This window comes from Acinonyx jubatus, chromosome B4, assembly GCF_027475565.1.
Source record: "Acinonyx jubatus isolate Ajub_Pintada_27869175 chromosome B4, VMU_Ajub_asm_v1.0, whole genome shotgun sequence".
NCBI classification, from domain to species: Eukaryota; Metazoa; Chordata; class Mammalia; order Carnivora; family Felidae; genus Acinonyx; species Acinonyx jubatus.
The window spans coordinates 103,180,190-103,468,547 of record NC_069387.1 but is presented as its reverse complement, the minus strand read 5'-3'; the positions used below and the strand labels follow the sequence as shown (position 1 = coordinate 103,468,547).

At 36.9% G+C, this 288,358-nt stretch overlaps 2 protein-coding genes and 2 pseudogenes across 9 annotated transcripts; 3 read left to right on the top strand and 1 right to left on the bottom strand.

The window, feature by feature from the left end:
* Nucleotides 1–93,269: 93,269 nt before the first annotated feature.
* METTL25 (methyltransferase like 25) lies at nucleotides 93,270–254,481 on the bottom strand. 8 transcript variants are annotated; one of them, XM_053226542.1, is made up of 15 exons: nucleotides 254,088–254,481; nucleotides 229,444–229,608; nucleotides 228,860–228,966; nucleotides 214,319–214,915; nucleotides 211,775–211,922; nucleotides 174,916–175,010; nucleotides 171,271–171,300; nucleotides 167,487–167,560; nucleotides 153,970–154,063; nucleotides 128,036–128,110; nucleotides 127,417–127,488; nucleotides 125,431–125,539; nucleotides 102,034–120,963; nucleotides 100,676–100,764; nucleotides 93,270–94,696 (listed from the first exon to the last, which is right to left on the bottom strand). In XM_053226542.1, exons 1-12 carry the CDS (start codon nucleotides 254,479–254,481, stop codon nucleotides 125,447–125,449), a joined length of 1,944 nt encoding a protein of 647 aa, XP_053082517.1. In that variant the 3' UTR covers nucleotides 93,270–94,696; nucleotides 100,676–100,764; nucleotides 102,034–120,963; nucleotides 125,431–125,446. The 8 variants fall into 8 exon arrangements, with proteins under 8 accessions (XP_053082517.1, XP_053082523.1, XP_053082522.1 ...); XM_053226548.1 differs by lacking the exon at nucleotides 100,676–100,764 and having other exon boundaries at nucleotides 102,034–102,137; nucleotides 120,870–120,963; XM_053226543.1 differs by lacking the exon at nucleotides 93,270–94,696 and having other exon boundaries at nucleotides 100,395–100,764; nucleotides 102,034–102,140; nucleotides 120,870–120,963.
* On the top strand, nucleotides 148,118–149,018 carry LOC106988116 (60S ribosomal protein L6-like; annotated as a pseudogene).
* On the top strand, nucleotides 181,670–182,421 carry LOC128311010 (WW domain-binding protein 2-like; annotated as a pseudogene).
* CCDC59 (coiled-coil domain containing 59) lies at nucleotides 254,480–261,248 on the top strand. The gene is made up of 4 exons (XM_015086517.3): nucleotides 254,480–254,690; nucleotides 255,697–256,009; nucleotides 258,494–258,593; nucleotides 260,717–261,248. The coding sequence occupies exons 1-4, from the start codon at nucleotides 254,480–254,482 to the stop codon at nucleotides 260,876–260,878; spliced, it is 786 nt and encodes a 261-aa protein (XP_014942003.1). The 3' UTR covers nucleotides 260,879–261,248.
* Nucleotides 261,249–288,358: the final 27,110 nt, after the last annotated feature.

Below are 288,358 nucleotides of genomic sequence, written 5' to 3'. Positions count from 1 at the left end.
AACCTGGCTGAAAGTTCAATGTGCAGGTCAAGGCCCTCAAACTAAAATATATGTGTGGCCACCGCATGTCCTGGGGTTTGATGAATAGTGTCGATCAATAGGCAGGCCTATTCTCCTTAAAAATTATTTTCAAGGTCCTCAAAATTCGAATATTTATGACTCTTATATTTGTCCTAATTGTAGTTCTAGAAATATGGCCGCTCAAAATATTGGTGGTGTTTGACAATCTCATATTGGTGAGATTCAAAATTATGGAACATGGGCATTGGAGTTTATGTTTATAGGATGGCCAATGTATCCAAATGCAAAACTAGATTTGTTAAAAGATTATAAAGGAAATATTTTATGCATTTAAGAAGATTAAATTTTTATAAGCACTCTGGTACTTTTCACATAATCAATACTCTTAATTACAAACACTCCTAAATTATAGTCCCTGTATAACCTCTGCTTGGCAGAACTTTGTTATTCATTACATTAAGTGAGAATGTGCCCTTGAAAGTAATAAATCTATGTCTTTACAGATATCCCTTAATTACTTTTCATTAATTGAACCATTCAGAGTTATCGAGGTGTAAATGCAGATGTTCTCATGTTTTAGGAAGTGGCTCAATAACATTCTACTTCTCATTATTTATGTGTCACAACACACCTATGTTGTAGGAAATATGCTACAATTTGCAGCATTCATAATGCTGTCGAATGAGAAGCACAAACATTAATGAGTTAATAGCAGAAACTGCAATAAGACTGAGTCTTCATTCTTTGTTGTTTTCCTTTTTCCTGCTGAGACAGCTTGCCTAAAATTTTTGAAGGCAGGTTTTTGTTGTTATTTGCATTTCCCCCCTCCCCTTCTAATTTAGATTTTTAGCTCTTTGGAAACACATTCTCATTTTATTTTTAACTGAAAACAAATGAGTCTCTCATTCTTGTTAATGTGTTATGGTTTCCGGCTTTAATGTTAGAAAGTGATCTTTCTTAAGAAAAATTCTAACAGCAGCGCGAAGTATCTAATAGCAATTATTGGAAGTATGGTCTCCCTTCCGTGACTGTCACAGTTACGTCGTTTGATGTTGCGGAATTGGCATTGTTTTCCTGACAAAATGCATACTGCAGATGGTGGACGGCCAAATCTTGTTGAAATGGGCAATTGTAAGATAGACCGAGTCCCGAAAAGCCCTCAGCCAGTGAAGTGAACTGGTTATATTATTTTACTGGGGGGAAAAGAAAAAAGATTGTGATTTGGATCCTGAATGACTTGAATGATAAATCAGAAGCTTCCTCTCATCCGTACACTCCATTTGATAGGGAGATTTTGCTGGACACAAAATTCCAAATTGTCTGCCGAATTAAAGGGTCTGAAAATTAAAGTGGTCAGTTAAATGCGACGTGATAGGTACTAACTGACCTGGTAGGCAAGTCAGGCTTTGATGATTATAGCAGTCATTTCCCTTTTTATTCAAAATGGAATTCAAACAGACATCATAAACAATCATTTTTGCGGGGAACCAGCCAGCTCCCTGTTGGCCCTTATATCCGCCGTTCCCCTGCCTGAAGCAAGTTCTTTTGTAGTTCGGCATGGTCAGCTCCTTCTGGACGTTCTAGTTTCTGCCCCAATATCTCCTCCTCTCCACCTTATCCAAAACAGCATCCTCTATCCAATATTTCATGCCTTATTTTAGTCCAGTCCCACCACCACGTGATATTATCTCACTGATAAATTTGATTACTTGCTATTTTCTGTCTCCTCTGGATAGAACATGTATTTATGAGTAGGAACCACATTTGTATTTTCATTGACTCCAATCCCTGGCTCAGTAAGGACTCAATAAATTTGTGTGAATAAATGAAAGAAAATTTTTAAACGGGGTGTGTGTTATCTCTTTAAAACAAAAACTACCTCATGTGATTTTTAACCAGGCACAAGAGAAGCCATTGATTATTTTATAAAGCTTTTTCTTAGAACCATAGTTCTAAGGTCATGCCCTCTTTCTACTGGTTTTTGAAATGCAAAGAAATATGGATATTTCTTTATAGGAATTTGGTTTAAAAGGATTATTGTCAAAAGAAAAAAAAAGAGCCTTCCTTAAACAGGCACACAGAAATAAACCCATTAACCATAATGCATAACCATAGAGCTGTTTTTCATCAGTTGTTTTCTTCCAGTTGGAAATGCAAGCATAGGGTAGCATCGTTAATGTCAAACTATAGAAAGATTTGGGGACAACGCTATCATATCATAGCACTTTCTATATATTTCTTTTTCCAGCAGTCAATATTCGTTCTGAGTTAAATCCCATTAATCAATCTATTTAGCCTGTACTTAATCTTTATTGATCCTTTTTTCATATAAGAGAGGGAAATCAATTTTCTATTATGTTTGTTAAACAGGTAGAGTAAGATTGCAGTGGGCATGGCAAACAAAGCAATGGAGAATTATTTGCTGAGATGTTCAACTTAATATATTAAAGTGAAACTACAAATAAGATAATAAATCACAACTTGATCTCTGTTAGTACTTGTTTTATCCTGAACATCCCAAAATGTGTGGATTCGAATGTTAAAAATTTTAAAGTAATTTTTTAGAAAGGAGACAAATATCTTTAAAAATATTTATAATTTAGGGGCGCCTGTGTGGCTCAGTGGGTTAGGCATCTGATTTTGGCTCAAGTCATGATCTCACAGTTCATAGGTTCGAGCCCCATGTCAGGCTCTGTGCTGACAGCTCAGAGCCTGGAGCCTGCTTCAGATTCCGTGTCTTCCTCTCTCTCTGCCCCTTCCCTGCTCATGCTGTGTCTGTCTCTCTCTGTCTCTCAAAAAATAAATAAACATTAAAATTTTTTTTTAATTTACAATTTAAATTTCTAATTTTAATGTGTCTCCAGTGTACATGATTGGGAAAACAAAATGAGTGTAGGCACTAAAAGATTAAATTAGCCCTAGGAATCTGGCATGCAAACCAAGGTTAACAACTTCTGCCCTCCATTTAAATAAAGCACTTCCAAGGCAGCTATGTTTAAAGTTCTGTCATTCTTATGCTTTTGGCTTATTTAGAAGCTGAAACTTACATATTTCTAGTGTTCAAGGATTTATACTGTCCATTACTTCTAAATTCTGGAAAATGACATAATGCAGAAAAGGATCTGTTACATAGTCTTGCCATTCTATAACCAGACTTTCCTTTTTTTCTAACAGAGAAAAATTGCTCATCTACAAGAGGAAATTAGGCAGAGGACATTTGCATGTGTTTATTTTATGCACCTGTTAAACATCCATTATGGGTAGATTACTATATAGTCACTTGAATACGAAGAGATGAAAACCAGATCACTGTGTTCAGAGCTTAAAGTCAAATGGGATGATGACATATCTATGAACCCTTTGATGACATACACAACAATAGAAAAAGGCCCTAAAGCCTTTCTCACAGGAGAGGAAACTTTATGAGAATGTGGGGTTTTTATAAGAAAGTGATCTATATGGGCATGTAAGTGTCTGCGAGGATTAAATAGAACAGGTAAAGAGTGTGCACTTGGGAGCCATTTTAAAGCAACAGTGAATTTTGTTTATAATGTTATCCTGCCTATTATTAAAACATGGGCAGCATTTAATACAACTACTTCTAAAATCTACTACTAACACAGGCTACGGCTATTATTGTCATTGTCCTCAGCCTATTAAATAAGATATACCGTGTCTTCTCAGTAACTTTACTCACAAGAGCCGGAGGTAAATGAAGGCCATTGAAAGTTGTACATAGTTCAGAAATTTAAGATCAAGCTTTGTCAGGGGAAGGTAGAAAACATAAACCTCTGGTGTCTTGCTCAGTGCTGGCCCTACCACGAAGCACGCCTAGGAGACAGACCTGATCATTTTTAACTCTGGTACCTCTTGCCAGAAAGCAAGCCGGTAGGAGAAAATAAGAAAGCTCTGTTGTCTTCAGTCAGCCCCCAAACAATACTGTGGCTGGTGTTCTTTACTTGGCTGTAGTTGGAAATTCCTGGAGAACTGGTTAAAAATGTTGATGCCTGACCTCCATCCCAAAGATTCTGAATTAATTTAATTGCTCTGAGGTAGAACCCCAGGATATTGATTGGCACCATCTTCCCCAGGTGATGCGAATATGCAGGTCAAGTGGTTAATCCCTGTTCTAGGCATAGAAGTGAGACTGACCCTCCTAAGCAAAGAGGTGGGGTCAAGCTTTGTTCTTTTAAAAATACTTTCAAACTATCATTTCATGACTTTCCCCTCTGAATTCTATCCTTGATATTTATTTTCATGTGATTTCCTATAAGTAAACGTGTTCAGGAAACTGGGAGAAGAGGCAGAAGAGTATAAGTGTGCCATTCACACTGGACTTTGCAATCTAATGGGAAATCTACCTTTGACCAAGGTGCCCAACTTGGAACAAATCAGAACATAAGTTATTTAATGTTGGATAGTGATAAAGAATATAAAAATGTATTTCAGGGATTGCAAATTTTCATTTTTATGAAATAAATCAATAACCAGCAAGAAGTCTTGATGTACACATTTATTTTGGTCTGTCAGAGGAAAAGAATGTTTTTATTATCAGACAGCCTTGGTGTTAAGTGGCTTGGAGTCTGTGGGACTGTTCTAGATATTAGAAGTCTTCAGTAAAATCATAAATAAGAAACACATTGTAACACAGAGTCTGGACGCTCCAAGCACATGTGCCTATAATCTTGACCAAATCCTTGGAAAGGAAAAGCTGCAACTAGATTTTCAAGATGCCTAGAATTGGGGGTCTGGAAAGTATTAGTAGACAGGGGAAGGAACAAGAGTTGTGATGTGTAGTAACAGCCGGAGCTCACTCCTGCCTATCCAGCCACCATAGGTCAGTTTCACTGCTGCACGTTGTGTTGTCTCTTTTGATTCTTTACTTGTAAAGGTGCATTAGCCAGGTGCACACATTCTAAATTTGAGGATCACCAGCAAGTCTTTATCTTTGCCTTACCGTAGTGCTGAAAATCCCCAGCAATATACACAGAAGGAATTGGATTAGAAGACATAGACTTGGATCCAAGATCTGCTACCAACCAACTGAAGAAACCTGAGCAAGTTAAATTCTGAGTGTCATATTTCCTCAAATGTAAGATAAAGTTAATTGAAAAAAAAAAAAGTATTGCCACACCTAACTCCCAAGTTTATTATAAGAAAGAACATAATTTATTTCAAAGACATTTAGTGTGGAACTTGCAAAGTACTATGAGACGCGGGATATCAGCATTATTAATGTTTATATATTTTTGAGAGAGAGACAGAATGTGAGCAGGGGAGGGGCAGAGAGAGAGACAGAGTCTGAAGCAGATTCTGCTGACAGCGCAGAGCCTGACATGGGGTTTGAGCCCACAAACTGTGAGAATATGACCTGAGCCAAAGTCAGATGCTTAACCAACTGAGCCACCCAGGCACCCTGAGGATATCAGCATTATTAAAACATCAGCTTTACAAACATCCCTTTGAAGAACTATCATGAAAATAGCAACTGTCACCAGTTATCTAATGCTGCATAACAACTTACTCCCAAACTGTAGTATTCTTATAAAATCTCAAGATCAGGAATTTGGAAAGGGCTCACCCAGGCACCTCTTGCTTATGATTTCTCATGATTGCAATCAGACTTCTGCTGGAACTTCTTCAGTCATCCAAAAGCATGACTGGGGTTGGAGAATTTACTGTCAAAGTGACTCATTCCATGGCTGTCAAGTTGGTGCTGGCGGTTGGCCTCTGCCCCTCTCCATATGGGCTACGGGGCTGCTTGAGTGTCTTGACAGTTTGACAAGTTGACATCCACCATAGCGAGCAATCCAAGAGACCACCATGAAGTTGCATAGCCATTTATGATCTAACCTTGGAATTCACACACACACAATCACTTCCACTTTGAGCTCTGCATCAAAGGACTACACAAGAGTGTGAATCCTAGTAGGTGAGATTCACTGGGGATCATCAAGGATGCTCACTACCAACATTTAACTATTTATATTTTTCTACCAACTAGATTATCAAGTGCTCTCAGATGGAGATTGATAGAGAATTGAGAAAGAAAACTGTGAAATCAGACCAAAGTAAGAGATACTTGTATGTGCTGTCACAGCAAGTAACCCCAGACAAGAACATAACTAAAGGAGAGAGCAAACCAAATTGTTTCTTGAAAAAGATGATGGGAGAATAGTAGAAATAGCCAATAGCATATTGCACGATATTTTGAGACTAGCTTAGCTCACAAAAAGCTCAAAAATGGTCCATGTTTGGGGTGCCTGGCTGGCTCAGTCAGAGAGGCATACAACCCTTGATCTTGGGATTGTGAGTTCAAGCCCCACATTGGGTATAGAGATTACTTAAAAAAACAAAACAAAACAAAAAGTTGCTCATGTTCCAAAGGTCTTATAATCAAATTGAGCTTCTAACTGAAGATCAAATATTTGTAAACTAAACAATTAGCTACCATTTGAAGATAACTTACGCAGTAAATTTTTTATTAAGTAGGCATTGCTGATAATTTGACAATTTGTTCCCAGATGCATTATTCACCATTCCTTTCTTTTGCTCTGTATTGCAAGTAACTGAATTCTGCCAACTGTATTTCTTGGACTCTCTTTTTAACTGTTTCTGGCTGTTTTCAACCAATGGGAGGCATTGGCTAGAGACTGGAGTATGGGGCAAAGGAGCCAGGGGATTTTTTTCCCTTTCCTCTCTAGGTAAAGTCTCCAACAATAACTGCATCTTCTCCATATGTCTAACATCCACCAGACAACTGTTTTCTCTGGACTCCTGGTTCCTCTAGGAGAGGCTCTCTCAAGGTGTGGTTCTCATGAGGAGACACTGGCTCTTGGGCTTGTTACCCTATCTCCTGCCGTGGGTTTCAGGTTATTGCTATTTTCTGTCTTCTCTATCTCCTGTAGATTTTTTAGCTCTCCCAATATGCACTATTAAACTATCTGATGTAGGCTCTGTTTTCCTGACTAATCTTGATTAATAATGGTAAAGAGTCATTATAAATGGCCCCAAATTTTTGCTCAATGTACAAAATGTCAATCTAATTAAAATTATGTAGAATAATTAGGTAATCTGGGATCTAAACTGGTATATAAACATAATGATATACCTACCAAAAAAAAAAAAAAGGGACACCCCTATTAAGTCTCAAAGATCATGCATACATGGGGTTTGTTGGATGTTTGGGAGGATAGGAAGGAGAGAAGAGTGATAGGCTGTATATAAACAAAGGTAACTTATTTAGAAAGTGTCTAAACAAGTGGCTATATGATCTTAGAGGAAGAATACACATTAGTCTCAGGAACCTGGATGGTGGACATAGAGTAGGGAATATTGAATGGCACCTTGATGGATGAGTAGATCTTGAAAATTTAAGTACAGGGATCACAATGTTCCAGAAATAAGGAGGAACAGATACAAAATTCTGCAGAAAAAAAGATGAGAAATTTACTATTTATAATGAAATGTTAGTTTGCCTGGAATATTAGAACAAAACAGGAATAGTAGGCTGGGTCCAATTGAAGGGCTTAAGTGATGTTTTAAGAGTCTCAGTTCCGAATTTTCATATACCCATGGCGTCAAACTAGTATGAGTGACACTTCTCGCTTATTCGCCACAATATGGTAGCAGGGATTTTGTTTTGTAGCCTACCCAATCTGATGTACCTAATAACGTGCTTGGCATAGCAGGTGCTCAATAAATATTTGTTGAATGAATTAATAAGGCACAGTCTTCTTATCATGGTTCACAGGAACTGTAAAACCATTTACTCATTCATATAAGGAACAGGCCGGCACTAAGTGAAGGGCCTTATTTAAATGTCTTCCCCAAACATTTCACAGTACAAAGCACAGCATTAAGAAACCATTCTAACTACATTATCAAGTTAACTGCCAACACCTCTCAAAATGTGAGCTTCGAAGCACACGAGTCTGCGAGACCTCGGAGATTATTTAGCACAATTTTTTTTTTTTTTTTTTAGCACAAGCTGGGCTTGGGTTCAACAAGATTCAACACTTATTTATCCCTTAAAATATGTTCGTACTAAACTGTGGCCCTTAGCAGGGGTTAATGGATCTTCAAAATGGAACGTCTTTCCAAACTTGCACAGCTGCTATGAGTAAAAACACCAGACTCCCAGATGCCAGGCCTGTGTGACAGAGCTCTGGCACCAGCTGAGTTTGCTATTCATTATTCCATTGTCTCACAACACCCCCGGAAAACAAAGCCCTATAGATGGAGGGTCGTTTTCCTGGCTTGTGAAAAGCAAGGCCCAAAGGGCAGTGCTTGGAAGAAATCCACCTGTGGGTAGGGACTCTTAATTGAAATCTCAAATACGTTTTAGCACTCTGGAATGCCACTTCTTGGAGTTATTGCCGTTCTTCCCCACTGGGCACATCTTTACTCTGACTCTTGTAAGGATGGGAAGCCATTCCATATATGCAGCAGCCTGGTAAGTGTGGCTCCAGTGAAACATTAACAAATCCTGCCTTTGGGAAAGCTGTTTCTGACCATGGATGCTTGCTCTGGGCCCATTCACGTCAATTAGTTTTGTCTTCTTTCATTTCGAACTTGGCCTCTTTTTAACAAGCATCTAAAATCCCCATAACCATGAATACAAAAAAAAAAAAAAAAAAAAAAAAGAGGTTTGTATTCTTTTTTGCAGTGCACATGTCTGTTTATCAAATGTTGTTTCAAAGCTGTATGTGTGTGTATTTTAGCAGAAATTTTCATCGCAAAGGGAATTTGATCCTTAGCACTTGACATTCTGGAAAGAGTGAAAGAGGGAAAAATTTTACATTGGTTATTGTGTCTGTGAAGGTAGGGAGAAAGAAAATTTGTATGGTGGTTCCTTACTAAACTATTGCTGGAGCCCTGGTATCATAGCCCCTGGAAAACAAAGTTTTTTTTTTTTTTCTTTCTATTAATAAGTAGATATCATAGATGGAAAATAGTAACACTCTATGAGTAGCATTGAGGAGATATTTTTATTTCTTACACTTATCTAAGACCAAAGGATTTTATTTGCCAACGGCAATGTTCAGTTTAGCAGTGAAGAAAGCACTCAGAAGATGTCACCCTGAGGATGTCCTGGTGGGATTGAAACTAGAGCACCTGGCTAAAATTCTGGAAATCCAGGAAATTATGGAAGGTATGATTACGGCCCTGAGGTTCCTCTACCCATCAGTTATCACCTATGATCCTAATTAAAACTTTAAACATCTGAGATTTGTCTGAGAAAAACTATTACATTACATCATTCCGATATCTGTTTCTGTTCAATTTATTTCCATTCTATGTGTATATAAGTAGAGTCTCAAAAATTATTGCCTGTTCAAAATAACAGACACTCCCAAGCACACTGGGTAGAATGTATGCATTTATCAACCTGAGTCCTCTCAAAGCATGGGCAAAATTCGATTTATAAATAGAAGAAAGAAGATGTACTTTGTCAAAATTTAAAATTTAAAAATCCATGGCAACACTGTATGATTATCTTATACCTTGGTAAATTGTTTCAGTATATGCAATTTTTCAAAGCACCTTTATTTATTCATTTCTACAGGGAAACTAACATGAGCAAAAAATATTGGGAAGAGCTTACAACCATATTGAAGTTTCCAGTTATCTAACAATAAAAAATAAATACAGCTGAATTCTGATTTCAAATCTATTGCTAATTTTTAAAATATATTCATCCCTTATCTCCCTTGTCCCATTACATTATCAATACTATATTTGTTTATTATTCTTGCTTTATGATGATTTCAATTTTTGGTAAACATTATGCTCGTTCATCCTTTTGGAAAAATTGAAGCAATACGGACAAGTCCAAAACAAAAGTTTAAAAACAATCTCACTATCAAGGTGTCTGGGTGGCTTAGTGGGTTAAGTGTCCAACTCTTTATCTCAGCTCAGGTGTTGATCTCAGGGTCATGAGTTCAATCACCGCATCAGGCTCCAGGTTGGGTGGAGAGCCTACTTAAAAAGATCTCACTATCTAGTTGTTGGAGCCCCTGGCTGGCTCGGTCAGTGGAACATGCAACTCTTGATCTTGGGGTTGTAGTTCGAGCCCCATGTTGGGTTAGAGATTACTTAAAAACAAAATCTTGAGGCACCTGGGTGGCTCAGTCAGTTGAGTGTCTGACTCTTGATTTTGGTTCAGGTCATGATCTCACAGTTTGTGAGATCGAACCCCACATCCAGCTCTGTGCTTTACAGTGTAGAGCCTGCTTGGAATTCTCTCTCCCTCTCTTTCTGCCCTCCCCACCCTCACTCTCTCTTTCTCTCTCTCTCTCCCTCAAAATAAATAAGTAAACTTTAAAAAATAAAGTTATAAAAAATAAAATCTTCAAAAAATAAAAAAATTTAAAATTCTACTAACACTAAAATAGACAATATTGAAACGGACATTAATCCTCTCATGCCTTGTATGTGACCAAGCAAGACAAACACATGAACTTATTATTTGTAATTACAGGTGTCCAAGATTGGGGTGCCTAGAATCAGATGCTAAGATGGAGTTTGGGGAGCAACATATCTATGAGAGATCAACACAGGTGCAGGGAAGCAGCACCGGGCAGAGGGAGAAGTCAGTCTATGATGCAGGCTGGCCAACCCAGCGGGGAATGGGGGTGCTAGGGCAAGTCGGGCCTGTGGAGGCTCTTACGTGGAACCTTTGTGTACCCACTTGGTCAGGGAAGGCAGACTGCTCCCAGCAGAGTGTGGAACTGGCAAGGTGTCTCCACGCAGCTTGTCCTTGAAGGAGCGGGAGGGCTTAGGCTGTCTGCTGATCTCACTCCCTTCAGCAGCCAGGCGAAGGGCAGCAAGGCCTTCCTTGCAGGGGCATCAGGGCAGCGCACCTGCGCGCCCCCTACAGCAGGGGGGGAATTTTTAGTCTTTATTTGATGAAACGTGGCCAAGAAACCAGTTCTTCTGGCACTGTTATCAAGTCCAGGAATTAAAACATTGCACAGAAGTAGCTTATATAACATCCAGCCAAGTAAATTTAGACTTGCTCTCACATCTTTTCTCTAGTTAAAATAATTGCCTTAATAACTTGATTGCCTTGTAGTTTTAGAAATGAATCCCTGTCGCCGTGGCATATGGAAGTTGTTTTTTTTTTTTTTTTTTATTAATCATCTGCTAATTCCTTGCTTATGTTACATAAAAGCGTAGATCCAAACTTGGAAAGGACCCATATTTTCATCTTGTCTAAATCCTGCATTTTATATCTGAAAACACTGGCTTATAGAGATAAAGTCCCTCATCCAGGTTTACCCAGTGGTAGAACCAGGGCAACAATTTGTTCCTTAACTACTAATATAATTGCTGTTTTATAAAAGGTCAACTTTTTTTTTAAAGGATAAATTTAAAAAAGGATAAATGATGAAAATACACCCCTAAATCTTAATCTCATAACATGTACCCCCAAGTGTATGATATTTCAGAGTTTATCATGACAGTTTGCATTCTAAGTATTAGCATTTGAATAGGTGACTATCAAAGAAGTAAACTATCTTAGATGTGATCTTTTATGAAAGAGATGAGCTGTCAGGTTGCTCTAAGACATTTAGCAACATCTAAACCCTATAGAAACTCAACATTCTCACAAATGATACTTCATATACAGTTCAGGGTATCACTTTTGGAAAATTTTAGAAAATGGAATAAAATTGCATCTATCTTTTGGTCTTTTAAATCAGAGTTCTGTAGCTAGCAAAATCTTGGGAAAGAAAAAACCCTGATAGCCTGGTCTTATTGCTTACATATCATGCTTTGTCATGGTTACAAAGTGGAGGGAAAAAACCCTGAAGACTACGTGTGGCAAACTAAAGGGTTGAGGCAATACTAATGTTTGACACCCATCACTGAGTATTAGCACAGACACAAGGTCACATTTGTCTGTAACCCCTTTTATGAGAAGGCTGCCCCTTTCGAGTCCTTGAGCAACATAAAGAAACCAAGACCAGTGTATCTCAGAGACTCTTCGGAGGTTCTCTCAATGCCGTGATGTTTACAGGACTCAGCTCTGAGTTAGATATGTCTCCCACCCAGTTCAGATTATATACGAAAGTGTTTCAGAATCTCTCTGAGTATCTGTGCCCTTCCATTGCCATGACAACCAAGGATATTTTCAGAGAAGTCAGCCAGTCACTCAGCAAATGCTGAGGCATGGGATTCAGAAGATTCACTTTTTTCTCATGAATTTTTGGAATTTTGTGACGGCTGACATTAACCTTAAGCACTGACATCTTGGTATCAATGTATAGTCAAGATTTTGGTTCCATGTGTCAAAAATCCAACCTAAACCAGAATAAGGCAAAGAAAGGGGGATTTGTTGGCTCCTATAACTGAAAAGTTTAAGCAATTGTGACTTTAGGCATTGATAAATTCAAGTTCAAATACATCTTCATTAAACTACTCTCTTTCTCCACCTATCTCTAAGTTCTACTTTTCTCTGTGTTGGCCTTAATCTCATAAGACACTGAGTGACCCAAAAATAGTCACTGGCAGTTTTAGACTTACATAGACTTATAATTAACAATGCCAGAAAATAGAGTGATCCTTTCTCCAGATAATTCTAGTAAAAGTCTCAGGGAAATCTCTAAGTGACTTGGTCCGAGTCATGTGTCCCACATACCTGGAAATTGGGGTATAGTCTGTACCACTCAAACCAACTGGACTAAAAATGAAGGAAGAATGATTCCACAAGAAGACATTGGGCATTAATAAAATGTTCACTGAACAAGCATACAGTTTGGGTAATCTCCCATGAATAGCATAGCATCAAAACACATATGTGGATGTTGCATGACCAGAGGAAAGAAGAAACATTCTAATCCAAAAGAGAGCAGGCTGAATGACAGAAGGTTGAACATTCTATAACCCTGAAAAATCACAGAAACGCAATACTGTCTGGAGTGGCTGTGACTGCATGCAGCTTGCGAAGACACATGATTGTTCATTAGAATTGTACCACATTTTAATTTCTATTAGTCAGATCACTTTCTATTTTAAGTTTAATTAACTGATTTAAAAGTTGCTTAAGCAGGGGTGCCCAGGTGGCTCAGTCAGTTAAGCGTCCAACTCTTGATTTTGGCTCGGGTCATGAACTCACGATTGGTGGGTTTGAGCCCTGTGTCGGGCTCTGTGCTGACAGTGCAGAGCCTGCTTGGGGTTCTCTCTCTGCCTCTCCCCTATGCATACTCTCTCTCTCTCTCTCTCTCTCTCAAAAACAAACAAACAAACAAACAAACAAAACGTCCTGAGGCAGAAGCTTATCTTCTCTGATTCGCACAACTTGGGTCATATACCATCCTTGAACCAATCACGGGACCAGAGGGATACGGTACTTTGATCATCCAGACTTGAGTTATGGGCTCATCCTAGAAACCAGAAGCTGAAGTCAATTTTGTTCAGACCACACCTATCAGGGGTTGGGGATTATGCAAGGAAAAATTAGGATGCAATGTCAAAACGATAAAAAGAAGATATCCCCTATATAAGGATCCTCCTCACATTTTACAGCACACATGATATAGAATCCTGGAAGCGACAGAAGAGGATGAGATCAAGGTTTAGATAAAAAAAAAAAAAATGTAAGACTTAAACAACTTCTCAGTCACACTAGGAATAAGGACAGGAATTTTTAAAAATCAAAAAGGGTGAAGCAACAACCTCTGGGTCACCAATGACAAAAAAAGCTTTCAGCACAATTTATACTTGGGATCTTTGATCCCTGTGGCTGCTCTGACTAAATCCATTTCCATCCTTGATTTTTAATGTCTTCTCACTTGGCTGCAAATCCAACTACTGCAGCTCTGTTCTCGTTCCATGGCCTCAGGTTTGATGCCTCTCTTGGTCTCCCAAAGCCTAGCCTCGGTTTTGAGATTGATCCTTGTTTTTAGGTATCCTGTCATCCACACCTGTCCCTCCAGCTGTCCTCCTTTGATATCTCAGCCCTCACACCCAACAGTTATTCATTCCCAGTCGTCTCTAGCATCTGTGTCTTGCCTCCATCTGCCCATGGGTAGCAGAAATCATTCTTCCTCCAGGAATCTATATGTCAGTATCTCTTTAAAATCACAAAGATCTTGAAGTTTTAGGATTTTGGCAGGACTATCCTCAGGAACTTCTTTTTCCTGCATGTGAGGTGCAGAGACAGTACAATGATGCAGGGAAACGTTGAGGTGGGGAAGAGGTTGGGAACACTCATATGTACATCTTCCATCTTCACGGCCACATAGGAGAGAGAAACAGATGCTCGGAGAAATGGAGGACGGTCTGCAGAAACAGCTGTGGAGACGTGGTAGGTAATCCGTTAGATGACTGAAGACATTTCTCAGCTGCTGTGAGGTCCCAGTTGAGGACATACAGCACGAAAATATGTTGTAGGAGGAAATGCATGGTATTTTCCTTCTCTTGGTTATTCGAAGATTTTTTAAAAAATATTGGTATGTTTGTGTGTAAATTTCATTAATACTTATATCAGTTGAATGGCATAATTACTTGCCTTCTAGGTTGGTAAAATCATCAATGAGTCGAGGATAAAATGAGTCTAAAAGACAGTTTGTGATCCTCAAACACCGTTAATAAAAAAGCTGTGTCAGAAAACGAGAAACCTGTAGGCTGGTTTTGTTTTTAAGTCTTAGAGCCTGTAAACTTATAATCCTTTACCAATGATTCTTCAACCTTTGTGTTCCCGAAAAAAATCCTGACTTAGTAAATCAGTATTGGAGATTCTGAATGTATATTATTACAACATCCTATGATTCTAGAACTTGGTCGATATGAAGGCACAGGCATAGCATCTGTCAGTCTGTACAGTCTATGCAGTGGAACTGGCCCACTGAGTCATCTTTCCGACCAATTTTATCCTGATTCTGAAAGGTCAAATGTACTCTTATTTCCATTTCAGCGAAGTATGATATGTTTCACCAGTTTGCAGGAATGGGATATGGTTCCCAATAATTAGCAAAGCAGTTCAAATGGCAAACTGTATTTACAAAGGAATCAAAAGATGATAATGAGCAAAGCTAAAAGCCTTAGGCATCACATTTTAATGGTTGGATGACAGCAGACTCTGCTAACTGATTGCATTTTATAACCACAGTCTAATAAGGAAATTCATCTTGAAGGATTGCCCAAATTCCTACACATGAATTTTCCAGAAGTAATAAAGCAGTAGTAGAGATAATGGCACATTTTACATACTGGAGCTTATTATGATATACCTGACTCATAATAGGAAGCTGGGGACTCTGAGCTATAACTTACCAATGTAAAAAGGGGGAAAGCTACAACTGTGATGAAATATTTGTTATGAACTTAGAATAGTTGTTCAGATCATCTGTCCCATGTCTCTAGCTGAAAGAAATGTAACCTGGATCAGGGGAACCTTTGATATTTTAGTTTTTGGAGCATAGAACAACCTATGGAGAGCTGTGCACATTCCCTGCAGCCAGAAAGTCATAGAATTTATTTTAACTTTTTTTTTTTTTAACATTTATTTATTTTTGAGAGACAGAGACAGAGAGAGCGCGTGAGTGGGAGAGGGGAAGAGAGAGAGGGAGACACAGAATCCGAAGCAGGCTCCAGGCTCCGAGCTGTCAGCACAGAGCCCAACGCAGGGCTCAAACTCACCAGCTGTGAGATCATGACCCGAGCTGAAGTCAGATGCTTAACCGACTGAGCCATCCAGGCGCCCCTTAAACTTTTTTTTTTTTTATCATTTATTTATTTTAAGAAAGTCATGGAATTTAGATTTCAGGGAGGAGGAAGAGAAAAAAACATGACCTGGTTCCTTTAAAGGGATGGACAACATTCATTTCACTTCATTTCTGAGCATGTGCAGCTCTGCAGCGTTCCTCTTGGATACACCTAAAACGCAAGCGAAGCTATACGGCAGAAATGAGTACAAAGATGATGGAGTGATGGAGACAAGTGACGGGATGGAGTTAGAGATGGGATGGAGTCAAGATGGAAATAATCAGTGTGTATGGAGACGCTGTTCTTCCCCTAATGTCCTAATTCAAACAATTAAACCCACTAGAAATTTCCTGTTATCATTAATTCATTCAATTACTTACTCTACAATCTTAAGTGAACTCATGCTATGTGCTGAGGTTTGTTAAGGTCCTGTCTCAGGAGGCACATCCTTCCCTTCACATTTTACAAATAAAAAAATAGAAATGCAGACAATCAGGGCACCTGGGTGGCTCAGTTGGTTAAGTGTCCAAGTCTTGGTTTGGGCTCAGGTCATGATCTCATGGCTTCATGGGTTTGAGCCCCGCCATCAGGCTGTGTGCTGGCAGTGCGGAGCCTGCTTGGGATTCTCTTTCTTTCCCTCTTTCTCTGCCCCTCCCCCACTTGTACTGTCTCTGTCTCTCTCAAAATAAATAAATAAACTTAAAAAAAAAAAGAAATGCAGACAAGTGTACAAAATCCTATTCTTAATACCAGTAATGAGAGAGAGAGAGAATACAATCTTAGCATGAAATATATCTAACTTATCTTTTTAAAGCTTATGGGGTGTTGAAGACTTGAATAGTTTAGCTGAACAGTCTACGACCTATCAACTAAAAAGAATATTATTCAACCATTTAAAAAGGACGAAAAGCATAGATAACGTGAAAAATGCTTATATTATAATAGAAAATTTAAAAAACAAGATGTAACATAAATTACAATATATATTAAAAATACTAAATATAAAGGCAAAGAAATTAATCTAAATGTTAGCTTTGGCTGTGTTTAGATTGACAGGGCTATAAACATCCTCCTTTTCTATCTTCTTCTTCCTGTTTTTATATATTTCCAGATTTCCTTTTATGAAAATATACATCATATAAAAGAAAAATATATATAATCTACTAGATAATGTCTAAATTTGGCTAATATTTTAAGTGTACATCATTGCATGTTCCTTTTGAACTTTTGTTACTGATATTTATAAAGATGTTTTATATTATAGCTTTGGGTTTCCTTCAGCCTTTGGGCCCAAGTGTACAAAATGTATCTATCTTTTTATTGCTTGTACACTTGTATGTCACTGAATTGTCCTCTGATGATTATTACCTAATAGGAAAGAGAGCCACAGATCAGAAGAGGTTATGAGATTGTGGAACAGTAAACTTGGCTTTTTCTCTCTGATGCTACCCTATTTTATTTTGAAATTGTAATTTTTAATAAGACTCCCAAAGAGCCCAACAAAAATACTTGCAGTGGTTCTGGGTTTCTAGAATTAGTCAGTATACATTGTGTGTTAATGTGTGAGTTTTGTGACATGAATGAAATATGCAGAAAAAAATGTTTCTAATAAATATTTGAAAATTTGACATCATGATAGAAATTGAAGATAACTATATTTGACTCAAGGCCCCACTGATTCTCAGTCCTTCGTTTACTATTGTGTGCACTAATTTTAACATATTCAATCAGTGAAAACTCATTTATATATTCGAGGTTGAGAATTTGTGGTCATTAAGACAATGACTTGAGCTACCTAACAATAAAAATGTGTGTAAATGGCAGAGAGATATTTTTCCATAAATTTAATAGAATAAACATTCCAAATATTTGAGAAATGGTTATTTATGTATATTTTAGGGACTCTATTTTTATCACCATCCCACCACAACTGAGGCCTGGTAAAATATCTTTGAGGTAGGCTTAAATCAATTTACACTGCCCTAAGCTTAATAAGTCCAAACCAACAGGGTTTTATCAACATAGCAAAATAAAAATTAGTCAGGATAAAGGTATTTATACTCTACTGTATATGCATAGATGGGTGGGAGTATGAATGTGACTATGTGTTTGAGAATGTATGTGTATCTTTCCTTGATGTAGGCACTGATGGCACCAAGGGTGGTGTGAGAGAGCTTGGCTTCCCTTCCCCATTTCCATCAACCTCATTTCTATATTTTTTATATGCATGATAGATGCTTCCTAATCTTCTGAGAAATACTATGTAAATGCAGCTTCAAGATCCATCTCACATCTTTCTCTAACTAGATGGTCAACCCTAAGACTCCTAAGCATCATATAAATAAAAACTCTGGAACAGCCCTCCCAGGGAGATCAAGGGGCTCTGGTGACTCTTCCTGCAGAGAGCCCCTGCATCTATCACCTTCTCCTGGACACCAGGTCAATTTAGTCTCCCACAGATCTAGTTTTGCATGGGTAGGCATCCCACTTCCAACCTGTAGCTGTGAAAAAAATGAAATTAAATCTTACTCAACCTCTGTCTTGCCAGAATGATAGGAAATGCAGTATGTCACTATTAATTTTTTTTTTTTTGAGGGAGAGTAGGTCTTGTCATTCCTAGAGTCCCACAAAAATTCAAGAAACTTATATAGTGCCTCCAAAATGAAAAGGCCCACTTCAGTTCATAATGTTCTTCACTGAATGTCATTCATTCATTCATTCATTCATTCATTCACCAAATACTGAGAACTTACTAATGGACATGCACTGTTCTAGGCACTAGAATCAATGAGCTACATATCACCATCCAGGCCCACTTGGACCTTTGATGGCAGGCAGCTCTGTGGCTCCAAAGCTAAGTGTGACCACTGGTGGGTTTGCTGATGCTGACTGGCCTGAGCTAAAGCTCCAGCTTCTCTAAGTTGGCTCCTAAACCCTTCCCCATAGGGGACTCACTTCTTCCAGACACCACTGCCACTCTCCCTCTAGCGGTCTCTGCCCATCTTTACTCTCTTCCTTCTCCCCACTCAATACAAAACACACTCTCCACTTCTCCTTTCCTCCAATGTTTCCCTTCAGAGCATTAAAGCCCAGAAAGCAGGTTATCTGTAAGTAACTTTTGCTTTTTGTGCTCTAACACAAACCTCCTCTCTGGGAGGCGGACACAAAGGTCTGCTTGGAAGAAAGGGCATTGGGGAAAGTTTCAGAAGAATGAAACCCAAGTTTGTCTGACAATAAGAAACCTTGAGGGAAGTGAGGTGAGGTCCTGGAGAGCCTTTGCTTTCCTCAAGCCCGTTCACCTTTGGCTTCCCAGGGATTTTTTTTTACAAGCTCAGTCTAACCTGTTATGAAATTGAATTTAGGTTGATTTTTTAATAGGCCAAAGGACTTAAGGTCAGATCTCATGAACTTTATCTTGGCTCTAACATTTGAGTGATTCTGGGTCCTATTTCTGTAATCTTATCCAAAATAAAAATAGATAAAACAGAAATATTCTAGGCTTTCAAGAGTCTATTTTTCCTATTTAATCATCCCTATATCCTTTAATCTTTGCTAATTCTCTCTAGCCTGGACACATTTAGTACAATTATCTGGGGATCAAAGCAATTGAATGTAAAAAAATAACATTTATAGTTACTCCCACCAAAACAACCCCCAAAAACAAACAAACAAAAAAAACATGTCTACTTCATTTATATCTCAGGTAGGAAAACAACATTCAGTCACTGAGCTAAAGCAAAATCAAACAAATCACAGGGAATTTTAGGAATGTGTGATACTCAAGGCATTCCGTGATAGTTTAGCTCTTCTAGAATCAAAAGCTAAACTTTGGGGTTTTGAAGTCAGCACTTATTTGAGAGTCTAGACATCAATGAGCTGATGTGAGAAGGAATATAATTTGGTTTTAGAATGAAATATAAATCTTACTGTGAATAAATGAGGGGTACAAACTCTGTAATTTGCCCAATTTTCTAAATCATCTTCACAGCTAATCTTATGGAACATAGCATTTAACTTTGACTTTGGACAGCTTTGGCATTTCTGTACTTGAGGGTGGCTATGAGTCACTTGAATCTTAAACCATATATACTCTTTTTTCTATTTCTCTTTTTTCCTGTTTCTGGCTCAGAAACAACAACAACAACAACAACAACAACAACAACAACTCAGAGATGGGGTAGAGATCCCTTTCTGGTAAACAATATATTGTTTCCCCTTATCCAGTCCCCGCCATCCTTACCCCAAACACTTCTTTGTCTTGTTACCTGTATGTGCCCCACACAATCCCCTTTCCTACAATCCTTGGTAGGAATCCAGTTTTTATTTCAAGTCTTAGACATTGCAAGGGTAATATATGAAAACAAAACAAAAATGCCTTTAATGCATGCTGGTGAAGAGCTTTGGTAAGTTTAAAGATTTATTACTCTCAAAGACAAATGTTTAAGAGGTCTCTTTTAAAATGGAGTTTCTATGGAAATCTTATATTTGCTTTGGAATTATTTGTATATTAATCATTTGCATATAGCTGGATGTGTGCATAAGAAGAAAATCCACAACTCCATCTCTGCCATGGTGACAGTAGGAAAAGGTGGGGTCGAATCAATGATTTGGTCTTCTATAAATGTAGGAGTAGGCGAGATCAGTAGTGGTAATCTAACTACCAGGGAAGTATTTTCAAGAGTCAATTTTTGCTGGAATCTGTCCTGCAGAGTGTATAAGTTTTACTAATATTACTTCAAGTGTATTACATTTCTAAACAATTTAACTAATATTTACTGTACCTTTTGTAGAAAGGAAGGAAGAGGGAAGAAGGGGATGACAGGAGAGAAAGAGAGGAATAAATGTGATTAAATGTATACAGCACAATGGATTTTTCTAGGTATTTTCATAAGGCACCAATGCATAGATCTCTATAATTGAGAGTTAGATTTATGATATTACTTATATTTTTATAAACTTATTTTGAATCTGAGAGCCTAAAATTTCAAACAAGAACCTGAAATATTAATTTACATGCATAAGCACATTAATCAGCCTCAATGTCAAAATGACCTAGAGTGAATAGGTACTATGAAGCTGAAATGGATCAGACTTTTCTTTTCAAATCATTCTTAATAATTAAAAAATCCACCTCTCAAAATAAACAAGAAACCCAATTCCTTACAAAAATTTAAATGCATGCCATAAGTTTTTTACATCTAAAACATAAAGAAGAAAGGTTTTCTCTTCTTATTAAAAACAAATAAAGCTATGACTGGAGTTCTTTCTATACACCCGAGATTATGCTAAAGTCTGTAGCATAATCTTCTCTTCATTGTTACATCCTGAGATACAGTTTTCTTCACTTTACCAAGAGGAATCTAGGTCTCTAATGTCTTGTGGATATGATGTGTAGTTCAGGATTCCAGCCTTGGATTACCCAACTCCAAAGTTCACACTCTCACTTCTTATAGTTCAGGTATCTTATAGCTTTGATATGAATATAGATTGAAACCAGAAATGAAAGAATAATGTTTGAAGGAGAAAGCATCTAGAGCCTATGTCAATAAGATTAAATTTGCCACAGATCAAATTCAAGCAAAGGGAGCATTTAGGAGCTGGTCAGCTCACTAAGACCACATGAAACCACTGAAAGCAAATACATGGTGAAGTGAAGGCAGTGAGGGAAAGTAACTTGAGGTGATGGGACGTTTATATCTGACTGCTAAGCCAGTTAATAACATAAGAAAATTAAAATTAATTAATTTCAGAAGCATCTATTGAGTGTATCCTATATGCCAGGAAGAGACACAAATGCCAGGGTTACAAAGACAAGTCTTACAGGGAAAAGCAGACAGTATGTCAGTTAGGACTCCTTGAGTTCAAGTGATGGAATACCTGATCCAAACTGGTTAAAGCAAAAAGAGGTGACACTGAGACCTGAGACCTTAACTGAGGTCATTGAGATGTTCCAGTGGCTATGTGGTTTCAGGCATGGCTTGACTGGGGCCCAAATAACGTCACTACATGTCCCCCTACACTCAGCCCTCAGCAATTTTGGGCTTATGTTTACCTTTAATTTGTCCTACAGGCGAGAGGTTGAGAGAAATCAAATAACCTCATAGAAGGACAAAAGTCCTAGAATTGAATATTATTGACTCTGATTGCCTTGCTTGAGCATATTCATCCATGAAGCAATCACTGTGGCTAAGGGGATGAGAGGCACCCATTGGCTTAGCCTAAAGTAGGTGCTCTGGTTCTAGAGCTTACAGGTGGTGGAATTAGTACAGGAGGCAAGGCAGTGAAGACTAGACAAACCAAAACTCTTATCTTAAAGTCATAAGAAGAAGGAATGGACTTTAGGTAACCGAGTAAGTGTTTGCCACCTGTACGCAAACAATTATTTCAATACAATGAGCCAAGGGGTGAAATCAGAGAGTAGGAAGTTTCTAACATGGTGAAATGTGACATTTATGCTGAGTCTTGAGGATAAATGGAAATTGGTCAGGCAAATGGAGGAAAAAGAAAAAGTTACAGCAGTGGAAAAAATAGGATAGTTTTGGGGAATGGTAAGGAGTATTAGCCTGTAGAACTGGATGTTGACACTGTGAGAGACAGAGGGAAGGAGGGGGTGGGGGTACTGTCATAGGAAAGATCATGAATTCAGACTTCATTTACTGAGTGGTTCACTGAAGTTTCAAACAGTGCCCTAAGACGAGTTGGGAAACTTTTTCAGTAGAGGGCCAGTTGGTAAATATATGAGGTTTTGAAGGCCATATGGTTTCTACTAATTACTCTGCCTCTGTAGTGTGAAAACAGCCATAGACAATACATAAATGAATGGGCATGGCTGTATTCCAATCAAACTCTATTTACGAACACTGAAATTTGAATTTCATATAATTCTTACATCTCAAAAAATGTTATTCCTAATTTTTTTCAACCATTGAAAAAGTGTAAAAACTATTCCTAGCTTAAGGATGGTAAAAAAATTTTTTTTTTTCTAATTAAAAAGAAGAGGTAGGCCAGGTTTGGCCTGTGCACCTGGTCATAGTATGCCGACTCCTGTTCCAAATTGATCAGTTTTATATTTTTGGATTGCCTAAAGCAAAGACAAAAGGGACAATAGAATAAACAGAGATTAGGGCAAGAAGAGATCTTAGGAGATCATAGCACTGATCCAGGTTGAAGTTGGCTCATTATAGATGAGAAACTGAGTCTTGATTAAGAAAGACAAATTGTGAACCAGCTGACGAGGTTGCCTCTGTTCCAGGGTTAAGCCCATCAAATAATCAACTGGGAGTTATTAGAAAGAGAGCAGGATAGAGGTTGGTCCTTCAGGTGGCAGAGAAGGGAATAATATAATCTTCAGAGGTAGACTGCATTTCCCAAGACTTGACAGATGTGGCAGGGGCCTGGGTCAGTTTTGTGGGGAAGTACAGGAGGTGCTGGGACCCCAGGGTGGGGACAGGTTGTGGATAGCTCCATAGATGCTTGGGGTCAGTGGATGAGGTTAATGGTACCCAAGGAAAGAATGCCATCAAGGGAGGAGATGGCTTTCAACTGCTTTTCAGTGGGTTGGAAAAGAATCTCAGTGGTGATCATTGTGGACTAAAACATGAAAACTCTTCCCTCTTCTGGATTGCACAAGCCCTCATGTTCTTTAATGATTCCAAGAGAAGAAGACATTGTCTTATGGAAACAGACTGAGTTGGACTTTCCATTATCCAGGTGGCTAGCTCCTGAGCCAGATTAAATTTCAGGAATGTGATAGTTTCTGAACTCTCTCACATGGTGGGAAAATTCACACCAATGACCGATAGGAAATTTGAATTTTTACTACAGGTGTTTTAGCTGAGAGTTTGCACTGAATTTCTGTTTACGGATTCTAGTTAGTCGGGATATACTGTGGAACAAGCAGATTTCATCCTTAATCAAGTCAAAAATTCCAATTATATCACAGCAAAGAAGCATTTCTGCCATCCTGAAAATTTAGTCACTCTGTATACAGTGAGAAAGTGAAGATTTCTTGACAAAAACATGACCCGCCCTGGAGAAAAAAAACTCCAAGCATGGGTCCTTCACCCTATGAATCAAAACAAACCCATCCATGTGAAGTATTAGTCTGTAACTGAAGCATTTATATATAAAGCACAGCATAGTGCTACAATGAATGCAGAGTTTCTTTGTAAGATGATTTATCAAGTAGAAAGGAATTTATAGACATCATATAAGAGAACACTTGCCGTAGTCCATTTGGAACTTTTATTCAATTTGTAGTATTCATTATATTAAAGTTAAATTCAATAGGCTTTATATGAATAAATTCTTTCTGCGATTTTTTTTTCCAAAGGGCCTATTCAATGAAGTATTGCTAATGGCCACTTAATCATCCAACTAAGGCACAGATATAGTACTGTGGAAAGTAAAATGGTTTGCTCAAGGCCACTCCACTCATGTAAGCACTGGAAAGCAAATGGAAGTCTTAAGATTACTAACTTAGCTCTCGTTTCTACCATTATTATTGTTCCTGTTTTTTCTTCTACAATTTATACTAATGCATGCACCTTTATAATTTTGAGTAATTTCTGATGAAGAGGAGAAACAAAATCATTCTGCTTAATATATTTATTTCCCCTGTCCTTGGAATGTTTCCATTCTTTCATTCTTCTATTTGAAAATAGTTAACGAGTACCTCTTCAGTAATACACATTGGACTAGATGCTTGGGAAACAAAGGCAAATAATAAGTAAGCCCAAATCTTACTCTGAAACAGTGGTGTTCACAGTACAGCCAACCATAGGCTTTGGCTTCAACCTGCTGGCTTCAGCCCAGAAGTTGTTAGAAGTGCAAAACCAGACCCCCAATATCAGCCAACAACTTGTGTTTTAACAACTCCGAGTGATCCTGTTCTACACACAGGTACGAGAACCACTGGTCTGAGGAAAGTAAGACAAGCAAATAGATTCACAAAGCATTTCAATAAAATAACAGGTATGTATAAATTTCCATTGGAGCAGAGAGAGGAAGCTTCCAATCTCTTCTACATTTGCGTAGAAAATACATGCCCTATCTAAAATGAGTGGATGTCCTTGGCAGCCTCCCTTGCATAAAACATTTCACTATTCCCTATTGTTTTCAGGATAAAGTCCAAGAGTCCTGGCACGCCATTTAAGGGGTTCCAGGATTTGGTTCACCTTCTTTCCAGTCTCATCTCTTGCCACTCCATCATCATACAACTTGTAGCACAAACACATGCATACTATTTTCACCTCCCCTGTGCCCAGAATGCCTCTCTCATGCCTCCCCCCAACCCTGGACAGCATTACGACTCCCTCAGTAGAAATTCCCTAAGAGAAGTCTCCTTTCTTACAGCTCTCACGACTCTAGCTGTGTATTACTCTATCACTTGGTTTATCACACTGTATTGTTTCTCAGTTTTTCTGTCCATCTCTGTCACCTGACTATTAGCTCCTGCAAACAAGAATGTTCAGTATTCATTTTTGTGTTCTTAATGCTGATGCATTTTGTGTTCTTAATGCCTGGCACCAAATGGAAGGACAAAAAGTGTTTAATTAATGCATTTTAAGGAAGGAATATATTTCTTTCATAACAGGTTTCTGTATTATATGGTTAGCCTTTCCAATAGGTTTATTCTCACTCTTCAACTCCTGAATTATTAGGGCAGTGCATGGATTGGAAAGTTCCTACGGTTTCAAACGTTTTGAATTATAAAGGTTGTTGGAAAATTAATGGAGAACATTTAAAATAAGAATGTTAAATATTCTCATTGGTATAAATGGCAAGAATGCTTGTAGTTTTCTTTGGACATTTTTTCTGTGGATATCTGATAAAATGCTTCCCTCTCATTTGTCAAAACACAATGACCAGACTAGAGGATCATCCTTATCTGAAAAGGACATTGTTAATTCATTTCCTCCCCATCTTGTCATGTTATACCAATTTTAGGGTTCTTTGCAAATTGACACTTTGTCTCTGTCATCTTTACTTAATATTTATCCAAAGATTTAATGGGTACCATTATGTGTTAGTTCTAGAGCTAAAAATCGGAGAGCTACAATATAAATACCATGTATTGGGAAGCATGTGACAGGCATTGGGAATACTATACATACTATGGATGTTAATGCTACCCATAATCCACAAGGCAGGGACTGTAATATCCGTGTTAATAGAGAGATTAAATAATTTGCTTAAGGTCATATGTCTAGTAAGTTACAGAGCCCCAGACATGAGCTCAGGTTGCTCTGATTGTATTATGTTCTAATAACTGTATATTGTTCTTCTGGACCTCCTTCTTGGTTTCATGCTGTTAGTTAGACATATTTAATTCCATTTTCATAGATGCCTCTGTCATCATGTACAAAATTTTGGAATGCCTAGCAATTAGATTTCACTTTAGCATATATACCTTTATTTTTATTTATTATATGAAATTTATAGTCAAATTAGTTTCCATACAACACCCAGTGCTCATCCCAAAAGATGCCATCTTCAATGCCCATCGCCTACCCTCCCCTCCCTCCCACCCCCCATCAACCCTCAGTTTGTTCTCAGTTTTTAAGAGTCTCTTATGCTTTGGCTCTCTCTCCCACTCTAACCTCTTTTTTTCTTTTTTCTTTTTCCTTCCCTTCCCCTATGGGTTTCTGTTAAGTTTCTCAGGATCCACATAAGAGTGAAAACATATGGTATCTGTCTTTCTCTGTATGGTTTATTTCACTTAGCATCACACTCTCCAGTTCCATCCACGTTGCTACAAAGGGCCATATTTCATTCTTTCTCATTGCCACATAGTACTCCATTGTGTATATAAACCACAATTTCTTTATCCATTCATCAGTTGATGGACATTTAGGCTTTTTCCACAATTTGGCTATTGTTGAGAGTGCTGCTATAAACATTGGGGTACAAGTGCCCCTAGCATATATACCTTTAGAGGTAGACATCATTCATTCCTAAGTCCCTTGTACGAAGAATCTATGTTACTCTCCTCTGTCATGCATTAACAGTGACCTTAAAAAATTATTTAGATGATTAGACACTATAAATGGCTTCAACTCAATTTTCATGCCATTAATTCATTCCACAAATATTGATTAAAGCATGAACAGGATATGTCTAGGTCCTGGAGCTATGAAGGGAAGGAGATAGTGTTTCTCAGAGAGAGATTGTATCCAAAGACAGATAAACAGGTAATTACTACAGAGAGTGTCTTGGGAACAATAGCACAGAGAGCTATAAATACAATAACGGAAGGACACACGCTCTACAATTGGGACTGGAGGAAGAGTTGCAAATGTATTCCTAGAAAAATAATCCAGTTGATACCTTCCACTGAAAGACAAGTGGAAATCGTGCTAAAGGAAGAGATTATTTCTGTATAGATCTGCAGGCCAAAATTCACATTCATAGTGCCTGTGAGAAGAGGCAAGGTAGAAGGGTGTGCTGGAGCTCTTTTGTTTTATGAGTTTAGAAAAATGGGAACTCATTGAAGGGATTTAACCAGAAGAATGGCATATTGAGTTTTATAAAAGTTTCTTTGGTTTCTGTATGGAAAAGAGAAGAGATAAAATAAATGCAGGGAGCAAATAAATCCATTAAGTGGTTGTGGCCATCATCCAAGGGCCCATGATGGTGACCTAGTGTAGGGGCATTGGTGTTTAAAGAAGTGGGTGGACTGAAAAGATATTTACGAGTTAGAATTGACAGCACCTGATGGGGGGTTGTCAGTGGGGGAGGAACTGGAGAGTGGGATTGGAGTTAACATCCAGGTTTGTGACTTGGGATAGCTTTTACCAGGCTAGGGAACTCAGAGGAAGATGATGAGTCCTGCTTTTGAAAGGTTGAGTCTGTGAAGCCAGTAAAACATCTTACTGTGGATTTGGACCATGCTGTTCACAAAGACATTTACAGAAGCCTTAAAGGACATAAGTATTAGGAAATGTCTATAGTGTGTCAAATGCTTTCTTAAAGCCAAATTATCAGAAATTACCTCTTTTTGAGCTTAGGTTAAGGCTGAAGTCCAACATTTCCTTATAACCCTTAAAAATTTTAAATGTATACTTTGATATGATGCTTAGTATCCACTTAAGCCTAGTTTTGATGGGCATGATTCCAGCAATTAAAATTATATAATCAAAAATAGATATTCCCCACATGTCTCAACAAATTAGCCATCCCACAGGCACCACTGAACAGATATTTTCTTAATGTTCAAATTTTAACTTTCATTGGAAATCAGATTACTGAAATTAATCCTAGAATAGCCTAAATTTAAGAAGCTTTTTTAGTATTTTCATTGATTGAAATGTGTTTGTGAAGAGCCTCCACCAGCTCCTGTGGTGAATCAGCAAACCCTACCACCCAGAGTCAGCCATTGTTAGTGTTGATCAAGGTTTCTATGGCCATACAAAAGCCCTCCTAGAGAAGGCATCAGCATGCATCATATCAAATATTGAAACATGAACAATCTCAAATAATCTCTGTCATAAATACAATTGGTCTGATGAAAATGACTTGATTCAAATCCCTGAACAAAGACTGTGCATATTCTTTGCAAGTCTCAAATATAATTTCATTCCCTCCACAATAAAAAATAACACTTGAAAGACTTTTATGTTCATCGGGCATAGTCATTCAGATGAAAGCAACCAAAAGTGAAAAGCACAGCACCTAGCAAGTGCTGTTGAATTTAAAATCTTTCTGGGTTTGATCAGAATCTTTCAAAGTCCTTTTTCAGGGCTTTATCAACCTGATATTCAAAAATGCAGCAAAGAAACAAAGTAACATAATCAGAGAGGGTATTATAAGGTCTGTTAACAAAGTAGCTCAGACACCTCAGTTGAAGAGAAACAGCTGTGGATGCTGAAACCCTTAATAAATTAACCCTCCTGTTGCTATTTACAAGAACTCTCTGTCATCATGACTGTTGTGTCTGTCATTTGCACCTGGTATGAGAGTCTTTTGGAGCAACCACATATCATTTACACACAGTCAAGAGCCATTGCATTGTGGAAACATTATTTCTAAATGCTGACTCCTTTGAATTTTAACAAAGAAAATGCTTGGATGCCTATTGGAATAAATAACGCATTACACTGAAATTTATTAACTAGAAGATACGCATGATCTTATTTTTAAAAAAATTTTTTTAGTTCCTGTGTTTTCTGACTGGTGATGCTTAATTAATCCTAGTTACTGTTATATCTAACTGTGATTTAGGATGTCACTCAAATGTATGCCTCTGCTCTGAATGAATACTGTCACTCCTATACATATAATTATAAAAATGCATATATATATATGTGTGTGTGTGTATATATATATGTGTGTGTGTGTGTGTGTATATATACATATACATATATATATATATGCATATGAAGTTTTCTTTTCTTTTTTTACTTTTCTCCATGATGTCTTAGTTTACTCAGAAAAAGTAAGATTCTTCTGTTCTTTTTTCAGAGACTCCCCTTTAGCAAAGCAGTTACCTGGTCAAAAAGTTACAACACCCTTTGGACAACAGGGAACCTTTCAACTCAACTGCAGATATTTATAAGGAATCGACCCTGATAGAACATACACTTTTGCACCTGATTATCCAAATTTCTGAAGCAAGAAGAAGATGATGAAGGAGGATTCTGGGAGAAAAAGATGATGAGAACTAGGGAGGCAGGGAAATCCCTAACATATGCCAACAGTACCTTCCGTGTTCATGGTTCACTTAGATATGTTGTTTTTTTCGGCTGGACTCCTAAAGACATTTATTGCTTTCCAATTATCCTCCAACTCGGCCCCTGTTTGGCAGCCTTAAAGCTGCCCCCACAAAGGCCTCTTCACTTCCCATTACATTCCTCTAGTCTACAAATAAAAAACATGGCTCATCATGAGGCTTCTGACTTCTGAATCAGGTTTCTGCTCTTGGCAACAAGCCTCTAGGGACCTTCTGCCTCTGGAAACTTAATCCCATAAAGATCTGATGCTACATCCTTGAAACATAAATTTCTCTTTAATTTGAAATCCTGCTGGATAACACTATCTGCTCAGGAGAGCAGCATGCATGTATGTTGTAGATAAGTCCACTTTAATCAGTAAAAGTGGCCAAGAATTCACGCCAAGGAAGCCAAATAAATGGTTTTCAGTGACCTGATTTACATTCTCACTGTTTGAGTTTCTATTTCTCATTGGTGAGTGTCTGTGGTTACTGGGGAATATATGATTGGTTCCCAGAAGACCCTGAGCTCTACCCGGCTCCTAACTTTGAATCTAACACACCCAAAGCTCAACCAAGCATTAAGGGAGAAAGAGCATCACAAAAGGAGAATTCACCTCCCAGCATTTCCCACAACTCGTGAACACATACTAATTAACACAGTGCAAAAAATTTATCTTAACACGTGCTTAGAGTGAGCATCTCGAATGCATCTGTCCCAGGTAAATGAGGATGACCAGTCACCCTGTTTGTGTCTTCTCTTCTCAGTTGCTCTGTCTTTTCTCTCTTCCCTCCCTAACAGCTTTTATGTGTTAGGAATCCACCACAGCTGAGTTTTTCCATAGCCACTAGACTTTTTACACAGCAAACACCTGTCACCTTTGTCTCCGAATGAGCATGGTTCCCCTGGGCAGTGATCTGTTCCTTTCTTCTTTTCCCAGAGGACCAAATAGCCCAGCCCAGCCTGGACTGCCTCGCTCCTCCTTGAGGCACAAATGGCACAAAATACCAACCCCAAAGCAGAAATAAGTGAAGACAGGCATAAAGCTTACTTTTGGTAACATGGCAACCACTGCCAGCTGCTTTTGAAGCTGCTTGTCAGTGTGAACGTTATTTTGCATAAAGTTATGTGTTAACTGGACTAGAGACTTCCAGCTCCCTGTAAGTCTTACTTCCTCACAGATTATTTTCCTCCTTAGAAACCTTTATGACCCAAAAGAGATTTGGAGATATCACACAAATGATAGGAAATATCCACCAACACTCTTCCAGATGGTTGACAGTGTCTCTGCATTCTCAGCCTAAATTCCTCTGGGTTATTTCTTATTCCTTTGACCACTAAATGGTAGAGCACAAAAGTGTACTCTGTATTCTTTTCCTCCAATTGAAGATAATAGCTCACTCTCCATATCCTTCAGTCAGGTATATGCATCACAGTGATGACTGAAAATTACTGGGAGAAACTGGTGATTCCCCCATCCGTTCTCACCCCCAACAAAGAAAAAAATAACTGGTCTAACAAATTACAATCCACCCTTAATTTCCTTGTACAGTTTTATTTCTAACTACTCTCCAATCGATTTTACACTTTTACCAGGTAATCTCTCTGATCTAGAAAGAAATACCCATCATCATTTCCTAATTCTCAGTCTATCTATCCTGTTGCTACTGTTGGACAACTAACTCTCTTCTCTTTGCTGATAGCCACACGGCAGCTCGGGAAATTACTCCTATGACTACTGTCAGTGCTACTAAGACCGCTGTAACTCCTCTCACTACTACTCCTACTACTAAGGCTACGACTACAACAACAACTACTTCTACTCTTACCTCAACGTCATTAGTAAGTGACTTAGATGAGCCTGACTCTGTAATGAGCACTTGGCAATAACTGTCTTATTTGAGTCTTCACCATAACTCAACGAGGGACTATTATTTCTGTTTTGTGGGTGAGAAAATTGAGACATGAGATACGGAACCGTGTCCAAAGTCACAAAGACAAGTGGTAGGAATTGATTTGATCCCAGGTCTTTTTGGCTTTAAAACTCACGTGTTTAGATGGATCTAGAGAGTATAATGCTCAGTGAAGTCAGTCAGTCAGAGACAAATACCATATGATTTCACTCATATGTGGAATTCATGAAACAAAACAAATGAGCAAAGAAAAGAAACAAACCAAAAAAAACCAGACTCTTAACTATGAGGACAAACAGAGGTTGCCAGAAGGGAGGTGGGGGTGGGAGGGAGGGTGAAATAGGTGAAGGGGATTAAGCTTACACTTATCATGATGAGCATTGAGTAATGTATAGAATTCTTAAATCACTCTATTATCCACCTGAAACTATATAATACTGTATGTCAACTACACTGGACTTAAAACAAAAAATAGAAGCCACCTTAATTTTTAGACATTTGGTTGAATAATTTTAATACAATTTAATTGGGGGAAAAAAACAAACAAAACCTCACGTGCTTAAAAACTCCCAAGTGTTGCTCTGCCTCGGGAGATCTTTCTTGATAATTTCAGTCTACATTGATTTTCTATCCTCAATGGCTTTTATTTTCTATATCATTCATATAAGCAGTAATAATATGTTGTTTAATATTATTTTACCCAGTGCCACGCATATATATTTTCTCTCGTTGAAATGTTTGTTTTCCTACTTTTGGGCCAATGATAAGCACATAATTGAAGCTTAGTAAATACCTCTTGAATTACTTTAATTATGAAACCTCTATGGCTACCTTAACAAAGCAACCAAATTATTTCTAACATTGTCTTTTGAATTCAAAAGACATAAGACATGGTTTCCAATAAATGAAAAGACAGCGACCTACTATAATTAATATATAATATTTTATGGGCTTAATGAAATACTTATAATTGATATAATTATGGAGTATAATCTCAGTATTTTACAAACAATATAAATTTGAAGGCACATGACAATAAAACATTAAGGATACATGACCCCCCCTATAATCATCTCCCTGTTGGTCAACTCCTTTGGGATTATCTGTTTCCTTTTTTTAAGTTCTCTAGAAACTATTCAATACAACCCTCTTTGAATTTGCAAGTCTGATATTGGAGCATGAGGTCCCCACCATTGCCTCTGCAACCCCACTCCTTATTACTGCAGGATGAGCTAACTGACCATTTCCCTAGTGCACTTGTCTCCTACAAAAACAGGCCCCCAGGTTATCTCAGATAAACTGGGCCATTGTCCTTAGCAAATGACTGCAGGTCTTCTCCTTTCTATTGCTACCCTTCAGTGGGACTCTGTTTGATGCTCGTTAGAGTGCCTCTTTGTGTAAGGCATTTTACAACTTAACTTCTGCCAGTCTAGAAAGGGAGACTGAGACCCAGAAGTAAATTAGAATAAGGGCATGAGATGAGGAAAGTAGTGGTTTTTCACTTATTGGTCATTATGGAAACAGAACAAAGGCATCACGTGCTTTTTTTTTTTTTTATGATACTTGAAACAAAATACACTAGTTTCAAAATACAAAAACACAACTGCAAAACCCAAATCAGTACATCTTTACTCGATACTTAGAGAACACACTTTTATGTTACTACTGTTTAGGGATAAGTTTATGTGTTTTGCCCTGGGTTTAACTCCTGATTCTATTATGTACTAGTTTCGTGACCCTAGACAACTCATTTCATCACTTTTCCCTGTAGGGGGAATATGGGTCATCATAACACTTTTAAGATCATTGTGACAATTAAATAGGCATAAAGTCTTCTGAGTGTGCCTGTCAATATGTAGGTGCCCCAGAAAGGTAGCTATTATTAAATCATGCCAGGTTTTCAGGATGTGGCTGTGTTTCAATGCTGGATATATCGTAGGGTGGGACCACCAAACAGAAGCCTGCCCACAGCCTTGAGAGTCTCGGATGGTCTGTGATGGTTGTAGAGGTAACTTCCACAGGGGGATGGGGACGTGGTTTCTGCTTAGGCAGGTCAGGGGAGGACTGGAAGAGAAGGAGGAATTTTTTGATACTTGTGTGATTCCGTGTTTCCAGGTCAGAAAAATAAAAAATAAGGAAAGGGTGCTGCATGAACTATTGCTTTTCTCTGTTTTTCAGTGAGATAAATATGCCTTCCTACCATGCTTTTAGAACAGTGCCTGACTTTTCTTTTTGGCTTTTTTCCCAGGCTTTTTTTTAAGAGTGTCCCCTTCCCACTCAGGCCTTTGCCATAGTGTTTTGTCTCCTTGGGTTCCTTCTGAGAACAGAGGTTAGTAGCAATAATTTCTTCTTCTTCTCTTTTTTTTTTCTTACAAAAATAAGTTAGTCTGCTTAAACTTTACAATTTGCTCACACACACAAAAATTCTTGTTCTTTCTTAAACAATTCAGTAAAATTGAATTGGAAAACTTCCTACACAAGGGCAAACAAGTTTATCATGTAGCTAGAGGTAGCTATGGTTATCATTAGAATTCAATTTATTTTCTTTCTATGGCATGAAAAGCACAAGGTCATACAATGACATTAATTCTTAAGTGATTCTTAACACATAAAAGCATTTTCAGTAAAGTATCTTGCATTCGTTGCCTCTTGTTAATGGCAGTGTGAAAGCTTGACAGCTAGAAATGAGCTGTATAAACTAGGATTTTGGTTGTTTAAAAATATTAAGAATTTTGGAGATGTCATTTCTGTGCTCAGGCTCCTTGCTCATTCTAAAGACCAAAAACTTCCCTTATGTGCTTCACTGGCATGAGTGAGTGGCATTATTTTTAGAACCTGAAAATAATTATATAGTGTGTTAAGCCCAGACTCCTGCATATGGAAACAACCCCATGCAATGGGAGTCTCAGCTTTGTTAAAGGCTTAGTTGATATTGCAATTTGAGGATGGAGAAAGGAAAAAGATGCTTTCCTTTGTAATGAATCCAGCTGGGACGACTTCTTCTTCTTCTTCTTCTTTGGAGGGAAAAAGTCATACTAATACCTGTTTAAAGTCCCTATGTAAGATATAATAAAGTTTTGGAAATATAGGTTTTAGAGTCAATATTAATTTCAATTCATTGTTTTATCTCTTATTAAACTTTAAAATATCTTCCGGTGTAAGTTCCTGCGTTTGTAAAATTGATAGTATACAGTTTAATTGTAAGGGTTAAAGGAGAAACTCGTGAAACACTTAATATTATTCTTGAAGCATATTAGACCAGGAAATGATTGTGACTTTCCTCCCCTCTTTCTGAGTTTATTTCCTTAATTCAGAAATTTTGACTACTCATTGATTATCAAATGTTTGTATCTTATTTTAAAATTGGTGATAGAGAAAGGGATAGGAAGAACCTGAGAGTCTAAATAGCACATTATGTCTTTCCACACATCACCCTCATTCTTGAGGTCACCAAGAAGACAAGGCCATGCTCATGACTGCCCCTTACCACTCTGAGGCTTTGGCCCTAAACTACAGCACAGTTCCAAGGGGTGACCTAAACTGAGCCCTGTGGGTGACTCTTCTTCATAGTCCAGGGGTATAGGTAGGGCCTCCTTTGCTTCTTTTCTAACACTTATGTGAATCTTGTCTTCCTTTTGGCCTTGATCAAATGGTAGAGGAAGTCCTGAATAAGGATAATATTTCTTCCCCACTCCTAAAGAAAGTGTGTCTGGCAGAACCCTTCTTCCTCTCTCCACCATTTAACTCCCTCTTCCCCAAGGGGGTTGGGGACAAAGGGTTGACCTTGCACAGCTCCGTCAGCTACTACCTCTCACTCTTCCTTTTTCGGAGCCAGTGGCCTACTGAAAGCACATACCCCCTCCGTTCCTCCACGTTGACTGTTTTGTACAGGCAGGGCCCAGTGGAAGTTCAGTGGTGGCCTAGCCTCGCCTGTGATTAATTAAGTCTGTCCAAATCTGAGGTTAAACATAAGAAAGAACATTGCTGCCATGCGCCTAAGCCATATTTTCCAATATCACCTTTAATATTAATAAGGTGGTGTTCTCTGCCCCCCCCCCCCCCCCCCCCCGCCCTGGCCATTTGCCACTTTATCTTCCTTTGGGTTCAGAAATCTGATGGTGGATTGGCTGCTTCTTGCGGTAGCGTCATGTCCTTCTGGTCTACCTTTCACTGTACACGTGACATAACAGCCCGTTTTCCGTACGTGCACCCTAATAGCAGTTCGTCTCAGCTAGATTTATCTCTCACTCCCTGCCCAGTTGCTTCTCAGACTCCATAGCTCTGGATGCCTACGGAAACGTCCCTAGCACTCAAGTTTGAGCAGCCTGCATGTATTCCTGGCACTCATGTGCGTACACCCTGGAAGTGCAAGGGAATTGTCACTCCTTGACCAGTGTGGGGACAGGAGCTTCTCTCCAGTGCACAGTTTCGGGGTGTGCACTCCCTGGATCTGCAAAAGGTCGCATTGACATCAACTCCCATTTGCTTAGTCATAGACGTCTCAAAAATGGACTGCAGTAGCAGCTTTTTTTTCTGCCATGGTTTCAGTTCCCATCCTTTACCACCATCCCCTGGAATCACTTCCTAGAAATGAATTATCTGCCTGCAAGCCCACATTTCAGTCTCTTCTGTTAGGAAGCCACCGAGGCTGAGAGAAGCTGGAAAGCAGAGAAGGAACTATTCACGCCTTTCCTCCACCACAACGTTTCTGATAACCAAGGAGCTCGAGAAACAGAATTTAGTGGAATTTGAGGATCAAAATAATACCAAAAATGAAAATCTTGGTGAGGATTTTTCTCCCACCTTGACCAATCACTGAACTTTGGTCGTTTTATCCATCACCAAAGGCATTTTTGATAGTGGCCAAGCCTTAAGGGAGCACCCTCAAGTTCTGGGCTACTTTGGATTAACCTTGAAATATGCAGGTACAGATTTTCCTAAGCTGGTGTGGCCTGAGAGTTTCGATTAAGAACTTTTGAACAACTTTTGGATAACAGAGGCCAAAGAAATATTTTCTATTTAACCATGTTATTAAAAAATTAGGTAAGCTAGAGCTTTAAACAGTAACTAAATTTTCTCTGAACTACAAGAATTCTATTGTGTAAGCTTCCAGCTTCAAGGCATTTGTGCCAGACTTGGGTAGAGAGAAAAAATGTGCTGCCCTAGATTCTGTGCCATTTTCTCCTGCTTTCAACTGTATTTAGGACCCAGGAAGGAAATCACAAAGGATAGAGGCAGATTTATCCTGAAGCTAATTAAGTATTTGCTTTAGGGCCCTCCATTTGCACGGGTCCTTACAATATGCTCACATGGTTATGTTATCAGGGAATGTGAGAATTAAGATATTTTCTTCTTTTTTTTTAATGTTTATTTTTGAGAGAGAGAGAGAGACAGAGTGTGAGTGGGGGGAGGGGCAGAGAGAGAGGGAGACACAGAATCTGAAGAAGGCTCCAGGCTCTGAGCTGTCAGCCCAGAGCCCGACACAGGGCTCAAGGCCACGAATCATGAGATCAACCTGAACTGAAGTCAGATGCTGTACCAGCTGAGCCACCCAGGTACCCCAAGAATTAAGATATTTTCATTACAGTTGCTTAAAGAAATGTTTCTTTTAACAAATGGCTCCAGGCTGTTTTGGAATCTGGCTTAAGGTAACTGATTTGGAGATACATTGGAGTTCTGGTAGAAAATACTGTAACAAGATTCATCTTTGTGGCCCACAACTCCATAGCTGTATGATGAATAGTAAATATATCTATGTGTGTGAAGTAAAAAATTTGATGGGCCCTGACTATTAATAATAGTAAAAAATCGCTCAACCTAAAGAAAAGGCTGAATTACCTTTCTATATTCCTATATTCTCTATAAAAAAATCCTTGTGTGAAGAGGTGATCAAAGAGAATGCAAAGAAAAATGCAAGAGAAAATTATTACCAAGGTGTTTTAAACAATTAATATAATATATCATTATCTCTTTGAATTTGCTGATGTTTATAGATCTTAAAGTTTGTAATTTACTATTTTTCTTCCTTATTCTATATAGCTACCTATTTTTCTTACCTAGTTTTGTATTCAAAATTTTGTGTTCTTTTTCTTAAAAGGTGGCCCAGAAAATTATATTAAGCATTAAACCTGTAAAACCCGATTCCAGCCTCAGTTTGGTGGGCCGATTCTTAGCATTCAAGCCATTTGTTTGCAGACTCAAGAGTCTCTCCAGTTATGCGGAGACACAAGTCTTAGATTTTGGAGATGCAAAGTGTTAATTTACATGGGGAGGGGTACTCTGTGTCCTTAACTCTATGAATGAATAAAAGGGAACAGCAGCTTCTCTCAGAAAGAGATAGGTCATCTTCTTGTGTTGAGGTACAGAACTGAATAAAATGACTGATGCAACAAAGCGTCATGGGCCTGGAAATTTCTAGTTCTAGGAATTCATTTCATTCAGGAAATCAAGAAACCAGAGTAGTTTGAAATACATCCTTCAGTCTTAGTGTCAGAAGAGGAGCAGCAGGATAAGAACAAAGAATTAAGCTAGAGGGAGAATTCCTCCTTCCTTAGGAGGAAGCTGAAATTTCAGTGGGAGACTAGAGAGACAGGAATGGAGAAATGAGTTCACATAGGCTAGGATAGAGGAAGATAAAAGGATAAAGGAGATAAATCTGCTTCTAACTGTTCTTGAAATGTGTTTTAGAATGGGGCTGATATTTTACTCACTGTTTGAGCCCAGTGTGCTGGGCTCTTAAAGAATCTAGCAGAGGGGCACCTGGGTGGCTCAGTTGGTTAAACATCTGACTCTTGTTCTCTGCCCAGGTCATGATCTCATGGTTTGCAGGTTCAAGCCCTACATTGGGCTCTGTGATGACATTGCAGAGCCTGCTTGGGATTCTCCCTCCCTCTCTCTTCTGCCAGGACCCTGTTCTCTCTCTCTCTCTCTCCCAAAAATACATGAATAAACTTAAAAAAAAAAAAAAAGAATCTAGTAGAGAAAGAGAGACAAAGTCTCACAAAGCTTCCTGGAATAAACTTCCCTAGAGGGATAGAGATCCAGGAAAAGACAATACAGAAGGAAACTTTGTCAGAGCTACAAGTAACATCCATAGGAAGAGTTATGTGGAAATTACCCCTTAAAGAATGTGACAGCTATTAAAAGTGGTTAAAGTAAATTGGACTGGTCTGCAAAAGGAAGACCAGAGGAGCATCATAAAATATTCAAAGCATTACAGAGGATCAAAGTGAAATGAGGCTCTTACCAGGGAAGCAACAGCTATTGCCTGTGTCCTGGGGGTCCCTGATTAAGAAATTTATGTAATTGAGATTCCACGAGAAGGTGCAACAAAGTTATTCAAGGAGAGCTGAGCTGGCGAATAATAGATCAAGTTCAGACCTTGGACACATGTTGGTCTGATGGGAGAATTCCTCCTGAGTAAGAATATCCAATTCATAGACATGGAGGTAGCCAAGATTTATTTGAAAAATAGTTGCTCTGGCAAGTCCAGAGCTCACTCATTTCCTATTTCTTACTATGAAAAATTGTTAGACAAATAAATGTCTGTCCAGAAAGCAAAGTAAAAGTGAAAGAAAACAAGACCTTGAGATTCTATAAATGGTACTAATTTTACATTGGTTAGAGAAGGAAAGGATCCATTTAAGAAGCAGATTTAACTTTATGAAAAGAATTGAGACATGGTTGAGGCAGAAAGAGATATAATAACAAGAGAAATGCTGTTCGTGTCCAGCACATTAAAAATGTGAGAAATTTCCATGTCTTAAGAGCACATAGCCTGGGTATTAGTCTAGCCTAGACCCCCAGAGGTACATACTAAAGAAGCCTCAAAAGAAGCTTCAGTGTTTGAATGTATTGAGGATGACTTTTCTGCTGAGACAAATGTGGAAATAAAGGAGAAATTTTCCCAAGAGGCAGGTTTCTTTGACTTAAGCTATTCCACAGCAAAAGGCATTGTCAAAGGCTTCTGTGGCACGATGGAAAATACTGGAACATAATATATAGTGGAGTCTATGTCAGTAGGTATAGCTTATACTCATTTCAGTATTGGAGGGCCAGACACACCAGAATCAATAAGCAAATGGAAATTAAGGAGTACTAAACATGCAGAAAAGATACTTCAATTTAATACCTGATAACTAGGGCTACCTACCACAAAAAATTTCTAAACTTTGTAAAAGGCAGTGATGTCAAAAATGTCACTGTCTGAGAGAGAAAACCATGTGTATAGGTGGATCTTTCCTGCCAGCTATGGTATATTTGTAATGCCAAAATTAATTTCTTGATGAGAAATTTCTTCCATCTATGGGTAAGGACCTTAGGTGTAGACCCTGGACAGCTGCCCATAGACTGGCTAACACCCCTATGAGGCTGAAAGTCACAAGGTGTTCTCTCTCATAAGACATTGTGTTTCTGCTATGGTCTTTGAAAATACTGAAGACTGGATTTGGGGAACTGCATCGAGACTAACTATTGGCTTATTTTATAAATTTGGGGGATCAAGAAGTATTGGATCATTTGGTGTCCTATTGACTTTTTTGGACTCTTTCTTCTGAGGCCCTGAAGGAACTTTTTCATTTCTAGTCAGAGAATACATTAGCCTTGACTGCTAAACAATCACAATGAAACCTTACTGGCTGAGATTGAGTAGAAACGGAAGCTGGGAAGGATGACTCTCATCTTTAATTCATTTGAATTTTAATTCATAGGGACAAAACATTTCATTTTAAATTTTAACTCCTTTGGACTTTAACTTATGGCTTTTTTACTTTATAATTTCTTTGAAAATTTAGCCCACAAGGGCAAAACGATTTGATTTCTGAATTTATGTCTTTAGACTAAAACTTTCAGTGGGATTAAATTTTGAAACTTAATCTTACCCCAGGAAATTCCTAATAGGAGAGGTTTATATAGAAATTCTGGTCATCTCTATGTTGTTAGCAATTTTATGTTATGCTGTCTCTTTATCTCATTGTAGATCCTTGGTTAGTTGATTAGAAAACATATTTTGACAAAATTTGGGACAGACTATTGAGTAGACAATGGCATTAGAGTTATTGTATACTGTGCTGACATATTTCAGAACATCAAAGGGCCAAGTATACTCTGGCCATTCAAGAATTTACAATAAAACAATTAAAGTCAGCTCCTAAATTGAAGGGACTCCAAAGTTTAGATTAGTTTCTTAATGTGAATTTCAGATGTTATAAACCTGAATCCTCTATATCTGTAGGGTAATCAAGACGAAATGATATTAACATTAAACCATAGCCTGAAACTATAGCAACCAAAACAACTTGGAATGTTTGATACTATGTAAGAAGTAGTATAAACAAATGAATTAATGAGTATATTGGAATAAAAAAACAACTTGATCTTGGTTTTTGTTAGTGACATAAATGGTAATGTAGATGGTCCCCAAGTTTGTATTATTCCAGTTAGAAGTATTCCATAATACATTAAGAACTACTCTCATGTTTTGTTAAAACTCATGATTCTAATAAAGAAAACCTAGGGCGCCTGGGTGGCTCAGTCAGTTAAGCGTCTGACTTCAGCTCAGGTCATGATCTCACAGCTCGTGGGTTCGAGCCCCACGTCAGACTCTGTGCTGACAGCTCAGAGCCTGGAGCCTGGTTCAGATTCTATGTCTCCCTCTCTCTCTGCACCTCCGCCCCTGCTCACACTCCGTCTCTCTCCCTCTCTCAAAAATAAATAAACATTAAAAAAAAAAAGAAAAGGAAAACCTGTGGTTATCAATGAGGACAACATGGAAAAGAACTTAGTTTTGCATAGTAACACATTTGGAGAATTGGAAAACAAACTACAGCCAAGAATTTTTATAGGAGTGTCAATAAGCAAATTAAAAAATCTTTAAAAAGTGCCATAAGAAATTTTAACACTATCTGATAGCTGGAAAAATCAAGCATTTTCAGATACATATTATTTAATAGAACTTAAAGAAAAGAATAATATCAATATGTGCATAAGATTGTACACTGGATATATTGTTCTTCTGGGTCAAAACATTTATCTACAGTAATGAGACAATACTTTTCAGATATCTTAAATATCAAGGCAATAAATTTTCAAAATTTTAAGTTATTAACAAAGCACCAAGTGTTTCACATTAAAATGTTTTAATAATTTACTTAAAATCTGAAGTTTATGATTTAAAATATAGGTTAGTACTTTTGTTTATCCAGAACTAGAAAGAACAATGGCCAAAATAACATCTAATTTTATTGCTTGAGAAAAATAGTTTCAATGAGATAAATTATGTGAAAACCCAATTGAACTTTGCACAGAAGATGTTAGAGGAATGCTATGGAAGAAAGTTGAGAGTCCCGAAAAAAATTTAAGAAAATTTCCCAGATATTGTAATGCACCAAATTAGTCACTGTACTCATTTATCACTGGATGATGTGAATCACTTTAAATATTTTCTCAATAACTTTGATTTACTCCCATATAGCCAAATAAACTTTGAGAGAGTCAACATGTCAGAACATGTTGGAGTATGGGGCGCCTGGGTGGCTCAGCCAGTCGGTTAAGCGTCCGACTTCAGCTCAGGTAACCATCTCATGGTTCGTGAGTTCAAGCCCCACATCAGGCTCTTTGCTGACAGCTCAGAGCATGGAGCCTGCTTCGGATGCTGTGTCTCCCTCTCTCTCTGACCCTCCTCCACTCACACTCTGTCTCTCTCCCTTTCTCTCAAAAATAAACATTAAAAGAATTAAAAAAAACAACAAAAAACAGAACTTGTTGGAGTAAAAGAATAAAAATTGGAAAACTATTTGGAGTTTAATAGTGTATGGTGCCCAAATTGCAAAAACCTGATTACTACATTTAATAAAAATTGTGAAATGGTACTTAAGTATTTGTAAAATGAACTATTTATAGAGATTTAGCTTCAATAAGTGAGAGTCTAGCACAGAGTCAGTATGGTCTTGAGCTGTATAAGAAAACAACACATCTCAGTTACAAAAACTGACAGCAATAAACAAATAATGAGAATAGTTGAAACATAAAATTAAGGGAAACTATGAAAGTAAAAAAAAACACATTATAGTCATGTCAAAAAACTGTATCATTTGAAATAAAACAAAGTATCTCAGTACAAATTAGTAACCTGTTTGGTGTATGAAAACCATTGTTGTTTTGATAACAAGAAAAAAAAAGATTTCTAATTTATCGAATCCTGAAAAGTGTCTAAAAATCTTATAAAACTTTGTTCACTGAAGTAGGAAAAAAATCGATGAAATTAAGCCTATTAAATAAATACTTCAAGAAATTATCTAGTGACTTAGTCAATAATAGAAATATTGAATATATAAAAGGTTCAGAAGAATTTAGGTAATGAAGGGGATATATTTTAACATTGGTTTATATATAAATTTGTATTACTGTACAGATTGCTTAAAATTTTTCACTGTATTAAAAAGCTTAATATTTTTAAATGTTTAATTGGTATTATTTAAACAAAGGTATAATCTGAGAGAGTAGTACCATGAACTACATAATAGACATTAAGAGATATTCTCTACTTATTAAGTTACATATCACCAGCAGGTATAACTTTAAGTTGGGAAGTCAAAAACTTTGATGTGGTTCAAGGTCATGACTTTGATATGAGTGTTACTTAGCTGTTTACAACTTTGTCAAACAAAAGATTATATCAACAATTTATAAAAATCAACAAATGACTTAATTGTTAGAATTATTTGATCAATATTTGCATTGCAAGTTATCATGATTGTGTACTTTATAACATATTCTGTATTTAGATAATAAGGAACTAGATTTTAAATATTGAATCTGTATTTTACTTTGTATTAGCATAGAGAGTATTAAATATTTTGTAATTTTTTAGTTTATTTATTTGAGAGAGACAGAGACAGCATGAGGAGGGGAGGGGAAGAGAGAGAGGAAGAGAGACAGAATCGCAAGCAAGCTTCGTGCTGCCAGTGCAGAGCCCAACGTGGGGCTTGAATTCCCAAAACTGTGAGATCATGACCTGAGCTGAAAGCAAGAGTCAGACTCAACTGACTGAGCCAACCAGGTGCCCATGAAAGTATTAAATATTTTGAATATGACCCCTGAACGAAGGGGCTATTTTTGCTATCTGCCAATTCTTCACTTCTTAATAGGTTCATAATTTGGGTGGACAAGAAGATGACTCACATCTTTGCACATTCCAGCTATCAGGAAGAAAAAGGGCAAAAGGATATGCCCCAAGGCCTAGTGTCTTCAAGGTCTGGGCAACCCACCTCAGGACTTTTTAGGAGGGAGTAAGCTCTGGTCCCATTCCTCTTTTGTCAGGCACGTGGGCGAGACTCAGTCAGAGGGAACTGAAGGAAGAGGTCCGAAGTGGGAGCAGAGAGAGGGCACTTGGCCGTAACCGCAGAATTAGAAACTCGCACACAATCTGTAGGAGGAGACAGTCCCACAAAAGAAAGTGCTGAGCGACAAGACCCTGGGCTCGGTTCCATGATCTAATAAAACATCCTTGAAGCTGGCTATATTCGGTTTCTACTGTTGCTATAACGAATTGCCACCAAGTGAGAGAGGCTTAAAATTTCACCCATTTATTATCTCACAGTTCTGTAGGTCAGAAGTCAGAGTAGACCTATCTGGGTTCTCTGCTTAGGGTCTCACGGGTCAAAATCAAGGTGTGGGCCAGGACGGACTCTTATGTGGAGGCTCTGGAGAAGAATATGCTCCCAGTCTCATTCAGATCATTGGCAGAATTCAGGTCCTTGCATTAATAGGACTGAGGTCCCCATCTCTTTCCTGGATGTTAGCCAGAGATCACGCTCCTGTCTTTCTATATGGCCCCCTTCATCTTTAAAGCCAGAAACAGCACACCAAATCCTTGTGCTTCAAATGTCTCTGACCTCCCATAGCACCACCAACTAGAATAAAGTCTTTATGTAAAAAAACAAAAAACAAAACAAAACAAAAAAAACCTCTTTGATTAAATTAGGCCCACCTAGACAATCTCTCTATAGTCAACTGAGTAGTAGCCTTAAATGCATCTATATAAACCCTTGTGCCATGTAATCTAACATAATTACAGTCATGGTATGTCATCATATTCACAATCCTGGAAATTAGGATGGGATATCATAGGGTACCATCATTGAATTCTGCCTACTACATGGGCCAATCCTTGCTAACATTACTTTTCTTTTTACAGTACAAGAGGGGAATGTGGCAGGAATCTGGATAGCATTGGTCATTGATAGCATTGGTATAACATATAACAACCTGTGCCCAAATGTGGGGTGGGGGCGGTGGGGAAGGCATGATTTCTTCATAAGATCAGTTCTGTGTGTGATGTTCATCCTAGCTTCTGAATCTGGTTCTCAGTTTTCCTGGAGACTGTGTGAAGAACTCAATATCCTCTAAAAAATTTATTTTCTGATCAAATTATTCAGTGTTTGTGATGCTTTCAGTTTAAAATCTACACTAAACTAATGGATTAATCATATTTTCTTCTTTTCAGCTTCCAAAGCTTTGTTCACATAGTTTTTTTTTTTCTGGCTAGAACACTCTCTTTATCATATCTGTCTACTGGAGATGCCATTTATTTGCCCATAGGTCTTCTCTCATTTTCTCAGAAAGTGTGCTTACCCCTTTATGTTGGACCCAGAATTTTTTTTCTTTTTCCTTTTTAAAAAAATGTTTATTTACTTTTTTTAAATGCTTATTTTTTTATTTTTGAAAGAGAGCATGAGTGGGGGATGGGTCAAGAGAGAGGGGGACAGAGGATCCAAAGTGGGCTCTGTACTGACAGCAGCAAGCTCCATGCAGGGCTCAAACTCACAAACCCCGAGATCATGACTTGAGCCAAAATCGGATGTTCAACTGAGTCATCAAAGTGCCCCTTTTCTCTTTCTTTTTTTAAATGTTATTTGGAACTTATCACAATTGACCTTGATTTTTAGTTATATATTGTATCATCCCTGGAATCTACTCTAGAGCTTGAATAGTCTTTAAGGATAGGGTAGTGAATTGAATGGTGGCCCCCATTCCCTGCAAAAGATAAGTCCATGTTGGGGCACCTGGGTGGCTCAGTTGGTTAAATGTCTGACTCTAGGGGCGCCTGGGTGGCGCAGTCGGTTAAGCGTCCGACTTCAGCCAGGTCACGATCTCGTGGTCCGTGAGTTCGAGCCCCAAGTCGGGCTCTGGGCTGATGGCTCGGAGCCTGGAGCCTGTTTCCGATTCTGTGTCTCCCTCTCTCTCTGCCCCTCCCCCGTTCATGCTCTGTCTCTCTCTGTCCCAAAAATAAATAAAAACGTTGAAAAAAAAATGTCTGACTCTTGATTTTGGCTCAGGTCATGATCTCACTGTCAAGGGATGGAGCCCCTAATTGTCAACTCAGCATGGAGCATGGAGCCTGCTTGGGATTCAATCTCTTTCTTCTCTCTGCCCCTCCCCGGCTCATGATCTCTCTCTCTCTCTCTCCCTCTCTCTCTCTCCTTCTCTCTCTCTCTCAAAATAAATAAATAAACTTAAAAGAAAAAAGAAAAGAAAAAAGGTAAGTCCATGTTGTAATCCCTGACCCATGAATGTCACCTCATTTAGAGAAAGAGACTTCTAATGTAATTAAGTTAAGGATCTCAGATGAGATCATTTTCAGAATTGGGTTTGTCCTACCTAGATCCAATAACAAGTGTTCCTGTAAGGGAAAAGCAAAGGGAGATTTGAAATAGAGGTGTGCCAAAACACAAAGAAGGCCATGTGAAGGTTGAGCCAGAGATTGGAGTTACGTATCCCAAGCCAAGGAATGCCTGGAGCCACTAGAAGCTGGTCTAAGAGGCAAAGAAGGATCCTACCCTAGAGCCTTTATGAAAGTAGAGCTCAGCATACATTTTGATTTCAGACTTTTAGCCTCCAGAATTGTGAGAGGGTAATTTTCCGTTATTTTAAACAACTCAGTTTGTAGTCTTTTGTTATGGCAGCCCTGGGAAGCCAATACAGATATCATCATAGAATCCCCAACGGCAAGCTTTCTGTAACTGGCTGTGGTCAATTAATTGTAAATACCACCGCACTTGGACTAGCCAATGGCAATCTTTCAGACATGTGGTTTTCATTACCACATCTGAGTTACCTGGGTGCTGTGATGAACAACTGTGGTTTTGTCTTCCTATCATCAAGTCTTCTTTCTTCTAGTAATAGCCCCTACTTTTATTTTGGGGATCTACTTTTCCCCTTTAATGGAACTGCCAATCAATGTATCTTGGCTTCCTCTGGCCAACTGGAGGACATAAGACCAAAACTCAGTCTATCAAATGCTCTTGTCTTGGAGTCTGAATCTTCAGAAAATTGAGGCAGAGACTGAATAAGAGTGTAATTCTCTCTCTTTTCTTTCTTTTCTTTTTTCTTTTTCTTTTCTTTCCTTCCATCTTTCTTTCTCTTTCTTTCTTTCTTTCTTTCTTTCTTTCTTTCTTTCTTTCTTTCTTTCTTTCTTTCTCTCTTGAAAAGAGAAACTGTTTACCAATTACTGTTACTGAGATCAAGTGAGCTTCCTAATGCCTCTTTGCAAAGCCTGGTCCTTCAACTTATGGTTGAATGCTATGAACTATGTCAAATCTAAGACCATTTTTGTACCTGGATGTGTAGAGTTGGTTCTTTTCATTGCAAGATTACTACCTGAGAAAGCTACTTGTTGATACGAACATTCCCAAGACTCAACCTAGGCCAGAATCAGAATCTGAATCATTTGAGGATGAATTTCTTCTTTTTTCCTTTATTTCTTTCTTTTAAAAAATGACTAATATTTGTTGTATCTATTATCAAACTGCACTTATCTTGGACTCAGGCAAAAATACTTATAATGGACAATGCTGAATTTCACTTTGGACCTATTCCAGTCTTTAAGTGCTAATGGAAATATCAAAATTATATGGCAAAAACTGTTGCCCCAACATGTATTTATGGATCCTATATATTTACATTAAAAGAATATAGGACCTAGTTTATCCCAAAGACAAACTAAGTACTTATTACCCATGTACTCTGGTGATTCTCAGACTCTACTTTTTTTTGTAAGTAGACCTCAGGCTAGAAAATGGGACAAGGAATACTTAGCCTCTAAATCTTAAATCCTATGATCCCTGCTCCTAATCCTAAACTGAACCAGAAATTTCTAGTGGGAAGAATTTATAGAAACTATTTAAAAAAATCTTAGGTGTGAAAAAGGTAACTCTTAATGTTTGTCTATATACAACATAATGGAACTTTGTTCATAAAGCCCTGGCCTGCTAAAGGTACGTAATAAAATGTTGCCAATTCAGGAGAACTCAGACTTTTTTTCTAATCCCCTTCTCTTTCTCCTGACCTCTGTAGAGACACTATGAGTGTCTGAGCCATGCCAGTATTGGCACGTTGGAACCTCTAATCCAACTACCATGTTCTGTTGTCCCTGGCCTGTGCTGGGGGATAATTCACTAAGTCTGGGAATAGGCAGCTGGTCTTTGTTGCTTCCACTGCCAGAGGCCCCAGTGCTGCAATAACCTCTGATTGTTATGAATGTAAATCCCGCATCCTTCCCCCCCCCCCCCCATTAGGCTTCTTGCAGTCCATGGGCCTCAGCATGTCCTCTCTTGGGGGGGTCCAAGACCCACGCACTGGTACACCCTCCTCAGTCATTCTGCTTTATTGCTTAGGGACCATGTTGGAAACTTGCAGGAATACGTTGTAAAAATGTGTAGCCTTTTATATTGTGGGAGACTCTCAAGTATGGTAGGGCTTCTATCACAGTTTTCATTGTGCTGCTATATACTACCCCCAATTCCAGCAATGTGGAACCTTTGAGCATCTTTCAGGGTAGCACATTCTAAGTTCTAGCCATTTCCTTACTGATTTTCCCTTATTACCCATTAGTCTCATTTTTCTATCTTTTTGAGATAGGAAATTGTTCTTACATTGTCACATATCCTCCTCATCCTCTGATTTACCCATGAACACTGTGCTCTGAGAACTGCAAGGATCTTAGTCTTTAGAGATCATCAAAATCTTTTATTACTCAAAAAAGCCTAGCTTCTATAAGAGAAACACTTGCTTTCAAGACTATAGCTTATACGACAGACTTTTTAAAAAGCCTAATTTGAAACTTGAAGATGAACAATGCCTTCTTCCCAGTTATATTCTCACTGGCCCTGAAGGCATTCATAAGCCAAGCTCTTGTAGCTGCCTGGATGGTGGAAGGATAATTGGTATAAGCAATCATGAGGGGAAAAAACCTGAAGTTAGCTTGTATCAGAGTGTTAACCATAGTACTTTACACAAGGAATCAATAAAAAGGAGTACTATTAAGGATTTTTATATAGTATACTTTTTCTACTATCTTGACAATTGTAGTGAGAACCAACCCCTAGTAAAACACCTACCCATGTGACAAATGGCCAAAATCCAACATGAGTCAGCTTATGTGTAACAGAGAGAGAGAGAGGGAGTGAGAAAGAAAGAGGGAGGGAGGGAGGGAGGGAGGGAGGAAGAGAGAGAGAGAGAGAGAGAGAGAGAGAGAGAGAGAGGGAGAGAGAGGCTTACTTTAAAAGCACTGAGTAGGGGGGCCTGGGTGGCTCAGTCGGTTAAGTGGCTGACTTTGGCTCAGGTCATGATCTCACACTCCATGAGCTCGAGCCCCGCGTCGGGCTCTGTGCTGACAGCTCAGAGCCTGGAGCCTGTTTCAGATTCTGTGTCTCCCTCTCTCTGACCCTCCCCTGTTCATGCTCTATCTCTCCCTGTCTCAAAAATAAATAAATGTTAAAAAAAATTTTTTAAAGCACTGAGTTATCTCAAGTAATTCAAGGACAAGAAAGGGATTGCTGGTTTAAGAGACAACTGAAACAAGGCATGTTTAAACCATCAGGCCCACTCAGAACCAGCCTTTCCGGCTAACCAGGGTTAATTATTAAACTCAGGACTTTTTACAGCTCATTGTAAAACACAGCCATTATTAAAAAATGAAAAAAAAATACAGTTAAGTAAACTTAATCAGATCTCATCATTTCCTGATTTTTTTTTTGCTGTTATTGGTTTTAATATTACCTATTTGATATTTTATTATCATCTGTGCTCTTGAAATTATACACATTAATTGTATCTCTGTGTTGGAAATACTATATAATGGTGTGCTACTAGGAATCTCTTTCAAACTTACATTCAGTGACATCCCATTAGTTTGAAATCAGCTATAATAGGAGAATTTACACCACAGTCATTGGCAAATGCTACAAGTAGGCCTTTAAAATTTTTATTTATTATCATTATTTATTGACTTATTTTTTTTTTTAGAGAAAGGGATAGTGTGAGCGAGGGAGAGGGGCAGAGGGAGAAAGAGAGAGAATCTTAAGCAGGCTCCATGCTCAGTGTGGAGCCCCACACAGGGCTTGATCTCACGACCCTGGGATCATGACCTGAGCCAAGATCAAGAGTTGGACACTTGACTGACTGAGCTACCCAGGCGCCCCAATCAGGCCTTTAACATTTTTTTTTAATGGAGTACTAGTTGTTAAACATCTCCTAGCATACCAATGTTTGGGACTCTATTTCCCATGTCTTTTTTTCTCATCATTTTGTGCCGCTGCTTCATTATTCCTTTCTCCCTATTGGCCAGCTATCTCTGTGCTTTCATACGTGTGGCAAGAAACATGGATCCAGAGGTCTTAAGATTCACTATTTATAAGCAAAACACCCAAAGATAGTACTATTGCAATAGCTCCTTTGGGGACCAAGGAGATGGACTGAGATCAGAAGAAATTCTCTAAATAGGGATGTGAGGGAGATAATCTCAAAATCATCCACTGTATTATCACAGTCAAATCCCCTATTCGGAGCTCTCCTTTGAAAGGGTCTCTCATATAGTTGCTCAGGGTATCTCCAGGAAGTCCATTTCTTGGTGTCCTAATTGCCTTCTCTTCAATCTAGCTTCTTGCCACTGTCCTCAATGCAAGTTAAAGAGTCCTTTTGCCAGTCTCAACTGGCTAAACTGGTCTCTTCCTCTGAAAGTGGGACTTTGACACAAGTTTAAGTAAAGAAGGAGTCTTTCAAGCTTCCCATAGGGGACAATAAGACAGAAAGATTCCTTTTGAAAGCAAGTTAAACTCTCATTGACCTCAAGAAGTTCAGAGGACCTATTTTCCCAAACTCTCATAACTCTAGTTAATTTGTTGAAAAATGTATTCTATGAAATATGAAGGGTTCTTTTTCAAAATTATTTCAAAGACTATGAAGTCTCCTGAGCTTTCTTCCCAGCCAAGATGATTAAAAAATGCTTACTGGACACAATGATGCAACTAAAGTCCCTCTACAAAAGTGATATATTATTCCAATTACATGACAAACTTGCGTATAATCTTTGCTTGACAGGAGTCTGCAGGACTCCTTGTTGGACTCTGTCATATGAGGATGAAATTCCAGAGGTTCCATTCTTCTTCTTTCCAAATTTTAAAAATCAGCTGACTCTCTTAGAAGTCCATTTGTGACTAATGACACTATATATATTGCTCTTCTGGTTGACTTCCATACCAAAACAATTTTTTGTGTTGTTTGGTTTTTTTTTTGTTTTTCTTTTTTTTACTTATCTGTAAGTGAAGTACCTGCTAACCAATTTTAAAAATGTTCAGGAGTGCCTCAGTTAAGTATCTGACTCTTGATTTCGGCTCAGGTCGTGGTCTCATGGTTCATGAAGTCCAGCCCCGGATCCGCATTCTCTCTCCCTCTCTCTCTGCCCCTCCCTGCCTCTCTCTCTCAAAATAAATAAACTTAACTTTTTTAAAAAAAAGTTCATGTTAAAATGCTAAATGTTATTGGAATTTTTTATTGCACCAATTCTATATAAACTAGACTTTCAGATCAAAGAAGCCATGAACGAATTGAGAATAAAGCAGTTTTTTATGCTTTATGCTTTATGATTCAATGCCAAAAATATATATTTTAATTTCCCAAACTAAAACTCTTACCATTCTCATTAACATGGCCTTGGATCATTCTAATATCTACTTGACTGCTCTCAGATATTTAGATAACTAGGTCAGAGCTCTTCCTACTACTCCCTTCCAAATACCTCTTCACGGTTAATTTATCCTGGGGCGCCTGGGTGGCTCAGTCAGTTAAGCATCTGACTTCAGCTCAGGTCATAATCTCATGGTTCATGGGTTTGAGCCCCACATCAGGCTCTGTGCTGACAGCTCAGAGCCTGCAGCCTGCTTCAGATTCTGTGTCTCCCTCTCTCTCAGCCCCTCCCCCACTCACGCTCTGTCTCTCTCTCTCTCTCAAAAATAAATAAACATTAAAAAAAAAAAAAGAATGGAATCCTAGCTTTTGAGGGAACGGCGATCAAATCCAGGAAGGAGACTCTAATGTGCATCTCTGAATCAATAGCACTTACTGCAGTGCTAGACCTACAGTAGATGGCTAATAAATCTTGATTGAATAAGTAAATTAATGAAGGTCAGATACCCTTCTTGAGATCACTTTGGACTTTAACGATAATGTATTTGTAATCTTTAAGAATAATAATTATACAGTGTCCATGTAGTTCAGACTAATGGTTTTTCCTCACACGAAGAAACAAATATGGAATAGCTGAATTAGGTGAGTCATGTCATAATGCTGTTAATGAGTGTTTCTTTAAATGCTTTCTATAAAACTGGTACTTAGAACTAGATGCTTAATTAAATTAATGTTGTTGTTGTTGTTTTCAAAAACCTTTTCCTTTTGCAATAATATGGCCTGAATGGGGCTATGTACTTCCTATAGCATCACATTAGAAGAAGGGGCATCAGGTCTGGTTGATCCACTTTGAGTGATAGGAAGATTAATCAGTGGGTTCAAAGAATGTCAGTCTAATCAATTTATCACAAAGCTCCCCACCAACATTTACCTAATGGTTTTAGCAACAACTGATGATCTTTGCCTGGATTGCTATGTCACTAGGATTGCAAAATGTTGACTTTCTTAGTTTTCCTACATCTTTGAATGATCTATTCTACTATAAAGAATTTTTCCATATTAGCTATTTGTTACCTTGAATATAGATTGTATAGAAAAGGCAAGATACGTGCTCAATGTATTTCCTTTATTTATTGGTTTTCAAAACAATAGAATGGTGCCCTAACAAACAAATGTGGTTGCTTTTGTTTTTTTTTTAGTATTATGAAAAATTCAGGGATTTTAAAGTATTTGATCTGTTTTATACAGTGTAGTCAGTATCTTTGCTGCTAATTTTTCCATTTTACTCCAGTGAGAACTTCTCAAGTTGACTCCTGAGATCTTTTTTTTTTTTTAAGTTTACTAATTTATTCTGAGAGAGAGAGAGAGAGAGAGAGAGAGCGAGCATGTGAGTAGGGAAGAGGCAGAGAGAGAAGACAGAGAATCCCAAGCAGACTCTGTGATGTCAGTGGGCTCATGACTTCAGCCAAAATACTCGGATGTTTAACCAAATGAGCCAGCCAGGCACCCTGGCTCCTGAGACCCTAGCAGTCTTGGACAGCTTCTGTGCTTTTAGTCCAACAAGATATCGCGAGTGCCAAGAAGAACCTGACCATGTGCCTGACTGAATGGCTTTACTGGACCTGAAGAGGGTTCAGAACTTGCCCAGAAAGAGAGATAACACAATCTAGAGATGCTGTGATGTGGGGTAAATTTTAACAAGAGGCCTGGGACAGGTCTGGAACAGGAAGAGGCTAGCCGAATAATTCTTTTCTTTCCTGGTTATGGACTGTTTCTGGGACATAGTAGGTCATATGGCCAAGAAACCAGTTGCTGAAGTTAAAAATTTTTGCCCAGCTCGGTGATGTACCACTTTAATTTTCCACTCCTCCTTCTTTACTTTGCTTCCTTCTGTCCTTCATTCTTGCTTTCATGGAATTGAACTTCCTAATAAAATATTGGTACCTTACCTTTATTGCTATGGGTTTATTCCCATTGTCATTCTACATTTCTGTAATTTTTCATCAGTGATGTAAAATTAGAGGGCTCCAGAGGGACAATAGACAAATTCTGTACTGAGTTTGTCGTTCTAAGCAGCATGACTGATGTCACAATTTTAGAAACTGTGAGTACCACACTGGGCAAGTATATGCATTTGGGGCCAAAGCAAGAGTAATTTTCATTCATGCATTTATTCAACAGCGTTTATTTGTGACAGATGCTAAATGCATGGATTCAGAAATAAAGGATATATTCTCATTTTCAAAGAGATTATTTCCAATGGCAATCCCTATATTTTCTGAACAAATACTCGTAATTTCTCAGTCATGGCATGCCTTTCCTGCACTTTAATTTTTGTCAAAACTCTTCCCAGAGCCTCTGTTCTGTCCTTATTTCCAGGAGCTGCATAACCCGGAGGCTGGCCTTTGAAGCTGGTAGAAGAGCCACAATCTCCTTTTCTTTAGCTGTTTTTTTTTTTTTTTTTTTAACTTCTCTCTCTGCCATGGCTGAGAAATGGCTGTTCATAACAAAGGCTGAAAACGATGCCAAAGGGAAAGTTACATTTTTCTCTTGATCTTTTTTCTCAATTTACTAAGCTATTGCATCCATTTTTTTATGTGTTTCTCACGACTCAGGAGGCAAGCAGAGCGGGTGTTGTTTCTTCATTGTGCAGAAGAGGAAAGTGAGGCCCGGCGAGAAGAACTGTTGGACTGTCGGGCTCAGGGCTCCTAAATGCAAAATCATGTCAAGAATCCCAGTGTCCTCTCCCTGACCATTGATTTCCCCCCAGTGACATTTTAATAGAATTGCAAGGCCCAGGTAAGAGATTGAAAGACCGTGGAGTCGTCTTATTGTGCCTGCTGTTCTTAGTGCTACCTGTGGGCTCAGCTGTGCCCTATATTCAGGGATCAATTTCAGAATTTCCAGAACCGAAGGGAGAATGAAAGAACCAGGCTCAGAAGTAAGAATGAGGTGGCTCCAGGGAGCACATAGTTCAGTCTTCTTGCAGATCATGTTCTGACAGCTTTCTCTCCCAATCTATTAGTCCTTGCTCTTGGGTGCTACTTTCTCTGCTTCCGGCTGCCCAGCTTGCCTGTTAGGTCTCTGGCATGTGTTGTGGGCTCTCTTCCATTCATTTGGACGCCCACCGGCTGCTATCTCACTCCTGCCTGACACAGTATAGATACCTAATAAAAATGCATTATATCGGTACATGGATGAATAGGTGTATACCCCTAATCTGAAATTCCGCTTCAGTCTTGTTTGTAAAACTTCGGTTCTGTCATTTCCTTTCTTCTTTTAACTGTTTCTTTAATTTCTGATGTCATGTTCTGACATGTTTGTATTCTTAGAAGCAGAGCTGGCATTAAAGTTTTTTGTATGTAAGCAAAAGAAATGGGCTCTGTTGTGTTAAGCAAAACGATAAAAAAATATACGTATTATATATTAAATATATGTAAAAATATATAAAATATATATAAAAATATATATAATATATATAAAAAAATATATTATATTATATTATATTGCATATTATATTATATATTATATATATAATAACAAAATGAATAAGTGTGTGTAACATGAGATAATTCAAAAATGGAAGGAAAAGTGAAATAACAACAACACGAAAAACCAGGCTCACGAGGAGCAAGAGTGAGGAGGCTCCGGGGATTCACGCAGCTGAATGTAATTGACAGACTTGCCTGCTTGCCTGCTGTGATGATTCAGTTCCATCCGTTTTTCCTGTCCTAGAATTAGTGGATTCAGGATTCAAAGCCCCAGAGAGAGAAGCTCTCATTTGTCTAGCTTTTGGTCATACGCTCAGGCCTTAGCTGGGAGACAACTTGAGCACCAATCCCCCCCCCCCCCCCCCCCCCCCCCCCGCCAAGACTGCAGACAACTGGCAGGAGTGAATTTCCCCAAAAGGATTTTGAACACTACGACCAAAATAAGGGGAAATGGACTGTCATCATCCAATTTGCAGAATATTTTGGCAGGGGCAATGAACTGGAATTAGAACACCTGGATTCAAATTTCAGTGTTTCTGTTCCTTAGCTATGTGGCCTCAAAATGTGATTTCATCTTTCTGGAGTTCAGTTTGCTCATCTACAAAATCAAAAGCTTGGGTAGATGATAACCAATGCTTCTCTTGTTTCTGTTGGCCCTTAAACTGTGGTTTTCGATTTCAGTGGGTTCTCTCCAGGTAAGTAAATCCATGCCAACAAGTGTGTACCTTAATGGTTTCATGGACCTGATTCATCCCCCTGCTTCTATACAGTGTCGTTAATGGACGAGCAGACCTCCTGCCATCCACCTCTGCAATTTTCTTCTTTCTCATCTCTGCCCACCTTTCTGTGCTGACTCCAATACACATCCTGAATCCTGGCCTTCCTTTGTGCAGTCCATTCTTCTCTGATACGTGATATTCTGTCCCTTTAATACTGTTCACAAAGTGCTTTCTTCATTTCTTTTTCACTAATAAATGATAAGGAAACTATCTGCTTCTTTCTTCATTTCTTTTACTAAGGAACTTAACTGTCAAACTGACAACAACATTTTGAACCTTATTTTTCCCACCCAGATTAATTAAAATCTTAAAAATTTTTAAGATGTTTGTAACGTTTATGTATTTATTTTTAAGAGAGAGAGAGAGAGAGAGAGAACTAACAGGGGAGGGGGAGTGAGGGAGGTGGACAGAGGATCCAAAACAGTCTCTGCGCTGACAGCAGAGAGTCTGATGTGGGGCTCAAACTCATGAACCATGAAATCATGACTTGAGCTGAAGTCAGAAGCTTTACTGACTGAGCCACCCAGGCGCCCCTTAACTTTTTTTAATGTTTATTTATTTATTTTTGAGAGAGACAGAGTGAGTTGGGGAGGGGCAGAGAGAGAGAGAGGGAGACAGAATCCCAAGCAGTCTCCACGCTGTCAGGGTAGAGCCTCACGAAGGGCTCTCGCAAACTGTGAGATCTTGACCTGAGCCGGTACCAAGAATCGGACGCTCAACCACCTGAACCACCCAGATGCCCCTTAAATTTTTTTTTAACAGTTCTATTTTATTTTATCCAGAACAGATATCGAGTTGGTCCTGAATAAAAAGTTGGGACAACCTTTATCCCCACCTTTTTTATACTCCACTAATATCAATACCAACAATCATTTATTTTTTAAAATTCTTTCAACACTTTTGTGGACGGTAGCTGGATTGATTCTACGTATTGCCACTGAGCAAAATACACTCTTATTCTTTCATCTTCATACAATATTCATTTTTTATTGGCCACCGAGTTACACTCTGTTACAGAGGCAAAGACATACAAGATAGAATCCCGACCCTGAAGGATCTTCTATCCTAAGACTTTTGAGGGGAGATGAAACACAACAGATTCCTAAAATGCCATAAAACAGTAGCACACAGTGTGACCAATATAAAGAAGACACCAATATAAAGGCTTTGTGGGACAAGGGAGCGTTGGAACCAGGATCCACGTAAAGAGACAACCATCTTGCACTCTTGCTCCACAGCAAACTCTTCTTCAAACAGGAACAGTGGTTAACACATTGACTGCTTCCTGACTCCTTTCTGCCCAACCCTCCAGTGACTCCTCATTTGGCTGGGAATAAAGCCCCCACCTCTTCCTGTGGCTAACGAGGCCCTACACGATCTGGTCTTTTCTCCTGCCATTCGGAAACTCATCTATCATTTTCCAGCCATGCCAAGAAAGTCTTTCTAAGTCTTGGGTACAGGAAAACACATATGCTGTAAGACACTTGTTCTTGCTGTTTTTTGCCTGGGACTCTGCGGCCCCAGATCTTGTCATTTAGATCTCACCCCCAGCATCACAGATTCAGCGACACTCCCTGAAACTCAGTCCAAATGAATGCAGCCGCACATTTCTATTGCATCATTCCACCTTGCTTCTTTCAAACTACCTGAACTTTTCTTGCGTATTTACTTGTTTACTTTGTAAATTTCTGCCTTCCTCTGGCTAGAATTTTATTAGTAACGTTTATTGAATGATGGGCTTTAGTGTGGGAAAGTAATAGTCACTAATATTTGACTTTATTATTAAACAATTTACTAATCTCATGATTTTATTAAAACCACTTTTTAAAATTCCTCTAAATATCACAGACATGAATAAAACAAATTTTTTTGAGTTTAGCAAAGTAAATTTCCCCCAATTTTTAGATATTGTTTACCAAAAAAATCCTTCTAAATTCTTTATATTCTAGGTTACTTTCAATGCTTTAAACCCCTTTAGGGGTTGCCTGGCTGACTCAGTTGGTAGAGCATGTGACTCTTGATCTCAGGGCTGTGAGTTCAAGCCCCACATTGGGTGTAGAGATAACTCAAAAATAATGTCTTAAAAAATAAAGATTAAAAAAATACACACCTTTGAAAATGGGCAACACTCTATTACAATGATTACAAAATTAATGAATACATTTAATCTAAAAGCAGGAACAAAAGTATCCTATATTATTTTTATCCTTATTTTTATTATTTCTTGTCTTGTCTTCCTAGGTTTCCATTAAACCCCTTTCATGGCATTTCAGTAATACTGCCAGATCTTTAATGAAATAGAATCATTTCAGGCTAGCCAGGTTTTGGATATGGGTTATAAAAAGTTTAATTCTTGGTTGAGACATGGCTCTAGTTAAGTAGTGTAAGGTAATTTCTAGGCTGCTTAATCAATAGTAAATTCCTTTTTATAGTAAAATTTGAATTTATTACAACTTGAGACTTCTAATTTTTTTCTTTATAAAAGTTTTAATTTTTGGAGACTTGGTAGCTTTCCAAGAAGTAAGAAATTCTTTCAACGTTTATCCTATCCATTGCCCTGTCATGTTGATGTATTCGTGTATTTGTTAGTATTATTAAAATCTTATATATTTCTTATTAGCATTTTATTATAATTAGTTGGACCATCAAGAATTGTCAGCTCCTAGGAGATGAGGGACTGTGTCTGCATGGTCCGCTTTATTCTTTTGTACATTTGGTTAATTTATCATTTTAGAACACCCTGTTGAAGCCTCCTTTTACTTGATTATTATGTGTGACCACTGAAGCTGATTAGCTGTGGACACCCTTCGAATCTGATTAATTATATTGCCGATCAGGTCTTCCTTTTCTTGCTACTGACTCTACTTTTGCTGGGATAACTTGGCTTTCTTATGTACTCTGTGTTGATCAAACAGAGTATATATCTCAATTTTATAGACATATTTAATTCTTTTGTATATTAACAATTCTTCATATTTATATATTAACAATTCCTATATATTTAATTCAATATAATAGTAAGCATATTCTACTATATTTGTTTTTCTTGTGGATTTTAATACTCTGGTAATTAAAAAAAATTCCTTGTATATTATTAGGAATTTAACTTAAAGACTTTCTTAGATGAAGTCTGTTCAGTGTCTTATAATTATCATAATAGTTATCACTAATCTTATTTTAATAATCAAACTGCATAAATTTGATGAAGAAGGACCCCTTATTTGTCTCCCTTTTTGGTTCTTTCTTATGTATATAAATAATTTGTCTCTCTTTATTTCAGCACTTTTGCTGACATTTTTGAAAGTATGCTTGTGTCTAGCAACACTCTTTGGAGTTCAATTTCCTCATCTATAAAATCAGTAGCAACAAATAAAACTAGGCCCATACAAATTTTTTTCTGCCTTAAAATTTGGAATCATCTATCTTTAAAGGAGTGTTCATCCTCAGGCACGCACCTATGTGCATGTAGATTATAAACCCAAATACGGATGTTAGAAGATTGTAATGAGATTTGGGTCACTTACAATAGTTACAAAGTTGGAATGAATTTACACTGTTTTTGTTTTTTTTTTTTTTTCTGCTCAAGATGTCACAGAGCTGTACTGACACACACACAGACACACACACATATAATATGAATGTATACAACTGTATATGATAAATTATATACATAAGAAAGAACAAAAATATATAAAAGCATAAAACCAAGATTTTCAAACATTTTTAATGTCTGCAAATCTTCTCATATAATCAGGTACCAGAATTAGGATAGCAAAGCTAACCACATGGGCAACCTCTTCCATTAAAATCTAAAACTGGATTAACTTTAAGCCCTAAAACAGAGCGGGTGAAGACCAACCATCTCCACCACCAAGAGAACCACATGGTGTCAGCAACAATGTGAAAGAGAACACAGGGAAGACAAAGAAGGTTCTAATAGCCCCGGAGCTGAAAAATACCCAAATTACCAGCCAGTAAACACTGGTAAACTCATCAGAAAAATTTGAGGCCAGCAGCTAAAACTGGGAAGGAAATGGACAGACCTCAGTTCACATGTGAGCTGTGGGCCCATGGTGTGCATGATGGTGCTGGAAAGATCTGGGCTTCAGAAACACTTGCCAGTAATCAGGTACAATTCCCTTCCAGTATCAAATCCTGCAACAAGTAAAAAAGTACCAGGAGTAGAACTCCAATAGGAAGAAAGGAAAGAAAAGGTTCAGAGAAGATATTGAGGAGAAAGAACCAGAGTTAGCAGATTTCAAGAAAATATCAATTTTTCTTTTTGAATACATTTTGAAAATTACAGAAGGAGATCTTGAGCCATGAAGCTAGGGAAACTTTCCTGATTTCTCCCTTTCTAGCACAGAAAATGTGTAACATATGAAAATCATAACAGAAAAGGATTTATAATAAGAAAGAAAAAATGGAGCAAAATAATATCCTTAAAGATAATGGTGGCCAGGATGATATACATACAAAAACAGATGAAAACTGTGACCATGTTTTAAAAAATTGAGATAAAATTATTCAAGCAAACATTCATAGCTATGAAACAGCAGAAATCTTGACTCTAAAAAATTCTAAAAATTGGAGAAGAGAGAAATGAATATGAAAATTTGGAATATGAGCCCATAGAATGTAAAATATTATTAATAAAATAAAAAGTCATTTTAGAATTGGAGAATAAACTGGAAAGAACACAAAAGGGAATCAATAAAGATAATGAATGCCTTAGGATAAATAGAAAGGAAAAAGTAAAAAAATCAAAAAGAAATAAAATGTTAAAAAAGTATTTGAGAGACAGTGAGAGTTACAGGCAAAGAAGATGCAAAAAATAGATAAAAGGAGATGCTAAGGACAGAAACTAAAGCCATGGATGAGAATGCATGCTGGAAAATAGAAACCAAGAGAATTTTCCTGAAACAAAAGATCGCTTGAAACTACATGTTGAAAGAGCAACTGTATTCCCACTTATGAAACAGCTAATTCTAGTCTATTTCTTGTAATACTTTGCCAAATGCAGTCAATAGAAACTAGCACTTGTGACTAACATTTTGTCTTTCAACTTCTTCCCCTGAAGGCTTCAATTCTAATAGGTGCATTCGCTGCCTTTTCATTTTTTTTCTGGTGACAATTTTACTGTATGTTTTGCTACTACACGATATGGATCCTTGTTCTTACAGCTTTCTCACAGACCACAGTTTTCTCTCTGAGCTCAACCCTACCCCTAACCTAAAGCCAATATTCTTTACTGTAGCATCCAATTCTGGTGCTAATTTCACATTAGCCAGGGCAGACTAGGTTATGCCCTGATTATGAACAATCCTATAACCTTCGTGGTTTTAAACAATAAGGCTTTTTTTTTTCATGCTGTCTATTAGAGGGGGCCTGGAGGCTCTGATTCATGCTTTTCTTCTTCTAGAACCCAGACTGCCATCTGGATCACTGCCAGTAGCCATGACAAAGGGAAAGAGAGTTACTGAGGACCTTGGATCAACAATTAACTGTTAGAATTCAAAAGTGACTCATGTCTTATTGGTAACTCATTACAAGAACTAGTAATGTGGCCCTGTCTAAACACAAAGGGGCCAGGAAATGTATTCTTATCCTGCAACCGGAGGATGATGAAACAGAAGTATTTATGAAACAGCACTAATGACTTTCAGCACAAATGGGAACAGATGCAATTTACACTTTGCTCTCATCATCTAATAGTATTTTTTTTTAGTATGTATATGTGTATGTATGTATGTATGTATGTATGTATTTATGTACTCTCTACATCCAACGTGGGGCTTGAACTCACACCCCCTTGTTCAAGAGTCTCATGCTCTTCTGACTGAGCCAGCTAGGTGCCCCACCTAATAATATTTTGGAATTCTTCCTGTCAACACATGTTTGCATCATTTTTCACAGAGACATAATAATCCATTGTACAACTGTAATCGTAATTTACTTAGTCTTTTTGCCACTGGTGAATCTTCAGAATATTTTGCTATAAATATTGCTATATTGACTATCTTGGTACATAAATCTCTTTGCATAACTGGAAGTAGATCATTAGGATGTGACAAAGAAAAGGGCAGCCCCTGACATCATTCACAGAATAAAATTTGTCAGCACAAGACCACTTCATAATTTTGTCCAAGCACAGACAAAACAAGGTCACCATACAAACATGCAAAATAGCAAACATCCCTTCTTCCATTTAATAATATTGACTGCTGGTTTTGGTTTGTTTGTTTGTTTTTTGTAAACTATAGCTTTGGCCCCATTCTAGTCTGACCTCTCACTAGATAAGGCCAATTGAGACACTCAATCATATATTGTCCTGAATTTGTGACAGCACCCAATCCAGACCTAAGTCCCACTTCCTTGGACTCTCCCCCAGATCATCCAATCAAAGCCCAAATCCCATAATAAGGTGTTAGAAATGAGACCCTCTTACTGAGGCACCTCATGGTTCTCTGTGGTCTGTGTTCTGTCTTGATGTGATGAGTAATAAATCCAACAAATTCAACTATAGTTGCATTCCTGGTACTCTTTGACTGAGGGACATTGACAGATACAGTCCTTGAAGTCAAATGGCATAGCCAAGAGGTAGTATGTTTTCATTTTGAGTGATACCTTCCAATTGTCCTTCAAAAAGATTGCACCAATTTATATTCCCGTCAAAGATGCAAGAAAAGGTCTGTTTCTTCACAGCTTTGCCATATTGTATAGCACTGACTTTTTTGATCCTTGGTAATCTAGTATGTGAAAAATAATGTCTGCTTCTTTTGATTTACATTTTAACTACAACTAAAGTTGTGCATTTTCTCATTTTTAAGCCATTTTTTCCTATTAATAACTTTTGCTCAGTTTCTTATTGGGTTTATCTTTTGATTTGTAAGAGCTCTTTATATATTTTTTTTAAGTTTTTAAAATTTATTTTGAGAAAGAGACAGAGCGAGTGGGGGAGGGGCAGAGAGAAAGGGAGAGAGAGAGAATTCCAAGCAGGCTCTGCGCTGCCAGCATAGAGTCAGATGCAGGTCTTGAACTCACAAACCATGAGATCATGACCTGAGCTAAAACCAAGAGTCAGATGCTTAACTGACTGAACAACCCAGGAGCCCTTGTAACAGCTCTTTAAAACATTTATGATGTTATTTCTTTGTGCATCACAAAGATGAGTTGCAAATAGGTTACCAATTTGTTATTTGGCTTATTTTTAATAAAATTATGGTATTGTAGACAAGTTGAATTTTAAGGTTTCAGGTAGTCAAATTTATCTAACTTCTCCTTTATGGCTTCTGGGTTTTGTATGTTAACTAGAAAGAACTTGCTAACTTTAAAATTACAAAAATAAAAATCCTTCCATGTTTTCTTCTAGTACTTTCACAGTGGATATTTTTTGTCCTTGTATTTTAAGTCCCTGCATCAATTGTCTTTGAACTCCACACCTTCTATATTGAAGATTTCACATTTATTAGCGTGTTCTTTTCTTACTTTTTTTCCCCCTACTAATTCGGTGTTTTATTTTCAGTTTCTTTAATAGTTTCCCCCAATCTGATGGATAACTATTGCTTGTGACTCTGAGTCCATTTCTCTTTCTCTACAGCAGTAATCCCTAAAGAAAATACTTGAAACAACCCTTTGTCATTCTTAGCTATGTGTTATTGGATAGGGTTGTTCTAGGGGAGCCCCTGAAACTCTAAATGGCTTAAGTTATATGGTGATTCCATCTCCTTGTCATAGTGGTCCAAGGTAGGAACCACACCTCATAGGAAGTAGTTTCATACAAAGAAACACTTCCCCCCAACCCTCCCTCACCCCCCCCCCCCCGTTTGGAAAGAGACATTTACTTTATCTTCTGTAGGAGCTAAAGAACTTCTTTTTCTCTTAGTCATATGGTGTGGAGATATGACATCTTGAACATGGCAGCTACTTTTCAATTCTAGTAAATAAGCCTGAATGTACTGAGGGTCACCATGGAGAACTTGAGGATAAAGCAGAAAACTTGGAAGGCCAAGGGAAGAAATGGAGAGAAATTATGTTGACAGCATTGAATTGTTAGATCCAGCCCTGCCTGAAGCTACTTTTACATCTGGATTTTTCACTCAAAATATCCCCCCCCCCCACTTTAAAAAGTCAATTGGAGTCAATTCTACTCAAATAAAAAAGTTTATAAAACAAAAATAAAGAGCCAGTTGGAGTTGAATTTTCTGCCACTTGCAACCAAAGTTCTTACACTTTTTTTGTTTGTTGCTTGCTGTTTCTAACAATTCTGTCTTCTAATTTCATTTCACTCTAAGCCAAATGTCGCACCTGGTGGGCTATGACACAGCACTGACTTACAGAATGTATCCGTCCCTTTAATTTGAATTAGTTGCCAACATTTAAAAATTGAAAAGAATTTCCTGAAAATAAATATGCAGGATTTGTTAGCCCTGGGCCTACAATTCCAATTAGCTAGAGGTAAATAACAACCGTGATACTGACATGAATCACACTAGCTCCACCTTTCATAGCGTCCATACCTCTGGTGCCTTCCACCCAGCACATGGCCCTTGTTTATTTACCTGTCCAGTCTCGACTTTTGAGTTCACTGTCTTGATCTACAGTGTGGTTGATAATAGGGATGAAAATAAGGGGGCATCCAGGCTTGTTTTCCATGTAGAATAAGAAAACGACAATCCCTATAGGACATCTTCACTACATTGGCTAATCTCTAGTTGTTTTTCCTCAAAGTACTCAGTGAATTGCCATCCTTACAGTGAGCACTTAATAAAAAAATAATTGAAAAATTAAGAATTACTTTTCCAAAACTGATGAAATGGAAAGGCAGTTAAAATAAGAAGGCTTAACGTTATTTTCTTCTGCTTAATTTGATATATTATATATGCATAAAAACCCATCTCATAATTGAATGCTACTTCAATGAATGTGCTAATGGTGGTGTAAAGCTTTTTAAATTTAAAAAGATCTAAAAATATCAATCCATTCTTCTCTCCAACACATTCTACTTCATATAAATCCAGCCTGACTGAGTCTAAATGACACTCAGTGGCACACTTTACTTCTTCGTAAAAGGCTGTACTAACAAGCAAACATAATTGCAAGATGTTATCAGTCCTTCCAAGCAAGAGAATGAAATCAGTCCTAGGTAGGTGACATGTCTGGGAGGATTATTTGCCCTAAGTCAAAGGGGATGGATATTTTCTAAAAGAACCTGGATTCTGCCCTGGTAAACAACCAGACACCTGGACTCCTGGTGAATTATAACCAGCAGTTTTAAGGAGAAGCATTATACAGGTAAGAGGTTTCTTTCTTTTGTTTTTAAATAAAAATCTATCACACTTAAAACTTTGTTTTTTTTTTTTTTTTTTTTCCTTCCCCTCATGGTCTTCTGTTAAGTTTCTCAGGATCCACATAAGAGTGAAAACATATGGTCTTTCTCTGTATGGCTTATTTCACTTAGCATAACACTCTCCAGTTCCATCCACATTGCTACAAAGGGCCATATTTCATTCTTTCTCATTGCCACGTAGTACTCCATTATGTATATAAACCACAATTTCTTTATCCATTCATCAATTATTGGACATTTAGTCTCTTTCCATAATTTGGCTATTGTTGAGAGTGCTGCTATAAACATTGGGGTACAAGTGCCCCTATGCATCAGCACTCCTGTATCCCTTGGGTATATAAATAGAGAGGGAGAGAGCCAAACCGTAAAAGACTCTTAAAAACTGAGAATAAACTGAGGGTTGATGGGGGGTTGGAGGGAGGGCAGGATGGGTGATGGGCACTGAGGAGGGCATCTGTTGGGATGAGCACTGGGTGTTGTATGGAAACCAATTTGACAATAAATTTCATATTAAAAAAATAATGATCAAAATAATAAAAAAAACCCTTTCTTTTGGTATGATATAGGCATTCAGATAACATGTATATCTAGGAAGTATTTTTAATATATACACTCTAACATTAAATGTGAAAATGAACTGTAATAAATATCTTATAAATATTTGATAAATATCATTCATTTTCTTAGAAGAAAGCTATGTGATTATTTCTTTGCATTAAGATTCAAGTTAAAACCCTATAAATTCTGTTTAGCATTCAAAATCCCATCCTGAATTTCACTGATGAGTTTGAATATGGAGTTGGGAATGATAAAGAGGAAAAGTGAAATCAAAGGCTATTGAATCACACTAAGAGCTGCCAACATGGACTACTTACTATGTGCCAGGCATGGTATTAAAAACCCCAAGTGCATTTCTCATGGAACCTTTACAACACTTCTTTACTATTCTTATTTTACTTGCCCAAAGACTCTAGAGAGTTTCAAAACGTTCTTCTGTTGTAGGGGCAGGTGGTCACTGTCATAGAGATCCTAGCCCAGAGATTAACAGGGAAATACTTATGACAAGAGTGTAAGTAGGAGATATATTTATGCACTAGATTATTACTGGCATGTTACTTTCTGTAGCATTTCTCTTTGGCTACCCATTTAGTCCAGTCTCTCAAAGACCTAGATAACTACCAGAATAGAGGGTCATGACCTACTGTTATTACTATATTATAAACTTAGTGTTAGAGAGTGACCTTGTTAGAGTCTTAATAGAGTCCCTGAAGGAGGCCAGAGGTATATATTTATAGGGTTTTGAGATCTGGGCCCCAGTGGTTTAATCCTAGTTTTTCAAGGCAAGGATCTGTTTGGAATTGGGAAAGTTCATGATATAAATAGTTAAAGATTAGTGGTCCCAGGGAAGTGAGAATCTTGAAGTGATTCTTGATGAATAAATAGTTATGTCATCTGCAAGCAGCTTGCCCAGATGAGCAATCTAATGTTTTGAGAAAGGCACTGGTTGAATGGTTTATTTTTCCAAATGAATTTTCTGGAAGTAAGTTGAAGAGTAGCAGAACGTGTCACTCTAAAATGTGCCTCTTTGGCATAATAATTATTTGAGGTGGATTATTTTTAAGAAGCTGCAGATATAGGAGAAGGTCTGAAAACAGAGTAGAAGTCACCCTTTTGTAAGAAAAATCGACATTAATAAAGGAAATTTATATGGGTGTGTGTGTGCTGTACCAGAAGAGAGTTATTACCAGAGATAACCTTTTTACTGAGAAGCTTATCTGCATGGCAGGACAACTTTTGTTTACCAAACATTTGCTCTTCTTACCCTCCTGCTTGAGAATTGCTTTCCCTCTTTTGGGTGGTATATAAAGTTCAGTTATCTGGCTACCTTTTGAATCACATGTTTTTGTGGGGCTCCCATAATGTATGTAGGTAATTGTTTGTTTTTTAAGTTTATTTATTTATTTTTAGAGAGAGAGAGAGAGACCAGGGGAGGGACAGAGAAAGAAAACCCCAAGTAGGCTCTGTTTTGGCAGTGTGGAGCCTGATGGGGGGCTTGAACTCACAAACTGTGAGATCATGACCTGAGCTGAAATAAAGAGTCAGATGCTTAACCAACTGAGCCACCTGGGCGCCCTGTATGTAGGTAATTGTTTTATTTTGTTCTGCTCCTGTTAATCTGTCTCCTATTTCAGAGGGTTCTCAGTCAAAAATTTGGAGGGTGGAGAGAAAATTAACTTTCTTCCCCTATAAAGGCTGGTCTATAGCCTTAACTTCCTGGAAAAAACAAACAGTAAAGTCACACTGATGTAAGCAACCTTAGTTCTGCTGAAATAACTCTCTAGGCCCAAGAAGGAGTCATTCTTGCCTGGAGTGCCATGTCAGCAAAATAAAATTCAGATAATGTTCGTGTCCCTGGGAACGTTCCGCTTGACCAGAAGCACAATATATCCAGTCAGCCAATACCCAAATGCCAAGCCAACTCTGCTTTGCACTTATTTCCTCATTCTTTATTTATTCTCTATTTTTCTCTTCCTTGGTTTTTATTTTTTCCCCCTATAAAAGCTCACCACTTTCTCCCCTGCCATTCAGTCTTCCAAATAGAGGCTGCCCACTTCATGAAGTGTTAAAGTTTGTTTGTATCATCTAAATTGTCTTCTTTAATCATTTTTTCATAGTTCTTAGTCTTGGTAGTGGAGTAATGTGATGACATGCAGTCTTATTTTTCAGGGATAGATAGAGATATTTGGAGAGAAATATTGGAGCTACTGAACAAGTGAGGACTTTGAAGTTACCCAGTCCGAGGTGTCATCCTTGGAAAATCACTACATTTTCTCATTTTTGAGAAATGAGAACAACCATGTCAATATGACTTCACTATTTATTTCAGGTAATTTTCGTCCAGTAAGATAACAATGTATACTAATGTACAGTTTTACTTATTGCTTTCATAAATTCTTACAAACTAGTTTTTCTGGGCAAAAAGATTGCTCATTCTGGCCAACAGGTTTTCTATCAGAACAATGTGGTACTTATCTGGGTAAACAATTTGCTTATCAGAAAGTTTACCATCAAGATTCCTTTAAAACTTTCACCTTGATGGGTCCTCCAATTTTTAACTATGATGTCACTAACTCTGTCCAATCTCAGTAAGTTTCCTACCAGGAAAGACCAGGATAAACCACTTAGTCTCTGACTCCAAACCTTATTAATATCTTTCGCTAAACCCCTTCTCCACCCTTTGAAAGTAGTACTAAGACTATGTCAAAGCAGTATTCTATCTTACTATAGGAAGTCTACTAAACTTTGTTTTGTGTGATTAACATGGTTTTTTCTTATGAGTCCATAATTATCATCTTAAAATAATAAGTATCGGTGAGGATGTGGAGGAAAGGAAACCTTGTGCACTGTCGTGGCAATAGAAATTTGTGCACCTACTATAGAAAAGACTATGGAGAGTCCTCAAAAAATTAAAAATACAACTAGTATACAATCAAGCAATTCTACTTCTGGGTATTTATCTGAAGAAAACAAAACACTGACTCTAAGGGATTTATGCATCCCCATGTTCACTGCAGCATTATTTACATGGCCAAAATACAGAAGCAACCTAGTGTCCATTGATAGATGAATGGATAAAGAAGATGTGGTATATTATCTACAATGGAATGTTACTTGGTTATAAAAAACAAAATCTTGCCATTTTGCAACAACATGGATAGACTTAGAGGGTATTATGCTAAGTGAAATAAGTCAGAGAGAGAAAGACAAATACCATATGATTTTACTTATATATGGACTCTAAAAAACAAAACAAATGAAAAAACAAAACAGAATAGACTCATAGATATAGGAGACCAGCTGTTGGTTACCAGAGAGTGGAGGGTTTAGAGGGCAGGCAAAATAGGTAAAAAGAATTAAGTACTAACTTCCCCATTATAATTAAAAAGTCATAGGCATGTAATGTACAGCATAGGGAATATTGTCAACAATATTATAATAACTTTGTATGGTGACAGATGGTTAACTAGACTTCTTGTGGGGCCCATTTTTTAATGTATAAAAATATTGGATCACTATTATACACCCTTAAAACTAATAGGATATTGTATATCAATTAGATTTCAAAAAAAATAATTGTCATCTTAAAAAAGAGAATGACAATAAATGTCTTCCAGTTTGGTTAGAAAAATTTATATATATATATATATATATATATATATGTATGTGTATATATATATATGTATGTGTATATATATATATATGTGTGTGTGTGTATATATATATATATATATATATATATATATATATATATATAACACCAGCAAAGATATCTTTTCCCAAATACAAAGGCTATGTTTCTGAAAATCTCTTTGGCAGAATTAAAGGATTTAAGAATATAAGATGTTAATTTCAAAAAGGGGAGGGGCTTGGGAGATTACACACGAACATATGAGGATCCCTAAAAATGCTTTTTTTACATTTGCCAAAATATCGTAACAATGATAGCATTTATAATACACCCTCAAAATTAAGAGAATAATACTTATATTTGCACATTCTAAATACAGTTAATTTCTAATTACCATTCCCAGCTGCTGCCTAGAAGAAAAAACCAGAATTTTTTCTCAGTTTCAAGGATACTGAAACTGGTTTACTTGGTTGGATATAATATGCTGCTTGGACTCAGCCAAACTCAAAGCTAAGGACACAGTCCTCCAGACTGCCAATTCAGCTCAAGACTTCAGACACCAATTGCAAGTTTGGGGGTTTTCCAAAGCTACCATCAGTTTTGATAAGTCACTAGAATGACTCACAGAATTCAGGAAAGGGCTATATTTAACGATTATACTTTTACTATAGCCAAAGGATACAAATCAAAACCAGCCAAAGGAAGAGATGCATAGAGTAGAATCTGGGATTGGGAAGGCTCCCCATGTGAAGCTTCTGTGTCCTCAGGGATGCGTTACCCTTCTGGTAGCAATATGTGGCAATATGTGCATAAAGTATTTCCAGCAAAGGAAGCTGAGTTTCCAGAGATTTTATTGAGATTTCACTATGTAGGCATCATTGACTGAATCACTGTCCCTGTGGTTGAACTTAATGTCCACCCCCTCACCCCTGGAGGTCAGACTGATAACACATGGTGCAAAGCCTGAATTTTCTCATCATATGGTTGGTCTTTTTGATGTGGCCAGTCTCCATCCTGAGTCACCTTGCTACCATAAACTAACTAGGGGCCCACCGTAAGTTACCTCATTACCATAAAATATCAGCTGTGGTCTGAGGGAGCCACCATGCATAGCAAAGGTGTTCCTGTAAGTTGGGAAATTCCAAGGGTTGAGAGGCTACGTGACAGGAGCAGGGACAAAGGCCAGACCTTTTTTTGGGTGATATTTATTCTTCACTATTTGTATGCATAATACTAATATTTATAAATCCGTGAACATCTATAATGTGGCAAGCACTTTATATATTATCTCCAATTTTCACTAGGATGGGTATGATAATGCATTAAAATCACATTTTAATGGTTAGGAAACTAAGTGCGTTACCCAAGATTAGTACCCAAGATCGAGTACATATCTGGCCTGCAATTAGAACCCTGATCTAACTTCAAAGATCACACACCCTTTCTGTCTCTAGCTTCTTTTTGCTGTCAACAAATATGAATGACTACTATGTTGTTCTACCTTTGGTCCCACATACTCCAGCACCTCTTATGCCTGCTCATCCATCCGAATATTCAATATCTTGCTGCTTTTTTTTTAAAGTAAAAATACCTAAGTTTTATTCCTTACGTAAGAACTTAAAGTGACAGCAATACACTCTACATTTTTTTCAGGTAAGGTAAAATACACAAAACTTAAAATTTAAGAGATAACATATTAGTGTCCTCTGATTATAAGGGACAGAAAACACTTCTGGATAACTTGCAAATACATTTCTTGGAAGCATATGATATAATACATAGAATTAAAGGGGAAGCCAAGAAACCAAATATTAAAATTCCCTGGCAGAGGAGCTGATGGACAAGTTTAAGTTATGTTCCTAACCGTTGATAGCCATAACCAGTCTTCATGGAAAGGAAGAGGGATAATTCCCCGAAGAAAAATCAAAGTACTGCTATTGTAAGAAGGAGGAATGTAGGCTTAAGAGAAAAAGAGAAAGAGGCAGAGATTTCCCCGCCAAGGCGGAATTAGTGATAGGGGAAGTGCATACATAGGAATAAGTATAAGAAGGTCATAGGTCAAAATATCCCTGGAAAGTTTAAAAAAAAAAAAGCCCTCACTTTTATGTACACAGAACAAATTGAAGGGAAGACTTGACAATATTACGTTAGTGGTCACGGAAAAACTTAGATAAATGAAGTCCTGAGTCACTAAATACACCAAAAAATTGACCTGGCTTATCTGATTTTTCCACTGTGCTTTGGATAGAAAATAGTGTCAGCAGAAATAGTGACCAAAAAAGAGATTGCAACACACTTCTCATAATAAGGATACAATCTACACAAAAGCAGGGTGTTGCTGTGGAGAATGCAGGTTTGAGACGTGGCTCCCACACCCTCTAATTCCCATCTTCAACAGGCCTGTTTTTCCCTTGTGGATTTATTATCGGGATCATCCCAATTTCCATCCTTCTCTACATCTACCCTGCTTGAGTTTTGATTCTCTAGTTCCTTCCATGAGGTCTTGAAGCTTTCTAGCCTTGCACCCTGGGCTAGTTTTGTGACTTGATTTAACCATAATTTTATGTGGCCTAAGCCACAGAATTCCAGTTCTGAGCCTGGGATTCAGGTGGCCTTGTCCACTGCTGCTTGCTCTCTTGATCTCCTGCTAGCACAGTGAGAACAAGTTCCGTTAGCCTGCTAATGAGAGGAGAGAAAAACTTAGAGCTGAACAGAATTGTCCCTGCTGAGGCCATCCTAGAACAGCCAGCCATTAGCCACTCCTCAGCTGACTGCCGAAGCATCCACGAGCCCAGTTCAGGTTAGCAGAGCCCAGCTGAGACCTGCACTACATCAGCCAACCTACGTACTCATAAGTAAAAATAAATGTTTACTGAGATGTGTTCCTCTGAAGTGTTGCGTTTGTTTTTTTGTTCAGCATTATTATGGCCAAGGGTAACTGATTTGCTTTCTGCCATTTAACTTCCACTCAGAGGCAGGAATCAGAGACTTTGCTCTGGTTCTTCCGTATTTCCTCTTGCCAATATCAACAAATAAGGAATGAGATTGAATTATACTATTTGACCATCATGTTTTCATGAAGCATTAAGAGGAATACCAGTGAACCAGAGCAACACATTTTAGGAGACCAACTTTCTTGTGCAAACATACAACCACAACCTGAATTGACTTGATAACCATTAACTTTCCTCTCTACTTTGTGGCTTCCTAGACCCAGACACAATGTCCACTTAAAATAAAAATACTCGCTAGTGGGTATCTTAAAAACATATAGCTGTGAGCAAATTTTTAAAAGAGGCTTTCATTAAAAACGATTTTCTCTTATGCTAACTATAAAAATGCTCCTATCCAACCCAGACAAGCCAAAAGCATCTCTTTAAGCTAGGAAAACTACTTTTCCTGAAATTAAAAAAAAAAAAAAAAAAAAAAAAAAAAGCCACCTCAAAAACAAACAGTATATGGCTTGAAATCAGAGCTGAAAATGAAAACTTCACGTTCTCCAGGTGGTATTTATTAATATATATTGCACACTGATGGGGCAAGTAACTAAGTAACTAAGTAACATGCCCATAGACTTCTGTATCACTGTCATATATCTTGGACTCAGCTCTTTTTTTAGGTTCCTTCTGGAGCAGAAGTTGCTTAGCACCTCTATCTATGGCAGAATCAAATGGCACCCTTGCATATAATTTTTTCTGTTTTTAATTGCCCTGACTAAAATCTCAGAGATTTTGGGTTTCTTCCTTTCTTGTCTCTCCCTACCTCCATTTTTTCTTAAATGAGTCAGATAATTTTAAAAGGGAAGGTATAACCACCCCTAAGGAAGTGATAAGAGTGTGCAGCTTTCAAGTGTCTGCTACCCGAATGCTCTGTGGGTTGCTACTTTTTCTCATTACTCTACATTATGGCAACTTTTTATAATAGGTTAATACATAATCATTTGAAACCAGATTATATTCTTGATAGGCTATAATGAAAGGAGTCAGTTTCCTGAATACAAATAGATGACATTTTTCTCTTTGAATGCTATGATAGCAAGCTTTTTAATTATGGACTTTTCATTGTAGTTTAGCACCCTTATCAAATAATTATTTTCCACCCATTTCATAGAAGAGCCTTCCCAAAGGGCTGAATTTGTTAATCAATTTTCATACAAAGCTATTTTGTTTTGTTCACTTACATGTTTCAAAGAAGGGACAGGATTGCAAAATATACCCCAAAGCAGTGGTGAAAACGACAGGGTACTTCAGGTGGGGAATGAGGGAAAAATGCTGGTGTGCTGAAATAGAACACAGAGACATTTTAAAGAGATAGCAGTGGGAACTTCTACAAGCAAACTGATAATTTGTTTATTAAGGTGTAAATATGCCTCAAAAATATTTGAATGGGGATTTGGGAGGGTGATGATAATTAAAAGGTGATATGCAGATTTTTGTATAGAAAATGAGCTCTCTTGAGTAAGGAGGTCTTGCCTTGAAATGGTTGATATCCAAAGGTTTGGAATTTGCAATGATAAAGAATATTTTCAAAGGAGACCTAAAAGAGGAAAAGGACAAAGAGAAGATTATATCTTGGTTCAGTCAAAAAATGAGAGTCTAGGGGCAGCTGGAGAGCTGAACCTAAACTTAAAGATTGAAAAGAGACCAAAAAAAAAAAAAAAAAAAAAAAAAGACAGCCACCAGGGCCTGGCCTGGGGGAGAATGACCAAACATGTTCATGTGTGTGGCTGCCTTACAGAGGAAGAGAAGTCAGTTGAGGGTTTACCTTGGTCTTATCTGGGTAGGATCAGGCAACTATAGAAATCCAAAGATGGGCTAATACATCATTACCCAGAGCAAGCATCAGACATTAAATAGGCTATCCAAAATCCCCTCACTTGCAAGGTGAAGGGGAGCAGATACATAGTATATAAAGTGATTTAATTATGTGTCAAGAGACATGGAATTAACCAGCTTCATGGCCTTGTATAACCGTTTAGGTACAGTTTCTTCTCTTATAAAATGGAAAGGTTGTACAAACTCATTCCTTAGATTTCAGCTCTCATATTCCAGGAATCTGACACTCTTGCAAAATCCACGTTGCATTTCATCTGTAGACCAGTGTTTCTTGATTAGGGAGGGGTATTTGACAATATCTGGAGACACGTCTCGTTGTCATGACTTGGGAAATGCTACAGGGCATATAGTAGGTACAGGCCAGAGATGTTGCTAAATATTCTATATGAACATGGCAGCACCTCCTCCCTCCAGCATAGAATCACCCGGGCCAAAATGTCAGTAGTCCCAAGGTTGAGAAACTCAGCTCTAGGCCAAAATTCCTTTACATCCAATTCTTATCAACTGAGTAGTTCTTCTATAGCTCATCTAAGAATAAAATATTAGTGTAAGCGTTCCATTGGAGTGAAGAGGCATAAACCATGAGAAACTATGAGAAATTTCTGAAGAAAGCTTACACTCAAAAATATGCACTGAGTTAAGAATGTCATGACCATTTTTATCATAGATAGCAATGGAAAAAGAGTTGAGTCCTTAATTCTTTAACCAAGTCCTATTCAGCAATGGGAACAGATTTTGGTAGTCGGGAGTGATGGACTTCAGTGTGTTTCGTCTACTTCTGTCATTAACTAGTTGTAATTGGAGCAGGTCAATCAGTCACTGAAGTTGGTAGTCATTAGAATAGAGTTAATATCTGTTTCACCTTCTATCAGTGTTGCTACAAAAATAAAAGGAAGAGAGATCTGAAAGTGATTTGAGAAGTTAAGAGAGCTATAACTATATAAAAAGTGATTTATGCTTATGTTTGACATTATTTAAAGCATTTTCTCAGCTAAGTCTTGCTATATATGAAATTGAGCTCAATAAAATTTGAATTCCAATTTAGGAAGGCATACTATTAACTATTATGCAAACTATAGAAAACAAAACAAGTGTGTGTTCACTAAGAGTTGACAGTCTAGTTTAGGAAATGTATCAGTTATCTATTATCATAATAAACAATTATAAAAACCTAAGTGTCATATAGCATTAAGCATTTATTGCTCAAGTGTCTAGGATCAGTTGGGGTTTAGCCAGGTGGTTCTGTCTTGGCTTAGCTCACTCATATATCTGGAAGTTGGCTAGCTGTCAACTTATTTAGGATGCTTGACTAGGGCAACTGGCTCTGCTCCATGTGTCTTTCATTTTTGTGTAGACTAGCCTTGAGCATGTTCTCATGTTGATAGAGGACAAGCTTCTGCTCACATTTTGTCTACTATTATCCTATTACTCAAAGCTCCTCATAGCTGAGCTCGTTGTCAAAGGGTGGGCACAACATTTCATCCACAGTGAGTGAACACTGCAAAGTTACATGGTAAAGGATGTGGATCCAAGGAGTGGTCAATATTTGGGCCAATGATGCGATCTACTTCAGGAAACAAACATGGTCACTGGAGAAGACACATCTATACCTGATGGAGTATTATGCATCCCTCAGATTTTCTGGATTTTGAGTTGGATGAAGTTACCGAATATAACTCTGAGTTGACTTACTTGAAGAGGTAAGGAATTCGTTTCATGTATAAGAAGAGGAGTATTCACAAATATTTTTAGTCCTCTGGGGCATGGTAGAACAGACAGCTGTGTATCAAAGTTTGTTCTTCCCTTTCCCCCTAAATCCATATGGGAACATATGGCTCATTCTCTCCAGTGGAATGTGATCAGAAGTACTTGTGTCATTTCTAGGATAAGCTTGTTAAGAAGTAGGTGTGCATTCCCTGTTTTTCCTTTTCCCATCCCCTGACTGGAGGCAAAGTACTTCAAGGCCCTAGGAGGTGATGGAGCCACAAGATGGATAGAAGCTGAGTTCCTGAGTCTCCATATAGAGGAAAGTCACTATCAACCATCAATAACAGCATGGGACTAGTACATGAGTTTGAAATAATGGTTATTTAAGCCACTAAAATTTTTAGACTTATTTGTCACATCTGTTAGCATTTTCCTAATATGGCATGAATTTAATATAACTCTATTATCAATTTAAAATTTAAAAAATAAGAAATAAAATTGGTGTTTCTTAGAAGTTTAGTACAGCTTCTCACCCACACCTGAGAATTTAAATCTCTACCACATTGTCGCCAAGTATCTAATCCATATGAATATTTTCAGTGATGCTAAGCTTACTTCTGAAGCAACCATTTCTCTTTAAGAAAATTGTATTTATAGGAAAAGTTTCCCTACTTTGAGTTGCATATCCTTATATGTCTACCGATTTGTCCATTCTAGAATTACAAAGTTTCAGCTTATTTCCTCTTCTAATAGGCATATCTTTTATTATTTCAGTGTAATCATGCTTTAAAGAAAATAAACTTTAACCTATCTTTGGGAAACCCAGCAGCAGTAATTACATTTCAAAGCTTCAGTGTTCTTTATAAACTAAGTTCTACTAGTTACACTAACAGTATGACAGGTTAACTTTTATTGTGTAGTTGAGAAAACTAAGACATAAAAAAAATCTAATATACAGAATGAAAGTCACAGAACAAGTCGGGGCAAAACAAACATCTGAGCTTTTTAAGGGTTTCCAACATAGTGGTAGAAAGAGACCACAAAGCCATTTCACAAATATACAGATTTTACTATGTTGGGATTTGATAACTTTTTGAGGTTTTTGTGTCAACATTTTGACATAAAGAAGGATTTGTATTAACTCAGTCAACTAGAAAAATTTTTATGTAATTTCTAAGAAATTCTGTTTTTTGAAGTTCCAGAACACCAACATCTTGTATCCATTATTTTTATTTATACTTTTTTTCTCTTACTTGAATATTGGTTCAATTATGCAAAGCTTCCAAGAGGAAAGCTTCATATTGAAAACTTCTGACCCTTTTGTGCATTTTTACTAACCAAATACTCAATATTTTCCTTCCCCTAAAATGCTAGAATGTGGTACATGGCGACCTCTACTGGTTAACAGATAACGTAGCCAAAGTCACAGACAAATTCTGCAAGCAGTAGCCATACTTTACGAAGCATAAGGAAAAATTGCTAGCATGAATGAAAAAGCAAATGTTTAATAAAAAGATCTCTGCTGGTTTTAATACAGTTCCAAGTTCTATATTCAATAATTTATTTAGTTTAAGAAATGTGTGTTGGGTTTTTACTACTCCCCATCTGTGTTTTATTTATCTTCTGAGAATCAGAGCCCAGTTGCCAGAGAGGGTCAGTAAAACACACATTGCAGATTAAAAAGAAAAAAAAAAGCTTGATATATTTTTATTTATATGCTTATACTTGATATTATATTTTACTTAGTAAAAAAGGAACACAATCTTAGAAAATAAATTCCAACACTCCCAAAATGATACCAGTAAAAAAGGGTGAGTCTCTCCATCAGTACCTTGCCTAGTTCTGCTTTCCAGGATCTGGATTAATCTACCATGGAAAAATTTATTTTTAGTGTGTGGATTACTTGGTTTGGAATTTTAGGCTAAGTGTGGGTAGATGGAATTTAAGCATGCATTGACTTTTAGAGTAACAGGGTAAGGAGGAAAAAAAGGACACTCTTTCCATGCCCTTGAAGAATTTAATACTCAAGATTGCCCACTGGTCTTGCTAGAGGGAGAACTTAGCCAGCTCTTTTTTCTAAAAGTGTCAGAGTGCTAATTATATTAATTTCCAAACATATAAGGAAAGGAAAAAAGTGTGCTTGAATATAGGTATCCCTCGTGTAGGTTTTCAAAATTTAGTACAAGGTCAGGTTTGATTTTTAGACTCATCTGTACTTTCAGTGGAAAGCTACTTCACCCACCAGAGTTAATAAAATTATTTTATCATAGTTGGCCAAATCTCATTTAAAAATATCACAACATCAAAAATCACTGAACAGTAAATAAGCATTCTTAATTCTCCTTTTGCAAACTATTACTAAGATATTCAACACAAGACAATGCCAAAAAAAAAAAAAAAAAAAAAAAAAAAAAAAAAACAAGCAATCTTGGAAGTTTCTTGGAATTCATGGTTTGATTTAACCTGTGATGAAGAATGAGTATTAAAGAGCTGTCTTGTTCAGGATGAAAAAAAAGGGAAAGAAGCAGGAATGTTCACTCTCAGAATGAAGAGTGTTCTGAGCATGCAGATTAGAAGCTTTCTAATGTTTGAAGATATGGTAAAAGTTTTGATAGTAACTATTCAAAGATGAGTAAAATCCTAGCTATATCAGGTACTTGAAAATGGGGCTAAAAAGATAAATTGGATTCCAAAGAATTTATTGAATAGGTACAGAATAAAATATTCTTCAACAAATGTAAACGTTCACCAGAAGATTTAGTCATTTGTCCTAAATTATAAGAGTTTGCTTCAGGGGTGCCTGTGTGGCTCTGTCGGTTAAGCGTCCAACTTCGGCTCAGGTCATGATCTCACCGTCCGTGAGTTCCAGCCCCGCGTCAGGCTCTGTACCGACAGCTCAGAGCCTGGAGCCTGCTTCAGATTATGTGTCTCCCTCTCTCTCTGCCCCTCCCCTGCTCATGCTCTGTCTCTGTCTCAAAAATTAATAAAAACATGAAAAAAAATTTAAAAAAAGAGTTTGCTTCCTAGTTAGATGTTGGACGTTTTTGAATAAGATTTTAATGACTAAGGGTAGAGAAGTAACTCATGTTAGAAGTGAATCAGGCTAGTGGTTTTCAACTGCGGGTCTGCAGACCAGCTCTGGTTTGCCACAATATTTTCACTGGTCCACAATGAAATTAGAGCACTAAGATAAATCAAGATGAGTTTTCATGAAACTAAGTGTATTAAATTTAAAGAGCTGTGCTTTAAACGGTCTGTGTCTGTACTGCCTATTATTTTTTATGAAAATAAAATAATAAAATACAATTAAAATGAATAATAAAAATAAAAACTGATCTTATCTGGCAAAAGAAAACAATTCACAATGCTATGGTTCCTTCCTCCCCATACTTCTGGAATGTTATTTATCTTTAAGATACCAAAGACTGTAGTTATTGACCTGCCCATCCTCCACTTTACATTTTTTTAAAAAGTCATCGAACCCTACATCCCAGGGATGGAACTTCTGAACTGTCTCCTCAGGTCAGAGTTGGTACAGTACTTACAAAATTCCGTATTTAGCAGTAACATTGCCAAAATAACCTGTGACATCATAATTCCAAAATAGTTATGGAACTTTTGTATTCGTGGATTTTTTTTTTTTTGTCTTCTGGTTTTCAACAAACACTTGTGAAATCCACATGTATATCAGTGGGATTTATCTTTCAGAATTGGGAAGATATGTTTTGCCAGTCATAAATGAACAGTAATCCCCGTAGACTCAAGTTTAATTCAAAAACACTCTCGCCAGAGCTGCTAAATTTGGCAATCCACATTCTCTCCTCCATATGCTATCCTTAGGGGATTCTACATACATTGTCCATAATGGTTTCTACTTAGGATGTCTGGAAAAGTAGATATTATGGTCACAGAAGGGCCATTAAAAGGAATTTGAAAACAGATCCATTAAGTTGAAGTATTCAATTGTAAGAGTCTTCAGGTTGGATGGACTATGCTAATTGATATTCAAGGAATAACTCCACGCACCCGGCTCCTTACATTGCAGCCTCTAACTACTCACTCTTGTGTAGCTTACCAACCTGGTTTGGTATTATCCCTGGAGAGAGGAATATTAGTAGAGTGTGGTGTGCATAAAAAGTACAGCGGATAAATAATGAATTGTCCCTAAATGTGAACCTCATTTCCATTCCATTCTGTTGTTCGGTGCCTTCACTGTTTCAAATAGCCATCTTTTTTTCATTAATTACATCAGCTCTGCTTTTGTTATGTCTTGTTGGAAAAGAAAAGAAAGTTTCCATTCTTTCTCTTGTAGACTATGGAATGTAGCAGCTGTTGTGTTTTGCAGAAACATCCAGTCATATCTTCACATCTCTGGTCAGTTTTTGAATGGATTTAAAAATACTTTTCTGTATTGTTAAGCTTGCTTTCCCTGAATTTGTGATTTTGTCCCTCTTTTCTCTCTGCTCATCTATTGTGGCTTTTCTCTCTTTTCCTCCACCTGGCTCTCATTTTCAAGCCTTCTAATAGTTCTCAAGAGCAACAAAAGTATCCCAAAGGTTTCCCAGCTTGGCCCTGTCTCAGCAATACAACACTATTTTTGAATTTTTTTTTTTCTAATTTGAAGTTTCTTTTCCTTCTGTTTAACTGATTATCAGGACACAGTCTCTCTCCTGCATGCATACTAGCTGCCCGGTCAAACAACATCTCTGCACTCCTTGTCATGTGACATGTAGCTAAGGAAGAATTTGCAGTGTTACTTACTGCAGCTGTCTTCATTGACTGGGAATAACTTAGAATGATTCCCTGAATCAGGACGCTACTGTGTGAGTTTGAAAATTCTTACCCACCCATCGTCTCATTTGATCCCACATGGATCCTGCAAAGCAAACAGGATAGATGTTACTCTCCCATGTGATAGACAAGGAGAAATACAGTCATAAGGAGTTACAGACCTGGACCAGCAAATTCTAGCAAATGTAAAATAGGAACAAGAAGGTTGGTCTTCTGTCTTTAGTGTTTTCTCTGGTGGTTTCCCTGGGTTTCTCTTTCTTCATCTGTAAAATGGGAAAAATACTTTGTGTTGTGTTGAGGAAAAACCCAAAAGAATCTAGGTAAAACACTGGCTCTTAGTAAATGCTCAACAAATGTTTATTTTTATCCTCTGTTGTATAACAAATAAATTAGCTGACTAACGTGCACATGCCGCTGTTATCTTTCTGCCCATATCAGGATATTGTATACAAAGAAGAGCTTTTTTCTTTTTTTAAGATTTTATTTCAAGTAATCTCTACACCCAAGATGGGTTTGAACTCAAAACCCTGAGGTCAAGAGTCAATGATACCCCAGTAAGAGAGCTATGCTCATTCCTTAGCACAACTGCTGTACCCAGAATCCATTGTAGAGGGTGTCTGAGCCACATATAGTCCCCACTAACTGGTTCAAATGCATTAAGACAAGAGTTTTATAATTTATTTTTGTATTTATATAAAATAATTTATATATTTATTTTGATATTTTATATTATTTATATCAGCACGATCCACCGACTGAGCCAGGCAGACACCCCCAAAGAAGAGTTTTTGTGTAGCCAATGACTAAAATACAGTCATGGGAAATGTATGTTTCGTTCCAGCTATTCAGCAATAACAACCCTCTACCCCCTGTTCCAACCAGGAAAATTACACATGTAGGTTGATTCTTCTATACAACAAAGCCAGCTAATCTGAATAGTGTGGTGTACATGTGAATAACAGATCCTGGATTCACATACTATCTCACAATTTACAAGCTGTATGATTATGGTTTGGACAAATTATTTACTCTCTCTGTGCCTTAGTTTTCCTATCTATAGAAGGTGGATGTTGACACCTATCCAATAGGTTTGTCGAGGGGACTAAATGAGTATAAGAGGAATGTTTAATTGGAATTTTTTACCCAGGCATGAAGATATGATAGATTTCAGATATAATAGATGTTCAAAATGCAAATTTACAGAGAAAATCTACTCAAGTCCATTGAAATTATGAGTCCTTTACCCGGGTGTGGGGGGGGGGGGGCTTCATTCAGAACACAGCTGTAAAAGGATCAGATGAGTTGAGATTTGGGAAGGATTTGTCAGGAGACTTTTTTTTTTAGGTGAGAGCTGCACTCTTACCTCCCAGGTGGAGAGGGGTATAGTGGTGCTGCCTCCCAGTGGTAGGTCAGGTGAGAGGGGTTTCAGTGGGACCAGAGAGCGTGATAGGTGCTCCTGGACCCCATGGACTGGGACTTACCTCATGCCTGAGGAAGTGAAAACATCTGATGGCAAAAGAGTAAACAGGGGCCCCTGGGAAGTAATTGCACCTGCCTTGTGATACAGCAAGAGGAAGGTGTAATGACCCCAAAACGAAATGTGGAAACTATGGCTGTGAAGTCGAACTGTAGCGTTTTTAAAGGGATCTCCCTAAGTACATGGTCTGCCAAGGAAAGGGGATGGTAGGCATGGTGACTAGAGCAGCCAGAACAGAGACTATGGGAGGACATGGGAGTCCGGCCAAAGCTGAGGCCCGGCCCTTGACAAGGGAGCTACACTTGGAGGGTTCCAGGACAGAGTCCCCAGAGATCAAAAGATTCCTGTATGAGAACAGGTCAGTGTCAACTCCAACCCCAACAACCTCCTGAGGACATACAACCATCTTACAAAAGTGCCTGCTGGGGAGGATTTTTCCTTGGAGTCTTCTCGCACTGCAAGTGGCCAACCAAAGGCCCAGGTCCTTGAGGACAGGATGGCAGGAGTGTTTTCACTTTAAATCAAGTTCAACTTTTGATTGTAATCCAATAATGGATGTTTCAATTATACATTAGATCAGGTTTGTGATTTGAAGTGATTGCAGGACTGTTACCTAAATATAATTTGTGAAGTCACAGGCTGGCCCAGGATGTCATCCAAACAGGGAAAGGAATAGCCCCACTGAACAGGATTAAAAGGAAGGAGCGAGACAAAAATAAGATTATTTTGTAATTATACCCATGGCCTCTAAGATCAGTTAGGTAACAAATTTTAAATATATTATGTTCTCCAAACTACTAGTATTCTTTTTCCTTGACTCTGCAGAACTATTTTTTTTATCTGAAAAAGAAAATTTTCAATGCAAAAGAATATTAAGAAAATTTAAAATGTTTGAAATCTCTCACCCAATAGGATAATAAGCTATCGAGTTTCTGCTTGATTCCTTCCAGGAGTAGGGAACTCACTAGCTCATTAAGCTGCCTATTGAAAACCTACAGATGTTAGTTCATTCTTATCCCAAAACAAAATGCATATTCATATAATGTCCAACCATGTGTTCGTGTTTTATCTGCTACAAGAATACAGATCATGTTTAATGGAAATTCTGTGGTTTTAAGTTTTCTTCTCTCTTCTACACAGCATTAGAAGACAGTTATGTCTTCCTTTATTCTCTATTTTTAGCCTAAATATTACTGCTTCCTCCAACTAGTCTTCATATAACATAGCATACTTATTACTTTGATCTCCCTCCTCTGCAGGTTTTCTGGTTTGCTGATGTCCCTCCTCCTGAACTGAGCATGAGGCCCAGATGTAACCGAAGAGCAGAGTTAATTTAGCAGCATACATGCGTATTAGGTTCATGGTCAACCCAAACCCCTCAAGTTATTTTCATAGGCAATTCCTCCACAAGTCAGGTCTTCCTTACTCTGTATGTATACAGCTGGTTATTAAAAAGTGAATGAGGGGCACCTTGGTGGCTCAGTTGGTTAAGTGTCTAACTTCAGTTGAGGGCATGATCTTGCAGTTTGCGAGTTCGAGCCTCACATCGGGCTCTCTGCTGTCAGCACAGAGCCTGCTTTAGATCTTTTGTTCCCCACGCCACGCCCCCTCCTTCCCTGCTTGTGCTCTCTCTTTCTCTCAAAAATAAATAAACATTAAAAAAAAAAAAGATAGTTATCCTTGCCTTTGGGCACCTGGGTGGCTCAGGTCATGATCTCACAATTTGTGGGTTTGAGCCCCACATCGGGCTTGTGCTGACAGCTCACAGCCTGGAGCCTGCTTCAGAGTCTGTGTCTCCTTCTCTCTCTGCTCCTTACCTGCTCACACTCTGTCTCTGAAAAATGAATACTAAAAAAAATTTTTTAAAGTGAGAGAAAAAATTGTACCTTTGTTATACTTCATTTTGTCAGTTTTACCACAGTGCTTCAGGCTTTCACAAACATTTGGAATCTCTCTTCTGATCCAGATGGATTTTTTAGAAATTGTTTTTTCTCTATCTCAGCTTTTGATATTTGGCATTTTGTAAGCATTCTTTCAAATCTCCACTTAAGCCACTGATAAAGATCTGAAGAGGATAATTATTTTTCAACCAACATCTTTGGGGGGGCACCTGGGTGGCTCAGTTGGTTAAGCGTCTGACTTCAACTCAGGTCATGATCTCACAGTTTGTGGGATCAAGCCCCACATCGGGCTCTGTGCTGACAGCTCAGAGCCTGGAGCCTGCTTTGGATTCTGTGCCTCCCTCTCTCTCTGTCTCTCCCATGCTCGTGCTCTATATCTCTCTGTCTCTCAAAAAATAAATAAACATTTAAAAAAAATTTTTTTAAATGAACATCCTTGGGTATGTAGATCCTTGTGCTCATTGAGTTTTACCAAGGCATATACTCCAACTTACTGGAATTGCCGGTGATAGAATATAAGCATCTTCATTTTTTACTGGGTATTGATAAATTGCACATTCTTCAGAGAAGTTAAATACAATTTGGTTACAGTTAGTTTCCTTATATGAGGGAGTTGCTGCTTGGGAAATCATGGTTTACACTGAGTATGTGTGATACTGGCCACAGAATGCATGTGACAAGGACACTCAGAGCCTAGGGCTGAGCGAGCCAACTGCAAGGTCCAGATTCTCATGGTGACAGCAGTGGTGTCATCACACTGGCTTGTAGTATGTTTTGGACTCTCGTCTGACCTTGTTTCTGCACACATTTTAAGCCTAGTTTTCTTGTGCTTCTATGAGCTAAACTTTATTCTTTCTACAAATTCCATTTCTGCTTAAGTACAAGGCCAGAATTATTTTCTGTTGCATATAGCTAAGAGAATATTATAACCATTTTCCCATTGCCACTTAAATGCTCATTTCCATTTCTTCCCCCAACCGTTTCAGAGCAAGATTTCACACTTCTGTTAATATGCATATTCATAGAAGATTAGGCTCTCCTGCAGACTGAACAACCTCTGCCCGAAATGAGATTCGCTTCGTTCCTTTTTCTTTGAATGTCCATGCTGCTTCCTCACCTAGGAAATTCATCAGTTCTGAAGAACGTGTTTTCTCAGACTTTCCATGCTATTTTTTCTCTTCCCTCTTACTCTGCTCTTTTATTTGGATTTTGTTTCCATATTTATTTCTCACAAAGGCAAAACAAAAAGAAAATAAATCCCAGAAATAAATATAATATCAATGGCAGTCCCAATGTTAGCAAATTTCGGAATGATTGATACTTGGAGACAGATGCATGTAAATGAAAAATACACCAGTTTTTTTTTTTTTTCCTGTTGGAAATGAACATTATCAGCACCATGTATACATGGTAAGTCAAAAAATAAAATAGGAAGAATTCTTGTCATGCTTGTCCTGCTGGCCTTAAGCTCCTTTCTGTTTCCTTTAGTTTGCTTTGCATATTTATACTCTATCCATTAATGTTTCTCATGGGACAGTTTTCTTTTACTTACTAGTTCTTAAAGAAAGGAATGTCGTTTCGGTACACAGCTGCATTTTAGTAGGAGTATTTTTCCCAGACATTAAACAATGGTTGAATTAGGAATCTCTCTAAAATTCTGCTCACTAGTTCCAGTGTGTGTGTTGGAGGTCCACACCACCAACAAGCAATTCTCCAACGCCAGCTGGGTATCTTACAATTCGACCCATTTCTGACCCTTTCCATCTGGGATGGTGTCAGTTTCCATAGGTATGGGCTCAGGCCCACATGACTGCCCCACCCCAGTTAGATGCCAGTTGCAAGCCTAGTTTGTCACCTGTGCTTCTGATCCACTAGGTATAAGTTAGAGGTTCCAGCCACCCCTCCTTAGGTTGGATTAAAGCTAAAGCTCGCTCATAGAACTCAGAGAAACAGTTTATGTCCTAGATTACCAGTTTATTATATATACAACTGAGGAACAGCAAGATGAAAGAGTTGCATAGGGTGAGGAACAGGGAAAGGGCACAGAGTTTCCATGCCCAATCTGGGTGCCACTCCCCCCAAATCTCTACGTATTCACCAACCTGGAAGGCCTCCATACCTACTGCTTCTGGGTTTTTATGGAGGCTTCCTTATATAGTCATGATTGATTAAAATACTGACTATTGATAATTGATTTAACCTGTAGCTCTTTTCCCCTCCCAAGAGGTCAGGGGGTGTGCCTGAAAGTTCCAACCTTCTAACCACTTGGCTGGTTACACTGGCAACCAGCCCTCACCCTTTGGTGCTTTCCATAAATTGCATCATTAACATAAAGTCAGGTGAGGTTGAAAGAGGTTTGTTAGGAATATGAAGACACCATTATCACTCTTATCACTTAAGAAATTCCAAGGGTTTTAGGAGCTCTGTGCCAGAAACAGTGATGAAGACCAAATATATATATTAATCACAATATCACACTCTTATTGGCTTCCAATAACTTAAACCTGAAAAGACTATCTCATTAAGCTACCAAATAAAAAAGTAAGTATCTCTGAGTAGAGCCCCTAGTCTCTGCAACACTGAAAGTCTTCTGAGAAAAGTATCTAAACAGAATCTCTAACTGTAAGCCTCTGGCATCTGTAGTTTTTATAAGATCCCAAGTCATTTCAGTGCACAGTTTGCTGTGACAATTAGCAGCCTAGTAGAAGGTTGGTAACACTGCAGTGGACTTACTAGTATTGCCAGCCTGGGATCCCCTCTCTCTTCTGGTGCAACCATCTTGATTTTCTTCCAGGGAACCACCCTGCTCCACTCCCAGCCAATAGCTCAAAAGGGGCTGCCCCCAGGCTGTCTGTTCCAGGGGGAAATAAGTAACCTGGACCTAGCCAATCCATAGTGATTAGTTCAGGGATCTGGCCCAAGCTAGTTAGTGAGGCTCAATTGTTCCCTTTTGTAAGAACTGTGAGGGGAGAGAAGCGTTCCTCCCCTTGGGATTTATGTACTAGCACCACTAGGATGAGCTAGTGACTGAGAATCATGTCAGCCTGTGGGGGGCGGGGGCACTTAGCAGACGGTGACCTGAGAATGTGGTCAATTCAGAGGAAAACAAAAACAAGAATGGGTAAAAAGGAGAGCAGGGGAGGAGGAGAGGGATTGAGAACCTAATATTGTTATTTGAGCCCCTGAATCCATCTGTGCCGAATTAGATTAACCTCAGGATTTTCAGAGCCATCATGTAAATGGTGTGCTCGGGCTGCCATAACAAACACTATACACTGGGTGGCTTAAACAACAGGAGTTTATTTCTCATGCTTATGGAGGCAGGAAGTCCAAGATCAAGGTTCCAGTGAGGCCAGTTTCACTCTGAGGTCTCTTCTCTTGGCTTACAGGTAGCTGTCATCCTGCTCACAGAACCTCCTTTTTGTGTGTCCCCAGGGAAGAGAAGGACAGGGATGAGGGGAGCAGTCAGGTTGTTATTATAAGACACTAATCCTATTGTATCAGGACCCACCTTTATGAGCTTATTTAACATTAATTACCTCCTTATAGGTCCTGTCTCCAAATACAGTCCCGTTGGGGGTTAGGGTTTAGCATATGAACAACGCAGTCCATAGCATGATACAAGAAATTCTCTCCTCCTCTTTTCCCAAAAGCAACGAGCTGGATTTTTTTCAGTCACTTAATATGACAGAGTTCCAAACGTTATAGTCACTGCTGTTGACTTCAGCACCCAATCCACTCTATTTCTGTCCTTATGTGTCAGTCTGACTTCCAAAACAGCCCATTGCAGGGGGCGACAAAGCCTTCAGGACATAAAAGGCCATGTAGTGGGATGGGTCAAAACAGGCCTCTGGAGTCTGACTGCATGGGTTTCAAGTCCAGCTCTGTCATTTGAGTAACCTTCCTCTGAAGGGACTCACCTATAAACTGTATGGTCAAAAGTCCCCCCCTCTGGAGTTATTATGAAGATTCGATACATTAATATTCATAACATATTTAATTTTTTTTAACGTTTATGTATTTTTGAGACAGAGAGAGACACAGCATGAACGGGGGAGGGGCAGAGCGAGAGGGAAACACAGAATCAGAAGCAGGCTCCAGGCTCTGAGCCATCAGCCCAGAGCCCGACGCAGGGCTCGAACTCGCGGACTGCGAGATCGTGACCTGAGCCGAAGTTGGACGCTTAACCGACTGAGCCACCCAGGCGCCCCATTCATAACATATTTAAACAGTGACTGGCAACTGTGCTACAACAATGTTTGTTACATACACACATAGACCTGCATTAATTCTCTGTGCATTTACCAGTGTGTGACTGCATGTTCCCCAGCTTCTCAGAGCTTCCTTTTTCTAAATGAGTAAAAAGACGAGCCGCTGTCTTTGGGTGACAGCACATACACACTTACTAGCGCAGGTCCTGACATGTAGACACTCAACGCTGTGTGCACAAATGGATAAATTGCAATTAAAGAATGAAGTTTCCCTTTTTGTCTTGAAATTTTCACTTTGAACTTGAGTGTATTTAATTTTGAACTTCTTCATAGAGCTATTAGATTCATCTATTTTCCTCTCTTTACTTAAGAAAGCATCAGTTACCTAACGCTCAAATGTAATTACATGGAAATGACAGTTGTGCCACAATGAAACGGAATAATTTAGATGAACATTTGGTAACGTGCTCTCCATAATTCTTAAGAAATCTGTTGCTGAGAAAACACTATTGCAAAGCGGAAGTCTAAGGGGAGCTGTGTAATTAGCAACTATTTCAATGGATTACTTTTCTAAAAAACTTTCTGTAATGGAGAAAACCATTAGGCTATTGAAATTATTCTCTGTGTATTGAAAATAAGGACCAGAAAAGCAGAATAGCCTGCCTCTTTCCGACTTGTTGAGTAAAGCAGGGGCTCACTCAATGTCAGGGTTCTACCTGACTTTCAATGAAGTTTATATAACAGAGTTCCACTTCAAAGATTCTCTTCAACTGCTGACTTGAGTTAGGAAGAAACGATGATAATTGTGTGATTTTGCAGGCAGATTCACATTATAAATTAAATTTTCTCCACTTGGCTGGAGTTGGTGAGTCTCAGAAAGCAGACCTCCTTTTCTTATCGGGGAAATGGATTCTTGTCCCAAACAGACTATGAAGGTTATTAGAGATTTTTTTCTAATTTACACTTTAAACTTTTTCTATTTTAAAACCATTCCTATAAAAAGTCAAACAATAAAGATGTATTTAAAGAAAAAGTTAGTCTTTCATCCTCCACTTCCCCCTCCAGTCTGAACTGTCTGAGGTAACCAATGTCATCAAATGCCAGAATATTTCCTTTGTTAATGAAAATGGAATTATATTATATATATTCCTCTGCCCTTTTTTTGGATGTTATTGGTATGTAATAGACATCCTTCCTCCAGGGAAGTACAGGCATAATATTTAAAGTAAGCACGCACCAGAATTCATTCGCCAGGCCATTTGTTTTCAGATATTTATTTATTTATTATTTAATTTATTTATTTAGAGACTGAGTGGGGGAGGAGCAGAGAGAGAGGGAGAGAGAGAAGCCCAAGTAGGCTCTGTGCTGTCAGTGCAGAATGTGACATAGGGCTCCATTTCACCAACCATGAGATCATGACCTGAGCTGAAATCAAGAGTCAAACACTCAACTGAGTGAGCCACCCAGGTGCATCCAGATTTTATTTCATTTTATTTTTGTTACCACGAAGAATGTGTCAAAAAATATGCACATGTTTTTGTGACAAAACACAAAATGAGATTTCTCAAATGGGCAGTTATTTTAGGGTAATTTCAAGGTGCTACCACATCCTTACAACATAGTAAAAGAAAATAATGACCTTTGTTGGCAGGAGAATTTGAAAATAAGGATAAAAGAATATAAAGAATAAATTTAAAAAATTTAAGCCACAAGGGATCCCATTCAGTTTTGCAGTGTGGTACTTGTAATACTCAACCTTCATAAATCATTTCTAAATCTTTGAAGAGGGCCATGAAGTCCCTCCATATTCACGTGAAGGCCTTGGGTAGTTTGTCAAAGTGTGGTTCCTCGAACATGTTCACAGCAAAGATTCCATTGCCCACCACCCAGAGATTTTTATTTAGTGGGTTTGGAGTTGGGCTCAGGTAGCTTTACTTCTCAACAAAAAAATCTCCCAGTGGAATTCCTAGGTGAAAGCACTGGGGTTTGTAAGCTTTGGACTAGACCAAGGGTCAGCCAAGTTCAGCAGTCCACCTGTTTTTTATGGCCTGTGAGCTAAGAATGGTTTTCACATTTTTAAATGGTTGAAAAAAAAATCAAAAGAAGAATAATATTTCATGATATGTAAAAATTATATACAATTCAAATTTGAGTGTCCACCAAAAGTCTTATTGGAATGTAGCCACGCCCATTCATTCCATATCATCTATAGCTGCTTTTGTGCTGCAACAGCCAGGTCGAGTAGCTGCCACAGAAGCCATATGGCCACAAAGCCAAAATATTTTCAATCTGTCCCCTTCCAGAAAAAGTTTGCCAACTCCTGGACTAGATGATCTCTAAGGTCCCTGTCATTTCTGAATGTATTTTATTCACCGTTGTTATTTACCTCCTTTAATATGCAACACCCTGGAGCTGGTGCTGCCACATGGAGGCACAAAGTGTGGGGGAGGGCCAGACACCGTGATGAGTTTCTTTTTATCGGTCACTTAGAAATTAGGAGGTTATGTGACCAATGTAAAATATATTCTACATGAGCACAGTCAGAAAATGAGTAACAACTACAATAGCTAACACTCTGGTGGCACATTCTATATATCAAGACCTGTTTTCAGTGTTTCCCACGCGTGGACCCGTGGAAGCCTTACAACAACTCTGTGTGCAGGACCTATATTTACCCTCCTTTTACAGTTGAGGAAACTGAGGCATAGTTAAGTGCTTGCCTGAGGACACATAATTATAAACAGCAGAGTGGGGATATGAACTGATGCAGTCCAGCTGCAGAGTCTGGGCTTAAAAACACTAAGCCATTTCTGCAAGAGATAAAGGTAAAAAATAGTATGTTTGGACTCCAATCTTAATTACAACTTCAAAATCAGGGGAATGCCCACTACCTTCAGATGAATATTATGGCACCTTTCTACCAGGGTCATGAGGTCAAATATCCTCAGGGCCAATTAAAAACATCAATGCAAGGAGAACACTGGCTTCTCAAACACAGTTCCTTTTTCTACTTTGAATAACACCGTGGAAACAGAGCCATTTTCTCATAGGAACATTGTGTAAACTGTGATGGTAACTGGTAGCCACAGGGCAAGAAAACCATCATGTGTGGTGGGGACTGGGTTCAGCCAGAGAGGGAATGCCCCATTGAAATTAAAACAAATAAACAAACACACTGTCTGGGCCAAACAAAATAAAACTTCAAGCCATAAATGTGTGACCCTTACTTAAGTCATTTTCTCTTTAGGCTAAATCGTCTTAATTCCAAACGTTTCCACCTTTAACGAGAATCATGGCTGCCCCCTTGAACTGGTGTCAGCTTTAGTCATCTGTGGCTGATGTGAGTTACAAGTTTAACTTTCAGAAATTGAAGTCCTACCTGACAGTTACACTATGCTCAAGCCTAATGCCCTCCTCATGTATAAGAAATATCTGCTTTCTATTATAGTAGGCAATCTCTACCCAGACTGGCCCTGCTGATAAGTGTTTTTCCTTAATGGAAAAGCATATTTTCATAGTTTTTCCAGGAATATCTTTGTGTCTTTAATGGAACCATAATCCATTCCCTTATTTAATCTTCAATCACACAATGCTTATTTCACTCAATATAATGGCTTATGCACATTCACTAATGGCCCCTAGATAAAAACCTCTTTTTTTTTTTTAATTTGAAAGTGCTTCAGAGTACACAACAAGAAGAACAAAACAGAAAAATGCCAGTTGTTTAGTTGAAGTGAAAAAAATAATGATCAGAGTACTGAAACTTGAGTGATAAATCACTGTAATAAAATAATTAAACAATTTGTCATTCTGGCAATCTGAAATAGTATTTAAAGTGTTCAGACATTTTCCTAAAAATCTACCTAAAGACCTTTCAGATCCTATAGGAAATAATTTTTTATAAAACGATATTTAAAAATATTTTCCAAGAAAATCTATTCAGAAAATAGTGCCTTAAATGGTACTTCAGAATCAATCAAAATTTATTGCTCAAATTTGACTTTTATGTGTTCTGGTTGGAGTTCATGGACTCTGCACAAAGTAAGCATTATTTTGAAGATTTTCAGTTAGTTTAATGTATAGTGTCATAAATAAAGGACAAGTTGTCTTCAGAGGCCTGCCTAGGAGTTTGGAGTGTGAAAAACACGGCACTTTTGCACTTGAAAACAATTTTCAGATGAAAATTCAGTAATTGTATATAAGCACAAACAGGACATTGAATTCTTAAATGTGGAACTTTCCAAAACATCGGTTGAAACAAAATCACAAAACACTAAATAGAAGGCAGTATCCTGGACTCAATCCTAAAACAGAAAACATACATTAGTGGAAAACTGTTGAAATGTGAATAAAGCCTGGAGTTAATAGTAATGTACCAGTGTTGGCTTCTTAGTTTGGACAATGCACCATGGGAATGTGACATGTTACCATTAGAGGGAACTGGGTGATAAGTATATGGGAACTCTATTTTTGCAACTTTTTTTTTGTAAATGGAAAATTATTCCAAAATAAAAAGGTCATTTAAAAAATCACAAAACAATAGGTGAGAGTATTGACCTGTTCCCCTAAAGCACCCAACAGAATAGGGGAGGGTGACAAACTTCACATGCAATTAAGTGCCACTTGTCTACGTATGTGGGTGGTGTGTGCATGTGAGGTGGACGTGTGGGGGGGTGCGTGGAAACAGGTAACACACTCCAATCTTTTCCTCAGTGAACAGTCCTGCTGCTCAAAGCTTCAAAGGACACAAGTGAGGGCAGAAAGATTCCTAAATATTTTATTAATAAAATAAATATCTTAATAAAATGTATGAATATGTAATAAGAAATATATTTAAACTTTAGGAATTTGTCACTATTGAATTAAAACAGATAGGTCATCACTACTGGACAACGTTCAACTTTGCTTTTTGTCTGCTTTTAATTTTTTAAAAACAGTTTTGTGTCTTTTTGTGGTATCTTCAAATATATACCAGTGAAAATGATTATACTTTGTTTCCAAATTCTGTAAAGCACGACTTTATACTCATCTCTGTCCCTTCACCAGAGAGACAACATTGTGATAGGCTTCTCTTTTGCTGTATAGAACAGAAGCATTAATGAGGTAGATTAAACATGTCAGCATGTAAAAATAAATTTAATAGGTCTGCTTTCAGGCAAGATGTAGTAGGTTATGGCAAGCCAACACATGGACTGCAAAACCACAAAAAGACAAATAAACTACAAAACACATATTTTTAATGATATCAGAAAGTAAGGAAATAACATAAACAAAAATTCCAGAGAAAGGAGAACCACTTTCCGAAATACGCTGGCAATGGTTGGCCATCATTTAGGTTAGGGTTTGAGAACTGTTCTTGAATGAAGCAGAGAGCTCCTGCTGGGAAAAAGAGATCCCAGAAAATGTTTTAGCTTTCTTCTGGGCTAGAGTAATCAAAAGGAAACGTGATGGGTCTCAGTGATAGATGGTTACAGTGGAACATTAGAAATGAAAGTACAGAGTCTGGACTTGGGCCAAATGACATTTTGATATGGTTGAGATCTCAAGAATCAGGACACACTGATCCAACTGATACAGGTTCTATACAGAAACAAAGCCAGGTGTAGATTCAAGGCAGCTAATTACTCCCACCTCACCACCTCCTATGACCCCAGCAGCCAACCCTGTCCCCCTTCCATCTCTGTACAAGCACCAACTCCTGTGTCAAACGTTCCAGCAAATGGAAACCATCAGAGGAGTACCCCCAGGTTCAGTGGTGATGGTACTGTGTGAGTAAAGAGCGCGGGGCTCCTTCCCAGAGACAGAAGGGATCTCAGATGGAAGAGGCATAGGATGAGCTCATCTATGGATCAGCCACTGGGTGCTCAGAAGAAGTCCCATGCTCCATGAGGAAAATGTCTGCTAGTTGTCAATATGACTCCATCCCAGATGACATTAAGAACTGATTCCTGTGTGGGACCTTCAATCTTCTGGATTAAGAAGGTATGACATTTTTTTTTTCTCTTTCAGTAAAGATGAATTCAGGATATTTGCCTTGAGGGAGCCAGAATCTTTAATTTATATACAGGGTTGCATTAAAGAATAACAGCTCCCTGCTGAAAATTATGCAGAGGTAATGGAAGAGCCGAACTGCACATAGACATTCAAAAGTGGAATCTTGTCTTGATGGATTCAGTCACTGTTTCTCTTTTTCTTTTTTTAATTTGTCTTTAAACTCCACTATTTTCTGCTTCATTCCAACATGCATTGTTCTAAGAAGCCATGAAGGGAATGTCAAATTTTACTTTCTTGGTGTGCTTCATTTGTCACCGTAAAAGAGCAACTCAAACCTGATCAGCAGAAGGATTTGCTCCTGGGCCCGTTAATTATAGTGAAATTGTAGAAATAATACTGAATGTTATGACCTCAGAAAATATTCCATTCTCTTTATTTCACCCTCATCTCAATGTGTAATCGGCCATATTTTAACAGTTCTAGGTTTATTTATTGAAACAAAGCAGATCTATGTCACATGATGTGATCTCTAAACCACTTCGGCTTGGTCTATTTGTCAGTCAAGGCACGTGGCGTCTAGAATGGCTTCTGCTCTCTCAGGTCTCTCACAAGTTCGGTGGTGAAGTATTTAGATTTATATCATGTTCTTGACACTACAATAAAAGAGGCCACATTTGGATGAACTGCAAAGTGCAATAAAGGGCTCAGAAAACCAAAATGATCTTCAGGAACATTGCCATTATATAGGAAGAGAGTATAGTATATATTTTTATTTTGTTGTGGTTTCGTGATTTGCATGCTGAGTTCTCATAAATGAAAAAAATGGTACGTTCTAAAAAAGCTGTTGAAGTGGCCTAGTTTTATGTGCATCGCATTGTATTGTTTAGTGAAGGGTTCAATTTGAATTTTGGTATAAGCAATTAATAGGATATTGGGGCCATTTTAGGAGTTAACTTGTGGCCAGTTTTTCCAGTTACAAGGAAGCATTTCACTTATACATTTTTATTCTTATAAAAGATTCTAGTAAAGGAAAATAAAACACCAAACATCAATGAGTGTTATTTTAGCAAATATAATTTTTAGATGTGCTATTACTTCACATATATAAAACAGATGGTATATAGGAATGTAATGTATTTAAACATAAATCCACTTAGAAATATTACCTAGATTTATCAATTTTTATAGCATCTTTCTCACATGGGTCACCTAGAAAGTCTACAATAAACAGTAGATGCCATATATTACAAAATAATATTAGTTGCAGATAATGTATAATTTTTAGAATTAGTCAATCTTTCACATGGCTTTAGGTTCTTCTGTTACTTCCTTTTATAACACCCTGTTTATCATTTTATTTGTTATATTATAATAATTGATTAATTGTGCAATTTTTGTTATAGTGCCTTTCCTATTATGTTCTGAAGCTGGAACTAGGTTTTCTTCACTATGCTTTGCTTAATATTTAGCTTTGCTTAAAACATGGATGTGCTTGATAAAGATGCGGTTAATGAATCAAGGACTGAAAGATATACAGCCTGTTGCCTGCTTTGTGTAGCCATCAAGTTAAGAATGCTTGTTTTTTCCTTCTATCTTTAAATGGACCTATTTTTCAAATGTTTTTTAAGTACCTAAATAGCAACCTCAGTTTTGCTTGTTGGCCCATAAGTTCTAAAATATTTACTATTTGGGCCTTTAAGAAAAAAGTTTCCTGACTTTGATTTGGATCAGCTCTGTCCAGTAGAATAGTAGTGATGAAAATATTGCATATCTGTGATCTCCCGCAGGATAGCCACAGACCACATATGGCTACTGACCACGTGAAATTTGTCTAGTGTGACCAAGAAACTGAAAATTTTAGTTTTATTTCATTTTAACTAATTTAAATAATGCCATGTGGCTAGTGGTTCCTGTATTAGCAGCAGATCTAGTTATATGAAAGAATAGACCTCCTGTAAATAGAATAAATACTTACTTGGAGATCAAGCATATCTTTGGAAAAAATGAAAAATATTTGAAGTTAGTTTGGTCTTTCTGGCAAAAAAACTGAGTAAAAATATAAAGTAAATTATCACCATTCATTAAAACAACTATTATTATGACGATACGTTGAAAAAGGTAAAAATTAACTCATTTATTTTGACGGTTACATACTGAAAGGAACAATCCAAATGACAGCCCTGCCTTAGTTTAAAGCTAGGTTCTCTTTTCTGCTTATTATGGATCTTTGATAAGAAATACAATTGCTGAGAAGTCTGTTTTGCTTGCTGTTTGCTACGAGCATTGTGAGGCCTTTCCTGAATGTAACCCGCTGTGTAGTAAAATGGGTTGTAAACCTTCCTAAATGTAGTCTGATATGTAATGGAATGAGTGATTGTACATAAACTAACCGGCATTTCTCGCTTCTGTAAACCTGCTTGCTTAGCACATTCCTCACCTACCCTCCCCTCTTCCCCCTTCCCCCTTTTTCCTCCCGCCACAAGTAACGGACAAAGCCTTCCCGCCAAAGGACAGACAAAGGACGCCCAATCAGAGAACAACAAATGTCCTTACTTTAAAATCAACCAATCAGGCCCCTCATAATTTGAAACCTCCCCTGTGCTATTTGTCTCTGTCTATAAAAACGCTGTACCAACCCTGATCAAGGCCTCTTGCGTCACCGGCGACGAGTGCGCAGAGGACCAGGTTCGAACCTGCAATAAACGACCCTTGCCGCTTGGCTTTGACTTACGACTCTGGTGGACTTTTGTGGGAGGTTTTGGAACTTCGGGCATTACAATACAAACTCATTTAAAGTAAGTGGTGGTTCTACATTCTATGAACTGTGAATGAAAATAAATTTTGGATAAGGCAGATAATGTTAATGTTCTATCAACAAGTAAATGAAGGACATTGTTTTTATGAAGATTTTGAAGCTTCTCCTTGCTTTTTTTGAAAGGCACATCACTTACAAAGAAATTCTTGAAATACATAGAATCCTATTAAAGCAAAATGTTCTATAGCACAGCAGGAAAACATTAGAGCACATAAACAAGTAAAAACAGTGATACAATCTAACAGAATCCTCAAACAGCATTAAAATGGGTATTAAAGTGGTCTGAGAGGTAAAGATTCAATTTGTAAAGTGAAGTTTAAACACCCACATTCACATGTGATTTCAAGTCTTTAAGTTGAGAAGCACTTATAAGGAAATCTGAAATATGTGCTATTTAGCATTAAAATTGTTTGCTATTATCATAACATTTAAAGTAAGTTTAAAAATTTCAAAATTAGAGTATATTTCCTTTTCTTGCTTATACTCTTTTGTACATGTCTATGTATGAAACAATATCTCCCTGAGTAAAACTACTTTGGCTGCCCTCTTTTATTTCAAGTGATTTTATCATTAGGGAAAAATTTGAAATCATGGTGGACAAATAATCCCTTAATGCTTTTCTTGCCTAGCAAGTAATTTGTCAAAGCAATTCAGTTTCCAAATAGCGTACAAACTCAATAAGATAGTGAGCCAATGCATCTGTTCCTGTCTGTAGAGTATGCACAAATGCCTTTCATTTGGGGGGAAAATCCTAAAACTGAATTCTCTGAAAGGACAATTTAGCTCTAGTCACAAAACATCATTTATAATTTCTCTCTGATAAAACTTTAGAATTTTTTTAAAGTCCAGTTTTATTGACATACAGTTTACATGCAGCAATATCTACCCTTTATAAGTATACTGTTTACTGAATTTGACAAACATAGAAATTGTGTATTCACTACCCAAATTAACATGTGGGATATTTTCAGCACCCCAGAAAGTTCCCTTATACCTCTTTGTAGACAATCCCTTCCTTTTACCCACAGCCCATTGGCAAGAGATCAATCTATTTTCTGTTTCTATAGTTTTGTCTTTTCTAGAATGTCATGTAAATGGAACCATACAGAATGTAGTCTATCGTGTCTGGCATATTTCACTTAGTCACTCAGTGTAATGCTTTTGAAGTTCATCCATGTTGTTGCATGCGTGTGTAATTCACTGCTTGTTGTTAAGTATCCCATTGTATGAATATATCATAATATTTTTATCCATTCTGCTGGTGATGGACATTCAGCTACATGAATGAAGCAACTATTAACATTTGCTGTGTGGACATATGTTTTCATTTCTCTTGGGTAAATACCTATGAATGGAATTGTTGGGTCATATGGGAAGTGTATGTTTAACTTTATAAAAAACTACCAAACTGTTCTCCAAAATAACTGTGTCATTTGCCTTTGTATGAACAATTTTTAGAGCTCTAGTTGTTGTACGTGGTCTCTAACAGTATTATCAACCCTTTTAATTTAATCATTTGAATGTTTGTATAGTGGTATCTCCTTGTGCTTTTAATTAATATTTTCTAGATGATTAATGATGTTGAGTATTTTTACATACGGACATTGCCATTTGCACATCTTCCTTGGTGAAATAGGTGTTCAAATCTTTTGCCTTTCTATCTACTAAGCTTTTTGTGTAATTATGTACTCTGCATACGAGCTCTTTATCAGGTAGGAGCTTTGCAAATTTTGCTTGTTTTACCAATCTGTGTCCTATCTTTTCATTTCCTAATAGTGTCTTTTGAAGAGCAGACATTTTAAATTTTATGAAGTCCAATTTGTAAAATTTTCACTATGGTTCCAGTTTTTCATACCTAAGAAATCTTTCCTTAAAAGATCACAAATATTTTTTCCTATGTTTTCTTCTTGTGTTTTTTTTTTTTTACATTCAGGTCAAAGATCCATTTCAAGTAACTTCTTATATGTGATATGTGGTGAGGGTTAAGCTTTTTTGATATCCAATTGTTTGCAATGCTTGTTGAAAAAAGTATTTAAACCCATTGAATTGCTTTGGCCCCTTTGTCAAAAGTCAACTGACTGAACAGGTGTGGGTCGATTTCTGAACTCACTAGGTCTGCGTCATTCATCTATATAAGTATCTTTAAACAAATACCACCCTGCTGTTATTACTGTAGTTTTATAGTAAGCCTTATAAACTGTTACATTTTGTGTAAAGTGGATATTCGTATCCTTCATAAGCCCAAGCACCTCTGAAACAGCTGTGTACTATAGTGTAGGTAGAGGCCTGCACTGATTTGAGATGAAAGAATTGCTATTCTTGGTTGTTACTTTAGGTGTTCTGTTTTCCTGTGTTCCACAGACAGGGGGTTTACTGAACTCACGGAATCCACAAATTCAGGGCATCCATGATCTTGCCTCTTGGAGAAAATGTATTTCTTTATTTTCACTCATCACTAACTGAAATTCAGTGTTCCCACAAATGTGGACAACAAACCTCAGGGGTACTGCAGTATCTGCACCTCTTGCCAATAGAAGGTACAGATATTTTCATGTCACATCGCTGTTATGGCCGATATCTTCAAATATTGTTTGATGAGGGAGCATAAGGAAAGTTGACAGTCTGCAAACCGCCCCCTCCCCCCCCCCCCACCCCAGGTGGGCTATGTGTGATATTCCTCCGGCACTCCTGGCTGCCTAAGAACAAAGGAAAGGGGAAAAACAAATGGCTACCTGATAGAAATCGTAGTCCTGCAAGAAGTCTCCCCTCCATGGTGATGTGGGAAACAAAGCCAGAAGGAAATGGCAGATAGAACTAAATTTCCTTATAACCTGCAGTCCACTGACTATACTTGAGGCTGGCAGAGTAAAATATTTCTCCAGGAACTCCCTACTGTCTTTAGTGCTAATGTTTTGCTAGAGGGAAAAACAACCCTAGCTTGACAGTAGGTAGGCCTCCAATATCCTGTGAGTCTTTAGCATATGAAAATCTCACTGGAAACTCGCCCAGGACTTCACCTCCCCCAGCTCCATAGTATATAACCAGTGTCTCTTCATGGTCCTGGGGCATGCCCATAGGTCCGTCCCTGTGCTTCAATAAAATCACCTTTTTGCACCAAATACTTATTTAAGAATTCTTTCTTGGTCTTCAGCTCGCCCCACAAACCCCACTATCACCCCAAAAACCTCATCATTGTTGACATTTATTGTTACTTAAAAATTATAGTTTTTAGAACTTCCACTTGACCTTGTTATTCTATGAGTTAATAAACACATATTACTAAATTATAATTTTAAAAAGTTCTTTCAGTAATGATCTCAATATAATTGGTTTCCTTTGTCATATTATGTATTTTACTACGTCTTTAAAAGAGAATGCTTGAGAAGGGGCCCAAAGACATTTCCAGATTGGCAAAGGGCTCCATGGCACAGAAATGGTGTAGATTTGCCTTCTGTATTCCTATTTCACAGACCTATTACTTGGGTTGTCTCCCATTTAAAGTGTCTTTATTGCTTCAGTTTAGAATATTGCTGTATTACCAGTCCTGCCTTATTTCATCTTATATTATATAAAAGTATAATATAACATAATATTATATACTATTTCACCTTATTAAGAAAGGTTCAATAAACCTTTATTAAACATGTGAGATTAGACAATGCTCCAGGTCAGAATCTGGAGATTCAAAGGTATATCACATGGTTCCTCCCTTTGAGGAACTTAGGTTGTACTAGGCAGATAATGAAGCAGGCATTGCAATTTACAATCTGTGTGCTCCAATGAGCACACATGGGAGTGACCTAGATGACGTTCTTACCCTTCACTTGGGTGGCGGTGGAGGTGTGGGCAGAATATCAGCAAATGTTTCCCACAGGAATTGACACACACATTATTCTCTGAGGAAACCTGGAGAATAAGAAAGCAGGAACTAGAATGTGAAGAGACTATTTCACACAGGAAATGTAAGCAAGCATCCAGTTCAACTCTGCCTGGAGCCCTGGGACAGAACAGCCAAGGGAAGAATTATGCATTGCCTACCCTTTTCTCCCTTAGGATGTGTCAAGGAAGACAATCATTTTCACAATGTAGAAGCCAAAGCAGCTTCCCACTCTTGATTGGAATATTCAGCTTGTGTGTCTATTTGACAGGCAAAAGTTCTTTCTCTCAGGTCCTTTTCCCCCCAGAAGCTGTCAAGTGCTGAGCCCTTGGCCAATGGAGCCCTTTTTGCAAGGACCCCTCCCTATTTCCTGTGCCTTCTACAGTGTGTCCTCCCCAGGCTGTCTTAGTGTGCCTCCCAAGTTTTAGCCAGTTTCCTTCAGTCCTAGACAGGTAGGTGGCACTGAGACAGAATGGGCAAAGGGTAGAGACACCTGACACTAGACTCATAGCCCAGAGGACCCCAGTCTAGAGCAGCCAGGTCCTCTCCCATCCTGGATTGAATGAGTCATTCATTACATCTTAAACAGAGATTGTTACTAAGAGACATTCCTATTTAAACTGTCCTCAAGCATTTTCTCAAGCCGGGCAGCATCAGGGGCTGCTTAGCTAATTAGGGACTAATTGACTCTTTAGCACAGTTCTCAGCTGTGACAGAGTGTTTCCTGCCTCTTTCTGCCAGGGTACTGGGACCATTCCCTGTGATGGGCTCCATTTTCACCTAATCAGGGTCTAAATGGAGCAATTTCCAGCCTCATATCCTTGATATTCTCAAGGATAGGAATGTAGATGTAAAATCTTTATATGTATATTTTTTTAAATGTTTATTTATTTTTGAGAGAGAGCGTGAGCAGAGGAGGGGCAGGGAAAGAGGGAGGCACAGAATCCTAGGCTCTGAGCTGTAGGCCCAGAGCCTGACTTGGGGCTAGAACTCACAAACTGCAAGATCATGACCTGAGCTGAAGTTGGTGCTTAATTAACTGACTGAGCCACCCAGACGTCCCCCAAATCTTTATATTTTTGAGGGCTTCTGTTTAGTCTGGGGAAATGCTGCATTTTTCTTAGTTATCATTATGGGAACCTTTGAGAGGTTTCCGCTTCCAATTACTTGAGGTGACATTACACTTTCTGAAGAAGAGGATGGTGCACTTTCTTGCTCAGTGTAGGAGAGGTTTTTGCTTTTTCCTTGTTTGGTAGGCATTTTTAATTATGACCATAAAATTTCATGACTTCACTTACCTGGCATTAGTCTTTTCTGTCAGAGGATAGGCCAGTTTTATCCCATGGAGGATCAGTGTATTCATTTCCTCCCTTTCCTCCACAGCATCTTCTGAACATGTTCACTGCTAGGCATAGGACAAACAGTAAAAATGATATATTTTCTGCCCCTCCAGATTAAGTAGAGGAATACAAACATTTTAAAAGTAAATGTCATAAAGTCATATACATCTGGTCAGAGTATAGCTGGGACATAATAAAAAAAGATAGTGATTTATATGTGGAGGCAGGATCATAAATATTGAAGGATGACTTAGGAAAAGTGTTGACTGGAAGAGAAAGGGATGTTAGCCTTCCTGGAAGAGGGATCGGTGAGAGGAGTCCAGACAGAGGCAACACTTGAGATGTTGTTGGAGTCACAAAAAGTCCGGATACCTTGAAACTGTGGTTGAATGGAGTTTGGCAGAATATTATATTGATGAAGTAACCAGGAAAAGCATCATGGAAGATTTTGATGCCATGCTAAAGAGTTTGGATTTTCCTTTAATACAATGGGAAGGCCACAGAAGAGTTACAGGCAGGGATAGGAGTTTAAACACCAAGAAAACCAGGAGGGCAGTTATGAGGCCCTGAACTTAGTAGCAGCAGGACTGGAGAGGAGAAGCAGTGTAGAGAAGTAGAAGAGGATGCATGAAAATGACTTAATGTCCAAATGGATTGGAAGGAGAGAGAAGTCTAGGGTGATTTTGGTTTTCAGCTGCAAGTTTCCTTCACTGAAAAGCAGTATCAGAGGAAAAGTGGGTTTGACAGGAAAGTTTTAATTTTAGACATGTTGATTTTGAGGTGGGGAACGGCAATGTCCATTAGGCAGTTGGGTAAACGTGGCCAAAAGCTCAGGAGAGAGATTCAGGAGAGAGAGCTAGCCTAGAAATTAAGATCTGAGTGAGCATCATCAGATACAAGCAGTTTTGGAAGCCATAACCATGTTTCTTTGAAAGTGTGTAGATTGAAAAAGGTCCAAGGTCAGAGTCCTCAAAGGGAAAACAACAACAACAACAACAAAAAACCCCTAATACTTAAAGAACAAATAGAGAATAGTCTTCAAAGAATGGGGGAGAGAATAAATAGTGGAAGGAGAAAACTCTAGAGAAGCTGTTGGTTTCTAGGAAGGAAGGTCTTGGAGGTCAGAAGTTCCCTCCACCTCCCTGAATCTTACAGCTCATTACTCTCTGTATTGGCTTTATCTCTTCTCTCTCAGGATCTTTTCCTCTGCTCATTCATAGTTTCTAACTCTTATAATTTTGGCCTCACGTGGTCAAACATTGCCTCCAGAATCTCTTTATACATCATGACCTATTAGCTCCTATGCCAAAATGCCAAAGTGTTTTTTATTTCACATTCCTGAGAAAAAGAGAATCTGATAGGTCTGACTCTTCTTTTTAAGCCAGGTCACATCAGGGATCTAAGCTGCCTTGACCAGGTGTGTACTTCCACTCCTATCACCTGTGGTCTTTGATATAAAATATGGCTGCCCAGTCTCACCCCTTCGGCTGAAGATATGGGGTGATAAGTAAAAAAAAAAAAAAATGTCAGGTTGAATGGCATCTGTAGTTTAAGAAAGTTTAAATAAAGGTGGTAGTTTTCCACAATGGCAGATACCATAGCATGATCAAGAAAGAATCCTTTGATGGGGTAACTTGGTGGCTTAGTCAGTTGGGCAACTGACTCTGGCTCAGGTCACGATCTCACGGTTCGTGGGTTTGAGCCCTGTGTCTGGCTCTGTGCTGACAGTTTGGTCAGAACTTAGAGCCTGCTTCAGATTCTGTGTCTCCTTCTCTCTCTGCCCCTCCCGCTTGTGCTCTGTCTCTGTCTCTCAAAGATAAATAAATGTCAAAAAAAAAAAAAGAGTCCTTTGGATCTGATGATATGGATGCCAGCTAGGCACTGGCCAGTTGCTGGGATGGTGGAGAGGCCTCTGGCTGCTGTGAGTTGGTAATAAATGAAGGCATAACGTGGAGACATGGAGTTGTGGCTTCCCATCAACAAGGATCTTAACCTCAAACTTTGTAATATAAAGGCAAGGAAGGGGAGGGTGATGATATTGATACAAGACACAGAGTCTAGTGGTAGTTGTCCTTGTTTTCCTCTTCTCAAACATATATTTTATTGTTTTAGGTATTTGCCCTTGTTCTGGAGTAGAACAGTGGGTCTGGATTTATGGGCACAGAGAAAAGAACTACCCTTAGAAAAAGAAAGGATCTCTTTATTTTTTATTATTTTTATTTTAGAAAATAATCTCTATTTTTTTAAATTTTTTAATCTTTATTTATTTTAGAGACAGAGCACAAGCAGGGGAGAGGCAGAGAGAGGAGGAGACACAGAATCCAAAGCAGGCTCCAGGCTCTGAGCTGTCAGCATGGAGCCGGACATGGGGCTCGAACCCATGAAGATCACGAGAACTCACGAGATCATGACCTGAGCTGAAGTCAGTTGTTTACTAAATGAGCCACCCAGGCGCCCCTAGAACAGATCTCTTTAAAATTTTTTTTAATGTTTATTCATTTTTGAGAGACAGAGAGAGACAGAGAGTGAGCGGGGGAGGGGCAGAGAGAAAGAGTGGAAGACACAGCTTCCAGGCTCTGAGCTGTCAGCACAGAGCCTGATGCGAGGCTTGAGCTCACAAGCTGTGAGATCATGACCTGAGCCAAAGTCAGATACCCAACTGACTGAACCACCCAGACACCCCTAGAAAGGATCTCTTTAAATGAGACTGTGGGAAGAAGGGCAGGAGAAGCATTGTGGGTGATTTGTAGGAAATGTAAAAGGTTGGCAAAGGGCATTGAAGTCTACTCTGCAAAGTCTCTGTGTCTTCACTCCTGCTCATCTCATGTCCTCCCTATGAGGTAATTGATAATCTAATGTTCCTGCAGATACTGAGATCTCCCTAAGGGATCCCACAGAAAATCAAAGGTAGGGTAACTGTCCTAGTCCTTTTAAGACTGAGTAGGCTCTGCTGTTGAGTGCAGCTCACCAGGGAAAGCCAGGCTACTGGCAGACCTGCTTCACAGCACAGCTTGTCCTGGAATGATCCGTGATGTTGTTTACTGGGGTTTCTGCCAGCTCTGCCAGCAGGCTGGGGCAGTCCACCCAGTCCACCCAGTCACCTAGTCGTGACTATGGTGACAGGGCCACTTAAAAGATATCTTAGCAATCATCAACTCTAACTCATAACATAAATAAGGGAACAGACATGGAGAGGTGAAGTGACTTGCACAGGGTCATATACCTTGTGCCAAAACCAAGAACAGAACAGGCTTTCTAATTCAAGGCCCAATGGTATTTACTTATTAAAAAAATTTTTTTTGAGTCTAATCATTCTCCTACTGTTTTTTGTTTTTTGTTTTGTTTTTTTTTTTTAACATCCTGCCTATATCCATTATATTCTCATAACCAGGGTCTTGCCTTTGAGTTAGAATGACAAGCCAGTATCCAAATCTGTCAGATTCCGGTCTGCATTGGGTTATCCTGGCATAAGACCTCTACTGGGCAATCAGAACATAGGATCTAAAGCAAACCTTATTTATCCAACACAGCCTTTATACACTTCTTAACTAAATGAATAAACCCTTGTAGTGGCTAAAGTTTATAGTCATGAGATTCCTCCCTGTCCCTGGAGAAAGGGAGCAGGAATATAATGAAACAGTACTGATCTTGGGGGTCAGGAAACCTGGGTCACCTTGGGGAAATCATTTACATGTCTTTGAATTCCACTGTAGAGTGGGGATGTTTTATTTACAATGATACAGGTATGCTAATATACTGTGGAAACTTAGAGGAAGGAAAAATTAAGCCTGCTAAAGTCACTTGGGGGAAGAGCGCCAAAGAAAGTGACATTTGAGATGGGTCGTGAAATGTGAGTACAGCTCACTTGACATGAGGTAATTAGCATACACAGAAAGTCACCATCAGAGGCCTCTTTTGGCCTTGGTTTGAATTGCCAAAAACTTGGAACTACATGCCTTCACCTTGTCACCTGGACAAGACACATGTACCTCCAATCAGCTAGTCCCATCATGCTCTTACATCTATACTGCTGTGTTCTTCCTCCTTCCCACTCATTCTCCCACCATTGCTGTCGTTTTCTATTGAGGCCTTCTGGAAATCCTTCTTTAGAGAAAACCAACTACCCTATGCCATCTTTTTCACCATATACTACCTTCCCCTAAGCTTATTAACATTTATCTATTGTCACTTGATGTTATTTTCCTAGATAAATTCTCTGAATAAATTTTTCCCCACCAGTACTCTTCTCTCTCTAGATATTCTTCCTCAGTAACCACTGGAATGCTCAACTTAGACAACCATGTATGGATCTTGAGCTCTAACTTTCCTATGGGTTCTAGATTGTATATTGGCTATATGTATCCTTTGGGTGTTGCACAGACATAGCATACCCGGAATTGAATAATAATCATCTTAATTCTCAGGCAACCCTAGACTTTCTTCCCTAGTAAATGGCTGTACTACTCAGCTAGCCACCCAAACTAGAAATCTGGGGGGAGGTAAAGGGTGAGTATCCTAGACTTCATTCTCTCCCTCACCTAAAATACACAATGAGTAACCAAGTCATGATAATTTTACCTCATTGAATTACTATTATTTTCTATTCCATTTCTACTTTCTGCCTTAATTCAGGCATTATCGGTTTTCATTTAGGTTTCTGAAATGGGCTCCTAACTGCTGTCCCAGCCTTTAGCCTGATTCTACTTCAATCTATCCTCTAGTCTATAACTAGAGTGGTTTTTCTAAAATAGAAATATCATCATATCACTCTCTTCTTAAACTCCCTCAATGAATCCTTATGCCGTGAGAGGAAATGTACCTCTTTAGCCTGGCATTCAAGGTCTTCTATATCTAGGATCCTGTCACCCTCTTTGGTCTTATCTCCATACTCACCATTCACATTGATCTACTTTCAGGCCCCTATGGAGTCATGCTGTCTCATGTTTTTGAAATAATTATTGCTAATCCTTATTGAAAGGGTACTATTTATAAAGATCTCTATTAATTGATCTATTCCTTCTCACAACCCCAAGTGGTCAGTTACTGTTTTTCCCCCAGTTGACAGATGGAAAAAAATGAGGCACAAATCAGTTAAGCACCCTAACCAAGGTCACAGCTAGTGAGGGACACAACTAGAATTTGAACTCAGTCTCTCTCTAGAATCCATTCTTTTAACTACTATATATAGCACTACCACACTGCCCCTACTTCGGGAAGACCTTTCTTTTTTCACTTTGCTTACCTCACACTCCTCATTCATTTAAAAAAAAAAATTTTTAACGTTTATTCATTTTTGAGACAGAGAGAGACAGAGCATGAACGGGGGAGGGGCAGAGAGAGAGGGAGACACAGAATCAGAAACAGGCTCCAGGCTCTGAGCCATCAGCCCAGAGCCCGACGCGGGGCTCGGACTCACGGACCGCGAGATCGTGACCTGAGCTGAAGTCAGACGCTTAACCGACTGCGCCACCCAGGCGCCCCACTCCTCATTCATTTAATCTGGCTTCTCCTCCTATCAAAATGATGAAAAATCTCTCACAAAAAATATCAATGAACTCCAAAGGGAATTTTTCCATTCTCTTTTTACTTGATCTCTCAAAATTCAGCCATTGGTCACTCCATAGGTCCTGAAATATCTTCTGTGGTTCATGTGATGATATATTCTTCGTCTGATTTATCTCTGAATATGCTTTCTTAGCCTCCTTTGTTGCTCATTCTTTATAGAATCTTCATACTGGGGTCATTAAAACTCAGTCCTAGCTTCCCCATATTTTTCTCCCTGTGCTGTTTGCACTGAGTAGTCTCATCCATGTCCTAGCTTTAATTTCCATCTATATGTTGATGACTTCTTATATTCATGCTTCTCTTTGTTCTCTACAGACCCTTACAGACCAATGCTTCTTTAACACTGCCTGAACTTCTCAAATTACTCTATACTCAATATATTCAAAATGGAATTGTCAGTTTTCTCCCAAATATTACTCTTCAGTGTACCTTAGCACCACCTTTCATCTAGTCAGATGGTCTAGACAACTGTTACAGCCCATCAACCAAAGAGCATAGGAAAAAAACCTGTAGTCCAAGTTAGATTTATTTCACTTACTGCAGCCGAGGGAATGCACTCCAGAGGAATTGTAGGTTGACTCTGTAGAGTTTTTAGAGCTTCTTATAGGATTTAGGCCTGTATTGTATGGTTATAGACAGGATTGAAAACCACGGGGTCCAGTTTTGAATTGGAGGTTGTAAAAAAAGCTAGGGAAATTCAATTACTGGTTTTGCTTTTTTTTTTTTTTTTAAATTGGGGGCAGGATCATTAAAGTGGGCTGAGGGTGGTCACTGATGAAGAAGTAGCTGTTAGTTACGTATGAGAAGAGAGGTGTTTGAGAAGGGCCTTGTCTCTTGTTCTAGACATGCCACTGAGTGAATATTGTCCATAATTGTCATTTATTTTATATTTTAGCATCTCCGAGTTTTAGCTAGATAATTTTGGGGAAAGTGAATTGAACTCTCAGCTTTAATTTTCCAGTATAAAACATAAAGGAATTATCTATTATTCTTTCAGATAGAAAATTCAAAATTACCTTACATATAATTTTAGTTGCACACCTATTTTCCTTCACTTTAATACTGAACATTTTCTAAGAAAAATCCCCATATATTATGCTAGCCATTTACAAAAAGAGTTCCATCTGATTGGCAGACTATGATACCTACCCACTGAGAGGCAGAGCAACCAAAAGATCATCAATTGCTTGAGGTCTACAGGGTTATGCATCCACCAATATCTTACTCTACTCAAGAGGAAATGAAAAAATGGAAGACCAACACAGAAGACCCTCAAGTGATCAAACGGTAAGACAGTAGCTGCAGTGATTAAGAGGTTAGAGTCACAAGCCAGAATGCCTGGATTTGAATCCTGACTTCACCATACCATGGCTTTCTTCCTGCCTCCTCCTACATGGAGCAAGTGGCTTGACCTCTGTTTCTGAATTTCGTCTTTAGTAAAGCAGCAGAAATAATATAGTCCCTTCCTCTTAGGATTATTGTGAGGACTGAATAAGTTAATAAAGTGCTTAGAACAGCACCTAGTGTGACACAGGCACTCAATAAATATTTACTTGGCATTATTATTATAACCCATCATGTCGTTTTGGAGTTTAAAAAACCTTTTAAAAATTGAGTAGTTGCCAAGGACACTCTGTATGAATGGTATGTACGTGTGTAAGAGAAATATAATGTTGGAGTCACCTCCAAAACTTTTTAAACAGATCTGGCCACTCAAGAAGACTCCTTCACAGAGAGCTGCTCAGATGCCAGCACATTTGAGAATAGTGAGTCTGGAATTATGTTAACATATTGGAACCTTCCATGGAGACTGGGATGGTGAAAGAGCAATTTGAATAGTAGACTTTCAAAACTGTCAAAGAAATTGATGATGTATTCCTGCTTGCCAGGAAGGGGCTTATGCAACACCTTTGGACTGAATATGAGGCCAATAAAAATGGAACTTCTGGGGAGATTCAATGAAATCTATAACTGAAGTGGCCCCATTCTTCTCTTCCTGTCAAGCTGGCCATTTTGACATCTATTAACTAATACATGTAAGTGGGGTAAATATTTTTTTGATTATGACATCTGTTTAAGTTGGCCTTATGTGTCTAGTCATACTTTCAGTTAAACTATATGCTGTTAGCATTTACTAGATTAGAATTGTTTTTTGGGGGCATAGAAAAAGTTTGCAACAAAGATTAAATTATAGGTTATTTTTTATAATCATATGGAGTATATAAAAAGTTCTTTGCATTTATTTTTACATTTTGTGATTGGCCATTTGGGCATTTTTGGAGCGTATGTTTGAATTAAGTTTATTGGCACATTTATATAGAAGACTTGTTATCTCAATTGATTTCTGTCAAGTCATTAGTAGATTGCCTACATTTCCTTGTAGTTTATGTAAAAATATATAGGCTGAGACTATTCAAGAAGTTAGAAACAACCTAAAGGTCTAACAATAAAATAATGGGTAAACAGAATATATCTCATTAGGATGGACTTTTATGAAGTCATTAAAATGCTCATTTGAAGGCAGTGTAGAGTCATGGGAAAATGTTTCCTATATAATATTAAGTAAAAGAGGCAAAATACAGAAGGCTATGTTGACTGTTAAGGCAAATACAAACAATGCATGCATTTGGACCAACCGAAAATAACTACTTGCTAGTGGGAATATAAGTAATTTAAATGTATTTCTTCACTTTTTTTTTTTTAACAAAAAAAGAAAATGTAAAGAGCTTTACATGGCATGACCAAATTATTCAAGGGCCAAATTCCTCACTCATTTTTCATGGATTTGTAAAAATGACAGCTTGTATGTTAAGGAGATTTGAACTTCAGCCCAAGAACCTGACTTGTTTGCCTCGATAGATTTACTGTATCTTGACTTTCTTCATAAATTCTGTGCAAATTCCAATGCCAGGTGGTTTGCTATCTTTATTAATATGAAAAGATCTCATGGGTGAAAAGATACCATAATCAGAGATAAACAGGAGAAGCACAGCATATGGTGTAGAAAGTCCACCAAAAGATATGAAGGCCTTTTGAAAAGTTGTTCATAATTGCTATATATATTTTTTAGAAGTTAGAGTTTTCTGGGAGATATCTAGATAATACAGAACATTTTCACATTATTAAAATTTACTTCCACATTAAATCCTTTACATTATAATTAAAAAATATTGCCATAGTCAATTGTGAGAAATGGTTGGGAAAAAAACCCACCATTCAAACCCAAAATTTATTAACAAGTCCTCTTGGAGTAATGCCTGTTAAATAAAGAATGTCAGCTGAAGGTAGAGGGGGTTTGTGAGATTCTGGTTTCCCTTGCATTTATTCCTTGGCAGTGACTGAAGAAGGGGGGATCTAACCTTCTTAGATACAGACTTCTTGAGCATAAGCCAAGATGTTGGTCCATTTAGGGTGAAGCTGTTGCATACCCTTAGGATTTGCATGCTCCCCAACCTGGGAATGGAATGCAGCAGACACTAACAAAGCCTGGCAGGGTCTTCCATATTCTTGGGCATAAAACCATCCCAGAAGAACCATTTTAAGACTGACTTCTCAAATGTGAAACACTTGGGAATCTCCTTAAAATACCCATTCTAATTGAGTAGGTTTGGGATAGGGACTGAGGTCCTGCATTTTAACAAGCTGCCAGGTGATGTTGATGCCGTTGGTCCATGGATTGTATTTTTGAGTAGTAAGCTCTAAACTCAGTTTACTTGATAAAAATAAGTGATGCGGGACATTTCCTGCTTAATCTTTGCTTCCCATATATTAATCTGTAACTGGAAACTAATCCTTGGACAAGGAAGTATGCCATTGGAGTGGACTCCAATTTTTATCACTCCAGTGTCCAGAAACAGAAGTATTGGTAGCTAAGAAATACATCATGTACCTCTTATGTTGAAGTCTTATGCACTGTTCTGTGCTCACCAGCTTTTGGAATGTTATGCCTTAACATTATGATGTGTAGACATCTGTATGGTTGACTACTTTTGAAATTTTGCTTTGGAATTTTCAAAGTTATTTATAAAAGATGTCTTTATAAAACCCCTTCTCTGGGTGACTCAGTCAGTTGAGCGTCCAACTCTTGATTTAGGCTCAGGTCATGATCTCATGGTTTGTAAGTTGAGTTCTGCATCTGGCTCTGCACTGCTAGTGCGGAGCCTGCTTGTGATTCTTTCTCTCATCTCTGTCTATCCTTCCTCTGTTGCTCTGTCTCCAAAATAAAAAAAAAAGAAACATTAGACTGAGGAATTAAGATGGCGGAGAAGTACGGGGACTGGGATTTCCCTCGTCCCTCAAACACAGCTGTATTGAGATCAGAATACTGAGTGTTCCAAACCCAGGAAATCCATTTGTGGAGTGACAGAAAAATCTCCACAGGCGGATGGAGACAGCTTGGTGGGACAGAGGTACATGTATGCAAACTGGGAGAGGTAAAATATCATGGGCACAGAGGGGAGGGATCCCCTTCTGTAGAGAGACAAAAGGGAGAGAAAGAAAAGCTGTAGATTGTGGTATTTTGTTAAGATCAGAGAAAAACCTCTCTGGACCATGGACTGGGGAATGAGAAATATGGAGAGTGCCAGTCTCTACTTTGTAAACAGCCTTAGCAGTGGAAGATCGGAGTCTTTTCTTTTTTCTTTTCCCTTCTCTTTTTTTCTTTCCTTTCCTTTCTTTCATTTTTTAAATGCTTATTTATTTTGGAGAGAGAAAGAGAGAGAGACAGAGAAAGAACGAGTGGGGGAGGGGAAAAGAGAGAAGGGGACAGAGGATCTGAAGCAGGCTCTGCACTGACAGCCCAATGTAGGGTTTGAACTCACAAAATGTGAGATCATGACTTGAACCGAAGTCAGACACTTAACTAACTGAGCCACCCAGGTGCCCACTAAAGATCAGAGTTTTCAAAAAAGTGATTTTCTCCAAACTGGGGGTGGTGGTAGGCACACACCTGGTGGGGAGGGGAGCCAGCCCTGGGGCTCATGGTGATCTCAGGGGCGCACTGGAAGAGAATAGTCCCCTTCCTTGAGTACTGTGGGTAAAGGGTATATTGCTTCCCAAGGATAAAAGACCCTACAGGTGCCAGCCATATCAGCAGGGTAGAGTGGTGCTACCCCAGAACTGGGTCCATGTGGTTCAGGATCCTTTAAGACGTCAGGTTTTGAATTCTAGCTCAGTGCCTAGGAGGCGTGGGAGACTGTGGAGCAAGGCAAGCTGACTGCTTGTGCTACTCTGTAAAGGCTGCCTGAACAGCATAGTCTGAGACACTTGGTCCAGGGAGAAGAGACTGAGATGTCCCCATATATCTCCCCATCACCAACATGGTGGAGAGTCCGCAAACAAGATAGCAGCCCCCAGTGGAGGTGGGACCTACTTACACCAAACCCTGCCCCTCCATGCCTGGCAACTGCTTATCTACTAGAGCAGGACTGACACTATAAGAACCAGAGGGCCTCTCCTCCAGACCAGCACAGCCACAGGTCCCAGGCACAAACAGACAACTGTCCTGTGGTTTTGTATATTAGTCTGTTGCTCTTTTTTTTCTTCCTCTCTCTTCTCTTTTCTTTCCTTCTCTTTTATTTTTCTACCTTCTTCTTTTTTTTCCTTTGGAAAAAAAGTTTCTGATTTGATTTTTGGTCAATTCTTATTATGTATATATGTATTAATATATACATTTATATATATATATATATATTAATTTCCTTTCGTTCTCTGTTTAATCAGGCATTTTTACTCTATTCTTTTTATACCTTTTCTATATTTTCTTCTTTGTTTTCCTTTCTCTCTCTCTGGATTAAGCCTTATAGTTTCTTTGATTCTTTGCTTGGTCTTTTTTTCATCCCTTTCATTTTCCTCTTTCTTTGGGATCAGGTCCACTGCCCTTTCCTTTCTTCTGGGGTTACTTCAATGAACAAATGAAAGTACACCTGGTGGAAGGTATAAATAATTCACCACCACAAGTAAGGAGGAGCTTTGTAGAAGACTGACCAGTGGATAGAGCAGCCAAATACACAAGAACAGAGTACACACAACACACTCCAAAATCACTTCCTGAAGTGCCAGGCCCTAGACAGTGTATGACCCCTTTTTAATATAGTAGTTTTTGCAGGTGCAGGACACATAACAAGCTATTAAAACACATCAAAGACAGAAACCTAGGCAAAATGATGAAATAGAAGAATTCTCCTCAAAAGAAATTCCAGGAAGAAATGACAGCCAGAGAATTGCTCAAAACAGATATAAACAATATATCTGAACAAGAATTTAGAATAACAGTCATAAGACTAATAGCTGGGATTGAAAAAAAGCATAGAAGACGCAGAGAATATATTGCTGTAGAGATCAAAGACCTAGCAAACAGTCATGATGAATTAAGAAATGCTATAAATGAGATGCAAAATAAACTAGATGCAGTGACAGTGAGGATGAAAGAAGCAGAGGAGAGACTAGGTGAAATACATGATAAAATTATGGAAAATGATGAAGCTGAAACAAAGAGGGAAAGGAAATTACTAGACCACAAGGGTCTAAGTGATTCAATGAAATGAAATAATATTGGTTATCACAGGAGTTCCAGAAAAAAGAAGAAGAGAGAGAAAGCTGCAGAAGGTTTATTTGAACAAATTAGAGCTGAGAACTTCCCTAATCTGGGGAAGGAAACAGGAATCCAAGTCCAAGAGGCACAGAGAACTCCCTTCAAAATCAACAAAAACAGGTCAACACCATGATATATCATAGTAAAAGTGGCAAAATACAAAGATAAAGAGAGAATTCTGAAAGCAGCTAGGGACAAATGGGCCTTAACCTACAAGAGTAGACTCAGAAGGGTGGTAGGAGATCTGTCCACTGAAACTTGGCAGGACAGAAGGGAGAGACAGGAAATATTCAATGTGCTGAATAGGAAAAATATGCAGCCAAGAATCCTTTATCCAGCAAGGCTGTCATTAAGAATAGGAGGAGAGATAAAGGCTTTCCCAAACAAAAACTAAAGGAGTTCATGACCACTAAACCAGCCCTGCAGGAGATTCTAAGGGGGACTCTGTGAGTAGAGGGCAGCAAAGACTACAAAGGACCAGAGTCACCACCATAGGCACGAAACCTACAGATAACACAATGACACTAAATCCATATCTTTCAATAATCACTCTGAATATAAATGGATTAAATGCCCCAATCAATAGACATAGGGTATCAGAATGGATAAAAAACCCAAGTTCCATCTATATGCTGTTTACAAGAGATTCATTTTAGACCTGAGAACCCTTTCAGATTGAAAGTGAGGGAATGGAGAACCATCTATCATGCTTCTGGAAACCAAAAGAAAGCTGGAATACCATACTTACATCAAACTAGATTTTAAACTAAAGGTTTTAACAAGAGATGGAGAAGGGCATTATATCATAATTATGGGGTCTATCCATCAAGAAGAGCGAAAAATTATAAATGTTTATGACTCCAACGTGAAACACCCAAATATATAAATCAATTAATCACAAACAAATAAATGTATAGATAATAATACTGTGATTTTAGGGGGTTTAATACTCCACTTACAACTATGGACAGATCATCTAGGTAGAAAATCAATAAGGAAATGTCTCTGAATGACACATTGGACAGGATGGACTTAACAGATATATTCAGAACTTTTCATCCAAAAGCAGCAGAATACATATTCTTCTTGCATGCACATGGAACATTCTCCAAAACAGATCACATACTGGGTCACAAAACAGTCCTCAGCAAATGTAAAAGGAATGAGATCATACCATGCATATTTTCAGATCACAACTCTATGAAACTTGAAATCAATCAGAAGAAAAAAATTGGAAAGCCCACAAATGCATGGAGGTTAAAGAACATCCTACTAAAGAATGAATGGGTCAACTAGGAAATATAAGAAGAAATTAAAAAATTTATGGAAGCAAATGAAAATTAAAACATGACAGTCCAAACCCTATGGGATGCAGCAAAGGTAGTCCTAAGAGGAAAATACATTGTAATTCAGGCCTATCTCAAGAAGCAAGAAAGGTCCCAAAACATAACCTCATATCTAAAGGAAGAAGAAAGGCAGCAGCAAAGAAAGCCCAAAGTCAGCAGAAGAGAAAAATAAAGATTAGAGCAGAAATAAACAGTATAGAATCCAAACAAACAAACAAACAAAACAAACAAACAGCATAACAGATCAATGAATCTAAGAGCTGGTTTTTTGAAAGAATAAACAAAATTAACAACCCCCTACCCAGACTTCTCAAAATAGAAACAGAAGGAAAGCTTACAGACTCATTCTATGAAGCCAGCATTACCTTGATTCCCAAACCAGACAAAGACCCCACTAAAATGGAGAATTACAGGCCAATATCCCTGATGAACACAGATGCAAAAATTTTCAACAAGATACTAGCAAATCGAATTTAACAGTATGTTAAAAGAATTATTCACCATGTCAAGTGGGATTCATTCCTGGGCTGTAGGGCTGGTTCAATGTTTGCATATCAATCAACATGATACATCACATTAAGGGAAGAAAGGATAAGAAGCATATGACCCTGTCAATAGATGCATAAAAAGCACTTGACAAAATTTAGCACCCTTTCTTAATAAAAACTCTCAAGAAAGTTGGGATAGAAGGAACATACCTTAACATCATAAAAGCCATACATGAAAGGTCCACAGCTAATATCATACTCAATGGGGAAAAACCGAGAGCTTTCCCTCTGAGATCGGGAACATGACAGGAATGTTCACTCTCACCACTGTTGTTTAACATAGTATTGGAAGTCCTAGCCTCAGCAATCAGACAACAAAACAAAATGAAAGGCATCCAAATTGGCAAAGAGGTCAAACTTTCACTCTTTGCAGATGACATGATATTCTACATGGAAAAACCCAAAAGATTCCACCAAAAAACTGCTAGAACTGATCCATGAATTCAGCAAAGTTGCAAGATACAAAATCAATGTACAGAAATTGGTTGCATTTCTATACACCACTAATGAAGCAACAGAAAGACATACCAAGGAATTTATCCCATTAACAATTGCACCAAGAACCATAAAATACCTAGGAATAAACCCAACCAAAGAGGTAAGAGATCTGTACGCTGAAAACTAGAGAATCTTATGAAAGAAACTGAAGACACAAAAAAATGGAAAAACACTCCATGCTCTTAGAAAAACAAATACTATTAAAATGTTGATACTACCCAAAGCATTCTACACATTTAATGCAATCCCAATCAAAATAGCACCAGCACTCTTCACAGAGCTAGAACAAACAATCCTAAAAATTTGTATGGAACCAGAAAAGACCCCGAATAGCCAAAGTAATGTTGAAAAAGAAAACCAAAGCTGGAGGCATCACAATCCTGGACTGTAGCCTGTATCACAAAGCTGTGATCATCAAGACAGTATTGTATTGGCACAAAAACAGACACAAAGACCAATGGAATAGAATAGAGAAGCCATAAATGGACCCACAAATGTATGGCCAATTAATCTTCAACAAAGCAGGAAAGAGTATCCAATGGAAAAAAGACAGTCTGTAGCAAATGGTGCTGAGAGAACTGGACAGCAACATGCAGAAGAATGAAAAGAGACAACTTTCTTACGCTATACACAAAAATAAATTCAAAATGAATGAAAGACTGAAATGTGAGACAGGAAATGATCAAAATCCCACAGGCAAAAACAGGCAGCAACCTCTCTGACCTTGGCCTCAGAAACTTCTTACTTAACATGTCTCCAAAGGCAAGGGAAACAAAAGCAAAAATGAACTATTGGGACCTCATCAAGATAAAAAGCTTCTGCACAGCAAAGGAAACAATCAACAAAACTAAAAGATGGAATGGGAGAAGATATTTGCAAATGACATACTGGATAAAGGGTTCGTATCAAAAATCTATAGAGAAGTTACCAAACTCAACACCCCAAAAACAAATGATACAGTGAAGAAATGGGCAGAAGACATGAATAGATACTTTTCCAAAGAAGACATCCAGATGGCCAACAGAAACATGAAAAGATGCTCAACATCACTCATCATCAGGGAAATACATATCAAAACTACATTGAGATACCACCTCATATCAGTCAGAGTGGCAAAAATGAACAACTCAGGCAACAACAGATGTTGGTGAGGATGTGGAAAAAGGGAATCCCTGTTGCAATGCAAACTGGTGCAGCCACTCTGGAAAACAGTGTAGAGGTTCCTCAGAAAATTAAAAATAGAATTACCCTACAACCCAGCAATAGCACTGCTAGGAATTTACCCAAGGATACAGCAGTGCTAATTCGAAGGGGCACAGGCACCCCGATGTTAATGGCAGCACTATCAATTATAGCCAAATTACGGAAAGAGCACAAATGTCCATTGACTGATGAACAGATAAAGAAGATATCGTATATATACACAATGGAATACTATTCAGTGATGAAAATGAATGAAATCTTGCCATTTGCAAAAATGTGGATGGACTGGAGGGTATTATACTAAGTGAAATAAGTCAGTCAGATAAAGACATATATCATATATATATGATCATATATCATGTGATTCACTCATATGTGGAATTTGAGAAACTTAACCGAAGATCATAGGGGAAGGGAAGGAAAAATAACATACAAACAGGGAGGCAAACTGTAAGAGACTCTTAAATACAGAGAACAAACTGAGGGTTGATGGGGGTGGGAAAATGGGTGATGGGCATTGAGGAGGGCACTTGTTGGGAGGAGCACTGGGTGTTGTATGTAGTGATGAATCATAGAAATCTACTCCTGAAGCCAAGACTACACTGTATGTTAACTAACTTGACAAAAAAAAAAAAAGACATATTAAAAACAAACAAAAAACAACCAAACAAAAACCCCTTCTCTGATTCTCTTTGTGACCCTTTTATATATGATATGTAAAATGCCAAACTATTTGGTATTTAATAATCAGCAACTGTCTTTAGGTTTTAGTAATTAAGATTTATTTTAAAGTTAAAATTAAAGTTAATGTCCTGGTCAAGAAGCTTCTTGGTTTTCATTGATCTTCCTAATTTATAGTTAACCACTATTATTAGTTTTCAATTCTTTCAAAAGTGTCCTCAGGACACAACTTTTAACACAAAGTTCTGATTATACTTATGAGACAGTAATAACTAAGTATGACATACAGTACCCAAAGTAGTAAAAATGCATACATTATTTAGAATGTCAATGGGATTCTTATTATTGAATTTTTTTTTAAACCTGTGAACAGTGAGCTGAAAGATCTCTTTAATGTGTTTCCTATGAGAACACATTTCTATGGAAAACACACCAACATTTTTTTTTCTTTATCTTTCTTTTTTCTTTTTCTTTTTTGCTTTATTTGTGTAGTTTTGAATATAGTACTATACCTTAATTCCTTGGCCCACTAAAATTTGGAGACCACAGAGGTAGATGAAAGAAAAGAACAAAAGGGTAGTCTTTAAGCAGATATTGAGCATTCAAACCATTATGCTTTCAGGATAATATTAAATTCCTACAGTGAATGAGGAATGGGTGAATTATTAAGGCTTACTGCTTGCTCCTTGGGTATATACTACTGTCACTATTACTAAGGATCTATATCCCTAATGCATGCTATTTTTTTGTTGTTTGTTGTTTTGAAGATTGAAGTAAGTGTGAAAGCACCCAGCAGTTAGTTCACAGATGTTCAATAAAGTTCAGTTGGATTTTCTAAGTCTTACTTGATGAGAAACACATATCCTCTGCTCTTTGAAAAGTTATAGATATTTGTTTGGTCTTCTATTTCCTGTCTTTCAAAGATGGCACTTCTGATTTGGCCAACAAACAGATATCCTATCCTTCTTATGCATTTGCATCTTGGGGAGAGGTTAGAATCTAAAAATCAGTACATAAATGTGTATATGATGTAACTCCACTGGGCTACTATGACCTATGACCCTCAGAGGCTCTGTAACACTTTTATTTACCTAACTAAACACAACTCTGAGACTTAGTTTTACTTTTCATAATAAAAGAATGGTAAGAAGATCTAGGTTGAATTTACTATGGTTTCATTAATCTTAAAGGTAGGAACTATGCTATTTATGGCAGCAATTTTAACGAAATCCTTTCTTCTCTAAACATCTGCAACCAATTTATTAGAATGAAAACACATTACCAATAATCTCATTAACAAACATTGATACTACAACTGTACTAAAGATCTAAAATATGAAGCATATTTTAAAAGAATTTCAAATCTATTTATTTTAAAGATAAACAACAGTATTTTCTATTAATGAGAGAAAAGTTAACCAAAAAAATAATTTACCTTTCAATAGCTTTCAGTTTTATCCTCTAGATGTTGACCCTCAAAACTTCTAAATATTATTCTTCAGTACAGTACAACCTGTGCTTTAGGGATGGTTTCTGGAACCTAGCATAAGCAGGTAATGTGAATGTAATTTTGGACCCTTTAAAGGTACTGTTTGTACATACATAGAAAGATATTCATTATTCTATACATTAAAAGTAAACACTTCTTTGCCTTCATTTTTATTCTTAGTTCTGTCCTTTTGAGTTAGCTTAAGTAGAAATAGAGTATTTAATTTTTTCTTTGTGATTTGAAGTCTGTTCCTCATGCCTTTATTCGCAGAGGTTTACCTGCAGCTATACTGTCTACTAAGATCAGAAATATTCTGAAGTCACCAGAACACCAGAGATGTCTGTTGTTATAATCAAATGGTATCTGGAATTGTTTTATCTTTCCCTTGAAACACATTATTTGAGTGTGCTCTGCCTGATGGAAAACCATCCTTGAGACTTTTTCTTAAAGGAGTTGTAGCAGTTATTAGAAGACTGGATTCTTTCCTGAGAGTTGAGCTAAGTGGAGCATTAGTTCAACATGATTAACTGATGCACACCAAATCCCATGCTGACCAAATGGTGAATTTGGTGCATACTTTCTCCATTTTTCTCAAATTCAACGTATTCAATCATAACTGTCTGAGAACAAGTTAAAGGCTTTTCCTCCCCTGAGATTTAAATACATGCTACTTTGTTCTGTGCTGAAATGTGTTAACTCTCTTATCCTGGATTGTGCATTGGAAAACTCTAATAAAAACAGTATAATTTGTTTTTAAAGGACTTCCATTGACAGAACATCTGCAAACTTAATGAGGCGATCCATTGAGATAAATACATCAACTAATAAATCCCCATACATGTAGCCAGTAGCATCACTGGCCAAGTACAAACCTGGGGAGGTTTGGAGACTTCCAGTTCCTTCTGGTCACAGGTTACCAGAGCACATCTTTCACATGGCAGATTATTTCTTAAACAGTTCTCTTTCCTGAAAATAAGCCATTCTACTGACCATACTTAAAACAAACTAAAGCAACCTATAATTAAAGAGGAGAGTGGAACAGAAGTAAACAGACTAAGACAAAGTTAGTTCATAGTAAAGGATTGTGTGCTTCTGTAGATACTTTCTTTTCTTTCTTCCCCAAAGTCATTATCTAAATCTTAACTCTTCCATATGCCTCTCATATGTGTTTCAATGCATAGATTATAAACTCCTAAAAATTAGGAACTGCCATAGTCTAGTTCTATAAATCTTCTTGCCCAACGTATAGTGTCTACGATAGTCTTAGTCACACTGTTGCAAACTAACAGTGGTTGACTAAATTCTATGCCACAATCAAAAAATACTTTTATCGAGATGTAGGAAATTAATAAAAGATTAATTGCAGATTCAATTTAATAGTTGTATGATTATTAATATTTTATTTTCCTTCTTGAGGCTGTTTTGGCATATTGTGTTTCTTTGAGAAATTTTTCCATTTCATACAAATGTTCAATTTTGTTGTCAGAAATTTATTGGCAAATTTACAGGCATGTTACCTTTTATATACCTGATATTGATTATCTGAACGTTTTATTTTTTAAATGATTAGACTTACCAGAGATGTGTAAATTTTATTAATTATTGAAGAACCAACTTTTGGAGGTGTTAATCATCTCTCCGTGTTTTTCTTCCAGAAACTACTAATCTTTTGATTTTTAGTCTCTTCCTTTTCTAATATGTGTTGAAAGCTAATGTTTTCTTATATCATGGTTTAGCTCATCCCGTAAGTTTTGATGGGCAGTGTTATCATTACAATTCAATTATTTTCATTATTACTCAAATACTCTCTAATTTCCACTGTGAGTTCTTCTTTGACTCAGAAGTTATTTAGAGGTATAATTCTTAGTTTAAAGAATATGGGGATTTTCTACTTATATTTAAAACAATTTTTAAATTTTTACTTACATATATATTTAAGTATATAATAAATTTTATAAGTATATAATAAAATTATATAATACATATATAATACATTATATATATATATATATATATATATATATATATATATATATATGCATGCCCCATATGCCCCATGCCCAGCGTGGAGCCCAACATGGGGCTTAAACTCACAACCCTGAGATCAAGACCTAAGCTGAGATCAAGAGTCAGATGCTGAACTGAGCCACCCAGGCACCCCTAAAACAATTTTTTTAAGCTTAAATGCATTGTGGTCAGAAACTACATATAATGTAGTTTCAATTTTTTTGAAATTTATTAAAATTTACTTCAAAGCCCAGCATATGGTCAACTTTTGTAAAATTTTTATACGTACTTGAAAAAATTATATAGTAGTTGGGAACAGTTTATAATAAACTATTTATCCATTAGCTCAATTTTACTTCTTTCATTGTTCAAATCTTGTATCTTTTTGGTTTTGTTTGCTTTTTCCATAAGATAGAGGGAAACATGAAAATATTCCCAGCATGATTGTAGACTTGTTTCTCCCTGTAGTTAATTTTTGCCTTATATATTTTGTAATTATGGTATTAACTAAATACAAACTTACATTTTCCTGGCAAATTGAAATTCTTTTCATTATGAAGGTTACCCTTTATCTTCCAGAATATTTTTGCCTGAGATTAACTAAAAATCTACTTTGATATTGATAAATATCCTTCCTTTTGATGAGTAATTGCAAATATGCCTTTTCCTTCCTATTACTTTTGAATTTTTTATACCCCTGTTTTAGATGTTTTTTCTAACCAGCAACTTATTGGGCTCTATTTTTCCAATTAGTCATCTTTGTTTTATAATTGAAGCATTTAATGTACATTTAATGGAAGTACTGACATATCTAGGTTTGAGTCTACTATCCTATACTATTTGCTTTACATATGTTTATGTACCAGGAATTAATTGCTTTACGTTGAGAACTACAACCATGTGCATTAATATGACAGAGCTATGGGGTCTAAGAACTGAGACCACCTGTGTCAACATGATTTATTTGTTTGGTAAAGGAAATCTTTGCCCAGGAAAGATAAGGCTGTAAACCAATAAATAACTTCATTGTTTCAGGAAATTCTCATATCTTAATTTATCTCAGACAATCTGCTCACCTTGGCAAAGAGCTCACTTATCAAGCAACAGTTTACTTATCAGAACTTGCTTCAAGACCCTTGCCTTGCTATTAGATACCAATCATAAAACTTGTCATGAACTTTTCCAAATTGCAGTCTGGTCTCCACCTGAAAAGAGCCACCTTCAAAATGCTGTAAATATCCTCTCCTGACTTTACCTTCAGAGACCCTCAAGGCAGAATCCCCCATTACTACAGACAGTTTTAATAAATTCAGTTTTGCTTTATTAACAGATTGCCTGGAGACATTTTGTGGGAGTTCAATAACATATTTAATCTTTTAATGCTCATAACAACTTTATAAGTAAATTTTATTCTTATATTCTTTTTACAGATGAGAAACCTGAGGCATACTGAATACTAAAGTGACCTACACAAGGACAGACAATAATTTAACTCATATGAATCTAAACTATGGTACTAATATTACTGAGCCTATCTTCCCTTGAAGTCTTATCAATTTGAAGGTGCCATAAAGGATCTCATGTCCTGACCCTCTCAGCCCTATACAATAATTACAGTACTAATTATGGTAATTAGTAATTTTGTTGTCTTTCTTACTAGACTGTGAGCTCTTTGAGAAAAGGGACGTATCTTGTTTGTCTCCATGCTGCCAGTGCCTAGCCTAACGTCTGACACATGATAAGCATTCAATAAATGTTTCTAAAATGAGAATTAAATGAAACCCACTTTACAAATGAGGCTCTGAGATATTAAGAGTCTTGCTTTAGCTCACTCAGAATGTAACTGTCAGGATTGATGCTCCTGCCAATACATCACATTCTTTAGCTCAACTGTAAATGAGTTCTCAAAGAGCAGTTTTTATGAGAGGAGAGTCTACAAACATTGCAATGGGGATTCATGTGTATAAAGCTGTAGTCCTGCCAAAATATTATAGTTCTTTGTTCTTTTGCTGAAATATTATCATCTCAGTGGGTCATACAAGTTATCTCATATTGATTAGCTTGAATCACACAAATGTCTCTATTAAAAATGGAAAGTATTAACTGATAAATATAATTTCTGACAATGTTTTAAGGCACAGGGAAGTTACTACAAAGTTTCCTTGGTATTGAAACAGTTGGAGTTCACTTTACTAAACAGAGCTTTACACACATGAAGGTTTTTTTCTTTATTATAATGAGAAAACAATGTTATATAAATATTTAGGCATCAGGGCAAAAGTTCAAAATCTTACATATCTGGGAACGGTGGGTGGGGTGGCAAATGTGAACGTGTGCATGCTCGTAAGTGTACAGATGAAACAAGACTGGTAAAATGTTGATAATTATTGAAGTTTGTGATGAGTACATGCGATTCGTTAGACTCTACTCTTCATTTCTGAACATATTTGAAATGTTCCATAATAAAAAGCTTAAAAAGTGGCTATTTTCCCCAGTATTGTACTAGCTATACAAAGTACCTGATCATCCACATATATAATGGCTGCAAACTTCCTATCAGAACACAGAGCAAAAACTTATTCTTTCCATCTGCGGATACTCTAAAATTTAAGAGAGTAGTTACTTCTTCTGATGGGAGAATTTTATAGTCTTTTGCTGAGCATCAAGGAAGCTTTTTGCCAACTGTCGAATCTTCTGTGTATATTAGAAATCTCAAGATTTCTGCAAATGAAAAGAACCTGTACCACACTGGGCATAGCACTGGCCTTCTTTCATTCTCTCTTGCTTTTCGCAGACTGGCTTTCTACAGAGCACAAGGTAATTATCTATTTTAGTAAGATAAGTAGCTTCAAGATTCCTTAAAGTGAAGCTCACAAGATGCATATTTCTTTAAGGACACAGAATATCTTCTCATGTAACTTAGATGAAAACACATATTAAGCACTTTTTGTATCTGCCTGGTTCCTGGGTGTTTCTTTCCTTTTTGGATTTTTCCCTCCAGATGACATGGAAAATCCTTCCAAAATCTGGAGGAAAATGAAAGTGATCTTCTGTGCTAATTTTATTATATATACACCTATAACTTTCCTCTGTCCAAAAAGTTTTTAAATCAATAAAAGTCAAAATGTGGTATGTAGCAAATATTAAGGGTCTCAAACAATAGGAAACAAGGATCAGATTACAATGTCCTATTGATATAGTAACTCAGGAATGTAGGTCAATACTTTAAATATTTTCATGAGTTCTTATTTTATTAATGTATGCTTTGACAATGGAAAAATAGATTATGGTGTTCTGTTGTTAGCTATTATTTTATTGTTTATTTAAAATATAGAGCAATGTTTTTTCAAATATTTACATAACACAACATAAATGTTTAGAAGAGCAAAATTAGTGATAGTTTCCACAAACAGATACATCTAATACCTTGCTTCAACTGAAATCATTGCTGCTTCTTCAGAGCAATAATAGCATAACATCTGGGAGATTTCACAGGATCAAACAACTTCACAAGTGCAGACCATGCAATATTTTCCTGCAAATTGATAAGTGATTTAAATACATAGCAATTTGTTGAAGATAAGAATGCAAGATGAGTCAGACTATATATTGTAATATAAAAACAACATAAAAGACAAACTATATAAAAGAAAATTATTCTTTGCTGAATGAAATTAACGTTTACAATTTCACCTACAGGAATTTATGTTGAGGAAATAAAAGATTTACATAAGATAGTGAACTACAGGGTTATTCTTTGCTGAAATTGTGAAAGAGTGGAAGTGATAAAAAACAATTGGGTATTACTTAAAGAAATTATTATATGATGAAACATTATTCACCTTCTGTAGTATATTCAATAAGATGAGAAAATTCTGAATAAAATAAATGAAACAGATTAGATTCAAAACTGCACTTGTAATTTGATTCCTTTATCTTATCTTATCATCATCTTATCTTATGTTAGAGAGCAGGGAGGGGTAAAAGGAGAGGGAGAGAGAATCTTGAGGGCTCTGTCTCTGGACTGTGAGACCATGACCTGAGCCAAGATCATGACCTGAGCTGAAATCAAGAGTCAGACAGCTTGACTGAGTCACCCAGGTGCCCCAGATTCCAATTTTAATTAAAGTAGAAATAATGCGCTCATATATATGTGTGCAACATATACATATTAGAAAGAGGCACTAGAATACAAAACAAAAATTAAGTTAATGCTGAAAGATGGGACTGTTGTTATTTTTAATTTTCTTGTTTATATTCTTCATTTAAAACTTTCTAACATATAAGTGTTATTTTAGAATAAAATATTATTTAATATTATTTAACATTGCTATTATTTAACATTGCTATTTAAAAATTATTATTTAACATTGCTATTTAAAAATATTTTATTAACAAGTTAATATTTTATGCTTTATATCATTTCATTGCCAATCTATTAATCTTTGTGCATATTACTTATTTTATTTATTTTTTTACCATTTACTTATTTTATTTAGGTCAATGGAAATTGCTTTGAAAAGGTAAATAATGAGTACCTAGTAAAACAGGCCCAATTCTGTCACCTATGAAATTGGGTGATTTTGAGTTACTTGGTAGCTTAAGAAAGTACACAATTATCCAAATTTTTAAAAATTGTCTTTTTTTCCATAAAAATATAAATTAGAACAAAAGCAAGCATTTATTAAAATCCATTTGTTCCAAATAGCCTGTTGAAAAGAAGAAAGTAAAATTACCCACTATGATAGAACAAAATTGTTAAAATAAAGGGCTTATGGTGGAAACATGAGGCTGAATCCATGTATGGGTTTAATTTAAACAGTTCACATAACTATTTTGATCATAGCTCAGTGTAAAATCTGCAAAAAAATTTTTCCTTAAAGACAAGCAAAAAACCAGTTTTTTTTGTGCATTCAACATAGATTAAAAAAAACCAAGACTGTGAAGAAGCAAAAGCAATTTTCACTGATCAGAAAGAAATTTTTATACTGCAGATTACATATGTCCAAAATCCAAAAGTGATTTAAAAGGTAAATTTTCATTTTCATTAAATGAAACATATATATATATATATAATATCTTTTATGTCTGGCCTTTATTAAATTTAGCTACATGTCATATCATGTCATATATGATATATGTCATATATGATAGTTGTGTTCACTGCCTACCATACAGTAATTACCATACAATTAAAAGAACATAAACTTTATTATAATAGGTTTGCTGAAAACATCTGTTGTACATATGTTTATGTTTAAAAAGAGATGGAATGAATATTTAAACTTGGAAAATATAATAAGAAAAATTATCTGACTAGCTGTATGCAAAAGAAACTTATCCTAGGTAATAGTGGATCTGTTTACTATATTAAATAAAGATATTAGTTATATATTTTAAAATATAATTTACCTGCTCTTTCAGATAGCAAAGTCGATCCAGAAGAATTAGTGTCTCTATACAAGGAGCCAGAACAACTTTCAACTAAAAGAAAGGATAAGATAGGATGATAGAACTTTAAAAAACAAAACAAAACAAACAAACAAACACAAACTAGCTTAACACTTATGTTCAAGAAAATGCATCTACAGAAATTTATATAGGGCCAAATCTCCAATACCAATTGTATATATTCAGAAAACGAATACTGCAGAGATCAAAAGTTTTTCTTTAATAATAACAGGAATCCAAAGGCAGTGGTACGTATGATAGAGAGTTTTCAGAGGTACTAAGAATGAAATTCATTAAAACGCATGCTGGGGAAATAACTGCATTGAGACAAGTATGTGTTCAAAGAACTCTGAAATTTCTTCCGTGCATTTATGATACATTTTAAGAGAAATCTACCATGTGCTCTCTTTATTACATTACTGACACCTAATATAGTTCTGAAATAGGAAATGGTCCAAAACGGTTTTTCTACAGTAAGAGAAAAACAACATAGATTGGTTGGTCCCACAATAAAATTTAATTGAACCCCATTCAAGTCTGGCAACATATCCAATTTAATATGTTCATTTCTGAGATTTACCATATTAAAAGCTTCCAGCTCATTCATTCTAGGCTTGTACTTCTCGTAGTAGTCCATTATAACTTTTTCTGGCAGCTTCAAGATAAAACAACAAGAAATGTAACAACAGTTAAAAAAAAAAGTTTTTCCTTATCAAACACTAAAGTAAAACCAACATTAACAATTTAAAACAAATTTGGGTGTGTGAAGAACTCTAAGGATATGAATGAAGCAAGTCAATAAACTAAGTTCTTTCATTAATATCTTCTACACCTATTCAGCATACTGTAAATAAAAACAGCAGTAACATCCTATTAATATTGTTTAATTTCAACAAGTTGATGAAATATTTACTTTGTTTCTATGTTTAGGGTACATAGTAGGAGCTCAATAAACATTTTTTTGAGTAAAATTAAAAATTTTAAATGATATATCTAAAACTATATATCCTAGAGAATAATTCAAAGGCCACAAAAACCCAGTAAGGACATATGTTCATATTTAAGGTAATTTCCTCTAACATGCACATAACAAATCCATCAACAAGCATTACTTTCTGGTTTTCCTCAAAAACATAGGATACCTATAATACAATGAACCCTTGTGGTTAGCAGGCCGCTTTTTAGAACATATATGTTTCTGTTCACACCAGTTGAACTTTGTTTACTGAGTCAATTGTATTTGTTTCTAAACTTGTTATGCCAGTTACAGTATTGTAATGATATAAGTAAATATTACATAATTAATGAAATATTAACGCAAAAGGAAAAGTTGTTTCTATAAATTGGATGCCTTTGTGAAAGGATTGATAAAGGAAAGTCACTAGAAGAAATGGCTGTCAAATTACATGTGGTCAAAACAAACGTAAGTCTGGATAAAAAGAGTAAAATATCTGAAAGGATTTGTATTTAGATTTTCTCTGCAAATGTCTACCTGAATTTATTATTTTTTCAAAGTCCCTATTCTTTTTCTTACTGAACTAAATTTCTTTTGAATTTAAAAAGTATAAAAAGGTTAATGGTGAAAAGCAAGGTTTTGTCTCAGTTTCTAGTGCAGCTTTCCAGAAAAGATTTTCCCCTTAGTACAGAACCCAAGCAGATTATACCTCCTTCCCCAACCCTTTTATTTTCAAAAAAATTTTTGTTATTTTTTATTTTTTCATTCTCAGGTTAGTTAACATACAGTGTAGTCTTGGCTTCCAGGAGTAGAACAGTGATTCATCTCTTTCATATGGCACCCAGGGCTCATCTCAGAAAGGGCCCTCCTTAATGCCCGTCACCCATTTAACTTACCCCCTCACTGCAACTCTCAGTTTATTCTCTGTATTCAAGAGCCTCTTATGGTTTGTCTCCTTCTCTGTTTTTATCTTATTTTTACTTCCCCACCACTTTTAAAAATCTTGCCCATTTTTGAATCAAATGAGTACCCCTAAACCAAACTTCTGCAGTAGTGTATATTGGACTGGATCCAGGCCTGCGATTCAAGCCAGGAAAACTCACCTCACAAAATTGTGTGTGTGTTTGAATTACAGCCTTTAGTTAGTCTTCTCTCCAGCCATCTGAGATCAGCAGTTACGGGACAAGTCAGAACTCATCATCTTTTTCTGATCCTGCCTCACCAGCATACTGCTTCCTATAAATATAGTTTTTCAGTGTGATTCCTTGGGTTCTCCAGTATTCTCTGTTTCTCTCTTATGCCAAATTGGGAAGCACAACCCTGGTCATCAATTGCATTTGTCCCAAACTAGGAACTGTTGATTTTGCTCCTCAGAATATTCCAGTCTAGAGAACTGTGTTGTTGGTTTTGTCAGTGATCTGTAACCCTGGGAAGTTTCTTTTGGTATCTTTCTCCATCCCTCTTTACCTTCACTGTGCTTCATAAAACACATGATTTGAGATTTAGCATGCTTTCTGATTTTGTCAAAGAAGTTGTGTTTTGGTTTTTATTTGTTGCTTTTGTGTGATTCTGAAGGGAAAAGGTGAGAACATCATCTTAACTCTCCTGTTTTTTAAAAATGGAAATTGGTTGTTTAAGGGAAACAAAGCTGGTCACTGTAGACTGCCTTAGAGGTATGCTTGATGTAAAAAAATTAAGACAGAACTCCAAAGAGTGACCTTATACAAAGCTGTGTGCATAGACCAAAACAACAAATGGCCTTGTGCTTACACCAAAAGTCTGGTAAGTAAAAGTATATTAACATGTTTTTAAGTGAAAAATTCAGTGTTTTAAGTTTTCATCAGTTTTTTCAGTGATACACTCAACTGCCAGTTTCATTACATTAGATCACAGAGATTACCTGGAAAATTTAAAAAGATATTATCTCATTTAATCCTAACATCAATCTGTGACATACATATTTTCATATCATTTTTTTTTTTTTTTGGTGTAAAAAGGTGATTTTATTAAAGCACAGGGCAGGACCTGTGGGCAGAAAGAGCTGCCTTCATGATCTCATTTTGTAGATGACATTATTGAGTGTTAAAGTCAGGGAGAACCTAGGTAGGGCCAACGTCCTAGAGATGGAGGAAGACATCAGAAATGAGTCACTGCCTGGGGCAGATCATACTTCGGCAAGGACATACATAAAAACTTACAAGTTGAAGTGCACATTGAATGGCAGTTGAGAGTACTGATCATGAATTTTATTGCTCCCTGTTGCCCATTCCCTAGACTCCAGAAAAGGAGATTAATATGAGTTAAGCTATGCAATAGGGCCCTAGCTCAGAGAGCTAAGTTTTGAGTTTAGGGAGATACCCAGTCTGAAAGAGAAACTGGAGAGGCTGTAAACAAGCGGTTATGTTCATGTTCACGTGCTTTAGATTATTTTCCCCACTTTTTAAATAATTTTTGACAGTAATTTTAACTCCAGGATAGCCTTTATGTTGGACAATACCTGCAAAGGTTTCAAGAGTCAAAGTTGTGGATACAAGTATCTCTTCTTTAATGCTTCAGTAAGATTCATAAGTCCTTGAATATCTTCTGTCTTTATTTCAAACCTCAATTCTTCAGTCTCCTTTAGAAGTACATTTATTTTGTCTCTTGGCTGGCATGAATTTTCTCTTTATTCTTCCTTACTTGTCTGATTTGGAAAAATGTTAAATGAACATTTTTCTTGTGCTCAATGTCTGCTAATAAGTTATATAAATAGGACCAAAAGAAGTACACAGTCTAGAGTTAGACAGTCTGGATTGGAGTTCTTTCTCCTCAATTATGTAGATTTGGCCTTAAGAAATGTACTTATCCACTTAACCTGTGTCTCAATTTCCTTATCTATAAAATGAGTATAACAGTATTCATTTCACAAGGTCATTCTTAGTATTCAGTAAGGTGATATAAACAATGCTTTTGGCAGTGTCCGGCACAAAGCAATGGTTCAATAAACATTATCTTTTCTCATATTGTTTTTTTTAAATAAACTTATATTTTAAAAGTTTTAGATTTACAGAAAATTTGAAGATAGTATAGAGAGTTCCCATATACCCTATACCAAATTTCCTCTATTATTGACACCTTACAATGGGGTTATTTGTTATAATTAATGAACCCAATACTGATAGACTGTGTTAGCTAAAGTCCATTATTTTATTGAGAATTCCTTAGTTTTTGCGGCATCTGCCTGACTCAGTCAGAAGAACATGTGACTCTTGATCTCAGGGTCATGAGTTTGAGGACCACATTGGGTGCAGAGATTACTTAAATAAATAAAAACTTAAAAAAAATAATTTCTTTGTTTTCACCTAATGTCTTTTCAGTTCCACCATCCTATCCAGGATATCACATTGGATTTAGTCCTATTGGTTGTGATAGTTTCTCAGACTTGTCTTGTTTTTGATGACCTTGAGAGTTTTGAGGAGTAATGGCTAGACAATTTGTAGAATGTTCTTTCACTTGGATTTGCAGATGTTCTTTCTCATAATTAGACTAGGGCTATGGGTTTTTGAGAGGAAGACCACAGAAATAGAGTACCATGTTCCTGACATATCAAGGATACCTATCAACATAATTTAACATCATTGATATAGACCTTGATTACCCGGATAAGACAGTGTTTGTCAGGTTTTTCCACTCTAAAGTTCCTCTTTTTTCCACTTTTCATACTGCACACTTTGGAAGAAAGTCACTATGTACAGACTACATTTAAGGAGTGGGGACTTATATTTCATCTCCTTGATGGTGGAGTATCTAAATAGATTACTTGGAATTCCCTTCCATGGGACATTTGTCTCTTCTCTTTATTTATTAAAGTTTTTGTTGTTGTTGTTGTTTTTTAATATAAAGGGGCCCAGGTAAGCAAACATGGACTATACTGCAATTTCACAGAAAGTGGGCTGGATGACTGGATGAGAGATACATGGCTGTTTAGAGATCCTCCCACATTGTACATGATCAAACCTGGGTTAGCAATTAACTTAGTTCTCACCAGGAGATGGTGAGACTGAGGCTGTTGACATATCCATGGCTAGGCCATAACTGGTTCAAGAACTAAGGTAGGTGGATGTGAAGGTGAAGCCCATTAGGCGATCTGCCCAGGGAGCTGGGAAGATAAAGCCAGTGGCAATGAGACTGAATTGGTTCTAACAGTCTTAGATTAACAAAGAAAGTTATTCATGCTATTATTCAAAGGATTAGTGTCACTATGAATCTTTTGCAGTATAATGCAAAGATGACTCAGTATGGTTCTTACTTTTAGAAATGATGTGATTATGTACATAACATATTCATAAGCCCTGAAATTTATGGACAATAAGATAGAAGTTTTCTTTTCTTTTTTTTTTCTTTAACGTTTATTTATTTTTGAGACAGAGAGAGACAGAGCATGAACAGGGGAGGGGCAGAGAGAGAGGGAGACACAGAATCCGAAACAGGCTCCAGGCTCTGAGCTGTCAGCACAGAGCCCGATGCGGGGCTTGAACTCACGGACCGTGAGATCATGACCTGAGCTGAAGTCGGACGCTTAACCGACCAAGCCAACCAGGAGCCCCAAGATAGAAGTTTTCTTAAAAATAAAGCAAAATGTAATGTATAAAGTTATTTCCATATTCTCTAATGTATACCTGTCCAATAATTAGTTAACAGAAATAAAATTTGAACTTTCTACTATATGAAAGCAGAATCTACATACAAAATATTAACTTCAGCTCATAGTTATTCTAAAAATGATCACTGATATATCATATAATTATTACATATTCTTTCATTTGAATTAAATATGTCATTTACAGATTTTGTACACATCAATAATTCTAATAATTTAAAATAATGTAACATTAAAACATGTTTTCTCCTATATTAAAAGCATATTAGGGGCGCCTGGATGTCTCGGTCAGTTAAGTGTCCAACTTTTGATATTGGCTCAGGTCATGATCTCACAGTTTGTGAATTCGAGCTTTGCGTCGGGCTCTGGTACAGGTTGGAGCCTGCTTGGAATTCTCTCTCTCTCTCTCTCTCTCTCTCTCTCTCTACCCCTACCCCACTCATGCTTTCTCTCATTCTCAAGATAAATACACTTTAAACTTTCTTTTTAAAAAAAGCAGTATTAAAAACTAAGATAATTATCTCTTTTTCTTCCAGAAAGAAAGAAAGAAAGAAAGAAAGTAATATATTTTCCTGTCCTTTAAATGATCATATCCTATCTTCTACTACTTCCTAGAGCTCTTGTTGTCTGAGAGACATTTCTGTACCTAAAGCTTCTCTGTGGTTAGCTGGGAGAATAAAGATAGTTTTTATAGGCAATGTGACTGTTCTTATGTAGAATTAGACTTACATTATGTAAGAATGTTCTATTGCATAATGGAAATATCCCTTTATTTTCTGCACATTTGGCTTGGTCTTTGCATATAATATTGACATATTGTTTTTGATCTTAATTTAAAGGAAGTATAATTGTTAAATCTTGTTTTTTATCTACCCCCAAGTGTAATTGCTACAAATAAGTACAATCATTAGCTGTAGGGAACTTTATTATTAATAAGAGTATCCTCATTTTCAAGGATAATTTGAGGTGGTTTACACTACGAAGCATAAAAACATATCAATAGTAGCGTCATTAAAGAAAGGATAAACTCTTAAGGGTGTAAAATTCAAAGGAGAAAAACATGATACCAAATAACCTAATTAAGGACAGTTGCTGGAATCAAGCATAAATGTAAACTGGAGCCTCCTGATAGCTAAAGCAAAAAATAAGTTGAGGGTTCTTTGGAGGAGACTGTCATATCATGAAAACCTATAAAAATTATTATATAGATTGTTATATAACAGGATCTACATAAATGAAAAGGCTTCTAAATACTGTCTTTATTGAACGTCCAAAAATATCCTCACTGAATCAAATATATTAAGATTGAATGCCCCTAAAACCTAAGCCCCATGGGTTTCTGTCCAATCACTGCTTGGGGAAAGAGTCACGGGCTGCAACTTATGTATAAATCTTCCAGCAAGTACAGTTTCCCCTCTTCTACCTTAATCACCTTATTGGATTTAGGGTGTTTGTTTATAAAAATTCTTTTTTTTTAAATTTAATGTTTATTTATTTTTGAGAGAGAGAGAGAGAGAGAGAGAGAGAGAGAGAGAGAGAGACAGAGAAGACCGTGAGCAGGAGAAGGGCAGAGAGAGAGGGAGACCCAGAATCTGAAGCAGGCTCCAGGCTCTGAGCTGTCAGCACTGAGCCCAACATGGGGCTCAAACTCACAAACTACGAGATCATGACCTGAGCTGAAGTCGGATGCTTAACTGACTGAGCCACCCAGGCACCCCTGTTCATAAAAATTCTATCCAAACAGCTACGAAAGAGATCAAATGAGTCAACGAGATCTTTATCTTGGTCATGGGGAGGGTAATGCAGAGAGGGGAAGTAATGAAAGCTGAGTCATGAATAAACTTATCAATAAGAAAAATCTCAGAGGAAAAATTATCTAGAACAAAGAGTGAAATTGTTGTTAGTTCAGGAGCTCATCATAATCGTAAAGGATTAAAAAATATATTGCGTAGAAAATAACAGTAACTCGGTCACTATGGCAGTTTTGAATCTTGCTCTCATTAACAAATACATTCTGATGAGACTAGGCTGTACTTCTGGTTTTGGTTTTTATCAAGCCAAGAGATCCCAATCTTTCTTTTAAGTATATGTATTTCTGGAATAGAGTCCCACAAATTGAGAAAACCTGAGTACATCTTTACTTTTTGCAATCAAATGACCACTTCTGTTCCTTCTTAAAACTATAATAAAAGCAAACTACTTAATCATAATTCTGATAATGCATCCCTATAGAGATGAACTACTGTAGGCATAGGGATGTAAACAGGGGAATATAGTTTTTTTTTTTTTAGAGGGTAAATATTTTTTTTTCAATATATGAAATTTACTGTCAAATTGGTTTCCATACAACACCCAGTGCTCATCCCAAAAGGTGCCCTCCTCAATACCCATCACCCACCCTCCCCTCCCTCCCACCCCCCATCAACCCTCAGTTTGTTCTCAGTTTTTAACAGTCTCTTATGCTTTAGCTCTCTCCCACTCTAACCTCTTTTTTTTTTCCTTCCCCTCCCCCATGGGTTTCTGTTAAGTTTCTCAAGATCCAAATAAGAGGGAAACCATATGGTATCTGTCTTTCTCTGTATGGCTAATTTCACTTAGCATCACACTCTCCAGTTCCATCCACGTTGCTACAAAAGGCCATATTTCATTCTTTCTCATTGCCACGTAGTATTCCATTGTGTATATAAACCACAATTTCTTTATCCATTCATCAGTTGATGGACATTTAGGCTCTTTCCACAATTTGGCTATTGTTGAGAGTGCTGCTATAAACATTGGGGTACAAGTGCCCCTATACATCAGCACTCCTGTATCCCTTGGGTAAATTCCTAGCAGTGCTATTGCTGGGTCATAGGGTAGGTCTATTTTTAATTTTCTGAGGAACCTCCACACTGCTTTCCAGAGCGGCTGCACCGATTTGCATTCCCACCAACAGTGCAAGAGGGTTCCCGTTTCTCCACATCCTCTCCAGCATCTATAGTCTCCTGATTTGTTCATTTTGGACACTCTGACTGGCGTGAGGTGATATCTGAGTGTGGTTTTGATTTGTATTTCCCTGATAAGGAGCGACGTTGAACATCTTTTCATGTGCCTGTTGGCCATCCGGATGTCTTCTTTAGAGAAGTGTCTATTCATGTTTTTTGCCCATTTCTTTACTGGGTTATTTGTTTTTCGGGTGTGGAGTTTGGTGAGCTCTTTATAGATTTTGGATACTAGCCCTTTGCCCGATATGTCATTTGCAAATATCTTTTCCCATTCCGTTGGTTGCCTTTTAGTTTTGTTGGTTGTTTCCCTTGCTGTGCAGAAGCTTTTTATCTTCATAAGGTCCCAGTAATTCATTTTTGCTTTTAATTCCCTTGCCTTTGGGGATGTGTCGAGTAAGAGATTGCTACGGCTGAGGTCAGAGAGGTCTTTTCCTGCTTTCTCCTCTAGGGTTTTGATGGTTTCCTGTCTCACATTCAGGTCCTTTATCCATTTTGAATTTATTTTTGTGAATGGTGTGAGAAAGTGGTCTAGTTTCAACCTTCTGCATGTTGCTGTCCAGTTCTCCCAGCACCATTTGTTAAAGAGACTGTCTTTTTTCCATTGGATGTTCTTTCCTGCTTTGTCAAAGATGAGTTGGCCATACGTTTGTGGGTCTAGTTCTGGCAGGGTTTCTATTCTATTCCATTGGTCTATGTGTCTGTTTTTGTGCCAATACCATGCTGTCTTGATGATGACAGCTTTGTAGTAGAGGCTAAAGTCTGGGATTGTGATGCCTCCTGCTTTGGCCTTCTTCTCCAAAATTACTTTGGCTATTCGGGGCCTTTTGTGGTTCCATATGAATTTTAGGATTGCTTGTTCTAGTTTCGAGAAGAATGCTGGTGCAATTTTGATTGGGATTGCATTGAATGTGTAGATAGCTTTGGGTAGTATTGCATTTTGACAATATTTATTCTTCCAATCCATGAGCAGGGAATGTCTTTCCATTTCTTTATAGCTTCTTCAACTACCTTCATAAGCTTTCTATAGTTTTCAGCATACAGATCTTTTACATCTTTGGTTAGATTTATTCCTAGGTATTTTATGCTTCTTGGTGCAATTGTGAATGGGATCAGTTTCTTTATTTGTCTTTCTGTTGCTTCATTGTTAGTGTATAAGAATGCAACTGATTTCTGTACATTGATTTTGTATCCTGCAACTTTGCTAAATTCATGTATCAGTTCTAGCAGACTTTTGGTGGAGTCTATCGGAATTTCCATGTATAATATCATGTCATCTGCAAAAAGCGAAAGCTTGACTTCATCTTTGTGCCAATTTTGATGCCTTTGATTTCCTTTTGTTGTCTGATTGCTGATGCTAGAACTGTTAAACAACAGCGGTGAGAGTGGGCATCCCTGTCGTGTTCCTGATCTCAGGGAACAAGCTCTCAGTTTTTCCCCATTGGGGATGATGTTAGCTGTGGGCTTTTCATAAATGGCTTTGATGATGTTTAAGTGTGTTCCTTCTATCCCGACTTTCTCAAGGGTTTTTATTAAGAAAGGGTGCTGGATTTTGTCAAAGGCCTTTTCTGCATCAATTGACAGGATCATATGGTTCTTATCTTTTCTTTTATTAATGTGATGTATCACGTTGATTGATTTGTGAATGTTGAACCAGCCCTGCATCCCAGGAATGAATCCCACTTGATCATGGTGAATAATTCTTTTTATATGCTGTTGAATTCGATTTGCTAGTATCTTATTGAGAATTTTTGCATCCATATTCATCAGGGATATTGGCCTGTAGTTCTCTTTTTTTACTGGGTCTCTGTCTGGTTTGGGAATGAAAGTAATACTGGCTTCATAGAATGAGTCTGGAAGTTTTCCTTCCCTTTCTATTTCTTGGAATAGCTTGAGAAGGATAGGTATTATTTCTGCTTTAAACGTCTGGCAGAACTCCCCTGGGAAGCCATCTGGTCCTGGACTCTTATTTGTTGGGAGATTTTTGATAACCGATTCAATTTCTTCGCTGGTTATGGGTCTGTTCAAGCTTTCTATTTCCTCCTGATTGAGTTTTGGAAGAGTGTGGGTGTTTAGGAATTTGTCCATTTCTTCCAGGTTGTCCAATTTGTTGGCATATAATTTTTCATAGTATTCCCTGATAATTGTTTGTATCTCTGAGGGATTGGTTGTAGTAATTCCATTTTCATTCATGATTTTATCTATTTGGGTCATCTCCCTTTTCTTTTTGAGAAGCCTGTCAATTTTGTTTATTTTTTCAAAAAACCCACTCTTGGTTTCGTTGATCTGCTCTACCGTTTTTTTAGATTCTATATTGTTTATTTCTGCTCTGATCTTTATTACTTCTCTTCTTCTGCTGGGTTTAGGCTGCCTTTGCTGTTCTGCTTCTAGTTCCTTTAGGTGTGCTGTTAGATTTTGTATTTGGGATTTTTCTTGTTTCTTGAGATAGGCCTGGATTGCAATGTATTTTCCTCTCAGGACTGCCTTCGCTGCATCCCAAAGCATCTGGATTGTTGTATTTTCATTTTCGTTTGTTTCCATATATTTTTTAATTTCTTATCTAATTGCCTGGTTGACCCACTCATTCTTTAGTAGGGTGTTCTTTAACCTCCATGCTTTTGGAGGTTTTCCAGATTTTTCCTGTGGTTGATTTCAAGCTTCATAGCACTGTGGTCTGAAAGTATGCATGGCATAATTTCAATTCTTGTAAACTTATGAAGGGCTGTTTTGTGACCCAGTATATGATCTATCTTGGAGAATGTTCCATGTGTACTCGAGAAGAAAGTATATTCTGACGCTTTGGGATGCAGAGTTCTAAATATATCTGTCAAGTCCATCGGATCCAATGTATCATTCAGGGCCCTTGTTTCTTTATTGACCGTGTGTCTAGATGATCTATCCATTTCTGTAAGTGGAGTGTTAAAGTCCCCTGCAATTACAACATTCTTATCAATAAAGTTGCTTATGTTTATGAGTAATTGTTTTATATATTTGGGGGCTCCGGTATTCGGCACATAGACATTTATAATTGTTAGCTCTTCCTGATGGATAGACCCTGTAATTATTATATAATGCCCTTCTTCATCTCTTGTTACAGTCTTTAATTTAAATTCTAGTTTGTCTGATATAAGTATGGCTACTCCAGCTTTCTTTTGGCTTCCAGTAGCATGATAAATAATTCTCCATCTCCTCACTCTCAATCTAAAGGTGTCCTCAGATCTAAAATGAGTCTCTTGTAGACAGCAAATAGATGGGTCTTGTTTTTTTAACCATTCTGATACCCTATGTCTTTTTGTTGGCGCATTTAATCCATTTACATTCAGTGTTATCATAGAAAGATACGGGTTTAGAGTCATTGTGATGTCTGTATGTTTTATGCTTGTAGTGATGTCTCTGGTACTTTGTCTCACAGGATCCCCCTTAGGATCTCTTGTAGGGCTGGTTTAGTGGTGACAAATTCCTTCAGTTTTTGTTTGTTTGGGAAGACCTTTATCTCTCCTTCTATTCTAAATGACAGACTTGCTAGATAAAGGATTCTCAGCTGCATATTTTTTCTGTTTAGCACAGTGAAGATCTCGTGCCAATCCTTTCTGGCCTGCCACGTTTCAAAAGAGAGATCAGTCACGAGTCTTATAGGTCTCCCTTTATATGTGAGGGCATGTTTATCCCTTGCTGCTTTCAGAATTTTCTCTTTATCCTTGTATTTTGCCAGTTTCACTATGATATGTCGTGCAGAAGATCGATTCAAGTTACGTCTGAAGGGAGTTCTCTGTGCCTCTTGGATTTCAATGCCTTTTTCCTTCCCCAGTTCAGGGAAGTTCTCAGCTATAATTTCTTCAAGTACCCCTTCAGCACCTTTCCCTCTCTCTTCCTCCTCTGGGATACCAATTATGCGTATACTATTTCTCTTTAGTGTATCACTTAGTTCTCTAATTTTCCCCTCATGCTCCTGGATTTTTTTATCTCTCTTTCTCTCAGCTTCCTCTTTTTCCATAACTTTATCTTCTAGTTCACCTATTCTCTCCTCTGCCTCTTCAATCCGAGCCGTCGTTGTTTCCATTTTGTTTTGTATTTCGTTTAAAGTGTTTTTCAGCTCCTCGTGACTGTTCCTTAGTCCCTTGATCTCTGTAGCAAGAGATTCTCTGCTGTCCTCTATACTGTTTTCAAGCCCAGCGATTAATTTTATGACTATTATTCTAAATTCACTTTCTGTTATATTATTTAAATCCTTTTTGATCAGTTCATTAGCTGTTGTTATTTCCTGGAGATTCTTCTGAGGGGAATTCTTCCGTTTGGTCATTTTGGATAGTCCCTGGAGTGGTGAGGACCTGCAGGGCACTTCCCCTGTGCTGTGGTGTATAACTGGAGTTGGTGGGCGGGGCCGCAGTCAGACCTGATGTCTGCTCCCAGCCCACCACTGGGGCCACAGTCAGACTGGTGTGTGCCTTCTTTTCCCCTCTCCTAGGGGTGGGATTCACTGTGGGGTGGCATGGCCCGTCTGGGCTACTTGCACACTGCCAGGCTTGTGGTGCTGGGGATCTGGCGTATTAGCTGGAGTGGGAAGGCAAGGTGCACGGGGGCAGGAGGGGCAGGCTTAGCTCGCTTCTCCTTAGGTGATCCACTTCAGGAGGGGCCCTGTGGCAGCGGGAGGGAGTCAGATCTGCTGCTGGAGGTTTGGCTCCGCAGAAGCACAGAGTTGGGTGTTTGCGCAGAGCGAGCAAGTTCCCTGGCAGGAACTGGTTCCCTTTGGGATTTTGGCTGGGGGATGGGCGAGGGAGATGGCACTGGCGAGCGCCTTTGTTCCCCGCCAAACAGAGCTCTGTCATCCGGGGGCTCAGCAACTCTCCCTCCCTTTGTCCTCCAGGCTTCCCGCTTTCTGAGCAGAGCTGTTAACTTATGACCTCCCAGACGCCAAGTCTGCTTGCTGTGGGAACACAGTCCGTCCGGCCCCTCCGCTTTTGCCAGCCAGAGTCAGGGGCTCTGCTTGGCCGGCAGGCTGCCCCTCCGCCCCGGCTCCCTCCCGCCAGTCCGTGGAGCGCGCTCCACCTCGCCACCCTTCCTACCCTCTTCCGTGGGCCTCTCGTCTGCGCTTGGCTCCGGAGACTCTGTTCTGCTAATCCTCTGGCGTTTTTCTGGGTTATTTAGGCAGGTGTAGGTGGAATCTAAGTGATCAGCAGGACGCGCGGTGAGCCCAGCGTCCTCCTATGCGGCCATCTTCCTCATCACCAGGAATATAGTTCTTTAATGATTTATGACAACATGTATGGATCTAGAGTGTATTACACTAAGTGAAATAAGTCAGACTGAAAAAGAAAAATACCATGTGATTTTACCCATATGTGGAATCTAAAAAAACAATTGAATAAACACACAAGATGCAGAATCAGACCTATAAAATATAGAGAACTGATGGCTGCCAGAGGGGATGGGGGGATGGGCAAAACAGGTAAAGAGAAGTGGGAGATACAGGCTTTCAGTTACGGCATGAAGTCCCTGGAATAGGGGCGCCTGGGTAGCTCAGTTGGTTAAGTGTCCAACTCTTGATCTTGGCTCAGGTCATGGTCTCATGGTTTGTGAGTTTGAGTTCCACATCAGGCTCTGCACTAATAGTGCTGAGCCTGCTTGGATTCTCTCCCTCTCTCTCCGCCCTCCCCTGCTCGTGAACTCTCTCTCTCTCTCAAAAAAAAAAAAAAAAAAGGTAAACTTAAAACAATAGAAATAAATTAAAAAAAGAAGTCACTGGAATAAAAGGCACAGTATAAGGAACGTAGTCAATGATGACAAGTGGCAGGTACACCTGTAGTGAACATAGCACAATGTATAAAGAAGTTGGATCACTATGTTGTACATTTGAGAGTGAGATCACATTGTGTGTCAATGAGACTCAAATAAAAAATAACAAAACAAGAGATGGGGCTGGGGAATCTAGAATTTGCATGGATAGTGTGTGCAATAAAAGTAAGGAGTGGTTTCCTCTCTCATATTTAGGTCTTTCAAAACCTTCTAAATCCTACAGGAGAAAACAAGCAGCAATCTCTTTGATCTCAGTCACAGCAACTTCTTACTTGACATGTCTCTGAAGGCAAGGGAAACAAAAGTAAAAGTGCACTTTTGGGACCTCATCAAGATAAAAAGCTTCTGCACAGCCAAGGAAACAATCAACAAAACTAAAAGGCAACCGACAGAATGGGAGAAGATATTTGAAAATGATGTATCAGATAAAGCGTTAGTATCCAAAATCTATAAAGAAAGAACTTTATACCCAAACTCAATACCCAAAAAAACCAGACAATCCAGTGAAGAAATGGGCAGAAGACATGAAAAGACACTTTTCCAGAAAGATATCCAGATGGCCAACACACACATGAAAAGATGCTCAATATCCCTCATCATTAGGGAAATACAAATCAAAACCACAATGAGATACCACCTCACACCAGTCAGAATGGCTAAAATTAATAACTCAGGAAACAACAGATGTTGGCGATGACGTGGAGAAAGGGGAACCCTATTGCACTGTTGGTGGGAATGCAAACTGGTGAAGCCACTCTCGAAAACAGTGTGGAGGTTCCTCAAAAAATTAAAAATAGAACTACCATACGATGCAGCAATAGCACTACTAGGAATTTATCCAAAGGATACAAAAATGCGGATTCAAAGGGGCACATGTACCTCAATGTTTATAACAGCACTATCAACAATAGCTAAGTTATGGAAAGAGTCTAAATGTCCCTCAACTGATGAATGGATAAAGAAGTTGTGGTTTATATATATATATATAATGGAATACTACTCAGTGATGAAAAATGAAATCTTGACATTTGCAAAAACATGGATAGAACTGGAGGGTATTATGCTATGCGAAATAAGTGAGTCAGAGAAAGATATCACATGATTTCACTCATATGTGGAATTTGAGAAACAACAGATGATCATAGGGGAAGGGAAGAAAAAATACGATAAAAACAGAGAGGGAGGCAAACCATAAGAGACTTAAATACACAAAACTGAGGACTGATGGGGGTGGAGGGTGGGGTAAGTAGGTGACGGGCATTAAGGAGGGCACTTGTTGGGATGAACAGTGGGTGTTATATGTAAGCGATGAAATCACTCACTGGGTTCTACTCCTAAAGCCAAGACAACACTGTATCTTAACTATCTTGAGAATAAAAATAATAATAAAATACAATAAAATGAAATAAAATGAAATGAAATAAAATAAAATAACAAAATAAAATAAAATAAAATAAAATAAAAAGGAGGGAGTGGGTTTAGTAGACAGTCATTTGCTGTTACTGAGGCAAGACCAAGAAATCATGGGACATTCATGAGATACTACAGGTAATTCAAGTGCAGCTGTTGGGGGATTCAAAATCACATTCTGAAGTGATGAGGCTTAACTCAGATAAAATTAGAAGGCATAATAGGTAAGGGTTGGGGTTTTATCATTAAGAATTAGAACATTCTTAGAACCCAAAAAACATAATAGACAAGTAGCATGATCTCTCACTCATGGGCAGGAAAAAAAACCCCAAAACATTAAACACTGAACAAAGGGGAAAACTAGAAATTTGAAGCCTGAAGATGAAGCTGTGTTGGAAGATTGTGATGACATCAGGGCACCAGGGGCAAAGGCAAGGATTTGAGTAGTGTTCTGGACAAATCCTTCCTTTTGGTTTTATTTGCTGCCATTAGACTTCTGAGGTCCCATAACATGTCAGGATTCACATGTGGAAAAAGCTCATGCACTTTCTGATTTCTAAACAGGACTCTTTAAAGCTCCCCAAACTCATTAGTGCTTACCTGACTGCATGAAAGGAACCACCCATGTGCCTATAAGCAGGGCCAAAATTTTCCTAAGGAGGCAGTATTTGAGCTGCTCAAGCACTTGAACAAAGTACTCAGTTAAAGCCCTAGAATCCTGTCACATACAACATCAATGTATACTGCTAGATATAATACACAGACAAATGACATTCTTGCAAGGAAATGAACTCTTCAGGACTCTTAGGTCCTGGTATGAGAGATAAGCACTACTGAGTTTCTGGAAAGAGGAATAATTTACAACATAGTTCCCAGAAAAGTGATCTTCAAATCACTATCCTATGATTTTTCTTTTTCTCCCAAAGTGCACTGAAATTTTGGAATAACCTTCCAATTAATTTTGTTCTGAGCTTTTCCCTTCTTTCCTTCCTTCCTTATTATTATTATTATTATTATTATTATTTTAAAAAGCCACAGTTTACTAAATAAATTGAGCATCCATGAACTGGAAGAACTTGGCATATAAAATGATTATACAACAAACTTTACTCTGTGGTAATTTTGACTGCTGACAATTCTATATAAACAAATAGTAAAGAGATGGTCTGCCATGACACTTAAGAAAAGTATTATTAAAATGGGATCCTTCACACCTATTTTCCAATAGGAAAAAAATCAAGTTCATTAAGGTATGAATTCTAATGTAGAGCACTTTTCTACAAAGAAGCATTAGAAAAGATGATCTGAATATAAACTACACTGATATTTTACGTGCTTACTGTACTGCTTTCCTAAAATGTAGAATTATAATTATAAAATGTGAACAATGATTAATATTTTATGCAAGGCAAGAGGATGGATTGATTGCTAAGTGAGGAATCTGCCCAAATGTGGCTTTTGACAGCTGGCGGCTGGCAGCTTTGGCAGGCGAGTCACAGTCAGCAGGGGTCAAGGTTAATGGCAGCACAAAATACACTTGTATGAGACTGATAGGCAGGCCTAGGCTGGGCCACAGCATCTCTGAGGACAGCATCTGGTAAAGGCCTCTAAAAAGACCTGACACAATTTCTGTCCTTTCCCAGAAGAAGTTAAACTTCTCTAATTGGCTCCTACCCTTCTCAGTATTAATACAGGCTATATTTTTAATTCTCCAAAACCTTTTGTTGTATTTACTTTGTGTAAGGTTCATTTCCTTTGGGTTTGGTGGATTTGGGTTTCCAATTTTTTTTTTAATTAAAGCTGCTGAAAGTGAAACGAACATCTATATACCTATTACTTAAATTCACTAATCATTACTATTTTGCCATATTCGTTTTAACCATCCATTTATTATTATTATTATTATTATTATTGCTGATCCATTTGAAAGTAAATTACAGATGTCATGGCCCTTCACCCCTAAATGCTTCAGCAAGTAGATCCTAGGAATAAGATATGCTCTTACATAACTAGAATAATCAAATTCATTAATTTAACATTGATCCAATATTGTTGTCTATTACATATTCTATATTAAAATTTTACCATTTGTCCTAATAATCCTTTTATGGACTCTCTTACCACTCCACCTTTTTAAGAATCCCATCTGGGATAGGACATTGTATCTCTACTCCCATTTAATCTGGAACAGTTCCTCAAGTCTTGTCTTTTATGAAATTGATATATAGTTTGTAATTGGAGAATAATTGACATACAATATGGTATTAGTTTCAGGTGTGCAACATACTAATTTAACATTTATACACATTAAAAATGGTTACCACAGTAAGTCCAGTTACCATCTGTCACCATACAAAGCTGTTCTAGTTGCACCTCTTAATTTCCTTCAACTAGTTTGTGCATCCCCTGCTCCCTTTCCCTCTGACAACTGCCAATTTGTTTTCTGTATCTCTGAATCTGTTTCTGTTTTTGTTTTCTTTGTTTTTTAGATTCCACATATAAGTGAAATCATAAGGTATTTATCTTTCTCTGTTTGACTTATTTTACTTAATACTCTCTAGATCATTCATGTTGTAAATGGCAAGATTTCATTCTTTTATGGCTGAATGATACACACACACACACACACACACACACACACACACACACACACACCATATCTTCTGTATCCATTCATCTCTTTATGGACATTTAGGTTATTTTTACATCTTGGCTACTATAAATAATGCTGTGAGGAACAGCGGTGTGTACATCTTTTTGAATTCATGTTTTTGTTTTTTCTTTTCCCAGATAAATACCTAGCAGTGGAATTGCTGGATTGTATGGTAGTTCTATTTTTAATTTTTTGAGTAAACTCCATATTGTTTTCCAGAGTGTCTGCACCAGTTTACATTCCTAACAACAGTGCATGAGGCTTCCCTTTTCTACACCTCCTCACCAATACTTTTTATTTCTTGTGTTTTTGACATTACTTATTTTGACAGGTATGAGGTGATATTTCCTTGTGGTTTTAGTTTGTATTTCCCTGATAGTTAGTGACATCGAGCATCATTTTATGTGACTATTGGCCATCAGTATGTTTTCTTTGAAAAAAATCTGTTCAGGCCCTCTGCCCATTTTTTAATCAGTTTTTTTTTTTGATATTGAGTTGTATGAGTTCTTTATATATTTTGGATGTTAACTCCTTACCAGATATATCATTTGTGAGTATCTTTTCCCATTCAGTAGGGTGCCTTTTCCTTGATGGTTCATGGTTTCCTTTACTATCTGATATGGACATATTTTGAAAAGTCTAGTTGTCTGAGTGTTTTCTCATGAGTAGATTCAAGTTATTCATTTTTGGTAGGAATATTACATAAGTGATGCTGTATCCTTTCCAATGCATCGCCTGATGAGTTGGACAATGGCAGTTTGTTCATTATTGGTGATGCTAACTTTGAAGGTTTATCTACTTTTTGAAATGAATAAAAAATCTGTGGGAGGTAATGTGAGTCTGTGTAAATATCCTGTTCCCCCATAAACATTTTACCCAATGGCTTTAATGCGTTGATGATTCTCCTGTGAATCAATTATTACCATGGTGGTTGCAAAAAGCAGCCAGGATTTACTTATGGGCATAATGCACATGTCAAAGCAGTTCAATATCACTTAGAGACATATTACAACATGGAAGAGCTTATGAGCTCCCTACATTTGTTGTTGGCTTTCCTATGGAACAATTCCTGTCCTCTCACCTGTATTTAAACCACCTGGTGATTATTCTTACCTTGGATTAATCCCTGATTTAACACCCAAAAAAAAAGTTTACCTGGCCTCTCCACATGTGCTCACTCCTATAGCCTCATCTCTCACTTCTGCCTCTCCTGCTTGCTTTGTGCTCCAGCACTGCTGAGTTCAGAATCAGGTTTCTCACATCTGTGTATTTTTGAAGAAGCATACCCACCCCTGCATACCTACAATGAATTCATTGCTCCCTACCTTCACACCTTGTCTGCTTGATGAACTCCTCTGCATCCTTTAAGACCAAGCTAAGGTACCACATGTTGTTCGTGAAATCTACACAGGCAGAGTGAGTCACTCCTTTCTCTATGCCTCCACACTGGTTTATACATGTGTCTATTGTTGTAGGTTCATGCTATATTGTAATTGTTTTCTTTTTTTTAATGTTTATTTATTTTTGAAAGAGTGTAAGTGGGGGAAGGGCAGAGAGGGGGGACAGAGGATCCCAAGAGGTCTCTGAGCTGACAGCAGTGAGCCCAATGTGGGGCTTGAACTCACAAACCGTGAGATCATGACCTGAGTTGAAGTTGGAGGCTCAACTGACAGAGCCACCCAATTGCCCCATAATTATTTTCTTTTTAAAAGGGTTATATTTTAATTGTCTTTGTAGCCCCAGAGTTTACACTGTTTTTGACACATTGGAGATTTTTCAAAATAAATGGTTTTTGATGAATAACTAAATGACTTTGGTCTCAAAAGTTTTCCTTTTGCTGACCCACTGTGGAAACATATCTAAGAATATTTTTCTAAATTATCCTTTATTGCCCTTTGCCATCTTAGAGGGGCACCTGGGTGACTCAGCTGGTTAAATGTCTGACTCTTGATTTAGGTTTAGGTCATGATCTCACAGTTCATGGGTTCAAGCCCTGTGATGGGCTCTGTGCTGACAGCTCAGGGCCTGGAGCCTGCTTCAGATTCTCTCTCTCTCTCTCTCTCTCTCTCTGTCTCTCTCTCTCTCTGTCTGAGCCTCCCCCACTCGCAGTCTGTATCTCTCTCTCTCAAAAATAAACATTAAAAAAATTAAAAAAAAAAAAAAAAGAAGTGTAGCATCAAGGCTAAAATGCCAAAGAAGGGGAAGCCCCACCAAAACCCTGCCCTGGTCAGAGGAATTGGCAGATATTCTTGATCGGCTATGTATTCCAGAAAGGCCATGTATAAGAGGAAGTATTCAGCACTAAATCCAAGGTTGAGAAGAAAAAGGAGAAGACTCTTCCTACTGTCAGAAAACTAGTTGGTGGTGACAAGAATGGTAGTACTCAAGTAGTTAAATGTTGTAAAATGCCTAGGTATTATCCTACAGAAGATGTGCCTTGAAAGCTGTTGAGCCACGGCAAAAAAATCTTTCAGGTAGCTAGTGAGAAAACTGCGAGGTAGCATCACTCATTTTGATCATCCTCACTGGGTACCACACAGGCAAGAGGGTAGTTTTCGTTAAGCAAATGAGCAGTGGTTTGCCACTTGTGACTTGACCTCTGGCCCTCCATTGAGTTCCTCTGCATAGAACACACCTGACATTTGTCATCGCCACCTCCACCAAAACTGATACCAGCAGTATGAAAACCCAAAACATCTCACTGATGTTTACTTCTAGAAGAAGAAGCTGTGTAAACAAACTCAGACACCAGGAAGGTGAGATCTTCAACACAGAGAAGAAGAAATATGAGATTACACAGCAGTGCAAGGTTGATCAGAAAGCTGTGGACTTGCAAAGTCTGCCAAAAATCAAAGCTATTCCTCAGCTTCAGGGCTATCTCCACTCTGCGTTTTCTCCCAGGAATGGAGTTTGTCCTTACACATTGCTGTTCTAAATTTCTCAAAAAGAACTTAATAATTTATCCATTAAAAAAATACACAAATTATCCTTTATTTACTTCCATTAAGGTTCTAGCTTAGTAGTTTTCAACTCTGCCCATTCAACACTACACCATCCCCATCAAATCATCAGTTTTTATTGTCTTTTTTTTCCACTTTTCAGTATCTGAAATTAACTTCATTTATTTTTGTACTCATTATATAACACACAAACTCTAGAACATAAGCTCCTTTTATTTCTCTCTTCTCATAAACAAATACTCCAGTTTATTCCTTGTCTAGCAAATGATACCAGTACTGATGCTTTTGAAATCCAAAAGATATAGTGTGTGTGTGCAATTGTGCATTTGTGTGCATGCAATATAAGCTGGGGGAGAGAGACAGGAAGGCAGAAAAGTAATGTCAATTGACAAAAGAAGGCAAAATGCTATGGACCATGAAGAAATGGAGAAAACTTAAAGACAATTTTGAGGGGTGTCTGGGTGGCTCAGTCGGTTAAGTGTCGACTTCAGCTTAGATCATGGTCTTGCGATTCGTGAGTATGAGTCCTGTGTTAGACTCTGTACTGATAGCTCGGAGCCTGGAGCCTGCTTTGGATTCTGTGTCTCCTCGCTCTCTGCCCCTCCCCACCCCCTCTTTCTTTCTTTTTCTTTCTTTCTTTCTTTCTTTCTTTCTTTCTTTCTTTCTTTCTTTCTTTCTTTCTCTCTCTCTCTCTCTCAAAAATAAATAAACATTAAAAAAGAAGACAATTTTGAAATTTTCTGAAATTTGGTGAGACGCCCAAGTTTGGTACGGAAGATAAAGTTTGAGAATACCAAATCTTTTTAAGATTTAGGTAAAGCTAATCATTAGGATGTTAATATTTTAGACAGTTTTAAAGTCCTATTAAAATACTTCTTTTATAAAGAAGTAATTGAATGCTACAAGAAATTTAATGTTTCATTCTAAGAAATTCATTAATTATAAACAGTAGACTTACTGTAGCTGATGTTCTGCCACAATTTACGGTTTTGAGTAGTTACAGAGTTAGGCTTAACTTTACTATGGAATCTAAACACTCTGCTTAAATAGACCTATATTTTATACTGGGCTGAAGTTATATCACCTATAAGTGATTAGAGTGAAACAAAATGAAAGATCAAGGCGGGGTACTGTTTTGAATAAAACGTGTTCAAAATATAAGAACAGAATCATTGCTTCTTCCCCACTTTCCTTCATGTTTCTCGGTGTAACATCTAAAATGCATTTAAAAAATATATGGGGTTTATAATAGAAATGTTACATGACTGCAAATTGAATCACTAAGACGACAAATGCTCGGACACAGTGGACCTCAATGGGGGTGGTGAGAAGTGAGGATTTTGCACCGCCCCCCGCCCCCGGGGAATTTTTGGCAATGAATGTCTAGACACTCTTTATACCATTAGGGTTCTACCACTGACATTTAATGAGTAGAGGTCAGGGATGCTGCTAGACATCCTTCAAGGCACAGGACAGCCCCCCACAACAAAGACTTACCCGAATGTCAGTAGCGCTGCCAAATCCTGCTCTAAGAGAAAATGCCAACGCGGTCTCTCACAACTGACTATCGGAATTATGGGCTAAGCTTTTAAGCTGTGTATGAGCCACTTACATATCCAGCATATGCAGCTTTGGCCTTCTTTGAAATGATAATTTGTCTGGGAATGTTTTCTGTTTACTTCCATACATTTAACATGATTTCTTATAACTAAAAATGTATCCAGAGCATGTTAAAAGAGATTTTCTAGACACTTTACTTGCTTACATAGTTTTGAATATGAAGAGATTTGCTTTAAAAGTTTAGAAAAACACCAATGCATTCACACTTCCAATTATATACATATATGTTTATCAATAAATTATTAGATATTATGGTATATTTAATATCTTAAACTTTTTTTTTTACTTTCTTTTAAATTTTGAGAGAGAGAGAGACAGCAGGGGAGAGGGGGAGACGAAGAGAGAGTCGTAAGCAGACTCCACACCCAGTGCGGAGCCAACATAGGGCTCGATCCCACAACTGTGAGATCATGACCTGAGTTGAGATCAAGAGTCGGACACTTAACCTACTGAGCCATCCTGGTCCCCCTTAATTTTTTAAACTTAAATTGTTTTGATACTTTTCAGTGTTTAGACTCTCATGTGAAAATTCACTTCATTTTTTTAACCTTTATTTATTTTTGAGACAGAGACAGACAGAGCATAAACGGGGGAGGGTCAGAGAGAGGGAGACACAGAATCTGAAACAGGCTCCAGGCTCTGAGCTGTCAGCACAGAGACCGACACGGGGCTCAAACTCACGGACCATGAGATCATGACCTGAGCCGAAGTCGGACACTTAACCGACTGAGCCACCCAGGCACCCCTCATTTCATTTTTAAAATGAAACCATACACAAATCTCTTTTCATTGTGCTTACTGTCAAAACTTTAATTTGAGCATCGATACTTGATTATGTGGGAGAAAAATAATAGGAATTTGTACTGGGTCAAAAACCTAATTTTGGTTTATCCTTTCCAACTTGTCTGATCTGACAGATACAACTTTTTCATTCCTCTTGCTTAAAATTAAAATCAACCTCCCACCCACAAAACATGCACTCATCTATTTGCTTCCTTTCACCAGTGTATCCTTTTAAATACCTTACTGTTTTGCTCTATACCTTCTTCCCTCTAAGTCCTCCAGCTTGGGTTTCTTGTTCCTTTTCATCTTCCAACCCATTTTATCTGATATATTTGTTCTTAATGAGCTTAAATAGTTTTAGGAGAAAATCAGTGGGGCACTATTATTGCCTTTATTAACTAATACAAGGAATAATTTAAGACTGATTTTACATGGTGATACTTATCTACATTAGTCTTTCTTTTGTTTTTACTTTCATTTCTCAGTATAGTGGCAGTTAACACTTGAGGTTTTGACGTTAGCTGAATCTGTGTTCAAGTTCCACCTCCACTAATTGCTTTGACTCTGGCAAAATGACTTCTCTTTTTTGACACCTCTCTTTCTAGATCTTTACATTCGTAATAATTATAGTATCTACCATAAGTGTTTTTGTGAAGAGTAAATGAGATAATGTTGTGATGTTCTTAGCATATAACTACCACATAACAAGTGCTTAGTAACTATTAGCTATTATTAATATTCCTTTCTGTAATATAATAAGGAACATATCAAGGAACATTTACTATGGTTATTATTAAAGACAAACCTGGGAAGAGAAAGCTATCAATAAGGATAAGTAACATTCTTTCTGGATTTTTGCTACTTAGTTTTTGGCAAAGGGTAATATATTTTTAGTTTATTTTTTTATTTTTATTTTTTAACATATTTTTAGTTTAAGTAAAAACTTAGCTCTTCATCTGTGAAAATAACGCTTTGGTTTGTGTGCTTGACATTACTGCAAGACATAAAATTGAGACATGGAACAAAGATATACTAAATAAGACTACCTGGAAGGAAAACCTGTCTGATTTATTAAAAACACTTTTTAAAATTTTTATTTATTTTTGAGAGAGAGACACACAGAGCATGAGTGGGGCAATGACAGAGAGAGAGGGAGACACAGAATCTGAAGCAGGTTCTGTGCTGACAGCTTAGAGCCTGATGTGGGGCTCGAACTCACAGACCGTGAGATCATGACCTGAGCCGAAGTCAGACGCTCAACCCACTGAGCCACCCAGGTGCCCCAAAAACATTAAAAAAAGAAACACTCAGAAATAAAGGGCACCTGGGTGGCTCAGTTAGTTAAGCATCGGACTCTTCATTTTGACTCAGGTCATGATCTCATGGTTCGTGAATTTGAGCCCCATGGTTGGCAGTGCTGACAGTGTGGAGCCTGCTTGGGATTCTCTCTCTCTCTCTCTCTCTCTCTCTCTCTCTCTCTCTCTCTCTCTCTCCCCCTCTACCCCTCCTCCCGCTCAAGAATGAATTACAAATAAATAAATAAATAAATACCCAGAAATAAAATGACTAGGACAAAAATTATCTATTGTCATTCATTTATGTAAGACTAGAAGGACCTTTGTTTGGTGACTAAATAAAAATATTGACAAGAGTCATTATCAATTGTGTTATTACTAGTAGAACATATACAAAGATCAGAATAAAAATATACATAAAACTCAATATTATTAATTATAATATTAATATAAAAGTATACTAACATATATAACATTTATAACATATAATAAAACTATATATAAAAACTAAATGAACTAAAACTTCTGTTTGCATTTACTATGTAAAAACATTGTGCTCAGTATTTTACGTATATTACCTCCTTTGATCTTAAATCATGAGTTAGAAGTGCTTTTGAACAGTTATTTTATAGAGGAGGGGTTTGATTATTAACAGTCTAATGGCTGTAAATAATAAAGTAACTGGGGAGTAAATGAACAACTGGTAGAATAAATAACAATACTTTTTAGCTTTGATACGATACAATCATATCTGTACCACCTTTTCAAGAAATCCATTTCATTCCTTTAAAAAGCTATTTTATTCTTTATTTCCATTTATAATCAATTCAAAATACCAGAGTGATCCAAGTTCAACTTAATATTTTACTCAATAATGCATTTGAATTGAGAGTTTATTTTTTTTCTCAGTGTTAGAATATTTATTACTACTAGCCAACCAGCTTACCACTTTATCTTTGACATCAAACTCTCAATTATTAGCTTGGGTGGCCTATGATGTTATACTTTCCAGGATTCTCCCATTCAAAGGCTTTTAGAATTTAAGATTTTTAATTTTAACTAATTATACAATCTTTAAATAAATGCAGTTTTTTCTCTCATTACTCTTACCTTACTTATAATTCCCGTTTGTTCTGTTATCTTGTTTTTAACTCTGTTTTGATTTGAGAATTAATACATATTACCTGAATAAACCTAAAGGGGGAATCTCTCAAGAGATGCACAACAGCAAAGCACCCACATTGACTGGAAAGGTGAACTGGAATAAAGGAAATGGTGGTATGGTTTCAATGTAATATAGATGTTTTTCACAAATGGGAGGAAAGTAGAAGGCAAATTATTTTGTATCATCTCAATTCATTATTCCATAGAAGTTCTTCTGTTTTGTGTTTTTTTTTTAAATAAAAACAGCAATCATATACTGACCTTGGACTCATCTAACCCAAGCTTCTTTAGAGACTTTCTGGCATAGTCCAGAAAGGAAGAGGATTTGGAATAAATTTTACCAACATGCCGATCACTGCAAAACAAAAGTAAATCACTTTTTAGTTTTTCCAGTTTAAATTATAGATGACTGCAAATTAAATCATGAAATATTTTTAAATACCTTCTGTGTACGTGGCATAAGCTTCAGATTTGATAAAAATGTGTTAATATTTTTATAAACATTTTTAGGTTACATATTAGAAAGTGTTTAAGATCTGCTTCTGAGAATTCCTTCAACACACAGTAGTGGGAAACCGTATTAGGAAGACAATATATGAGAAATAACTTATCAACAGTATTAAAAAGCTTAATTTTTAAAGGAAACTATAGGTCTTTCAAAAGTTTCCATTATGCTATAAAACACACTTAATTTTATTGGCAACATTACAGTTCATATTTCATTGCAACACCTGCTAATGGTGGTGATAATTCAACAGCTATGCAAAGAGAACTCCTTCAATGCCAGCCATTAAAACACCATATGCTGAGTTGGGTCTGACTTGATCTCATTTATGCCCTGCAGATTTTCACTACAGTTTAAACAAAATATCATGAGATCGTTTTGAATTTAAATAATGAAATGTGAGACTATCACATCACATAATTTGGGTTGCAACTGAGGTAAAATATAAAAATCTAGGGAATAAAAAATTCACCACTTCCAAGTTATCAAAATCAATGAATAAAAGCTCATTTACTCTTGGTAATATAAATATTAATCCCTCTGATTAATCAGACATGAAGTTCCTTTGAACTTCGAATTCTTCCTTTGAAATATATCTCAAATATCTTCTTGCAGCTCCATTTCTAGATGGCCACCTCAATTCCACTTATTAGTACTTCATGTCCTTTAAGATTGAAGTCTGTCTCCTTCCTTGCTGCCTATATTTTCACGATAGTTTCTTAGAGGAACATTTTTATGTATTACTTCCCCACCCTCCAAAATTTCAATACACCTGCCATTTCTTGGGATAAATTTGAAACTCCTTAATTAAGCAATCAGGGTTTACTATTTTCTGGCTACACCCACATTTTCCCATTATAATCCAGAATTCAGTTTTCTCTACTCATTGTTTCAGACTATTCTACATATTTATGTCTTGGTGCATTTGCTCATTCACTCACTTCCTAATGGATTATAAGGTTCTCCACTCTCTTCTTCTGCTTAGTTAAGCTACAGCCATCTTATATGACTAAGCTCAAATTATGTATTCTTTTTGGTAACATCACTAATATCATGTTTTCTAGTTTTGAATTTCTACAGCCCGTATCCTTTTTCCACTCGTGTTATTTCATCACTGCTTTGAAATAATAGTTGTTTGAATAGGTATAGGTTCCAGAAAACAAAACTTGTATGTTTTATGAGTTTTTGTGTAATTATCAGATCCAAAACATAGTTAGGTATCTTACGTATAACAGAATAATAGATATGTACATCTTACATACTACAGGTGGTGAAAATAAAAGCAGGAAGAGCAATTAGGAAGTTATTACAATAATCTAGAGGAGAAGTTTAGACCAGAATAGTGACCCTGAGGATGGTGAGAAGTGGTAGAATTTTAGACATATTTTAATGGTAGAGACTACACAGGTGTTGAAGGACTGTATCTACTCCGTGTGAGAGCGATGTTGAGTATCTTTGCATGTGTCTATTGGCCATCTGGATGTCTTCTTTGGGAAAGTGTCTATTCATGTCTGCCCATTTCTTAACCGGGTTATTTGATTTTTGAGTGTTGAGCTTGATAAGTTCTTTATATATTTTGGATATTAACCCTTTATCAGATATGTCATTTGCAAATATCTTCTCCCATTATGTAGGTTGCCTTTTAGTTTTGCTGATTGCTTCCTTTGCTGTGCAGAAGCTTTTTATTTTGATGAGGTCCCAACAGTTTATGTTTGCTTTTGTTTCCCTTGCCTTCAGCGACATGTCTAGTAAGAAACTGCTACGGGTGAGGTCAAAGAGGTTGCTGCCTGTATACTCCTCTAGGATTTTGGTAGTTTCCTGTCTCACATTTAGGTCTTTCATCCATGTTGAATTTATTTTTGTGTAAGGTGTAAGAAAGTGGTCCAGTGTCATTTTTGTGTGTCACAATCCAGTTTTCCCAACACCTCTTGTTGAAGGGACTGTGTTTTTTCATTGGATATTCTTCATGCTTTGTGAAGATTAGCTGACCATATAGTTGTGGGTGACCATGTAATTTAGAAACATGGGGTCATTAGTGCCCCTGACAGGGTGATTTGATGGACTGATGGAAGTAAAATCTGACTGGAATTCAAGAATAAAAGGGAAAGAACTTTCAAAGGACTTTTTCAGTAAAAAACAGATAAAAGATAGTTGAATGGGAATCTGGAGTCCCCAAAGGATTTTCAGAATCTGTGTTCTTAACCACATGTGCTCTTATGAAACATCATTTCACTTAATAAAAATGAAAACTGGCCATCATGGAACTCACTAGGGGGTAGAGGAGCAGACACAAACAATTAATTGTACTGTCAGGTTCAATCAGAGCAGTAAGTCACAGATTAAGTCCTATGGCAGAAGAGAAGAGGGTGAGAAAGAGAAAAGAAAAGTATCAGAGAGGTTGTCTAACCTGGGTTTTAAAGAATGCCTAGATTCCACCTGCCAGAGGTTGTGGAAGGAAGGGGTAGCAGAAATGAGGAGAATATTCCACGTAGATAGAGGAGCTCCAAGGAAGCATACAAGCCATAAAATTAATTGCATGGGAAATGATGAATAAGCCAGTGTACCAGGACATTCTGCATGGACAGCTTCTTGGAGTACAGAGGAGGGAAAATGGGGTGATGGATTAGGCTGCAAAGGATCTTAGTGACAGATCAGAAATGGCCTTGAATGCCATAATAAGGATATTTCAGTTTTTGAGTACAAAGAAAAGGAATTATCAAACATTCTGAAGTTAGAAAAGTGACATGACTGTTTCTGAAAGACAAATTATGGAACTTGAAGAACAAATTAAAAGGGGGCCCTCTGTCAGAATAAAGCATGGTCAGCATGCTAAAAAGGAATTAGTATTCTTTCTTTTAATAAAAGTGAATGCAGTAGATCTAATTAAAATTCTACTCAAGTGAATCCAACACCACCCACATGCTTTTCCAAAAATACAATTGTAAGAACATGGTTTACATGTAGCACTCCCCAAAGAAGCAAAATTAGTGTAGGAAATTTTAGGAAAATGTGAAGTAGATGTATACCAAATAAGTGAAAACAAGCACATGCAGGACAGAAAGTGACAAAATCCAGTTTCTCTATCACTACAAAATACTTCTAAAATTAATTATTTTGTGCCTTTTTTATGCTAATACATACTGAAATACTTGAGATCCACATTTTGCTGAAAATGGAGACTGGTTAAGGGAACTCTGAAAATCTTCAAACTACTCTTAAATTTAAAAGATACAGACTTCCTAACTTCAATTTGGCCACACATAATGGATTGAGTAGTTTTAATTTTGTGAGCCAGTTTTCATGATCTGGTTTATAACTTTTTTATTTGATTACAGCAAAACAAAAATAAAAATTAAACTAGGTAATACAACAATTATAGGTATCAAAAATTACAATATTTATTATATAGCTGATACCATATTGATCATGAAATAATAACTGAGTAAAGTGTATATATTTTCCTGCTCTCTTTCCAAGTGTTTGAAGAGATTTTTACATCATGAAACTCCTTTGGTATTTTATTCCTCTTAGAAAGTTTCCAGATAAGGACTTGTTATAAAATGAAGAGTTTTCTATAAATTATTGAATTTGAAGATAAATGTTAAATGCTCAATCACAATTAAAATTAACAGAGTAAAAATGCTATATTTAAGTCCATGAAACAGTTCAGTTCTAACTTTAGGCTATAAACAATTAAACTTTTAAAATAGTGTTTCAGATATTCTAAGAGTATGTCACTTGAAAACTACTTTAGCTAACAAGGAGGACAAATTAAGCAAAATTAGAAAGATGTAATTAGGTAATCTTATTTTCTGCCTTTAGTGTTCACACTTTAAAAAAAAAACTTGAGGTATAATTGATATATAACATTATATTAGCTTCAGGTATACAACATAATAATGTGATTTTTGTATACACTGTGAAATGATCACACGTCCAGTTAACATGCACCATACATAGTTACAGAAACAGTTTTTTTTTTTTTTCTGGTGATGAGAATTTTTAAGATTTACTCTCTTAGCAACTTTCAAGTATGCAATACAATATTATTAACTATAGCCACCATGCTGTATATAGTCAAATGCCCCCCCATAGGAAACTAAAATACTGAATCTTGCTTGTATTTACCATTCTCACATTTTTCTTAATTGTTTGACATATATTTATACTCCTAAATAGTTATACAGCTGTGCTTGTTCAAATTGTATAAATGGAACCATCTTGAAGTTTTTCCTGTGACTTTTATATGAACAAAATTTGTCCACACTGATGCATGCAGTTGTTATTCATGTATTTTTACTTTGGCATAATATTATTCTACTACAATCTATCCATTTTTTTATTAATGAACTAAAGTTCCTAGATTTTGGCTCTTATAAACATTGCAGCTCTGGATTATTCTTGTATAAGTCTCTGGGAATACGTGTGGAAGAGCTTCTAGGATATATACATAGGCATGGAACTGCTGAGACAAAGTATTCTCAAGTTTTGTAGGTAAAACTAAGTAGGCAACTCGGCATTTTCAACCTTATTAGGCAACGCTAACTTGTTTTCCAAAGGAATAAACTAATTTTTTTTTTTTTAACCAGCAATGGATGGTTCTAGTTGCTCTGCATTTTTGCGATCATTTGTTATTAGCAATCTTCTAAATTTCTGCCTATTTAATGGTTTGAATTGGAAAAACCCCAATCCTCCTTCTGTGTTTCTTCTTTCCTCTCACACTTCTGACTACTAGCATACTCACAACACTTCTGACACCAGATGTATGGCGTTTCTCCACACCCAGCAATTCTGTGACACCAGCTGGGTATTCTACAAATCAGCTCAACTCCGGTACTGTCTACCTAGAGACAGCACTGATCTCACAAGGTAAGGGGATTACCTTCCCACTTCAGATGCCAACTGCAAGGACTAGTTCCCCAGGTTACACACAGTCTGTCCAACCTGACAAAAAACTGACCTTCCCCTCCCCTTTACATTTGGTTATTTGGTAGAACAGTTCACAGAACTCAAGGAAACACATTTCCCAGTTTATTAAAGGATAAGATAAAGAATACAGATGGACAGCCAGATGAAGAGGTGCATAGGACAAGATCTGGGAGGGTTCCAAGCATAAGAACTTCTGTTCCGGTGGAGATGGAGTGTGTCACTTTCCTGGTAGGGGGGCATTGTATTTACCAGCCTAAAAGCTCTCCATGTGCCATACTACTGGGATTCTTGTGGAGGTTTCATCACATAGGCACGGTCAATTATTAATTCAATTTCCAGCCCCCTTTACCTTTCTGAAGAAGGGGCGGAGGCCTCAAACTGCTAATCATGGTTTGTTCTTTCTGGTGACCAGCCCCAAGCCAGGAGCCATCCAGGAGCTTACCCAGAATTACTTCATTAGATCAAAAGATGCTCTAAGAGCCCATATCACTTAAGAATTTATAAGGGTTTGAGGAGTTCTGTGCCAGGAACAGGGATGAAGACCAAATGTATCTTTCTTGATACAAATCACAATATCACATGGTTATAAAGATAATATCCTATTGTGGTTTCATTTTACATGATCTTGGTTACTAATTAAGATTGAGCACCTTACCCAATGTTCATTAGCCAGCTGAGTGTCATCTTTGTGAACTGAGTAATCAAGTCTCACTATTTTTCTTTATCATAGGTTAATTTTTCCACAAATTTGTAGGAAGTCTTCACGTATTTTGGCTACTAGTCTTCTTTCAGTTATAGGGCTTCCAATTAGTTTCTAACAGTGGACACTTCCACTCTTCTGAAAACAGTTCTTAATATTAACGTAAATGAATTTTCAATCTTTTATTGTAAGATTTGCAGGTTCATATTTAGTTTGAGACACCCCCTCCCTCAATGTCAGAAAGATATTCTTCAATACTATTTTCTGAAAGTATTATAGTACTGACTTTCATAGTTAAGGTTTTAATCCACTCTGAATTGATTTTTGTGTTTGTTGTAAAGCAGGGGTTCAGATTTTTATTTTTTTGTGTAGTAGTCAGAAGAATGGTCCACCAAAGATGTCCATATGCTAATCCCCAAAACCTATGCATACATTATGTTACATGGAAAAAAGAAATTAAGGTTGCAGATATAATTAAATGTTCTAGTCTGCTGACTTTAAAATAAGGAGAGAATCCTGGATTATCCAGAGGGCTAAAGGTAATTTCAAGGATCCTTTAAAGAGGAAGAGGAAGGCAGAAAGGAAGTCAAAATTACAGAAAGATTTAAAGATGCTATGCTGCTGGCTTTGCAGACTGAGGAAGGAGTCATGAGCCAAAGGATGCAGGTTCCCTCCAGAAGCTGTCAAAGATAAAGAAATGGATTATCACTTGGAGCCCCCAGAAAAAACACAGCCCTGAAAATACCTGACTGTGGCCCAGTGAAACCCATTTTGGACCTCTGACCTCCAGGAGACTAGATAATAAATTTATGTGGTGTTAAGCCATGAAGTTTGTAGGGATATGTTACAGCATCAAAGGAAACTAATACATTGTACAACTGTATAAGTAACTACTGTCCTAGCACTATCTAATGACTCCCCCCTCTTCTCTCTGATGATCAAAACAATTAACAAAATATGACTGCTGGATCATATGGTAAGAGTATGTTTAGTTTTGTTAGAAACTACCAAACTGTCTTCCAAATTGGCTGTCTCATTTTGCATTCCCACCAGCAATGAAATGCAAGTTCTTATTGCTCCACACCCTTGCTAACATTTGGTGTTGTCAATGTTCTAGATTTTGATTTTCTAACAGGTGTGCAGTGATAGCTTGCTGTTTAATTGCATTTCTCTGATGACATATGATGTAGAGGATTTTTTCACATGTTATTTGCCATTTCTATTACTTTTTATTTCCTCCTGTATCTTCAAACTTAATCTGGGATCATTTTGCTTCTGGCTTAATTCTTCAGTGCTATCTGCTGGTAGCATATTTGCTGTTTTTTTTGTTTGTTTGTTTTGTCTGAAAAAGTCTTTATTTCACCTTCATTTTTGAATACTGTACATTGTAGCCTATTTTCTTTCAGTACTTTGAAGATATCATTAACCTGTAGCTTCTATTTATGCTAAGAATTTACCTGTCAGTTTCATTTTGGCTCCTTTGGAGGTATCTCCAAAGATATCTCTTATCTCCCTCCTCTTTCCCACCTCTGGCTGCTTATATTTTCTTTGCCTTTGTTTTCATCAATTTTACTATGGTGTACCTAGAATTTATTTTCTTTTTTGCTTCTCCATGGAGTTTGTGTATATCTTAAGTTTCTTGGACTTACGTCTTTTTTCCAATATTGGAAAATTCTTAATATTGCTACTCCCCTATTTTCTCTCTCCTTTTTTCTCAAACTGCAACTAATATGTTTGTGAAACCTACTCACTGTATTCTCTACGGCTCTTAGTCCATCTTTTGTATTCTCCATCTTTGTTTCCTTGTGCTTCACTGTGGATATTTTCTTCTGATCTGTCTTCTAGTTCACTAATTATTTCCTCAGCTGTGTCTACAATGCTATTAATACCACCCACTGATTTCTTAATTTCAGTTATTTTATTTTTTCAGTTACAGAATTTTCACTTAGGTTATTTTTTGTATGCTTTGGTTCTCTGACAAAATATTTTTATTTATATGTACATATTAAGTATAGATTTTTTTATTTTAAGATAATTGTCGGTTCACATGCAGTTGTCGGAAAGAATTCAGAAAGATTGTTATTCCCTTTGTCTAGTTTCCTGAAATGTCTCATAATGGGATCTTGCAAAATGATAGTACAGTATCACAACGAAGATACTGACATTGATGCAATGATGTTACATAAGGATTACTCATGCTGCTGTTTTATAGCTACACCCAATTCCCTGCCATCTCATTCTTTCTCCCCCAGAAACTACTAATCTGTTCCCAATTTCTATGATTTTATCACTTCAAGAATGTTATATAAATGGAATCACACAGTATATAACCTTTTGAGACTGGCTTTTTTCTATTCAGTATGATTTTCTGTAGTTTTCATCCAGGTTGTTATATCAATAGCTCATTCCTTTTTATTGCTGGGTAGTATTCCATGACATGGATTAGCAGTTTGTTTACCTGTTGAAGGACATCTGGGTTGTTTTCAGTTTGGGATGTTATGAATAAAGCTGCCATAAACATTCATTTACAAGTTTTGTGTGAAGATAAACTAGCCTCTGTTGATACTTTGTTAGTGCTAGAACTTCCAGCTTCCCAATCTTCTCCACCGATACTGTGGTAGGGGTGGCCTTGTAACTGCTGGGCAATGGTGAAAATCCTGACTCTACTAGGCCTTCTCTGATGCCATACTGGTGGGGAGAGAGTGTAAAACCATTTTACTGCTGGGTGGGCAGGAAGTCCAAATTCCCACATGGTCTCTGACACTGTGGCTGTAGTGGTGGGGTGCTTGTTACCTCCTGGTGGGAAGGAAATCCTAGTTTCCTACTTGGCCTCTCTGACACCATTCCACAAGGAGTGTTCAGGAACCTTATTACAGCTTGGCAAGGATGAAAGTCTGGGCTCTCCAATGGGTCTTTGCTGAGAGTGGGATCACAATTTTTTATGTGGTTTCTGGCTGTAGTATGGGAGGTTTGTCTGAAGGTTTTCCTATGCCTTCCTCTTTCCTGGTCCAGGTATGTATTTTTTTTTGTATGTGCCTACTGGCATTTCTGGATTGCAGTTTACTTCAGCTCCAATACAAGGTTTTTAAGGCAAAAAGATAACCCAGGGAACTTCCACCATGTTGCTCCTTGGGTCCTGAGATCTTGAGCTAGTTTGTCTTCTTCTTTCTAAGATTCTTTCTGAATCTTCTATATTTTATAGATAGTTCTAGATTTTTAATTGTGATTACCAAGAAAAATATAAAAAAAGTACAACCGCTCCATTTTCCCAAAGTAGAAGCTTCTCAAGTTGTTATTTTAAGCTTTTCTCTAAATTCCAATGAGTCCATTTCTGTTGCATGTGGTTGATTTACCTTGGTTTTTGGTCATGTTGTCCTATTTCATCATATGGCTGGTTATTTGGGGTTGTTTGCCAGATACTATATACAGCAAACTTTAGTGATAGTTTGAGCCTGCATATATATTATTTTTGTCCAGAGAGGATTTGCCAATAGTAGGCAGCTAGAAAAATACTCTGAAATACTTTAATCACAGTTTCAGATAATTCTAAGTGGGGCTTTAGGCCATTTTAGGACTGTTTCATTTATGGTTTACCCTCACTCATAGAGTGGATCTAACTCAAGGTAAGAGTGGTGTGCCTGGCCTATGGAGTCCTCCTCCTAGGGCAGGCCATGAACTTTAACTCTTGTCTCACTAGAACTGTTACTTTATTGAAAGCTGTGCTCACCCTCTCTGTCTACTTTGTTAACTGTCAGACAGCTGCCTATTCTATACAGATGCTTCTGGTGAAATGCATCCCCTAGAAGACACAGGGCTTATGTCTCTTGATTCCCATCTTCTCCTAGGTATTTGCCCCGTAGTAGTTCTTGCTCTTGTTCTTCTTCACCATCTTTGTTTTTATTTTTATTTTTATTTTTTGCATCAACAAGAATACTTTAACCTTTAAATCTGACATCAACAAAAGATGCCTGTGTCTTTTCCAAGTCTCTTAGGATAGGATTCACTTCAAGTATGAATAAACTAATTTCATGAGACATAGTGACATTCAAGTCCCCACATAAACACATAACTTATCTTTTTTTTTCGAGTTTTACTGCAAATAATTGGCATACAAGTTTAAGGTGTATAGCATGATGGCTTGATTTACATATATTATGATATAATTATCACAATAGGTTTAGCTAACATGCCCATTTTTTAATATAGATACATTTAAAAAAAGGAAAAAAAAGGGAAAAAAATCCCCTTAAGATGAGAACTCTTAGGATTTACTCTCAACAACTTCTATATATTGCATAGCAGTGTTATAGTCATTGTGTTGTACATTACATCCTTAGAGTACCTATTTATCTTATGGCTAAAACTTTGTACCTTTTCTCACTTTCCTCCAATTCCCCATCTCCCTACCCTCTGCCCCTGGTAATCATAGGTCTCATCTCTTTCTATGAGTTCGGTGTTTTTTATTTTGGTGTTGTTTTTGAGATTTCACATATAAGTGAGATCATACAGTATTTGTCATTCTCTGTCTGACTTATTTCACTTAGCATAATGCCTTCAAGGTCCGCCTATGTTGTTGCAAATGATAGGATTTCCTCATTTTTTAATGGCTGAATAACGTTCCATTATCCCTTCATCCAATGAAGGACATGTTTCTATATCTTGGCTAATGCTACGAACGATGGGGCTACAGATATCTTTTTGATTTAATATATTCATTTCCTTCAGATATATTAGCAAAAGTGAAATTACTGGATCATCTGGTAGTTGTAGTTTTGATTTTTTGAGGATCCTTTACTTAGTTTTCCACAGTAGTTGTACCAATTTATAATTCCACCAACAATGCACAAGCGTTCCCTTTTCTCCATATCCATGCCAACATGTTATCTCTTAGTCTTTTTGATGATGGCCATTCTAACAGTTGTGAAAGTAATCTCAATGTGGTTTTAATTTGCATTTCCCTAATGACTAGTGACGTGTATTCGTACATGTACTTGTTGGTTGGCCTTTGGTCTATTCAGGCCCTTTGACCATTTTTAAATTTTTTTGTTGTTATCAAGTTGTAGGAGTTATTTATATATTTTGGACAGTGACCTCTTATCAGATATATGGTTTGCAAATATATTTTCCCATTCTGTAAGTTGTCTGTTTTTTTTCTTCTGTGTAGATGATTTCTTTTGCTGTATGGAAGCTTTTAAGTTTGATGTAATCCCATTTGCATATTTTTATTTTGTTGTTTGTACTTTAGGTGTCATATCCAAAAAGTCATTACCAAGACCCATATCAAGGAGCTTTATTCTTATGTTTTATTCCAGGACTTTCATGGCTTCAGATTTTACATGAAAATCTTTAACCCATTTTGAGTTAATTTTTGTGAGTGATATAAGATATGGATCCAGTTTCATTCTTTTACATGTGAATATCCAATTATCCCAGCGCCATTTATTAAAGAGACTATCTTTTCTCCATTGGGTATTCTTGGCTCCTTTGCCAAATATTGGTCAACTGTATATGCTTCAGTTTATTTCTGGGCTTTCAATTCTGTTACATTGGTCTCTCTGTGTTTATGCCAGTACCATCCTGTTTTGGTGACTACAGCTTGATATCAGGAAGTGTGATCCCTCCTGCTTTGTTCTTCGCAGGAATTCTTTGGCTACTCTGACTCTTTTGTGGTCCATATAAATTTTAGGAGTGTTTTTTCTACTGTAAAAAAAAAAAAAGCTACTGTGATCTTGATAGGGATTGCACTGAATCTAGATGGCTTTTGGTAGTATTTACATTTTAACACTGTTAATTCTTCTAATCTATGAACATAGGGTATCTTTCCATTTATTTGTACCTTCCTTGACTAGAATTAGTGGGAAGTTGACTTTGGTTTTTGGATAGACTGAATTTGATATATCTGTAAGGTACTTAAGTGAAAGAGGTAAGAGTGGATACCTGATTCAAGATATTAGTTGTGAGGGGGGTGCCTGGGTGGCTCAGTCATTTGAGTGTCCGAATTCAGCTCAGGTCATGATCTCACAGTTTGTGAGTTCAAGCCCTGCGTGGGGCTCTGTGCTGACAGCTCAGAGCCTGGAGCCTGCTTTGGATTCTGTGTCTCTCTCTCTCTCTGCCCCTCCCATGCTCATATTCTGTCTCTCAATATAAATACATGTTAAAAATTTTTTTTAAATAAAAAAAAGATATTAGTTGTGAAGGTAATTCCTAAGAGAAAGCGGATATATTAAGAGACAGGAGCTGAGTATAAAAATATTAGCGAATGAAGATATATGTAGGAGGTGAGTTAAGAGGAAAAACCCTTTAAGTAAATAGGTGACAATGCCAAGTAGGGGGGAAAAAAGCCTCAGAATGTAACTTAAGGGAAGATAAGGAGGAAGAGAGTCTGGAGAAAAAACCCCAATTATCAACATTGTCAAATGTGGCTGAATGGCCAATCAGGCTTTGGAATGAAAGCGTTTATAATAAATACCATCTATCTTCTGAGTAGTAAAAGAAGCAGGAATGTGGAGGGCTGGACAGTGTAATTTTTAAGAGAGAAGAAAGATTCATAAAAAAATGGAGACAATTTTAAGTTGTCATTGGGAGAGATAAAAAAATTTATAAAGAGATTTGAGGTCTCAAAAGAAGCAGGCAATCAATATCTGAGTGGACATAAATTTGCAAAATTTTGTGATTTTTTCCAACAAAATCAGTATCTTGTGATGAACTCAAGAGAGGGAGCTAGTTTTCAGGAAAGCATGAGAAATTCATTTGTAGACAATTTTAAAGATTCGTAAACATATGGAAAATAAAATGGAGTCTGCAATAAGATTTGGGAGTTAGTTACATAGAAATGATAGTTTAAGCCAATGGTATAGTAGATATTTATATGTCATAATTTCTATCAGTAAAAAAATAGGTTATTTTATTTCTTACAGAGAAATAATAACTAATCTAAAAATAGTTTCTATCTCTGTTAAGTGTGGATTCATTTTTGAGAACTTTAAAACTGTCCTATTGTAATCTGAAGAATAATCCTATTACAACCAAATGGCTATCAGAATCCTAAAATTGTAATTAGCAAGAGGATATTCATGAAATTTGCCAGACTTGCAAATGTATGCTTGAGTACAGCAGTTACTGAACCAATATTATGGAAAAATTCTCCCATTCCTGCCTCTCTGTATATGCAATGCATTATTTGGAAAAAACAACAGCAAACAAAACATGTGCAGGGCTATTATTTACCAGTAGTACATGGGCCACAATTATTTATGATCAATTTCTGTTCTCATTAGTTAAGTGTTTAGGCTGTACTGGTTGTGAAACATTTTAAATGTAACCCTTGCTATATGATAACATTATATTCACTGAACTACTTATATATAACATTTCATTACTTCTAAAATTTTAAATTATAATTGACCCAGACTATTTTATCATTACACAATGCTTCAGGACAAAAAGGAAACATTAGAGCCCCCACTTTAATAATGATTAATCTAAGATACAGTTGCTGCATACTTCTTTGTTACTACTGACATTATGCTCAAATTCAAAGCTTCTTTTAAAAAAAATAGTGATGTTGAATAAATTCACCTAGGCTAAAAATCACTTCACTTATAAGACAACAGAGTTATCCTTATTAAAATAAAATCCTCCTACCATTGGGTGATGCCATAACATTCTTTAATAATATCCTGAAGGACAGCTCGATAGAAGAGTGATTCAGTAGGCAGCTGAAAAAAATGTAGATAAATATAAGCACAAGAAACAAATAAAAAACATAAATCAAATCAATACTAGAGAGTCAGGAACATAAGTGAATGTTAGAAATCTGACTTTATTGCAAAACATAGAGGAAACTTTTATAATTTTTCCATTCTAAGTTAAATTGTTACCCTGAGGCTAATACTGAGGAAGCAATTCTGCATGAAAATAGAAGAAACTCTAAAAGAAATGGTAGTGAATGGGGGAAGAAACAGCACAATCAAACAAAAATGAGTTAATGTCCCAAATGCAGTGCATTCAGTTAAAAATGTAGAAATAAACTTTCATGACCAGCAAGATCAGCTCTGGAGCCAAAAAGAGAGCAGTAAGGTAGAATACGTGCAAAAGAGAAGTGAACATGGATTTGTCCTAATGGTGGTGGAACAGAGATCATATCACCTAGGATTCACACCCAGAAGGAGAAGATACTATTGTAAGTAAGGACATGCTAAAAGTATGTCTGAGGTCTAAAAGATCATAGCATTGGCTACTGTAGAATTGAAAAGGGCATGTCTTTTTGTCCCTCAGGAAGGATATAGGATTAGGTATCCATGAAGGTTTTCCAAAGCAAAGAAGATATGGATGAAGAGAAGGGCCTCAGGGAAGCATGATAGTTTTGAAAAAGTATAAAAGAAAACACTTCACTGAAACAAGGGAAGGGGGCACTTAAACTAAGAAACTACAAAAGTCGCCCAAACTCTATCCACATCCCCACAGAACTCTTAATGACAGTGTAAATAAATCCAATACAAAATAATATCAGCAACAGTCCTGCTTCCATGCAAAGTTTCTAACGAAAAAAAAAAAGGGGGGGGGGGGAAATGAGCCAGAGTGGAGGGAGGCCAACAATATTGAATGGTCCTGAGAAGGCTAATAAGGTGAAAACCCCAAACTGTGCAATGACTGATAGTTTTAAAGACAGAGTTCAGTACACTGTACAAATTCCCTGAGTCAAACTTCTTTCGCTTTTCCTTCAGAGCACAACATTGTTATTTTCGTCTGTTTTCAACTAGAACATGTTTGGATTCAGACGGAGTCTAGCATAAAATACAATTTTGCCTGTGTGCTCAGATAGAAAACTTACTCTACTCCTCCTCTCCCCATCTGACCTCAAGTTCCTACACTGTGGGCCCCAGGCGCTGAGGCTACAAAAAAACACAAGTTGGGAGCTGAGGGTGAACCATTATTTCTTGCATCTTCACCTAATGGCACTGACTTCTTAAATCACTGGAGAATGTCTGACTTGCAGGATTTTGACAGAGCACTTGGAAAGGGCACGTGTTATATCCTTCCAAGATGGTGGGGATAGTGGGGAGGGTGATTCTAGTCGGAAATGGTGTTAGGAATACCAAAGTCCCCAGTTCAGCTCCTAAAATAATGCACTGAAAGCAGACATACTTGAATACTCATAAGAAATTTGTAACCTTCAAAAGGTATACTTCTTAAATAAAATCTCTCTCTAAATGCAACGCCTTGACGTAAGACAAACTCTGATTTGTAAACTTTCTTTCTAGAAGACTGCTCCAAAACATATCATTCAAAATTTTCCATCTCTGCACATATTTTTCATTTGGCATTTTTTTCATCTTGAGTAATTCTTTTTGTAGTACCAAAAATCTCTATTATCCATCCCTTCCTTCTCCCCATATCCCTTCAGTTTTCTCACAAAAATGCTGAAATCCTCTTTCATATATTGACACCTATTGTTCTATTGACATTTAAGGCATTTTTAGAAATATATTATTACATGAAGTAAAATATTAGTATTATAAATGGTTTATAAAGTTCTTAACTTTTTATTTAGTTAGCTATACAATAAACAGGAACTTTAATTTTACATGAATTTTCTATGAAACTTCCAAAAATAGTTGAGCTGGTATTTGAACTGAAGAAGCCTAGCTCTGATGTCCACATATAAAGCCATGATGCTATATGGCCTCTTGGACACTTGGGCAGGGATGGTGTCATTAGTTTTTATTCAATACTTCAGTCAGGAAAAAAAATCTTAAAAATAAAGCTTTCCATACCTATGCCTTTGAGAAAAATTATATAAACGGTATCAAGGTAATTTAGAAAATAATGTATATTTATATTGTTATTACAAACTGGTTAAAGATGACAAAAAAAAACCCCAAGAAATGCATTTAAACAAGAGATCATACAGAAATGCAATGCACAGAGAAATAAAAACAGGATAGAATAAATCATCATTCCTTAGTTATCCTGAATAAATAAGAGCCTTACAGCTGTTCGCTAAGAGAAAGGGAAGAGAGTTATGAAGTGCCTTCAAACGTGCATTCCTTGGATAACTGGGTCTATCCATCCTGGTAAATACAGATGGAGGCATGTGGGAAGGAAGTCAACATCTCCCCAGCACCCTGTGTCTGACAATTCCAAGAATAAACTGGATGTGGCTCAGAGTTTACTTTCTCTCCTTCACAAATGATAAATCAACCTAACACTTTAATGCATCTTAAATCGGAGGGAGCAAAAAGCACACGCTTAAAGTATATATCTTAGGCATGAATTTTACAGGTCTAGTGGAGACGGCACTAAGCTAGAAGTCAGTACTCTGCAATTAATTAAGGGAGGTAGAATGCACTATTAAACTTCTGCTGTGTATCATGTTCTCATGTAAGTTTGGGATAATACCCAACTTATAAGATTGACTGTAAACATGAATAAGCACTTGGGAAACTGAAAAACACCACAAAATGCACAGGGACATTATGATGAAGGCTCTTTTCTCTTCCAGATCCTAGGGAACCACTAGGCTTATAAGCAGTACAACTGCAAACCAGCAGTTTGAGACAAAAGCCCACATACCTCAACAATATGCCCTAATGCCTTTAAAAAAATCAGCTTTTACCAATTTTTAGATAGGAACAACAAATATATTTAAGAAAAAAAGTTCTTAGCATTGAGCCTGGGCCAGAGTAAGTACTCAGTATATATTTGTTGCTATTATCATTTTAAATTATAATTATTTTAAAAAATTCAAATTGACATATTAATGTTCCTTGAAAAGAAGCAAAAAGAGATTTCTAACATTTAGGTCCAACAAGAAAAATCCTGTGAAAAGCTTAAAAAGAACAGCTAAAAAAACTTTTAGAAATTCCTAATATGTTTCATCAATCATAAAATAGAGAATAAGGCAATTTTATGGATATTTTGGGGGATATATTTAACTTCTGTTTATATGTGCAAGTCCATTTGGCTATTTCAACGAATGACCAATCAAATTAATAAGGAAAAAAGTTAAAAAACAAACAAAAAAAAAAAAACCAACAAAAAAACAATGCAGGTCTGTGTTTTGGACTGTAGTTAAAAAATAAATGGAATGCTATACTGTGTTTATCTTTGCTCCAACTAAGCCCATAAGAGCCTGATAGTCAGCAATAGCAGTCTTTGGAACTATTCATAGACTGTTTAGTGTATTATGAAGAAATGACACATTAGTACAAGAATATAATGTGGACATTTTCTTAAAAGTTCAATTTCCTTTTTCTGGAAGTTCACTTCTCTTTTAAAGAGAAACTTCTAGAAAATGTACAAATTTGAATATGAAGAGGTGACAAGAAGACTCAGGTTTTAAGTTCATCAGCAGGTCAAGTAAGAAGAGTACTTTAAGAAAACTATCCTGTCCATCTGCTGTATTAGAGTAAACACTCATACTTACCCCTTGGCCAACCGCAACCCGTTCCAATGCCTTTAGAGAAAAAATAAGGAGAAAAAAGTAAGACAAAGACTGCTGGTATATTTAGTCTTATCTTATAAGACTTATAAACACACTGTATAAAGGCTTATAAAAGTGACATTTAAAAAGATTAATTAAGTGATAATGTGTAAGTTTACACATTTACAAGTGTTAATATCATTGAGGAATGTTAACCAGTATAGTTGTATACTCTAGGGTTGATTTATAATAGATGTGTGTCATGTACACAAACACATACACACCCAATTGTATATACTTCTTGAATTTTAGAAAGAATAAGAAAACGAAAGAAATAAAAGAACATGGTCTTGGCTCACTTTTAGCTGTTTAGCTGAAACAATCAAATAAATCCAAATCTATTATTATATGTGTGTATATAATAAACATGTTTATATACTACTTCTAAGTGTATTCTCTTCTAATTTTTTATAAACATATAGTTGCCTTTTATTATACAAGGTTTTATTGAACAGATTATAGCTGAAAATTTAGTTTAGAATAGTATGTATAGTTTTGGTTGGCCTGGTCTACAAATTCAAATCAAAGTCACATATGATCAAGTGCCCAAAAGAGAAAGAATACATATTTTTACAATTTTCTACATAGCTGGTTTTACATTTATATTTATTTAAGATCCAGATGATTTTACAAAGTATTTCCTCATATTTCCAGTAAATATGCATAACCCAACATATATAAAAGATACATCTGAAAGATTTATCATAGTTTCAGTATGGAATAAAGGCTTCTAAAACTTCCATTTTTAAGAGACATACATTTCTAGATTTATGAAGTTTTATAACTGAATTACATTAATATTTCAATATTTACCTTTATTTTTTAAATTTTAATTAGAAAATATTTCAAAATAGAGTAGTAAAATATAATAGATCTACATATACTTCCTATTCAATTTTAGAATACCCATGTTTGCTTCATGTTGCTATTCTTCATTAATAATAACTGTTAGATATAGCTGAATCACATACTTTTAAAACTGAAAGACAATTTACAGATTATCCTGTGTAAGTACAATTTTTGCAGAAGCACAAGTTCACTGGCAAGGTAAAATAAGTTGCCATAGTTGTATAGCTAGTTAGCAAGTGAGCAGGAAGTAAAAGCTTGTTCTTTGAACCTTACCTTCACCTGCCCTCATACCATTAAGATTTAGTGGGAAAATGAGTTCACTGTATATAAGAAGTTGCTTTGCAGAAATTATTTGAAGAAAAAATTTATAATTCTCCAAAGACTTGAACGATATCTTCACCTAACATCTAGAGCCAGAGTTTTAGGAATACAGGAGCAAATTATTATATAATTTTCATATTAAATTAAATAGCAACAGGCCCAGAATAAGTTTATTATTGAAGAAAACATTGATTTTCTTTTACAGTACTGTCTGTGCTCATTTCAGATTAGATTTTTGTGTTATAGCTTTGGCTAACAGGCTGAACTGAATAAAGAAACATGGGTTTTTAATAATAAATTGTTTGGTGTTGATAAAAGTGTCTACTTTTAGATAAGAATAACTAGTTAAAAGTAGTCAATACCAAGACTACTTTTAGTATGTGTTGCTGATGACGGACTTTAGAAATACAAATGATAAATTTTGGTTACATAATAAAAGATAACCAGGTAGGTGATAAGAAGTTTCTTGCAAACATTAGTATTTTTCTTGGCCAATAAATAAAGATAATGAAGAAAATATATACCAAATGTTAATCGAAAATATTTTGCAGTTTTATCAGGCTTAAAGTATGCTGACATGATTGTGCTAATCTAATTAAAATTTATCTCTGGTTAGTACCCTTAACAATTTTTCAAAGCATCACCAGAAAGTTCTCCTTTCTCAATCTCTTTTTTTTTTTAACCCCTGTAACTTTGATTATTTGTGGAAAAGGTCAGTTATGGAGTAAAATACAATTAACAAAAAATACATCAAAAAAATGTTCCTTAGCAACCAAAAAAGAAGCCAAGGTAGTCAGGGACTTCAATGGAGCCAAGGAGAGGGGCATTCCATAGGAAGCTCACATTGGGCAGAGAAAGTTATTAAGTGCAGTGTGGTCTATACATTAAATATTCTAAAATTTATTTTTCAAAACCTCTTCTTTATGTTTCTTTGAATGTTTATTTTTATAACAAACATTTTTGTTTTGTGGGTACCATATATTCTTTTATCTCTGTAAGGGATATTAATAGCTATTTTATATTATTTTATTTTGTATAGTCTCCATTTCCTCCAAGTTGCTTTTCTTCAGTTTTTCTGATCTCTGTTCTTTCATGTTAGATTTTCCTTATACATCTAGTGATCCTTGGCTGTCTGTTGATAATTAAAATGGGGGTATTGTAAATGTGATTAGAAGTACTGTGCTTATGAGTGAGGACTGTTACTTGTGGGCTTTATCATAAAGGTGACATGTGTCCTGTTTTATTGTAAAATCTCTGATGCCAGCATCATTAGGTCTTTTTTCTTAGGTTAGTCAGATTCCCTAATTTCTTGCCTGAAGGGTATAATCCTGGCTGCTGCATTCTGAGAACTAAGTCATTTCAAGAATTACTTGTCACTATAACATGACCCCGAATAAACATTACTAGCAGATATAGTGAAAGAACAAGATAATTTCCAAGAAAAGCATTTTAAGAGGACTTTAAAAATTATTATTTGAGCATAAATAGATTTCTATGATAATACTAGGATCTGTGACCTAGAACACTGGTGTGCTATTTTTTATATTGCTGTATAAACTGGCAGAGAAATAATGGTCATAGAATAATTAATTTATCTTGGGGTTGGACATCAAACACATTATTTAATCAACTATATTTGAAATTTCTAATGACAAAAAATAACTCAGATGTTTTAATGTGCACCTATTCTTTATAAACTAACATAACACCATGAACAGAGAATACCACAGGTTAAAGTGTTCTAGGTGTAAGGACACAAGCCAAATAAGGCACATTAAAGGCTTTATTTAATTAGATAGTTACTTCCAGGTACCTTATTAATATCTTTCCCATTCTATAAAAAATTAGGAGGGGCGCCTGGGTGGCTCAGTCGGTTAAGCGTCTGACTTCAGCTCAGGTCATGGTCTCTTGGTTTGTGGGTTGGAGCCCCGCATTGGGCTCTGTGCTGACAGCTCAGAGCCTGGAGCCTGCTTTGGATTCTGTGTCTCCCTCTCTCTCTGCCCCTCCCCCACCCATACTCTGTCTCACTCTCTCTCAAGAATAAACATTAAAAAAAAAAATTAGTAGACCAAATGATCTACTATAAACACATACAAACATACCACAGAACTGTGAATAAAGCGCTGAACTAATTCGGTGTTTAATACTTTGTAGCTGGTACATTTTATATGGTAATTAAAGTAATTATATATAAACAATTATATGTAAAAAAGTATAACTATAAATTGTTACCACACTGCATGTAAAGTAGATAATGCTGGAAGGGCAAGTCATTTTTTCATCAAAATTTGCAATGCACAAAAGCATTAATAATGATGCTCTGCAAAACTTGGCATTTAATTCATGATATCAGCCAACAATAATAAATTCTGTAACATCTGGATAAAGTTCTTAGTCCAGAAAAAAATATAATCATACCAAACATGCTGACATTCTGGCATTACGACCACAGCACCATCTCTCTTCCTTTAAATAATGGCACATTGGAAATCCCCACTTGTCTTCGGTGCTTTCTGCAGATGGAGGAAAAATATGGATTATTTAAATAAGATTCTTCCTCTTTCAGTTAAAGTAAACAATCTATTGAGAAAGAAAAGCAGTTATTGAGAGAGTCAAACAGTAGTTAAACATGGAGGTAGTAATGTTTAACAGTTCATTCCAATCTGTTAATTGAAAGCATATTAATGTTATGAAAGTGGTATTTTCAACAACAGCTGTTTTGTGTTTAAGCTCTAGGTCTGATACTAACCAATTTGCCAAAATTATTTTTTCTAAGATTTAGCAAGAGCAATTTAAAATGGAAGTACTCTTTATGTTCAGTGTTAACTATAGGAAATAAGTAATGAGATTCTTGCCATTTATTGCTGACCTGACTTTCTAAAAAAAAAAATGATTTATTAAATGAAATTTGGCAATTTATTATAGAACAATATTAATTCATCCCTAACAATGATGAAGCATCAATTATTTTTTCAGCCACTATATTCGCTTTCCAGAAAAAGAACAGCTGTATAAGCTCATCTTTCTTCCTTGTATTAACAGGCTGCAATATTTTCAATTGTGATTCAGTTTGGCTCAATTGCATATATGGTTTAAGTAACAACAACAAAAATCAACATTCACGGTTTAATCACACATATCTTTTGCCCAACTCACTTACAGAGTTGTGTACATGATTTGCTGATGTTCAAACCCTTAATGCAAAACTATTAATTACACAGGGGTTTTGAAAAGGAAAACAAATGAGTTTCTTTTTTAAATTGAAGCCTGGAAAATAAGAGCTTAAATTTTATCAAGACTATGACAATTAAAAGAAAAATAAGAAAAATATAAATTTTCTATTAGGTTAAAAAGTAAAAATAGAATTAAAACTTTGAAAACATAAAAAACTCTTTAAAAGAAAATACTGTTGAAGTAGATTCAACTAAATACATTTCTCTGCTATAAAGGATCAGATGACTTTTGATTAAAACAGAGAAAGTTTAAATTTCATGAAGATCATAAGCCTGTGAAAGTGGTTTCCTTCTGTTCATAAATTAAGATTTACGATACACCTTACTGATAATCAGATGGAAGATATGGACCTTCCTCTGGGAATATAAATAATAATAATGCTAGTGTTTATACAGCACTTAATATTGTGAGGCACTATTGTAACTGCTTTAAATGTATTAACTACTTTTAGTCCCTACAGCAATTCTATGAGGTAAGTACAGTACTATATGCATGGTTCAGCTAGGGAAACTAAGCGCACACAGGTTAAGTAAACTGCCTAAGTTGCAAAATATAGCACATGGTGAGGTAGGATTTAAACCTAGGCAATCGGGACTCCAGAGGCCATGCTCTTAACCACCAAGCTATATAAACAACTTCAATTACAAATGCATAGGACTTGTGGAGCCCTTGAAGCCTATCCAGGTCCTGGGGATCCTTGGACTACTTCCTCTATTTCCTAGATGACCTGAAATAGCAAGTTGAGTTTTCTTTAAGGTTTTACTATTTTACTGAGATGTGATTACTGCTAAATGAAAGAATAACTGTAAAGTTTTTTTTTTTCTTATAACCAAAAAGAGAAATATCTAGAGCTTACTGTAAAGGGTAAGGGGCTAGAGAGATGGGTTTGTGCTATTTTATTAAGAATAGTTAGGAAACATGATAACCAATAAAATAGTTGGGTCTTGCCTGTCGCCCCCCTCCATCCCACATCCATTCTCTTCTTGTAGACAGGAATAGAGATTAAAGGCATGATGGGATTAGTCCTGGCAGTCTTTAGAAAGACAGTGGTGAAGCTGTGAGTGTGTGGTGGGGGAAGAGAGGGGTGGGAATTATTCAGCAGAATGCAGAGTTTTGGGATTCCCAATTGATTTCTAGTAATAAAGGGAAGATGAAGGCAGGGATACATAGGATTCCTGGTATATCCCTCTCTATTTTAGATGACACAAACATGGAAGCCAGCAGAAAAGACTTCTGAACACATGGGGCTGTCATTAGAAAAATGGAGGCTAGTAAAAGATGGTCTTACTTCATACATGTTCACTAATTTGTGCTGATGAAGGTGATGAGAGTAGAGAAAGGTTATGGTGTTCCTTAGGGCTCAAAAACCTACTCTTTACTCCCACAATAAAGGCCTATATAGAAGGGTAATTTTTGTGTATAAGAGAGCTTCCTCTCCAACCCTACATTAACTGTAGTGGGAGAAGGACAGTCTTACTCAATGTATATGGCTCCCTGAATCCCTAGCCAAAACACCTAAGATCCTAGGGCAGTTTATAGGAACTGCCAGCCTTGGCTCAGGGCTATGTGAAATGTCATTAAAGCCTCTCTCCTTTGGACACCTGGTGGTTGTGGAATCTCCTTGAAGTTTTCTGAATCTACATCACAGTTTCCTCTGTGACTGAGGTCATGGTGGCCTCACAGTTCTGCTCATTTTTTAACAAAGTGCAAACAACTGATACAGAGACAAGACACCCTCAAAGTCAAACAAAGCCTTTCATGTACAGGTTCAATATTATCTTTGGAACCTATTTCACCAGCTTCATTCTGACTGCAGTGAAGAATGAAGCTCCCTTCTATGTCCTGAATCAAAGTCACAGAGTTCACTGTTTCTATTGTCATATATTTATCTCCTATTTAACTGTGTTCATAAATTCAGATCTAGTCAAAGTGAGCTTTAACCACCTTTATCAGTTATTTCCCCGGGGATCACTTTTATGCTATCTTTAAATGATAGTTTTGGAATAGATGAAGTCTCCTTTTTTTTTTTTTTTTCATCTATCCCATTTCTTCTCTGTTGGCTTTAGAAATCCATCCATCTCATAAAAGTAGAGATTCTACTAATTTTTCCTTCTTATGTTAATAATATTACTATCTACTTAACTAAACAAGTTTGAACTTTAGAACCATCTTCTATTATTCTTTCCTTTAATCCCCCAGTTCTCTTAGTTATATCCTTAAACATATCCTCTTAATTATACCTTCTTTTCATTTTCAGTCTTCATTAGCTTTTGACTAGGTAAATGTAATACCTACTAATTCTTTTTCTTTTTCCTTTAGTCTTGTCCATCCTTTACATTAAGAGTAACATTATCTTTCTAAAATAGACACATCTAACCATGTTACTCCAACAGCTCTTGCTTCCCTCACCACTAGCATCTATGAGATAAAACCCAGTACTTTTCTTACTGTGAATTTCAGGAGGTTCTGATGCTCCCTCTTTATAACATTCTCTTCCTCTGGTTCCATGATACCATGCTCTCTTATTTGAGGCCTGATGCTCATCATATCCCCTGACAGTTTGTTATTTTCTGTCTATTAAGTTAGACATAAGGATTAATGCATAAGGATTAATCCTACCTCACCCTTTATACTTTTTTGGGGAAAGATTTTGCAAACTCAAGTGCTTTCAGTTGGTAAATAAGTGTGTGAAGCAGCTAGATACAATAAAATAGGTAATCATCAATTTTCATGGTAACCAAGTATCACATTTGCCCAGTCTTATTGCTATTTAAAGAACAATTGGAGCGTAACACAACTGTCAAAATTGCCAAAAATGGGCCCGTGGGCACTATCAGAGCCAGTGTGCAACCCCTGTTCTATCTGTGTGCTTTCCCTAGGCAGCCTTACCTATACCTCAATTTACACTGACAATTCCTGGATTAATTTCCTAGGTCAGCTATAACAAATTACCATACACTTGGTAGCTTAAAACAACAGAAAGGTATTCTCTCACTGTTCTGGAGGCTAGAAGTCTGAAATCAAGGTATGGGCTGGGCCATGCTCCCTCTGAGGCTGTAGGGAAGAACTTTCCTTGCCCTTTCTTAGGATCTAGTGGTTGCTGACAATCCTTGGCATTTCAGGGCTTGTGGCTGTACCACTGCAGTTTCTGCCTCTGTCGTCCCTCTGGGTCTCTGTGTATCCTCTCCTCTTCTTATGAGGACACTAACTATTGGATTTAGGGTCCACCTTATTCCAGTATGACCTCATGTTAACTAGTTACATCTATAAATATCCTATACCTAAATGAGGTCACATTCTGAGGTTCTGAGTTGACACGACTTTTTGGGAGACACTATTCAACCTACTCCAATTCCTAAATTATATCTTCAACCTCTTCTCTAAGATCTAATTCTGATCACCAATAGCCTAACCACCAACTCCAAATGGATATTTCATTGGCACTTGATAATCAACATGTCCAAAATCTAAATAACTGAATGACACAAAACCAGATGTCCTAAAGTTTCCTATTTCAGTGACTAGCATCAACGTTTACTCATTTACATGAGTCAAAAAGCTCAGGAATCTTTTCACTTTCCCATATATAGCATGTTTTAGAAATTCCAGTTTATTTTTCTCCTAAATGTTCCTCAAATCCATTAATATTCTCTATTTCCACCATCCCAAACTACCTGCACTGCTATGAAAGCCTCTTGATTGGTTACCAACACCCACTCTTGCTCCTTATTTCAGTTTTAATACTGCAAAGTGATATTTTAAAATATAAACTTCATCAGTTCCCTTCCCCGCTTAATAGATCCTTCTTTTCCTTTCAAGATTAAAAACCAAGAAACAGACACTTAACAATAGAGAACAAACTGATGGTCACCAGAGGGGAGATGGGTGGGAGGATAGGTGAAAATAGGTGACAGGGATTAAGGACAGCACTTGTTTTGATGAGCGTCAGGTGATGTATGGAAGTGTTGAATCATTATATTGTACACCTGAAACTAATATTACATTGTACGTTAACTAACGGGGATTTTTAACTAGAAACTTAAAAGAACACAAAAAACAAAAAAAACATTAAGACTCTGTTCCTTAACGTGATCTGCTTGTGCCTACCTCTCCAGCTTCATTTCATACCTTGTTCTCTGTTTCAGCCTTTTGTTCCACTTTCAGTTCTCTAAACTGGTAAAATACCTATCTCAAAGCTTTGGAATTTTCTACGGTAAGCCAGAGATTTCCACACTATATCCCATGATTCTCCTACACCTATATCTTGTAAATAGCCCCTTTGTAAGTAAACTCATTTCAAATTATTCCAATGATGCAAACCCTACATCTACTTACTGTTAACTTCCTGACCGACACCCATTTCACTTAGAATAAGACTTGTAATATCCTATGCAGCTCTACGTGATCGATACTCTCCACCCAGAGCTATTGCCTCCCTGAGCTCCTCTCCTACTGGTCTTCCTCATGTCCACTCTGGCTTCTTACTATTCGTCAAATATGTCAGTTTATTCCACTTGTGTGGAATGATTTTCCCCCAGCTACTCACTTGGTGACTCACTTACCTTTTTCATGTCTTTGCTAAAATCTCACCTTTTAATGAAGTTTCTCCTGACCCTGTATTTAATTTACTTACTTAGATTGTTTATTATTTATTCTCCTCCTTCTATTCTCATCCAATGTATTCTTTTTTTTTTTTTCATTTTAGACAGAGAGAGAGAGAGAGAGAGAGCATGAGTGAGGGAGAGGGGCAGAGGGAGACAGAATCTTAAGCAGTCTCCATGCTGACACAGGGCTTGATCTCATGACCCTGGGATCACAACCTGAGCTGAAATCAAGAGCTGGATGCTCAAATGATTGAGCCACCCAGCCACCCCCGTATCCAATGTATTCTTGATCTGAACTTTTATAACTATTTCCTAAATAGTCTCCCTGTCCCTGATCTAGCTCCATGTCAATCTATCCTCTATATATCCCCAAATCACTACCTTTCAGAAATGTAGATGAGTATATGCAACTCCTTTGCATTAAATCACTACACAAGAGATATTTTTATGGAACAAAACGTATTTTGTTTCCCACTGAATAATATTCTGACACCTCAGAACAGCATTCCTGGCTCTCAATATCTGGTCCTAATTTGCTTTTGACCATATTTTCAGTTTCTAATACCATCACCCTCAATTCATTCTTAGATACACATCTACATGGACTTATTTCACTCAGAAAAAGCCACAGTTTCTGCCTCTATGTTTCTTCTCCAAAAGTTCTCAAAATGTCCTTTCCTATCTCAGTCATTTTTCTAAATGAAGACCAAACATTGCCTCTTTTAAAAAGCTTTCTCTTATCCCTTAGTTATGAAAAATTATTCTCTCTTCTAGTCTTAACAGTATTTGGTTTATACATCCATCATTTATCACTTCTTTCATCCATTTTTTAAAATAATTCACAGTCATAGTTGATTAAGGTCTATGGGCCAGGAATATATCACTCTCAGATATGCATGAAAGTTCTTTGTAATTGCTTCTTAATTCCTCACTAGATCACCAGCTTCCCTAAGGGGAAAGAGAGTGTCTCACTTATCTGACATCATCTAGTGTCTCCTACAGAACTTTGTTGAATTGAATAAAAACAATTAGATAGATGAACCAGTATTATATACATGCCTTCATTATATTTTGGAAAAAGAGATATTCTTTTTAAGTTTCTTTAAACCTAAATGAAATTTGAGTGGAATGATTTTATCTGGGAAAAAGAAACAGGTGTTATGCTTTTAAATATATAAATTTTTGTCACCTAAGTTAATAATCTTAATTTACATTACACCTCCCTAAATAGAGGGTTTTAGAATCTTATTTAAAATGACAATAACCATTACTGAAATACATAAAAGGTTGGGGGGTAGGATAGAAAAAAACATACGGGCCTTTTCCGAGAGACTATGGTACTCAACAAGAATCACTCACAGGGTGGCAGAATGATTGTCAACAACACTGAGAGCATCCTAATGTTTTAATACTGTGTGGAACTTACATTCAAAGACATGAAGAAGGTGCCTGTGGCCTTCAAAGAGACTAAGAAGTCCTTCATGGTGCTGTTTTATCTGATGAAGGACTGTGAGATCAAGCAGCCTGTGTTTGGTGCAAACTACATCAAGAGGACAGTGAAGGCTGGAGCAGGAGGTGGCTGGGAAGGCTCTGCGACACACAAGTTGACCTTTATGGTAGGGAGTGCCATCATGTTTGGACAACAGATACTGCAAGTGGCATCTCAAGCCTCCCAAGGTGAAGCCCCCAAAATAGAGTCTATGGGTATTCCTTACATGCTCAGTGGGACCTAGGTCTTTCCCCTGTCAATGGAATGTATCCACTGCCCCCACTTGAGGTTCCAGGACCTCCTATGATGGATGGGGTCATGGGTTATGTGCCCCATCCTAGGCCCATGGAACCTCCAGTCAGCATCCCTGAAGTCCCCTCTACTCCTGGAGCTGAAGGTAAAGCTGCAGAAGCGGCTACCAGAGACTATTACAATCTGGGTAACCCACATGATGTCTACACTCCCACGAACCAGCTTCGGCCACCTTCCTACTACCCGTCTCCCCATGGAAGAAGAACCAGCATACCCTTCCTGCTCCTGCCTCCCACCCCTGCTCACTCTTCCCTACCCTTCCTTCCCCTTGGGACTGAGAGGTGACGGAAGGGCCTTGTTCTTCCTTCAGGTCTGATTATAAACCACTTCCTAGGGACTGGTGTTGAGGGAAAGGGGGCCCCTGACTCGGGAGCCATGCCTCCTAGCTTCTCAAGCTAGCCCAGAGCCCACGGCGCTGCTTGGATGCACTTCCCTCTCACCATCCCTGGTGCTCTCCTCAAGAGCATGGGTGATCATATCGTTCCTGTCTTGCTCTGGTAGCTTCTACTCACAGAAGGACTTTCTGGCCACCTTGTCTACTCAGTACAGCTCCCTCGTTTGAGAATCTACGTTATATTCAGCCTTGTGAGCTCCCCCAGATCAGCCTCATATGTCTTCCTGAGGGCCTCAGCCAGGCCCCCTTCACATTCCCTCCACTCTGGTCTGTGCCTAACCGTGAAAGGCCACCTTTTCAGTGGACTGTCAGCCCTCATTCCTATCCCAGCCTGCCTCCAGCCCGTCACACTCACCTTCCCCTCCCTGACCTGTCCTTGGTCATCTGTTGCCACTGCATTGTGACTTTTGGAACTTTAACACGAGCTTCCAGGTGGTGGGTGCCATCAATGCCAGGCCGCAGCAACAGGGAGGGAGCCCACTGTTTCCCTCCTAGTGCTTTTGGCATTTGTTTCTCTTTGCCTTCTTGCTTTTCCCTCTAGAAGGAACTTCCCAGACTGGAACTGGAGAATGAATGTTCATCCCACTATGACATCTGAGGACTGTTGGATGGGCTGGAACAAAGGCTCCTGACCCCTGGGGCCTGGCCTGTGTGCTGACCATGGCCTCTTATCAGCCCCTCACCCTGACCTCTTCCCTTTAAGTTTCATGCCTAATTGGTGATATACCCCCTAGAGGCACTAAAATTTGCTCTCATTTGCTTCTGGACTGGTCATGAAGTGAGGAGATGGTTATTTAAAGAGAATTGCGTTTATTTGACAAAACAACCAGTTAATATACTAATGTGAAATAAGCCCTGTTTGCACCTTGATGTGTTTACTGAAAATGCGTAGTAAAATGAAGTGACTGGGCGGCGGGGGGGGGGGGGGGGGGGGGGGGACACATAAGGTAAGTGATTTTTGAAAAATTGTGCTTTGATACCTCACCCTCCTCTCTCCTGTGTAGTTTCTTTTACTGTTCATAACCTGACATTACATTTCTACTTATTTGTTTTCCAATTGCCTGATGCCTTATTAGAATATAAGCTTGATAAGGGCGGGGGCTTTGTTTTGTTCAATCTTGTATCCCTAGTACTTAGGATAGTGACTAGCATGTGATAGACACCCAATAAGTATTTCTTATATGAATGAAAAAAAATTACAAAATCCTGGAGTAAACCAAACTAAAACTGGGCAAGATTAACATGACGACCTGAAACAACAACATATAAATGAAGATACAATTTACACCCCAGAGAGGAGAAATTGACATCCTAAAGACATCAATTCTCTCCATAATGATCTTTAAATTCAATGCACGACAATTAAAATCCCAACAGATTTTTTCATGGATCCTAACAATCTAATTTAAAACCCATTCAATACATGAATCATCTAAATCAGCTTTTACTTTGAATTTGGTCAGCAAAGTTTATTATGCCCATATATTATAAAGAAAATGAAATAATTTTAAAATCATTTTTTCTAAGCACAAAACATTTTGCAACTTCCCATATAAATTTGCATTATAAACTACACATACTTTAATCCTAAATGAAAGACTTAAGTAAATTTTTCTACTTAAGCCTTATTAAATGTTTGATGTGATCAGCATTTTGATTCTCCTTGAGCAAGTTCTTTGGATAAATAAAATATTTCTTCTCCAAACATTGAAGTGGCTCCAAATTGCTAATATTTCATATGTACTTTTAATATTAACTATCTCCTTCCTATGTTTTTTTTTTTTTTGCATCCATACTACAAATATGACAAAGAGCTCTAGTAAAATATGAAACAAAGATGCCTATTGTTTGACTTTCCTAGCTGGTATTGTTCACGGAGTGTGCACTGCCATGCCATCTGTAATTGACAACCCCAGACAATGGCTGGACTGCTGTCATCAATCCTTGCTTAACTAAAATCTCTTCTTTTGTGGAACTCATTCAGTAATCCTGTACTTGGTCTCTAAAACGAGTAAAATTGTATTTGTATGTCTTTTCGTTGAGAGAGCAATTAAGTAAAATTGTCACTTTTAAAAATACATAAAGTTAAACCCTTTTGAAAGAGAAAATGCATGAGGTTAGCTAAGAAAACTCTGAAAAAAATGAGAACTTTGGGGGACTTCCTCTAGCAGATTTCAAAGGTTCCAATAAACTATATTAATGAAGGAAGAATAGTATTATCAGACGAATCAACCGAAGAAGGGACTAGAAGAGAACTCATAAACGCATTATACGATAAAGGTGTCATTTTATATCAGTGTGGCAAAGCATGGATTATTCAATAAATAGCATTTAGAAAACTATAAGATTACAGACATTTCTTGAATCATACATACAAAATAGACCCAGATAGATTACGGAACTAGGTAAAACAAAAACTGTAACTATAAAAGAGGAGAAAATTATAAAACAAATGTTAACCAATACAGGAGAAGCTAAGTAGAATATGATATGTCCATTCCATGGAATACTTTGTAGTGTGTAAAACAAATGTATGAAAAGAGCTCCAAGATATGCTGCTAAGTAAAAGGGCAAAACTATATTGTTCTTCTTCTTTTTTTTAATCACACCTTCTTGCTCGTCTTTCTTATCTTCCCAATCTCCTCTGGAATGTGCTTGGGTTCAGTCTCTGTACTTCTTCATCATTTCTATTCCCTAAGTGATCTCATTCAGACTATATGTTAATAACTCGCAAATTTTTTACATTTGACCCATATTTGTCCTCAGGAATCCAGAATTATCTATCCAATTCATAACGCAACTTCTGCACTTGAATTTCTAAGAGGCATGTCAAACTCAACCTATCCCAAACAACTTCCCTCTCAATTTTACTCTTTCTGCAGTCATATCCAGTTCACTAAATGACAACTCCACCTTTCCACTGTTTCAGTTCAAATACTTTTGAGGTATGCCCTTTTTTCCATTCTTTTCCACACCGCCACTGTCAATAATTCTGCTGACAATACTTTAAAACTATATCCAAAATTTAATAATTTTTTCCTAATCTTCCCCTCTGACCTAAACCACCATTATCTCTCACCTAGTTTATTGCTCACCTGAATTATAGCTTCCTAAATGATCTCTGTGCTTTGGCCTTTAACTATGTTTCAGTTGTATTGGTCTTTTTGGTGTTCCTTGAAGTAGCAAGCAAGCTCCTGCCTTGGTCTTTTTACCTCTGTTCCCTCTGCCTGGAACACTCTTCCTCCAAGATAACTGCATGGTTTCCTCCATCATCTTTCAACTGTCTACATACATGTTATCTTAAAAAAAGCCTTCCCTGGCTACTCTATATAAAATACCATCCCTCCTCATCCCGCTCTTACTTTGCTTTAATTTTCTTAATAGCACTTATCACCATCTGATATACAATATATATATATTAAATGACATGCAAGCAGGAGCTTTTTTTCCCTTTCAATCTCTGTAGCTTCCAGAAAAGTACATGGCACACTGTAGACACACAATAAATATTTGTGGAGAGAATGGATAGATGAATGGATGAATGATTACATTCAAATGATTCCTTTCCTCAAAAAAAAAAAACAAGATATTTGTACATATGTATATGTATCTGTCCATGTACAAATACAGAAACATGAGAAGGGATTATCATTGTGGGTAGTGACACTGAACAAAGACTTTCACTTTTTACTACATATTTGTATACTTTTAGAATTTGTTTTATAATGATAATATATTTATGTACTACTGATGCTAAAAGGTAAATATATAAAAAATGTTGCTTAATATTTTGAATGCATTCAGTTCAATTATTAAGCTTATTTTTGTGTGACATGCATCTATATCATTTTTATAATGTTTATAATAAAGATAAAATATAGGTTGATAGGTATCTTAATGTTTTTCACAAAATATTGTTACTTTAACATAGGTCAACTACACATCATTTACCAGCTCTTTTATCTGTTTTTAAATTTAGTTTCTGTTCCATGTCATTCTCTTCAAGGACGGACTAAGACTTCTTAGGCTTCCTTAAAAGTATTCTTCAAGGGAATCTGAAGACTTGCCATGTAGAGACTGATACACTCTCAAGTAAAGATAATGTTTGGATTTTAGTTGTAAAAATTTAGGAACTTATTTCTAACAGAGTTTTGTAGGTTGAAATTAGCATAGAGGCTATAGGACAATTCTATGAAAATTTCTTGATTTTCATTTCAAATTTTAAATGAGGTTAAGTGAATATGGTATTCAAAATATTACCTAAAGATAAAAGACATATTAAAATTATATTAAACTTCCCAGATTTCTTTTTTTTTTTTTTTTGGTAGATGTTCTTTCTATTTTTTTAAATCAAATTTGTTGCTAAATTGGTTTCCGTACAACACCCAGCGCTCATCCCAACAGGTGCCCTCCTCAATGACCATCACCCCCTTTCCCTTCCTCCCCACCCCCCATTAACCCTCAGTTTGTTCTCAGTATTTAAGAGTCTCTTATGGTTTGCCTCCTTCGCTCTCTGTAACTTTTTTTCTCCCCATCCCCTCCCCCCCAGTCTTCTGTTGAGTTGCTCAGAATCCACATATGAGTGAAAACATATGGTATCTGTCTTTCTCTGCCTGACTTATTTCACTTAGCATAACACTCTGCAGTTCCATCCACGTTGCTACAAAAGGCCATATTTTATTCTTTCTCATTACCAAGTAGTATTCCATTGTATATATAAACCACATCTTCTTTATCCATTCATCAGTTGATGGACATTTAGGCTCTTTCCATAATTTGGCTATTGTTGAAAGTGCTGCTATAAACATTGGGGTACAAGTGCCCCTATGCATCAGCACTCCTGTATTCCCTGGGTAAATTCCTAGCAGTGCTATTGCTGGGTCATAGGGTATATCTATTTTTAATTTTTTGAGGAACTTTCACACTGTTTTCCAGAGTGGCTGCACCAGTTTGCATTCCCGACCAACAGTGCAAGAGGGTTCCCGTTTCTCCACATCCTCTCCAGCATCTATAGTCTCCTGGTTTGTTCATTTTAGCCACTCTGACCGGCAAGAGGTGGTATCTCAGTGTGGTTTTGATTTGTATTTCCCTGATGAGGAGTGACATTGAGCAGATCTTTTCATGTGCCTGTTGGCCATCTGAATGTCTTCTTTAGAAAGGTGTCTATTCATGTCTTCTGCCCAGTTCTTCACCAGATTATTTGTTTTTTGGGTGTGGAGTTTGGTGAGTTCTTTATAGATTTTGGATACTAGCCCTTTATCCAATACGTCAGTTGCAAATATCTTTTCCCATTCCATCGGTTGCCTTTTAGTTTTGTTGATTGTTTCCTTTCCAGTGCAGAAGCTTTTTATATTGATGAGGTCACAACAGTTCATTTTTGCTTTTAATTCCCTTGCCTTTGGAGACGTGTCAAGTAAGAAATTGCTGTGGCTGAGGTCAGAGAGGTTTTTTTTCCTGCTTTCTCCTCTGGGCTTTTGATAGTTTCCTGTCTCACATTCAGGTCCTTCATCTATTTTGAGTTTATCTTTGTGAATGGTGTATTCTGCACGTTGCCGTCCAGTTCTCCCAGCACCATTTGTTAAAGAGACCATCTTTTTTCCATCAGATATTCTTTCCTGCTTTGTCAAAGATTAGTTGGCCATACATTTGTGGGTCCAATTCTGGAGTCTCTATTCTATGTGTCTGTTTTTGTGACAATACCATGTTGTCTTGATGATTACAGCTTTGTAGTAGAGGTTAAAGTCTGGGATTGTGATGCCTCCTGGTTTGGTTTTCTTCTTCAATATTACTTTGGCTACCATACAAATTTTAGGATTGCTTGTTCTAGCTTCGAGAAGAATGCTGGTGCAATTTTGATTGGGATTGCACTGAATGTGTAGATAGCCTTGGGTAGCATTGACATTTTAACAATATTTATTCTTCCAATTCATGAGCACAGAATATTTTTCCATTTCTTTGTATCTTCTTCAATTTCCTTCATAAGCTTTCTATACTTTTCAGCATAAAGATCTTTTACATCTTTGGTTAGGTTTATTCCTAGGTATTTTATAATTCTTGGTGCAACTGTGAATGGGATCAGTTTCTTGATTTGTCTTTCTGTTGCTTCATTATTAGTGTATATATAAGAATGCAACTGATTTCTGTACATTGATTTTGTATCCTGCGACTTTGCTGAATTCATGTATCAGTTCTAGCAGACTTTTGGTGGAGTCTGCCCGGTTTTCCATGTATAGTATCATGTCATCTGCAAAAAGTGAAAGCTTGACTTCATCTATGCCAATTTTGATGTCTTTGATTTCCTTTTGTTGTCTGATTGCTGATGCTAGCACTTCCAACATTATGTTAAACAACAGCAGTGAGAGTGGACATCCTTGTCATGCTCCTGATCTCAGGGGGAAAGCTCTCAGTTTTGAGGGTGATATTAGCTGTGGGCTTTTCATAAGTGGCTTTTATGATGTTTAAGTATGTTTCTTCTATACCAAGTTTCTTGAGGGTTTTTATTAAGAAAGGATGCTGAATTTTGTCGGATGCTTTTTCTGCATCAATTGACAGGATCATATGGTTCTTATCTTTTCTTTTATTAATGTGATGTATCACGTTGATTGATTTGCGAATATTGAACCAGCCCTGCAGCCCAGGAATAAATCCTACTTGATCATGGTGAATAATTCTTTTTATATGCTGTTGAATTCGATTTGCTAGTACTTGTTGAGAATTTTTGCATCCATATTCATCAGGGATATTGGCCTGTAGTTCTTTTTTTGCTGGGTCTCTGTCTGGTTTGCAAATCAAAGTAATGCTCGCTTCCCAGAATGAGTCTGGAAGTTTTCCTTCCCTTTCTATTTTTTGGAACAGCTTGAGAAGGATAGGTATTATCTCTGCTTTAAATGTCAGGTAGAATTCCCCTGGGAAGCCATCTGGTCCTGGACTCTTATTTGTTGGGAGATTTTTGATAACTGATTCAATTTCTTCACTGGTTATGGGTCTGTTCAAATTTTCTATTTCTTTCTGCTTGAGTTTTGGAAGTGTGTGGGTGCTTAGGAATTTGTCCATTTCTTCCAGGTTGTCCAGTTTGTTGGCATATGATTTTTCATAGTATTCCCTGATAATTGCTTGTATTTCTGAGGGATTAGTTGTAATAATTCCATTTTCATTCATGATTTTATCTATTTGGGTGATCTCCCCTTTCTTTTTGAGAAGCCTGGCTAGTGGTTTATAAATTTTGTTTATTTTTTCAAAAAACCCACTCTTGGTTTCATTGATCTGTTCTACTGTTTTTTTAGATTCTATATTGTTTATTTCTGCTGTTATCTTTATTATTTCTCTTCTTCTGCTGGGTTGGGGTGTCTTTGCTGTTCTGCTTCTAGTTCCTTTAGGTGTGCTGTTAGATTTTGTATTTGGGATTTTTCTTGTTTCTTGAGATAGGCTGAATTGCAATGTATTTTCCTCTCAGGACTGCCTTTGCTGCATCCCAAAGCATTTGGATTGTTGTATTTTCATTTTCATTTGTTTCCATATATTTTTCCAAATATATTTCCATATATTTCTTCTCTAATTGCCTGGTTGACCCATTCTTTCTTTAGTAGGGTGCTCTTTAACCTCCATGCTTTTGGAGGTTTTCCAGACTTTCCTGTGGTTGATTTCAAGTTTCATAGCATTGTGGTCTGAAAGTGTGCACGGTATGACTGCAATTCTTTTATACTTATGAAGGGCTATTTTGTGACCCAGTATGTGATCTATCTTGAAGAATGTTCCATGTGCACTTGAGAAGAAAGTATATTCTGACGCTTTGGGATGCAGAGTTCTAAATATATCTGTCAAGTCCTTCTGATCCCACATATCACTCAGGACCCTTGTTTCTTTATTTATTCTCTGTCTAGATGATCTATTCATTACTGTAAGTGGAGTATTAAAGTCTCCTGCAATTATCACATTCTTATCAATAAGGTTGCTTATGTTTGTGAGCAATTGTTTTACATATTTGGGGGCTCCTGTATTTGGTGCATAGACATTTATAATTGTTAGCTCTTCCTGGTGGATAGACCCTGTGATTATTATATAATGCCCTTCTTCATCTATTGTTACAACCTTTAATTTCAAGCCTAGTTTGTCAGATATAAGTATGGCTACTCCAGCTTCTTTTGACTTCCAGTAGCATGATAGATAGTTCTCCATCCCCTCACTTTTAATCTGAAGGTGTCCTCAGGTCTAAAATGAGTCTCTTATAGACAGCAGATAGATGGGTTGTTTTTTTTTTTTAATCCATTCTGATACCCTATGTCTTTTTGTTGGAGCATTTAGTCCATTTACATTCAGTGTTATTATTGAAAGATATGAGTTTAGGGTCATTGTGATATCTGTAGGTTTCATGCTTGTAGTGGTATCTCTGGTACTTTGTGGTCCTTGCAACATTTCACTCACAGAATCTTCTTTAGGATCTCTTGTAGGGCTCATTTAGTGGTGATGAATTCCTTCAGTTTTTGTTTGTTTGGGAAAACCTTTATCTCTCCTTCTATTCTGAATGACAGACCTGCTGGGTAAAGGATTCTTGGCTGCATATTTTTTTCTGTTCCTCACATTGAAGATTTCCTGCCATTCCTTTCTGGCCTGCCAAGTTCAGTAGATAGGTCTGCTACTACCCTTATGTGTCTACCTTTGTATGTTAAGGCCCGCTTATCCCTAGCTGCTTTCAGAATTCTCTCTTTATCCTTATATTTTGCCAGTTTTGCTATGATATGTTGTGCAGAAGATTGATTCAAGTTATGTCTGAAGGGAGGTCTCTGTGCCTCTTGGATTTCAATGCATGTTTCCTTCCCCAGATCAGGGAAGTTCAAGTACACCCTCAGTCCTTCTCTCTCTCTTCTTCTTCTGGAATTCCTATAATACAGATATTGTTCCGTCTGATTGCAACACTTATTTAATTCTTCCCTCACACTCCTGGATTTTTTAATCTTTTTCTCAGCTTCCTCTTTTTCCATAATTTTATCTTCTAATTCACATATTCTCTCTTCTGCCTCTCCAATCTGTGCTGTAGCCGCCTCCATTTTATTTTCCACCTCATTTATAGCATTTTTAATTCATCATGACTACTTTTTAGTCCTTTGATCTCTGTAGCAATAGATTCTCTGCTGTCCTCTATGCTTTTTTGAAGCCCAGCGATTAATTTTATAACTATTTTTCTAAATTCTTGTTCTGTTATATTGCTTAAATTGGTTTGGATCAAGTCGTTAGCTGTTGCTACTTCCCGGAATTTCTTTTGAGAAGAAATCTTCCGTTTCATCAATTTGGCTAGTTTTCTGTCCCTAATGGATTTTAAAAGCTTGTTGTATGCTCTGCACCTGTGAGCACTGCTTTATTAAAGGAGGGTCATACACTGTCCAGGGCCTGGCCCTTCAGGAAGTGTTTTTTCCGGGACTGTTACTTGCTCTCTGTTGTGACTTTGGTTATTTTATTACCCTACTCGTAGTAATATTTTGGACCCTCCACCAGATGTGCTTTGATTTGTTCCTTGGAGTAGCCCTGTAAAGGAAAACAGACAAAGAGGAGACAAAAACACGCAAACACACAAACAAACAAAAACAAAAACCTAAAGACTAAAAACAAAAAACCCCAAAACACTGACTACAAGTAAAGAAGAGGGTGGAGGTGGTGCTGATGGAAGAGCACATACAAAGAGAAATGACAGGAGTGGGGGTGGGGGCGGGGGGAGAAGAAAAAATAAACATTGATTAGGCAGGTAGACTAAAAGGCTTAATCCAGAGAGAGAGAAAGGAAAATAAAGGAGGTGGGGAAAATGAAACAAAGATATAGTTACCCAGACAGAGAAACTATATGGCTTGATTATTTCAGAGAGAGAGAGAGGAGTGTAAAGAAGGAGGTGTAGAAAATGTATCAAGATAATGGATTAAATATGTCTGTTTAGACAGACCAATGACTGGAGTAACCAGCCTAGGGGAGGGAAGAGATAAGGAGAAGAAATGGGGGGGTGGGAAGGAGAATATATCCATGTATCCAGAATTGACCTACTGTTAATCCAGGCAATGCTGCAGCACTTGTAGGTAGTAGCTGTCCACAGGGTCTGTGCTGCACAGTTACCCAGTGCAAGGGGGTGTGGTTTGGCATAATCTGAACCCACTTCCACTAGGGGACCCAGGAGTGATCCCTGAGGCCCCGTCTTGGTGGTGGTGGTGGTGGTGGTGGTGGTGGTGGAAGGGGGGAAATGGTGATCCCCAGTCTCTTCTCCACGGAGCCAGACCAGTGGACTCAGTTTGAGTTGTCCTCCCTATGCCGTGGGCACAAACAGGATGGTCCTTCTCGCTCTGCCAACTCCCCTGACCCTGCACTTGGCTAGGATTCAAAGTCCCACTCCGTGTGCTATGGCCCTGGGGAAGCACCTCTCAGTGCTGCCATACGTGGTCCCCGCTGGCTTTGTCTGTGCCGCAGCACTTCAGGGAGGACCACCTTCTCCTACTCGACTGAGCCGCTGCCCTTGCTGTGAGCCCCCAGGTGGCGGACGCAGGCAGCCTTTGTTTTTCCCACAGCACTCCAGGGAAACGCGGCGTCTTCCTCCTGCAGTCTGCGCCTTCCGCCCAGCCACTATGTCCCTGAGCCCAGGGGTGGTGGAAGCAGGCTGGTTCTGTATTAGCATTCAGCCCTCCATGGAGGGTACCACTTCCTCCAGCTGCGGACTGAGACTCTGACCTACCACCACACCCAGGCCTGGCTCCCCTCCTCCCCAGGTGCGCGAACAGGGAGCTGGCCCAGTCCCAAGAAAGTTAGAGATCGGATTCCTCTCAGTCTCAGTCCCAGTCCGAGGTCTTTCTCCTGTCCAGATATGGTCCTGCACTTTCTTAGCCACTCTTTCTCTTCCCTTTGTCTTTCCGCAGGAGGGGGTCCCTCCCCTCCTTGCTCATGCAGCCCTTTTTTTAATCTCCCCCAGATCACTAAACTGCCCAGATTTCTGAAGCATTTATATATTACCAGTTGTTGAGTATATTAAAACTAAAAGAATAAGTATAAATAAATGACTATGTAAATCAGACCTATACTCGTCAACAACAGCAAATATAGTAAGTTGAAGAATAAAGTCAAAACAGTACAACTAGAAAAGAAATAGCTAGATAATTTGAAAGTAGGTAAACTCTGGGGAGCCTGCATGGCTCAGCTCTTTAAGCGTCTGACTCTTCATTTTGGCTTAGGTCATGATCTCATGGTTTGTGGGATCAAGCCCTGCATCAGGCTCCCTGCTGGCAGCACCGGGCCTGCTTGGGATTCTCTCTCTCCCTCTCTTTCTGCTCCTTCCCCATTTGCACTCTCTCTCTCTAAAAATAAATACGTAAAAAAAAAAAAGTAGGTAAATCTTAAAAATTGCTCTATTCTCTTGAAATGATTAGAATACGTATGAGTATAAAAATTTGGTAACTTAAAAAGATAGAATTTATGTGTGGCTATCAAAAATGATTCAAGTTGTAAAGGAGATACTAGAGAAATATCCTAGAATCCAAGACATTTAAAGAAAATCATAGCACAATCATATGTTCATGTTAATTAATTCATATATTCCATAAATACGTAATGAGCCCCTACTGGTCTTCTTCTGCCTTCACTAGAACATACCTTCAGTTTAAGTCAGTAAGATACATATTCCACGTATGGGCTTTTTCTACACAGGCTATTCCAAAGCACAGTTAGTTAGTCAATGATAAAAGAGTCATTAATTATTTCTCATTTCTCTCTAGACCATGCCAAGTATAAAAATTTGGTAACTTAAAAAGATAGAATTTATGTGTGGCTATCAAAAATGATTCAAGTTGTAAAGGAGATACTAGAGAAATATCCTAGAATCCAAGACATTTAAAGAAAATCATAGCACAATCATATGTTCATGTTAATTAATTCATATATTCCATAAATACGTAATGAGCCCCTACTGGTCTTCTTCTGCCTTCACTAGAACATACCTTCAGTTTAAGTCAGTAAGATACATATTCCACGTATGGGCTTTTTCTACACAGGCTATTCCAAAGCACAGTTAGTTAGTCAATGATAAAAGAGTCATTAATTATTTCTCATTTCTCTCTAGACCATGCCAAGTGTAGCCCTATTTATAACATCCTTCTTTCTGCATGCATCTCATCTCTACTTCTAGTTCCATTATATAAGCAACGTACTCATATTTCATTTATCCTTTCGTTAAGGGTGCAGCTAGGAATGTAATCTCAAGGGAATATGTAAATTATAGTGTACATACAACAGAAAATAAACAGCTAGTTTAAAATGTATCTATTACCTTGATAGTCATATCTGTGGTAAGATGTTGTTTCTTAATGACTCCTGCTACATAACTGTCCTGGTATTTTTGTGTATGACAATAAGAATGACAGAGTCTAGCTGAGAGAAAATGCTCCATTGGTCTGGCAAAACTGCGATAGTAGCTCCCCAATACCGCTTCTTACCGTGACTGACAAGTTTCCTCGGCTGTTCTTGTTGGGCTCTTTCCCAGTCTTTTATCAATTTTGAAAAAGGAGTTTACACTGAGATACATATGGAACATCTGAAACATTAAGTCAATGAGACAGTCTTTACACTAACATTATGAATCATGTTGTGACTTCATTCCAATGAGAATTTCGCTCATTGTGCCAGACCAATGATGAAACAAATTTAGACAACTTGCTTATAATTTATTTACCAAGGGAAAAAGAAATGTGAGAATACTTATTTATAGCAAAATATTTTTCAAGATCATGTGCTGTATGGTATACAAATCCAAATTTGTATATAAAACTAGCAAAATGTAAACTAGTTTTTTTAAAGCCTGTTTTATATTAGTTTGATAGTCAACTTTCCGATAACAATTGCTATTAGTTTTGATTTAATATTACTTAATATTTGAAACATAAACTATTTCTCTTTACTCTTTCAAGTAGAATATTAATTTTCTATTTTAGATTTAATCACATTCTTGACTTCTTTTATTTACCATGAGCACAAGGAGAACTTTTTTTTATGCTGAATAAATATAATCTCCATGAGCTTCAGAAACAACTTTATGAGTCATGAGGATTAATGATGTGCAAACTAAAGAAAGAAAGGGGCAAAATGTATTAAAACTCCATATTTAACTACTTCTAGACAACAAGAAGATGCCCTACAGCAAAAGAAAAATCAGAGCCAATACTCTAGAAAACGTATAACTGACTGAAGATTAGATACAGCTGTCTATGTGAGGTAATTGTGTAAAAACTGCCAACTACATCTAGAAATCTCTATAGTTTTCCCATATTAATTGGCAAGAATTGTTCTGAGACATAAACCCATCTGAAATAGTGAGAAGTAATGTGATATTGTAACAAAAGCTTATAAACAGCTGAATCTACAAGGCTGACAATAGAGTCTCCTTATCTTTTGTCAGATTACAAGAGCAATACCTTATTCCAGCTGAGATAGCTTCTGATGGTTTCTTACTGAATAACTGAATAAGCTAATAAACTGTTAATATTGATAAGTAAGTACATGAAAACATAACTATGCACTTACTGTAAATTATTATTAGGTAACTTTATTTCTTAGAAACCAAACTTGGGGAAAGACAGCACTTACGGTCATTATTACACTGATTTTCAAAAACTCCATATTATCATACAAGTGAAGAATCAAAGCAGGAAAGCAGAGTAACTGTTCATGCAAATCCGGCATAATTTAGAAAAAAAGGATACTGAAACTAAAACTAAATGTCATGATAAATATAGGTGAGGTTCCGTTGAAAACAAAAGGCATATTTTAGAAAGTTACATTCAAGTCACAGAATCATTATCAGAGCCAGGAGAGACCTCCAAAATCAGGCTCACTGATTTATCCAAGGCTGTATTATTGCAGAGACAGAAATAAAACTCTAAGCAGTCAAAGCATGTCCTCTTCTAGGTGGTGTTCTTAGACTCCTCTGGGCATTTATTTTATTTTTTATTTTTTTTTTTGAAATACAGGCATAAAGAGAGAGACAATGAGAGAGAAGAATTCTTTTAAATGTTTGTTTATTTTTTGAGAGAGGGAGAGATAGTGCAGGGGAAGGGCAGAGAGAGAGAGACAGAGAGAGAGAAAGGATCAAAAGCACAAACCATAAGACCATGACTGGAGCCAAAGTCAGACGCTTAACTGACTAAGCCACCCAGGCGCCCCTCCCCTGAACATTTAAATGTCACCATCTCTATGCTTCCAATGTAACTTATAACTCTAACATAGTACCTATCACACTGTATTACAGCTGTCTTTTGTTATCTGTCTTCCCATTGAGTTATACATTTCTTTAAAGCCTTTTATCTAGAAATCCCTGGTATCTAGCAGAGTGGGCAGTTAGTGGATACACAGTTCCTGGAGTATCTTCTAGATCTTAGCATACTCTATGTTGAATAAATGTTTACTGATATTCTCAATGCCCAAAGTTGTTACTGAATCAGCTCTTCTGTTTTCATAATTTCAGAGTCTTTATTTTAATTGCACATTGGTTTTGAATTCAAAGGAGTTGCTAAAAAAAATTCTATGCCCCAATATCCAAATTCTGGATCAAATATTAATGATTTATAGAAAGACTAAAGAAAGTTCCTTGAAAAGAATATGAAATATAATCAATCATTTGTAACTTATTTTTTTTAAGCTTTCTTTTCTTCAAGGAATTGTCTGAAATGTAACTATAGTTTTTAAATAATAATTTGTTTTTATTTTTATAGGTTTTAGGCTAAAACTCTTAGAAAACAATTTAAGTGATAAATACGTGATATAGTAGGCATCATGATATATAAATAAAGCAAAGTATTTTCAATTTTGAGTTTATGAATAGAAAAAAATCCCTGTGATAATCAGGTATGAAATTACAGTCCTTATGTGAAAAATTGGACTGAAAAACAAACAAACTTGGGGAGATACAAATACTCTTTTATATCTGTCAAAATAAAGCAACTCATTCTTCTAACAAATACAAATTTAATATCTGCTATATATCAGACATTGTTTGGGACACTTAACAAATTAGGTGATTTGCAGTTCAAATGAGCAAATTAACTTACTTGTAACAAACATAAATTCATATTTATTTTACACTATGTGTTATAGCCAGTGGTGTCATGAAGCTGGCTCCTAACGGCTCTAGAGAAAGCCAACTGTGTCATTTCTTCCCAGTTAACATTCAGTGACATCAGGATGGTAGCTTCAAATTGGCCAAGTGTATTTATACCATGGAAATCAGGAAACACTAACATTAGGGGCTTTTATTCAGGGGCAAAGCCAACCATTAAAAATTTACCACCATACTACTGGCTGTAACCCATTAAGAGGGTCATAAAATCAAGTTAGTCAATTATGACCAATATTTTATAAAATTTAATAGAAAGGAATAAAATAAAAACATTAGCATGCATTAACTGTTGTAAGATCCAGTATCTTTCAAACAACAAACATTAATTAACCAAAAAGAAAAAAAATAAGCACTTTTCTTGTGAAATTTCTGTACCAGCTTATCTATTAGTCTATTCATATAATACAGGGTAGTGATATAAAATATATTTCTTAATGTGGAACTGAGTTTTAAAAAGGTGAAACCAGTATTATAATCAAGAGAACAAATATAATCTTCTTCCACAAACATGTTTTACAACCTTTGTGGTCATCATATGCTTTGTGGTTAAAGATTACATGCTTCAGAGAGAAATAAAAACTTCATAGTTAATGGGTAGGTATTTAGAAGGTTTTTTCTTTCTTCTCAAGGAAAACCAAAGAGGGAATTATAATTTATGAACACAAAGGAATCTGAGTTTTTGTAGGTTTAAAATTAAATAAGACCTCTGTCTCATCAGGATAGTGTACTTTCATCATTTTGCTCTAGTGGCCTCTGGAATGTAAACCTTCTCTTTCTGTTTCTTATCTTTGCTAAGAAGGGCAAAGCCAGTCCAGTACCTTGAGAATTCCCAAACTACTTATGTCAACATAATTATTTCTTCTCAAGATGTCTCATCAAATACCTTCATTTTTTCTTTGGTTTTAACCAGTATGGAATCAGATTTTTCTTACTTTTATTTCATGTTATTCTTTTATTGAGCACTTGCTACATATATTATGATGAATGTTAGGCATTAAAAGAAAAATTTCAGAGATAACCTTTTTGTTTTAAAGTTGCTCAAAGAAATAAATACTTACCTATCTTGAAAAGATTAAACCCAAACCATTATTTAATTATAATTAAGTAATGGGGTAGGTGCCAAAGCGAAAGAGCACATGAAGAGATCATTGCCCTTCTCCTCTTACAGAGTTAGCGGTCTCATTTTACTCAACCCTCAAAATCAGTACACAACAGAGACAAGGCAGGAAAGAAAACAGGCAGAAAGAAGAAGAAGGGGTGAGGGAAGAGAAGAAAAAAAATATTTTGCAGATGTAGTTAGTGAGTTATTCAACCATCATTCTTAACACCTGTCTACTTTGCCGGCCTCACCACAGAGCCTGAGAAAGTCAAATAGTCACTTTCCAGACTCCCCGGCAGCTGAAAGTTACCTTGTGAAACATATCTGTGCAAGAAGACATGAAAAAATTCTGAGAAATTTCTGGAAAAACATTTTTGTTTTACCCTCCTTGACAAAATGGGAGAATACTTGAGGAGAAAGTCTCTAACTCATGCCCACTTCTCGTGAAGACATGATGCTTGCAACGGCAGCCCTGAGAGGGAAGTAGAGATGTGAACCCAGTGCCCTGATGTCATGGAGTCTGTGAACCAACCCCAGAACTGCTACTCCTTTTGTTTATGGGAGGAAATTAATGACTTTGTTGTTTATGCCACTGTTAGGTGAACTTGCCATTATTTACAGCCCAAAGTATTTACAACTCAGGTTCTGGCCTAGATTCTGGGTATGGTTAACCACTGTCGTCTTTCTTTCCAAGATGTGGTTCTTGAGAAGTCACATGCTTCCTACATTATAGGTAGAACTTATCTTGAAACTATCTCAATCTCCTTTCTCTCAAAGCCCATGGGGAACAAATAGAAAATGAATAGAAAAATAGAAAAAGCTAATTATGTGCTATGTGCTATAAAACCAAAAGCTAAGCAGGATATGGCTATTACAATCATGCCAACTTAATAAAATATTAATCCTAGTAAATAAAATATCTGATACTTACATAAAAAGAGAGTTTATAGAATGTGAGAGATACATTTATCTTATAGTGAGTACCTGTATTTACTGAAACTTAACACAAAATAGAGACATTTAAGGACAGTGCCGCTCCTAAAAACAAAAGGTGAGTATGTCCACATGTACTGGGCCACTCAGAGACCCCTCATCCTTACCATATTCCAAAGAAGCAAAATAGCACTGGGTCACTTTATTTGACTGTGAACAAGCTATAGGGTACAAAACTGAAGAGAGGGAAGCAGAAATTGGGAAACTGTCTTAACCTTGTGTGAGAGACGATAGACTTACCAATCTCCAAACTATCTCAGTCTCTGCCAAAGTCAATGTCCCTGCCCAGTTCCTAAACTTAAACTAACCAAGCTTTTCCATATTTAAGTATTGCTATTCTTAAAAAGAGGTGAGGACCAGTATTAGCCTTCATTTCCATGCTTGGACTCTCCTCTATATCTAGGAAGAACCAGAATTTCTATATACCCTGAGCTTCCCCTATTTGCCTCACAGGATCTATATGTAAGCTTTTGTCTCAGGTTCTGGTTTCCATTCTAGTCCTCCAATAAGGACCAGAAATTACTCCAAAATTCTAACACATTAGGTTTTAGCCTCAATGCTTTTAAATTTAACAGAATCTTCCCAGAAGGCAAATCCTCTCTATCCCAATTTCTGACTGATGCTTTAAGAGCGTGACTCTAGAGGCAGACTGAGCTAAAATTTTAACTCCTTTACTTATGAAGTGTATGATCTTTGGCAGGTTACCTAACCTCTCTGTCATTCAGTATACTCAGCTGAAAATGGACATGATAATAACAGTATTACCTTTTAGAGGTGTTACAAAGAATAATGAAAATGGAAATGACAAGATTATTACCTCACAGGAGTGTTAGGAGGCATAAAGGAGTCAATAAAAGTTAAGTACCTAGAATAGTGCTTCACATACAGTAATTAAAAGATTAGCATTCATTCACCACTCATGGGGAGTTTTACACCTGGTCAGAAACTACCACTATGTGTCCTCAACTTTCCAACAAGATCCTCTGAAAATAGATGCCAACTCATGTGTGACTAGAGTTTGCCTTTTGAATACCAGTGTAAGCAACTGGCTACCTTCTTTGGGGTGGATACTTCTTTCTGGGTTAGTTCCCCTAGTCTTGGTTCCACAATTTCTGGTTTATTTTCCTTTCCCCACTGTTAGGGTCCCAGTAAATCTCATGGTTGAGAACTGTAGGTCTGACAAATGTGACTCTTGGTCACATTACTGTTCTGCTCAAAAGTTTTCATTACCAAAATGGGTTTTCCATATGAGTCCTTTCCAATACTCTTTAACATTTCAATATTTCATATCAATCAGATTACCACCTAGCTAGGGAATTCATTCATTTCCAATGAGTGATCTGCAGCACCTTAACTTAACCCACCTTGTTCACATGCTTGGAATGCTCCTCTCTCATTTTTGCTATCTAAATCTTATGCTACAAAGCTCAACTCAAAAGTTACTACCTTCGTAAAGTTTTCCCTGATCACCTAACAGGAAATGATCTTTACATTCTAGCTGGAATTATATTCTTTTTTCTTAGCTCTAAGAAATCAATTATAAATTGTATACCTTCATAATTAATTCATAAATCACATACGTTATTGTCTGTTGTTGCTACTATTGTTGGCTTGTGTACATTTATAGTATATAAATACAGTTACAGTCTAAAGGTACAAGTTTCACACAAAGGAGAAGCACTCATAGCAAGACCTGAGATTAGCCTGTACTAACCAGATAGGGTTATCACAAAGGATCTCAGAACATAGGGTCCGTAAATAAAACAGAAGTCTATTTCTCTCTTGTCCTAGTTCAGAGGAAGGAAGGCAGTATACAATGTGTTATCCAGAGACCCAGATGATAGGCTCTCTGCCATCCTCAAGATTAGGCTATCAGCTTTGATATCAAGGTTACTGTTATTACTTGGCTAATAGGAAGGGTGAAAAGAAATGGGGTGCAAGTAGCTTCCTTTCACATAAGTTGCACACATTACTTTGACTCACATTCTGCTGGCTTGAACTCTGTCACATGGGAGATACTCTAACTGGGTGGCTGGGTGCCATTTGCTCTACTAAAACCAAGAAGAGTTAGAATTATTAAAAAGAAGATGACGACAATGGATGTGATTACATTCTGTTTCATATACATACTATTACATTCCCCACTCTCCTCTTTCCTGTGCCTTATTCATGTGTTAACATTACACACAGGCACCTGTGTGCGCGCGCGCGCACACACACACACACACACACACACAGTGGCAGGGAATGGTAACTGCCCACCTAATACCCATTTTCTCCTTTGTCATTCACAGAGTCTTGATTTCATTTGGAGGTGCAATGTGCCCATCTAGAAGGTTATATTCCTAGCCTTTTAGAGGTAGTGTATGAGGAAAGGAAGTTCTATAAAGGATATTGCCACAGTTGGGAGAAACTCTTTCATCTTCATATTTGAACTGTAATGGCTGGAGCAGTAGCAACCATTACATAACCATAACTGAAAGGTAAAAAACTTTAGAGAGTTTGACCTCCACCTCCTTGAACCATACGAAACAATGTCAGCTACTACCTTACAGATTTTCTAGAAAGTAAGACAAAAACAAATCCTATGGCATTATGCTACAATAGTTCCATTTCCATGTATTTAGATATCTATTTATAACACTTGCCCAAAGTATTGTCACTCATATATAAAGCAATCTCAAAATATTAAACGTGTCCAAAACTTTGTCCTGAAACTTGGTCTATCCTTAGTGTTTTCTATCACGTAAGTCGTGCCATCATCTACACAGTGGCTGAAAACACACACCTGGCAATAATCCTTGACAATTCCCGCTCCTTTATCTCCCACTCTGAATAAACATAAATGTTTCTTTTTTTTCTTAATTCTTTTTTCAATGTTTATTTGTGTTTGAGAGACAGAGAGAGACAGAGTGTGAGCGGGTGAGGGGCAGAGAGAGAGGGAGACACAGAATCCGAAGCAGGCTCCAGGCTCCGAGCTGTCAGCACAGAGCCTGACTTGGGGCTCAAACTCATGAACCGTGGGACCATGACCTGAGTGAAGTCAGATGCTTAACCAACTGAGCCACCCAGGCGCCCCAAACATAAATGTTTCTAAAGTTTTCCTAATTTACGCTATTCCTACTACTGCTGCCCTAACTTTAGTCCTCAGCTTTGTGGTCTCAACTTATGAGACTGTGTCCTATGAGACTCCCTTCTGTGTGTACCTAGCTGTAGGTTTTATTATTTGTAGCCTACACCTTTTAGGGCTATGAAACCAAAGCTCCAGTTTGCCCTGGTACACAAAATTCCCTTAGCGCCTTCAGTGCTACCATTATCTTTGTGGAACCCTACATTCTCTTATATCTTGACTGGGCAAATACTATGTATCTTTCCAGTATTTCAATACTTTTAAGAAATGAAATTTAACTATATTCAGCATTTTTAGTTGAATAGGGGTGGGGGCATTTAGGTTATGTCCAGCCAGACATATTTTGTGATTTAGTTTGTTTATTAATTTTTGATCTTATATTTGGTAGATTTTATCTATGGAAATTCCAAGGGCCTGAACTTGGGAAGTATTCCCTCACAAGGATTTGATTTTGCTTCTGTAGAGAGCCAACTGAAAACTGCTTTGTCTCATTCAGGTCATGGCTTAGTATGGACTTTTCAGGTTCAGCTCCCCCACCATGCAGGAGGCCCAACATCAGTCTCTAGATCCCACTGTGACAAGCAATTGCCTCAGGACAACACTGTTTGCTACATTATGACTCCAGTTCCCTGCTCTGGTTTCAACTCCTCTTCCTCTTCTCTCTTTTTAAATGTTAGGTTTTGATTTTTCTTGATCCATAGAGATTTTCCTTATTTTTTGTTGACTCAGCAATGCTTAAAAAAATACATGTTCTAATTTAGCCAGGATCTAGCTGAACCTGTAGGAGGATTCCTCGGAAAAATCACACCCCCCACACTGCTGGAAGTCAAATATATGCTGTTTTGAAAAAAGAAACCATGCTTTATTCCTCTACATTTGTCAAACTTCCAGTATTAAAAGACCACAGTAGACAAAAAATATTTGTATAATAAAATACATATATATCATAGGAGGCAGAAAATAATGTCAAGTCTTTACTGAAAAGACAGCAATTCTATGTATTCTTGCAATGATGGGATTAAGTCACTCCTATTACTTTGACTAAGAAATTAGCCATACCTTTCTGTATGATACAATGCCTGTTTAATGCTGATATTAACCACCTAATACTATCATAGGAGTATACCATACACTAGATATCTGACAAATCTCTAAATATAAGATAAACTTATTTTTAAACAGTATGCTACAATTTTCAAATGATATGCTCAAGATCTTTTTTTTTTTTCAACTTCCAGATGCCTTTCCCCATGAAGTACTTCTAAATTTAAAGCAATTATATCAAAAGTTAATCCTCAGAGACAGTGCAGATGACTATATAGGTATCTAGCTCCCTTAAAATTCCTACTGGTGACATAAATAGGGAAACTGTAATATGAGAGGTATTATGTGACTTTGAAAATTTTCCATTTGATACAGAAATGGCACAACCAGATTGAAAGATGCCACTAAAAGACTTTCTGCAGTCCTCCTGTGGTTGAAAACAAAACAAAAGTAAACGGAGGGGGATCTATGGGAGAATCACCTTAATACCCTGTAACACATTAATTCCGGGGGGGGGGGGGGGACATGAAGGTACTGACGGTAGGAGAAGACCGCCTGGCACTGGGCTCAGAGGCGGGCTGGGGAAAGACCCGAGCACACATCTGTGCCCTAACAAGAGGCGCTCCTAGGAGGCACTTCCTATGGAGGCCAGGTTAGAAGTGCTATAAAACCACCTGAGGTGACTCTCCAAGGTCCTAGATCTTTCTCCACTCCTCCTGTACTCCTAAGCCTCTGCAACGGTCACATACATTTAGAGGAAAAGTCCCTCAGACTGGGCCCAAAGGACACAGAGCACTAACACCAATTCTTTTTTTTTCCACTAACACCAATTTCTGACAGAATACATGACAGACAGATATAAATACTTCTGTGAAGCTCAACAAACACATACAAATGACCAAGTCCAGAGGCAAAGAAAAAAAAAGTGTTTTCCTGCTTTGTGCTCAGTTTTAAGGAAAACATAAAAACTTCCTAGGAAACCCCCTAGGAGATATGTTCCTCATGCTTCATTGGTAATATCCATTCCTAAATAAATGAAATTACCATAATTAATTGAGACTGAAAGTCCTCTATTTCTGTGGTGCCCGGCTGGCTGAATGAGAAAAGCATGTGACTTTTTATCTCAGGGTCATTAGTTCGAGCTCCATGTTGGGTATAGAAATTATTAAAAAAAAAAAAAAAAAGAAGAAGAAGAAAGCCATCTATTTCTGAGGCGATAGAAGGGTACAATCTTCTTAAAGACTGATGCCTGAAAAAAATTATAATTCAGTTAGCAAGGAAAAAGAAATATGTGGATCTAGATAGGTAATCAGTAGTGTTTCCTCTAGCGCTTTTCTACCTTTACAGAAAAAACAACCGGAAGAATTTCTCCTCCGACTTCTGGGGGAGAAAATGATGTAAGTCTTTCAAGTTAATTATGACAGTAATAATCAATATGAAGACAAAATGCTGACACAATTCAAGCTTGGGAAAATATACATTCTGTAAAGCACTGCAATAAAACTGTTTCTGGTATTTCTTGTTCTCCTAGGAACCACTGGCTCATAATGTATAAATATTTAAAAGCAGTCTTTAAAACATATGGTATAACTTCGGTATTCATAATGACTCAGAGAGCTCTGAGGTATTTTTGAAAACTGACATTCATGGCAGGCCACCTCCACGATCTACCACAGTACACTGGGTAAACATATCATGTACAACACATATTGTTTGCACAGTACGTATCATCATGAAAAGTTGCAGTGCACATACCAGACTTTCTGACTATACTACGTTGGACTATTAATAACTAAAATTCACATCCCAAAGGGCAACACTGCCCCAATTCAAACTGAAAACCAGCTGTGTAAACAAAGTGAGGGCGAGGGGCAGGTGTGTAAGATATGAAGGGAGAGACACATGACACACTTGACCATTCAGAGATATAACTCCATGGAACCTGAGTGCTAGATCTATGACAGGGAATATGCCAACTCTGTGGATGCAAACCTCATGCCCTGTAAGTTAGTTTTAATGTACTGATCGAACTATACAGTGGTGGATTCCCATTTTAGTAAGGAATACAAGAACGATATAGCATATATTGTATATACAAAATAAGACTATATCCATATTCTATCTATCCAAATAGGTACTGCTATATAGTCCATAATAAACTGTTTGCTGTTGTCTGCCTTCACATACACACACACACAGACACACACACACACACACACACACACCTGCTCATCAACCAAGTTAAGCTATCAGAATTTTAGTAGTATTCATAATTATCTTGCATGTTCCTTTGCTTGTCCTGTATTTTTCCCCTTGATTTTGTCTCGTTTCTAGCCCTTAAGTTTATTATGCATTTATTACATGGTATCCTGCCCTCTATATTTGGTTTCCCCAGGTTTTAGTCTAAGCTCTGTACTTCAAGGACCTTTTATGGGTTAATTATTCTAGCACTCTGCACCCTGGACTTTGATATGCCCTCCTGGGCCCTTTTGGGGTCAGCCTTTGGTTTGGATCTGCAAATTTGCATGTGAACAAAGTTTCTAAGTCTGTGTATGGGAGAGGTCAAAATAACTGTAAATAATCTTTTGTTTTAAAGTTTATTTATTTCTTTTAAGAGAGAGAGAGAGAGAGCACACGCGCAAGAGAGAGAGCATGCACACACACACACGCATGTCCCAGGCGGGCTCCACACTGAGAGAATGTTATAGCAGAATAACATTTGCGGTCTGAACCCACGAACTGTGAGATCATGACTTGAGCCAAAGTCAGGTGCTTAACCAACTGAGCCACCCAGGCGCCCCTAAATAATCTTGAATAGATTTCCACAAATCATCTTTTAGAATTCTGTATGTCTCCTAACAGAACCATAATAAATATCTTGTTTTTCAAACATGCTGTTCATCAGAATTACCTATAGAGCTTCTTAAAAACATTTATATTCAAGTGCCATTCCTGGAGATTATAATTCAGCAAGTCAGAAGCAGGTCCCTGGCATCTATATACTGAAAGCATCATACTTGATCCAGCTGGGCAGCCAGAATTAAGAAACACTATTATAAAACTTGCAGGAGACGGTTCATCTCTTCTTTCTTTCACCACAGCCAAGACAGGGCAAGAAAATGGAGACAAGGGTATGGGAAAGAGAGAAGGAATAAGTTACCTTTGCCATCTGGCTTTTGAGATGAGAAAATGTGTCAGTCCAAAGCTCGGCAAAACTGCAACGTAAATAGGATTGGGTTGCCTTTGTTACTCCTCTATGACTTCTTTTTCTATATTTTTCTCCTATCTTTTGGCTTTCCACCGCTTTCCTTGACCTCCAAAACATTTGAAGGTACTCATGTTGTAATACATCTCCACCTGCTTCCTTCATATCACTCAGTCCTGTTGTTTTCTGCTTATCCTTCGCTTTCCTGACAAGTAAAACTCCCAACTTTGTTTGTTTCAGGTATGCATAAGAAATGCAAGCAGCACTAAAATACTATTAGCTTTTCCCACTTAAGCCTAGTATTCTTTGCCTGATAATCTCAGCTAAGATAGTTTTGATAGGAAGCCCTTTCCCAGCATTGACTCTGCCTATAGGAGGGAAAATAAGTCTGCAGCTGCTGGACACAGCTTAACAAACCTTCCCAACATTTTTTTCTTGTCTAGATCCTGGGGCCAAAAATGTCATATCAACTCAGTGAACAATGGCAACTTCCACTCTAGAGAAGGAAAGGACCCACGAGCAATGCTTGAGATCTGTTAACTGAGAGACTTCCATTTCCAGAGTGTGAAATTTGTAGGTGTTTAGTTTAATCTTCGCAGAAGATCCAAAGATTATTTTATGAATGGCTAAGTATTAAATAAATAAACTAAGAGAATCAAGAAGAGATTCTGGGGAAATGATTTGTGGGTAAACTGAAATGAGAAAACAGAGGTCTCATTCAGTCTAAAAACTACTTTTCTATCCACTGAAATGATCATTAGGATTACCATTATCACTGCCTCTGAGAAAGACACAAGGAAAAACAGGATGGGAGAAAAGACAAAGAGAAACAGTAACTATGAAAGGCAAAGAGAATGAAACGATTTTGAACACTTACTACCCCATGCCTTTGTTTACTGCCTGCAATACCTTTTCCACTTCTTTGTCTGATTAACTCCTGCTGACCTTTTAAGACACAGTGGGTATTGCCACCCTGGGAACTCAACATCAGCTCCCATCCCTCCCTCAAAGACTGGGCTACATGTTATTCTGCTATAAAACACAGGTGTAATATTCTGTCTTATAGTACTTACTACACTCCTTTGAAACTAATGTTTGAGGATCAGAAAATAGAAACACTGGTGCCATATTTTGTGTTCTCCAAACTTTACATTGACCCGACCAACTGTTCATTAAATTTTGGTTTGCTGAAAGAAAAGTACCACTATTTTAAGAAAATATAACTACTTAAGACTGAATAAATAAAAAAAAATAGCATATGAAATACCTTGGAATCATTAAAAAGAATAAGGCAACATCCTATGTGATGATATAGAAAGATCATCATAATATGTTAAGTGAAAAAAATAAGGTAATAAACTGTTTATCTTTTGGTTCCCTAAAACATAAGAATATAGAGTGTGCACATATATGTATACATTTTCTTTCCTGGAAAAACACACAAGAAACCAAAAATATGGGTGGGGAAACTTTTATTTTCATTCTAAAAATCTTTCTATATTATTGGAACTTCGTATTCTAAATTCTAAATGATTTTTTACAAACGAAGTTACTAACAGGGACTATCTTGTTCCTAGGATTAAGGGCTATTTTTTTTTTTTTAATCCCTTGAGGGTGAAGATGATATCTCTTACATTTTAATATCATCACTGCTTAGCACAGTATGGAACATAGGGGGCATTTGATGAATGTTGAACTACACTGAACTCTGCCTGTCATCTATTTGAGTCTTTTACTTCTTTCCCAAAGTACTTTTATGAGCCCCTCCCTCATCTCTCTTTATTGTACATGAAGTGCCAAGTACCATGCCTTGAAGACAGTAGCTGGCCAAGAAACATTTATTCAATCATATTATCTCCTACCAGTATGAAATACAGCCTCAACTAAACTACAAATTTTGATTCAATTGTGGGTTAGTAAATAAACATCCCAAAGTGACAGAACCAGCTAAGGCGATCACTCCAGAGGGAGATTCAGGTGTGGAAAAATGGGTGTGACAGAGAATACAAAACAAAGCTGAAAAAGAGGATCTCGACGGTGGTGGGAAGTACTGAGATCAGGTCTGAGACCTGATTATACACAGCAATGGCTGCAAAGGTCCAGCAGGACCACAGACGGCAGTCCTAAGATGGCAGGCACTGCCTCAAGAGGAGAGAGGGGTCCTTAGGAAGGGGAAGGCATCTCTGAGGGCATGATGACCATAAAATGAAAGAAGCAAGAAGGCAGCTGAAATGAAGGACCTTTTTTTTTTTTTTTTTACATTTATTTTTGAGAGACATAGTGAGACAAAGTGGGAGTGGGGAAAGGTCAGAGAGAGAAGAAGGCACAGGATCGGAAGCAGGCAGCAGCTCTGAGCTGTCAGCACAGAGCCTGACACGGGGCTTGAACTCACAAGCTGTGAGATCATGACCTGAGCTGAAGTCAGACGCTCAACCGACTGAGCCACCCAGGCGCCCCTAAAATGAAAGATCTTATGTTGCAGGACAGCATCTCTGAATTAAAGGACACATCGAGCATCCACACCTTCCCGCAAAAGGAGCTGATTATTAAAGAAACTCCATTTCACTGTACCCTCAGAAGAGGAAGCTCTTGAACTAAGAATCAAACCTCCCCCTTACATAGAACCTTACACTATTGCTGATGCAGGAAAACATTACTCATTTAATATTTTAAAAGCTGTTAAGACTCTGATTGTATTAAAGGTAACATTCTTCATTTCTTCTAGGGAAGATGAATAAAAAGACTGTAAAATAATGTAAATATATGCGTATATAGTTTGGTATAAACACTTTTCTAGTTTTAGGTTCACTTCCCTCCCAATTTTTATGTTGAAAATTTTTGTACTCAGAGAAAAGTTGGAAATAATGGCATAACAAATATATATATATGCTCCATCTAAATCAAACTGTTGTTAACTTTTTGCCAATTTGCTTTCTCTCACTCTGTATATGTCTACGTATTTACAACCTTACTTGTGTGCACCTTTCCCAAAAGAGAGTTTTGAAAACACATAAAAGAATTCAAATTCTATTAACTTTTATTTCATAAAAATTTTTGTCAGTTTTAAGGATGACCTCTATGTCACCCAGTCAAATTTCAGTAGAGTTATACAATCATAATTTTTTTACCTCTTGAACATGACTAAATGAAAACAATCAAAACTTCATATTTACCTGGGTTTTAAAACTGAGAAAAGCATAAATCCCATCCATATGCACACATATTCTTAACCTAAAAATTCTTAGCAAGTGGGTGCTAGCTGTTGATAAAGACTTCATTATACTAATAGAAAAGAGAGCTGCTAATGTTAATAGACTGAATAACCACCTAATCTGAACCAGAGGTTTTGAAACCATACCTTATGGAGAGATATAACGTATCAAGTGGATGAAACAGAGGAATTTCAGGAGCTGCTCTGGAAAGGCCAGGGGATGCAAGTCTTCCCACAATACTCTACCTTGTTCCTCAGGTACCTTCTCAGTCCAGACAGCAGTCTGAATATTGTTTTGATGCAATTGCACAGTTATGCAGACTTTTATTTTATTTTTGTTTACCTTTAATCATTTTTATTTTTTGATTTATTTTTATATTAAATATATTGTCAAATTGGCTTCCATACAACACCTAGTGCTCATTCCAAAAGGTGCCCTCCTCAATACTCATCACCCCCCTTCCCCTGCCTCCCACCCCCCATCAACCCTCAGTTTGTTCTCAGTACTTAAGAGTCTCTTATGGTTTGCCTTCCTCCCTCTCTGTAACTTTTTCCCCCCTTTTCCCTCCCCCCTGGTCTTCTGTTAAGTTTCTCAGGATCCATATACGAGTGAAGAGATATGGTATCTGTCTTTCTCTGCCTGACTCATTTCACTTAGCATAATACCCTCCAGGTTCCATCCACGTTGCTGCAAAAGGCCACATTTCATTCTTTCTCAGTGCCAAGTAGTATTTCATTGTATATATAAACCACATCTTCTTTCTCCATTCGTCAGTTGATGGACATTTAGGCTCTTTCCATAATTTGGCTATTGTTGAAAGTGCTGCTATAAACATTGGGGTACATGTGCCCCTGTACATCAGCACTCCTGTGTCCCTTGGGTAAATTTCTAGCAGTGCTACTGCTGGGTCATAGGGTAGTTCTATTTTTAATTTTTGGAGGAACTTCCACACTGTTTCCCAGAGCAGCAGTTATGCAGATTTTTAAAACCAGAGTATGTTGACTCTTCAAAATACAGTAAAGAACTTTCTTCAAAAAATTATCAATATTCTTTACAAAACAGAGGCTTTGGAAATGAAAGCAAACTTTGCCACAGTACATTCACCTCAAACTAACTCAGCTTTACTATTTAAGCAAATCTATCTATTACAAGTATTTTTAAACAGAAGTTCTGTAAAATTTACCACATAAAATTTTTAAATATTTACAGTTTTTAGCACTCATTAAGACCATTTTATGAACAAAAAAAAATCCTATAATATTACATGAGGTGTTGGACATCAAATTTCTTTTGTGGTAACATTAAAATTGCAAGGAAATCAGATATGCTCAAATGTTAATTCAAATGTTACTGTCAACAATAAAAAGGAGAGATACAAAGTAGCCATTATGCTCAAATAAAGAGAACTATGAGACATGGAAAACTTTGTACCTTTGTGCACGTTTTCAAATTCTTCAGTTAAGAGGTGATAGCAACAACCCACACTGCAAACTCCCTTGATTTCAGGCTGGGAAGTAAATATTCGCAGGGTATTTGGAGCAAGATCACCGCAAGTATGGAGGCCTACCATCAAACAATCCTTTAACAATGAGAAGAAAAAATAAATTTTGGCATTAAGAGGAGGGCTAAAAAAACATTTCAGGTGAAGATTTTAAATGTTCGTTAGACTATATGGAGCTTTTAAAAATGATCAAATTCTACCTAGAAAGTATTCTATGTTTTTTTTTTCATTATGAATAATTATTTCCTTTATAGGCAAAGTGTGTAAGATCTTTCATCACAACTAACATACTTTTGAGTTGACTTTCTAGTGGTTTTGATTACTTATCTGTTTGAATTTTCTCTGATCTCTTTTACAACTACTGTTTGCTTAACTATTAGCCAAATTAAAGGCTGGCCAGTCAAATGTAGCATCCATTACTAGGACAAACTTGTGATTTGAGACACATTTACACCTTTTAGTCAGTTTTTTTATGCACTTCTGTACAAACTGCCTATCAAAACTTTCAAAACGTTGTCATTAAGAATAAGTGTGTTAAGTTGGCAATTCTACTCCAACACCAAAAAAGTATATTCATTGCATAAAATGTGGCAATATTAAACTCAATAGAAAATTTTTGTTTTAAACTAATGTTATAACATGAATTTTATGTAACACTTCTCCGATGAAATGTTTCTTCTAATTGCCCAAAGCCTAATTTAAACGTACACACATACAGAATGGGAACAAACACATATATTCACAGAGCTTAATCATTATACCAAGTTTGTTCTAACTTCCTCATCTGGAAAATGAGTATAATAATAGTCCCTACCTCAGTGGATAAAACGTAAATAAGTTAATACTGGTAAAATGACATAGTAAAATCTCTAGCACACAATAAAATTCAGTAAGTGCTTTCTAGTCTTATCATCATCATGATATATGTGTAAGACAGGTATAAATCTCTCTCTTTAAAAACATTTTTTTTAATGTTTATTCATTTTTGAGAGAGGGAAATACAGCGTGAGTGAAACAGAGAGAGAGGGAGACACAGAATCTGAAGCAGACTCTGGGCTCTGAGCTGTCAGCACAGAGCCCTACGTGGGGCTCAAACTCACAAACGGTGAGATCATGACATTAGCCGAAGTCTGACACTTAACTGACTAAGCCACCCAGGCGCCCCTAAATCTCTCTCTTTAAACTTAGCTTAGTTCTGCCTAAAGATAATACAAGAACATTTAACTTCATTCTTTACTATAGTCATCATATGATATTAGTTAATAATATTATCAAGTGGCAGACAAAAATATGCAATCACTATTTTATCCTAATGATAAAATATTTAAATATTATATATGTTGTTATAAAGAGGAGAGGGGAGGTATTAATTAATTTGGGTTATTATGTTAATTCACTGTAGGACTCAAGAAATATTCGCCCAGTACATCTTATATTAGACAGATTCTTATAATAGTTTGCATATAGCTTTGATCATACACTTTCAACAAGATTTTGAAAAATATAAACATATGATAATAAGCACTAAAATTTATGTATTTTGAAGTTAGTTAAAGTAATTGGGATTGTTTATCCCTAAGAGAAAGTTAAGGTATAACTTAATTACTGATTTCATATGTAGGTAAAACAATTAATGAGAACTAACCAGTTTCCCTTATCTAGTGAAATACAAATGTTCAGAAAAAAAAATTCCTCATTCTAAAAGGACAAAACACTGGTTGACTACCAAACAAGGATTAAATAAAAATACTAGTTAGTTACCAAACAGGAATTGAAATTTACAAGAAACTCTACTATCTTTTGTTTATTCATTTCTTTAGGGAAAAATTTTTGAAAAATTTAGTAAGAATAGAGTATAACAACTTCAAAAGCTACATTGTTTTTTAAGATAATGAGGCCAAATGATTTCTAGAATCTCCTCTACTTAACATGCAATACTGCCTTTAATTAAGATATTTTGTCTCTCAATTACATGATCTGAATTACTTATAGTTTAGAAAAAGTTCAATTCATTTAAAAAATACTCAAGCTACTTTTGCTCAAGAAAATTGCATTATTTGGTTACCAAGGTAAATGTGAAACATAATATTGCCCTAGCTACCCTTTTACTGAAAATTTAAATTAAAATGTTAAGAGTTTTCTTGGACTGGAATTTTGAAAATCCCTACATTGCATAATAAAACTTATCTTGCTAGCTTTTGTGCTAGTACTTGTTTGATTTAGAAGGCTTGAAATGAGTGGAGGGCACTCTATTCTGGAAAACTGTTAATTGTCTGATTGTCAGATTTTATACTCTTGGCAGATTTTACAGCTATAGGAATCATGAAAAACTGCATATAATTTTATTTTCTTGGTCCTTTAGATTAATGTAATCAAATAAGATATGTAGGTTAAGTAAGCTACTATTAAAATTTAACTCTATGTCTTAAGAGTATTTTTGTAAATTAAATTAAGGAATTCAAAAGTGAAATCACCTCCAGGTCTTTAATAATATCATGCAGTTCTGAATCAGCAGTGATAAAAGATGTTAAAGGTGAGTATATATTTGATTCATTTGACTTTGATATCATTTTTCTTCTCTCTTTATTTGCTTCAGACATATTTCTCTTAGATGTTTGCAATGAAGTAGGTTCTACAGCATTAATAGGCAAAAGGTCTATGAGAGAAAAGGCATTTTCAAAACACAAATTTTCTTCTCGATGTGAATACACATGTAGGTTTTCCATTTGTGTTCTAATGTTAGAAATTACAGAATCCGAAAAATCTGGCAAAAAATCCGAGGTAGACATCTTTCCTTGATTTGCAGGACTGTTGTTACATATTCCCTCAATATCTACTTTATATTTAATTTCATCTTGCACTTTCCTTTCTTTTGCCATTTTTAATGCCAGTCCATTGCCATCTAATTTTGACCGAGTATGATAGACTTTCCAATGTTTCTTCAATTTCCTGTTTCTCTCCTTAGCTCCATGAGTATTGGTATTTGAGGAATCAATTCCATAAACTTTTAAGCCATACTTCAAGGACAAAAAAGAGCTTAGGTAGCCTTTTCCAGAACCCAGGTCAATTACCTAAAGTAAGAAAAAAGAATGAATGAAAGGATTTTAGTCAGATAAGAATAGAAAACATTCTCAATATCTTTTTTTAAAAACAAATAAAGAAATGGTTGTATAATTTATACAACCTGTTATGTTTATTTTTTATTTTAATTCTTTGATTCCTATTAAAAACCAACCACTTTTGTCAATTTTATTCAACATTTTAAAAGAGGTTCTACGCTGTATAATATGTCAAGGAAAAGATGTAAAAGACCTAATGGGAAATAAAACTGTCACTCTTCATAGAGGACATGATTGTCTACAGAAGGTCTACAGGAATATACAAAAAGCTAACAAAACTATAAAGTGAATTTAGCAATGCATCTGGATACAGGATCATTAGAAATTAATAATGAACCATCAAAACATATATAATAGCAAAGAACAATTAGATAATAAAATTTAAAACAAATTGAATTAAAATAGCATAAAAATAGAATATCTAGGAATAAATTTAACAAAGGTTCTGAAATACCTATTCACTGAAAACTATAAAAGCAGAGAAAAAAATTGAAAGATCTAAATAAAGATATATCATTCATGAAATGAATGTTCATGAAATGGCAGACTCAAAATGAAGATGTCAATTCCCCCAAAATGACTTACATATTCAACAAAAATCCTAATCAAAATCCCAGCAGATTTCTTAAAAAAAAAAAGAAAATCACAAGTTGATATTACAGTTTATATGAAAAGGCAGAGTACCTAGTATAACCAAAACAATTTTGAAAAAAAAAATAAGGTTGGAAGATTACCCTGATTCAGGAAATAATATAACACTATAGTAATCAAAAACAGAAATAGACTCACACTTACATAATCAACTAATTTTTGACAAAATGGCTAAGGTAATTCAATAGAGAAGATAATGTTTTCAACAAATGGTACTGGTATAATGGATGTACGTCTGGGGGAAAAATGCCTGTCACACAGCAAACACAAAAATTAATTAAAAGTCGATCACAAATCAGGAGCACCTGGGTGGCTTAGTCGGTTAAGCATCCAACTTTAGCTCAGGTCATGATCTCATGGTCTGTGGGACCAAGCCCCTTGTTGGGCCTGCTGACAGCTTGGAGCCTGGAGCCAGCTTCGGATTCTGTGTCTCTCTCTGCCCCTCCCCAGCTCACGCTCTCTCTCTCAAAAATAAATAAACATTAAAAAAAAGTGGATCACAAATCTAAATGTGATAGTAAAAACTATTAAATTCTGGAAGAAAACATGAGAAAATCTTTGTGACACTTGGCAAAGTTTTCTTATGTAGGACATAAAAAGTATGAACTACAAAAGAACTAATTGAAAAAATGGACTTTATGAAAATAAAAATTTTGCTATTAAAAATGTGGTTAAAAATATTTGCAAATATATATCTGACAAATTGTTTGTATCCAGAATATATAAAATATAGAATAAATATAATATAAATAATAATATATAAATATATAAAAATTAAAATATATAATAAATACAAATAAATATAAATACAAAATAAAAAATATATATTACAACTCAATAATAAGACAAGCAAACAACTTACAATTGGCTAAATATTTGAATGCACACTTCATTAAGGAAGACATACAAATGGCCAATAGGAAAAGATGCCTACTATTACTAGTCATCAGGGAAATGCAAACTAAAATCATAACGAGATGCACATAAATGTCAAGTGGTACAGGCACTCTAGAAAACACTGGCAGCTTATAAAGTTCAAACTTACACTTAGCTTACAACCTACAAATCCCATTCCAGGCTATTTACCCAAGACAAATGAAAGCATGTCCACACAAAATCTTGTATGTGAATATTCATAGCAGCTAAAAAAAAATGATAACATCTAAAATATCCATCAACTTGTAAATGGCAAAACAAATTGTAGTATATTCATACTATGGCATAAAGGAAAAACCAAGAGTAAATACAACATTGATGACTCTTAAAAGCTGTGAACTAAAGGAAACAAGTCAAAAACAAGTTCTCATTCTATTTGATTCCATCTACACAATGTTCTAGAAAATTCAATACTACAAGCAGAGCAGGGGTGCTCAGCTTGCTCAGTTGGTAGAGCAGGTGACTCTTGATCTTGGGGCCATGAGTTTGGGCCCCACGTTGGGGGTAGAATTTACTTAAAAAAAGAAAAACAAAACAAAACAAACAAACAAACAAAAACAACTGCAAGCAGTTCAATAGTTACCTGAGAATGGAGAAAGAAATATTTTGTGAAAGGGAATGAGGAAACTTTTTATGGTGACAAATATTTTTTATTATGATGGTGGTTACACAACTGCAGACACTTACTAAATTAATCAAAATGTACACCTAGAATTGGTGAATATGTAAATTATACCTAAATAATGCTAAAAATAAGAGAAATATTACCAAGATTATTATTGTACTGCCATGCCATTTCGTAAGAAATAAATGGACAATTATAGGAATACTCTCTTAAGAAATATCTACTCTTATTATGTCTATCCTAAAATCAGTTAAAACCTGGTATAAGTCACTCAAGAAAACACTCTTATACTTGAAGTAATGCCAATAATTAAGTCCTCAAAAAATTTAGGATCTTGCAATTCAAATGAACACTCCAATGAGTTACTCATACGTGACACTCCAATAAATAATTCCCATAAATAAGCTTATACCCCTTTTGATGTTCATCTCTGGGCTAGATATTATGGGAAATACATAAGCATTATACATCTTGATCTTAAGGAATTACAACCTAACTAAAGATACAATACATATCATAAATATAAGGGCTATGCAGTAGAAACTCTATTAGTTTCCCCATATCTGAATCTCCAGTGAAACTGAAGCTCTCCATTCCTTTCCTTCCATGAAGCACACTGATGCTGATGACAAGCTTAAAGTTAGCAAACAGTGAGTTGTTGCTAGCATCAGCACATTTGTTCCTATCAATGTAGATGTTTTCTTAACAAGAGATAATTGAGTTTGCTCCTTAATCTGTTTATGGCCAATTCCACTTGTGAATCAAGATATTTGTAATTCCTCTGGTTGTAAGATGGCTCTAGAAAGTCTAAGAATCATGTGTTCACAACAGAACATCTAAAAACCTTTTCAGTAATGGGCAAATTTTCCTAGAAAATCTGTCAGCTGACTCACACTTCTATTTTATTAATCCAAGTAGACTTTTATCTCCCTCCAAATTGGTCTTTTAGTAGCAATATGTAGTGTCAGCAATACAATGAAAACCTCTGTGGAATTAAGGAACATGCCGTGCAACTTTTTGCCTTCAAACTATGTGATCTGAATAGCAAAATCTCCACCATCCTGATCTTCTATCCCTTACCCACAATAGTCATTTCCTTCCTGGGTCAACTTATGGGTTTGGAAATAAATGATTCTCCAGTCCAATGCGTGGTGGGAGGTATCTTCCTAGTCTCCTAATTCTGTTTAGTATGGTACTATACTTCATATAGAAGAGTTATACTTTGTTGTCTGACCTAGAGATCTAACTACCATTCTAGGCTAATGAACCTAAAATTTATAAATCCAGTATGAAATTCTTCCATGAACTTCATACTCATATATCTAACAGTCTGCCAAACATTTCCACTTGAATATCTAATAAGAATTTCAAATCTAATGTGTTCAGAATGAAGTTCTTGATATTCTCTGTAAAACCTGCCTTTCCCATAATATTCTCCATCATAGTTAATGATATCTCCATACATATTTCCAGGTGGAGATTAGGACTCCTTTCTTTCTCTTATACTCTCCATATGAAATGTGAGCAAATCTATAATCTCAGCAACTGCACCCTGAGCCTGGCTAAATGCAACAACCTCCTCATAGTCTCCCTGCTCCCATCTTTCCCTCAAGTCTATCTGATCATACCTCTCTTCTTAGCAAAATCTCTCATTGACTTTAATCTTATCTCTTACTAATCTCCTTTGTTACTGGGATTTTTGCCTTAACTCAAAGCTCTTCTCATGCTCAGATAGGAGCCAATTTCTGAAAGAACTAGCCTGAATGTCTATAAAGACTATGGTTAAAAAGTGCAAAGACAGTGCTCCTCAACACAGCAACCAGAGTGATTCAGTGTGTCCAATGGTTTCCCATCTAATTCAGGATAAAAGCCCAAAATATCACAATGGCCTCTGAGACTCTACAACTTCATGACCTGCCTTCTACCACTCCAACCTCAGCTCCTACTGCTTCGCCCCTGCTCTCTCCAATGGAGTTTAACTGGCTTACTGGCTGTTTTAAGAAGACACTAGGCATAGTATTACTGTAGGATCATTGAGCATGTTATTGCTTCTCCCTGAAAAGCTTTTTCGTCCAGGTATTCTAATGGATAACACTTTTACCTAGCAAGAGAGGTCTTAATTCAAATGAGTTTACAATGCGTTACTTGTTCCTCCCTTCCTAATCAAAAACTTTAATTCCCATCTCTGAATCAGCTACTTCCTTTATTTTTATTTATTTTTTTCTCTTTAAAGTGTATCAACATATACAAAAAATATACTTATGATCATTTTTTTATCTATCTCTCCTCATTAGAATATAAATGCCATAAAGGCAAAGATATTTTTTGTTTTTTCACTACTGCATCCTCAGTATCTATAACAGTGCCTGACACATGGTAGGAACTAATGAAATATCTGTGAAATGAATGCATGCACACAGGTATGAATGAATGAACATATTCTGGAAACAAAAGTTAAGAAGCCTTGGTAATGTTAGTGAGAGGCAAAGGTTTCTGGCATGTAGGCAGCAATATAGTTGAATCAAAAATGAATTCCGTTTGTCTTCTTCTCTGGTGTCTGTCGTCACTAGTAAAGTTAAGAATTTCGGAATCTGGGTTTCTATCTATCCCCATGAAATCTGTACCTATTAAATCAGCATTTTAAAAGTAAAAGCTGTACATATATAATAGAGATCTTAAACTTCATTATTGTGAGAATCAAATACTGCTATAAAGTGATATCAAGAGAAAGCCTTTGTAAGTCTGTATTTTAGGTTATTTCATTCACTAAGAATAAGCCTCACTGCTATAATAAAGTCTCCTTAAAGCAGGCCTAACATGATACATTAAAGTATTTCAAAATTTTTTCTCTGCACTTTAGAAATAAAATACTGTGCTGGAGGTGGAGTTAAGATGGTGGAGCAGTATGGAGACCCTGAACTCGTCTCATCCCTGAAACACAGGTAGATCAGCACCAAACTATTTTGAATACCTGGGAAACTGATCTGAGGATGAACACAACAATCTGTATAACTTAAGCCATAGAACTCACAAGGTATACGGAGCAGAGAGGTGAACTGGGGGAGAGAAAAGCTGTGGAGGGTATGGAGCCATTTTCACAGAAAGAGGACACAAACAGAAAGAGAAAGGGGGAGAGTGGAGGGCATCTGGAGATTGCAGGAAAAACATTCCCTTGAAAGTAGCTGGAGAGAAAGAGAAAGAGTGAAAACACTTGCAGGGGACTAAACAAGAAATTTGTTCCCCAAAACCACTGAGGGGAAGAAAGGAGAGGGTTTCAATACCACCAGGATTCTATAAACAGTGGAGCACACAGTCTAAAGGTTTGGAGATCACTGTCTGGTGGCACTCTGGTGAGGAAGTAGGGTGAATCCTCAGAAGCAGGCAATGCAGACTGAGGGGTTCATGTGCCACATGGGGAGAAGTGGTTCCCCTCCTTGGAGAGCATTTGGTAGAGGTCATACAGCCTCCCTACAGCCAAAGGTCCCAGCAGACCCCCGGAGAGCAGTGTTTGCTGGCATTGGGACAAAGATGCCAGGCAGCAGTGAGACCTGGGGCCGCCTGCGTGTTGTGATTTGCCATAATCTCTGAATGACCACACAAACATTTTCTGGGGCAAGCCGGCACCCGGCCATTGCTCAGTAAGACCCTCCCACAGAGAGTCGGTGCAGATCCAAGTCACCAGGGTCTATGAAGTGCGGGGTTTTGAAACACAAACCCACCTGAGACAAAACTCTGGAGCTGGAAAGAGGTGCCAGACAGCTTGGACATGGACAAGGTAGAGGCAGGGAGTGGATGGAGGCCTGAGACAAAGGAGGGGTGCTTGATCGTAGGTCAGTGGGAGTGTGAAGTTCCTGTGTCAGAGACTAGGGAGCTGGGTAAAACCATATCTACCTGCCGTGTGCACGTGCACACACAATGATCCACCCCAGTAAGCTAAACAGTGCCACCTACTGGAGAACAGAGTCATTATACCAAGCCCATCCAATTGTGCCCTCCAAGCACGTCCCCCAAAAGATGGGGGGGGGGGGGTCACTCCATGTGCTGCTTAGTGGATGGACTATAGAGAGCTTCATAGTTTCAGTTCTAGGGGAAACTGGCTGTAACTTCATTCAGGTTTCATTCTCTTTGATGGTTCATTTATTTGTTCATTTTCTTTCGTTCTGTTTTTGCTTAAATTGTTTTCTTTCTTCTCTCTTTTCTTTCTCTTTCTTGGATACAGAAAGAGAAAAAATTATTTTTTACTTGATTTTTTATTTAAAAATTTTTGTATTCTAATTCATTTTATTTTTATTCTATTTTATTCTATTTTTTAATTTTTAAAATTGTTCTTACCTTTTCCCCCCTTTTCCTTTTTTTCTATCAAGCTTCTTTCAACAAGCAGAATGAAACACACCTAGGATCTAGCTTCCTTTGTTTGATCTTTGATTTGTTTTTTATTTTTAATATTTAATATTTTATTATTATATTCTCTTCCTCCAAAATGACAAAATGAAGGAATTCACTCCAAAAGAAAGAACAGGAAATGACAGCCAGAGACTTAATCAACACAGATATAAATAATATGTCTGAACTAGAATTTAGAGCCATGATAGTAAGAATACTAGCTGGGGGGTGAGAAAAAGCATAGAAGACACTAGAGAATCCATATCTGTGGAAGTAAAAGACATAACACCTAGTCAGACTAAAATTAAAAATGCTATAACCGTGATGCAATCTCGAATGGATGCCACAATGCCAAAGATGTGCAAAGCAGAGCAGCAAATCAGCAATACTGAAGATAAAATTATGGAGAATAATGAAGCAGGAAAAAAAGGGAAACAGAGGCAAAAAGAACATGATACAGACTTAGAGAACTCACTGATTTATCAAGAAGGAATAACATCCAAATCATAGGAGACCCAGAAGATGAAGAGAAAGAAAAGGGACATAAGGTTTATGTGAACAAATTATAAAGGAAAACCTTCCTGATCTATGGAAGGACACAGACATCAAAATCCAAGAAGCACAGGGAACTCCCATCAGATTCCACAAAAACCGACCATCACCAAGACATATCATAGTCAAATTCACAAAATACACAGACAAGGAAAAACTTATGAAAGGAGCAAGACAAAAAAGTCCTTAATCTATAAGGGAAGACAGACCAGGTTCACAGCAGACCTATTTACAGAAGCGTGGCGAGCCAGAAAGGAGTGGCAGAATACATTCAACATCCTGAACTGGAAAAATTTGCAGCCAAGAATTCATTATCCAGCAAGGCTGTCATTCAAAATAGAACGAGAGATAAAGATTTTCCCAACCAAAAGCTAAAGGAGTTCGTGACCACTAGTCCAACACTGTAAGAAATTTTAAGGGGGATTCTTTGAGTGGAGAAAAGACAAAAACAAACAAAAAAAAGAATAAAAGCAACAAAGACCAGAAAGGACCAGAGAACATCACCAAAAACATCAACTCTACAGGTAACACAATGGCACTAAATGCGTATCTTTCCGTACTCACTCTAAGTGTCAATGGACTACATGCTTCAATCAAAAGCCATAGAGTAATCAGAATGGATAAGAAAACAAGATCCATCCATATGCTGCTAACAAGAGACTCATTTTAGACCTAAGGACACCTGCAGATTGAAAATATAGGTATGGAGAACCATCTATCATGTTACTCGTTGTCAAAGGAAATCTGGAGGAGCCATACTTATATCAGACAAACTAGATTTTAAAATAAAGACCATAACAAGAGGTGAAGCAGGTAACATATCGTAATTATATATATATATATATATATATATATATATATCGTGATTAAGGGGCTTATCCACTAAGAAATGTTACAATTGTAAACATTTATGCCCCCAATATGGCAACACTGAAATATATAAATCAATTAATCACAAACAAAGAAACTCATTGATAATAATACCATAATCGTCGGGGACTTCAATCCCACTTACAGCAATGGAAAAATCAGCAAAGCAGAAAATCAACAAGGAAACAATGGTTTTGAATGACATACTGGACTGTTAGCCCTCAACAAGTACAAACAAGTACACACATGCAGTGTGTATTTTCAGACCACAATGCTATAAAACTTGAAATCAACCACAAGAAAAAAGTTGGAAAAACCATGAATACTTAGAGATTAAAGAAGATCCTACTAAAGAATGAATGGGCTAAATCAAGAAATTAAAGAGAAAGTTAAAAAGTACATGGCAGCCAATGAAAGTAAAAACACAATAGTCCAAAACCTCTGAGTTGTGGCAAAGGTGGTCCTAAAAGCGAAGTATATAGCAATCCAGGCCTTCCTAAAGAAGGAAGAGAGGTCACAAATACACAACCTAACCTTACACCTAAAAGAGATGGAAAGAACAGCAAATAAGCCCAAAACCAGCGAAGACGGGAAATAATAAAGATTAGAACAAAAATCAATAATACAGAAATCAAAGAACAAAAACAAAAAATAATAGAACACATCAATGAAACTAGGAACTGGTTCTTTCAAAGAATTGACAAAATTGATAAATCCCTAACCAGACTGATCAAAAAGAAAAAGGAAAGGACCCAAATAAATAAAATCACAAAAGAGAAGAGATCACAACCAACACCACGGAAATATAAACAATAAGAGAATATTATGAGCAATTATATGCCGATAAATTGGGCAATTTTAACCAGTAAAGCAACTGAATCAGTAATCAAAAATTTCCCAACAAACAAGAGTCCAGGGAGAGATGGCGTTCTGGGGGAATTCTACGAAATATTTTAGGAAGAGTTAACACGTATTTCTTTAAAGTTGTTCCAAAAAACAGAAATGGAAGGAACACTCCTAAACTCATTCTACAAAGCCAGCATTACCTTGATTCCAAAACCAGACACTAAAAAGGAGAACCCACTAAGAAGGAGAACTACAGACAAATTTTCCTGATGAACATGAATGCAAAAATTCTCAACTAGCCAATCAGATCCAACAATACATTAAAAGAATTATTCACCATGATCAAGTGGGATCTATTCCTGGGATGCAGGGCTGGTTCAATATCAACAAATCAATGTTATACATCAAATTAATAAAACAAAGGATAAAAACCACATGATCTTCTCAATGGATGCAGAGAAAGCATTTGACAAAATACAGCATCCTTTCTTGATAAAAACCCTCAAAAAAGTAGGGATAGAAGAAACATACCTCAACATCCTGAAGGCCATATATGAAAGACCCACAGCTAATATCATCCACAATAGGTAAAACTGAGATCTATCCCTATAAGGTCACGAACATGACAGGGATGTCTACTCTCACCACTGTTATTCAACATAGTGTTGGAAGTCCTAGCTGCAGCAATCAGACAACAAAAAGAAATAAAAAGCATCCATATCAGCAAGGTAGATGTCCAACTTCATTCTTCACAGACAACATGATACTCTATGTGGAAAATCCAAAAGACTACACCCAAAAACTGCTAGAACTGATACATGAATTCATCAATGTTGCAGGTTATAAAATCAATGTACAGATATCAGTTGCATTTCTATACACCAATAATGAAGCAACATAAAGAGATATCCAGAAATTGATCCAATTTACAATTGCACCAAAAACCATAAAATACCTAGGATAAACCTAACCAAAGAGGTGAAAAATCTATACACTGAAAACTATAGAGAGCTGATGAAAGAAATTGAAAAAGACACAAAAAATGGAAAAACATTCCATGTTCATGAATTGGAAGAACAAATATTGTTAAAATGTCAATACCACTCAAAGCGATCTACATATTCAATGCAATCCCTATCAAAATAACACCAGAATTCTTCACAGAGCTAGAACAAACAATTCTAAAATTTGTATGGAACCAGAAAAGACCCTGAATACCCAAAGTAATGTTGATGAAGAAAACCAAAGCTGGAGGCATTACAATTCTGTAATGCTTACAATTCTGTAAGCTGTATTACAAAGCTGTAATCATCAAGACAGTATGGTACTGGCACAACAACAGTCACAAAGGTCAATGGAACAGAACAGAGAACCCAGAAATGGACCCACAAACGTATGGCCAACTAATCTTTGACAAAGCAAGCAAGAATATTCAATGGAAAAAAGTCTCTTCACCAAATGGTGCTGGGAAAACTGGACAGTGACATGTAGAATAAACCTGGACCACTTTCTTACACCATACACAAAAATAAACTAAAAATGGATGAAAGACTTAAACATAAGACAGGAAGCCATCAAAATCCTAGAGGAGGAAACAGGCAACAACCTCATTGACCTTGGACGCAACAAGTCTGGAGGCAAGGGAAACAAAAGCAAAAATGAACTTTTGGGACTTCATCAAGATAAAAAGCTTCTGCACAGTGAAGGAAACAATCTATAAAACTAAAAGGCAACCGATGGAATGGCAGAAGATATTTGCAAATGACATATCTGATAAAGGGTTAGTATCCAATAACTATAAACAACTTATCAAACTCACCACTCAAAAAACAAATAACCCAGTGAAGAAATGGGCAAAAGACATGAATAGACACTTTTCTAAAGAAGATATCCAGATGACTATCAGACATCAAAAAATGCTCAAAATCACTCATCGTTGGGGAAATACAAATAAAAACCACAGTGAGATACCACCTCACACCTGTCAGAATGGATAACATGAACAACTCGCAACAACAGATGTTGGTGAGGATGCAGAGAAAGAGGAGCCCTTTTGCACTGCTGATGGGAATGCAAACTGGTGCAGCCACTCTGGAAAACAGTATGGAAGTTCTTCAAAAAATTAAAAATTAAACTACCCTATGACCCAGCAATTGTACTCCTATGAATTTATCCAAAGGATACAAAAATGCTGATTCAAAGGGGCACATGTACCCCAATGTTCATAGCACTACTATCGACAATAGCCAAAATATGGAAAGAGCTCAAATGTCCATCAACTAATGAATGGACAAAAAAGACGGGATATGTGTGTACATACACACACACACACACACACACACACATACACACAAACAAAATGGAATATTACTTGGTGATCAAAAAAAGTGAAATCTTGCCATTTGCAACAACGTGGCTGGAACTAGAATGTATTATGCTAAGTGAAATAAGGTAGAGAAAGACAAATATCATATGATTTCACTCATGTGGAATTTAAGAAACAAAACAGATGAACATAGGGGAAGGGATGCAAAAACAAGACATAAAGAGAGGGAGACAAACTATAAGAGACTCTTAAATACAGAGAACAAACTGAGGGTTGCTGGAGGGGTGTTGGGTCAGGAGATGGGCTAAATGGGTGATGGGCATTAAGGAGGACACTTGTTGGGATGAGCACTAGGTGTTATATGCAAGTGATGACATCACTAAATTCTATTCCTGAAATCATTATTATACTATATGTTAACTAAATTGGATTTAAATAAATAAATAAATATAAACAAAAATATAAACAAATAAAAAATAAATTTTAAAAGATAAACTTGACAAAACAATAATGTGCTGTATGAATTTGAAGTTATTTATTATGTAATAGTTCATATAAATAAAAGAATAAATGTAGTCTAAGAATGAAGTTATGAAGCACAACAATAAATAGCACTTATCTTAGTTGGGTTATCACAGGGAAGATTCTACAACAAAGATTTAAGTATAACTGAACTATCTGGGAGGGAAAGAAACACTGGTAGGGAAGTAGATAAAAGGAGAAAGAAAGGCAGCTCAGTAAAAGGTATGCTATTAAAAAAGATACCACTTTAGGGGCACCTGGGTGGCTCAGTTGGTTAAGTTTCCGACTTCAGCTCAGGTCATGATCTCACACTCCGTGAGTTCGAGACCCGCACCGAGCTCTGTGCTGACATCTCAGAGCCTGGAGCCTGCTTCAGATTCTGTGTCTCCCTCTCTCTCTGCCCCTCCCCACCTCATGCTCTGTCTCTCTCTGTCTCTCAAAAATTAAATATTAAAAAAAAAAAGATACCACTTTAGCACAAGCTGGATTTAATCACAATGGGAAACTGAGAGCTAGTGTAGACAACATAGTTCACAATCATCTTACCTGAAATGTTAAGGAGTTAATGTATTTGCACATCAACTTGTATCAATCATTAATTCAAGGCTACTCACGGGGAGGAATTAATTCCCAGAACTTGTATACAGGTAGTGCTTTGCTTTAGCAGTCAGACAAAACCGATAGGGAAAAATGCAGATACTGCCAGGTAGAAGGCAAGCCGGCACACTAATGAAATGCCTGAGAAAATTTAGGTTAGACCTCCAACAGTATCTGCTATAACGATGAACCTACCAGCCACCCTATGAATGAGAATATGAGTATTTCCACTGTGCAGGACTATGTCTTCCTTCCATATCTCTCTCGTTGCTTCCTTGACCAGCAGTAACAACTATTCTCAAATTATTGTTCATGATTCCCCTGCTTCTTTAATAGCTTTTTTGTATGTATTTTTTCCATTAAGAATATACCATTATTTTGCTGAAGAGCTTTAAAAAAATGGTACTAAAAAATATGTAGTCTTCTGTAAATTTTTTAGTTTTCCATTCAATTCTATGTTTCTTATGTTTAGCCATATGAGATGTATTGCAGTAGTTTAAATTTTACCATGTAATTTCCCCTTTTAGTCCAGCTGAGTATCACTGCCTGTTCAACTGATCTTGACAGGTACTGCTAGGTAGGATACACTAGAAAAAAGCTGAAAATTAACTGCCTTAGCTCTTGCCTCTGACCCCTACCCTAGAGATCTATGTTGCACAAGTGGCTCTGGATGCCTAGCCCAAGCTTTCATAGTTTTCTAGTCGCCCTCAAAGTCTCCACAAGTCTGGAAGAATCCATGGAAAATATTCTAACACCCAAAAAAACTGAAGGAGGGAAAATTCTCTACTACTCCCAGAGATTGTTCTTGTAGAGATAAGAAAACTAATTTACTATTTTTTATGAGCCAGGGATAAGAAAAATAACTTACTATTTTTATAGGTTAATATAGGCAATCTTTGATTTTAATTTAACATCTGTTTTTACACATTACCATGTTTCCCAAAAAGCTACTTTCACAACAGGAATGCATTGTGATTCTCCAAGTTCTAACACATAGTTTCTTTGAGTTACTATAATGAGGCAGGTACCCCAGACCACAGCTTGGTAATCTACCTCCTTAGAACACCCAGCGGCAAACAATTTTGCCAAATGTCATTATCATAATGCTGCCTCAAGTTGGAAACATAAGACAATTTTTTTTAATGTTTATTTCTTTTTGAGAGAGAGAGAAAGAACAAGCACGACGAGCAGGGTAGGGGCAGAGAGAGAGAGGGAGACACAGAATCTGAAGCAGGCTCCAGGCTCTGAGATGTCAGCACGGGGCTTGAACTCACAAACTGTAAGACCATGACCTAAGCTGAAGTTGGATGCTTAACTGACTGAGCCACCCAGGCGTCCCAACAAAGATAATTTAAAAGACTGAAATTTGTGGTAAAACATGAATAGTCATATCTTATTTTTAGTATAAATTTGTTATATTCACACTATTGGGAAATGAGAGCACATATTTAAAATGTCTGACATATGTAACTTCAGCTATTATTTAATGACATTTAAATGCTAGACAGTGATAGTAGACAAAAAAATATGAATGATACAAAAAAAGGCAATTACCTTAACACCTGAAAATACGGACAAATTCTCTTACCTGCTTTATTCCACAGTAATCAGCAATACTGCTGATCAGCTCTGACATAACCTGAACTTCATGAGACTTTTTCAAATTCATAAACTCATCTGGTTTCACATTTTCACCTGAACAAAAGTAAAACAAAATTAAAATACTGCTATCAAAGGAACAAAATGTAATGAAAAATCATCAGTTAATGTTCATGTTTTCTGTAATTACATGTGACAATAACATATTCTATTGTCTCTGCATGATAAATCTCTATTAGTTTAGCTGCTATGAATCAAAATTTGAATTAAGAATATAAACAAGAAGATGGCCCATAGAACATTATTAAAAATGTTCCTTGACAGAAAACACAATTAACTACAAAGGAAAGGACTGATAACTGAACTACAATGTAGGGAACAATGGGGAGATCCGTAACTAAGTCATTCTGTATAATTCATAAGAAAGATTGACACAAGCCAATCTATCACTGCTCATGATAGAAAGTCTAACAATAAATTAAGAACACGTTGGAAAGATATACATATATGAACAATCTACTACTTCTAGTACTAAAAAAACATGCATAAATACACATCCACAAACACACCTACCAGTTCTCTGTTTTTGATTTCCTCGAAGGGCTGTAAGCAACTGTTCAAAAGGAGTACATATTCCCAAGTTTTGTACAGAATAATATCTCACAGCCAAAGCAAAGGCTTCCACACTCACTAGCTTCTGGGAAGTTTCACAAAATATTTGGGGAAAATTGGCAATACCTAAAAAAAATGAGGATAAAAAGAAAAATGTTAGCAATAACTAGTTAATAGCTAACTTGGGTGAGATTTAAAAAATGAATGAAAAACACTGGATTTTTACAACGAATTACAATATTTCCATTTTGGTGTGAATTTTGAAAATATCTCTAATGACTCCATTATATTTATTATTTCGATTATTAGTTATTTGTAGCACCTGGTTTTCTCTTAGTGCTCACAATTATATATTTAAACTCTAAATTAAAATTCGAGTCTTTTTTTTTTTTTTGGTTCCAAAAGCCAAATATTTGGTTTAAAATATTGCTAAATTGCAGGTGCCTGGGTTGCTCAGTCAGTTAAGCATCCAACTTCAGTTCAGGTCATGATCGCATGGTTCTTGAGTTTAAGCCCCACGTCAGGCTCTGTGCTGACAGCTCAGAGCCTAGAGCCTGCTTTGGACTGTGTCTCCCTTGCTCTCTGCCCCTTCCCCACTCGTGCTCTGACTTTGTCTCTCAAAAACAAATAAATGTTAAAAATTTTTGAAAAAAAATATTGCTAAACTGTAGTCATCACATAATTTATGAACAGTCTGGCTGACCTGCAACTGTGAATTTAAAGGCAATCAGCCTGCATGCACTGCACTGTTATTCCCCGTGCACACTGCATGTAGAACGATGGCAATGTCCCCAATGGTATAAATGTTACTGTAAAAGAGCCCTGCATCATTTGCACCATGTAGAAATTTTGTGTTCACGTGTGTTCAGCGCACTATCAAGATGAGTTCAAAAACTACTCATGTTACATTCAGGTGAAAACAGTTCATTTTCTTCCCCTGGTCAGTTTTAAACCAGGCATTCTATAAGTTTATTATAGGAACTACCGATGATTTCCAAATGCTCACTCATTAAGAAGAGTATGGTCAACTGTCGTACTGTTTGCAAACATTGGGTACCTCTCTCTGTGTGAGGATCATGCATCCTTTTGAGCTCTAGTGTGGCCACATCTCACCAAAGTGAACTACACCATTTTCAGACAGACGTTTTAAGAGAATCAGAAAATTCACTATGCTTTCTATTCCCAGAACTGTAATCACTGAAACATGTGTCAAGGTGGAACCTGAGTCCTTGAATGAGGATGACACAGACATCACCTCTGTCAAACTATGCTACAACATATAGAAAAGTAAACTTCATTCTTTTTAGTGACTGAGTTTTTAGGTTTATTACTGCAGCATAAGCTCGCCCATTCTAATGGGTACACTTATGTACACTGACAGATTTGCTTTTTATTTGTTCAATTTCATTTGTCTAGGGCCATTTTCAGTACATTTAATGTATTTAGGAAGCTTACAAAAAGGGCATTCCAATTTGTCTTTAGTGGTTCAAATAAACTCCTCAGATAGATTGTCTAATTAAGTTCATTCATTGAAAATTACTTTAAATAATTAAAAAAAAACCCCACACATCCAGTGTTTAAATGAAGTATTTAAAATGTTCACCTTACGAATCACTTTTCAGCCTTTTGGCTAAGACCAAGTGTAGTAAAATGTTCACCTTACAAAAGAATGGTACAATCCAGGAAACAACTTTGGTTCTCCCAGAGAAACCAAACTACACGCTACGAAGTCTATTCTAGCATAGCTTACCCTCCATAGTTACTTGTAAAATTATAAAAGCTTATTTAAACACAAAGAATAATGATGCTCCTGACAAAATTTAAAAGAAGAAAATTGATGGAGGCTCTCAGAATTCTAAATAAAAACTACATGTTTAGATAGTATCTTTTTGAAGTTAATTAATATCTATTAAGATGTTGGTGATAATGTTTACCATGTTAATTAATAAGAATATGGTTGGCAGAGACCTGTAACTTCCATTTCTGAATCAACAAGATAGAAATATAAGCTATAAAATTACTATAGTGGATTTATTTAAGCTATATTTCACATATTATAAAGTTCTTTGGATATTTTACAAACTGAATTTACTAACACAGCCAAAAGAAATAAAATCCACATCAAAATATTTAGGCATGATACAGAGGGGAAAACTCAGTCAACTATTAAGTGAGACTCTCAGGTTTAAGGGCAGTCTCAACATCCCCAAGTTCCAGGGCAGCAATTTCTTAGAGTGTGATAGAATAAGAGTATTAAATCTCAAAGTGCAGAGGGACTATTATAGTAGTCAGTTATTGGACAATGTTGCCAACAGAAAGAAATGTTGATGTTTCTGTTGGAAAAGTAAAGGTTCAAATCAACTTAACTATTCTACTGAAAATACTTGAAAAAAAATCCCAATCCAACCTGATCTAAATGTTGTTAATTTGCTTTTAATTATAGGCCTCAAAGTAATTTCAGAAATTTGGAAATCAAAATTACAAAACTATTATCTTTAGCAATGATTGCTTTAAACAAAAAAGATAGTGATCTGATTTAATCCATTAGTTTATGTTATTTAGGGTTACACCAGTTTATTCAGATAGTCTAGAATCTGTGAAAAATATTTCTGAATTACAGAAATATTTCTAAAGATTCAGAGGAGAGAGAGAGAGAGAGCGAGCAAGACAGACGTGTCATGTTCTTACCTTTGCCTCCATCTCTGAAACAGTATGTAAGAAAAGTTATGTGGCAATGGTAATAGTGTATGTGGTCCTCACAGTGCTTCTCTAAATACTAGTAGGAGCTTGGGTTTGGCAACTGGCAAAACAGAAACTACAGTGCTGCTCAACTGATATTTACTTAATTATTAATTAGTTCAATTTTTTTACACAGAAAACTTTGTTTTTAAATTTGTTGCCCAATGTGCCAGCATACTATGTGGCTTGATTATTTTGTAAATGTCTCCCCCTACTGGAAGCACCTGTTCTGCTTGATTGCATGCTTTGTCTTTAATTTAACTCTTATTTTTGTACACCTAGATCACTATTCCACAGAAATTTCTTATAATGTAGATTAATTGGGCATGAGAGAGCAAGGGGAGCAAAGAGATGGGGAAAATCTATTTTCTGTAAATATGAGATCAGGGTATCTCTAAGAATCTTTAAAAAAAACCCACAGAGATCAATGCACAAGGAAAGATAGAAAAGTCATATATACACGTTGGATTATAAAAATCTCAAGGTAGAGAAATGAATAATAACACTTCAAAACTAGAAATAGAAATATTCAATCAATATATTTACATTGTACATAGTCTACATATTTACATTCAATAAATAAAAATAAAGTTTCAAAAATAAATGTCTGTTATTTTACCTGAATGTTATTTAGCACTTTAAGGAAGACAGAATACTGTTAGGATTCACAATAAATCAACATTATAACTAACATTTATTGCTCATATGCTTTGTGTCAGGCACCGTGTTCAACAGTTTACATTTAATGGAATAGTCTAATGAGGTGATTACATAGTGGCCTCATCCCCATTTACAGAGTAAGAAACTGCAACCTAGAGAGCCAGGTTCACACACACACCAAATGGCAAGGCACGTGAACCTTGCTCACAAATCTCACTTTGATTAGCATGCCACAGCAGTCAATTCAGTGGGCAACAAATGAAAACAGGGAAGACAGCAGTTAAAACCGCTCGGCAAATCTGACGGTCAGAATCAGGTCTAGCCAGAACTCCCTCTGGCAGAGGTGCATACCATGCATGGTAATATCTGAAGATGGTTCATATTCACTTTGCTATGTTCTTAATTCTTTCACTTTACTTCCCTCAACACCTCCCTCTACTGGAAATTATTTTAAGGTTTCGAAAAATTTAAAAAGTAACTTTTACACATAGAACAACTGATAAGTCTCTGAAAAGGAAATAATGAGGTTTTATAATGAGATCTTGTTGTAGTATCTATTTCTTTTTTTTTTTTTTCAACGTTTATTTATTTATTTGGGACAGAGAGAGACAGAGCATGAACAGGGGAGGGGCAGAGAGAGAGGGAGACACAGAATCAGAAACAGGCTCCAGGCTCTGAGCCATCAGCCCAGAGCCCGATGCGGGGCTCGAACTCACGGACCGCGAGATCGTGACCTGGCTGAAGTCGGACGCTTAACCGACTGCGCCACCCAGGCGCCCCTATATTTCTAAACACAAAGCAACCCGACTCCTTCATGCCATGCTATGCCAGCACTCAGCTGTAAAGCAACACCTTGGAAAGCAACAACACCTTGTACACGGAAGGCACTCAGTAAAGAGGGGATGAATGGATGAATGAATGAATGAATGAATGAAAGAAAGCAACACTTTAATACACTCACTATTGCAGTATCACCAGCTATACTAGGAGAAACAAATTCTGAGATTCTGTGGTGGCAGTGATCACTGAGGCCAGTGGGAGGACTTCAGTAGCACTGCTGAGCCTGTTAGAATAGAATCTCATCTGAGCCCTAATGACTATAATCATAAGGTGAGACAACAGCAATTTAGAACATTTAGAATGTGATACAAGATAGAATATAATTGTGTGCTAAATTTTGAGGTTTAACTGTGTTATAGGAGTTAGGACAAAGGTCACTATTGCTATTACACAGCCTAGACCTGTCCCATGGTCCAGAATGTCAAGAAAAAAATCAACAGTGCCCTCTTAATAATCATCTTCAAAGGACATGGAAATGTCTTATATTCATTTGTACATGAATATCCTACAGATGCCTCCAATTCAAAAGGCTCAAAACTGAGCTGAACATTCTCATGCTCTTTAAATAATGTCTTGTTTAATAACGTCCTTGCTCACTCAGTGCTGAAGTTTTTCCATCATCTTAAACACTCCCTGTGCCCTTGATCCACATACCTAGCCACTCATCAATCTTAATATAAAAATGTCTTTCATTGTGGAATGAATCTCCCCATCCCATCCCCCATCATCACCACCAGGGTTCAAACTCTATTAGTTCCCACCAGTGCTACTGCAATAGCTTCACAGGTGATTTTTTTTCTGATCGATAAAACTGCCATAAGCATAGTAAGTGCTCAAAAGTGTTGCCTGAGTTCAATTGAACATGTTTCCTAAAATAGAAATTTACTTATATTCAATGCACATTTAATTACATATTGTAAGGCTATAACTTCCACAACAGACTTAGGCTTTAATCTTTTATACTTGTTTAGTAGACTTCAAACCAAAGTTAAAGTCTGTCTTGCTGAACTGTGAAAATTATAGATAGGATGTTTTAAATTTTATGAATGTTTGAGTATCTCCATAATCCTATCATTTATATAAGGAAGAAATAAAATATATACTGTTGTTTTTTTTTAAAAATTACTTTATATCATCCAATTACATCTAGGAAACTTTTTGCGTATGCTACTTCAGGGCAATTTCTGGTTGCATATGAATTGAAACAGTATGTCATTCAACATGTAAACCACACTCTCAGAAAGAATAAGGTAAAATTAACAAAGAATTGACATTCATGTTCTCATTGTGCCAATATTAACATCATACTGAATTTTTAAAGTACATGTAACCATTTCAAAAGTATTTTCACATTTAACTAGTTATTTGTAACAATAAAATTAAATATAAAAATAGGAAAATCTAACCACGTATTTTAACTCTAAGAGACCATTTTCATAGTTTAATTTGAAGGCAAATAAAAATATTATACAAAAATATAGCAATTTAGAAACTGATGTGGTAAATTAAAAAACAACAACAAAAAACAAAACAACAGCAAAAAACCCTGATAAAAAGATCAACAATTCCAAGGTGTTTTCTATGTGTGAGGTAATAACTAAACCTCAATAAAGCTATTTTGAGATTCAGTTATGGGACATGTGTCTTAGCATTTACAAAGCATATGGACAACAAATGATCAATGAGGATTCCAGGGGCACAGAAATCCCCAGTGAGAATTCTGAGACGCCACATAGGATGTGCTTACTCAGGTCTCTGCACTTGTTTTCAACTCTGTCCGAGACCATCTTCTCCAGGTATTTTCATGGCTCACTCTCACTCCCTTTAGGTCTGTGCTCAAATGTCACAATTTCAGTGAAAATTTCTCTGATAACTCTGTTTAAAACTGCAACCATGGGGCACCTGGGTGGCTCAGTCAGTTAAGGGTCCGACTTCAGCTCAGGTCATGATCTTGCGGTTGGTGAGTTCCAGCCCCGTGTCGGGCTCTGTGCTGACAGCTCAGAGCCTGGAGCTGCTTCAGATTCTGTGTCTCCCTCTCTCTCTCTGCCCCTCCCCTGCTCTCTCTCTCTCTCTCTCTCTCTCTCTCTCTCTCTCTCTCAAAAACAGACATTAAAAAAAATTAAAAAAAAACTGCAACCACATTCAACCCTTACCCTCTCTGATCTTTTTTTTTTATAGCACTTAACACCATCTGATGTTTATAGCAAGTAAGATCCAAGAGGACACAGGTTTTTATTCATTACTGATTCCTCAGAACTTAGAATATTGCTTGGTACTTAAGTAAGTATTCAATGAATAAATGAACGAGCAAGAACTAGGTTTAAATTCTGTTTATCAGACTGTCTATCCCTGTGTGGCCATGAGTAATTTATTTATCTGCTCTAAGATTTGATTTATCCATAAAATGGGAGGAAAATACATATTTTATAATGTCATTAAAGAATACACACATACATATATGCATACAAATACACGTGAATATGTACACAAGAATTTGATGTATTTACACACAGATGTGCATACATGCACACACACACACACATATATACATATCACTTAATACAGAGCCTAGAACACAGTAAGCACCCCCCAAACCATGAATCTAAACTAAGTAACTAAGTATACTTAGGGTTTTGTCAGAATAGAAGGTTGAAGACACACAAATGTTTTTAGGTCCAGAATACCATATAGGATACTATGAAAGAACCCAAAAGAAAGATCAATACACATACCCAGTTCCTAAATGTGGAGCCTGCTGGGAGAAAGGAGGTTTGGGTCTGGAACTTAGGTGCAAGACCTCCATCATTAGAATGAAGGCACAACTAGGGACAAGTGAGCTGCAACTTGAGACACAACAGAGGAGTCCAAGAGCCAACCCTGGGTTCTGCATTCTAGTCAGGATGACAACAAGAATTACTCAGTGTTGGGACCCCAGTGGTTAGCACTGGCTACCACTATTGTAGCATCAGCTTTAAAGTATAGGAGAGAATTCTAATACTAACGATATTTCTCACTGAATTTAATGTGAAATTTGACAGGTAGGTTACAAGCTTGACTATGCCTTAAAGACCTGATGTAGAATTTCAAATTTATTAAGTTTTAATTTTCTATTACTGAAAGTCTCTATTTTCAGAAAATAACCAAAGCCAAGAGATAGATTACTAGAAATCCAACCACTTAAAACTCCATTTAAAATCAGAAGTATTTAAAAGTAAATTAAATAAATATTTGTGAAGATTTTCTAAAGAATAAATTTTAAATTTAATAAATCAAATATGATTTTATTACCAATATACAAAATTAATTCTCAATTGCAAAACTTTAAAAATTGGTGCTATAATTGTACAGGATACTTTAAAAATTGACCAGTAAGTGCTTTGAAATCAAACTCTGGTCACTTGTTCCTACCACAGATGTCTCATTTCCTATTCGACTGTCACTTCTTAATATCACTTTAGTCTCTACCGCCCACAGTGCCTCAACAATGTTAGTATCTTAGTAACTAACAATACCATTGACCTCTTACTGAGAAGACCAATATTTCTTTTCTACACATTGACTTGGACCTAGATTTCCATGCTTTCAAAAATAAAGAAGGCTTTCCAGTTTATTATTTGAGGCAGGACACACAAAAAGCTTTTGTCCCAAGTACACTGTAATTATAAGCATAATTAATAACTAATAGCACATCTTAAAAGGGTAAAATTAAGTCACACCTCTCTCTTAAAATTATACTTTTTTCCATTATGCATTTCATTAACTTCAGCTTAATTTCATCTGCCATTGTTAGCTAAACTCCATTACTTACACTTCAACATTAATACAAAATAAATGTGTCTATTCTACTCTTAACTCAGTTATTATCATTTGCCAAGTAGAAGGAATACACAAAAGGAACCTGCATTAAGCATACACTTTCATTTATCTAGTTCCTACCATACCTCAGGCAGATCTTGTTCTTTACTTAACTTTTGTGTTTATAATTAATCAAATCAAATCAATTATTCTTTAGGGATCATTCTTCAAGGTGGCTGCAAACAGAGAATAAACAAATAAAATGTCCACCTAAATTTTAAATTCACCATTTTGTTTTCAATAACAAAGAGGGAAGAATTGAGCCTCAGTAACTGTCATTGGTGCTGCCTAGAGACACTAGAGCTATCTAGAGCTGATTAGAGATCATCTAGAGCGAAATCTGAAATGGAGCATCCCCTAACAAGAGGAAGGACTATTTCCAACACTTGATATTATCTACAATTGCTAAATTATGGAAACAGCCCAAGTGTCCATCGACTGATGAATGGATTAAAAAAAGATGTAGTGTATACGTACGATGGAATGTGAGCCCTAAAAAAGAATATCTTGCCATTTGAAACAATATGAATAGGGCTAGAAATATTAGGCTAAGCGAAATAAGTCAGTCAGAGAAGACAAATACCATATGATTTCACTCATACGTGGAAATTAAGAAACAAATGAACAAAGGGGGAAAAAAGAGAGAGAGAGGCAAACCAACAACAGACTTTTTTTTCTTTCTGTTTTTTTAAAGAAATAGACTGTTAACTATAGAGAACAAACTGATGGTTACCAGAGGGGAGGTGGGAGGGAATGGGGGAAATAGGTGATGGGGGTTAAGGGGTGCACTTGTGACAAGCAATGGATGATGTCCAATGTAAGTGTTGAATCACCATATTGCATACCTGAAATTAATATTATACTGCATGCTAATAAACTGGAATTTATATAAAAACTTCTTTAAAAAGGACAAAAATAACTTTTTCTAAAAAGGAATAAAGACAGACTATGCAATGAAGACTAGTTAAATTAATGTTGGAAAATATATAAATCGCTAATAATAAGGAACAAAAAGTTACCAGAAAAAGTAAAGAATGAACCCAAGTGTTGGTCTAAATGAAAAAGAATTCAAAGAAGTTTGTAATACTATTAACACTTTCAACCAGTGGTTCTTACCCTGAGATCTAAGAGCTAAAGAAGCCTGTGAATCACCTAAAGCTGTACATAGCTTTGCGTCTAATTATGAGCATAGATACCCTATTTTTTTGAGGAAGGGGTTCTATAGCATTCATTTAATTCAATCTTTTAATGGGACTTGCGACCCAAAAGATTAAGAATCATTCATTTTACTATTTTTTTAACCTTTATATTCCCAAATGTAAATATTATAACATGTAATTCAACCAAGTATTTTTCGTCTGCTTCTAGAGATCATTTTAAATATTCAAAACATGAAAACTAAGTAGTGACTACCAAAATAACCTAGGATTATTCTTTTTTTCCTCCATTAGGAGAGAGCTATTAATTCTTAACATGAAATTTATATTTTTAAAGTTAATCTAACTTTGAAAAATAACCCTTTCCTTTCCAGTATTTTTATTATTTAACAGATCCTCAGTCTTGATGGTCTAAGTTACTAGCCTGGCTTTTTTAGATAATTCCCATCTAAACAAAACAAGTAAATAATTTAAGGTACCAAAACATATAGATTAGTCTATTCCATTTGGCAAAATATATGTTAATAATAATAAATGGTTTTAAATAAATTTGCACAGTCTAAATTTAAATCTCTAATAAAAAAGGCAAGATTGTTACGTGTTTGCAGAATCCCTGAGACATCTCAAGTGATACAACAACCTGATCCAGGAGAAGAATGAACCACATATTTTATAAGCTATATTACAAAACTGTAGTCATCAAGACAGTATGGCACTGGCACACACAAAAAAGTGACACACATATCAACGGAACAGAATAGAAAACCCAGAAATGGACCCACAACTATATGGTCAACCAATCTTTGACAAAGCAAGAAAGACTATCCAGTGGAAAAAAGAGCTTTTCAACAAATGGTGTTGGGAAAACTGGACGGTGATATGCAGAAGAATGAAACTGGACCACTTTCTTACACCATACCAAAATAAATAAGTCAATGAAAGACCTAAATGGAGACAGGAAGCCATCAAAATCTTTGAGGAATGCACAGGCAGAAACCTCTTTGGTCTTGGCTATAGCAACTTCTTACTAGACAATGTCATCAAAGGCAAGAGAAATAAAAGCAAACATGAACTATTGGGACCTCATCAAGATAAAAAGCTTCTTCACAGCAAAGGAAACAATCAACAAAACCAAAAGGCAGCCTATAGAATGGGAGAAGATATTTGCAAACAACATATTTGATAAAGGGTTAGTATCCAAAATCTATATAGAACTTAATAAGCTCAACACTCGAAACACAAATAACCCAGTGAAGACATGAATAGACACTTTTCCAAAGAAGACACCCAGATGGCTAACAGACACGTGAAGAAATGCTCAACATCCCTCATCATCAGGGAAACACAAACCAAAACCATGAAGAGATACCACGTCATACCTGTCAGAATGGCTAAACTTAACACAGGAAACAACAGATTTGTAGAGGGTGTAGAGAAAGAAGAGCCCTCTTACACTGCTGATGGGAATGCAAACTATACAGCCACTCTGGAGAATAGTATGGAGCTTCCTCAAGAAACCAAAAATTGAACTACCTTATGATCCAGCTATCACACTACTATGTATTTACCCAAAGGATCCAAAAATACTGATTCAAAGGGGGTACATGCTCCCCAACGTTTATAGTAGCATTATCAACAATTGCCAAATTATGGAGAGAGCCCAAATGTCCATCAATTGATGCATGGATAAAGAACGTGTGTGTGTGTGTGTGTGTGTGTGTGTGTGTGTGTGTGTGTGTGTGTATTCCTCTCTCTATATATATGTGTGTGTGTATATATATATACACACACACACATATATATATATATATACACACACACACAATGGAATATTACTCAGCCCTAAAAAAGAATGAAACTTGCCATTTGTAATATATTTGTAAAGACGTGGATAGAGCTGTGAAATAAGTCAATCAGAGAAAGACAAATATCTATGATTTCACTTATATGTGTAATTTAAGAAACAAAACAGATGAACATATGGGAAGGGGGGCAGAAGAGAAGAGAGAGAAACAACCCACAAGGGACTCTTAATGATACAGAAGAAACTATGAGGTGACAGAGAGAGATGGGTGGGAGGTGGGCTAAATGGGTGGTGGGTGCTAAGGAGTGCACTTGTTGGGATGAGCACTGGGTGTTGGATGTAAATGATGAATCACTGAATTCTACTCTTGAATCCAATATTGCACTATATGTTAACTAAAATTTAAATTTAAGAAAGGGGAAATTTTTTTTAAATTAAAACTTAAAATAGGAAAAGTAAAATAAAATATAAAGTTGATAGATAAAAAAATAAATGAATAAATAAATAAAAAGTAAACTTAAGTCAAATACACATACTAAGTGAAAGCTGGGAGAAGGAAGATTGAAAAGAACAAACAGGGGCGCCTGGGTGGCTCAGTCGGTTAAGCGCTGACTTTGGCTCAGGTCATGATCTTACGGTTCATGAGTTCAAGCCCCACGTCAGGCTCTGTGCTGACAGTTCAGAGCCTGGAGCCTGCTTCAGATTGTCTCTCTCTCTGCCCCTCCCCCACTCATGCTCCGTCTCTCAAAAATCAATAAACATTAAAAAAAATTTTTTTTAAAGAAAAAGAACAAATGAGGCGTGGTGGTGCAGTCGTTTGGACGTCCACCTTCAGCTCAGGTCATGATCTCATGGTTCGTGAGTTCAAGCCCCACGTCAGGCTCTGTGCTGACAGCTCAGAGACTAGAGCTGGCTTCGGATTCCATGTCTCCCTCTCTTTGTGCCCCTCCTCCACTCACACTCTGTCTCTCTCTTTCAAAAATAAAGATTAAAAAAAAATAAAAAGAAAAGAACAGAAGTAGAAATATTTTATACAAGTTTAAGTTTGCCAGATTAAAAATGACCCTCCTCCTAAAAAACAATAATTATTTCCAGATAATTTAATAATGGAATTATACTTCCAAATCTGTCTTTGGTAGAAAATACTATAAAGTATTAAGAAGTATTAAAGGTTTATAAAAGCAGGTGTTGTAGACAAAAGGACAGATTCACTATGTTTAGATAATGGCTTCATACTCAACAGATGCAAAGAGCAGTCAATTAAGAATAATAATCTTTGAGAAATAATCGTTGACAAAGAGCCAGCTGTAATGAAATTCTGAATACTCTAAAAATAGTCAGTTTTAAAATAAAAAAAATAGTTGTCATGATACATTACCTCACTAAGATGGCATAAACATTCTTAAGAAACACACAGAGAAGAATAAAACAATAAATGAGGAACAGCTTAACATGCCAGGAGGGAAAACTAGAATTTTATTGTGGAGAATGATAAAAACTTGTGGAAGCAATACAACAACTGAAACACACACAGCTGGACATTTTAAATTTCAAATACAAAGAATGATGAAAAACTTATTTGGAAAATGAAATCAACCAGTTTTGGATAAAAGCACTGTCACATAGCTAGAAATTAAATAATAAAAATAGATAGATAGATAGATAGATAGATAGATACACAGACAGACAGATAGATAGATATAGAAAGGAGCACCTGGGTGGCTCAGTTGGTTAAGCCTCTGACTCTTGATTTTTGTTCCGCTCAGGTCATGATTTCATCGTTTGTGAGATTGAGCCCCGTATTGGGCTCTGTGCTGATAGCATGGAGCCTGCTTGGGATGTTCTCTCTCTGCCCCTCCCAGACTTGTGCATGTGTGTCCTCACATGCGTGTGTGCATGCTCTCTCTCTCTCTCAAAATAAACTTTAGATAGATTGATAAATGGTAAATTAAGCATTTTCTTGGGCAATGCTTAGAACATAGGACTTTCACAGATCACACAGTCTAGAAAGTATAATTTTCAGACTAAATGAGAAGAAACTAGAGTAAAATTCTGCTTAGAAAGGAAAACTCCATTCATCTTTCCATTTTGTTTTATACTATAATTACCAATATCTTTTATCTTTCTTATTGGAGTGTGAATTTTTAAAGGCAAAGATTATGCCCAGTTCACTTTTGTATTCAAGCACAATACCTAGTACCATGTTATACTAATAAAATCTTAAATAATATTTGTAAAAAGTAGAATACAATCAGACACCCAGAAGTTGTAAAGTGTAGAGACTACTGACTTTTCTTATCTTAATTCCAATAATGACTACAGCAAATTTTGAATACTGAATTTGTAGAGGGGAGAGACAAGATTCTCAAGGATTGCTTAGTCCTTTCTTTCACTTTTCAACTATCAGTAGGGTTAAATTCATTCCAATCACATTTGGTCCTTATAGCCTAGAGAAGTGATAATTCGTACTATCCAAATAAAACATGTAAACTGATTCTAAAAATATGAAGCGGTAGGTAAATGGTTGAGGAGCAATGAATGTGAAATCTTAAAATCTCCATTTGGGTAACCTTAAATACAATAAATCTAAAACTAAATGCATTATTTCCCCCAAAGAATTCTTTGAATTATCTTTGATTCCTCCATTTCCCTAAACTCATATAAATATCGGTCACCAAGAACTACCAATTTTCTCTGCACAAATTCTTTTAAAAATCATCACTTCCTTTGCATTTCCACTGCTATCATCTTGTCCCAGGCCAACCCTCAACTCTAGACTATCACAAAGGTGATTTTTGCCCCATGGAAGAATGATTCCAAACAGTTTAGCAGACTAGTCTCCATAAACTGGCTGCGATATTTGTTTTCAGACTTTACTCTTAGCTATTTAAAAATGTTATGAATGCTCTGCTCTCTGTTCCTGTCTCCAGATGTGTTTTATGATTTTCCATATTTACCCTTTTGCTTACACTGCTCTACCTACTGGAATGTTCCTATACTCTATCCTTAGCTATATTAAATTTAACACATAGACAATGAGGACCAACTCTGTGGTGCTAACCATATGCTAGAGACCAGATCTCATATACTAGTAAGGTCGAAAGAAGCAAGTCCTTCTAACACAATATGCTAAGTGCTCTAATAAAGGTAGAAATAAAATATACAAATAATTAGTTTTGTTATTAATGTAGTATTATTTGATCTGGGCTTTGAAAAAAAGATGAGAAATAAATGTATTGTTACTAAATATTTGAGGTGGGGCAGAGGATTGCACGAACAAAATGAGGGAGGGGAAAAATACATGGCACACTAAGGGAACAAGGCAGCAGAAGTACAAGGTATACGAGCAGAGAGAGAACCCCAAGAGAAGTGCTGGTAATACTATACCACTCCTTTCTACTCCCTCCCTTCAACTTTGGTTGAAAACATACCTTGAAACTGAGAACTAAAAAAAATAAAATTAAAAAAAAAACAAAAAACTGAGAACTGACATCAAATTATTTCAGCCATCTTCATAATTAAAGTTGATGTGGAATCAGATCATGTAGGGAGTTCAATCATTTATTAACTTGGATGACCCAATAATGACTGGTCATATGTTTTTCTATCTCAAGATTCAGGTTGACTCACGCCCTCAACATGACCAGGGATTTAACAGCAGGGACTAATAAGGTCTGTAGATAAAACTTTTAAATCATTACATTCCCTAGGATTTGAGAACTAGGAGCCACCCTAGATAACTTTTAGTCAAGTGATCCATAACTATTTTTGGTTGTTCGGAAACAAACTCCTAAATTCACTTTCAGGGGATACAAGAAAACTGACTGAAGGGCACAAACCAAGAGTCACAATCTCTAGTACTTTGGCGGGGGGGGGCTGGAGGAGAAATTCTTTCAGATGGAGATGCTTGCTAGGGGATGAGATAACACTTGAAGATATAAAGGGAGCTTTCTGCCACACAGAGATGTGGAACAAAATAGCCAGATCTGATTTTTTTTTTCCAAGAGAAACTACAATCCCAGATTTATGGTGTTTGTGTGCATGTATATATGTTAAATCTGTCAATTTTGAAATGTTGGCTGGAAAAAAACCAACAAACACTTACCGGTCATGTAAGACATTTGTATAAGCCACATGAGATTGGGGGGCAGCTATTTTCCACCTCAGCCACTGAGGAACACCTCAGGTGTTACTTCTTATATGAGGAAACTAAGGCCTACAGTTAACTGTCTGTTCAAGACACACAGCTAATCAGACTTAGACATGGATTATCCAGGTCTTCTGACTCTGAGTCCAGTCTGCCTCTATCTGAGGGGAGTAGAATATAGGGAAGATTAATAATATTTATTAAATGCCTACTCACGTGGTAGGTTTTAACATATATCTTAATTACTTTTATACAGCCCCTATAGGCAGGAACTATGATTCCCATTTTTCATATGGGAAAACTAAGGCTCAAAAGCTGAACCAACTTGCACAAAATGATACAGCGCAGCAGTAAAGTATCAGAGCCAGGATTCAAAACTAAATGTGATGACCACAAAACCTATACTCTTTCCATGCTACCTCCTATTTGCTTACATTAACAGTGAGGTTCCAACTGAAGAGGAGACAGGCGATAAGGCCAGAAGTTGAAGGACTTTATTTTGCAGGAAATATAGACCTACTGATGACTTTTGAACAGATGAAGGACAGGACCAGAAGTATGATTCTGGAAGATAATTGGAAAGCAGTATGAATGGAAAGGCAACTGAAATATAGAGTCTGAAGGCAAGAATAACAGCTCAAAGTTATTGCTAAAATTCTGCTGCAAGACTTAAAAAGGAGGAAATTAAATTATTTGCTACGGGAATGGGAAGCAGCAGATGCAAGAGAAATTGAGGGAGAAGAGACGACAGATTATGAGCCTGAGTAACAGGAAGAATGTTAATGCCATTTATAGAGAAGCCCTTTAACCACTGAGGTGATGAAGTTATAAAACAAAAATAAAGGCAGACCCTAGCAGTTATGAAGCCATGTAGGCAAGCAGAGTTTGGGTCTTGTGTGTGTGTGTGTGTGGGGGGGGGGGGGTGGTTTTTTTGTAAACCAGGCAAAGAATCTAAATCATGATAAACCAAAAAGATAGGTTACTATTAACTGCAAGCTTCCAGTGAAAGGTTAATGATTTGACAAAATTTATATAAACAACATAAGATGAATATCTAAACATATAGAAGGCACTCAAATTTATTCTGACCAGCTAAACATAAGCATAATTTAAATGGAATGAGGGGAAAAAAAAGGGGGAAATGTAATAATGAGAGATATCTTCATGAACTTTGTTGCACTGAACATGTTAATTATGGAAAGATATGGGGGATGGGGGCTCAAAACTTGGGGAGGATGTATTAAAAACTAGAATATAAATTCAGTTCTAAATGGTCTCATCTAAAAGGAACAATCTGAAAGCACCTTCTATATATCAAATAAGCAAAGTACGATGACAAATCACCCTGGGTTCCCAGATTTGCTTGCTTTGTTGCTCTCCCTTACTTATAATTGCAGTAGCAACCCAGGGACAGGGCTGACACTTGCCACTATCTTGTGGCGTCATATTATTTCCACACTTGAGGTCTCCTAAAAAGATCCAGAAAAACTGAAAAAGGGAAAACAGAGTTCAGGGAAATACATAAGGAAAGTGAATGAATAAAAGTTGAATACAACAGAGTAAAACAGATGACACTAATTATTTCTGTTCTCTCATTTTCTATTTCAAACACATTTTCTGGCTTCATATGTTTTAAATTAAATGTGAACACAACGTCAATACACCACAATAACCACCATCACCACCACCAACAAAAACTACTTAGGATGGCCAAGAAGAAATGTAATCTATTAAGATGCAATAAAAATAATTTAAGAGAAAGCTCAACAAAATAAAAACCCATCATAGCCATACACATTCTGTGTTGTTCAATTAAAATGATAGTAAATTAATTACACAGATGCTCGCCAAAAGGAACCAATTCTCAGCATCCAATCCTGGTAAGGATCGTTTCAGTGACAATAATAAGAAACAGGAGAAGCAGCATATGGCCTCAAGAACCTGGAAGCAGAGAGTCAAGAGAAGCCCTGGAGGTTCAGGCAGGGTCTTAGAACAGCCCTGGGCTTTGGCAGTCACCAAGGACAGCTTGGATCTCCTGTGAGCTGAATAGGTTTTCCCCAACAGATTCTAAACAAACTTACAAGAAATGAAAATATGCATTAATACACATTGATAAATATATTTATAAATATATTTAAGTATATTTAAATAAATATATTTATATATCTATATATAGGTAATCTATATTGTATAATATAACCCATATCATTCATTTGCTAGGACACAGTCTCTTAATTTTAAAATTACAATTAGAACAAATAAAGACATACATTCTTAAAGAAAATTTTAATTAAGCTTGATAACTGGTTGAGCTGTCTCTGTAATCTAGATCTATTTCTACTTCGTAAAATATTTTGGCTACTCTAACTCAGAATATCATTTCCTTCTTGTGTTTTTGGAAGAATTTTCTAGACTTTGTGAAAACCAATAAATTTTCAAAGACCAAGAGATGGTTCATTTGCAAATGTTACAGATTTATACATTCAGTCATTACTTCCCAATGACACAGCCTCATTCCCTTGAAAGGGGCATAACAAAATCTTATCTCTTGAGATGAGACATAGGAAACCCCTTTGTCCTGAATCAGCAAAGCATTAAAAAGCTAGTGCTTTTTCCTGCAGATGGTTAACCTCACCTATATGTGTAATGACTTTTAGAAATTTTAATCTGATGTGATGCCTGTCTTGATTTTACCTTCAAATTCTCAGGGTATCTTATTGTAATTTGCAATGTATTGAATGAAGTACAACATTTTCACATAGGGAAAAAACAGTTACTGACTTCTATCTCCTCAAATTAAGATGCTTGGACCAAATCATACATAAAAACAAAAATAATAAACATAGTATATACACAGAGATCATACCAGAGATAATAGATGTCTAGTTCATTACCACATTTCAAGGGGTACCTTCAGTAACACTCATTATAGATCTATGCTTCACTTCATTCAGTCTTTAAGCATCAATTACTTCACTCATCTGTATCCCAGAAACTGTTCAAGTTGCTGAGTAGAACAGTGAAGAAAGCAAACACTGTTCTTGGTTTATACCTAGCTAATAATGTAGTTGCAACTACAGACAAGCCAGTGGACAATGACAATAGTGTGACATTTGTTAATATGGCAGAGAATACAGGTTGTTATAGGGGACATTCACATTTCTAGAAGTTCCTGACAGTTTACTTCTTTTAAGGAAAGACTTAATTACACAATCACCACTATACAGTATCATCACCACTACCACCATTATCATTTATTAGCCACAATATTGTACCCATGCTGAATTTCCAGTTCTACGTTGGGTGCTATAGTATATCATCTTTAATCTTTACTACAGCTCTGCAAAACAGGTAAAATTTTACTTCTGAAAAAGAAAAAAAAAAAGCTGTCACAGATGTCAGCTCATAAGTGCCTGGCACTGACATACAAGTCACAGTCTTCTCTACTGAATGTGACAAGTGTCCCAGTACACCAATATCAGACAAGATCTGTGGCCATGACAACTCCATAGTCATGTCTGAGCACAGACAAAATCAAGGGCATGGTGCAAATGCAAAAGTTCATATGCATGTGGTGAGAAATGAGGCCTTATGCCAACAGGCAGCAACAACTAGCCACCAGTGTGAGGGAAACAACATGGAGGCAAATCCACCAGCCTCAATCAAGCCTTCAGCAACTATGGCCCAAACAACATCTTGAGTATAACCTCATGCGACCCCAAATCAGATCCACTCAGTTAATCTCCTAGAATTCCTGGCCCACAGAAACTGTGTGAGATGGTGTAGTTTTAAGTCACTTGTTTTGCAGCAACATATGACATTAATATAATTGTGTCAATATGTGTGTACTTCTCCAGTTAAAAATTTATGAGGTAGGTCATATAATTAAACATTCCTTAATGCTATATTTTCCTTTAATTCTTAGAGATTATTCTTATATTTTCTTCTAGTTCTTTGAATAATCTTATAACAGTCACTTCCAACACCTGAGTTCAACAAGGATCAGCTCCTATTAAGTCATTCTTTTTCCCTTTGGTTACACTTTTAATTCTTTGAACATAGCTACTTAAATCCAACATTGGTGCTCACTTGGAATCAGTTTCCTAAGTAGGAATCACACTTTCCCGTTTCTTTGCACATCTAGTGAGTTTGGGTTAAAAAGCAGAATTGCAGGGAATTTGTTGTAGTGAATCTATTTTGTTTTTCTAAAGGTATTGTTATGGTTGAAATTAACTCCTCTGGACTCCCAACTGTGAAATCTATCTCCCTTCAGTGTGAAGCAGCTGATGTCTCTGCTCAATTGCTGATTTGCTATCCTGCCCCCTGAGGGTATCCCTGAACCTGTGCAGTGTAGCAGTCAGACAAAGATTTGGGTAGATTTCACAGACTGTGGGGTTCACCCTATGTTTCCAGGGCTCCCCAGCCTAAATTCCCACTTGCTAGCCCTGAGTTCTGCCTTTAGAATTCATGAATTCAAGCAGGCTCCTGATCTTTGCCACCCAAGTTGTGTGCACTCTGGGGAACACACTCTTTCAAAGGGGCAGTAAATTTGCAAATCTTGTCAGAAGCTCTCTTTCAAAGGCTTACCATGCCCTAGTTTTGCCAGCAATTTTGCTGGATTCTGCATGTGACCTCTAAACTTAGAAGTCACCCAGGGATTGTGGCAGAGCTTGGAGCTTAGATCTCAGCCGTTTCTGTCCTGCTTCTACAATATACTCCTCAAATTTCCATCTGCTCTGATCTCTGAACTTTGTCATCACCACCTTGATGTGGTAAGGATGCAGCTTTCCACTGCCAGATCTAGGGGGGCTTGGAGCACAAAAGAAAACAAGAAAGCCACGAACTCCCCGTTCTTATCCATCAGTAGAAACCTCCTATAGTAAAGTCTTCTCAACTACCTTTCGTCATCTTCCCAAACCTTCCAGTAGTTGTTTTTTAATGATCTGGCCACTGTTTATCATTGTTGTTTGCTAGAGAAACTATCTGATCTCTTCAAGTTGCCATTACCTGAAGTTATTTTATTAGCTTCCTATCATGTCTTCCTGCTTCCATTCTCCCCTTCTAATAGTCTCTTCTCCACACAGAAGCCAGAGTCATAAATCACATATCACATAAATCATAAATCACATATCACACCCCACACAAAATCTTTATTTTTAAAGACAGAGTGTGTGAACAGGGGAGGGGCAGGAGGAGAGAGAGAAAGAATCTTAAGCAGGTTCCATGCGCAGTGCAGAGCCTTGTGCAGGCTCAATCCCATGTCTCTGGGATGATGGCCCTAGCAGTATGGCCTACAAAGTCCTATATAAAGTTACCCCAGGCCACCTCTCAAATCTTATCTTTCACTAGTCCCACCTGGATCATTCTTCTGTGCTTTCAACACACCTAGCATATTCCAGATTGGTACCTGCTCTTTACTTGGCCTAAAACACTCTTCCTCCACTTAGTTGTACAACTGGCTTTCTCCAAGTTTCTGTTCAAATTTTGTCTTGCTAGAGAAGACTTCCCTAATCACCCAATCTAAAATAGCATTTCTCTCCACCACACCATCCATCTTCTTCACTTTCTCTTCCATGCTTTGCTTTTCTCTATTGTGTTTACTGTCACTTGATCTCACTTATTTATGTTTATATATATATATATACCATATATACACTTGGTTTACTATGGATCTACCCTCTCTTAAACATAAGCTCCATGTGGCAGGAATTTTGTTGCATTCAGTATCATAACTGTAGGGTCTAGAATAAAACCTGGTAGGTAGGAAGTGCTCAATAAACATTAGTCAAATAAATGACTGGGTTAAGTGCTGCTATTTGCTAGGCATTATTGTATCAACTCATGTTACTTTCATAGTACTCCATCAAATAGGCACTATACTTATCCTTATTACAGATAAGGCACCTAAGTACAAAGCATTGAAGTCCAAGTTAACAAAACTAGTAAGAAGTGGAGCCAGGACTTGAACTCTGGCAGTCCTGTCTGCAAAGCCCATTGCATTAGTCTACTCTGGCTGTCATAACAAAATATCACAGACTGAGTGAGTGGCTGAAACAACAGAAATTATCTTCTCACAGTTCTGGAAGCTGGAGGGTGGAGGTGATGGCAGAGTTGGTTCCTGGGGAAACTTCTATCCTTGGCTTGCAGATGGCTGCATTCTGTGTCCTCATACAGATTTTCTCTGTGTGCCCTCTTAATGTCTCTTCCTCTTCCTGTTGGATTAGGGCTCCACCCTTACTGACCTCATTTAATCTCATCTCCTTAAAGGCCCTATCTTCAAATATAGTCACAATGGGGGGTTAGGATTCTAACATATGAATTTGGAGGAGGGGGTCCCGATTCAATCCATAACACTTGTAATTTATATCCATAAAATACAGTTATTTTCAGTATCTGTCCTTTTTATTTTAGAGAATTAAATGTTTCTTCTCTAATTGTTTTTAGGCAGACAGAGAAGAAACTTTCAGGACTCTGACCAGGCCATAACATCACCTAGTAAGAGAAATCTACTAAAATAGCTACCCTGAGGATCTTCAGAAACAACTTGGTCTCATAAAACACGAAATGATTGGGCCAAACATCTGCTGGTGCACTTTTACACACTGTGCATTAACTCAAGTGAAGCTCTGGGAATTGTGTTTATTTGTAACTCCTCATACAGAATCAGCAGAAAACCCCACTTTATGCGGGTCCCTGATGGAAATCCTTTCCAGTCTCCTTGGTGCTCCTTTAACACATCATGCATACTCCCACATCAGAGCCTATGCACTTCTTGTTCTCACCGTCTGGCATGTTTTACCTCCAGATAGCTTCATGACTCATTTTTCTCCTTTCTAGGTTTCTTTTCCAGAGATATCTACATGAATTCTTGCTGGAACAACCTATATAAATTGCAAACAAACTTTCCTCCTGCACTTCCTCTATGTATTCCTCCCTTCTCTACTTGATTTTTCTGTGGCATTAAAAATTGTCTCTCTTCCTTCTAGAATGCAAGCAAGATGAAGACAGGGGTTGTTGTTTATTTGCTATTTCCCTAGCTCCTAGAAAAGCATGCCACACAGTAGACACTAAGTAAATGTTTGCTGAGAGAGTGAACAAACTTCCCCAAGGTTACAGAGATAGTGGTAGAACTGGAATTTGAATCACATCTGATACAAAAGTCTAAAAATTTAACTGCTAAATTATACTGTACATAGCCATGTGATGTAAGTTTTAATAAGATACAAATATAGTCAAAAGGGCAAAAACTACTCTTCTCTGACACAAACAACAGACTTCATATAGAGACAGAGAAAATGCCTATAGTTTTTCTTTGCATGAACAAAAATTAATATCCCTTACAAGCATGAATTATAAAAATTCATTATTTTAATAGTAAAGGCAGCTGACCATTTGCACAAGTGAATATTATGTATAAAAGTATGCAGGGCAAGGTACTTTTCAAAAGTGAACAATCTGGTCTAGACTCCACTGTTGTTGGATAACTAAAAAATTGATTGTAGGGTTTTCCCAAAAGATAGTAGTAGTATTTTACTCCTAGCCCAAGAGAACGAGTAAGTGGTGTCACTCATTCATTCATTTACCAAATATTTATTAACCACTTATAGTGACTGCACTGTACTAGCGATACAGCAGTAAACAAAACAATTCTTATATTCTTAAAAGGGAAAACAATAAAAACAAAACAGAACAAAGGAATGTAGTCGTGTCATAAAAATGTTGGCTGTGATAATAGCCTTTGTAATTCACTCTTAGATAATTCAGAATAAACTTTCATTACAGTGAAGACCTCAGGTGACCCAAGTTTGAATCTCCATTGCTGTGACCCTGATAAACTACTTCAAGTTGCAATTTCACAAAGATGGGAAAACAGAACCCATCTTGCAAGCCTGATATAAATGTTAAAAGAGAAAATATTTAAGAAAACACTTAGCACACGGTAGAGTAAATAATAAATATCAAATAACCCTATTATTATCATTAGGATATGCAAACAATCTAATTCTTTTATTGTGTGAAAACCCATATGAAAGTCTTGGGCTTCATATTTAATTGCTGGTTTTTTGTTTTGTTTTGTTTTATTTTGTTTTTTTTAGGAGCTACCATGAGTCATTCATTCATTCAACAAATGTACACTGAGAATTTAAGCCCTGTTACTAGGTGAGTACTGGGTATTAAGAGAGCAAACTGAAGAGGTGTGTAACTTTTCTACAATGAACAGTACCTTTAAAGAAACCAGTATTTACCTATTACAGGAGGACCCTCTAGTGGTACTCTGTATTTCGGAGAATGCTCAGTGAATACAGTTCACTAGTAAGTGCAAAGTTGGGAAAGCCTAGTAGCAAAAGGGAAGAAATTCCAGAAGCCTGACGGTGTCCTGTCATCTCTACTTCTAACATGTACTCACCTCAGTAGAATCTAAATTTCTCCAAGGCAAGAAACCCAAGAGCCTGCAAAAATTCATGGCACAGTAGATACTTTACAAACAATTTTCACGTGAACTGGTACATATTTCGGGTATATATTTCAGGTCTTCACTACTACCATCCTATTCCATGACACAGGCATCTCTTTCTTGTACTACAGAAATGGCATTCTAACTGGACTCTCAGCTTTTGCTCCATTAGTCTGTTCTTCAAACAATTATTAAAACTATTTTTTTTTCAAATATAGCTTACATTAAGTCCCCATATTGACCAAATGACTCCAAAGTTTTCCCATCGCACTTAAATCTTTCTGAGGACTGGAGATCCTGCATGATCCGGCCCCTGCTTACCTCCCTGACCACACCTGCCATTTCCCCATGGCTGGCTCTAGGCACTCAAGCTTTTCTACAGAACCTCAACCAGTCCTGCTCTTTTGTGCCTCTGGGCCTCTTTGGTTCCTGAAATCCTTTCCTGTGGCTCACTGCAGGCTGGCGCCTTCTCCTACTTCTTAGCACCTAAATTAGAGCAGTCTCCTCACACAATCGCTATCACATCTGCTTTCATTTATTTTTTCTTGGCCATTATTTTAAATTATCTTGATGTATTTCATAAAGGGTTGATTTATCTTCTGCCGTTTCCACTTGGAATCTAAAAGCATTGTTCGTCTTGTTTCCCACCATTTAAAAACTTATTGTTGAATTATTCAAAGAACAAACGCTCCTGCACGATTCCCTGTCTCTTTAAATTTGGAAAATACACAAGCACCCAAGGACGTTAGAGATAACCCGGAAGAACGTACCAGGCCCACCCCGCTACGAACCCTACCCCGCTTCCGCTGCCCCGAAGCGCGTGCCTCCCGGCCCCGCCTCTGCCCGCCCCACCGCACACCTGTTTCCGCTCTTCTTCCGCTAGGGAGACTCTCTGTTGGGCCGGATTGTCTCTCGGCTCCCAGCCCGCCCCGCCCACTTGCCATTCACCTGATCCCATCTCGGCTTCCACCAGGAGGCGTGCCTCGGGGGACCGAGCCTCCGCCTCGGCCGCTGACCGCCTCAGCACCCCCAGCACGGTCTCCGGGGGCAAGTCGACCAGTTGCTTCCACACGGACTCAGTGTAGAAGTCCACCGTATGTGCACTGGAAATGGACAGGGCTTCTCTCAGGAACTGCAGCAGTCCCTGCAACTTGGCACGCAACGTGGACAGGTCCTGGGTCACTGGGAGCGGAAAAGAAGCCGCCATGACGCTCACCCTCCCGGGCTGTAGGTGGCGCAAACGTAGCCGCAAGGCGAGGGCTCTCGGTCGCAAGTAACTCAGACCGTATGAATACGTCTCCGATCTGGACTCTAGTTGGGTGATTGATTGCTTTTGTCTCATGACGTACTTTCACAGCGTCCGTTGTGATTTTTCCTGGCGACTTGGTTGGTGTGCCATGGCGCCGGTGAGGCCGGCGGCTCGGTGGCCGGCAGGGAATTTTGGGTCACGTAGCGACGGAGTTTCCCCGGTCGCATTTAGGAAAAAGAATGTGAAGCAGAGGACGTGGCGATCTAATCATCAGCAGGCCTTCGTGGGAAGCGTTCGAGAGGGTATGTAAGAAGGCAGCCTTTTACAAATCCTCAGGCCTGCGAAATCTTAGGATATGAGACTCGCCATAGCAGGGAAGAAGGCTTTAGGATCCAGACCCGGGCCTCCTTGGGGCAGAGGGGGCCCATTCCCGGACTTCCTTGGGGCAGAGGGAATATGGGAATATGGGAGCTATGGGCTTCCCAAAGCTCAGGAATGGAAGATGAGGCGGTGTTGCTAACTCTTTAAACGTGTTTCCCGACTTAACCCCATTCTTGATCAGAATTTTCTTACAATTTTTCTGTGAAACTGTAAGCAGAGCATCTATGGGTCCACTTCTGCATGTATTAAGTAAGGCAAAGGATATAGAGAAAGATGGGACCGAAATGTACTGCCCCAAATCCTTGCTGATTACAAATATCCCAAAGTTTTGGAAACCGTTTTCTTTTATTGATCTTAATGAACTTCGCTTTAGTTTGTTTTTATTTTGTCTTGCTGTCTGCACGTGTCCTCAAATCCCATTTGGAATGTATAAGCTGTAAGTTCAGTTTTCTCGTAATTGCTAGCTGTACAGAAAATCATGCACTGTCTTCTCTTTTTTGTACTGAATTTCTTTGGAAAATCAGTCATACTGTGCTTTTCTAAGGTAAAATAATTGATGAGAGTTTTTTCTGAAAGTACTGGAGACCTAGAGTAAGTGTTTTAGATGAATGAAGGAATTCATTTTGATTTTGGGTGCAGTCAGTTGGAGTTATGTAACATTAGTCATTTTCTCTTCTTTGAGATTATTGAGTGTGTATGACTAATATTAGCCTTGTCTTTTTGCAAAGGACCAGCATACTATTCATTACATTCTCTTAAACCTGTTTTATGAAATGATTTCTTAAAGCAAAATTAATTTTGCTAGTAAAGTAATTCTAGTTTCTGAATGTGATGATGTAAAAAGTTTTCCATGTTAAATTAATAGCTACATTTTTCATGCAATTTGTTTTCTGACAAAGTTAATTTATGACTGATATTCTTCAATAGGACAAGGCTTCGCATTCCAAAGAAAACTGAAGATTCAGCAAAATTACAAGAAATTGTTGTGGAAGGAAAAGAAGGCTCAAACCTCACAGGAATCCCAGTTCACAGATCGATACCCTGATCATCTAAAACATCTTTATTTAGCTGAAGAGGAAAGACTCAGGAAGCAACTTAGAAAAGTTGAACAGCCTTTATCACAAGAACAAGTTGATCAACCTTTGCTAAAAGAACAATGTAGCACTGCCCAAGCTTTGTCTGAAGAACATTGTAGTGCTGAGCAGCCTCAGGCAGCAGAGCAACATACCATAAGAATAAAGTATGTATTATTTTCTTTTCAAGTCCTTTAGATAGAAGTAGTGTTTTATGAAAGAGTTTATAGGACAGTTTGTGGAATTTGGAGTTTTTCTCATTTAAGGCATTTTAGAAATCACAGTGAATTATGTGAAAATATTTTCAGGGAAGCTTTCTTTTTAGCTAAAATGACTGAATTAGGCTAGTTTATGTTAGTGGAAGAAGTAATGAAGTTGGAATTAAAAGATGTGGGTTTTGGATTTCAGCCTCAAATGCATTTAACTTTTTTGGACCATGGTAAACTCTTGTTAGTAGTACATGTTGAAAAAAACCAACAACTACTTTGAGAGATATTATAGTATAGTGGTTAACGTCAGACTCTGGAGCTGGACTCTGGTGCCTCTTCTTTGAGATAGAAATGATAATAAGAAGTATATAATTCAGAGCTGCCATTTGTTCAAGTCCAGAATGGATATTCACACAGACTCTGTGGTACTCCTGACCCATCTCATGGTGCTATGAAGACTGGTTTATTTATGTAAGGTATTTAAAAAGGTGTGTGGTATATAGGAAGTACTACATAGGTGTTAACTGCTGCTGTTACTACTATTCTAGACTTTTTCCCCCAGAGGACACAGACTTGGTTGCAATTAAACAAATAGATGGCATAGCTGTATAACACTTGGGTTTTAAAAGAGCTGACTTAACTTTCTCTATGCACACCTCAGGTTAAAATGTGCTAAAACCTAAACCGGCACAGAATCCAGCTGTTACTTGGGACTCTTAACTTTTTAGTTCACTAAAATACCGTTCTTTAAAGTTGTTAGTATCTGGAGCGCTCACTGCCTCCCTTCGGGGTGCCTGGCTGGCTCAGTGGGTAGAGTGTGCGACTCTTGGTTTCAGGCTGGTCATGTCAAGCCCCACTTTGGGTGTAGAGATTGCTTAAAGTTGTTAGCTACTTGTGGTAAAAGTAACAGGAAATAAGACTCCAGGAAAAAGTACAATTGAAAATAGAAACAGAGATGCTAAAAATTCAATTTTGTCAGTAGGCATGTGCGTCATATTATTGAATAATGGATGTATAGTTCTGGCAAATCTAGAAATGCAGGTTTCTGTAATTCTTGGTAATAATTGAGGTAAGGAGGGTTAAACCACGAGACACAATATGAAGGTAAAAATCATATTGTTAAAGATTTCTTAACTTTGAGGTCAAAGCAGGAGAAAGTTACTGAAGAAGTTAAATAGAAGTGTCATAATTGGAGAAAGGGGAATACAGAAACAGTGAAGTCAGCAGAGGACAGTTGTAGAAAGTAGAGATTGTTCATGTATCAAACACTGTAAAGTCCAAGAAAAACGGGACTTTAACAACAAGTCTTTGGATTTATGGTTTAGGTAATCATTAGTGACTTTGGAGAGATTTTCAGTAGATAGTCCTTATTAACTTGGATGTAACTACCTAAAGAATGGAGACCAAGAAGGGAAACACTTGGGGAAAAACCTGGTGCAAGAAAGGAAAACATGAGCAGGAGAGAAGAATGTCACTAGAACTAAGGGAATGAAGTTTTCAAAAATAGTGAATGGTCAATTAAATGAGACTGAATAATGCCCATTGATTCAATCATCATATTTGACTAGAAGGCCATTTTTGACGTGGATAGTTTCATTAAAGAGAGCAAATGCCAAATTGCAAGGAGTTAAGGAGTGAATGTGATATGACATCTGTAGTCTATTTTCTGTTCTTTCTAGGTATTTGACAATGAAAGGACAAGGAATAAGACTGATAGTTAGAACAGTACATAGATTCTGGTAATGAATAATTTATGCATTTGTTCAAGAAAGGAACTGTTGAAATGTTTTATTGTAGTTTTGAATTGGTATAGTGAAAAATTGAGACTGGGAAAAGGAAGATTAATTACTGAATCAGATAGCTTGAGAAATGAATGTCATCTGAGCTTCAGTAGTTGAATTAGTTTAGAGTGGGACATCAGAGAGGGAAAAGTACTTTAATATAGAACAGTTTTAAATAGGGACTAGGTTCAAGGTGTAGTCATTCATGATTGAATAGGTTAAGTAGAGACAAGTTGATCAAAGCAGTTTGGGATTAAAGTTCATGTACCACCCACAACTTCTGTAACATCCTTCAATTTAATGTTTTCTTCCTACTGTCATTTCTGTCATTCTTGTGCTGCTTTCCTGTTTGTTAACATTTTAGAATCTTTCAAAGCTTTCTGTATTGTCCCTGGTTGAAATATTTCTCAAAGAGTCTCTATAATTACTTATTTATAATTATTTTTTAATTGTATTTTGAAAGCTGTAACTATATTTTTAATATTTTTTTTTTGGACATTTTACTAATAAGATTGATGTCCTCTTCCAGCCTCTCTTCCTTGCTCTGTTCATTTGCATCAGTGACATTTTACTATGCAAGTACTATATTTGACATAATTGTGTTATAATTTTGATTGCACCATTTTTAATCCTTTGACTTTCATATCTTTATCTTAAAAAGCTCCATTACTATTCCAAGGAAAAATAAAAAGAAAACATCAAATCAAAAAGCACAGGAAGAATACGAACAAGTACAAGCTGAGCGTACTGCTAAGAAACAAGTAAGATCTTTTAAAATATTTAAATTCTTTTTTTTTTTAATTCTAAATGTATACATAAAGCTGTGCTTCTTAGTATGTGTATATAGTATGTTTTCTGTAAATTGCTATTGAATAAATGAGTGGTCGGAGAAGAGCTGGAGAATTTTAACAAATTCCTCAGTCATTTCTGTTATCCTCAAGAAGGCATGCATACTAGTAGGTCAAGAATAGGATCTTAAAGATACTGCTTATAGGTTAATGAGTATCTGGGACAACAGTTTTTAAGAGTATGGTCTAGGAACTTGCACTTTTAACAAGTGTCTCGAGATTTTTATGTATAATAAAATTTGAGATCTACTGACTTAAAAATAGATTATCATAATTTTACATTGAAAGAGGTAAAAGAGGGAGGTGATAGAATAAAATACTTCTTTCTAAAGAGTTGATCTTGCCTATTAAAAACTTACTAGATTAGCTTAGCAAAAAGTTACCACTCTTTATTGTCATTCAGAAGCCCAAAATTATAATAGTCTTTTTCAAATGAAAACAAGATGATGCAGAGCTTCAACAAAATTGTTCAATCTGTGGTTTCTATTTTTTGCATTGAAGCTATATTCATCCATCACTTTAAAAAGGATAGCACATCAATCAAAAACTACTTCAAAGATGGTATTGACATGAAATTTCTGTTATGTCTTAGCTTTAGAGTTTGTATAATTAAGAAATCTGGAAGTTTAACATGTACAATTCTCCTGATTATTTTTAAACTGATGGTAGACTAGGATGAAGGAGAAACATTTCTCCATGGAAGTATTGTACATTTGTTTCATAGTTTGTTACATTATGCTCTTTTCTAACCAGCAACAGTCAGTTATTAACTGCCACCTTTGGAAATGGTATAACAGGTAAAGTAAGGACCACTATACTATAAAACGTTTAGTATCTTTTTGAAATTTTCTTTATATATATGAATATTAAGGCTTTGTAGTCGTGAAAATTGATAGTTTCTTAGAATTTATGGATATCAGATGTCAGGAGAAAAAGCCAACACCAATCAATCCATGAGAAATCAAAACTAAGTACATAAATTAAATAAGCACCCATAATAGATGCTAAAACTTTAATTTCTTTTGTTTGTTTGTTTTTGTTTTTTTACTCTGTTTAGAGAAACTCCATAGAGGTAAACTAGCCTGTATATACCTGAATTCACAAATAAATTCCAGATCTTTTGTGCTTGTTAAAGTAAATGAAGTATTATACCATAGGAGGACATAAGTTTGAGTGCTAATCAGACTTTGCATTAACAAGATCTAGATAGGAGACTTGGTCTTACAGGGTATTTGGGATTTGGGACAAGTCACTTTCCATATCATGGAGTGTCAGTTCTTCATCTTACAGATGAAGATAATAGCCTAGAATGACAGTTTTATAAGAATAGAATGTGCTATGATATGAAAGCACTTTGATAATTAAGTTACATACAAATACAGGCTGTTGTCATTTGGGTGCTATATGTGTTACTAGGGAAATTGAGAAACAGCACATGTATTGCTTTTTTTTTTAAGAACTTTTGTTTAACTTTTGTAAGAATATTGTGCATTTCAAATAGTGCTTTTCAGGTTTACATAAAAATTTGAATTATTTTTCTTATACTCAAATGAATTTGAGTCTTTATCTTAGCAAATCAAAGGAGCATAATTCTTAATCACAATCATAATGCCTAGCAGTGTTTTGCCTAGTACATAGTCAGTAAATGTTTCCTTAATTAAATCTGTCAGATGGCAAATTAAATAGAATACCAGATATTCTACAAGTGAAGATTTTTGTATTATATGGAGTAGGTAATCTCTAAAATCCCAGATCTAATTACATGATGAAATCTTACATATATATGCCTTCTTTCCTCTGTATTCTAATTTTAGTTGTAGCCAAATAACTAAAAAACTTTAATAACTTTGTGTTAGTCTGTATTAGAGCATTACGGAGTAAAGGCAGAAGGTAACTACTTAAGCGACAGGTAACACCTTATTTTGCAAAATCTAAGACAAGCCTAAAGTGTTTGCATGGTAATAGCTATTTCAGCACAATGACTGAACTGTATCTACTGTTTGTTACTAATGCAAATTGCATGTTAATAATTGTAGGAATTTGAGAAGAGAAAACAAGAGAGAGAAGAAGCTCAAAGGCTCTATAAAAAGAAGAAAATGGAAGTATTCAAAATATTGAGCAAAAAGACTAAAAAAGGCCAACCAAACTTGAATTTACAAATGGAGTATCTTCTTAAAAAAATACAAGAAAAAAATTAAAGCAGCCATGTTTTTAATTAGAAGTTAAAATAGCTGCCCTCTATTGAGTTCTTTTGTATATATACTGTTCCTCCTAACAATTAACTAAATTTATTAAGATAAAATGGATTGCTAAGCTACACTAAGTATAAAATGTCCAAATATTTTTTTTCTTGTGAAAGAAAATTTTCTGTATGCTATGCAATTTATTTGTTTCTTATTTATTTGCCTTCAAGGTGGCCCAAAGAACTGAAAGAACTTTCTATTTGAATGTGTTTAAGCATGTAATATTTTTGTACCATATGAAATTCAGATGAAATTAAATGTTTTGAAAATAAATGAGCACAGCTTTCAATGAATTATTTAATTAAATATTTAATTTAGTAATGAACTATTACATTTAACAATTTTTTTTAAAACATTTCTATTCATTTTTGAGAGAACACTAGCAGAGGAGGGTCAGAGAGAGAAGGAGACACAGAATCCGAAGGAGGTTCCAGGCTCTGAGCTGTCAGCACAGAGCCAGACCCATGAACTATGAGATCATGACCTGAGCCAAAGTCAGAGGCTTAACTGACTGAGCCACCCAGGCACCCCTCAACTATTACGGTTTTAAATTCAGAAACATGAGAGCAGGTTACCCAGGTGCTGAAACTATCCTCTGCCCCCACTATATTATCCTGTGGTCTTTATTTTTTTTTTTGCAACAGTGATTTCAGGAGTAGATTCCTTAATGCCTCTTACCCATTTAGCCCATCCCCCCCCCCCCACAACTCCTCCAGCAACCCTCAGTTCTCCATATTTAACAGTCTCTTATATTTTGTCCCTCTCCCTGTTTATATATTATTTTTGCTTCCCTTCCCTTGTGTTCATCTGTTCTGTGTCTTAAAGTCTTCATGTGAGTGAAGTCATATGATATTTGTCTTTCTCTGACTAATTTTGCTTAGCATGATACCCTCTAGTTCCATGTATTTACAATTGGCAAGATTTCATTCTTTTTGATTGCCAAGTAATACTCCTATCCATTCATCCCTCGATGGACATTTGGGCTCTTTCCATACTTGAACTATTGTCGATAGTGCTGCTAAAACATTGGGGTGCATGTGCCCCTTGGAAATAGCATACCTGTATCCCCTGGCTAAATACCAAGTAGTGCAATTGCTAGGTCATAGTGTAGTTCTATTTTTAAATTTTTGAGGAAACTCCATACTGTTTTCCAGAGTGGCTGCACTAGTTTGCATAGCCACCAAGCAACATCTGTTGTTGCCTGAGTAGTTAATGTTAGCCATTCTGACAGGTATGAGGTGGTATCTCATTGTGGTTTTGATTGTATTTGCCTGATGATGAGTGATGTTGAGCATCTTTTTATGTATTGCTGGGCCATCTGGATGTCTTCTTTGGAGAAGTGTCTATTCATGTCTTTGTCCCATTTCTTCACTGGATTGTTTGTTTTTTGGGTGTTGACTTTGATAAGTTCTTCACAGATTTTGGATGCTAACACTTCAGCTGATACATTGTCTGCAAACGATAATGTCGGTTGCATTTGAGTTTTGCTGATTGTTTCCTTCACTGTGCAGAAGCTTTTTATTTTGATGAGGTCGCAGTAGTTCATTTTTGCTTTTGTTTCCCTCGCCTTTGGAGACGTGTTGAGTAGGAAGTTGCTGTGGCCAAGATCAAAGAGGTTTTTGCCTGCTTTCTCCTCGAGGATTTTGATGGCTTTCTGTCTTACATTGAGGTCTTTCATCCATTTTGAGTTTATTTTTGTGTATGGTGTAAGAAAGTGATCCAGGTTAATTCTTCTGCATGTCACTGTCCAGTTTTCCCAGCACCACTTGCTGAAGAGACTGTCTTTATTCCATTGGATATTCTTTCCTGCTTTGTCAAAGATTAGTTGGCCATACGTGTGGGTCCGTTTCTGGGTTCTCTATTCTGTTCCATTGATCTGAGTGTCTGTTCTTGTGCCAGTACCATACAGTCTTGATGATACAGCTTGAAGTCTGGGATTGTGATGCCTCCTGCTTTGGTTTTCTTTTTCAAGATTGCTTTGGCTATTCAGGGTCCTTTCTGGTTCCATACAAATTTTAAGATTATTTGCTCTAGCTCTGTGTAGGACAGTATATAGATTTTTCACCTCTTTGGTTATATTTATTCCTAGGTATTTTATGGTTTTTGTTGCAATTGTAAATGGGATCGATTCATTGATTTCTTTTTTTCATTGCTTCATTATTATTGTATAGGATTGCAACCAATTTCTGTTGATTTTATATCCTGTGACTTTGCTGAATTCATGGATCAGTTCTAACAGTCTTTTGGTGGAATCTTTTGGGTTTTCCATATAGAGTATCATATCTTGTGGGAAGAGTGAACGATTCACTTCCTCCTGGCTGATTTGGTTGCCTTTTATTCCTTTGTGTTGTCTGATTGCTGAAGCTAAAACTTCCAATGCTATGTTGAATAACAGTGGTGAGTGTGGACGTCCCTGTCTTGTTCCTGACCTTAGGGGGAAAGCTCTCAGTTTTTCCCCATTGAGAATGATATTAGCATTGGGTCGTTCACATATGGCTTTTATGATCTCGAGGTATGCTCCTTCTATCCCTACTTTCTTGAGGGTTTTTATCAAGAAAGGATGCTGTCTTTTGTCAAATGCTTTCTCTGCATCTGTTGAGAGGATCATATGGTTCTTGTCCTTTTATTGATGTGATGTATCACATTGATTGTTTTGCAGATATTGAACGAGCCCTGCATCCCAGGTATAAATCCCACTTGGTCATGGCGAATAATCTTTTTAATGTATTGTTGGATCCGGTTGGCTAATAACTTGCTGAGGATTTTTGCATGCATGTTCATCAGGGAAATTGGTCTATAGTTTTCCTTTTTAGTGAGGTCTCTGTCTGGTTTTGGAATCAAGGTAATGCTGGCTTCATGTAAAGAGTTTGGAAGTTTTCTTTCCATTTCTATTTTTTGGAAAAGCTTCAAGAAAATAGGTGTTAACTCTTCCTTAAATGTTTGGTAGAATTCCCCTGGAAAGCCATCTGGCCCTGGACTCATTTTTTGGCAGATTTTTTATTACTAATTCAATTTCTTTACTGGGTATGGGTATGTTCAAATTTTCTATTTCTTCCTGTTTCAGTTTTGGTAGTTTATATGTTTGTAAAAATTTATCCATTTCTTCTAGATTGCCCATTTTATTGGCATATAATTACTCAAAATATTCTCTTATTAGTGAATGTATTTTGTATTGTTGATTGTGATCTCTCCTCTTTCATTCCTTATTTATGTGGGCCCTTTCCTTTTTCTTTTTGATTAAACTGGCTAGGGTTTTATCAATTTTGTTAATTCTTTCAAAGAACCAGCTCCTGGTTTCATTCATCTGTTCTGGTTTTTTTAGTTTGTTTTGTTTTGTTTTGTTTTGTTTTGTTTTGTTTTGTTGATATCATTGATTTTTGCTCTGGTCTTTATTAATTCCTGTCTTCTGCTGATTTTGGGTTTTATTTGCTGTTCTTTTTCTAGCTCCTTAAGGTGTAAGGTTAGGTTATGTATCTGAGATCTTTCTTCCTTCTTTAGGAAGTCCTGGATTGCTATATTCTTTCCTTTTATGACCGCCTTTGCTCTATCCCAGAGGTTTTGGGCTGTGGTGTGATAATTTTCATTGGCTTCCATGTACTTTTTAATGTCCTCTTTAATTTCTTGATTAACCCATTAATTCTTTAGTAGGATGTTCTTTAGTCTCCATGCATTTGTTATCTTTCCAAATTTTTTCTTGTGGTTGATTTTGAGTTTCATAGTGTTGTGGTCTGAAAATATGTACCGTATGATCTCGATCTTTCTGTACTTGTTGAGGACTGATTTGTGTCCCAGTGTGTGATCTATTCTGGAGAATGTTCCATGTGCACTCGAGAAGAATGTGTATTCTGCTTTAGGATGAAATGTTCTGAATATATCTGTTAAGTTGGTCCAGTGTGTCATTCAAAACCATTGTTTCCTTGTTAAGTTTCTGTTTATATGATCTCTCCATTGTTGTAAGTGGGGTGTTGAAGTCCCCTACTCTTACGGTATTATAATCAATGAATTTCTTATGTTTGTGATTAATTGATTTATATATTTGTTTTCCTTCACGTTTGGAACATAGATGTTTACAATTGTTAGGTCTTCTTGGTGGGTAGACCCCTTAATTATGATCCAATACTCTTCTTCATCTCTTGTTACCGTCTTTATTTTAAAATCTAGACAGTCTGATATAAGTGTGGCTACTCCGGCTTTCTTTTGGCGACCATTACCATGACAGATGGTTCTCCATCCCCTTATTTTCAAACTGAAGGTGTCTTTAGGTCCAAAGTGGGTCTCTTGTAAACAGCATATAGATGGATCTTGTTTTCTTATCTATTCTGTTACCCTATGTCTTTTGATTGGAGCGTTTATACCACTGATGTTTAGAGTGAGTATTGAAAGATTTGAGTTTATTGCCATTATGTTGCGTGTAGAGTTGGGAGTTCCTGGTCTCTGCTCCTTTTAGTCTTTGTTGCTTTGGTCTTTGTTTGTTTGTTTGTTTGTTTATCTTTTCTCCCCTCAGAGAGTCAGTCCCCCTTAAACTTTCTTTCAGGGCTTGTTAGGTGGTCATGAACTCCATTAATTTTTGTTTGGTGGGAAACTTTTAATCTTTCCTTCTGTTTTGAATGACCACCTTTCTGGATAAAGAATTCTTGGCTGCATATTTTTCTGATTCAGCACATTGACTATATCCTGCCACTCCTTTCTGGCCTGCCAGGTGTCTGTGGATAGGTCTGCTGCGAACCTGATCTGTCTTCCCTTGTAGGTTAAGGACTGTTTTTCCCCTGCTGCTTTCATTATTCTTTCCTTGCCTGAGTATTTTGTGGATTTGACTATGATATGCCTTGTTGATGGTCAGTTTTTGTTGAATCTTATGGGAGTCCTCTGTGCTTTCTGGATTTTGATGTCCAGGTTAAGAAAGTTTCTGCTATGATTTGTTCATACAAATTTTCTACCCCTATTTCTCTCTCTTCCTCTTCTGGAACCCCTATGATTCTGATGTTACTCCTTTTTAATGAGTCACTGATTTCTCAAATACTTAAGTCGTGCTCTTTTGCCTTGGTATCCCTCTTTTTTTTTCCTGCTTCATTATTCTCCAGAAGTTTGTCCTCTATATCGCTGATTCACTGCTCTGCCTCTTCCATTTCTGCCACTGTAGCATCCATTGAGAATGCAGCTCAGTTATAGCATTTATTTCATCCTGAGTAGGGTTTACTTCTTTAATCTCCGCAGAAAGGGATTCTAATCTATTTCGACTGCAGCTAGTATTCTTATTGTGATTCTAAATTCTGGTTCAGACATCTTGCTTGTATCTCCGTTGGTTAAGTTCCTGGTTGTCATTTCTTCCTGGTGTTTCTTTTGGGGTGAATTCCTTCGTTTTGTGATTTTGAAGGAAGGAAAGGAATTAATGAGGTAAAAAAATAAAATTAAAATTAAAAAATTAAGATAACACACACACACACAGAAAAAATCAAATAAGTAATGCTAGGTCCTAGGTGTGTTTTGGTCTGGGTGTTGATAGGGGCTTGATAGAGACAAAAGGGGAAAAAGAAAAAAAAGGAAATGTTTGGAAATTTGAAAAAATGAATGCAGTGCAAGAAAATGAAATGATGGAATAAAAATAGGATTTTAAAAACTTACAAAAAAGTTTTAAAAAGTAGAAAAAAATGAAAAAAATTGTTTTTAATAAAAAGTGAAAATAAACGTAAGTTTTTTCTTTCTGTATTCAAGAAAAAAAAGATTAAAAAAAAAGAAAATTGAATAGATGGACCAGCAAACAGACTGAAATACGGTTGAAATTACCTTATTTTCCCCTGGAAGTCAAACTATGAAGGACTTTATAGTCTAAAACTATGCAGGCGCGGAGATTTGTGGTGTTCCTGAAGAGCGAGGTTGACCCTGTTGGGCAGTGTTTAGTGTAACAGCTCTGTTCTCCACTAGATGGCGCTGCTTAGCTTGCTGGGGTGGATTTTTGTGGCACTTGTAGGTGTGTATGCGCATGCGCGCGAGGGGTGAAAAGGGCGTCACCCAGCTACCCTGTTGCCAATACTGGAATTCTGCTCTCCCCGATCAGCTATCGCACACCCGTCCTTTGTCTCTGGCTTCCGTCCACTCCCCGCTTTTACACTGTCGGTGACCAAGCCGTCAGGTTGCCAGGTGGCACCTCCCTCCTGAGTTTTCTCTCAGATGTGGCTGTCTTTAACGACCCCTCACTTCTGAGGGACTGCCGCTTTGACCCGTTCTGACCCTCTGTGGGAGGGTCTCACTGAGCGATGGCCTGGAGCCAGCTGCACCCAGGAACATTCACCAGACCGTGCTGCTGCCAATGCCCAGGGACTGTGGCTGGGTGCCAGCCGGCCCCAGAAAAAGTTCACGCGATCGTGTAGCAGCAGCGTCTCAGGGAATATGGAGAATCACAGCACACATCTGGCACCAGGCTTCACCCTTAATGACCCTGTTCCAGCACCAGCGAATGTGGTTCTCTGGGGTCCGCAGGGGTCTTTACCTGTGGGGGGGCCACACAGCGTCTACCAGATGTCCTCCCAGCAGGGGAACCGCCTCTCCCTGTGTGGCCCGAAGCCCCCCGGACTTCACTCTCTGCTCCTGCGGATTGGCCCCTCTCACCAGAGCACCGCCAGGTATTGAGCTGAGGAGTTTCAGACTCTGCGCTCCCCCTATTTATAGAGTCTTGATGGAATTTAAACCCTCTCCTTTCTCCTTTCTCCCTTTTTTAGTTCAGTCCCTGCGGCTGTTTCCACTTTTCCAGTTTCTCTCCAGCTGCTTTTTTTTTGGGGGGGGGGTGCTTTTCCTGTACTCTCCCCCTCATCTCTGTCCTCTCTCCACAAACAAAAACAGCTCCTTACCCTCCGCAGCTTCTCTCTCCCCCAGTTCACCTCTCCACGCCGTGTACCTGCTGAGTTCTGTGGTTCAGATTGTGCAGATTGTTGTGTTAATCCTCAAATCAGTTTTCTAGGTGTGCAGGATGGTTTAGTGTTGATCTCTATCATGTTGTCTTTATAAAATTTGGTGTAAGAATTCAGACTGCTATTTACAGGTATTCTCTTAAGTGGAAGCACACAGGTTGTTAGTGTCAAATCTTTTGAAAGATGATGGGAACTGAGCAGTGTCACAGCAAGAATTAAGTTTTCAGGTTTAGTGGGACCCTATTATGGAAGAATGTTGTCTCTGCGCATTACCAGTGCCGGGTCCACTGGTAACCTTTGTGAACTGAGGGAAAATGCTGGTACGTTGCTTCTCCTGTCTCCCTGCAATCACTACAAAATGAGAAGGGCTTGATTGAAAACAAAAGGAGTGTAATAATATTTGTAAAACCTTGTATAATAACATTTTATAAGTGGTAACACATGCAGCCTGGTACTGCATTAAGGTTTCAGGGAGCCGGTGTGCTCTACTGATCACTTTGCATTTGAAAGTGCTGTAGGCGGGGCGCCTGGGGGGCTCATCGGTAAGCAGCCTGGTTAAGCATCTGACTTCAGCTCAGGTCATGATCTCCTGGTTTGTGAGTTCGAGCCCTGTGTCAGGCTCTGAGCTGTCAGCACAGAGCCTGGAGCCTGCTTCAGATTCTGTGCCTCCCTCTCTTTGCCCCTCTCCCGCTTCTCCAAAATGAATAAACGTTAAAAAAAAAAAATGCAGTAGGAGATGCTGAGGAAACAGAATTTACCAAAGAGGAAATCTTTATTACATAGAAAAACAGTGCTTAGAAATGTGCAGTACATTATATAGCCTTTAAAACACGTAATTCAAAAAGGCTGAATGTGGCTACCTTAGAAAAGAGAATACATTGTGAAACAGTAAAATATTTCAATGAATTACTGTATAGTGATTTCACACATGTTTTTCTTTCACTTCTAAACACTTTGTCAGGATAAGAGCAGGGAGACACTTTATCAGGATAGGATAAGGGAAGAGATCTAGTCTTTTTGAAAGATGAGTAAAAAGGAGTTGAGTGCATTTTAAAAATGCTCTTGAGCAGCTGCTGTATGTGTAGGGTCCATGTTAAGGAATTAATCTTAAAAAAGAACTTCCTCCAAGCAATTTACAGAGAAGTAAATGCCAAGTAACAACATCATAAGACAAAAGTAATCTGTGATGATGAGGTATCAAAACATAAAAGGTTCAGATTTCATTCATTAAGGAACTTCTTCATGCACTAACAGAACTTCTTACAAGGCACTGGCAGGGTTCCTATTTCAAGGTTTGGATAACACTGATGGTTTCAGAAACATGTTTTAACAAACAACAAGTGATTTTGTTGTGGATGGTCCTCGGACCACATTTTGCAAAGCATTGGACAAGGCCTCAGTTTTCTGAGAAACTTTTGAAGACAGTAGGGATAGTTTCATGGGTGAGGTGGCAAGTGGGAAAAACCTTTAAGGTTGAGAAGAGTTGAAGACATCATGAGGAAAAGACAAAGGGAAGAAAGCCTGGGATATATTTAAAAGTTTGTTTAAAAGTCTTAAAAATAGTTACATTTCTGTTATTATGAATGGGGACTATCACATCCTTTGTTGATGTCTTCTTCCATGTGGAGGAGACACCCTCAGCCCAGCACTAATGGCCTCTTTGCTGTTCTAAAGTTTTCTGCCCAGCGAGGTAGTGACTTACCTAATAATTTTGGGGAGAACACCTTGCCTGCCTGCACAGTGCATATACTTTTGATGACTATTCTCATACTGAAACTGTAAAGAACAGGGAAGTATTGATGAAGAACAGGAAGCGGAAGGGATGGAGGCAGAGCAGGGAAAAGGCCTGTGTTTTGGGGAACGTAACATCTAAAACTCCAGTTTGTGCTGCATGGGTCAGTATGTTAAGAAATAAAGCAGGGATGAAACTTGAGTGAACATGGTATACAGGTGGAGCAGCTTTGGGTGGTCAGAGCTCGTGGTTTTTGAGCTCAGACTTTATTACATCCACAGGGAGTTTGGATCTTGGCAGTTTGTAGAGGTTTATACTGGGCATTAATTTGATACACACACACACACACACACACACACACACACATATGTATGTATACTTGCAGTAGGCTTTTAATTGTTACCATTTTGGCAAGATAAGTTAAGCCTTAAGGCACATGGGATTTTGATCTGAAGTTCAGGGTAGGCTTGTCTACACAACACTGGTTATTTCTACAGAGGCAGGGTGCAATACTGAGCCTCAAGCAGAAGTGCACAGGCATCAACAAAGAAGCAGGGTAGAAGGTGGGCGTGGTGGAAACACACAGGCTTCTGCAAAGGCAAGGAATGTGGGAGCGGGCTCACTCAAAACCTGGCCTCCTGGATAGTGTCAGCTGATATCAGCCAAGATGAGGCTCAGTGAGCTACTGGCTCTGCTGGCGTTAAAGGCATTGGTAAGTAGAGGCCGCATCAGGGTGCAGTCTATTGCAGCTTGACCCTGAACTACATTGAAACTCATGAACATTAGGGACCTCAGCAGAAGCTGCAGAGACACTAGATAGCCACTGCATTTAGGATTTAATGATAGAAAAAATATAGCTGTGCAGAACATTAATGACTATATCAGTATTTGCTGCTCTTAAACTTCAAGGCAGAGGACCTTGTGTGCAGTACAGACTTCTACATCCCCATAGCTTATTTTACAACTGGAAGTTTGTACCTTTTGACTCCATTCACCCCCCACCACCTGCCACTTGATTTAATATCGTTTATAAATGGATTTTGAAAATGACAAAGGCATCCACTTTTATTATGCCTGTTGGAAACACAGACATGAAAGCGATCCATTACATATTTTATCTTCCCAAGTAGTAAAGGTAATAACCCTGACTGAAGCCTGTACTGTGGCAAAAGACAGAAGATAAAACAAGAGTAGATATGGTTTTGGAATTGTTTGTGACTTTGAAATGCTATGAAACCTGAAGGATTTATGACATCAAATATTTTGACTAGTGGTGAGAAAGTTACCTATTACTTAGTGGAAGCTATTCAAGACTCACAAAGAAACAGTGGTTATGAATGTAGAAGTACATAGGCAGACCAAAGGCCAATGTCAATGCCCTCGTAGAGCTGCACACTAAATGAGCTTTTACCAACCCAGCCAAATGAGATGCCTCTAAGTTGATGTGTCTCCCCACCAAACATTCAGACAGATAATTTTCCCAATTTAAGCAGGCTAAGGTTGACTCACAGCATCTACATCAACCTTCTGAAAGACAGAATTGGCCACCAGAGGGATGGAGGCCAGAAGTCCACTATCAAGGTGTTGCAAGGGCTATGCTCCCTGAGAAGGCACTAGGGAATGATCTGTCCCAGCTCTCTTCTAGCTCTGGTAGTTCCTTGGCTTGAGGCAACATAACACCAATCTTCACATGCTGTTCTGTCTGTGTGGCTATCTCTGTGTCCAAATTTCATTTTTTTTATAAGGACACTGATTATATTGTAGTAGGATTCACCCTAATTATCTCATTTTACCTTATTACCTCTGTAAAGACCCTATCTCCAACTAAGGCTGCATTCTGAGGTCCTGAGGATTAGAACTCCAATGTATCATTTTTAGGGGAACACAATTCAACCCATTACATACATTATCATGAAAATGCTTTACAACATTATTGGGACACCATTTCTATTCCTTCTATGGGTTCATGTGTCAATGTGAATTTCCACTCACATGATACCTTAAACTGAGGCTAAGTCAAAAATGTCTCTAGGGGCCCCTGGATGGCTCATTCGATTAAGTGACCAGCTCTTGATTTGGGCTCTGGTCATGATCTTACAGAGCTGCATCGGGGTCTGTGCTTCCAGCATGGAGCCTGCTTGGGATTCTCTGTCTCCTTCTTTCTCTGCCCCTTCCACATGCATGTGCTCTCTCTCTCTCTCTCTCTCTCAAAAATAAAACTTTAAAGAAAAAAATTCTCTAGAAGCACACAATTTCAAAAAGCAGTCTGAACCAAAGATGATAATGGATGTGAAGCCCATGCCTGAGATTGACAAAATACGACATAGCACAATGATTTTTTTTAATCTTTCTCTTTTTGTAATTATTGTCCTGGTATTTGGTTATTTAACCCAAATATCATGAGATTGTTTTCTTTCAGCATAGTTGAGTTTATCATATTCAGTTCTTGGTATATTCAAAATACATGGTTACTGGGCACCTGGGTGGCTCAATTGGTTGAGCGTCTGACTCTTGGTATCAGCTCAGGTTGTGATCTCACAGTTTTGTTAGTTCGAGCTCTGTGTTGGGCACTGTGCTGACGGTGAAGGACCTGCTTGGGATTCTCTGTCCCCCTCTCTCTCTGCCCCTCCTCACTTGTGCTCTCTCTCAAAATAAATAAACAAACAAAAAAAAATACATGGCTAACAATTTACCTGTGCATTTCCAATAGCTATAAATAAAAAGTTGGTTGGGTCTATGAGAACTTCTGTTTACATACAGAAAGTCTCCATGCTACCATGGGATTATCCTTATAATTCCAGTTACTATGCATAGGCACCAGTAATTGCTGTGGTCCCAGATGGCCATATCCACATGAAGTTTGTGAAACCCTTCCTGTTATTTTCTGTAGAGGCCAGTTTACCTAGTCAGAATCCACACAGGTCCTGATCCCATGGGTCATGAGTGGGGACAGCCTTCCCTCAAGGAATTTGACAAAAGACCTAACTAAAAATAAGTAATAGGCCATAAAACATGACCCACAAGGAATGAAATGGCCATAGACCACCCCTCATACAATGGAAATGAACCAATCAGGAATGGACAACCCAGCACCTAGAGTTATCAAACCAATACCAGTAGGACCTGAGAAGGAACAAGGGGGAAGGGAAGGGGGTGGGGGATGACTAGAACCTTATAAAACAAAGACCCTTGCCTACTATCGCGGGCATTCACTTTCGAATGTCCCCTCTCTGTAAATAGCTTTCATACTATTCTTTTAACTTTATAGTTTAATAAACTTTTGCCTGCTGCTTAAAAAAAATAAATAAAAACAATAGAGAATGGTTATCACAAACACTTTCAGTGTGTGTCACTTTTGGTAATGTTCAGGAGATGAAAAATAACGTAAAAATAACAGGAAAATAATATAAATATTTGTCATTACTGCAAATTTCTTAAAGCTTGAGTTTTTAGTATCTCCTTCCTATATTGCATTTGTGGAACTAGAGCTTATTAGATGTTGCCTGTTAATTGCTTAGGCTGAGTAATTTAGCCTACCTTATTATCAACTTTGCAGACTGTACAGAGTCCATTAGAGATGGCAAAGCAACATTCCATTGGCTCAAAAAAGGTCATCACTGGTTGTTTCAAATTCTACTTGTGGTTGTGTTTATAGTAATGCAGTATAGTCATGTAGGACTCAAAATGTTATCTTAGTGGACCAGTTCTGTCACTGAACCTCTGATATACAGAGACATTCATATGACAATTCTATGCCAGAGTAAACAAATTATGGTCAAAGCTTGTCCTCTGAGGTGAAGGAATAACCACAAGAAGAGACTGATGAATTTTGGCCTCTTGGGCACACGTCATACAAAGCAGAGACACCCAAATGCCATAATTCTAAAGTAGCAAAATCACATACAAAGCAGTGGTGCTTAGATGGTATAATCCTAAAATGGGCATTATACAAACACTCCAACTATCTCAGTGCTTACTTAACCCAGATCTACTTATCTAATGGACATTACTCACAGACCTTGTTTTCCTAATATGGAACAGAGAGAGCTCACAGTCTTGTGATTATAGAAGACTAGTCCATTTCTCCCCCACCCCAAACTTTTTTTATGAGAACCTCCTGGGTTTGGTCTGCAATTATGTATATATAATTTTATTACTATATATTATATATACTATGTATATAATATTTATACAACAGAAATAGAGAAACTAGTAGAAGGAAATAATGGGTTGAAAAATGTTGAGTTTGTTCAATTTATATCTGAGTAGACCTCAAATTATCTGTTCACTACAGTGGAGAAAGTCAAGTGGATCTTCAATACCATCCATTCCCTCTCACCATCCTTAGGAAAAAGTCTTTTGGAAATTCTTCTTGAGTTAATTACCATGGCAGGAGGTTTTGAAGGTTACTTTTTGTGTTTTGAATGTAGATTAAAATCTGAATTCATTAAAAAACATTAGCATATTTGTGTGACTTGTATTTTATGCTTGCATATCTAGAAGAGTTATTTGGATTTCTTTTGTTCTAATCTATGTATAATTTGGCATAATATCAAATGTATCATCTTAAATTTTAAATAGTCACAATAACTGTTTGCCTTTGTAAAAAGTGGAAAACTGCTAAATTCATCCATTACATTCTTACCCCCATTTCCAAGCAAATTTACTTTTTGTATACTTTATAACAAATTAATTTTAAAAATCTAAGTTTTTTAAGTAAACTCTATGGCCAACGTGGGGCTTCAACTCATGACCCTGAGTTCAAGAGTTGCATGCTCTACCGACTGAACCAGCCAGGTGCCCCCTAAAATCTAAGTTTCAATCAGAGAAGAGAGGTTAAAATTTATGCAACCCATGTTTAGCCCTTTAAAAAATTTTTGAGATGTATTCTGTATTATGAATTACCACAATTTATAATCTTCAACATTTATATATTCTTCTTCATAGGATATATAATCTGTCATCAACTCTTAAGACTTACATTCTTTGATTTTATACTAATGTTTTTACATTAGTGGCTTAATAGGTGAGCCATCCACATGAGTCATGACGACAACTCTCCAGTGTACATAGAGGTTTTGGCAATAATGGAATATGTACTTTTCTAGAAATTAGAAACCACTCATCTAGTGTGAAAGGAAAGAATTATTCTTTGCTATTAATTGAAATAGTTTAAGAGTTTGCAGTATTTTGCTGTCCCAATAATAACTAAAACCGAGAAACATTAATGATTAATGTAAAGTGTAATAGGGACAAATTATGCTTGTATTATTCACTTACACAATTGCAATTTGACTAAGGATGGCATTTATTTATATTTACAGTTGTGATCACAAATTATTATTGTTTTGCCACTTTCAAAAAAGTTATTAAAGAATATGTGAACAAGCTTAAATGTTCTATTCTACCTTGGTACACACTGCAGCTGACAAATTCAGAGCTTGGCTTCTGACACTGTGGGAATGGGCCAAATTACTTCTGGATTAGACACTGAAATAGTAATAAATACTACTACTAGGCCTTTCTAAAACTGGCTCAATTAACTGCACTCAGGTACATTTATTTCATCTAGATTTCATGAAGACACATTCTAAATATAATTTATAAATGAGAACATATGAAGTAAATGCTTAATTATTTATTCAAGGTCACACAACAATTTGGTGTCTGAGCTTAAACAAAAACTCAATTTCCTAACATTTGCCTCAAGCTGCTATGTGGATAACTCTAGAAATTCCATCTGTGAAATTTCAATCAAGACAGATGTATTTAAACCCTTTGAAAGCTTTGCTTGCTATGTAAATTCCACATTGCAGACTGATTATTATATAGTCATTCACAGTGGTCTTTTTTTTTTTTTTTTTTTTTTTGACAGTACATGCTGGCACAGCATTTGACACCGTTTAGCGTAACTATGACACATACACATTCAAATACATTAACATCCGGTCTTAACTGACTCTTCTAGGTTGACCAATATGATCTCCCCAGAATGCAGTGATCCTTTAGCTAGCAATATCGAGAACAGTAAGCTTTCCTAGTTCTCTCCCCCATTTAAAATTTTTCTTGTTAAAAAAAATAACAGCATCTAACGTATCTACAGGTGTCCATCTAACATTCCATGTTTGAGATTTTGGAATCACTGGAAAAGAAAGGAGAGATCAGAAAAAGATTTAAGAACAATCAAATGTTTACGTGGAAATTAATCACACTTCTATTTACAAGCTATGTGACTGCAAAATGACTTACCATCTCTGTGCCCCAGTTTATCTATCATTAAAATGAACATGATAATATAGGGTCCTAACTCATTTTCCAAATCCTTGAGTGCTTCAGATTCAGAATGTTTTAAATATGTAATTCAGTGCAAACACCATATATTTACATAACAGTCACAGCAGGGTCTCAAGCAGCATATTAAAATATTAAAATTGCTGCAGTAAAATGAATATTCAAACTAAGAGATGATTCAAGAATATAAATAGCCTCATATCAATTCAGGTCAGATTTTTGCCTATGTGAAAAAAAAAAACAAAAAACAGAACAAACAAAACCCCAAAGTTTTCAGAGACTTTTGCCTCTTAAAACTGTAGGTAAAAAGATCATTAGCCTGAAATAATGCATCCATAATAGGGTAACTTAAGTGGATAACTAAATTCTTTCATGCTTTTTAATGACTAAAAATGATAAAAGCATTGGAGAAAAATATATATGTTGTCAATAAAAGTAAATATGTTGTCATAATTGCAATTATCTGCCTATAATATTTTAGATATTAATCACATTATATTCTGTGTCAGTAATATCTAATAATTTTTACATTGCCAAATTGAAAATCATGCCTGACTGTTTTGTGTCACAGGATGTAAACCCATTCAATTACTAATGGCAGTTATAGCCATTAAGAAACCTTGGGGTGCCTGGGTGGCTCAGTCGGTTAAAGCATCCGACTTTGGCTCAGGTCATGCATGATCTTGCTGTTCAGAGTTCAAGCCCCACGTCAGGCTCTGTGCTGACAGCTCAGAACCTGGAGCCTGTTTCAGATTCTATGTCTCTCTCTCTGTCTCTCTCTCTCTCTCTGCCCCTCCCCCACTTGCACTGTCTGTCTCTCTCAAAAATAAATAAACATAAAAAAAATTAAAAAAAAGAAACCATAAAAAAATTCTCAAGTGACACTTTATGAGTGCTGGATCCCTTAAAGATAAAACCTGCCAATTTTGAATTATCCACTCTTATTTCTTTATCCCTGAAAACTTTTGACACTTTTGCTACCCAAAAAAAATGAGATTTTAAGCACAGGATATGAATTAGAATTATCTTCCCTAAATTTAATTGCAGAGACTTAAGTAGGCTAGTGCTAATACCACTTTAAAAAAGCAAAAGTGTATGGAGTGCCTGGGTGGCTCAGTGGGTTAAGTGACTGACTTCAGCTCAGGTCATGATCTCATGGTTTTTGAGTTTGAGCCCCATGTCAGGCTCTGTGCTGACAGCTCAGAGCCAGCTTCCAATTTTGTGTCTCCCTCTGTCTCTGCCCCTCTCCCACTCACACACACTCTCTCTCTTTCAAAAAAAAAAAAATATTAAAAAAAAAGTAAAATCGTAAGGGTGTCTATGTGGCTCAGTCAATTGGGCATCTGACTCTTGATTTCTACTTGTCTTGATCCCAGAGTCTTAGGATCAGGCTTCATGCTGACCATGGAACCACCTTGAGATTCTCACTCTCTCTCCCTCTTCCCCTCTCCCCCACTCACGCTTTCTCTCTCTCTCTCTCAAAAGATTTTTTTTAAAGTAAAAATGTAATTTCTCCTGAAGTTCATATTCAAATGTAGATTTATAAACATATTTTTATATCTATATAAACTAAGAGCTCAGACATTTTAAACTTTTAGAACTATTTTACTAAATGTTGAACATACTATTTCCCTCTCATAATTACCAGATATTTTCATGTGAAACATAGGTTGGTATTTTGAGGCCAATTAAAAGCAAACTAGTAATTTGAGGTAATGAAAGATATAAATGTTAGAAAAACAGATAGATACTGAGATTCTATTCTTCTGACACATATGTAAGAAGTAAATTAATATCATCATTGTTATTACAGTTACCTGGCACTGTGCTCAGAAATTTACAAATACTATCTCATTTAATCCCAATGAACTTTATGATTCCATCCAACCCTATGATTGGCTAATATCATAACATGATGATAAAAACAGTAATAAATAAATAAAACTTTAAAAAAACAAATACAGAAATATGAATTCAGTACAATTGTTTTATTTATTTTTTGTAACTGTATTTATTTTGAGAGAGAGAGAGAGAGTGAGCACACACAAGCAGAGGAGGGGCAGAGAGAGAATCCCAAACAGGCTCTGTGCTGTCAGTGCAGAACCCAGCATGAGGCTCTATCTCAGGAACCATGAGCTCATAACCTGAGCCTAATCAAGAGCCTGACGTGTAACTGACCGAGTCACCTAGGCACCCCTGTGTCAAACATTTTCAAAATTAGTATTCCAGTTGATTCAAGTATCTCATTTCCAAATAGGTATAATATTCATTACTTGCTTAACGAGAGTTTCTTTTAAGCCAGTGACTCATTTTATAATTACAAAAATGAAAAATAAAAGATATTACAAAATGATCAACTAACATGTCTTTCCAAAGAAATTCTAGTAAAGAATAGTTATACTTACTTGTCTTTTCTTATCTTCAGTATCAAATATATACACAAAAGCATTCTCTCATCTGGTGGCCAACAAAATTGTGTACATTATTTAGTATTCTGCTGGAGAACAAGTTGAGTAGCAGTATATTTAAAAAATGTATATGTATATGAATATTATATTTTTATAAATATTAGAGTCAGATGAAAATACAGATTTTTAAGAAAGGAAAATTATGTGGAATTATGAACTATTAATATATTGCTATACATCTCCCCAATATAGTATTTTATATTTCTCTACCTATATTACAGATATATTTTTACATCATTAAATGGTCTGATAAGTCAGCATTCTAATGGTTTATAGTTGAATATATTTTAATATTGAACCATCATAATATTTTAATTAATTGAGATACTGACTTTTAGATTATGACTACCCTAAATAAAAAACAATGTAATGGAATTTGTGTATTTAAATCTTTAAAAAATTTTTGGATGAATTTTTCTTTACAGATATCTGTTTTATACGAAATATCCGTACAGAAATTCATACCACATTTTCCTGTTAAACTAAACTAAATATTTGACAAATTTTGACATATTAGCTATAATCATTAGCTATTTATCAGGTAAATAATGCAAAGTATTCTTTTTTGAGATTAAAAAAAAATTATCAGGGTGCCTGGGTGGCTCAGTCAGTTAGGCTTCCGACTTTAGCTCAGGTCATGATCTCATGGTTCGTGAGCTTGAGCCCTGAATTGGGGGCTCTGTGCTGACAGCTCAGAGCCTGGAGCCTGCTTCGCACTCTGTCTGTCTCTCTCTCTGCCCCTCCCCTGTTCATGCTCTCTCTCTCTCTCCCTCTGTCTCTCAAAAATAAGTAAATGTTAATTTTTTTTAAATTTTCTAGGATCACACTAAACAATTTTAGTGGAAAGAAAATGTAAAAAAAATAGTATTATATATCTTTCAGTTTTGAAAAAGAATATATATTTTGCCCTACTCCTTCTTTTTTGTTTAAATGTTTATTTTCAAGAGAGAGAGGGTGAACCGAGGAGGGGCAGAAAGAGAACGGGACAGAAGATCTGAAACAGGCTCTGTGCTGACAGCAGAGAGCCTGATATAGGGCTCAAACTCACAAACCATTAGATCATGACCTGAGCTAAAGTTGGACACTCAACCGACCAAGCCACCCAGGTGCTCCCCCAAACCCCTTTTTACATAGGTTTATTAAAAGATGAATGTTCTTAACCATATTACCATAAAGCTATAATATTTCCCACCATTTTTTCAAAAAAGGATATTTTACTTTCCCAATTAATTTGAAATGGTTGTTAACACAAATAGGAGATAGGGAAAAAAATTACCTCATGGAACTGGCTTAGGCTTTAAAATAACGTGAAGCAAAGTAATTACCACATTCCTTTCCAATAATATCCTGATATATTGCAGTATGCTTCTAGAAACTTTCAGTTCTCTAGAAGATTCTATTTTATCCAGATTTCTAGTAACAAAGTATAAGTTTAGAAAATAATTTTATTTTGGGGGTACCTGGGTGGCTGAGTCAGTTGAGCATCCACTCAGGATGACCTGAGAATTCAGCTCAGGTCATAATCTCACAGTTTGTGGGTTTGAGCCCCTCGTCAGGCTCTGTGCCAACAGCTCAGAGACTGGAGTCTGCTTCATTTTGTGTCTTCCTCTCTCTGCCCCCCCCCCCCATTCCTGCTCTGTCTCTCTGTGTCTCTCAAAAGTGAATAAGTGTTAAAAAAATTTTTAAGAAAAAAAAAAGAAAATAATAATTTTTTTTTGTTTAAAATAATTAAAAGATTTTAAAATGATCTTTTAGAATTTTAAGTGCCTTAAGCCTTAACAACAACAACAACAAAGAGAGACAGAGAGAGAGACAAAGAGAATGGAAACTCAAATCAGGGAATCTAAGAATGTGGTTTTCAAGGGCAGAGGTTATAGGAAAAATGGGGACCTGGACTATGTATTTCTTAAGACTGATTTTTTTTCCCTCTTGTGCACATAAAGAACCATTAACAATGCAATGGTTAATTTCAGAGTAACAGAAAAATTCAGTTAGCATCCTGATATTTAATAAATCCTTTTCTTGGAACACATGACATTTGTTCTTTCTTTTTGAACCAAAGGTACACAATTGTTAAAGGGTCTCTGACCTGACGAATCCCTTATGGAGTTTAGAAAAGAAAAAGAAAGTGTTTGCTTTTTTCACCCAGTTTGGTCTTGTTTCACAAATGGTCCTATTCTATAATGCTTCATTGAGGCTCAGGATCCCAAGATGGGTTTTTTTTCTCCCTAGCAACTAAAGTGTTAATACGCGAAGGTGTGTTAAGTATCATGAGAGTTGTGTCTGTTCTATCCGTAGTGCAGATTCTTCTTCAAAGAGTATGTCTTGCATTTTGGGATTACAGAAAATGACCCAGAGAGTTGCTACTGAGTGAAGAAAAGAAAGATAAATAAATTCAGGGATGTGGCATCATGTGTGTATTTTATTAGGATACCATTTTATTTTTCTCACAGAAGGCTACTTCTTTATCATATTTTATGCTTAAAAACAAATTATTATAAAATTATATTTTCAGATGACAAAAGACTAAGATTGATTAATTTAGCTTACATTTAATTTGCAAGTAATATAGCAATCTACACATTATATTATTAAATTTTACTGTAACACAGATAGAAGACCAATGGCTATGCTTTACCATCACATTTTATAGTTGATATAAAGTTTATATAAAGTTATAGTTAATACAAAGTACATAGGCAATATAGTATGGGTGGGGGAACTATGGATGTCTTACCCTGATACTTTATAGTTAATAAATGTACTGTAGCTGAGATAGGGAGACCTTCAAATATGTTGGCCTGTCCATCTTGTGTAATGTAGTTTAACATTTACTCAACTGATCATAATAAAGAATCAATTCATTTCCTGAATTGTGTTAAAGTTTATAATTTCCAGGTCATAATATAGATTGGCCTTTAATATTACGCATTTTAGTTTCTAAGATGAGAACATATAATTTGCATTTTCTAAAGTCACAGCATGAGACTGCTTAAACTCTGCAGCTGGATGTTTATAGTTGCTTTTTTCCTAATTCTCCTTGTGGTGCTGTAATTGGATGTGCTAACATATTAAAATTCACATCTTTTGTGCTGATGTTGTATTAATGCATTTTCTCAAGTTGAGCATTCAATTGCAACAGTGCAAATAATATGGAAATATAAAGCTCTGCTATCTCAGTTTTTTTTTCTTTTGCTGTAAATTAAAGGAGAATGAACTTCTCATTGTGACATAGAAGTCCTTCTATGACCTAGTTCTTCCTTATTTCTCCAACTCCCACTCCTGCTGCTCCTGTATAAACATAATCTGTGTTATACTAAAATATTTATGATTCAGTAAGAATTGAACCATGATGCTACATATGGGGTATAGGTAATGCAGGAAAGAGAAGATATTTTTAAGGTATATTTAGGAGGACTTGGTATTTAATTAATTAAAAGTGGGATGTAATAGACAAGGGATAATCTTGGATGACTCTCAAATTTGTATTTTGTGTTCCACAGTAAATTAAGTCCTAAGAGAGAGGTGCTAAGAATTTGGAAATGTTACTATACACAGCATTCTGCATGATCCCTTGTGGTTTCCCTATGCCTTGCCCATATGTAAATTCATTTCTTTATGAACTTCTTCTCCAGTTTGTGTCATATCTTTCCTGCCAGGACTTTGACTGATTCAATAGTTGGTACCCAGAGTGGCCCTAAGAAACAGAATTTCAAATTTAGGAAATGGATTGCTTACAAATTTGAAGAGTTCTGGAGAGAAATGGGACATGGCTAAACCATGACATGCAGTGATATTTTGATTGCTCAAATGGTTACTGATACTGCCATGGGATGAACTATATGGGCAGGCTATGGCACATACAATCAAGTGATTGTAAAACTCAGTTCCTGTGTCAAAACCTGGCTTTTACTGATGGCCCTGGAGAATGTAGATGTGGAAAATGAGCAATTGAAAACTAAAAATATCTAGCATGGGTGACCAGAAAGTTTAAAGGGAAGTCTTGAAGGAATCCCTCATTTCCTGTGGCCAGAACGAAGATATGGATCGGATGAGAACCAAGTTTAAGGCCGAATTGTGAGGATTTCAGAGCATTAACTCTAACTCAAAAGAGACTCCTGGGTCTTTTACATGGATAGAAAAGAATTGATGTGGAAGGGATAGAGTTTTAAACCATGAAAAAGGGATATGTGAGCAGCATGAATGAAGCTGAGAACTTTGATGTTCTTCCCACTTTTACCACCAATTCTCTTAAATATGAAGACATCTAGAAAACTAAGAACAAACCTCGTCTTTATAAAAGCTTTCAATGGTTCCTTTTATGTCACATATGGATTCTCCTCATAACACACCTGCCATTACTTCCAGACCTAGCATGGATGAAAAGTATAAGAATTTCTCTAAGAGGAAGTAGCCCACACACCCAAAGGGTTTCAGGACCTTTCTAATTTGTAAGTTTTAAGGAGGATAAACTATAAGGTGCAATTGGGCTGAATTTATTGTCATGGATGCATTCACCCAGAATATAGAATTTAATAAAGTGGCTTAAGTATGGGAGAAAGGCATTAATAACCTGATAAAACTAACAGAAGCCCTGGAGCCTGGACCCATCAATAGTACCTACTTTATAAACTGGAAATGCCTGAACTTTGCTGGCATAATGTAATGGAAGAAGTCCAAAGACTCAAGAAGATGCTCAAGAAGAAGAAATGTTAGAAAGTATCTTCTCAGCCCCTTCTTACCATACCCCAAAGAAAGGTATTTGAGGATATTTCTGTTATGAAAGTACTATGAAATATATTATTAAGGAAGCTGCCAGCCTGATGGATATGGAATTTTGTGAACTGGTTGCCATGATTAAAAATTAAATAAGTTGTCTGAAAAGGCTATTAAAATAATCCTTCTTTCCCCAACTACATATCTGTATGAAGCAGCAATTTCTTAATGTACTTCAACCAAACAGCATATTGCAGCAAATTGAATGCAGAAGCATATATGGGATTCCAACTGTCTTCTAAGGCTTAAGCCTGGTATTAAAGAATTTTGCAATAAATATGAAACAATGCCTTTTTTATTACTGTAAGTTTTTTATTTTAGAAAATGAAGTTATTTTTCACAAATCACATTACTTATATTAGCATATAAACCTGTCTACTACTTGATTTATTCATTAATTATAAGTAAATACATATTTTGAAATTGTGTGGCTTTAACTTATAATAAATAGTGAGATATATTTTTATAAGTATATATAACAGTTCTTTCCTAACCAAGTCTTAAGAACTCAAAAGAAAGAGGTTCTGAAATTAAAGTTGGATAACCAGTGCTTTACATCATTCCTTTACCAGTCAAATAGCTCACTCTCAATTTTTCTTAGATCTTTATTTGATAGTTTATTAAAGATCACGTACCCTGATTAACATAAAAATGCATCCTTCTCCCCAGGATATATATCTTCTATCCTCATCCTTTGCTTTGTTTTTAAAAATGTATTAATTTACATGTATCTTATTTATTTTGTTTATGTCTCTGTGGGTGAATGTAAATTCTCTTATATGGCAGGAAAATAATGTGCCATAACTACCACTATAACATCTAGAAGAGAGCCTTGCTCGTAGATGTTTATAAATACTTTTGATTGACTTATTGAATATATAAATGAATGAATTTCAGTTATCGGTTTCATAGATAGACTCTCTGACTTCCCTAATTAGCTAGAGCAAGGGCTTTTAACAATTTTGTGCCATGGACATGTCAGAGTATATTTTTCTAAAGGTTAAGAATATGATTATCATAAAATATTGAATGAACACCTGTCAAAATATATCCAACTCATTTAATGAGGTAACTAGCAGGAAGCCTAAACTGATTCAAAGGAATAGGAGTTGTACTGTTATTGGAAACAATACTGAGTAAGTTTGCTGCTTAGATATAAAACTAACTAATATTCTATAGAGTAATAAAGCCATATTTTGGGGAGCTTTACTTTTGCTGAAAGAAAATGCCAGATACAAATACATAAGTTTAAAGGCAAAATCACAAAGTTTGGGTCTTTTGTCAATAGTAGATAATGATTTAAATAAATAGTAACATTATTGATTCCCCCAGATAGTGAAATATTCCTTAGATTGATCTGTTATTCCAAATTTTGGGTGATTTTCCTTAAGAGTCTTCCTTTTATGATCATAAGTAATCTTCAAAGATTATCCCTAATCCTAAAATGGCTGATTTCATTACGCTTTGACCTGATTATTTACATGGATACACTGAGAAGTGTTAATTAATATAAGCCTCATAGAGCATACAGAGTTTGGCAAATTAATGCTAGAAAATTAACTTTTCTTTGGACATTTCATAAGGAATATAAATTTGGAATTTTAAAACCCACTCTATTTGCTCTTTTATTTTGACTCTAGAAAACGTAGCGTAAGTAGATGTGGTGTATGTATATATAATGGAACATTACTCAGCCATAAAAAAGAATGAAATCTTGCCATTTGCAATGACACGGATGGAGCTACAGAGTATTATTGCAGCAGGATTCTCACAGAGAGTCGTGACACTGAGGCTTTTTAATTTCCAGGAAGCAACTTTATTTGTGCTGGCACTGCTCAATTGGGTTCGTACTGGAAGAACTGAGCATACGATGTCATTTTGCGTAACTTTTTTTTATACATTTTTTTAAATTTCTTTGTCTCCCATTTATAGTGACATACACAAACATGTAGTCTGATTAAGTAGTTGCAGTTTACAAGGTCATGAAGGATGTTGTCACGTAGGCGCAAAGTCAGGTTAACTTGAAGATTTCTCTCCCTTTTTTTTCTCTCTCCTTAGGGAAGGGACCCTACCACATTAGGAGAAATAAGTCTGAGAAAGACAAATACCATATGCTTTCACTCATATGTGGAATTTTAGAAACAAAACAAATGAGCAAAGGGGAAGAAAAGAGAGAGGCAAACCAAGACCCTTAATTATAGAGAGCAAACTGATGGTTACCAGAAGGGTAACTATGGTAACAAGGGCAAACTATGTGAGGGCATAGTTTAAATAGGTGATGGGGATTAAGGAGCGCACTTGTTGTGATGAGCACTGGGTAATGTATGGAAATGTTGAATCACTAAAATGTACACCTGAAACTAATATTACCCTGTATGTTAACTAACTGGAATTCAAACTTTTTAAAAAGAAGTCTCTTTATGGGGTGCCTTTGTGGCTCAGTTGGTTAAGCGACCAACTCTTGATTTTGGCTCAGGTCATGATCTTATAGTTCTTTAGAACAAGCCCCATATGGGGCTTTACACTTACAGTGTGGAGCCTACTTGAGATTCTCTCTCTCTGCCCAACCTCCACTTGTGTATGTGCATTCTCTCTCTCTGTCTCTCAAAATAAATAAATATACTTTAAAGAAAAAAGTCTCTTTATCTAAATTTCTTTCAATGTCTATAGATTTGATGAATTCTTTCCTCTCTGAAATCACCCAAATAATCTAAGATCTCTGACCTACCAAGAAATGATTTTTCTTGTTAGTTGTGGTACTGGCACATTGTAATTCATGTAAGTGCCAGTCCAGTTTGAGTGAGAGTGTTATGAGTATTGGTTCCATACTTATGCTTCAATGGTGAACTTCTGAGGCTTATTACTAAGTGTAATAGTCCATTATGACTTTGATTCCACCATCAGTTTGTCAACTGTGTCTTGGTAAAAGCAATGATGGATTCTTTCTTTTTTCTAAAGTTTATTTATTTATTTTGAGATGGGGGTGAGGCAGAGAGAGAAAGAGAGAGAAAGAATCCCAGGCAGGCTCCATCCACGCTGTTAGCACAGAGCCCAATGCGGGGCTGGTACCCATAAACTGTGAGATCATGATCTGAACTGAAATTAAGAGTCTGATGCTCAACCAACTGAGCCATCCAGGTGCCCCAGTAATGATGGATTCCTCCTGAACCTGTGAAATAAATGGATTACTATGAATAGTAAGAAGACTCAAAAAAGCATCTATTTCTAAATTCTGAGAGGTCAGTGAGAATCAGATACCATATTTTAAATATCTCACTTCAACTTACAAAACCATAATCTACTAACTTGAAGGTAAGATATAGATTACTACGGAAGTAAAAGGCTCTCACATATCCATCAGAAAATAGACCTTTAGAAATAATACTAATAGTAGTATGCCAAGAGAGATAACCACAATTAAATATGCCTCATTAATGTATTTGATTCTATGTAATTAATTCCTATTCTTCTGGATATGTTTTCTTGAAATCTTCTGCTTTTGGACTAAAATGATTCCTGGAAATCATAATTCAGTCCTCTGGGCAGTCTGAAAATTGTCCGAGCAATGTTCACTTAAACTCTGAAGTCGGTACCCATGAGTCAATTTCTAGAATGATTACTTGGTACAGTCCTTTCAATGAGTCTCTGATACTGATTCATTTTTTGCATGCAGTGTGTAGCAGAGCCTTCAAGAAAACATGAAAGGAAAGAAGAAAGTTGATGATGACTGATGAATGGAAGTAGTTAATTTATTAGAACAGCCAAAAATATCAGAATGAGGAGAGATCACCAAATTGTCAATAAAACTAGGTTCTGATTCATTGATATAACAAATGGAAAATAACTTACCCTGTGCAAAACAGATTCATGTACACATGTTCCTGGTCTTAATGTCCAACACATTATATAGCATCTCTTTTTATTTAACCCTTTGAACATAACTTCGACTTCAACTCCTACCTGCCATCCTAAATTGGCCTATTGCCACTATTGTTAAAGCAGAATAGTCTGTAAAAGACCTAGAATAAGGAAAACATTGAAAAACAAGAAAAAAATTTGAAGTTATCCATCTGACTTCAAAGGTTGCTACAAAGTTACAGTAATCAAGACACTGTGCTATTGGCATAAGAATGGACATAAAGATGAATGGAAGAACATAAAGTCCGGAAATAGACCCAGGCATAAAAGATCTTTTCCTTTCCCATAGGTGACAAGATAATTCAAAGGGGAAAACATTGTTTTTTTTTTTTAATACATGGTGCTGGACCAATAAGATATCCATTATGCAAAGAGAAACGAACCTTGATCTATATAAAACTTGAAATGACTCATAGACCTAAATGTAAAGGCTAAAACTATACAATTTCTGGAGTAAAACATAGGGGAATCTTTGTGATCTTGGTTTAGGCAAAGTTTATGATCCATAAAAGAAAACATTTATAAATTCTACTTCATTGAAATAAAAACATTTGCTTTTGGGAAGTCATCATTAAGAAAATGAAAACACAAGTCACAAGTGGGGAGTATTTGAAGAATTTGAAGATCATATATCTGATAAAGAGCTTGTGTCTCGAATATACAAAGAACCCGTACACCTCAATAATAAGAAAACAAACCCAAGTAAAAATGGGGCCAAGTATTTGAATAGACACATCACCAAAGACGATATATGGATGGCAATAGGCACACAAAAAGATGCCCAGTATAATTGGTCATTATAGAAATTCGCTTTAAGTCATATCTACTAGAATGGCTAAAATCCAAAGAAGACAATATGAAAGTTGATGAGGATGTGAACAAACTGGAATCTTCTGCCAAAAATGGAAAGGTCTGAGATTTTACCCTACTTGCAAGCTAACAAGTTATCTGCACATTTTGTGGATGCTGGCAGAAGACACAAGACCCCTGACTCTGAGACAAAAAGGGTGGTTTATTATAACAATAGCAGAAGCCAGAGTATTATTTTCTTTTTTAATCTTTATTTGACAGAGAGAGAGAGAGAAAACGCAAGTGCGGGAGGGGTGGAGAGAGAGGGGGAGAAAGAGAGAATCCCAAGCAGGCTCCATATTGTCAGCAAAGAGCTCACTGCGGAGCTCAATACCACGAACCGTGAGATCCTGACCAGGGCTGAAATCAAGAGTCGGCTACTTAATGACTGAACAACTCAGGTGCGCCCAGGGTATTGCTTTCTTAGACCAGTTCCTCCAGCTCTAATTCCCACAGAATGATGCAATGAAAGCTGGGTGAATGCTATGTGTACTGT

Bases quoted from the DNA above. Each gene is read 5' to 3' on its own strand.
- CCDC59 (XM_015086517.3), top strand. From the start codon at position 254,480: ATGACGTACTTTCACAGCGTCCGTTGTGATTTTTCCTGGCGACTTGGT. The intron at 254,691-255,696 runs GTATGTAAGAAG...ATTCTTCAATAG, and splicing joins CGTGGGAAGCGTTCGAGAGG to GACAAGGCTTCGCATTCCAA. The intron at 256,010-258,493 runs GTATGTATTATT...TATCTTAAAAAG, and splicing joins CAACATACCATAAGAATAAA to CTCCATTACTATTCCAAGGA.
- METTL25 (XM_053226542.1), bottom strand. From the start codon at position 254,481: ATGAGACAAAAGCAATCAATCACCCAACTAGAGTCCAGATCGGAGACG. The intron at 211,923-214,318 runs GTGATTTCACTT...TCATTGTTAAAG, and splicing joins ATATTATTAAAGACCTGGAG to GATTGTTTGATGGTAGGCCT. The intron at 125,540-127,416 runs GTAAATTATATT...ATCAATTTGCAG, and splicing joins TTTGCTATCTGAAAGAGCAG to GAAAATATTGCATGGTCTGC.